Genomic DNA, 253,642 nt, shown 5'->3' on the forward strand with positions numbered 1-253,642 from the left:
GTTTACGCGGTTGAGTGCCTGTTTGACATGTTACAAAAATAAAGAGCGCGAGCCAAAGATGTCACAAGTTATTTGGGGTTCGAATTGAACGGGGCCGCAGTGAGAGGAGGGTGTGGGGGTGGCTATAAGCAATGATATGGAATCTGAAACCTGTTGAAAGTGAAAAGAAACAAAAAAAGAAATCTCTATATAATTACAGTCAGTGAACTCCCATTTTAAATTCTATCTGTTCCTTGAACTTTTACTCCAGCAAACAAATGACTAAAGTTGAACAAAAGCCAAGTCAATGTCAGTCTCAGTCTCAGTCGTAGTCGGCCTCAGTCTCAGCCTCAGTCTCTGCTATCCCCACCTACAGTTTCCCACAGGCTTCCCCCCTGTGGACCAATTTAAGGTCGATGTTGTTGATGCTTAGCCGCTTCATTTTGCTTGGTTTTTCGTTTTTGGTTTTTTTTTTATTTTTTATTTTTTTCTTATATTTTTAAGTTCCATGTTTCCATTGGACAGGACCAACATCAAAAGGCAAACTAATTGAATATGTCTTTTTCCCTCTCGCTCTCTCTCTCTTTCACTCTCTATCATTCTTTGATCCGGAAATGAGACATAGAAAAAAATGAGTAGGAAGTTAATCATATGATTAAATCTTAGCCAATCAATGGAATTTCTCAATTTTTGTTATTTGCCCATATAAGTAGACTATATTTATTTTTAGAATTTTTTGTTAGCTGGAAAAAAAATTAAAAACAAAAAAAAAAAAACAAACAGTTTAATTGCCTGGAAATGAGAATGAAAAAAAAATAATAAACTTAAAAGAACCTAACAACTTTTTTTTTTGTTGTAAGTAATTTTTGTGTTAATTCCCCATATATCAATTGGATGTCTAGACTAATCTCACCCTAAGTGTAACACTTGGCAAATGTAATTAAAGTAAGATACACAAATACACACACAGAGAGAAAGAACAGAAAACAGAGGAAAACGCAACTAAGCTTAAGGCCATCTCTGGCTAAAATGTTCTAACAATTATTAGCTGCTGCTTAAAATATAAAATTCCGTTCAGTTTTAATACTCCCTCTCTCTCTCTCTTTCTCTCTCTGACTCACTCTCACTCGCAGTGTCAGGTAAACAAAAGGTAATTAACAGCTGGGCAATTAATGTAACTGGGTGGCAAGGTAAATGAAATTCACATTTAAACACAACTTAAACTAAGAGAACCCAAAGCAAGTGTACAACTTTGTCTAAGTCCCATAAACTAAGTAAATACAAATGAACTTTGACAGCACTAAATAAGTGCAGCTGGCAAAGTGAATATAAATGTATATCTACATATATGTATATACATAGATAACCCTTATAGCATTAGATTTATATACATACATACATATGTATGTACATAAATATATTGTCAAAGCACCAGCAACAAGAAAAACGCATTTAAAATGCTTGTTCCACCAGCAGGGTCATATAAATAGGTAGTACATTCGTGCTACCCAGTCTCCTCATCGAGAAAGCGACAAAAAAAATATGACTTTCATTCATATAATTTGTGGGTGCTTGTTGCAACAGTGAGCTTTGCCTAAATGAGATAGACACAAACACCGGCTATCTATGTATATATACATATGTATATACTTTAGTGATTAACGCTTTAGACTCATTTTTCTAGGTAGCTTAGGTTGGCACTAAGCCACTTGTTCCCCTGACACTGGTCAGCGAGAACAAGTTGTTTCCAAAGATAAATGGTTATCGATTTGTCTCGATGCCCATTGTTGAACAAGGCTTTAAGTTAATATTGAAGTATTACGGCAAGGATCAGAAGCCAATAGCAAATATATCAACATTAATGTCTTGAGTGAGTCGTGTTTGATTTTCTGGAGGAACAACAGAACAAAATTAATATACTTTTCCTTGTATAACATGACCCTATAATTTTAATACAAAAAAGGTTTCTAAATAAAAGGAAATATTTGTTAACACATTATGAATGAATTCGACTTGAAACAAAATCTACAATTCGATTCTCATTAAATATTTACATAATGTAGTTAACAAATTCCTTTTATAGTTGACAAATTGGTTAAAAGTAATTTGTGTGGAATCCTCTTAAGGTGTGTGATGCAACTTTGGTTTTGCAACTAATTAAAACCTTTGGAAATAAGTTAATAATGATGTAGGGTTAAGCAACTCTGTCACAAGTTATTACTGTGGGCACATCCTTTATTCTCATTTTGTAGCTTAGTTCCGGAGATGTAACGTTTTCCAGACATTGCGACCTTTAAAACGCATGTAAAATTACCGTAACACATTTTCTATGTGTTTGTAAATGGAAAGGTAAGAGTTGTCCTTGTCGTTGTCGTTGTCGTTGTCGCAATCCTTTGCTTTTGACTTTGCTTTTTTGCGCTTTACCAAGGATAATTAAGGTTCCTTTAAGACGACAACGACAACGACGACATGGTTAGAAGAAGGAGGCATATATATATGTGTGTATATACATACATATATAAATTGTAACTAGTGAATGGATGGGAATGTTGGCGAGTCAACTGCTTTCAAAGACCTTTTGCTCATTGTTTGTTTCTTTATTCGTGTAATTTCCTGGTTGGGGCGAGGCAGCTGTAATAATACCAAAAGAACACCCATTTAAGTGGCCACCTTATGCGACTTTAGGCAAGAAAAAAAAAAACAAAAAAGGTGTTGACGTAAGACCCCGTCACAAAAGATAGGCAAGAAAATGCCATGCCATGCCAGCAAGTGGAAAATTTTTGGTGAAAAATTCAAGTTTATTATTATTTTGATATAAACTTTACATAAAATTGCTATTAATCGGCAAAACACCCTACAAAGACACACACACACACAGAGAAACACAAATGTAAATAAATGAACCAAATAGGCAAACCTCTCATAAAGATGCTAAAAAAAAAATAAAAATTAAATAAACAAATTCATTGATAATTTCTTTCATATAGACTCAATAAATTGCTCAATTGCCAAACAAATAATAACAAGATAGAGAAAATTATATAAAAATTTTGTTGAATTAAAAATAATGATTTCGTTTTATTTATTATGTATTTTAGATTTAAATATTGTATGCTTAGCAAAATAAACAATAAATCAGTTTGATTTAAAATGCAAACACAAATTACTGTAAACTAATAACTTTCATTAAACGCATTTGTATTCAAATTGAAGAGAAATTAGAGAACAATTAACATTCAATTTATACACTATCAAACTTATAAGGTTGAACTATGTATATATGCCAGTTATGTATATTCCAACATTCTTTCTTATTTATTTTCAAAACACATTAATTTAGTTCCCATATTCGTTTAAATATGAAAAATATCTTTCATTACACACGACTTCCTTTTCGCCAAGATCAAGTGGCGGTAAAGCTTATTTTTTAAACCATATCTACATTTTATATATTAAGAGGACTGGGTTTTTAACTCTCTTGGCTTACCTCTAAATTCCTTAAGTTCATCAATAATTGAGTGGATAAAAATGCCTTAAGAAAAAACAAACAACGGGCAACTGGAAAAAAAACGTTAAAAAAAAAAACGAGAATTTCGTTTTGTTTTGTTTTTTATTTTTTGCTTGCACTGCAAAATCTTTTTTAATTAAACACTTTTCCGGCGTTGTGCATAGATAGAGAATGTTTGAAATGTATTGGTTATGGATGGGTTTTAGTTTTCTCGAATATATTCTTGTTGGTAGTTTTTTGTTGGTTCTTTTCGGATCGCGAGCAACCGTACATTGAAAGCGCACAGAGGCAACTAACTGATGTTCCGCAGGTCTATGAAAAAAAGCTGAACGCAAAAAAAAATAATGTTTTTGCTTTCGGTTGTTGCGGCGTCTATTGATTCCATACACAAACAGGCGGGCAGGCGTGCGCGTACACACACATACACAGACTACCACATGCATATGAGAGTAAGAGATAGAGAGGCAAAGGCACTGAGAGCTTCAGATTCCGAGCTCCAGTTCGCCAATTTACCCCTCGCACAGATACTTTATCTTTAACGCTTGCAAAGAACACGCATACGTCATGTTGTACGACGTTGGTTATTTTTTTTTTTTTTCGCGAACTAAGAAGAAGTAACATTTTTGCAGGTGCAGCACACAAAAATGTACGTAAACGTAAATATTCTTAATCAATTTCTCGTAATAAAAACCAATAAAATCACACCACAATGTGATTCTAACAACAGCAGCAACAACAACAACAAAACAAATCGTTCAAATTGACTAAGGGAGAAGTTGAAAGAAGGTAAAGACGAATGGTGATGGTGGTGGTGAAGTAACAGCAAGGGGGACAAGGGGGCGGTGTTAATGGCAATGCCAATGTTTAAGGGGTACGAGGGGTGGAGTCTGGGCGTGTCTGCTGCCACCCACCCACATAGCTAGATTTTTCGTATATTCGGTTTTATGAACTTGTGATAAGTGAAATTTTGTTGGCATTATTGTTGTTGCTGTTGTTGTCTGTTTATTTTATCCATTTGTACGATAAAATATTTATCACTTCCAAAATAATGTTTCGCTTTTGTTCTTCTATCACTAATTGTATTAGGACTTGGTAATTTTATTTAAGAAACAATTAGAATTCGATTAGTGTCGGTAGTTGGATAGTAAATGCCATAAAATGATTCGAAAATTTTTTCTTTCTCAATTTTTAAAAACTTTTCCAATTGATTTAGACGTAGAAACAATTTGGGGTAAAAATATTTGCCGATTGAAATGTTTGTTTTATGCTCTAAGTAAACTGTTAGAAAGTTCATTTCGAATAATTTAAAATCTATAAAGATTTAAAAGGAATTTATGCTAAATATATAAACTAACTAAGTTGTTTAAACTAAATTTTAAAAAATTATGTATTTATTTTGAAAATTATGAATTGATCTATGATTAAATTCAATGCTAGATTTTGGCTAGTATTTTACGAAATAATTTTGTTAACTTTTTTTCTAGTGTATTTTGAATCTCACAGCTAGTTGAATTGTCTGCCTGGTTGTCTAGTCAATCGCCAATCAAGTTTCCACCAATTGCGGCCAGTTCATCATTACGTATTTCATTAATAGAATGCTTCAACAATTGATTACAATGCAGCAGCAGCCCAAATTGAGTTGTTAAATGTTTACACAAACGAAACGAATAAATAAATGAAGGCAGCAGCAGCAACAACAACAACAACAACAACAAAAAGAAAAAGAATACCATAAGGGGATGGGCAAAAGGCGGAAAAACAAAAACAAACAAAATATCAAATAATAATAATAAAGTAGTAGATGGGGGTCTGTCAATTAGTTTTCTCGCACTTTTTCCTCCATCTCTCCCCTCTCCCTCTCTCTCTCTCTCTCTCACTTTATCTTACTCTCTCCCTTTCTGTGCTTTGGCTCAACTCTCGATTGAGTTTCAATAATATCAGCGGCGCCTTCAATCAATTAACATTAATATACATACAACTTGAAGATTACACAAATGATGAAAGTTCTTACTAGTATATATAGATAAATATCAACAGATATATATATTTAGATATATACTTCCATACTTAACTGAACTTTGAAATGATGATGGGCTTCTGTGGCGGCATCAGGGCGACTATTAACATTCGATTGTAAATTGAATTAAATACCAACTAATTAAAACTAAATTCGTGCTATCAGCCCGGACGACTATCTAAAACAGAATAAATAAATCAAAAGAAAAGAAAAAGAAGTACAATTTATATTTTCTGGCTGTATTTTATTGACTTTTGTCTGGCAAAATGAAAACTGGTATACCAAAGAACTGACGCGAGGGTCGTAGTAGAAGTAGCCAAATGAAATGATATTTTTGCTCTTTTAATACTCTAACCACCAAAAAAAAAAAGAGGTATATTCGTACATCCAAGCAATATGTGCAAATATTCTTGACTAGCATAAAGAACTAACCCTGTTTGCGTGGGGTTTCAATTAAATATAACAATCAAAAACTTAACGTTTCGTCATAAATGAAAACAAAATGAGAAGAAACCGCAAAAATTGTATTTACATTTTAACTAGCTAAACTAAAAGAAAAGCAAATTACCAGCAAAAGCAGCTCTAAAGATGTGAATTAATGGAGCAAGTCAGCCCCCCAATGTATGCAATATGCAAATAAAGAATTTCCTTTTTAAGCCTACAAAGAACTTTGGAAACATTTTGTAACTGAAAATTGGTGTTCATTGCGATTTTCTAAGAATATGCCAAGAAAATTAAGCAGTTTCCGAAAAAAAACATATTTCTCGATACTTTAAGGGCCAAATGTCTTTTATTTAATTGACGCCATTGGTCATTAAGAGTATTCCAGTTTCTGAGCCTGCCAAATGACTCTCTCATTGTCGACTTCTCTCCTTGTCGCTGACGCTCTTTTTGTTAATTGTCTAAATTAATTCAATTCGCGAAAAACGACAAAACATAGATATATGTATATACAATGTATGTAGATATAAATGTGTATATGTATACAAATAATTTCGCCATATTTGCAAAAAAATACATGCAAGATGAAATTTAATCTTTATATAGAAAACTGGCTGATAAATATTAATTAATTTACCTGTCATCTTGGCTAAATGTTTGAAATTGAGATTGGGGAAATCTCACTTGTTTGGATTATTTATTGATATCCAGACTGATGCGTCTATTCATCCACCACATTGCCACATTCCCATCTCTTTGGCTGGGCTTTGCACAATTTTTTTATAAATCTCTTTTTTTTTTTTTTTTGCACATTTTGTGCATATAATTAAATGCATTTATGCATAAATTTCGCTTCGTTTCCCGCACAAATGTTAACAAGCAATTTGTTTTGATTTATATCTCTTCACACCCTAGTACACCGTACACCGTACACTGTACACCTACATACACCCCCTCCTCTTTCGTTAACTGTCTCTGCTCAATCCCTGTTGGATTCAATCATAAATTACTTTACTCTTGATATAATAATGCTGCACGTGCTGGAACTTTATCTGTCATTAAATATCGATCGATTTACTCCTCAACTGAACGAACTTTCATTTGTGTTTTTTTTTTTTTGCACTGTTGTATTTCATTTTTTTGTTGTCTGTTGATTTTGTTTGCTGCTGTTAATACTTAGTTACTTAATTGGTTAATCAAAAATGTTTTGCCTTCTTTCGTCGGTTCCTCTCGGTTGTGTTTCTTTTTTTTCAGTATCCATGTCAGGTTTTATTTGTGTTGCTTTTGTTAGTGGTCTTTGCACCCAAAAAAAAAGAGAAAAAAACGGAATAAAATCTAAAGCACGTGGCTCTTTATATAGGTGATAATTGGGTAAGCATGCCATATAATATACTACCTATAGAATATATGAATAGCTTCAGAGAAAAAGAGACGAAAAGCAAAAACAAAAAAAAGGGGAGTATTCATTTGCCAAAAACAAAAGCCAATTGAAAGCGAGAGTTTGGCTCCTCTTCATCTTGAATTCGTAATGCATTTTATAGAATGATGAAACTTGCCCTTTTACATTTTGCCCCATTTTTCTTTCGCATTGCAGATGCCATTTATTTTCCTGATAACAAAAAGATATTCCCCCCATAGACGTAGTAGGTTAATGATGGGATGATTCTCAAATGGCTTTACATATTGGGAAACAAAAGCTTTGATTTTAAATTGTAAATTAATGGAGCGAAAGATTTTAAATAAATCTTTTCTATATGGGATTTATTTTTCCAATAAGTATAGACTTTAAGTAAAAGACATTAGACATTAAAATAATCAAGAGAGGAAAAAAAAGTGTCATTTCATTTTATAATGGACTGTCATATTATTAGACGCACAATTTTCTGATATTTATGATAAGGTTTGATGTTGTTGGCGGCCGGGCCCCTACCTAGATAAGCACCTGACTACGTTTATGCTTTTGCACCTTCAACTTGCCACTCATCCAAGAATAAGAAAGAAAGAGGTGATAAATGAATTTAGCTGCCACTGACAAGTGTCTGGTGGTGTGGACCCTCGTTTCCCCGCTGTCAATCCTTCAAATGTCAAAATGCAGAAAATATTTTGTGTAATTTTCCAGTTTAAATTGAAATATGATTTCGGTCGTTTTTTGGGCTAATTTGTTCATCTTCCTCTTTGAGTTTTACCGGAAAATCTCAACCAAAATGTGGTTCAAAAGGCAGAGCATAAGTTTGCCATAATTTTCTTTCTGAATTTTTCGTCCAAAACAAACCAAGAGCAATATGAAAAGTAAACGCAATAGCAACAGCTGCAGTAAATTATGAAGTGCCATGAAAAGTTTCCTTTTGGCCAAGTTACCACTGTTGCCGTTGTCGTTCTCGTGTCGTCGTCGTCGTCTGTGAACCTCTTAAAAACAGTTGTGGAAGCTGTGCAGATAAGTATGTGATAAGTTGGCACTCCAAAAGTTTGCCTGTGGCCCCACCCACATCCCTTTCGCCCCAACTCCCTTTTTGAAACACAACCATGCAGTCGCATTTCATTTTTCTTTTCTTGTCTTTTGGTTAAATTTACAAAATTTGTACAAATTTTTGTTTTTTTTTTGTTTGTTTCTTGTACTTTTTCTGTCAACAAGTTGCTACCGAATGAATGAGTGAGAGTGTTGTAAGAAAATTTGACCCATTTGGGTTGATTTTATTTGCACAAGTTTTGTATTTTATTTCACTCACTTGACACCAAGAATGTGAGAAGGCTAAAAAGTGTCGGAATGTTGTCTTCGACATGTGAGAAATGTGCACGTGCAAAAGGACTTTATTAAGGAGTCATATTGTAAATGATTTTCTTGAAAAATTGTCATATGTACACAGCACCGAAGGTTCTAGAAATTTAATCACATGTGTATTTAGGTTTAAAAGGATATTAAATGTTTCATAATTTCGTTTCTGCTACATAATTTGTATTAGCTGAAGAATTATTTGCTGTATATATATAGATCACGCTCTTATATCTTAAAAAAGAATGTCATTACCCGATATTTTTGTTTTCTTTGTCTCAGCTCCCCTGTCTCCCTTTTCCTTTCTCTTTCCGCTTTTGTTTTGTTCTCTTTCCTTCCCTTCTTTGGCTCTGCCTTTGCCTTTGCTTATATTTATGGTCGTGTCGTGTAAATATTTGTTTCAAGTAAACTTGCCGCGATATATATATATATATTTATGTATGTGTATCCATTTCTATATATATATATGTATATATGCATTTCATTTGGCATTGTTGTTGTCGTTGCTGGTGGTTCTGGTGGTGCTGTTGGTGGTATTGTTGGTATTGTTGGTGTTGGATTCGTTAATTAAAACATTGTTAACATTAGATTTCAACGCGTGACCGGCATATAAGCCGATCGGCAAATAAATAATTCCATTTCCCCTTTTTTTGCTTGCTATTTTTTCTGCCTTTTGTTCTCTCTCTCTCTCTCGCTCTCCCTTTCTCTTTTATTGGTTTATTTATTGTAGTTGCAATGTTTTAATTATTTCTATTTGCCTTGAATATGGAGCAGAGACTCGCGCGTACGCATTGCGCCAAGCATTTTTTTTTTTGTTTTATACTCTCAATTCAGCAATTTTTTAATGACCTCCCAACACACATAAATACATAAATAGATATATATGTATACATATACATATCTCAACATTCATTAAACGAATTTGCTTTATGCTTTTTGTATCTTCATTGAAAGGAAACAGCACGGGAAAAAAATGAACGAACACAAGAAGAGATACAAATGAATGAACATTTTAGATATGAGTAAAAACAAAACAACAAACGAATAAAAAATCAACAGTGGAAATTTTTTTTTTCATTTTTTTTTTTTTGTGGGTTTAATTGTTGTCATATGTATTGTATTAAAAATTGTTTTTTAATTTGCATTCTTTTTTCTTTTGGTTTCTTATGGCATAACAAACCGAAATTGATTGTATTTTAAAGATGTGGAAATTTTTTGCTGTTGAAGGAAGTAAAAGAATTAAATTTCTTTTGTGTGTATTTATTTTCTTTAAATTGAATGTGTGTAAAAATTTGATTGATCTTTTTTGTTATTTCAATTGGCACGCGTTTGGGCCAAAAAGGAAAATTGTGGAATTTACTCTGGAGGATGCTGCTGCAGGTGCAGGTGGGCCATAATATGTATATGTATGTATGTATACAGGTACTTTTCCAGCAATAAATCTTGGCCAATTAATTTGCTTTCATCTTCAGTAACAGAGGGTGTCGATGGGGTCTTTACTCCAGTGGATGGATAATTCCGATAACCAAAAACATTGAGCTTAAATCCACATGTTAAATATATCTAGGCTAGCTAAATTTTTTTTGATTTAGTGTCACATTTTACATATGGAACTCATTGTGTTACCTTTATGGACCTTTAGCAGTTTACCAAATTATTGGTAATAGAATCTATTTGCTTTTGTCTGTTGTACTTAAAATAATAGTAGTTCATTAATTAGAAACAAAGAGACTGGGTACATTTACATATGTTTATAAATGTGGCTAAAATTGGCTAATTTCACCGAACTGCTTAAATCGATAAAAATAACATACGGTTAGATTCTCATAACAATTATAATATGCAAAACGTGTGTGGTGTGGGTATGTGCCTTATGTGTGTGTCATCCTTGATTTTTGCACCCAAGTCAGAATAACAGCTCCTTCATTATTGATGTAAATGAGAGAAAATTTGTGGACTTTCCCAAGTTTTACGGCGTAGAAAACTAATAATAAATGAGCACGTTGAACGTTGTGTGAAATGTTCAACTGACTCTGCCCAAGAGGGCAGTAGAAAAAGTTCTTACCTTTGATCTTAACGATGAATAAAAACTGTTATTTAGCCTCTGTAAAAGTCGTGGAGCGTAACCCCTTAATTTGTATAAAGCCCATCTCTCTTCTTGATGGTTTTTGTAAACTGCCTTCAGGTCTATTTGAATTTCATATATAAATTCGCGTATCTTAGGCTACATTTTTCTTTTAATACCAAAAATTTTCATAGACTCAAAACTGAAAAGATTTTTCAGCCACATCCCATTGATCAATTAATCAATTTTTAAGCTTAAGTAAGCATTATCCAACTGAAGTTAGAAAACAGCTCTCGCTGACAATTACCCTTACTTATAACTTATAACTACTACGACATATGTCTAAAGTTTAAACAATGAGTGGTTTCGTTCACATAGAATTTTATATATTTTTCTCGATTTTTGTAAACTTAAAGTAAACAACATTTTCAATTTATTTGGTAGTATTCCTAGTGGCAAATCAATTTAACTTGACAGATAAATGCACCCGCAGTTTATACAACTTAACCGAGAATAGAAAAGAAAATAAAATTGTTTGAAAGCAAGAAAACAAAAAAAAAAACGATTACAGAAAAAAAAACAACAAAATAAGGAAAAGCCAACAAGCAACAAACAAAAGATAACAAAAAACGCTTCAACGCTTTTACGAGCCATATATGCTTATACTATACTATATTGTTGAAGTGGCTAAAAGAGGGGGAGATATTGTTGTTGGTGTTGTTATTGTGGTTCTACTGCTGATGAGGGATGGAGGTGCATGTTTCAGGCAAAACCTGCTGGGCCAGAGAAGAGCCACGGGGAGAGAAAATGATGAAAACATAAACATGAGTTGGCTTAAAAGGTCCCTCAAAAGTATGACAAGAGAAGACATTTTGCATGTACTATCATCTCTGTGTTGGTGAGTGTGTTCGTATGTGTGTGTGTGTGTGTGTGTGTGTGTGTATTTGTGTTAGTGTCTGTTGTGGTTTATGTATGAGGATTTTGCGGGTTGCGATGTGGATGATGGATGCAGTTAAACTTCAAAATTGCAGTTCTGTGTCTTTTTTTTTTTTGGCCAAAATGTTGGGAAAAGGGTAAAGGCAAAAGAAAAATGCGTAGAGTGCTTAAAGTTTGTCTCGATGTAATAAATTGCATAAGAGCCCATATCTGGATAAGTTTAACGGGCTGAGTTGACTTTTGTGTTGCTGCTGTTTGCTGTTGTTGTTGCTGCTGTTGTTGTTGTTGTTGTTGCTGTTGCGTGACGATGCGTAACATTTGTTCAAGTTCTTTTAGCCATAAGTTGGTCGTACTAAGCCTGCAATAAACGAGAAACAAAGACAACAGAAACGAGAGAGAGACAGAGAGAGAGAGAGAGAGAGAGAATGATGGTTAGATATATTCGGCTTATATTAATTTGTGGCATACTTTACGGCGGCTGGCTGGCAAACTTTTTTGTTTTTCATTGTTACTGCTGTTGGCTGCTGCGTGTGATGAATGTGAGTATTTATATGTATATGTATGTATGTGTGTGTCACAGCAATTTACAACAAATTACTAAATTATATTGTCTGAGAATTTATATGACCCCTTAAATATTATGACAGACAATTTCCCCCGTTTTAAAAAGCAACTTAAATTTAAATTAGTAGCAGTTAGTTTAGCTTTCAATTTTATTAGTGATTAAGCATTATGCATATATACAAAGCACATCACATTATACACATTAACGAAAAAAAAAAAAATAATAATAGATATACATATATGTACATATATACGTATAAAAAGAACCAACAAATAGCAATAACACCTAATTGGAAAGTTGTTTCACACAATTTTCAAAAAAGAGTATCATTAAAATGTGTTTTAATGAATTTTCGGTTTTTTTTCTAATATCATCAACATGAATCAACAGACCATGGAAGAGAATATTTTGAAGGTTTCTTTAGCAATATGATGAAGTCGGAACTGAGATTTCATTCACTTACTTCACTTGGCATAAGATTAAACAAAATAGATATTAATTAGGTAAATCAAGAATTTTCATATATGAAACTCGAATTTTAAAAGATTTCAATCACTATTATATAGAATTCACTTTGGTATCACACATTTCACTCAAAAAAAAAAATAAAAAAACATCATACCTAATAAGAAATATTACCTGTAACACTAATAAAAATTTTGAAAAAACTTAATTCACACGCACTTTGTTTTCAAGTTAGTTAACAACTTCATTTTCACTAAAAATTTGTGGTAAATTTTTTGGATATTCAGCTAGAATAGAAGAATATTTAAAGCTGTTAGTAAAGCTTCAAAAATATGAATAGATTCTACTTTTTTTTGTGAAATTTTGTGAAACAACTTTACCCAATACTTAATCATAGCCACGTCGATATCCACCATTATATCCTGATGACGAAGATGATGATGAACCATATCCATTATAATAAGAATCACGATCCCTGGCTGCCGATGATGATGGCAACCCAAAACGATCGGTATTCTCATAATAACCATAACCGCGATTACGTTGACCCGCATAATTGGGTTGCCAATAACCAGAATATTGTCTCAAACCGCCATTACCTCCATAGCCTCCGTATCCGCCATAGCCTCCAATGCCTCCATAAGCACCTTGAGTACCCAAAATATTTGTCGAGGGATAATAGCTGCCCGAGCTGGGATAATAATTGCCCGAATTGCCTGGATAGTAGCTCCCCGTATTGCTGCCATAATAGCCACTATTGCTGCCATAGTAAGCACTGCCTGTGCCAGGAAAGTAGCCAGAGTTGGGATAGTAACCACTATTTCCAGGGTAATAACCAGTCGTGGGACGATAGTTGTAACCATAATTGGGATAGCCTGAACCTGTGCCAAATAGATTCAAAACTGCAAAACGAGAAGCCACCCAAGTAAAGTTTTGTAAATGTTTGGTGTAAAGTTTATCCATAAGTCTTACATTTGGCTGAAGTTTCTGCCGTGGCTAAGTCACTCGAGGCCGACTTTTGATCCTGACCATTTGATCCTATTGAAGCACTCCAAGTACCACAAATGCCCAACTATCAGATGATGGAAGTTTGATTTTGACGAATGCCCATTGCACTTTTTTGCATATTTACACTTACCAATAACAAAACTAACTTAAGATACATGATATTTTTTTGTTTTACTTTAAGCCAAGACAACTGCTTGATCCGACTGTTGTATGTTAAATAATTCTGTTTCCCACACATCAGGCCAATTTATATTTTTCATTTTACGGCTGAGTTGTTGCGAGACACAACGCTTCGCAGCAGCAAAGACAACGCGAAACAAACAAACCGAAACAAAAATTACAAACTAAACAAAGACAACAAAAACGAAAAAAAAAATAAACTCTATCTTTCCACCTCGCACTTGTCGCGCTTATTTAGAAGCTGCATTACTCATACGCCACCGACACACAGCCACCCGCAAAGCTGCCCGCCAACCACCACCACCACCATCACCACCACCACCTTTAAACGTAGCTCAAAACTTAAGATCAGGGTTGGCAAACCAAGCCCAAAATGTGGGGATTCACCTCGAGAACAAATTCTTACATTCAAGTGCAAACTTTTTTGGAGTCTATGGGTAAAACAAAAGAAAACTGGTATGCAAATGATAGAGTGCTGAACAATTTTTCGCCCCTTTCATACATACAAAACAAAATTATTATTTCAAGAGAGAAAAAAAGAAAATTCCAAGAAAATTTAAACTTTTACGACTGCCAAAGACAGTTTTATTTGCTCTCAATTTGCTTTAGCTTCAATCTGTTCAATGGAATTGAATGAAGTTTTCAATTAAAATTTTGTTAAATAAAATTTTATGAAAATGCCAAACTAAATATTCGATTTAAAATGTGTACTTACTTTGGTTGAATTCACCTTAACCCCTTATGCATTTAATAAAAAGCTTGCCGCCTTTGATAAACTTTATCTTTAGTGAATATTTCATTAAAATAATGTACAAATTGCCAACAAAATATGGTTAAGAACTTTCGACCACGCTTTGCTCCATGTTGGAAATGCTTTATTTTGCTCATCATTTAATGGGGATTAGTTTTTACTTTGAAATTTAAGATTTTAATATAAATTTTCTGTGAATAAGGCATTAAGCAAATTTTTAGTTGGCCTAGTTGGTGGTAATATATGTAAGTAAAGTTAAAGTAAAAGCTCACCATGGAATTAAAGTTAGTTGACCTTAATTATTACACAAATCAACCAGTGCTTTACTTTGGGCAATCTTTAAGGAAAACGTAAAATTTTTAATGTCTCAACGGAGAGTAAATAATTCTTAATCCTTAAGCAAATCTTTAAATCAACATACAATATATTGACCTTGTGCCAGAAAAGTAAATCTTTATCGTAACTTATAAGTTAGCTACTCATATATATGTACTTGCATCCCTGGTGGATATGTTTTCAATTTATTTGTCTAACTTCTAACAATGTTTAACCTTAAATCAAATAGCTCTTTAGACCTTTTCTTGGCAAGCGATTATGTGATTATTATTTATTATTATTATTTGCGCAAGGCAGGTGACAAAATAAATGCCTCATTTTAGCCAGTGCGTTCGTTGGGTGTTTTTTTTTTTTCGCCCCTTTTGTTGCTCTTTTTTTGAAGTTTGGTTAATTTTAGTGTTGAGAACTTTAACAAATACAAATAAACCAACCGCAAATAAGAGTCAACCAATCGCTTTGCTACGTGTAATCATTTTTTTTTTGTATTTTTCATCTTCTGTTTGGCCAAGTTCACAGATCGGCGACAATGTTGTTGTTGCCACTTTTAAGTTGGCCGATCCATATTTTATGGGCGTAAGAAAACGTAAAAATACTACAAAATTGTTGATTTAGTATATCTTTAATTCCAATTATCCGACACGCTCGCACATACACACACACACACACACCAACACACTTATACATATATACGGAAAGAGAGACAAACATAGCGAAACTTTTAGGCAAATATTTGCCGGCAGCTCGGGGTCTCCGTGTATCTTTTTCTCTTTGCCGGCTTAACGTTTTCTTGTTTATACGGCCCGGCCTATGGGCCATATGCCACTACCACAAAAACCCAGTTACAGCTACAGTTCGGGCCATTGTCGTCTTAGCCAGTTTTCTGTTGATTTTAGACTTATATAACACACCAGCAACACACAACATCGAGACAAAGACAGAGAGAGAGAGATAGAGATAGAAAGAGAAAGATAAATGGAGAGACAGAAAGAGACAGTCAGCTAGAGAAATGTAAAGCAACAACTTTTTGTTTTAATTGACGCCCTTGAGCCAAAGCGTTGAAATTTTTTCATTCATAAAACTTAAAAATGTGTGACTCTCGTTCTCTTTCTCACAAACACGCGCGCACACACTCACACACACACACACATACACTCTCTTTTGACGTAGATATGTATGTCTGCCTGCAAATGACAACTGCTAAGGGATATATATTCCATAAGGTGGGCCACGGGTAGGTAAGGCAGATTACACAAATGTAGTTTAATTTCATTTTCTTTGCATTCTAATTATACCCGAAATATAAGTAGCTTAGCCAGACATAAACCAAATTTAAAACCAACACATACAAATCTTTCTTAATAGGAAATGTATTGCATTAGTTCTTAATCTACTTAAGTGATTTATCAACCACAAAGTACCTAAATATTTCTAAATATATTTAGGAAAAAATCAAAGAGAGTAGATAAGCCTAATGGAAAATATGAAGACCAATTTAATAAATATAAGGAAAAGCGCTCTGAAATTTAAATAGATACAAATATGCATTTCAATTATAAACCATTTTTTTAAATATTTAATATTTTACTCTCTATTCTTTTCAAACAGAATTAAATACTTCTTGAAACATGTTCTTTTTTGGTTTGAATTCATTATTTATTATTTGTCCTTACTTGAACAATATTCAAATTGCATGACTATATTTCCGGGGGTATGAATTTCATACTATGAAATACCTTGCAGCATGCGGACAGGAAAATCCAGTCCACCTCTTCAGGCGCCTATCCTATAGATTTATATCCAGTTGATCCAATCTCTCATAGTGTCTTTCAGCAAATCTTTTGAAGACTTTAGAATATAAAAATATTTTTTTCATAATGTTAGTTTATAGATTTTATCAAATATAATATTCAAATCAAATTAAATCTAAGAATCATTTTAAGAAATCGATGACATGTTAATCCATTTATAATCATATTCTATATTATGGACACATTTTAATTTTATTTTATTATATTTCTATACTCTATACAGAAATAAATTAAATAAATAATTTAAAAACTGGTTGGTAAAGTTATTAACTACTTTTGCTATCAAACGTCTGAACGCTCTTATGATATCAATAAAAGAATGAAAACAAAATATGAATCATAAAAATAAACTAATTTTCTTAAACTTTTTAAAAAACTAAATATATGCTCCTAATATCAGAGATTAGAACCAGAAAGTTGTCGCAAATTAACAACTAAACTACCACTAATTGAAGGTACTACAATATTTATAAACAATTAACACACATGGAAAGCTGCCAAAGAGAAATAGGAAAATAAACCTAAGAAGTAGGGGGGGAGGGTGAGAAATTCAAAATATTTTGACTATTGAACATCTTTCATTTCGCATTTCTAATATCACTTATGCAGATGTCCATGAATGACGCACATGTCAAATAGTTTGAATATCATTTCAACCACCTGTGGCCAATGAGCTTATTTTTTTCGCACTTAGACCATAAATATGAAAAAGAGTCAACGCGTCTCGTCTTGTCATTTGAAATGTGTGAAAACTATTAGGTTAGCCATTGTGTAAGTCTCAAAAAATTGTATGACATGCGGGCATTACACCTTCTTTTGTTGTACTATTTGTCTCTTTGTTGTTTTCTTATTGTTTCCTATTTTTTGTATCGTAAAGTCAATAGTAAAAGAAAAGAAAACTGGGTTATCTATAGCTAAGGCTGATTTGAGGGAGCTCTGCAAATTCAAGGTGAAACTAGGTAAAAGTAACTTCAAGTTGAAACTTGTTGAAAATTTCACACAAAAATCAAGAGGAATTCAACATAAACAATAACGTAAAACGAATTCCGTTAACAGCAACAGGGCGAAAAACAAAAAACACAAATTAAACAACAACAGTTTTCACTTTCGCTCGTCCAGCTCCTCCTTTTCCGATCGATTTTCTTTGTTGGTGCTGCCGTTGCCGCTGCTATGCGAAAAACTCGTTAAAAGGTCTTTTGTATATAAAAGCGAGTCCACCCCGGAGTCCCAACCAAGCAGTAAAAAAAAAAGAAACAAGTAACAGCAACCTCGAACTCCAATCTCCGTCATACTCATAGCTCTCTCTCTCTCACACACTCTCTGCTCTCACTCTTTCTCTCCCTCTCTCCTAACGTATCTAGTTTAGTGGGGTTCAAGAGCTTTTGGGGTAATTTCATGCATAACGAATCGCAAATCATTATTAACATAATTTTTGGTTAAATTTTTCGTATATAAAGATTTAATTTCCAAATTGGGTTCTTAGCCTTAGTCTTAGCCTTGGCCATATCATCATCATGTAATATGAAACTTCCGTCTTCAAATTTACTTTGGGTTAGAAGGCACAAAAAAAATGTAAAATAAAAGCATTGTCTACTTTTGGGCAGTGTGTTGAAATTACACAAAGTTACCGGACCGTGCAACAAAAAGACAAACAATACATCATCAGATTTCTAAACCGAAACGAATTTCATTCTACAGTGGGCAACCGTTAAACAATTTAAAAATTGTTTATTTCATTTCAACTTTTCATAGAGAGGAATTCCCTTGGAATGTGTTTATTCGTCTTTTAAGACGAAGGGCATAAACTTATCATGTTAATTTATTTTGCCACTGCTCAGCGAATTAAATATAACCAATTATATAATCTCTGCAGGGTATTATTCAAATTCGATTTTTTCAAGTTCAATTAATCTTCAATTCAATCATTTAGCAGGTTTTGATTTCCTCAGATTACCATCTGTCACCTGTTCAACCCGAAGAAAAAAATGAAAATTGGGCAACTATTCAGATAAACTTCTTTAATAAGGAACTCCATCTACCGTCTGAAAGGTGTCCTTAATGAATGTCTTTTGTTTACACTTTTCCCCCCCACAATGTGTTTCGTGCATGTGAATTCGCTTCTGTAATTATTAAAAATTCATTGGGTTTTTTTTTTTCTTACATTTTATTTTATTTCAATATAATTTCATTTCATTTCATTTTCTTGACATATGTATAACAATTCATTTAGACCGTCTCAATTATGCATTAGAGTAAGACATTAAATAAACTATGAACTAAAATTTTTATATAAAAAAAAGAAAAAAATTAAAAAAGTAGCCAAAAAAATAAAAAGCAAAATAAAGGAAAAAAAATGCATAATAAACAACATGTCACAAAACTTAAAAAATTTTCTCATTTTCACAAACAAAATACAAAACAAAAAAAAAAACGAAATAAGAAAAAAAAAACAAAAAGGCGAGACAGAAATCTAGGAGTGCATTGCAATTATTTTTTCTACCCTTTTTTAGTTTTTACAAAAATTTGATGGGCTAAAAAAAATGTTTTATCGTTTATCGAACACATAAAAATCGTACTCCCTCTAGGAGAGGAGCAGCGCGTTTTCTTTTCTCGTTTTCTTCTTACAATTAGCTCTCTAGATTGACTGGAAAACACTTCTGCAGTTAGTTGTGGGATTGGATTGTGGGGATCAGGATGTATGCGGGATCTGGGATCTGGGAATTGGAAAAGAAAACGTCGTTCCGTCGCTTGGTCGCATTTTTTGTCTAGTTCGTTGTTGTTTCGCTTTTGATTTTGTCATCAGTTGGCGCCGCCGCCGCTGCTTTGGGTGCAAATATTGCTGGAATTTCTTCGGAAGGTGCTGCCACAATGGGATCGCTTGGGGCCTCAGCCTTCACTTCAACTGGTGTTGAGGCGGCTGCTTCAGGTTCCGCAGACTTGGGCACTTCTGGGACAGCTGGTGCTGCCACTGCTGCAGGTGCCTCAGCTTTCACTTCGACCGGGGTCGAGGCGGCTACTTCAGGCTCCGTAGACTTGGACACTTCTGGGACTGCTGCTGCTGCTGGTGCCTCAGCTTTCACTTCGACTGGGGTCGAGGCGGCGGCTTCTACGGCTTCAGCAGCTGCTACCTTTATATCGCCGGACTCGCTTGTCTCACGTTTCTTGTGCAATCGTTGGGGCAGATTCTGGGTACAAGAGCATGGACACATGCATTGATCTTTGGGTGCGCCACCAGTGAAAACGGAATGCAAGCTGAAGGCATTTGGTATCGACGACGGTTGTACGCCCAATGGGAAGGGATCTACATTTTGATACTTTTCGTTCGAATAGATTGAATTTTCTTCACAATTGGCATAATATTCCTGTGGCAATATGACAACCGGCATAAAGGCAATAACCGCACCCTTTGGTATCTTATCGGGCGGATAGAAGGCTGGCTGACCAGGAGCTTGTGGTATAACGGGCAATTGTGTTAGTGACATGGCGTTCATTATGCTGCCAAAGTTGGCAAATTGATTTCCATTGAAGCCGGTGAATTGTTTATTAAAATCAACCGAGGCTGGATTTGGATTGATTTGATTGGTATTAGGATAGATGCTAGAGGTGCTAGTGGAAGAGTGGTAGGAGGTGCTGGTGGAGGATTTCGATGAGTGCTGCTGCTTATCGGCATTACAAACACAGGCATCTTGTCGGCTAAGAGTGGGAGGATTAGATGGTGTATAGGGACGTGGTGTTACTTTTGGTTCATTATAAATTGGATTTGGGGTAGGTCGTGAGGTCACCGTAACGGGTATTTTTGGAATAGATGGAACCTGTGGTGTATGATACTGTATGATACTTGGTGTAACGTTCGTTTTCTCAAATGGTCGTGGAGTGGATGGCTGATAATACGAGGTCGAGGTTTCATAGTGTGGCTGTACAGTAACTGGCGGTAAGTATGGTCTACTTGGTACGACTGGGGGGGTCTTATTTATATTAATATTACCCGTTGTTTTAATTGGTGTTGTAATGCTTTTAACTGGCTTATCCTTCTCAATAATGATAGCCGGGACCTTTGGCTGTTCATAGTATGTGGTAAACGGTTTTTGAGTTGTTGTTGATATCGGTTTTGGACGAACAGGTTCAGGTACATGGACAGGAACGGGAACAGGAGTTGGAGCGGGAGCGGGTAGTTTGGGAAGAGAGGTGGAAGTTTTTACATAGGTTAGTACTGGTTTTGGTGTGGTTGGAATTGGTGTGGGTGTAGGTGTTTTAACAATTGGCGGCTGCTTAATAACATAATCATTATGGTGTTCGTAATTTGGTTTGTACACTGTCTTCGAGGGTGGCTCGAAACCAATGACTTGGGACTGAGATGGTGGTGGTCTTGGGATTTTACCAGGTTGATCCGGTGGCAAATAGCCAGGGGTCTCCTTGTCCGAATGTCTGGGATCATTTGGTGGTGGTGGCTTGTATGGTGGAGATGGTCCTGGTGGTCCTGGACGAGTTGGTCCTACCGAAACGAAAACGGAAATATTTCCCAAAAGTTCAATTAGTAATCTATTACTGAATTCATTGTAGCTAAGACTCTTACCGGGTGGTCCTGGATAGGTTGGTCCTAAGCACGGGCAAAGAGGAGAGAAAGAAAAAAAAAGTAATGGAATTAGAAAAGTTTTTAGTGCTATTTAAAAGAGAGTCTATTACCTGGAGGTCCTGGTGGGCCGGGACGAGTTGGTCCTGTTTTTTTGTATGAGTTAAAGATTGGTATTTTAAGTTAAACAAATATTTCAATCGAGAGGTGTAAAGAAGAGAAAGGGCAATAACGAGAGAGAAGAAAGAAGAGCTATACCTGGTGGTCCTGGAGGGCCTGGGCGAGTTGGTCCTATAATGAAAGAATATTAAAAAAGTATGAGCTTTTAAAATCCAATAAAAATTAATGCTATTTCTTACCGGGTGGTCCTGGTGGTCCGTATGGGCCTGGCTTAGTTGGTCCCTGAGGTCCCGGTGGGCCGGGTGGGCCGAAAGGTCCCTTTGGTCCTGGCTTAGTTGGGCCTAGTGGTCCGGGTGGTCCAGGTGGTCCCGGTGGTCCGGGAGGTCCTGGCGGGCCATTGGGTCCCTTTGGTCCACCTGGGCCGCCAGGTCCTTTCGGGCCTCCTGGGCCGCCTGGTCCAACACCGCCGCCATCACCTTTACCGCCGTTGCCGCCGAAACCGCCTTCCGGTCCTACAATATGAACGTATGGTGGTGCCGGTGGTCCTGTGGGTCCTTCAACGTGCACATATTTGCCCGAATCATCATGATAATATTTGCCATCGTTAATACCTGACAAATTTTTGAACCCATTAGCTTGTTTTTGTTCTAAACCTTTAAACTCGATTAAGTCACTTACCTTTATAACGCCCATCGTCACCACTATATTTACCGCTTCCTAAATTGATTGAGAGAATATATGGTAATGAAGTAAAATATACGATTAGCAATAAAGTCACAGAGCAAATAACATTATTCATTCAATTTCAAAGTCTACAGACAAAACTCTACTAAGGACTAACTATATAATACTAAAACTGTAGGGGTGGGACTACAACTACAATACGAATACATACAGATTAAGGATTACAGACTACATAAATAGCATATTGTATATTGTATGTTTGGATATATACGATATACATATACATATATACATATATATATAGAAGGGGGATTTTTTGCTAGTCATAATAATCAAAAGTACCAACACCAAATCATAACAACAAAGCAGACAAAAAAAGAATTCAATGGATAGATACGATTAGTAGATCAAACAAAATGGAACAATTAGTAGTTACATCAATATATTTATATATATACATATATCCAATGACCGAACCCAAATCATTTGAATCAAAAAACATCTTCAAACGATTAAGACTAAAGTCATGGGATATACATAAATTTAAATGTTTGAATATAATATGTATATATAAAAAAGAAAACAAAATCCCTTAACCGTTGATTAGTAATCAATTTGCTCAAGCATATAAACCATATGTGGGCGTGGCAATGTGCAGTGTCAATATTGTACAATAGATGATAGAGACATATGTGTATGTGTATATATGTATGTGTGTGTGTGTGTGTGTATGGGTGTGGGTGGGTGTTGGTGTGGGTGTGGGTGTGTTGATGTGTTTTGGTACATATTTGTCTGGGTTTTTTTTTTTTTTTTTTTGGGTGCAAGCATGAGTGATTTTTGTTTTATTTGTTTTTTGTAACATTAAATGTGCAAATTTGAATAAACAAAAATTGTATAAAAAAAAATTTTGTAATAGGGAAAAAGGGTGGCAAGAAAAAAAAAAAGGATACCCTAACATATATAAGTCCCTAACTTGTGTGTGTGCCTAAGAGGAGGAAAATTTGTTTTGTGGTTGCAAAAGGATAAAAAATTTAATATGTGCGCATTTTGTTTTGTTTTTTGTTTTAGCTGAAAATAGAACAAAACTTGCTTAGAGTATAAATTAAAATTATCATAATAAAAATATGTAAGAGAGAGAGAGAGAGAGAGAAATAGAGAGCGAGAGTGAGACATATCTTAGACAACTAAAAACAAAAACTAGAAAAAAAAAAACAACAAAAAAAATATCCATGAAAATACAGAAATTTGAATATTGAAACACAAAAAGTTTCTCTCAAATTTTTGCATTTTTCTCATGGTGCGGAAAAATTTAAAAAGAGAGGAACAAAAAGGAAAAACAAAAAGAATTGATCAATATTTTGAGAGTTTTGTGTGTGGTCTAACCTGGTACGTAGACAATGGCCCCAGGAAAACCGGTATCTGTCTGTGTGTAGGTCTCTGTGTAGGTTCCCTCATTGCCAGGACGATAGGGTCCGGCGCCATTACCATTGCCATTGGCATTACCCTGACCCTTGCCATTGGCATCACCCAGGCCATGGTAATGACCCGCCCCACTACCGGTGCGATCGCCATCCCTATATACCGGTTTTCCTGGGCCTCCTCCTCCCGCGCCGTTTGGTCCTAATGGTCCTGGTGGTCCGGGCGGTCCAGGTGGTCCATTAGGGCCAAATCCGCCGGGTCCGCCATTTGGACCGAAACCGCCATTGCCTCCATTGCCGCCTTTACCGCCGCCATCGCCATTTCCTCCATTGCCGCCATTGGGGCCGACAACATGTTTATACGGATTATTATCCGGATGGTAACGCCCATCACCTAAAAACACACACGCGCACGCACAAACAAACACACACACACACACACACAGACACAGACATAGAAGAATTGAGTAGAGGTCGCTTGACATTGCTGGATCATTGTTTCATTATTTCTCACTGTTATCGCCCGGCAACAAAGCATTGACCGACTGGAATGATGGTGCCTGAACTCCCGGTGATCCCTCATACGTGTGTCCAGCACCTGTATTAAAGAGACCAGTACCACTGCCAGCACCGCCGATGCCGCCAGTGTTTGGCCCACGAATGGGTAAACTCTTCTCGGCGGAACCCTTGATGGCGGGTATATTCAAAGAGAATGCTGGTATCGCATCTTTGCCATCATCTTTGTTCTTGTACTAGAAATATGCATAGACAAGTGTCATGTGGCTAGCCGTTCATTTCTGTTCGTTTCTGTTACATTGCTTACATCATCTCCAATGAAATATGGGACACCGTGTTGGGCTCCATTGGCGAATTTGCCACAACCTATGGGGAAATAGAGCTCATGCCATTGCAATAGAATGCCAGCTGGCGAGGGACCGCCATCAGTCTCGTTATACAAATGCGGGGGGAAGGTCTCCACTGGTTTCTCTGGCTCCACGGTCCGATAGCCATGAGCATCGGCCACATAATGTGTGGCGCGTAACAAGTGATAGGGATCGATGAGGCCATAACAGCCATAGGTGACACCATCAGGACCGCGAGTCTCATGATGGAAATTGCCGGTCTTACCGACATCATAACCATATCGGTATGCATCTTACGGTGAAAGGGTTGTTGTTGTTGACGATGTTGTTGTTGTTGTTGTTCGGAGGTGTGTGTGTGTGTGGTTGATTGTTTAGGGTTTTTTTTTTTGGTTTTGGGTTGTTTTGTTGGGTGGTTTTTTTTTTTGGTTTTGAAAAAAGTAATGTTTAGATTTGTTTGCTTCTTGTTTTTAGAGTTTTGTTTTGGTGGGTGGGAAGGTTTGGTGGGTTTTTTGTTTTTTTTGTGTTCGTGTGTGTGTGTGTTTGTGTAAAAGGACCTAAAATATGTTAGGTGTGGTGGTGTTTTGTTTTTGGGGGGAAGGGGGAAGGATAAAAAATACTTGACTTTGGACTGTTCTCTGCTTCTGCTTGAACTAACCTCAAAACTAATATTCAAACTGAACTTGGCTGAAAACTGAAAACTGAAAACTGAAACTTATTGGAATATATATAATATATATTGTATGAAATTTGAACGATATAGAAAATGTTGGTGGTGTTGGTGTAGTTGTTGTTGTTGTTGTTTTGGGTTTTATTGTTGTTGGGGGTTTTTTTTTTTTTGGTTTGGTTTTGAATTGTTGTTTGTTTTGAAATTTTTGGGAGGTAGGTGGATGAGTATGCAAAGCTTTTTTTCAGTTTTTTTTTTTTGATTCTTAATTTTCGGTTTTTTGGTTTTTTTTTTTGCTTTATGTATAACAAATTTAAATACATAAAACTATTGAGAAAATAGATATATATATATATGATAAAGATAGAGCATAGATTGTGTGTGAGAAAGAGATAGAGAGAGAGAGATAGATAGATTGATAGAGCATATTTACAGTATTTTTTGTTTGTTTGGTTTTTTTTTGTTTTGGATTTTTTTTTTTTGGTTTGGTTTTAATGGGGTTTTTGGAAAAACGATTTTCTACGATTTCTACTGGTGAGTTTTAGTGTTAAAGCTGCTACAGAAAAAAAAACAAGGACTAGAAAAAAGTGTCATGAATAGAAGGGGCGGGGTTGTTGGTTGGTTGGTTGTTGCAGTAAGAGGGGGTGGGGTGGGGAACAGGGCGGGGATAAATAATACTTATAAACTACTTCTACAATAAAATAAAATATGTAAACAATACAAATTTTTTTTAAACAAATACAAACAAAACTAACTAACTAAATGATTACGATGATATGAAACACAAAAAGAGTAAATAAATTACGCAAAAAAATACAACAAATTTTTAACAAAATTCTACTAGTTGGTTTTATGGGAGAGGAAGTTGTTGTTGTTGTTTTCTTTTTTTTTTTTTTTTTGGATTCTTTCGAATTGTAGTTTTTGTGATATGTGAATTTTGGATGTATTGTATTTATATATATAAATTTTGTTATAAGTATATATTTTTTGATTTGTTTTGTACTTACTTGTGTCAAAGTTAGAGGAATAATATTGCTGATTCGTTGTCTTTTGATCATTGATATCAAGAATAAGACGACGATTCTCTGCATCAAATTTGGCAGAGTAAACGCATTGCATTAAAATGCAAGCGACGGCCTAAAAGGTGAAACAGAAAAGAAAAAGAGAGAAACAAAAATTTAAGTACCAAAATGATTGATGATCTTGTGTAAGCAAAAACTAACAAAACATTTGTCGACAGTTTTGTCACGCCCCCGCACACACACACTCACACACACACCACGCACTCCATACACTCACACATGGTTTATGGTTAACTAGCTAAGAGAAGTTGGCTGTCTATGTTACGAGGTGTCTATTAATGGACGGAAATTCCCCCCCATAACAAAAAATTGTAAAATAGCTTACTAAAGATTTTCAATCAAAAATCTTCAATGAAAAACTAACGAAAAGTAAAATATAATTTCCATTTTATTACAGAAAAGCTGACCAACTCTTACCACAAGTATGTAAGTTTGAAAAATTTTCTTTATGCCTCAACTAAAGTAAGAAACTAAAAGCTTAAATATATTACGTCATCTAGAATTATCAGCTTAAGTCAATTTTTAGTTATGGTTGGTTCACTTGAAACGATATTTCTTACTCTTAACTAACTAAAAGTAGTTTCTGTTCAGTTCGTTCAATTCATTTGCATATATGTCTAAATATGCCAAAAAAAGATGAGTCAAAAAGACGACTGACTACAAATAAGCAAAGGTTTTTTTTTTTTTTGCACTCATTTAGTTAGCTATCTAGATCCGGTTCGATACGTTTGGTTAAGCAAAATGTCAAAGGCATTAACATATATATATATACAATATGTATGTCTGTGTGTGTGTGTGTGTGTGTGTGTGTATAAGCAAATTCTTTTCGTCAAAAAAAGAAAAAAAAAATAATAACCAAATGATGACAGAAGTTTTTTTTTTCTTCTTTTTTTTTTAAGAAACTGGATTGAAGTTGCACCTTTTATGCTAATTTGTTAGATGTAAATTAAAAAACCAAAAAGTTGAAAAAGAGAAAAAACTAGTTACTAATAGCTAAAAACTTCTTTATGACAGTTATGAGCAATTAGCTTAGATCTTGCAATGAGAGAATTATTGATTGGCCAATCGAATAGAATCTTAACTCTTAAATAACTGGGCCAGTAATTGTCTGACAAATCAGCATGGGCATTATGATCGTTTTAAACAAAATAATATACAACAACCAACAAAAAAAACCACAAAATTTACATAAATTTGTTGTTGCTGTTGTGTATAGACACACAAGGTCTGTTGACTTCCTTATTGGAAACAAGTTACGAACAAATAAATCAGTTAAATTCACATCCTAATAAGTAGAATCTAAATTTATAATTTAATCCAAAAATAAGAATTCCTCTCCATCTCTTACTAACTTATTTTTCTGTTTTAAACTTTTAACCTTCATGCTATGTTAAATATATAGCACGAGAACACAACAAGAATTTTGGAAAACAGAAATAGAAAAACACATGATGAGAAAACTACAAAATATATATTAACTGCTTATATTTTGAGTCGTTATTGATGGTTCAGTATATTGGGCGTATATTTATTATCTTGTGTGCGGGTGTCTTTGGGTTAAGGTGAAGTGAAAAAGATAAATTTGTTACTTTTTACACAAAACAAAATAATGATAATATTAAAAAATATATATAGTATACATTTTTTTTTTTTGAAATGCCAGACAATAGCCTTTAATTTGGTAGCTCCCACAAACCGAAAAAAAGAAGAAAAAAAATATGCGAATGACAGGTTTTGTTTTTCGTTAAGGTCAATAATTTTTATTACTCTTCTTCTCTATCCACAAATTTATTGCTTATCAATATGAGAAAATGACACTTTATGTTTAACATTTTCTCTTCCTCTTTGGCTACCATTTCAACCAAATGATGAGAAATCTCATTAATGCAAATTGATTTAATGACCAAGACAATATGTATACACATATGTATCTGTATATATATCTTTTGATTGGCATAACTCAAGTTGAAATTATTGCAAAATTCCAAGGTATTGCTCCAAAATCTTCACTAAATAATCAATAAAACAATACATAATAAGATCTAATTTTTCTTTATACTTTTTTCATATGTGTGTGTGTGTTGGTTTTTTTTTTGTGTTTTATTATTGATTGGCCACTGTTGGAGGTCACTGGCATTATAACAGTTATTGGTTTTCAAGCAAAAGTTTTCAAATTTTTTTGTATTTTGCCATGGGAATGTGTCAGTTGGGCTACGCATAAGGTGGAAGTTTTTCTGTTGTCTTTGTCGATTAGAGACAAGTTTCATGGGAGAAAAGTTTCAGTTGACAAAAGGGGAAAAGTAACATAGAAAAATTGATTGATTGCCAACGCCGCCGCAACTAGTAAAAGAAGTTCGGGTCAGGAGATTGAGTGTGATTAGAAAGGTTAAACAACACTTGGGACCAGGCTCAAATCAAGTAATCTATCATAGTTTAGTCTTTTTTTTTAGTCATTTCTTTATTGAGCATAGTTTGGTTAGCCAATTAACTTTTTGTAGGTCAAGCAACTATGTTCTTAATGAGTTTTATGTTGAAATTAAAACGGAAAATCTTCTTTATAAGCAACAATACAATTTGGAAACTCATTGGTGTTTCCATGATAAAGCAACTATTCAGAAGTTTCTACAAAATGTAGTTGTTTAAAGTGTATTTCGTTTGATAGATTGAATGCAATTTATAAGGTATGTCTTCTAGAGTTTATTGTTCAAAAATCATTTCAAACTCATTTTTCAAATTGGCATTAACAAAAAGTTAAATAGGTGAGGTCTAGATGAAGTAAAAATCATTCCAGCATATACATTTGATTCATTTATTATAATATAATTAGTAATTGCGATCACAGCTTGAGACTGACTGAGTGAGTAAGTGATTGGATAGATGGATGGATGGACGCGCCCCGATTTTAAGTTTACTATACGTAACATAAATATATATATATGTATTTGTATATGTATATAGTATATATTTATTGCTCAATCAAAATCAATCGACATGTGGGCCATGAGCTAAACAATGTCGACCGTTGGTGTTGTTGGCTGCATTCAACTTTAAGCCAAGCTTTTGGCATGGAGATGATGCCTCAAGATGCGTGCAACAGGCAGGCAACACACATACACACAGACTGAGAGACAGACTGGCCGACTGGCGTAGAGACAGACACAGTAAATCATTGAAGTCAAGTCAAGTCTAGTGACCCAAAATGCCAATGCCCATAACATACCACGACAGAACCATACTCCACCCGACTCCACTCCACCCCACTTTAACACTCCATCTGAGGCATTCATGTACAATAGAGCCATGAATCTTTTTTGCATAGTTTTTGCATAAAACTAAGAAAACTAAGAGTGACAGCAACAACTACTACAGACTACTACTACGACAACACCGCCAACAATTTCAATTCAAAAAAGAATGATATACAGAGGCAACTACTGCAGATTAATCGACTTATTCGCACGCATAGGCAACTTTGTTGTTTTACATGGCACATGAACATCATTTCCATCATCATCATCGTCATTGTCATAATGCTGATGATGATCATCTTCTCCAGTCAGTATCCAAACCATGCCCGTTATGGATTTTCGTTAAAAACTGGTTTCTGATTGCTTTTGCCCTTTGGCGTCAACGACGAAATTTTTATGTTGGCTCTTTTAATTTTTTTTTTCCTTCTCTCTTATTTTCTTGTCTCTTCTTACATTTCAAGGTCATGTATAAAAAAATATCTATATTTAACTTAATATATATATTTATATAGAAAAATATGCAACTTGCTTTCTGTGTTTGACCTTAATCGATGACACAAGATTCCTCCCCAAAAAAAAAAAAACAAAAAACACACAAACTGCAGTTGCAGACGATGGTGAAATTATACGTAGCGGAAGGGGTGCAACGGGGGAGTCAACGGGGGAGTCAACGGGGGCTGGGGGGTGCGAGAGGTTCAAAATGTTCGTCTTAATTTATACAAATGTATATAAATATCAAATAACTGTATAAATCGTTCAAACATTTTTAATGAGGCGCACAGGCGCAACCACCTCGAAACCAAGTCTAAGTAGTCTGTACCAGGCCCGAAAGTTACTTATTTTATTTCTAGAACAAGTATTACCAGATCTGTTCAGATCATCATCCAGACTTGGTGTGTGTTTTTTTTTTTTTTTTGTTAATTAACTTGCAAAACATTCTTGCTAATGAGTTCATCGCATAGGCTAAAGCTCAAAATTTGGCACTCAGATACAAATACAAAATGCAGAATGTATCTGTATCTAATTAAACTCAAAATCTCAAACTGTCATCGAACTTTCGTGACTTCAGTTTAGAGTATCTTATTTATTAGATCATTTCAATCAATTTCAAATGACATCACTTTGCAGACAACAAAACTTTTACTTTCTTTCCGTTTGAACATTTGGCATTTCATGCAAAACGTTTTTTCCCCCTCCCCAATACCCATCCCCATTTAGTGTTGTTTTTTTTTTTTTTGTGTATCATTTTACGTTTTGTCGGTTGCGGTTTCGGTTTTTGGTTTCTGCAGCTGTTCTTCAACAAATCGCACAAACTTCATTTGCATTTCTAGATTTGCCATTATAGATAAACGAGCAACAACAATGTATAATAGATATTCGTTTCGATATCTTTTTGGAAGCGCATTTAAAGGCATAAAGCAAATTAAGATGAGGCAAAGAAGACAGGCCAATTCATTTGGTAGTCAGACCAACAAAAAAAATAACAACAACAACAAAAATGTATTTATATAATAATAGAAAAGTGAAAATGATGAAATTTAATATATTTTATTTATCTGGCCTAAACTTTCTTATAGAAAGACAGGTGTTTAAATTTTGTAAAGAAAGACTTGTGAATCATTTGGTGAATGTTACTCACGGCAAAGGCAAAGAAGTCCTTTTCGTACTTCAGATAAAGTCAGTCCCCACTCAATTTCATTTACCAAAACCAAACTTTTCTTAACTTTAATCAACCGCATTTAAGTGATGTGATTTATGATCATGTGATTCATGTAAAGTATTCCAAGGAATTTCAATTATTTTACAAAAACTCTTGCATCATGCATGGGGAATTTGCTTTGCAATTTGCTTTTGATTGGCTTAGAATTTGAAAGTCTCATATAAAAGGGAATGATGTGTAGTTATAGCCTAATTGAGTGCCGCTCTAGGGCAAATGTAAACTATTTGTTATGCCAAACAGTTCTTGACTATCTCGATTTGCTGTTTTTTTTTTTTTTTTTATGATTCACTCTCGGAGATAATGCCAGAATTTATAATCCAAAGCAAACATGAAACTGCATTATCAAAGCGCAAAAACTCTTTAAAATTCCACAGAGGAAATGGACATGAAACAACGAACTCTGTCCGAAAAATAAAATAATTCTAGGCCAAAAGAGATGCCACAGGCTATGGCAATGCGATGCGGTGCCATGCCGCCAAGCCAAGCCAAGCCAAGTGCCTGCCAGGCATAAAATTTGACATTTTTTTGCTGTCTCTTGTCTGGAGCTGCTGCTGCTGCTGCTACTTCTGCGGCTTCTGCTTGTTGTACGTGTCTGTTGAGAGGCTTAGGCATGAAGAACATACAGACAGGCAGACAGAGGCAGACAAGCAGACAGATAGACAAGAGGCAAACCCGACAGGCAGAATGAACAGAAGGCGTTTGTAGATAAATTCATGATAAATTCTAAACCAAAACGCTTCAGCTAAATAAGAGAATGAGAAGCCCAAAAAAAGGGTCAGAGAACTGAAAAAGGCACGTGCAACGGAGATGAAACTATGTACAAATGAGCCACCGACCAACATTCTGACAGGTGACAAAAGACATAAAATAACCACAAAGAGCAAAGGCAACGCCGCACACAAATGAAATTTTGTTTATACGATTTGTCTAGCAGGCAACACCCAAGACGCAGATGATATCAAATCTCATTATGACACCTATTCTCGTGTTTTTTTTCTTTTTTTTTGGTATTGTGTTCACTTTTGGTTTTTATATTGTTGCCTTGCGTCTTTCATGGCTTGCTGCTGGAAAGTCCAAGAATAATTTATTAAAGTCACAAGTGCAAGAAAAAAAAAAAACAAAAATTAGCAGCTTTTGTTGCAAAAAAATTAGCACTAAATTTTATATGAAGCAAAAATTAATACGTTCAGTCAAATGCAACGAAATATTTTATACCCTAACAGCAGGAATTCAATGCTTTAATTATTTCATTGAATATGATAAAAACTAAATGTGATGAGACAAATGCCAAAAGCCTCACAAGATCAAGTGTAAAGGAAGTGCAATGTCCTTGACGAGAGACAACAAAGAGAAGAATAATCTGAAACCGGATCTAGTTAATACCCTTTACAATAAAATTTGCATTTAAACAGTTAAATTTGTATTTTTTTTTTTTTTTTGTTTTTTGTCAATTCGCATTTTTCTGCATTGACTCATTTATGATTATAGACAAAAACAAATTACGTATTATTATCATTGAATCGAAATAACACAGAAAAAAATCAAATACAAAAAGTCCCCCTCAGGTGCCTCTTCGATATTGGCCGAAGGCAAATAATATAAGCAAAGAGAGAGGGAGATAGATAGAGAGAGAGAGAGAGAGAGTAAGAGAGCAACTGACCGGCTCAATGTGTTTCTCCTACTTTAGCCAATTTCTGTTTATCTTTCTATTAACTTGGGTACTTAGTTGCATTTTGCATAGTATCACAATTCAAAATTGCAAACTGAAAACCATAAAATAGTTTTTTATATTTTGTTATTTTTAAATTTTTTTAATCATTTAGCAGTTGCTGTGTATACCTAACCCCTAAATTTTGAACTACCTAACCACCTGCTTCACCTCAATCTATCATCGTCATACTTATAGTCATATATAAATTTTTTCGTTGTATTTTTTACTTTTTTTTTTTTGTCTAACCTAGACGCATATTTTGTTTGATTTATTTGCATTTCTTATTTACCATCATCAGGTTCAAGTTGGTTGGTATTAGCTAAGCGCTAAGTGTTAATAAGTTTAGGCCAAAATGCTCGCTTTTGGCCATGATTTGATAAGTAATGAATGAGCGAGAGAGAGAGAGAGAGAGCGAGAACAAACAAAAAGAAATACCCCTTTAAATATTCAAATTATTCAGAAATTACCAAATACTGTTTATTTTTTGGTTTTGCAAACTAATTTAAAAAATGAAATTTTCAACTTTGTGGCCACATTTACTTAAGAATTTCAAAAGATTTTCAGTCCTTAAAATGAAAAGGAAAAAGGAAAAGGTAATGCAACCGATTTATATTATGTTTATGGTACGATGTGTCGTTTATTATTTGGATCCGTTACGATTAGGTCATGAATTTTGAATTTTATTTCGGTTTATCCGTGTTCATTTAGTTGTATTAATTTATATTGATTACGATTTCGGTTTTAAGTTACGATTACGAGTTTAGGCGATTAACTTTCGGATTGCATTCCCTTTTGAAAAACAAAATATATGACAATTATTTTGAAAATCTTTTCAAATATTTGAAGTAAATATGCTTAATACGAAGACCAAGAGAAGTTATTGTTTGCCCTTTCTTTAGGGATTTCAGTTTGTTGGGGCTCTCCCAAACATATTTTCAAAAATCATGGAAATTATATATGTTTTTAGCTATATAGTAACCAATTTAAGTTTTCGACCTTTGTTTGATTCTCTTGTTAGCTTATATGTTCTAGATATCTGCTTAGATTTCTAATAGTCCTTGGCGATCAGATGCCAGATTGTATCCCCTTGATTTGTCTATATTGTTTATTTAAAGGATATAAATGTTATATATAATATAATTCACTCACCATGCATAAAGCTGCACGCGCCATTTTTTGCGGTTTTTTTAAAGATTTGAATTTGACACAAGAAACGCCAGTAAATATTATGTTGAATTTTCAGCTATAAATCTAATTGTGTTGAAAATTTTTTTCGTATTGATTTCCAATCATGAAATAAAATTAAAAAAAGAAATAAAATTGAATAAGGATCGCAAAAATAATTGAGTTGTGTGTGTGTGTGTTTTTTTTATGTAGATGTTTCCGTTTATCTTATTTGCACAAAGCACCGAAAAGAAAAATAAAAATAAAAATTCGTATTGTTTTTTTGAATTGTCCTGGCAAATTATAATTTGATTTTGCAGTTGAGTTCTTTTTTGGTTATATTTGTTTACGATTTTTATTGGATGTCGTATATAAGTTTTTTTCTGTTATTACATCAATTTATTTTAGTTATATATTGTTTTTTAAAATTTTGAAACACTTTGAGTTGAAGAGAGTTGAAGAGCTTAAAAACTAGAGCTCATACCGTTGAGACCGATGTGGACGAACTGAAGATGAACGCGGTTGCGTCTTGGCCATATAAACAAGGCAAACAAAAAATAAAAAACGACAAAAAAAAAATCAAAAATTCAAACTGAATTTCAAGACGAGCTCGAGATCTACTCACAATGCGTATGAGTGTGTGTCAGTGAGTGTACGGGCGAGTATGTGAATATGAATGTGAGTGTTTTTTTCTTCTTTTCGTTGTGAGTGTATGTGAGTGAAACGAGTTTGTCAGTTAGTTTTTTGTTTTTTGCGTTAATTTATTTGGCCAAGAGTAAAAAAAAAAAAAAAAAAACACCGAGAAATACAAAATATTGTTGAGCCGAGCAGCTAATACAGAAACGTTACTTTTGGGCTATCGAGTCGTATACTTGATGTATTTGCTGCTCTCTTTACGGTTCTCTCTTTCGCTCTCGCTCTCTGTCTCGCTTCTAGGATGTTTGCGTGTCCAAAGAATTTAACTTCACTTTTTCAAGTTCTTTGAGTTCATTAATATTTAGGAATTGATTTTATTCATTTTATTTTTTTTGTTTGAAAGAACTTTTTGTTGTTGTTGTTCTTCTTCTTTTTTTGTCTTTAATTGAAAATTCGAGTTTTTCGTGTTTAAAAACTTCTGATCTATTAGCAATAAGATAGCAACAAAACAACTAACCAATTGCTGTTGTTGTAGATAGTTTGAATATTAAATTTTTTTCGTTGCTTTATTGATTTAATTAAAGCTTATATAATAGCTAAACTCTTCGATTTCCGTATACCAAGTTTTTCTGATAATTAAAAAACCATTTTTTTGAATTTTTGTATTCTGTTTTTTTTTTTTTTTGTATTTTTCTTAAGTTTTATTTTGTGTTTTATCCATTTGTTTATCAATAGATCACTTTAATTGTATTTTCTTTTTATGTTCATGATTTCATTAGGTAGCAGATGCCTTCGATCCGCCACCTCCAATCTCCTCTGACATCATGGAATCCAAGTTTAGCTTCCGTTTGATGATCCGCAGCGATCCGTTACGATCCGATCTGATTCAATCCGCTTAAAGAATGTTGCTCAGATTAATCTTCTAGTTATTTAATTTTGTTGTTAATTTTTTTTTTTTTTTTGAAATGTTGCTGACATTTAGTTTCAACTTATTTAGTTGCAAAAAGGAAACATTTAGTTAATTATACATATATGTATGTATATTTTTAAGCTTCCATTTGTGGAGTCTGCTCTTGAAAATGGCAATTGACACAGAAAGCTAAAATCAGAAAAACAGGATGAAATCTTTAATGACAACAACGCCTTAAGTCAAGGCAAGGTATCATCGACCCTGAAAATTTTTGAAAATAAAATCATTGTTTAGCACACAGCTGGAACAATAACACCAACAACAACGGCAACAACAACAACAACAACAGCAAATCATCTCATCATGGGCTTTGACTTGGAATTAAACTTAGTATACAGCCAGAGGCAAAAAAGTCATGTTAAGCAGCATTAAACAACAACATTTTAAAGGCCCTAAAAATGCTTTTATTGTAGAGGATCAGATCTAAGATGGAATTCTCTTATTCCTAATTAACTTTGATTAATTCCACCAACATCAACAACATTTTGTTTCCCGAATTTACGATCGATCTTAAAAGGGTTTTAACCATTTGGAATTTTAGGCTTACCTTCAATTCTTACAACAACAAAAAAAAAAACAAGTATTTGTGCTTTTCTTTATCAATGCCTTTGCTTATTTGGATTTGCTACTCCGGCACACGTCGTTTGTAGATCCTTTAAAAGGGATTGATGGCCAAAAATAAACCATAGAATTTGCCTTCATATCGTGAAGTTCTTTCTCTTACATTTAACTAAAAAGCTTAAATCTTACAATAATTTAAGTTCTTAAAATACTCCTAATTGCTATCGTATCGAGATATGACCTTTTGAAAGCACTTAGATATTGAAAAATTTGATAGAACCCTGTATTAAGAAAATAATTCAAATAACTTTAACTTTGCAAATCTATAATTCTTCCAATTTGCCACGAAAAATTCATATTTTGATCTTCTTATTGGAAAGTAATCTTTGAAGTTTCATTATCATATTAAAAACTAAAACTTGACCACTTTTTTGAAAAATTTTTGATCAAAATAATACATTCTTTTTTCAAAAATTGGGTCGTAAATCATTTTTTGCATTACGAAGTTTTTCATAGTTTTTCATTTGGACCCTAACCCATCCTCGGTGTGTAGTCCCTACAGTTATTATAGTCAAGCAATATTAATATTAAGGAAAACACTATCGACAACCATTTTATAAATGTTTTTTAATAAGGAAAATGTGGCTATTTAATGCCTTCTCATCGCAACTTGTTCCCTTGTAATAAAGGGCCTTTAGTTTTTGGGATATAAAAATGTTTTATGAGATGTCTTTAAATAGGAAATAATAAAGTTTTGAAAACATTGATTAGAACTTTTGTTGGAATAAGGAAAAATTGATTCAGTTGTTATCCAAAAAGAAGGAAGTGACTAAATGAGGAAAATCCCTTTCGCTGGGAGTAACTTCCGCTTTTCCCCTCCTCACCTTTCTGGTAGTGAAAAGAACTCCTTCTTATGCTTTCGCCACATAATTATATTGTCATTGAATGTTATTTCAATCATTTTGACCTAATGTTTTTTTTTGTCGTTTTTTATATAGAGATATGCAGGTATTTATGTAGATTTTAATTTACTTATATGCTAGTAATCCCATTCTGCTTCTGTTTCAAAAATTGTTTGGCAATCTTTGTGATAATTTTTCTGTTTTTTTTTTCTTTCTTTCTGAATGTTTCTGTTGGTTTTTCTGTGTTTTTGTTTTATCAAGCTCTCAAGCTGTGCGAAACTGAAACAAAATATTAAATGCATTTTTATGATCTTTGATTTCGTTGTGTGTGTTTTTTGTTGTTTTCTTCTTCTTCTGTTGTTGGTATTTCGCTTGTGTTCATATGTAAATGCAGTTTCATTGAGCTGAAAATTATGAAACATAATTTTGGATTTAATGTCAGTGTTTTGGAGTTAAAAAAGGGTTTAAATAAATTATAAATAAATTGAACAAATTTTCATTGGTTGTGGTTTTTTTTTCTCATCTGAAAAGATTTTATTTTAATTTTTTTTTTTGCAACAACAGAGCTTTTTTTTGGTTTTTAGCCCACGCTTGACCTTTGCAGAGAACAAAAACCCAACGAAAAAACAAAACCTGTTAAATATATTTTTGATAATCGTATTCAAAAGAGAAACGGCAAACTATTAAAGATACATTTTTAATAAGTTAGCCAAAACTTAAAGAAAGAAGAAGCAGATGAAGATATAAGAATCGTAAGCGCCAAATTTAGAAAGCCTACAAAAAAAAAAAAAACAAAAAAAAACCAAACCTACAAAAAAAAAAAAAAATATCAAATGTCAATGGCTGAAATTGAAATTGATATTGAAACTGAAATTAAATGTGAAACTGAGAGCTTTAGCATGACTCAAATTGATGATTTGTCAAAATAAAAAATGGTTTAAACATTTAACAATTTCAATTTGTACTAAATGTGAGTCATGATTTTTATATATATACATAAGTATATTGCGACCCGTCCCCATTTTCGTTGTCCTTGAACCTGACAAAGAAATCTCAAGAACTTCGCATAAAGTTGAAAACAAATTGAAAGTGCAAGCAAAATTCACCTTGAGACTAAAAGTGAGAGCTTAAGAATTGTGTGACCAGTGCAGGATTAACCATATAGCAGGATTAGGGCGCCTCGATAGCGAAAAACGGGTTCAATGCTCAAACCAAAATATAGTTCAATTAACAAACATTTTATTTGACAATTGTTAAAAACTCTTCACTTTGCGTATCTGTAATTAAGCTAAATGTTTAAAATGTTCGATTTTGAAAAGTGATATCTTATTTTAATGGTTTAAATTCAATTTGGAGTTGAAATGTAAAAATCACGTTAGTTTTTTAAGCAAGGACAAAAATTACGAAAAACATCAAAATATTCGAATATACCTTAATTTCATACGGCTCTATTTTAGACAATCTGTTAATTTGTTTTTATATTAGGTTTTGAAATTGCTACAGGCCCCGTGGCGCTGGTTTAATCCGGCACTGGACACAGTCAGGAATGTCTTAAAAGAAAACCCTCGCAAAAATATTTCAAATGTCAAACGACTGAAAATGAAATTGAATGTAAAACCGAAAGAGATTTCATTTTGTAGAATGACTCAAATTGATGATGATTTGTCAAGATTTTGTTATTTGGTCATCATGCGATATAAATTTCGACTAAATGTGAGTCATTTTTCGTGCATGCTGTTTAAAGTCCCTTGATCCCTGGGTCGTCATTGCATGCGTGTTGCATGTTACATTCCCAATGACCTTGATGCTGCCAGCTGCTTCCAACTGCTGCTGCTGCTGCTGCTGCTGTTGCGGCAGCTTCGTCTTTCTTCCTTATTCTGTCGTTGCATCGATGCTTATGTAACCGCATAAAGTTGAATGACTTTTTTTTTTATGTGCCTTTTTGACTTGCCAAAGCCCTTGAGAGTAGCGTAAAGTTAAAGCCAGAGGAAGTTCGGTCGGTCGTTCGGTCGTTGGGTTGGCCATTCGTTCGCTCTCTGACAATCTCAGACTGCGTGTAAAAAAATAAATCATGGCTAAAGTCTCCAGAAACAAAAAAAAAAAAAAAAAAAACTCATGCCTGAAATTCTGTAGGTCTTCCCCTTGTAGCTTCTTCCCTTTTTTTTCTCCTTGTGTGCCTGTGTCCCTGTCTCTCTGTCTCTGTGTGTCATGTGTGGGGCATTTCCGGGCGTGTCTTTTTAATTTTCATATACATAGTATGGTTATTTTTTTTGTTGGTTGATTGCAAGTTTTTTGATTAAAAATCTCATCGCATGTAATCCTTTAATGTCAAAATAAAAAGCGGAACCTACATACATGTTGAAAGGAGCAGCAGCAGTTTGTCATGCAGAAAATGTGAAGGGCAAATTGGGTTTTATCAAAAAATTGGATGTGAAATGGTCCACAGAGGGTCACCCCTGCACTTTCTCATTGTAAGAAGGAAGAGGACCAAAACAAATTTCTTTACAAGTTCCAATTTACATAATTCAAGAAATAAAAACATATATTAACCGTCATCTATAAAGGAGTGGATTAAGATCGATTATAAGAATGGTTAAGATTGCAACTATCAGGCATTCTTGACAAATTTCAAACACTTTGGTTTTAATATTCTCTATTTCTACCTAAAGAGAATCTAACAGGGTAATCTTGAAGTCTGTTCTCTCATGAATTGTTCAACAAAGTTCTTTCGGTTGATAGATGAAGTTTTAACAAGGTTTGGACCTACTTCAACACAACATTTCTATGCAATGGTCATTTTGAGGGGAAAAAGCACGAAAATATAATTACAATTATTTACAAGTTTGGGTTACACCCGTTCTTGGGAATTTGGACTGTGATGAAACCAACTAGTAGTTTACTAGCTGATGTGTTTTCTCATCAGAAGATGAGATAAAGTTATAATTCTATCTAAATTGAAACGACAGTAGTTCCACTTTATGTGCCAACTTCTTCTTGATGTTCTTTTGAATTGCGGGTATAGTATAGATGAGAGATGGAGTGATGTAACTTTTGGTCGAATTCTTTAACATTAAAAATGCATTAGTCATATTCACAGTAAAATTGGTATGAAATTAAAAGCAAAGCACTAAGCCTATCGACAAAAAAAAAAAAAAAACAAAATAAATAAAAATGCGTGAGAATTTCCGATGAAAAATTGCCTGGAGGCCAATTAAATGTGATATAATGCCATGACAAATGGCAACAATGACAACTAACTATGATAAAGTAAGAACCAAACTTGTATAACCAACATCTACTTAGTAGTAGTCGTAGTAGTTAAGAAGGAATGAAACAAGCATATCTTATCAATGATATCAGATGAAGATGAAAAGAAGAACTTGTTTCTTTAACGAAAAAACCAACACACTCACACACACACACACACACCGATAGAATAGAAAACAAGCCAAACAAATAATTTGCATATGAATTTTATTGCTTTAAACAGATGTTGGATAATACATATGTAGAGGAAATATTTATATATACATACATATATAAACAATATTTCTGTATAGAGGAGGAGGCTAACTGCAAGGCTGACTGACTCAAATGACTAACTAACAAAATTGCCAACAAATTTTCATCAACTTGTTGCAATCAATCAATAAATTTGTTAAAATCCCAAAAAAAAAAAAAAAATACAAATGTTTTTGCAACTGTTTCTTAAATACATATAGTCATACCATTTATATATACCATGTATAGTGTTTTGACAACAAAATTTTCTAGAGGCCAAAAGTTACTTATTCATAGCCAAAAATAAACCCAAAAAAAAAAAAAAAAGTTATATTAAACTTCCGTCTAAGATGGGTCAAGATTTGTCTTTTGATACCCTCTAGACATGGGGCAAAGAAAAGGAGTTTGTTCAACTCGCTAATATCTAGAATAGTTCATTGATTAGGCTCTTACTCTTATCTTCCAAGGGTGTTTCCGGTCTGTTGTAATTTTCAACTAGTTTTAACATCAAAGATGCAGTGGCTTTAGCAAGGAGGAGTCTAAGAATAGAACTTGGTGGTTTCTTCCATCTCTTTATAATTATTTACAGAAGTATTAACAAGCCCAAAATAAAATGTTTTAATACTTTTCTGATCAACATCAGCAAAAGAGGTAAATGTTATCCCATGTTTAGGTAGTTAATGTGGGTAATTAACACGAGGTATTTAATCGATCGATGTCTTTTCTTAATTTATTGTCGTAGTGAACTTTTATGTCTCTAGTTTTTAAGATGCCAGCCAAATATTGAGACTATGTTAAATATTTATACGGGAGGGGGAGACAAAAATAAATTTAAGGTCAGATTTATTTGATTTATGAACTAAATTGAGCACACAACCAACTAAAATGAAACGTAACTTAAGCAAGATAAATGTATGACAAATATTTTCGTAAATTGTAATAAGCTGATATTTGATTTAAAATTGACTATCAACGAGTTAAATGAAAGAAATTTATATAGAAGTATCAAGTTAAATTTAATTTAAGCACTTGAGTAAAATATTTATTTTATTTATTTTAATTAGATATATTGAAACTGGTTTAAATACAATAGAAAAATGTGATATTTCACCAACATTTTTCAAGCACTTGATCATGCAAGCTAGAATTTGTTTAAATATCAGATCGGGAATCGAAAAAACATTTCAGAGGTGATTCATTGTTTATATAGGGTATCCGTAGCAGGTGATAACTTTTAAAATTTCTATATTAAGAGTTAAACTTAAAATCGTCAATAGAAAAAGTTTATTCACACTTTCGTTATAAACAATTTGAAAGTGAAAGTAATTGCTCAGAAGATTAATGTCAAACTGAACAAAAAAAACTTATTGGAATATGCAAAGTGTCTGATAGATTAAGTATATGAAACTTTAGAGGAATGTATAAAGCGGCGGATTTAGATTTGGTTGATTTATCTCGGAATCGAAAGCGAAAGAATGAACCAGAATCGAAAACAGGCCTAAATGTTAATATTATGCTAGATTTTCAATCATTCTAAAAAGGAAACAAATTTCCTTTCATTCTCTGGGTTAATCAATTATTTAAATAAAAAAAAGTTGTTAATTCTTTCCAATTCAATGGGAACCGAATAAGACCTTGGACTTTACATTTCAAACAAAATTGATCAAATATTCTTTGAGAGACTTTTCAAAAAAAACGAACAGTTCTCCAACTCCAAATTGCCTTTCAAATTTCAAACATTTGTTGATTTGATTTATATAGAAATCTAATTTCGCATTAGTTTATTTATATTACGGTACAGGAAATACGTTTAAAAAAGAAAAAAAAAACAAAATTTTGGAATTTGATAAACTGAAATAAAAACTAAAGCCCCAAATAAAACCAGTGGCATTGAGCAGGCAACGCACATACACACACAGACAGACACACACACACACACATCATAAATAAACTAAATGCTAAAACTTAAAACTAAAAGCTGAACGAAAAGCCGATGACCAAAAATTAAATAACATTTAGCGCTCACCAGATTCGTGGGCTAAAAGATTGTGATAAATTTGCTCAGCTCAGGTGTCAGTTTAGATTTTTGCTGATTTTATTTCTTATTTGTTTGTCTCGTTGTTGTTTGAAGAGAGGGTGGAGATGGCGGGGGGGGGATGGTTTTGAAAACAAAATTTGCATGGAAATAATTCAATTAGGCATACTCAACGAGGCATTAGCAAACAAAGCTCAATTAAAAATTGGATCGTAAAATGAAACAACCCCACTCCAAATACCAAATGGATGGGAACTTCTTTCTAGCTAACTTAACAACTGAACTTTTGAAAACCCAAAACCGCGAACCAAACCAAACCAATTTGATTTGAATTTTTTTCCTTTTTTTTTAGAAGAAGAATAAGAAAACAGCAACTAGTTAAGTAGCCTGTTTTATTATAGACGCATAAATTGGAATATTTGAAAATGGCATGAAAAAAAAAAAATGTTTGAATTTGAATTTAAAATTCAATTTCAATCAAATTATTGGGAATAAAATGTAGCAAAAACGAGATATGAAGTGTTAATGGCACTTTTCTCCTTTAAACAACTGGATCAACTTGTTTTATACCAAATGTCTCTCCTAGACTAAAAGTGTTATAAAATTTATTTACAAAAAAAAAAAAATATAGAAGAAAAGAACAACAATATTGTCAAATTTCTTATCTCAAATATAAATCGATGAATCTAAGGCCTTTACTCACAAACTATTTTTATGCTCAACCCAAAGGCAGAAAGCATGCCGAAAAGCCAAATACCGAAAACCAAAATCTTGTTCATCCAGCTTAACAACTTGGTGAACATTTGAATGATAATAATCTTCCATTTACTCTCCCTCCCTCCCCTCCCCTGTCACCACCAACTGATGTCTGTGTCCCCCCTAAAACTATTCTTTATGCTAGATTTTTTTTTTTTCGTTTTTTGGTAACAAAAAGTTAGTTATGGTTAAATTTGAAAGGTACAGGTTGCCTCTTGCCATAATAACTAAGAATTCGCCACGTTTTTTTGTCACCCTTCTCGTCCCCCCATCTAAATGGATTTTATTGATATTTTGAACTATTTTTGGTTTAGTTTTTGATGAAGTTCAAGGAACTTGTTGACGCACGAGATCGATTTTTAAGTGAGAACTTATGGGGCGGTGACATAATGGGGGGTCCGATTTCAAAAAGCATCTAAGTCGATTTTAATGGCAATTACTTAGGAATTTTAAATGAGTTTAGGTCAAGTTTTAAACACATTAAACTCAAACCGAGTTAGGTTAGGTCAGGTTCAATTAGATGATAAATATAGGTATATTTGATAATATAAAAAACTGGATTGCCGTTTATTTGGGGGTCATCAATTTTCAATAATTTTCAAGTCTTATTTTATGCCTACCTTAAAGAGACAAATTTAGAAACATTTCCCTAGTGTGTTCCTTGTAAAGTTATCATGAATCCTTTTTGCCCCCATATCAATTCGATTCTAAAAGGGAATAAAGATTTCAATTCACGGGACAAGCCTTTCAAAAATTATATGTATATTTTTAAGCATCATATCAATAGATAATTTGTCCATCTAATCAAAATCAACACATTCATCTTGTATTAAAACATACTTTGTTCACATGTGAAGTGTGTGCGGTTTTTTTCTATGCGATGGGTAATAAATTTTCATTTAACTTTTGATGATGCGAAACAAGAAATTTTTACTACTTTATAGCATGTGAAACAAGAAAGAGAAACAAAAACTTATTTTTACTACTTAGTTTAACATCCATTATATGTAGATCAAATTCTATTCAAATGCAAATAGGAAAGGTCATTAAAACCAGAAAGAAATATAATTAAATAGCAGAAGCTCTGGAAACATTTTGAAAAACCAAATGTTCTATTTGATTGATGCGGATTTGGTCATCAGGCACATGCCAAACATTAATGATTGAACAAACAAACAGAATCTGCATATACATATACATATACATTCTTACTGATCAAGGTCGTCTTGGAAACAACTGGAATCGTAAAAGGAACCCACAAGACTAATTAAATTGATTAGGAGGTCCCATTAAATTGCTATGAAAGTTGTTCTAAAAACTTGTCATGAAACCAAAAATATGCAATAAACCATACAAACATATACATGTATATATCCAATTTATATGTACACACACATATCATTTAATGAAGTGAAGACCTTCCCCCCATTTGGCTATAAGACATTAAATATTTATAAACGATTATAGATGAAAGTTTACTTTTGCTTTTGTGTGTCTATGGAAAATAAATAATCAATCTAATGGTCTCTACAGATATTGATATTTTTTTCCTTTTTTTTTGGTTTTGGTTTTTTCTTTTAGTTACTCTCGGTTTCAATTTAGCTTTGGGTCCATCTTGGACAAAACTTTTAATTTCAATGTGCGTTCGTTCATTCACTTTAGTTGAGGTTCTTTGCTTGATTAAACATCAATTTATGCAAAATGCTTGAATGCTTTGTGCTGCTGGTTAATCAGGAGCGTTTTTGGTGCTCTAAAGTCAAATATTTTATATATTCTATATCTATTGGCATTTATTGCAATAGCTCTGAATTATATAGCAGAAAATTATCTAATATTTAAGTTATTAGCTGATGGTTTATTTCAGTAAGCAAAGGCAGGTTATTAAAGTTTTAGGAAGTTCTCTTATGGGTAAACTTATTACCTTGTTAATTATTCGAAAATTGTAATAAGATATCCCTATTTCATTGGTAAAACTAGTTGGCAATTACTAACGAAAAATAAAAAAACACAGCTCATAGCTAGAAAGCTCTTTTTTGTTTTGCATATCTAAAAATGTGTTGGACTTTTAAAAAAACATCGCTTAAACATTTATCAAAAAGGTTTTATGGCAATTTGTAAGCTATTATTAACACTTTGTCTAAAAGATTTTGCCATAAAGTTTGTATAAAACTTTGTTAAAGACTTTATTTTACTGGTTGTCAAAGTTTGTTGAAATACTTTTAAAAAATAAAAGTAAGTTAAACCAGTTGTAAACGATTGTGTATAAGCAATAGGTTATCAAAGTTCTTGTAAAATAGTCTATTGTTTAAAAGGAGTTGATTAAAAAGTTCTTGAGGAGTAAAAAGCACTTGCAAGTCACATATGCACATGATAAAGAGATGATTATAATCCTAGAGCTTTTGCAAGCCTTTTGCCGCATTGACCGCATAAATCCAGCCCTGTTGCCTGTGATGGGTTTGGCTTCGGTTGGCAATTAATCTTTTGACTATGTGGCTAAAGCCTAAAGAACAGGTCCACTCCAATAGACTTTTGTTAATGAAGCGTCGTTGAGTTGTCTATCTTCTTTGGTCGTCTCTTATTTTTTTTTTTGTATTCAGGTTGGTTTTTGGTCAAGTTCTTGACTAGTTTATGCAAATGAAAACGAAATTTTTCTCTTTAAAAAAATACAAAAAAAATAAACTCGAAACAAATTAACTTTGAATTTATTCAACATTTTTTTGTGTTTGTGTATTTTATCTTAATTTATTTATATATTAATTTTTATTTATTTGTTTCTTTTTTCGCATATATAAATTAAATATAAAAGAAAAAAAAAAAAGGAAAAAAAACAACTAAACAACGAAATAAAAAAACCAAATAATAATAATCTTCCGTATTATTCAGTGAATTTATTTTTCACGAGCTTCACACACGCAACACACATTAAAAAATCATTTTAATTAGAGGATTTAGAATTTATTAATTTTTTTTTTGCATTTAATTTTTTCTTCTTGGTTAGTTAGTTTTTAGTTTTTGGCTGTCAAATTTTTTCATATTTTTGGATTTTTCTATATCTGACATTTTTGCCTAAATCGTTCCGTGTATGTGTGTGTGTGTGTGTGTGTGTGTGCGTGTCTGTGTGTGATAATAAGAGGATTTACGGATTTAATTCTAACGGCATTTGATGAACATCTGAAGGTCAGTTTGGTATTATGTCTATATATATATTAGATTGAATGTCGTAAATAATTTGCATTTAGCACATTTACAATACTCTTACAAAGTTGCAGTCTCTACACTTTGAACAAAAGTCTGCAATGCAACAATCGAACTTCTTCCCTCCCACCGCGTTCAAAGAATGAACTTGAACTTTTTGGAGATCCTTTAAGTGGGTTGGGTCTGCATAATAATAAGACAACAGAATACTGGATTTGGCAAGATAAAATAATTAAATATTCACTCAGAGTTTAGAGTATTGACGTCAGTCAAACTATTCCTGTTCTATGGTTCCCCAATTTTGATTTTCGCACATATTTGCAAGGGCGTAGAAAAATAGAAAAGTTGTATTTGACCGACACGACCGTCTCTCACTTCATCAAGGTTGACTCATTTAGGATTGATATTTCTTCTGAGCATCCGGTTCGCAATTTAGTTTTGACTTTTTTTTTTTTAGTTAGTTGTTGTTAATCTATTCATCAATCAATTGTCGTGGTGTTATTTTTCTCATTTTTCTTCATTTTTTGTTATTTGGTTTGTTTTTCGTTTTATTTTTATATATTTTTTTTCTCATCTTTCATCGCAAACTTTTCATCTTCATGGCCAAGACGGGTCACAGTTTTTGGCGTGGGTTGAAAATCTGTTGACTTGCTTTACTTTAAAGTCCGACGTGTTAAACTAATTATGCCTATATAAGCAAGTGGATTTTATTTTCATATGTATATATACATATATATTTCAATTTGGCGTCCATTAAAGACTTTTTGTTTTTAAGTGCTTGAAAGGAGGATTTTTGACAAATGAGATAATCGTGTGAAGGCGTCAAACGGTGAGAGAGATCCGCAGTGAAAGAAGTCAGCCAATTGACAAAACATATATGGTAATCATGATAAACAATTAGCCCGAAACTTTATACCCAAAAACAACTTTCAGGCTAACATTCATATATATGAAGTTATCTCATAATCAGTAAACTCTTACTTAACTAACTATGTATAAAGAAACGATTTTGAATTCCTTTCATTTCTGAGTTTTGCATTTTTTTAATGAAGAGATCTCAAAATTGGGTTATTGCTGAAGAATTTTTGAACTCTTTGGAGACGGCAACGACGCTGAGTATTTGCCCCTAGATATCCTTAAAAATTCCTTTGCCTTCAACAGATACATATCTAATAAAGAGTTTTAGAAGAAGCCACAAATTGAATGAAAAATTAATAAAATGAATTAAATGAAAAAATCTTTGAAAATTTCTAGTCTTTAATATTTACTTGAAAAATACTTATAACAAATTTTTATTAAAAATTTTGGGTTTTTGTCGTCCTATTTGAATATGAACATTTCAAGAGAGAGAGAAAAATATATATTTTAAGGATTTCTTCCTGTCCTCTTAAAATCTGAACTTGAAGAAAACAGTTTTATAAAATATCAAACCTTTACATTTCCCCCCTCTTGGTCCAATATAGAAACAACTTAGTTTCTTATGTTAGTTTTCCCAATATATTTCGTTGTTTTTATTTTGGATTTGAGATCTAAAGTCGACAAAAACAAAGGTTTGATACTTCATAAAACGATTTCTTCAACTTCAGATCTTAAATGTATAGGAAGAAATCATAAAAACTCCTTAAAATATATATTTTTCCAAGGGACACGCAACAGTCATTTTATGATTCATGTAAAACTTTCTTTTAGATGTTTTTCTGCGACAAATGTCTTTAAAATTTTTTATTGTGTAGGTTATTATATTTTTTTTTTTGGCATTATAATAAGTAAAGTTTGGGCTAATCTACCGTTTTTTTTTCAATTTGGAATTTAGCATATTTTATAATTATATGAAATTCTCGCATGTTTGAAAAACTAAATTTGAACTCGATTAGTCATTCAAAAAAAATGGAAAAAAGACATTTTTCTAACTTGAAATGAAAGACATGAATTTTTTAAATAACGAAAAAAAATTTAAATTAGAAATTCATGAAAATTAAGGTTTATTTTTCTTATTATTGGCATTTTTATCGTCTCGTTCAGAGAGATTACTTAATGATTAGCTTAATTTACATTTCAATTTAAAAGCATTTAAATGAGATAACACTTGCTTAAATAGGTTCAAGTTACAGATTCGTAAAGTTAAAAATTTTGAGAATTTTTAAAAATTTATTTTAGACACAGATCGAATATTTTTTAAGAGCTTACCAATAATCCTGCTATATAGATAATCCGGCAGTGGCTCTATGTAATCTGTATAAGCCTTTGTAAATGTCATGCTGACTGAGACTCTATATCCCATATGCATACTCCCTTCTGGCCTAAATGAATAAGCCATCGTCTCTCTGATTGGTAATTAATGGCATCTTTAAGATGACATTCTGATTTAATCAATTCAATGCGATGATTTCGAGTAGCTTTGCTTGATTTACACATGTCTCAACACCGATTGCCATAGGCAATTGTTATATCCCAGTTACAAAGAGTCAGCAGAGTCAGTCAGACAGTTTGTCAGATGATGCATATCATTAGCTATTGCTACAGATACAAAATATAATGCAATACAATACAAATACCTCAAGGGGAAGAGGGAGCGGGGCGAATGCATTCGCATTCACGTGCATTTAAATCCTATACACAGAGAAAGAGAGAGAGAGAGACGACGACTAGTTGGTGTGTTCCCCACCCTCTACCAAAAAAAAAAAAAAAAAAAAAAAATGACACGGTGGGAAAAATTGAATACACAAATGACTCGGAACCCATTGTTAGTCCATGGTTTTTACTTTACCTTGAACCTTTACAAAGCCCGCAGAGAGGCAAATAAATATGCAGGCGAATGCACTTTCCATTATCGTTTTAATACCCTTTAGATTGATAGCCATACAAATTAGGTTTATGAAAACTTACCATTCGGTTGCATTATTCGTATTACATATTTTGGTTTTGTTTGTATATAATAAAAAGGTTTTTTATTCAATTCTTTCGCTAAAAAAGTATGTCGTTTTGTTTTTTATTTTGTTTTGTACAAAAAAATATAGTTTTTTTTTTTGCTTTTTGTATATGATAATAAAAATTTTGAACATTTGGTTTTTTTTTAAAAGATTGGACGAACATTAATACAGTTGAAGTTAGAGAGAGGTTTACAAGTTGCTTAAACTATGGATCGGTTTCGTTTTTAAATATCTTCTTAACTAGGTCAACTACTCGAATTTAGTTGAAGTTTATGCAATCCAATATAAATATATATATATATATATAAATTGTATAAATGATATGGTATATTTATGTATGTGTGCTTGTATGTATGTATTTTGTTTTTTTTTTTTTAATATTTATATGCCACAGACAAAATCGAAAAACCAACAGAAATTTTGTTTTTTTTTTCTTCTTTAGCACTAAAAGGCACTATTAAACTATCTTTCTATATATTTATATTTTGTATAGTAGTTGTCACTAATTAAGGCACTTGAGTAAGAGTTTCGAAAATGCCTGCGTCATATTTAAAAATCGTCTCGTATCATCGTTTCTCTATATAGCATCAAAAAGTGTAGGTTAATTGAGCGCATAGTAAGTAATACATAATAAAAAGTACATATATGTAACAAAAAAAAAAAAAAAAGATATGGAAATATATTGAGATACACAGATATATGTATGTACATATATCTATGCTATGGGTAGTATGGGTATACAGTATAAATCATGATTCATTTGAGCGTTGAGTGTGTTAGATTTACTATTTTTTTGGGTTCTACCTAATCTTTATCTCTTGGAAACGTGTCTAATTATGCGAAAATTCAAAGGAATCAAATGGTTATACTCTTAAAAAAGACCACCATCATTTAATATCTCAACAGATTTCATCTATTGGTTGTGGACGGATCAGGATTTCTATTTACTTCAAAAGTCTCTGATTTGAAAAATAAGTTTCATGTCTATTTGTATATTTTTAAAAAGTCTTTTTTTTAGAAAGCACTGGAATAATCATAGTTTCGCGAAGGAAACTGATTATGTTTTTCTTTTGAAATGTTTATAGAAATGGGAACAGAAATTAGTTTGAAATTTATCATTTCAAAAACGAGTTCAAAGCAAACAGAAAGATTGTATACATGGTTTTTCGCGAGAGACACATTTCCAAAGAATGTTTTCTTATGAGATTCAAGCATCTATATGGGTTATCTGATTTTGTGGCAAATGCAGTCATTCATTTGTTGATGGATTTCCTGAATTATTGATGATTCATAAGTACCAAAAGCAATGTGCGAAAAAAAGTCTCTTCTGGTCGTACAAATGTGATGCATTTCAAGTGGAGTGGACGGGTTGGAAGGAGGTTTGTGTGTAAAGAGGGGGGACGGGGACTGTCAAATTGCATAAACATTTTCAACTAAATAAACGCAAAAAAAAAAAATACTACAAATACGAAAAAAATAACCTACTAGCTTTTAATTATAATGGTGAGAATTCTTCTTTGTAAAATTACTCGTGGGGACGGAATGTATCAATGTGTTGTTATATGTATTTTTGTGTGTGTTAGAGCTGGGAAGTAGCTGCAATGGGAAGAGAATTGAAGGTTACATTTGGTCCAATTAACAAAAATATCAACAACTCACCCAAAAGAAAGAAAAAGGCAGGGATCAAAAAGTGAACCCAACCAAACTTAACCGCGAACCAATTCAAATCGCGTTTGAGACTCCTTGAATTGCAACCGTTTGCGCTGCTGGACATGTGCCTCGGTTAGGAAGAGGGTGGCAGCAACCAAAGTGAAAACTGTTCCCACACAGGCAAGAACAAATGACCAGCCGAACCAATTGTTGGCATGCTCTGGCATCCAACCGTTGCGATTGCCAAAACAGGCAAACACAATGACAGCAATGGCCGCACTGACACCAGCTCCAAGTAGAACGTAGCCCAACGATCGTATCAAAGTGATGAAATGCTTCTGATCTGGTCCAGCGCAGAGAAAGAAGACTAATACACCGATGGCACTCACCAGCATGCCGATGAAGGCCACCGTATAAAAGAATTGTGTGGCAATCATGAAGGCTGGCAGCAGGAAGCCACGAATCTCATCGTAGCCAGTGGTAAATGGGTCATAGACCCATCGACAACCCACAAAGAATCGCCGCAGGCTACCATCATTCACATCTTGCAGTGAACGGAAGCAGTGCACCCACAATCCCAGACGATCCAATTTAGCTCCAGTTATGCGATAATCACTTACCAGCCAACTGGGCGTTGCAAAGGCAATGGCAATGAAGGCAAATGCAAAGATGAAAACTCCCACGCCGCAGGTGCCAGCCAAGGTGCGACGTTTCATGTTTACTATATGGTGTGGGTGTGTGGGCGGTAGGTGCTCCTGGGAATCCTCGCGTGCAAAATGTGAAGATTTTTGCATCGGAGATTTGAATTGGTTGGTTGTTGAATATTTAGAAAATGAGCTGTTTGTGTTTGTGTTTGCTGCTGGCTTTGGGTGTGGGCCTCTGAGCTGCCTATCGATAACAACAGGGTTGCATTTGCTAACAGAGTTTTAACAGCGGCTTAACAGAGAGTAATAGAACAAATAAAACTAGAAATTCGAATTTAATTTAAAATCTGAGTAATTTAGCTTCAATTAGAAAATTTTCTAATAGTCCTCGAAAACCCTTCATTAATTCATTAAAAATTCAAGTTCTTATTGAAAAAAAAAAATTATTTCATTGAGCTTATGACAGTTAAAGTCTTTGTTAGGGGTGTACATGTTTGTATTGTTATAACTTATATCAATTTTTATTTTGAAATTTAGTTTAGTCTCGAAATATTGGAAAACACAAAATAAAACTGAAACGCAGAAATTTCAATTACAGGGGATCTCCTCAGCTCTTGTTGTAGTCTGTTTGTTTTTATTCACCCACCTCTCGTTTTAATGACTTTCACCCTTTTTGCCTGCCACACGTTTAAAATCGTTCATTTTGGTGGTCATAATGGGTGAACCGATAAAGCCAATATAGTCAATTTGTGTGACATCTCCGCCAGATTGATTATTCTTGACATAGATCTGAATATTTTGGACATTTTGGAATTTCACATAACGTAAATTAATGGGTTGGCCCTGGTCCAAGTCCTTTTGAGCCAAACTGCAGGAAAAATAAGAACAAAGAATTGAAATAAAATTAAAAATTCACAAAATTTGCAACTTACGTCAAATCCTGAACACTGCTCATGGATTCGGCCATATCGAAATCAATGGTACGCGGTTGATTAATAAACAATTTCACATCTTTAGGTCCCAATTGGACGGGTGCCTTGAATTTCAGAGAATGTATTTTAACCGCCTGATTGAATGTAATGGACATGATCAATTGCTCATCACAATCGGATTGCAAGTAACCACCGGCGGAAGCCAGTGCATGCTTTAGATTATGATCATCGGCCTCGTTAAGGCATTCGCATTCTTGCTTCGAGATGAAGGTGTTCAATTCCATCTGTAAAAGAAAGATGGAGAGAGTTAGAGGGAATTGCAGCATTGGGTTTAATTGTTCACCTACCAATCCTTGACCATAATCTTCGCCGGCTTCCTCACCACTGCTCGAACCGATGTGCTCCTGTATCTTTGCTTCCAGACTATTGACATCCGCTCCCTGAATTCTATCGATTTTGGTCTTATTTCTATAGAATATGAATGTTGGCATGGCCGAGACACCCTGCCCAGCTGCCGTATCCTGACATTTGTCGACATCCACCTTCAGGAATATGGCCCTGGGGTATTTAGTGGAGAACTGCTCAAACATGGGAGCAATTCTCTGGCAGGGACCGCACCAGGAGGCTGTAAAATCAACTACAACCAGTCGTACACCAGCCTGGGTGAGCTCCGCTTGGAAATGCGATTCGTCATTAATAACGCGTACAGCCATATTTGTAGATTTGTGGTTGTGTTAAACGTTTCTCTCCCTGTTTTGTAAACTTGAACTTGTAAATATGCGGATAGACCAAAAACAAAAAGATGACTGGCAACTACTTCGATAGGCACATGTCCGAAAGAAGTTATTACTTATCGATAATTTTCATGCGAAAGTCACAATCATTATCGAGGCATAAAAATGGTCACCCTATTCTAACCACAAGCGTAGACATATCGATATATAGCGCGTTTTTTACTTTCGATAAACCGATTTAGTGGGACCAAACTGATTTTGCGTCACCTCGTGGTTCCCACTTTTGCTCAGATCTTTCAGGTCGCCATATTAACACAAGGAGAAAAAATATTAAAAAAAAAAAGAAAAACTAACGACATTTGAAAAAAAATAATACAATGGCAGACGTGGAAAAAGAGCCCGAGAAGACCATAGCCGAGGATTTGGTGGTTACCAAATATAAATTGGCTGGCGAAATCGTAAATAGTAAGTACAAAAGAAAAAAAAAAAACGGCAACGGAAAAAAACGAAATATGAAGAAACGCAAGTGAAAGTGAAGCCAAAAACTAAGGGGGCCGCTACGTGGCTGCCGCGGTGAGGTGATATAAGCCACGCCGCCAAAGCGGCAACCAAACGAAAACTACAAAAACAATTCAAATAATTTGGAAGTTAAATTGATCTAGATATTTCTTCTCTTCTTTCTTTTTTATTTTTTGGTTGGTTATTTTTAAGAAATCCTCAAATCCCTGATTGACTTGTGTGTGGTGGATGCCTCAGTGCGAGACATTTGCTCCAAGGGTGACCAACTGCTAACGGAGGAAACCGGCAAAGTGAGTTTTGGCCATCAAATAATTAATATAATAGATATACAAGTCCAATGATTAAAAACCTACATATTTGAGGGTTACGTCTGGATTTACAGGTGTTTTGTTAGGTCCCTAGGGTCTAACAGGCGCACATGGTGCTTTAAACCACGTGCCACCATCCAGGCAGGCCCAAAGATCTACAGATTATGAGATCTGAGGACATTTTTTCCAAAGATTTTTATGCAAATTTAGAAATTAGATACTAATCAAGTAAAATGTTTCTTTTTAGGTTTACAAAAAGGAAAAGGACCTAAAGAAAGGCATTGCCTTTCCCACCTGCCTTTCGGTTAATAATTGTGTCTGCCATTTTTCCCCAGCCAAAAATGATACCGATTATTTACTAAAATCGGGTGATGTGGTGAAAATGTAAGCACATAAATATATATAAATATATATATATATATACCTATAACAAAATTTGCTTTTATAGCGATCTGGGCGCTCATATTGATGGTTTCATTGCTGTTGCCGCTCATACAATTGTTGTGGGTAAAAATGATAAGATCACCGGTCGTCAGGCTGATGTCATTTTGGCAGCCTATTGGGCTGTTCAAGCTGCACTGCGTCTGCTTAAATCGGGTGCCAATGTAAGTCCTGAAGATTATTTAGACTTTCTCTTGTATTGCCGGACTAACAACTGCCAAATAATTGTGTGGCCTATTTCCCACACAGTTATTGCTTCATGTCCGGCAAAGATCAAAGGACAATATCGTGAACTAAGCAAATTCAATTTAGAAATGTTTGGTCTTTATTATTGTCTACAGAAATATTTAACTAAAGATGCATTTACTTATGCCAATTACTTTACTAATTGTTATATTATTCTTCTTTAATTTATAGAACTATTCTATTACCGATGCCGTACAACAAATCAGCGAATCATACAAGTGCAAACCCATTGAAGGTATGCTTAGTCATGAGCTGAAACAATTCAAAATTGATGGTGAGAAGACAATCATACAGAATCCTAGCGAGGCGCAGCGTAAAGAGCATGAGAAATGCACATTTGAGACGCATGAAGTATATGCCATCGATGTTATCGTTAGCAGCGGCGAAGGAGTGGTTAGTATATACCCAAAACAGAACAAAAAAATGCCCATCCCCCATCCCATCCGGATGGATATTCTTTGTTCAATGATTAAGAACTTACGCGCTTGAGGTTGAAAAGCCAAATGAGTTAAAGATTTGAAAGATGCTTTCTCTCATGTAAGTCTTGATAAGATTTGGCCTAAACTCTGCGGCACATGAGTTGAGGTAACTAACATTTCGGCAACTCGGCTGGTCATTAGACCAAGGATCATGAGATTATGAGATCTGAGAACGTTTTTATAGTAATATTATTTATTATTTTTTGGATTTTTAAACATTTTCTAATGACAAATTGTTGTGTGTGTGTGTGTGTCTTTTGATAGGGTCGCGAAAAGGACACAAAGGTTTCGATATACAAAAAATCTGATGAGAACTATATGCTTAAATTGAAGGCATCTCGTGCTCTCCTGGCCGAGGTTAAAACAAAATATGGTAATATGCCTTTCAATATACGCAGTTTCGAGGAGGAGACCAAGGCACGCATGGGCGTTGTTGAATGCGTCTCCCACAAGATGATTGAACCCTTCCAAGTCCTGTACGAAAAGCCTTGTAAGTGTTTTAGTCTATAGTTTAGTTTAGTTTAGTTGAAATGGCGAAACTTAATTCCATAATTTGGTAGCACTTTTAAGTTTCCATTTATGGCCAGACATTTTGCTAGAATAAAACTTTAGTTTATGACGTCTTCAGCATTTGCCGAGAATTTGGCCTATGATCTGAACATGACATAAGCACATTTTTGTTAAAATTCAATTTAATCCTTTATTGTTTGAGATTTGAAATTAAATTAATAGAAATTTCTCTCTCTTTCTCTCTCTCTTTTCACATCTTTTTTATTTGTGTTTTTTAGCTGAGGTTGTTGCCCAATTTAAGCACACAGTTCTACTGATGCCCAATGGGGTGAATCTTGTAACCGGCATACCTTTCAATGTGGAAAATTACGTAAGTGAGCACAGCATTGCTCAGGAGGAGCTTAAGGAATTGGTCACGCAGCCACTGGGACCAGTAAAAGGTAAAGGCAAGGGTAAGAAGGGAGCCGCTGCAGCTGCAGCTGCTGCTGGAGCCACTGGAGCTGGAGCTACAAAAGTGGAATCGGCGCCGGCCGTTGAGACCAAGGCATAAATATCATATTTCTAGTTGGTCTAGAAATCTGATAATCTATCTGATCTGATCCCCTCCCCTTCCCTCCCTCTACACACACACACACACACCCCCAGACATGCTAAATAAACATTTTTTGTGAACAATTGCGCTGCCTACTGCTGCCGCCTTTCTAAAAATAGATTTTTACTATCGCGAAATCGCGTAGAGTAAATGATCCATCCAACAATAGAAGAAAAAAAGCAAATAAAATAACATTTCCTCAGACGCCCTATCATATTCTCTCTTCCCTCCACCCCCCCACATCCATCTAAGCAAAAAGGAAAAGAGAAATCAAATCTTTACTTCATTAATTGACAATATTTTTTGTTTGTATAATTCCATAATTGATATGGAATTTTATTTTTGGAAAAATTGAATAGAAGACAAAAAAAAGGTCCGGAAAAGTTCGTAAAATTATCCGTTTCTTTTTAATTTTTTTTCTATTTACTTTACCTAATTTAAGCGTTTGTCCATATTAAAAACATAAAAACAAAACAACAACAAAAATCGCAACGAGAAATGCCACAAAAAGAGCAAGAACTGTCGTCGAACTGTAAAATTTTTAACACTTAATCTTAAAATTACGCTGCGTAGTAGGTATTAAATAAAATTAACATTTTCTATAAAAAGAAACCTGAAATATCACTACTTCTTTTCTTTTTGTTGTTCTTTTCCTAACTTGATTAATTAAATGTTAACTGGGATCGACTCTAGTCGATCGTTTGGGGATGGGATCATTGTGTTGCCTTCTTTCTTCTTATCTTATCTGCGCAATTTCAACTTGAGTCATGGATTTTTATATATCATGCCAAGTTGAAATTGCATATGTACATATATCCTAATGTAATCTCCTTCGATTTTAATAGGACTCATCGATTATCGCAATGTGGCAATGTTTTCATACATATACATATGTATGCATATGCAATATACGCAATGTGGATATATGTGTTTTGCGTATCGGTAAGTGGTGTTTTTTTCTATATTATAACTAAGTATTTGAAATTTATAATGATATACAATCAAAAGCTCAGTTTGGCTTAAGTAGATTGCCGTCTCTGTCATTTTGGAATAACATGTTGACATTCGATTGATGATTTAGGTAATATTTCTCTGTAGAAGTCGATATGATGAAGAAATATTTAGTTCATTTTCGATTCCAAATTGTTGTCCATGTCGCTTGTTGTTATGAGATGAAAAACTATTCAAACGGCAAAGGATTTAAACAAAATGATTTGGGAATAAAATCAGGATTACAGATTGACTAATTTATTTGGAATCAAAAACGAGGAGAGCCCTGATTTACAGACATGTCCTTGGGGGGCTAGATAAAAAAACTGAAATATTTTCATCAAAACAAAATTTTCCTTTCGATTTTGAATGCTTCATTTTAATCGATTAACTAAATTTGCTGAGAGTTATCGACATTTATCTCAAACCATCCCGGAGCTCTTCAAAATAAGTTCAGAATTCTTTCTTGTTAAATTGCTTACATTAAGAAATTTGATTTGGTTGTCCTCAGAATAAGATAATGAAATACAAAATTATTTATAGATGGCTAAAAGTGGATTCAATCTTTGGGTTTACCTTATTCTGGTCCATTTTTCTGTTAAAAATTGTTATCAAAATTTAAATGGGTATATTAGAAGTTTGAAATAAAAATGCGTTGTATTGTTTTTAATTTGTTTTTTTTTCTCTCTTTTTAGTTCTTGTTTTCTTTCTGTTTTTTGTTGTTTTCCTTTTTTCTTTGTTTTCTTCTTTCTTTTTTTTTTTTGCATTTTAAATTAGTTTTGATGTTTACATTCACAATTATATAATTTTTGGAAATTTTTATGCAATATTTCTGTTTTCTTTTTTTTTTGTTTTCTTGTTTTATATTTTTTGTTATTTAATTTTACACAGTCTCATCTTTGAACTTCTTGTAATACGAAAAAGTAGCAAGAATAATAATATGTATAATTAATTTTGTTATCCTGAAGGTGTATGATGGGAGGGTGAGAGGGGGTGGTAGGGGGTAGGTGTAGGAGTTTGGTAGGAAAAGGTGCAGGATTTCATAATAAGCGTTGCTCCAATCAAAGGCCTAATATTGTATATGCCTCTCTCTCTCTCTCTCTCTCTCTGAGAACAACAATTGAATTTGAACAACAAACAAAAACAAAAGATAAATATAAAAAAAAATAAATTGGCATAAGGAAAAAAAAAATAGAAAATGTTGAATTTGTTTTTGTTTCTTTTCTTTTCTCTCTTTTAGCGATGCGCAGATGAGGACATTAACTTTTCTGATTTCTGTTCTGTTTTGATTATAATATGATCTCTATTTTTCTAGGATTTTGTGGTTTTCAATTTTTTAATAAATTTGCTTTAGTTTTGTTTCGTTTTGGATTTTGAAAACACATAAATTTTATATTATTTTCATTAGATTTTTGTTTTGGATTTCATTTTGTTTTTGTCTCTCCACAGCTTTGTTTTCTTGGTTTTCTAGTGTTCAACATGCGCATCCATTGGAGCCGAGGCCGAAACATTATTTGATTTCTCCGGTGAATCCAAATAGATTTTTAGGGCTCGTTCCCGACGCTGGGAATAGCGTGTTGTTGAAATGCAACCCAAGCGATCCAGACGTGCCTTCTCCTTGGCGCTCATTTGCCTGCGTTCCTCTAATGTCAATTCACGCGCGGCTATGCTTTTATCTCTGTGAAAATTCCAATTGTTAGACTCTTCTAATTCCTTCACATCGTCCCCCATATATCCTCTTTCTTGAATTCTTTTTCTTACTTGTACAAATACATATTGCCAGTCTGACTGTTATTCAGCGGATATGTGTCCAGAGTTCCGGGTACTGAGAACCAACTGCTTGACTCATTAATGCTGACAGCCGATATGTTTGTGCAGGGAAAATTGCTGTTCACCTGCCCCAAAAGAGATAAACAATGAATGAGATATATATAGTTTCGAATAAAAAGTTTCAACACTTACCTTCATATAACTTAGTTTATCTATGGTGATATCGCAAATCTGTGATAAAGAGCGTCTGATTTCACTATCCTCTACAAAGGGGAATCAAAAAATTATGAATTAGCTACGGATTTGTGAATCCTATGTTATAAGGTTTTCTGTATTATAAGGTTTCTTTTTAGCTTATATCTATCTATACTTACTCTCCAAGGTGACTTCCTGAAATTTGCCAAATTCCATTTTCTGTGGATACCATTGCCTTACGAAAATGGTTAAAGCATCCTCGCTTGGCTGCGTTACGATTCCCTCTTCGCACTCTTGGATAATGAACTGTAAAATTGAGATGAATTAGGATTTCATTTTTATCAAGAGGGTTTCCCCTTCCTTACCTCAGTTGAGGTGGTCGATCTCATGTCACAGTAAAGCGTCTCATCGTTGCTCATAATTTTGATTAAACTCCTGCCGCCCTTTAGCCAGATCCGACAATTCTCCACAGTCAGACTGGAGTATTTGCTATCGATGCGTTGCAATTTGGCTACTAGTTCTTGTTTGGCCTGCTCCACTGTGGTATTGGTATTATAGACCCATTCACAGACGCATGGCAGACGCGCCGTCTCGTTATCCAAATCGCAGAGACGGAGAAAATGTATTTTGGCCTTGTACTCATCGGGCTGAAGGGTTTTACCCAACTCAACGGTCAGGGTTTCACCCTCATTGAGACTGATTAACAAGTTATTCTGATTATTTGGGATGTTGTTCTCGTTCTTGCGCTGCAGCTTGAAATAGGCATTCGGCACCCTAATCAGCTGCTCAATATGCCGCTTAAAGGCACCCATACGCATCTGGGTGCCTACCAGGAGTTTGTATGCGCAGGTGGGTTTCCTTAGATTGGCCTCATCATCCGAGAGGTGGCCCGAACTGGCTGAACTCGTGGTGCCGGCCACAATGTCCACGCAATCGATTTTACTGGCATGGAAAAAGTGATTGGTGACTCCAGCGCCAGAACCATTGCTCGAGTCCATGGCATCGGCGGCTGAGTAGCTGCCATTGCCATTGCAATAGGCATGAACACGCATCATGGCATCATGGGAGGCGGCCTCATCCTCGGGACTGGACAATTGAGGTGAGTGACTGGTGGAGCTAACTTGACTATCGCCGCCGCCGCGATGTTGCAGGGACTCTGTCTCAACGAGAGTGCGATCACCATCGCTTAGGCTGCTATCCTCTGAATTGGATTCATGTCCAGGCGGTACCGACAAAGGATCCAATAGATCACCTTTATAGCGACGCCAATCACAGTCATTGCTCGGCAACATCTCGCCCACAGCAGAGCCATTCATGAGGGCAGCATCTACCACATCGCCGCCATTTAAAGGCTAAAAGGAGAGGGGAAAAATAGATCAATTAATCAGCCACAATCATTGAAATCGATGCTCTCACCTCCGTCGCCGTCGTCGTCGTCGGCGTTGTGGTTGCTGCTACTAGTGCTGCCACCTCCTTACTGGGCACTCCCAACATTTCCAAACTGGCTGCATCAGTGTTAGGCACATTCAAGTAGAAGTAGGTAATATTTTTAAATTGCGTGTTGGCCAAATTCTGTAATTGCAATTGAGCTTCGGGCGTCGGTTGGGGATCATAGGCGACAAAGGCTTTGCGGAAGGAACCCCTCACGGTGGCCAATAGGAATTGATCCTCATCCTTGATGTGTAACCGAGTGGCAATCGAGTGGCGTAGGACATCGCTAGATTCCCGCGCTGCTGAATAAACCAGGAAGGGACCGTCCATCGACATGGTCGATAGTTCTACCTTATAAACATACCATGTAGAACCATCAGGTTCGTAGACTTCAAACTGCTGATCCTCCAGACGGTATTCCAATAGGAAGTCCAAACTGAAATTCTGTGAAGCCCTCAGTTCGGTCAGCGATGGATCCGTACAGCTCTCCAGTGACTGAATAATCGTATCCATTGAGGAATTATAGGCCACCAAACGACATTGACTGAGCGGTGCGAATTGTTCAACGTTTAACATCTCATAGGCGGTCGATAGGACAGAGTTAATATCAAAACTACTAGACACATAGACACGAGTCACTTTTAGTTTCTTCAACGATGGATTATAGAAATAAACGCGGGGCTTATACAGATCGGGCAGGGCCAGATCTGTGACAGTAACATGTCGACCCAAACGCGTGACACGCGTCTCCTCCTCGGCATGAAGTTTCGGCAGCAAAGATTTAATATGCTCCGGAAAATCTAAACTCTTAACGACACGTTCATTTCGCTTGTCATCCACCTGACGATACATCAGCATATAGGCATTTGTCGATGAGGTATATGCGCTGGAATAATAACTGCCATTGGGACCACCAAACGAACGTTGTATATCCTCTTGCGTGATCTGTGGGGGAAAATGTTGAGGGAAATTATAACCGAATTGGGTGGGAGGTGGGAGGTGGGAGGTGGGAGGAGGTGTGAGGTGGGCCACTTACAGGCGATACATTTTGATCATTGAAACAGAACCATTCTTGATTATCAAAATCCTTGATATAGGCATAATAATGACCACCCGAGGCACTGCCCGAATGTATCATTATGGCGAATAGTTCATACATATATGGGCCGGCATCTTGTTTGGTACTTTTGCTAGTGCTGCTGCTCATATCGATGCCCTCGTCCTCGTCATTTAGATCGTTCTCATGCTGACTGGAACTGGCAGTGGTCACCACGCCGCTACTCAGATTATCCTCCTCCATGGCTGAGCCACTGTCCGCTGTACTGCAATCGTCCAAATTGTGACCATTCATTTGATACTGTTCACCACCACCATTCGAGTTCCGATTGATGAACGTATTCAAATTAAGTGTTTGCGGAAAGGTTACTCTGCAAAGGATATAATAAGAAGAGTTTGTTGGTATCCACCATCTGGATTATATCTATTTATGCTCACCTATCGTTCAGTTTGATGCGATGCATGGTCTGATAATCGAAATCGAAACGCTTCAGATGCAGTGTCAATATATAGGGAAATGATTTGAAATGCAATCCTTTGTGGGCATCGCATTTCTTTTTGCATTTCTCGCACAGATATTGATTATTACCGTCCAGAGTCTCTGGCCGAACAAAGGCACGCAATGCCTCCTCAATGCTGCCATAGGCAGAGCTGCTCCCAAATGGGCGCACTGGCAATGGTATGTCCAGGAAGGTATCCTCGCGCGTCTTCTCTGTGTTGCATTCCAGACACTTGACATAATCGTTCATTTTGCCTTCATACAATGTCGATATTAGATTCGCCTGTTTGGTATTCTTGAACTTATGCTCCAAGGCATCGAACATGACGCGACATAGCTCTTGGATATCGTGCTGTTGCCACGCCTCGGTTGAATCCCAACCAAAACTGCGTGTCAGATCCGTTGTCTCCACCGATGATTTGTGTGATGTCTGGAGATTTAGGAATAGTTTCTGCAATTGGTATGGGATATTCTTGGCCTCGTTGTCATTATCAAATTCCCATCGATATAAGGCATTACGGAATTCGGGCGTCATAAAGAGAGCCTGGAGTAGACTGTTTAGATAGCATGTCATGGCCTGATTGATGAGACCGACATAACCACGACTACTGGGACGGGATGAAGATGATGCACCACCACTTGCTCCTGCTGCTGGTGCTGCTGATGACGATGATGTGCCTGTGGCTGTTCCTGTAGTTGATGTTCCCGATGCACCGCCCTCCCGCTCTGTCGTCGCCGAGGCCACAAAATCAGCGGCTGTTGTGTTAATCTTCTGCCATGAGGGTAAATCATCGCCACCATATTTACGACGATAGAAATTCGATAGATCCGACTCTTGTCCATCTTCTGTGCCAATGCCATCGAGGCCCACATCTTTGGATGAGACCATTTGATCGCCATTGGCTCCGCGATTCTCCAACGAATTGTTGGCGTCACCGCCAAAGACAAATGGATCTCTTATTAGAGTTGTGGGACTGGCCGAGGCGCCCAAGGCCAAATCATCGTCCGACAATTGTTCCGCATCTGAGACGGGACTTATGTTGAATAGCTCGGATGGGGCATGATCGTCAATGGGTGAGATCAGGATACGATTCTGAGGCTGCGGCAATTGATCGGATATCTCAGCTTTGGTTAACTCGTCAATGGACATATTGTTGTCATAGCAGGAAGTCGCCGTCGTCGTGGTCGATGTCGACGTTGAGGTTGACGTCGTGATCTTCGTTGTCCCATTCTCGATAATTGTGGTGGCTGCTGCCACAACAGCTGCAGCTCTTACCGCCTCCACCTCGTTGTTGTCGTCGTTTTTGTCGTCGTCGCCGTCCACCACAACCACGACCTCTTCCTCTTGAATCGTTGACTTGGTTTTACTGGGACTGCCCGTTGTTTGGGCCGCTTTGCTGGAAGATGATTTTTTCTTCGTTGTTGTTGTCGATTTCTCACCCGTTGTTGTTGCTGTTACACGTTTCTTTTTGATAGTCTCCCCAGTGACTGAGGACTTCTTTTTATTTGGTGATATCGTCGGTGTTGTCTCCCCTAAGATATCTATCGTTTCCGTTGCTGCTTCCGACGTAGTAGTCGTTGCTGTTGTTGTTGTAGTTGTTGTGATGATCTCCTTTTTCTCCTTTTTGGTGTCTGATTTTTCCTTCTTAATTGGAGAGGACGTTGTTGATGATGTTTCCGTTGACTTTTCCTTTTTCGTTGGTGATCCCGTTGTGGTATCCCTCTTTATGGGCGATGTTGATTTTGTCGTCGTTTTCTCTTTGCTATGCAGACTAACCAATCCCTGGGCCTTCTTTAGGGGTAACTCAAAACGTTTCGTCACATTACCATCCCAACTGCCTGAGGGTAAGAGAACCAAACTATTTTTCAGCTGATGCTCAAATCCTGCTACCTCATACATCAATTGTGATTCCAAGTTATTCAGATGCACCTGGAAAGATGACAGAAAAAGGCAAAACAATTACCACACTGAAGGAGAAATAAGCAAACGCAACTATTGGCATGGACTCCTAAACAATGATATCAACTCCAAGGACCCTGGCATTTCATCCTTCACTCACCAAATCTTTGTTATCGTGCGGCTGGAGGATTAACTCAAATTTCCCATACGGAAATTGTGTGCCAATCAAATTAATGACATGCTGTACGGTATAATGTGAACGTAAGACCACATTGATCTTCTTTTGCTGTGACCCGGGTGTCTGATCATATACCGACACGGTGCATTCTGGGGCACTTGTCTTGCTCTTGACGTTGTTGTTATCCGTTGTCGTTGCTGTTGTTGTTGTTGTTGTGTCTGTCATGACGGCGCCGTCTTATGGTCACGTGGATCGTCTCTACCTTGTCCCCGTCTTCGTCGTAGTCCTTGGTGTCTTGCGATAACCAAAATCAATCAACCAACTCAAAAATCAAAGAAAGAAAAAAAACCTAAGCCAGGCGAAAAGTACGAGAGCGTCGTCCTTCTGCAAATGAAATTAAAGAAATTGGAGACCAAAATGTTGTATATTAATAAAAAATCGATACATAAAAATTTTGAAGGGGTTTTTTTTTTAAATAAAATATATACGAAAGAAAAAGAAAAAAAATTTTAAATAATAATGAAAGAAAAGAAAGATGAAGGAACTAAAAAAAAAATTTTTAAGAAACGAAATAAATATATTTATGTAGATTGTATATAGAAATCTGTTTATATACAAATATACAATACAAAAGTTGAGCAAAATATGTCAAGATATTAAGTCTCTCTGACGTTTTCATACTAGTCATGCCCAGCTGACGATGATGATGATGCGGATGATGTGGATAATGTGCGCCCGAAAAATAAGGAAATACGAAAATCGTTGCCTAGAAAAGCACGGCGTAATGAACGTTCCCCCGGTACATGCGTCTGAAGCAGTTGTTGTAGATACATATACATACACAGACATACATACATATATTGAAATATGTTCCTCTTGTTTTCTCGACCTCAATCGAAAATAAACCCCAAATCTGCTGCTCTGCCTGCAATAGCGTTTTCTTCTACTACTAGTAACCCCTTCATTCATTCGCCTCCCTTGCGTCCCTTTCTGGCCATTCCTTCTTAGAGTTCTCGTAGCGATTTTCGCGCCTTATTTGTGTACGCTTTCGCCTGCCACGATATATTGGCAAATATATGACTAACGTTGGATGGAATTTTATAAACACAACAACCAACCAAACAGCCAGAGAAATGAACACGCCTGTCTGCCTCTGTTCTTTCTGGCCGTCCAGAATTTTCTTATATGTCGACACATTTTCGCCTATTTTCCTTTTCGTTTTTCGTGGGCCGACCGACCAACCTCCCGCGCGCGTCATAATTGCTGCATAAATTTTGTGTTTTTGGGTAATACAAAATGTCATTTGCAAGTTAAATGAATTCTTTGTTGGTCATCATATGTGGGTGAGATGTATGGTGGGTGGCAAAAGATAAGGGGGCGGGGCAGATGGTGATGATATTGCAGCAACGGAAGTTGTAAAATACATATTTTTGTTCTGTCGCAAATTATGCCAAATGATTGTCCTCCCCCCGTTCAAACTTGATTGGTTGGGTGGATGAAGAGTGGGTTGGTCTATTTATCTTCACTTCAGTCTATAAAATGATTCACTCAAATGAATTTCAAATATTCACAAGTTGAGAATTGATAACAAATAATTTCTGCATACATTAAACTCAGAAATTTCTTATAATGTATAATGAAGAGGACTTTTAGCACTCTTAATATAAAAATGACTGCTCCATACTATATTGAGTATGAACTATATATATCGATATAATTCTAAAAGAATCAAAAGTTCTCTAGGTGAAAAAAGTACAAACAAAAATCATTTCTAAATGTCTTTCTACAGTTTTTGATTAGTAACATGTTATAAATTAATTATATTATAAGAGTCGAAGAATATTTTAGATTATTTATCTTAAAAATCCGAAATAAAATGCAGTAAACTGAAGGCTCTTAAGAAATAGAATTTGAATGACATGAAACGCCAAATACGTCACGCAATTTTCGTCACAAATATGCTATGTATCAGATCTATGAACATATACATACATATATGCATATATTTATATCTCTAATTGTTGAATATATACATATGTACATACTTGAAATATATCTCGTTTTGAAATGTCTCTCTCAAATTCAAATTGATTTGCCGAGTCTTTAAATTAAATGTCTTTGGCAATTAGCACTAGTGCGAATGCATTTTTCCAACTCATTGGTAAATATAAATAAACCACAGTCAAAAATAATCCTAAGAGAAGCAAAGATCGAGATCGAGATCGAGATGATGATGATGATGATGCACGCAAATTGTAAATTTGTTCGGTTTGCTTTTTTGCTGTTGCAATTTCAAACACATGTTGGATGCTGCTCCAACAAACAGTCAGACGACGACAACGATATAAAACGATATGTATAAATATATATATCTATATATATTAGGAGTGTGTGTGTGTGTATAAGTAAATGCTAATATACGCAAAGCCAGAGCCAGAGAAATGAAATCAAAATAAAAAATTGTGAAGCTAAAAATAAAAACAACGTTGACGGGGCGACATATCGAAGAAAACGGAAAGGAATGAGAGAAATGAAGAAAAAAAAAAAAAGTACAAATATTTAAATCAGGGGTATATATCTTAGCAGTGTGTGGATATATATCTATCTGCGCCTATTTGTATATGTGAAGGTTTTTCAGAGATCAACCGCCGCATCAATTGCATAGATCTAAGGCCTAACCATAGGCCTATCAATCAGAGTGAGTGACTGAGGGAGCGAGACAGAGAGAGAGGGAGAGGGTTAGGATCAAAATATTTACATAGACCACGACGGAGACGTATGGAGACGGAGACAGAAACACAGTGTATCTATGTGCGATCTCTTTCGGGTGTGTTAAGTGTGTGTTTTATTTCGCTTCTATACTATTTTTGTGTGCTATTTTTGAAACTATTTTTTGGGTACTTTTGTGTGTGTGAAATCTTTTTAAAATCTTTTGACCACAAGTCAAACAGGGAGAAGGAGAGGAAGAGAAATATACTAAATATTTCGCATGTGTCTAACATAGAACGGATCTAACCGGAAATACTGCACATGTATAAACAATATTTCAACTTCACTTCACTTTCGGTATGTTTAGTTTTTTGTTGTTGATTTTCTGGATGATCTTGTTAAATAGTTTTGCATTTATTTTCGGCCTGTGGGTGAGTGTGGTGGGTGGAGGGGGGCTTTACCGTCGTCGTCGTCGTCTTGTTCTTCCACAATTATTCTTCTGAGCGAATCCGAGAACTCAAAAACCGCCGTCAACGCACGACATCGTTCACGCGTGTACTGGTTGTACGGGATTCCCGATGCCTTTGGATGCTCGTCGAAAATCCGAGAATATACTATGAGCATTGGCGCCGCCAACAACAACGACGACGACGACGGCGACGACCGACACGATGTTCAATCGGTGGCCGCCGGTGGTCCCAACAATACGGATAAATGGACGATCTTAGCCGATCAACACGAGTGCTGTACGGGCCAAGTGGGCATTAGAATTAGATGAACATTTTTCACTTACAACGAAATTGGTTGTAATGATGACAAGAAATATGGATAAAACTGTCAAATAAGAGGAAAATATCAAAAACTAAGTTATGAGCATCAAAAAAAACAAGAATCATGAGAAATTCAAGGAGTTGGGGGGACAGAGTTTAATAGTATAAAAAGTAAACAAAGACTCCTAATGATGTGTTTATTCCTTTCAAAATCTATTTAACCTACATAAAACAAATATCTTTTATACACAAATTAGAACGCACACATATACAGGTGAATATATATGTATGTATGCATGTATGTAGATGATACGGTGGTTCATGCATTAGTCAGTTAACCAATTACAATCTATTCAAATTGATAAGAATAATTATCGCAAAATTGTTTCAATGGCTTGGCAGTGAAAGAGACAGAGTGAGAGTGAGAGAAAGAGAGAGAGCGAGAGAGATTGTGTGTGTTAGTTAGTAAGAACGGCTACGTGAGAGTGAGAGAGTAGGTCAATTTGGAAACTGCAATGTCCGATCGGATGGATTTACTCGATTACTCAATGGGATTATATAGTAGATATATGGGATGGAATGGGTTGGATGCAGCAGTTGGCGCAGCAGCGAATGACTTCGCAGCGAAAGTGCTATTAATGTATATTTATTCTATATGCCGATGAGATTGTGATGCCGCCCTGCGTGCTCCTCTACCTTAGTGGCCTCAGTTTTCTCTCCATCTCTCTAGCTAGTTCGTTCTCCCTCTTTTAGACGCGCGCGCTCTTTCTCTCTTCTTTCTCTATTGCAATCGTTGTATCTGCAAGAATGAATGAGACTATTTTTATTACAGTACAAAAACAAAAAAAAAAAGTGAAGAAAAAGAACAGCTAATATGTATCTATGTATGTATGTACATACATACATGAACATATATTTGAATGCTGCAAGCCGGCGATGCCAACGACAACGTCGAAGCCAACGCCGGCGTCAGCTTCCAAAAAGTTGTTTAAATATTTTGTTGTTCTCTTCTTTCTTTCTTTACATTTTTTTTTTTTTTTTTGGTTTACTTTTCTTTTGGGGTTTGCGCAACCAATTTGCTGGCCACCTATTACATGGTGGGAGGGGTCGGTGAGGTCCTCTCACAGTAAGGAAGGGGATCGGTCAAGGTTTTTTTTTTTTTTGTTGGTTGGTTGTGATACGTGACATGCAAAAATTTCTCCAATTTAAATCGTATTCAGGCGTCCTTCGAGACTTGCCATATGTCAATAAAATCAAAACTTGCAGCAAATCGGGGTAAATCTATATCTATATACATATATGTGCTATGTATTTGTGTGTGTGTTATATCTTCTAATTTCGATGGGTCGTTCCTTTGCCTCCTTCGCACTAACTACTCCACAACACTCACCTCCTCACCACTCTCTTTCACTCACTCCCTCTTCTTTCTACCTCTTTCTTTCTCTGGAACACTGCAAAATATGAAGAAAATCTGTCTCGCCTTTGCCACAAAAACAAATATAAAAGATTTGTTTCTTTCGGGTTTAATTCTCGTCTTGCTTTGTATGCGGCAAGCAATGCTTCTTACCGCTTTAGTTGCCTTCCACTTCAAATTAACTTATTTAGCTTAGGTTTGACACGATTGGACATTTTCTACAACATGTCCAAAACGGAAAACAACAAAAACAAACCACAGAATTATTTGGTACACGTAGATAAGCAGCAATTTACGCGGCGAAATGTAAATGTAAAGAAGTCGTTACATAGCTATCGATAAAATGTAGATAACTAAAATTGACAGTGGCCAATAAATTTGATAAGAAAAAACAAATGTATCCTGTTCCGTTTGGAACAAATAGTAACAAATAGTAAATCATATATGTATTATTATACAATACGACTGTTAAAATAAATATCGATATCGAACATGAATTTATCGATAAGTAACTAAAAAGGATTTTTAAAATGCTTTTTCTTGTTTATAAACAAAATTTTAAAATATTTATTCCTAAACAAATGACAAAGCCGTAACTTTAATAGCGAATTTCACTATGAATTCCCTCGCAATGTAAAGTTATTCACTATTGATTGCCATTCAAAAACACGCGCTTAATTTTGAGTGACTATCGTTTCCAGATGCATCCCTGCGCATCTGGAACGTTCAAGAACATTCGACGAGCAGACGCACCCGAAACTATAAAAGAGGCGAGCGCTGGGAATTTCGCTTCAATATCAAACAACAAAACATACCGAGAACAAGGTGGGCGTGTGAAAACACAATTTTCTCGTCAGAGAGTGAAATAAAGTGTCAAACAACACAACTGTATTAAATTCTAAAGTGAAATCAAACAATACAAATATATAATCAAATAAAGACAAACCGAAAATAATAAGCAACACAATTTCGGCTGAACTTGGTGGAGAACTCAACTAAATTTTGAAAATCAGTTAAGGTAAGTTGACAAAAATCAAATACAAGAGACACAAATTCCCAATACTTGAGCTGAAATTAGCATTGACTTAAGGCTTCTGATACGTGGGCAGGGTTTAAAAGAAAGAAGTTCAATTCTTCTTGGCAATGTGGGATTAAAATGAAATAAGCCACAAGACGAGACAAAATACAACAAAAACACAAAAAATCGAACTGTACAACGTCATCATTGCACAACTCGAATTTTCTTCTAGCACATTCCATTGAGCAAAAAAAAAATACAACAACAACGAGTATGGCCAGCCAGTGATGACAGGAAAAATTGCTAGAAAAAGCCAAAACTTGCCGATAAGAAGGGAGAAACATATGTATTTTTATTTTAATAGACAATAAAAACAAAATAGTAAATAATAGAATTCAAATACGAAGCAAGCAGGAAACGTCTGGTCTTTACAGCTGATGTTTATTATTAGAATAGTAGGCAAGTTGTCGTCTGTTAATTTCAGCTTGAACTTTTGGACTTTTGTCAGCACTGGCAGCTACAGCTGCTCAAAAAAAAAACAATCAAACTAACATTTCGTTTTCCTATTTTAAAATTTAGTTTATTACAACAAGAAAAATGGGCAAAGACTTCTACAAGATTCTGGGCATTGATAAGAAGGCCACCGACGATGAGATCAAGAAAGCCTATCGCAAACTGGCTCTTAAATATCATCCCGATAAGAACAAGTCGCCACAAGCGGAGGAACGATTCAAGGAGATTGCCGAAGCTTATGAAGTGCTGTCAGATAAGAAGAAGCGCGACATATTCGACCAACATGGTGAAGCTGGACTAAATGGCGGTGGTCCAACAGGACCAGATGGGGCCGGACCGACCGGTAGCTATAGTTATCAGTTCCACGGCGATCCGCGAGCCACATTCGCACAGTTCTTTGGCTCAGCAGATCCATTCGGTGTGTTCTTTGGCGGCGGCGATAGTATGTTTGGCGGACCCGGTCAAAGTCAGAGTCAAGGACAGGAACAAATGTTTATGAACTATGGAGCCGATGATATGTTTGGCGGTGGAGGATTCGCCTGTAATCCAATGGCTCAAGCATTCCGTTCACAATCGTTCAACGCTCAGGCACCCACACGGAAACGTCAGCAGCAGGATCCACCAATTGAACACAATCTCTATGTGAGTCTAGAAGAAGTGGACAAAGGATGTACCAAGAAGATGAAAATATCCCGCATGTCGATGTCAACCGGACAAGCGCGCAAGGAGGAGAAGGTACTTAGCATTACAGTGAAACCAGGCTGGAAGGCGGGAACCAAAATCACTTTCCCCCGCGAAGGTGACCAAGCTCCACAAAAGACCCCGGCTGATATCATATTCATCATACGTGATAAGCCACACACTCAGTTCAAACGGGAGGGCAGCGATTTGCGTTACACTGCCCAAGTGAGCCTCAAGCAGGCTCTATGCGGAACTCCGCTGACCATTCCTACACTGCAGGGCGATAGCATTGCCGTCAACACACAAGGAGAGATCATCAAACCCACCACCACGAAACGCATCAGTGGGCGTGGATTGCCCTTCCCGAAGGAGCCATCACGACGTGGCGATTTGATTGTGGCCTTTGATATCAAATTTCCCGATTCGCTACCTGCGAATCTGAGATATCAGTTGTCCGAACTGTTGCCAAATTAATGTATGGTAGCTAAATCGTATCCACTAACTACACTAATTCTTTTTTTTTTTGTATTATTAACTCTTAAGTAAGGCCCAAGAAGTTTCGCCAAATCGAATTCGGCGAATATGGAATATGTGATATATATGCATACATACATTTATATAGAACCTCTACTATTTTGACTAGAAACATTTACTCCGACACATATTCCAAATTCGAATCGATTCGATCTGGCGGAAGATGTAGATGCCTAAAATAATAATTAAAACCTATTCTAGTTTCGTATATATTAAAGGTACATAGTACGTTTTAGTACCAAAAATTATTTATGTTTAAATAATAAAAGATGGAAGAACATAGAATTTAAAAATCAAAATTAGTCTACTTTGTTGTCTTTGTTTTTAAGAGCTATTTGAATTTCCCGCGCTAAAGCGGTTTACTCCAATTAGAGGTGGCGAGACTTTGACGATGACAGATAGATTATCGATAGTTTTCAGAAAAAATACCAAATGTATCGATAAACACAGTAGTGCAATCGACCGTTCTCCCATCTCTAGTGTGTAAAGGGTAAACTTTTTAACATGAAAAATTATGGCGCCTCTGTGATTTTTTCTTTTGACTTGCATATCGTGTGGTGGGTGTTATAAATAATATAAAGTTATTAACAATTGTGTCAAGCCATCATATGTGATTCTTTGATTGTGCGAAAACTTTCAATAATGAAGTTATTAGCGAAAAACAAAATGTCGGACATGGCGCCGGCGCAGCCTCTTGGACGAAAAGCAAAGATACTTTACTTTCTCGACGATCTTAAAGAATATTAACGATTATGATTTAATAAAAGTGAAGTGGATCAAATAAACTTCATCTGTAGTTCCGTTCCAAATTGTTTAAGTTAAGTGCAATGACAAATTGTCCTTTTGTAACGTGTACACATATTGTACACAAGTTACCGTTAATCCGTTTGGCGCTATTAACGTTCCCAGAGCGAATAGATACAAAGACTCAAATACAAGGTAAGAAAACACGTGTTCATGGTTTTTTTTTTTAAATTTCACATTTTATTTGGGTTTTATTTGTTGGTTTCACTTCAAAAAGAATTTGTTGTAATTTTTAATTTTTCACACACTTTTTTTTTATTTTTTCTCTATCATTAAATTTGGTTGTTGTTGCTGTTTCGTGTTAAATTTGCTTGCATTTTGCGTTGTTTTTTTTTTGTATAATTTTTTTTTTTGTTTCTTTTACTGTTTTTTGCATATTTTGTTTGTTGTTTCAAAAATGTTTAACATACATTGCAAATTTTCTTGTTTTTTGTTCTTATGTGTTGTTGTTGCTGCAGCTGCTAATTTTTTGTTTTGTTTTTATCATTTATTATGATTTTCATGTGTATGTGTGTGTGTTATATGTGTGAGTGTTTTCGTTTGTTTATTTGTTTATAATAAAAATGGAATTTGTTTAATGTTTTTATTTTGTTTTTTTTTGTTTTTGTTTCGTTTTAGTTTATTATTATTAACTAGAATTGTTTGCTATTGTTGTTGTTGTTGTTGTTGTTTTTTATTTTAAGGTTTTGTTCCTTATTTAATAAGTATAAGTTTTTTCCTTCTTTTCATTGTTATGCTTCAAAAAAAAAAATTAGAAAAAACATTTTGTTAAAATATATTATGATCCGAGTTTAACTAACAATTCGAATTAATTGAATTGATTTAAGAACTCAATCAGTGTACCAAAGACAGCAATACGACTCAAAAGCGAGTAGACGAGAGAGAGATAGAGAGAGAGATACGGCTGCAGTAGACAGAGAGAGAGAGAGAGAGAGCGAGAGCGAGAGCGAGCGAGTGGTTGAACATTTGACTTTTTACCAAAATGTTTTTCTTTCTCTCTCCCTCTCTCTCTCTCTATCCTGTTCTCTGTTGACACTATTTGCAATGCCTTGTGACGACACACGGTTCCTATAGCACTCCCTCCTTTCACCTTTTTCTCTCCTCTCCTGCTACTTTCTGTCTCTTTGGTCTTTGTACCATGGAACTGGAACTCAATAACAATTTGTTTAAAAAAAGGAGAAATAAATTTCTTCTTTTTTTCGTTTCTTGTTGTTGTTGTTGTAAACTTAAACATCATTTTGTTTAAACATTAGACTATGTTTGTATAATAAAAAAAATTCATTTCCTTTTTGTTTTTTGGTTTTGTTTTTTTGTTTTTTTTTTTTTTTGGTTTTCTTTTGCTTTTGTTTTAAAAATAGTTAAATTTGCGTATAAAAAAAAGTTTTCACGCTATGAGTTTTTTTCTTTTATATTTTTAATAATTTAACTATTTCGATTTAATTTTTGTTTATTTTTTTGGTTTTTTTTATAACTTATACAAAAAATTATGTTAAAATGTCGCATTTTCTTTTCTTCTTTTTTTTTTTTGGTTTTTTCTTGATGTTTATTAGTTATCGTTTTTTTTTTCTTTTGCTTGGTTTTGTTGTTGTTGTTTTCTTTTGCTATTCTCATTTTCATTGTGGGGTTTTGGGGGGGAAGGGGGAATATTTTCTTCCTTTTTTTTCTTTTGCTTTTTTGACTAAACGTTTTTTCTTTCTTTTGTGTGTTTTTTTTTGCTGCCATTTTAGAAACCTAAAAATCTTTCATTCTGATTTTGTTCGCCTGTGTTGTGTGTGTGTGTTTTGGGTGTTTTTTTTTTAATTTTTTTTTTTTTTTTTATTTTGATTATGTTTCGATTTGTTTTGTGAGAGTTACACTGGAAAAAATTTGGTTTTCAGCAATTGGTTTTTTTTTATTATTTTTTTAGGTTTGAAGTGTTTAGTTTTTGTCTTCCTTTTTATGTTGTTAATAGTTCCTGAATTGAAATTTTATCATCCCAACAGCTGCTTTCACAACCAATTTGTATTATTATTTTTGAGTAGCAAACAAAAAACAATGCTAAATGTGGGGGTGGTTGGGGGGTGGACACTGAGCCTTGCCTCAGGGGGGGCAGGGAGCAGGAAGTAGTACCTTGAGGTCCTTGAGTTATTTGTGATGCCTTCTACATATGTCTGTGTTGTAAGAGATTTTGTAATCCTCCTCCTCCTGTAATCCTGCTCGAAGGCGAAAAGCCTTCGAGTAGGTATGAAATCCTTTAGATATCAAATATTAGATTTAGTTTTCCCTTCAGGTAGCAATCCCTTTTAAGCTTCATCACTTTGCAATTGGATCAGGTTTAAGGTTTTCGTCCTTAGTCTGTTAAGTCTCTGGGGAAAGGATTTTGGAGGAGGCTTTGCTATAACTTCTTCACCGATCTTAAGTACCCCCCCATTAGTTACTCAACTACATTTACGATAGGGGTGTTTCTGGGTGTGTGTGTGTGTGAGTTGGAGGAAAGTGAATTTTTTTCTAAATGTTTGTTTTCTTTTCATTCCATCGTCTCGTTTTGTGTTTTGTTTCAAAGTGAAAAGTTGCCTTAATTATTATTGTTAATTCTGCTAGAAGGTTTTTCATTTTGTTGTTGTTTGTTGTGTGTGTGTGTGTGTTTTTTGTTTTAATGCTTTCTCATATATTTTCTGTATAGTTTATAATTTATTTAAATTTTGGATTTATCTTTTTTTGTTTTGTTTTTGAATGCTGCATTTAACGTTTATTTCTTTTTTGTTTTTCTTTCTTTTGTTAAGTGTATTGAATTGCTTTTTTTTGTTTTTGTTTTTTAGTTTTACCATTTAACATTTTGACTAAATTTTTGCTATTGGTTTTATTTTTAATTTGTATTATTATATTTTGGTTTTTTTGCCTTTTTTTTTAATTATTTGTTTTGAAATTGTTTTTCTCAGTGTGTGTGTGTGTGTGTATGTTTGTGTGTATGTGCCTACAAACTAAACAAGTGTGTGTGTGTATGTGTGTCTTAAACTACTAAGATTTTTACGCGCTTTTTTTGCTACGTTTTTCTTTACTTTTGTTTTTTTGTTTGAATTTTTTTTTTTTTTTGCTTTTTCCTCATCGTCTTTTTGCTTCATTTACTTTCCCTCATTTTCTTTTGTTCTTGTATATTTTGTTTTGTTTTTTTTTTGTTCTTTATCTCTAAACCTAAATTCAAAAAAAATTCATTTTCCGTTTTATGCAATTGTTCATTTGTTTTTCTTTTTTCTTTGTATTTTTATTTTTTGTTTTAATCGAAATTTACTTTCAAGTCTTTTTGCAGCGACAAATGCAATTGTTGAATTTGTTCTCCGTTTCCCTTTTCTCTTAATATTTTCTTTTTTCATTGTTTAATATAAATCAAAGTCTTCTCATTACTCAAAAGAAAACAGTTTTTAGTTTTTAAACATTTTTTCGTTTTCGATGTGATTTATTTTTCTTTTTTTTTTTTCATTTTATACTTAGTTCTTCATTAACAAATTCTGTGTTTGTTTTTTTTTTTTTTTGGGGTAATTTGTTGAGGTGTTACGAAGGTAAGGGGGAGGGTGGGGGCGAAACCAAGCAAATTGATTTTATCTTATCCTTTTTCAGTTTGTTTGAGTTGGCCTACACTTGATTTAGATTTTTGACAACACAAAAAAAGAAGAATTTTCGTTTCTCAAAATTTGCATTTTGCATTTTCGCATTCTCAATTGAATTTTTTGCGTTTGTTTTTGAGGGGTGACTTTTCTTTTGTTTGTTTTCTTTTTTTTTATATTTTTATTCACGTTTCTCATTGTTTGCATATTTCTATTTTTAGTTTAGTTTAGTTTTTGTTTTCGTCTTGTTTGCGGCTTGTTGACTGTGGATCTGTGCCTAAATTTATCATGTCTCGTGGTTTCCACACCGGGGACCCTACAATTAAAAATGAAGAAGAATAAAGTATAAAGCATAAGAGAATACGAAATACGAACAAACAGATACAAGATAATGGATAATGGAAAGATGATTGCAATTGGAAACCATATAGAGCAAGAAACCATATGTATATATTTGTATGAAGAAGATCAGATCAGATGTAATTATGCTAATGAACATAAACCTAAAACACACCCACACCCTGTATATGCAATTTGTATGTATGTAGATGCATGTACAGGGTGTTTTTTTGTTTGGTTTTCGGGCATTTTTGTTTATAATTTTAATAACTAATATGTGTGTATTGTATTATATAGGAAATCTCTAACAATCTCTAGGTGTCGCCACGGTGCAACTAAAGATAATAAAGGATAGATTATGAGCTCACAAGAAAGAGAGAGAGAGAGAGAGAGAGTGAAGAAGGATTCGAACGACATTTCGCACATGGCAAATGGTAGAACATTTGTTTTCAGTGTAATTATCTTTTTAATTTTAAAATTAGCTATCCGTTAGTTGTAGTTTTTGTTGTTTTGGCCAATTTCAATGTTAAGAAAAAAAACATGCAAGGAATTTTCTCAATAAGGTAAATCAAATTTTCAGTGTCTACTTTTAGGCGGAATGTATCTCTATCTCCTTCTGTAGTATTTCTTTGCAATTTATAGTAGGAGTAGATTGCAGTTATGGTTAGAGGTTAGGGGGTCGGGGTCCAGGGGGGGCAGGGAGGTTGGATTAAGTAGAAGGTTTTTGGCATAAAAAAGATTCGGATTTGGTTTTGGTTTTTTTTTTTTTTTTTTTTTGTTGGATAAAATGTTGACATCGCTTGATTAATTGGGCTGATTTGATATTTTTTTACAAGATTTTTTTTTTTGTCAGTTATTTTTGCTTTATAAACTATTTTTCGAAAAATTTGTTCCAAATGTTTTTTTGTTTTTTTTTTTTTAGATCAGTTTTGCATTTTATGCCAACATTTTGTGTTCGATTTGATAGACAGAAAACCCAAAATATAAAAAAAAGGAGTAGAAAAAAGAAGTTGAAACGGAAAACGGGCAAAAAGAAAAGCGAGAAGAAAAGAATAATTAATATTTGTTATTGTTGTTGTTGGAATTTCCTTACAGAACACTCAGTGGAAAAATGATAGAAAAAAAATCATTGTGCACTTTGTTTGTTGTTGTTTTTTTTTTTCTTCTTTGAATGAGGAAAAGAAATATTGAATGAAATATTTTTGATTGCTTTTAGAGTAGATTTTTTTTTTGTGATTGTTTTTTAGGGGGACGGTGAGGTTCCAGGTGTGTGTGTGTGTGCGTGTGTGTATAACCATAAGACATATATAAATATATATTTTTGTATAACAGATATTTATCTTGTTTTTTTATCAATTCATTTGTTTCAAAAAATCTCACACACAAATTTCTTACTTTTTTTTGTTCTTCTATTTGTATTGTGTTGTTTTTTTTTATTTTATTTTTTATTTTTTGTTGTGGTTTGACCTACTTGATCTTGGAAAATGCAAAACGGATTTAAAGTTTATTGGTTTTTGTTTTTTTATTTTATTTTACTTTGTCTTTTTCTTTTTTGGATTGTTTCTCTTATTTTTTTATCAAAAAACTTAATCAAGCGATGCCAACTGTTGAAAATTAATAATTAATAATTAATTTATATTAACTACATAATACATATACATAGAATTAATGATATATCTATATATATGTAGAAGAAGAATCAAAATTAGAACCATTTTTTACTCAATAATAACCATTTCAGACTTGTTTTTCTGCGATTTGTCGATTTGTTCAATATTAAACACGAATTCAACTAATCAAGTGAAGAAATCGGAGTTAGTTTTCTGTTTAAAAATTGCATCTTCATAAGAGAAATTTTCCCACTTGATAGTTGGAAACGTTTTTGAAAAGTCTTGATCGAGTTTTCCCCCCTCAAGAGTGCAGAAAGAAGGAGTCGAAAATGGGTTAAGTGAGAAGTAGCGGATCAGGAGGGCAGGATAAAGTGATTCGAATTCGGTGCAAAAATTGTATAATTCTAATTTTGTAAAGTGCAGGGTATCCCATGACAAGCCAAAGCATCAACCCATCCAAGTTAATATTCAAAAAACGGATTCAATTGAATTAGTTTCTATATTCTAAGTAATTTCTTTCCCTACTTGATCTATCTAATATCTAATCAAACTAAATTTGGTTTAATTCAATAAAAACTATCTACATTAGAAACAAATCGATTGATGCAAAATCTTTTCTGAAAAATGGTTGAATAGTTTGAGAAATATTTCATCTCAATGTTGGCTAAATGTTTTTTGAAATTGTTTCCAAAGCAAGCAAACAACTTTCTACTTCCATGAACGAAAGGAGAAAACTATAAATCGGGCTTCAAAAAATGTTCAAGAAATAAAGAAGAAATCGGTTGGAAAGTTCAAAGTCTGAAAGGCTAGCTATTGCATTGCTAGGCAATATTGTTTAGCGGTTCTAATTTTCTTTCGAAATCATATGAATCATTATCATTTCTCATCTATACATATACATATATATGTATGTATATGTAATTGTCTCGCTTTACACATTTCAAAACCAATTTGATTGCATTATTTTAAATTATCTTTCAAATTTTTCCCAAAAAAAAAAAAAAAAATGATAAGTATATCACGCATTTCTTTTTTGTTTAATACTCTTGTTTTAAACTTATTTACGGGCTAAAAAAATTCAATTGAATTCAATTTAAATACATATATATATATAGATATATATATATATACATATATACATATATATTATTTAACTTACCTTGCTAAAAACAAAAACAAACTATATAACTAATTGCATAGATTTAACTAGGTTTACATTATTTTGTGTGGGCGGGTCTAACGAGGGTAGCGGGTTAGAGGAAAGAGAGGGAGCAAGGCGGGGAAGGCAGGTTAAAAAAAAAACAAGGCCAGGCCAAAATGGGAGTACGATTTCTTCGTCTCTTTTGTTCTCTTCTTTGCTTTTCCGTTTTTTTCAGTTTCTTTTGTGTATTTTTGTCTCTCTGTCCATTTGTCGCTTTTTCGGTCATTTCGTTTGATATTCGTTATTAGTTTTATATATTTTAATTTATTTATTTTTGATTATTTTAGAAGTGTTTTTTGTTGTTGCTGAAATTGATTTGGTTTCGTTTTGGTTTTTGATTTATCGATTTTTGATTTTTGATTTTGTTGCTGTTTCAAAGCCCAGTGTAAACTGTAAATTGTTTTTGTTCTTATGTAGTTGTTTTGTATTTATTTATCAAGCTTAAAATTTAAATACCTTTCGACTATTTTATGTTTGGTTTTTTTTTGATTATTTATATAGTTATTTTCCTTCAGTTACATTTAACAACCTGAAATTTGATTTTTTGATGTTTTTAGTTGAGTTTTTGTTGCGGCGTACACAAACAAAAAACCGAAAAGAAGGAACAAAACTTTAACTTTCCCTTTCCCATTTTGGTATTTCAACCTTTCCTTTTAGATTTTTAGATACTTTTTAGATTTGTTTATATCCTTGCACCACACTCCCCCATACGGAACAATCAGTGAAAATTGAAGGTTTTTATTATTTTGTAGATCGAACTACTCTATATGATATGTACGATCCAGTTAGAAATCATTTTTAATACAATGAATTATTTTGTGAAATTTTTATGAAGACTTTAAATGATTTTAAAATATATATATACATATATATAAAGCCGTGTTCCGATTCAATCAGGGAGAGAGAGAGAGAGAGAGAGAGGAGCGCGGTCATTTTATGACACGTTACCCTAATTTTATTTTTTTTATTATTTCGTTTTCTATATAAGTAGTGCAAGGGATATATATTTACTACGGCATGGCCGATGTCAAGTCCGAGACTTTTCGATTTTCGATTTGAAGATTATCTATAGCCATATATAGTATGTAGAGTTTTTGGTATATATGCAAATGTGTGTATGTATGTGTGTCTGTGTATATTTGTATGTATGAGTTTGTATATATACTATATAATATTTATACATATATATACGATTAATACTGAACATTGAGGTACGACTTACGATTATCATTTCCATCATCAAAAAATGTTTTTTTTTTGTTATTTTTTTTTTCTTTGCTTCTTTTTTTCTACTACAAATGAAAAACCTTAAAAAAGAATGAAATATCAAAAAAGAATGAATCCAAAAAACAATTATTTGTCACAACATTTTTCTCGTTTAGCGTTTTGCTTTTTGGTTTTTTTCTTGTTTGTTTTTTGTTTTTTTTTTTTTTGGTATAATTTATTAGTTATACAAAAAAAATTTGCTTTGCTAACTATTTTGTTTGTTGCTGTTGTTAAATATTTGTTTTTTTTTTTTTTTGTTTGATGTAAATACTTTCAAATACTTTCTGATTTGGTTTAGGTATATATAATGTTAACCCTATAGAATTGTTTGTTTGTTTGTTTGTCCAACCCGCATTTTGATTTTCATATTTGATTCTCAATTCAAGAACTTTTGTCTTTAAATTAATAAAAGAGTTCTTAAGTTTGTTTTTTTCCCCATTTTCATTTGCAATAATTTTCAAATTCTCCTTTGCCATTTTCGTTTTCTATTTTATTTACCCTTTATCTCATGTTTTTGTTTTGATTTGAGTTTCTTTTTTATCTTTTAGTTTACTTCTTTTTTATTTATTAATTAATTTATTTGTAGTATGTGCGAGTATGAATTTCAATTTTAGTTTTTAGTTTTGAGCCTTTTTTTTTGTTGCTTTTGTTGTTAGTTTTAGCTTTTAGTTTAGTGAATTTCTCTTGCTGAGCGGCTTTTTCTATGTGTGTGTATGTGCAATGCGGCGTATGCGTAATGTGTTACATATATTCGGACAACTTAAAGGAATCTCCCATAGTTAGTGAAAGATTCAAAGATGAAACGATATATACATGTAAATGTATATAGAAAGAGAGAGAGAGAGAGAGTGGAGGGAGGGGGGCTAAGAGTTAGTGTCCAAGGAAGCGCATGGAAATGCTTTCAAGTTTCCTAATTATTGACTGACTATCTCTTGAATGATTTATGTATTTTTTTTTTATTCATTATTCGTCGCATTTGTTTATTTATTATTCGTACTATTTTTCTATTCAATCCCTTGTGTTTTGTTTAATATTGAAAAAAAGTTATCCGTTTTTTTTTTTTTTGGTTTTTCTTTACGTATATTCTGATCTGAGTTGATTTTTGGTTTTATAAGTTTTTGAGGCATTTTGGGTTTTATTTATTTATTTTTATTTTTAATTTTTTTTGGTTGTAATACGAAAATTCCTTTGGTATACTCTTATTAAGGCCCAAATTTCACGATTTTATTTGAATTTAAACGCTTGGCCAATAGGTTTCTATAATGTCTTTAGTTTTCAAAAACTTTTGTGTGTAAACATTTGTCAAAGTTGCACAAATTCAGTTTTAAATTAATTATAAACTTAACAGTGAATAGAAGAAGAAAAACCGATTGAACCGATATGTACCTATTATTAAGTTAAATTGAAATATTTATTGACTAATCATTTTTATTCAGTTCGAAAGAATACATCTTTGAAAATTTTACACACAAAGTTTCATTATTTTTTTCTTTATTTATGGGGAACACGATGAGTTTTTTTTTTTTTCTTTTTATAGCGCCTGCTCCCATCTTTAGTTTGGTTTTTGTTATTTGTTTTTTTTTTTTTAATATTTCTAGTTTTGATTTGTGTCATTTTAGTAAATTTGTCTAATTTGTTATTGAATTTTATTATTGGTTTATAATTCATTTGTTTTTATTTTGTTTAGTTTCAATTTATTATATAAATTGTTCCTATATAGAGAATGTTAGTTCAGGATTCGGTGTGTTCGGGCGATCGATTATTTTTAGAGTTTTGGAAGTTGTGTGTTATCGTTATCGTTATCTTTGGTTTCATTATGTGAGTGAGGGGGATGTAAGGTCCCTCCTCAAATTGTAGTCTCAAATATGATTTTTAGTTCTTCGCAAAAAATTCAAGTGCCTGAAGTGTGTATGGTTGGAGGCGGGGAGGAGGAGGAATGTTTTTGAATGTTTTTTGTGGGAAAACCATTTTCCTCCCAGCCTTTTTGCATTCCATTTCGGGCACTTTTATTATTAAAATCCCTGTTTTTGTCTCTCTTTTTTGGTTTTTATTTTCATTTGCTTATCGGTTTATCTTTCTATTTCTTTCCTTGTGGAAATCTTTGGAAAGATCTTTGATCGTTATGCCGTTTAGACATGTATTTCAAAATAGTCATGACAGTCCACACAACCACCGGAATCGCCGCCACCACCACCACTACCTCCTCCTCCTGCGACACTGCCTCCCATCTCTGGGACAAATCCTATGCCACCACTAGCCGTTGGTTGGGCACTAACCACCACACCGCCAACTCCTCCCATGGTCATGCCCATGTTTCTTGGTGTCTTCTTCCGCGTGCGACTTTGCCGCACGCGGGACTTATGCTAGGAGGGTCTCTTCTGATAGAGACAATCAATGCATGTGGTATACTCGGGAGCCGAGGAGCTCAACTGGCTGATGGACTGATCGTGCGTGCAACCCATTGGCGGCGGTCCTCCCATATAGCCGCCTCCTGACATATCTGGCATATAGGTGACATACTGCTGAGCATGTGGAGGAGGTGGCGGAAGTTGCCGCAACGGCATGGGATGATCGTAAATGGGTTGCGAGAAGGTATTCTCCGCCGATTGTGAACGCAATGGACCCGAGCTATAGACCACATAGTTACGTTCCGGCGATAAATTGCCATAGCCAGCATATCCGCTACCTCTCATGCCATACGAACTGTTTGTCAACGAACTATCTCTGGAGGTGGAACGTTCCAGTGACTTACTGAGACGACTACGTCCACCTCCGCCGCCGCCGCCGCCGTATTTGCCCGTGGTTACATAATGATCACTACATGTCTGATTATCATAGACTGGATAATATTGATATGTCTCTTGCTGCTGCTGCTGCTGATGACGAGACGACGATTTGGTTGATCCTGTATCAAAGCTGCCGTGGGCAGACATGCTACGTTTACGCCCTGGCACATCCAAATGATCGGAACTATCGAAACTACTCATGGGTGAGTGACGCAGACAAGAGGAAGTATTGCCGCTGGCTCGGTCCGGCGACAAATGATCTAGACTACTACGTGGAGAGAGGTGACGGGGAGACAGCGAAGTTGTTGCTGCTCCTGATGCTTCGCAGACATGAGAGGGTCCACCCTTCTTTAAACAACTCCGATCAGGACTCTTTGATTTCGAGGGACTGGACACATGGGGCTTCAATATGCCACCCGTTGGCTGTGCCGTGGAATGTTTTAGGATACCTCCACCACCTTCGGACGACCGTCGTGGACTGGGTGTACGACGACCCTGGGAATTGTCGCGACTCCGCTTGCCACTGCCCTGTTCACTGAGACTGGAGCGTGGGGATTTTATTTTAATTATGCGTACGGGTGAGCTACCCTGCGACTTGGAACGATCTGGTGAAATGTAAATACTTTGACGTTTCGAACCCTTCGAGGCGGTGTTGCTGCTGGTGGTGGTGGTGGTGCCTTTTTGGCCTGCGCCTGATCCACGATCTGGTGACTTGGTTTTAAATATCTTGTCGACCTTCTTGTCAATAACCACAATGTGAGAGGCCAGCGAGGAGATATTGTGGCTGCTGCCACCTTCTTCTTCTGTTTCGTCTTCGGAACGCTCCGAAGGGCCTGTTGTGGCCGTGCTATCCGATTCGGTTGTGGGACGCGATGAATGCGGCGACTCAATGTCTACAACGACTGTCTGTTGATTGCTCGTCGTCGTGTTCTCTACTACTGTCTGTGGTTCGGGCGATAGACTTGAATCATTTTGCTGCTGATCGCCGTTCTCTTCCTCGGTTAAATCTTGCGGCTCGAAAGCCTTCTCCCTGAGACTAGCCATATAGGCCACAATATTGCAAGTGCCATCCGCTAGATTCTCCTGTTCGAGCAATTCGCTCATGAATCGAGCTGATGACTCGGCATCGGTTTGTATATGGTCACGGTCTTGGTCACGGTCTTGGTCACGGTTACGGTCACGGTCTCGGTCACGGTCACGTCGTTGTTTGGCCTGACCCCCACCTGAATGTTGGTGGACTACTGCAACCTGTTGGGACGAGGCCAAACGCTCGGATTCACTTTCAAAGATTTCGATTACTTCGATCTCTTGTTTGGGCGATTGACGCGGCGATTGCCTTGGCGATTGACGTGGTGATAGATGATGATATTGGTGTTGGGAATTCTGAATCTGTTGTAATTGTTGTTGTTGTTGGGATTGAGGGGAATGAGAATCATTGGCAGCAAATAGGCTACCACTACTACCTAAACTTAAATTAAATGAGGCCGCCACTTGTTGGGCATGAACCTCCGATTCCGATTCGAGTTCCGTTTCATCATCTGGCGATGATATCGATGATGATGGCTTACCTAGGTCCTTCATTAAAACCGGCTGGTAACTGGCCGGCGGATGTGATGATTGTATGAGACGAGCCTGACTGCCAGTGCTGCCCACCGAAAGGGTTGAAGTGGTGCTACAAAAAGACAATACAAGGGCAAGCGTCTAAGTTTTTTTGGCGGGGAATCGGCATACAAAGGAGGCACCCACAAAACTACGGATTACTTACCTCAATGTCAGGTGATTGGGTGTACGACCCAGTGTGGCCTTGGGCCTGATTGTGCCCTGCTGTGAGTCTTCTTCACCCTCGGATTTGGTTCCGGGATCAATACGCTCAATATCGCTGCTATGATGATGCAAATGTGGTTGTCTGATGGGTGGTGGTGGTGGCTCTCGCGGATGTGGATGGGGATGTGTTTGAGGTGCCTGTTGCTGTTGTTGTTGCTGCTGCTGTTGTTGCTGCTGCTGTTGTTGGGGATCTATGGAAGAGTAAGTGATTTCTTTATGCACGAAATGATTGATATGGAATGAATGTGTGTGAGTGTGTGTGAGAGAGAGAGGGTCACTTGATTAGATTGCTTTTTACTAATAATAAATGGGATAGCCTATTCTAAAAACCCATCGAGATAGTTGTTGGTGTTGTTGTCGTTGTTGCAGTCTTACCTGTGACATCGCCCACCGTCTTGCTGCGACCACGGAAACCACCGGGCTGCAACTGTTGGCCATGTTGGGCCGTTGCATAGTGCACTACTCCACCGCCGCTGCCGCCAACTGCAGTTGGAGGTAGATCATCGCCCTCCTGACTGCCCGATAGATTATCATAGTCAATATTACCAGCCGAATGTCGCTGAGAACCGGATTTCTTCTTGGGTTTACCCAAAGTATGCGAACCATGCACAATGGTAATCTACATCAAAAGTGTAAAAGAAAATTAATTTTCTACCTTTTATGTTCCAGATCTTTTGGATGGCACGTCCTACCTGTTGTTTGGGTCTCTCCAAGGTTTGCGAATTACCAGCATATCCACCGTGCATCATGCCGCCGCCACCGCCGCCCTGTGAGGACATACCCGATACGGAGCCAGAGCTACCACCAAAATTCTTCATGGGAATTGACATGTTCCTCACACTCTCACGTATTATCTGACGTATGGTCTTGAGGAAAGCATTACGGAAATCGGCGGTGCTATTCGACAGCACATAGACCTTCTCCGAGCGACGTTGCAGTTGGGACCGCAAGTGTATCAATTCCCACAAGAAGTGCGAATCCATATCCTTGGCCGAACTGGCTCGCACTTGGACCTCAGTTACTGGAATCAGGACTTGATATCGTATAATTTCCACTTCGTTCGTTGCATTTTTGCTTGAGACGCCCTGCAAAGTGCACACAGGCAGGAAAATTAGTTGTTATTGCCATACAACATGGTAGGGTTAAATAATATTTACCATCAGTTTCTTCTTTTGACGCAAACGCTCTTTGCAGAGAAAGACCACAGCTGATTTGAAGACAAAGCACATGGCATGTAGCTCTAGACCTTTCTTGATTTTACCCAAGAAATCGGAGATGTTTAACCATTCGACTCCGCCATAGTAGAGCAGATCACCTGAAACGAAATCAGAACACACAACAAAACGCTTTATAAAAATGTCAAATATTTGGATTAAGAATGAACGCTTTAAACGTTGTCTCGAGAATCGCGACGGGGTTGGAGGTTTGTAGTTTTTAAATTGTACGTTTTGAGTCACTCATTTTAAACATACATAAATAACTAAATTCTCTTTGTCCTCTACACAGTTGATACTCCTTGAAAACGCGAATCGATTGAGACAAGTCTGGCCCGGATCTTGCAAATGACTCGTGAGTTATGATAGTTTTCTAAAGGATATTGCAGGACATGGTAATGCCGACCGACGCGATCGAGTTATAAGCACTTTTCTGGATTTTGGTCTTCTAATTTTTGACAAGTCCCAAATTGAACCAAGGAACGGGCGACTACGACTATGCAAATGTCCTTTGCAACCTTCATAGTCCTTGACGATTGGAATTTTATGACACCATTTTCGACTTAAGCCTTCAAAGGACTCGCGAGAGTGCAATTTGCAATTTTACTTATAACAAAACAGTCCTTTTAGCTGAGCTTTCCGAAGGACATTTCAGGACCTGAGTATGTCAATCGATGCGCATTATGAAGAGGCTCAATTAACCCAAAGAACGCTCAAATTGGCTTTAAGATAATCGAGTTATGAACATATTTATATTTTTCAGACTTGCAATTTTTTCAAAGTCCCAAATTGAACCAAGTGGCCAAAGAACTGGGCAAAAACTATAAAATCCTTGATATCTCAGCTCTCTGCAGGACTATCGAGATGTCCTTTGAACCAACAATGATCCTTGATAATTGGAATTTTTTGACACTACATCCGATCTGATCCTTCAAAGGACTCTCGAGATATTTGCCATTTTTCCTTAAACAAAAAAGTCCTTGTATCTTAGTTTCCCAAAGGACATTCGAGGATCTGGTAATGTCAGCCGAAGCGGGTTATCAAGGACTACAATCTGTCAAAAGGAAATCCTGATTGTCCTTGAAATGACCGAGTTATAAGGACATTTATGTTTTTTCCGAATTTTTTTGCCATTTTTCTGACGCCCCCTTATAAAAATGGAGCAATATTTTTGGAAGCGTTTTGAAAATCCTTGAATGCAGTTCAATAGTCCTGATCGTCAAGGACGAGAAAAGGTATGTCCTGACGAAATCGGTCAATGTCCTGCAGAGATATGAGCTCGAGAAAATTATCCTTATTTCGTTTTATAGCTCTAAAATCCACAAATCCTGCCGCAGGACGAAAGGACATGGTTTACTAGGATGTCCTTGATGATCTTCACAGATTGGCATCAAAAAAAGTTGGGGTCATCTAGGAATGCAGTTTACTAAATTTATCGAAAAGGACATTATTCTCCGCTTTGGTAAGGACATTCCAGGATCTGGTGACCTCCATCGATGCGGATAAAAAAGGAGTTTCATCTGGCCAAAGGACATTCCGATTATCCTTAAAATAGCCGAGTTATAAGCAGTTTTCTGTTTTTTAGACTTGTAATTTTTAGCTTAAGAGAAAAGTTTATATTGCATACTTTGAGGGTTAATTATACGAATTTTTTAAAAAAGCGTTGCATACTTATTGGGTGTAAACGGATTTTCTGTTTTTTCAAATTTCGTTGCATACTTTTAGGCGTTTGAGCGTGTGGGCTAGAAAAATTAAATTCTATTGCATACTTCGGGGCGTTTGAGCGTGTGTGGTAAAATATAATTTCTATTGCATACTTTAAGGCGTTTGAGCTTGTGCCGGACCACACAAGGCGAAACGCCTAAATGTATGCAACACAAATTTATTTTTCCACCCCACACGCTCAAACGCCTAAAAGTATGCAACACAAATTTTACGAGGATCTTAAATAAGCCCAAACGCCTCAAAGTATGCAACGAAATTTTAAAAACAGAAAATCTTTTTACACCCAATAAGTATGCAACGCTTTTTTTTAGATTCGTATTATTTACTCTCAAAGTATGCAATATAAACTTTTCTCTTAAGCTAAAAATTACAAGTCTAAAAAACAGAAAACTGCTTATAACTCTGCTATTTTAAGGATAATCGGAATGTCCTTTGGCTTGACGGAAGTTCTCGTCCTTGCTGATCGATCGATATCACTTGGTTGTGGAATGCCTTGGTAACCACAACTTTTTTTGATGCCAACCAATAGAAATCGTCATGGACATCGTAGAAAATATGCAACAAGGACACGTTTTAGGACAGGACATCGTTTTTCGGATCCTCCAGGATCAAAACTTTCAATCTGAAGTTCAGGACTTTAAATACGCTTCCAAAAATATTGCTTACACTAACTTTAGACCTTGGTAATTTACCGAATTAGAATTATGATATTTTTGGAACTACACATAATTTAAAATAAAGAATACGGATTCAAGGACTGTCAGCTCGAAAAGTTAACTATAAATAAATGTTCTACATGTTTGAATATCAAATGATGTGGATAAAAATACTAAACGAAATGATTTTTGGAATATTGACTGAATATTTGCTGCGATCTTTCAGAAATAGAACCGCATTCAAGGATATTTCGCTTTTACAGTAAGTACAGTTAGAGTTACAGTTTTAAAGGTTTTTTTCAGAGATACTCAATAAAACTTGGAATGAATTGAAATTCTAAGTGTAAAGGTTGCTGATGCACCAAATGGGTGCATGGTTAAATGGGTTAAATCTTGTTATTACATACCTGGACTCAAATCGATTGGCTGCTTGCATGACTTTTGATGTTGCCTAAAGAGATGATCAAATATGGCGCCATATTCCTCATGAATGCGTTGCATTTCATTGATATGCTCAGCCACCTTTTCCATGCCCTTGAGGGCCTCTGCAGGAGAAGAGAAAGTGATGTAATAAGCAAAGCATAATGAAGCAAACTAGCATTATGTATAGCCATTCCTACTTACCACATAGATGGACATGCTCGTCGGCTCGAGTATCGGTTAAATTGCGCATTTGTTGCAATAGCAAAGGATATTTAAGGATACGCTGTATAGGCTTGATCAGATAAGATTCCAGTGTGCTGCTATGCTGTTGCTTAGGATTGCGTGCGGCCAAGAATTCCTGCAGAGCATGATTGCCTTCATCTAAAATAGGAACAGGAGAAGGAGCGTGAGTAAGTATAGAGTGGCATGGTGTGGTGTGGCAGGGAGGTTTTGGGGGAAATGCAATTGCAAATTGAGACATTTGGCAAATGATTCGATTGCAAAATGGTTGAAATGTTCCCACTACTACTAACGTTTCCGTTGCCTTATCGCCTTTTTTGGTGTAATTAATTGGAACGAGTCGACGATTCAGGCGAAAGGAGCAACAAGGATATGCAGTTACAACAAGCAAAATGTCATTAACTTGTACTTATTGTCAGTTGACGATGCTTTTGATAAAGGCACACAGTCAAAGCCTGTCTAGAGCAGCAGAACAGTATAGGACAGGACAGGACACGACAGGAGTAGCATCAGGAGTACAAGGATTTGCATCTAATGGCCCTGCCTTCGTTAATCGCCCCTTTCCTCTCCTCTCACTGTGACTTTAGCACTCCTTTCCCTCTCCTACAGCCCCCATCCCAATTTTGCCAACGTAACGAAGGCACTTAAGTGCACTTCTTTGCTATAATTAATTATCCTTTTCAACTTTGTTTTTTCTTTCATTCTAAATTTTTTTTTTTTTTATTCGCTCTCTCTGCATAAAATTTCATGAGCAACAGCCAAGCGCAGACCTTGTCAAGAGGAAGACGTGACGCGTCCCACCTTACCCAACTAACTTTCGCATCCTTCCTTCTAACCATTTCCCTTTCCCACCGCTCTCTGATTCGTCTGAGCTGGTTGCTGTTGTCGTGGCAACCTTAGCTTTAGCTCATTGATTGCAAATATGTTGCATACAACTTTAGCTCTACCTCAACGCTTCTCATGCATATCAATCAAAAGTTGCCAACAAATTTTAACCCTTGATAAGCACGTGGCCCATGGGCGGCGCATTAAATGGGGGGCGGAGTGCCCGGGCAGATGTTAGATAATTTCCCATTTAATGAGTGATTATTTTCAAAAATTACTCACAAAATGAATCACTACTTGGCCGGCCCTAAGAATAAATTACATATCATCAACATCATCATCATCGCACTGCACACACTGATTAGTTCAAGTTTATGTTATGTAAACGGATATGATACTTGACCCTACACTACACTTTACGACTTTCTAGTTACGCCCATGACTCTTGCGTTTTGTTGTAACCATAAGAGCAGTTTCATTTCGTTGCTTCGTTTGCCTCCTTCTGCTCATTCTCCTTCTTCGTTTTGCCAGTTTCATCCTTGCGTTTTCTGTTTTCTCTTCGTCGTTCAACTTGTTTGTTCAAGTGTTTTTCCAGCTTAGAGAGCTAAGTCTAATTTAATTATGACATGTTGTCGCTTTGGGTATAACACACACACCCACACACACATCTCCTTCCCCTTTCTGCACCAATGTTTGCATGGCTTTTTGTACGCCTATTCCCCATACCCACTCCCACTCCCAACGAAACATCGTCACCATTTTTGCCATTTCGTGTCATAATTCTACAAGTTTAATTAACAAAAGATACTTGACAGCCATGAAAATATTCTGTATCCCCCCCCTTCCTTCTTTTTGCTCTCTATTTGGCTCGATTTTGTGTGGCTTGTAATTATTCATTTAAATTGCAAATCATTTGAAAGTTTTGCACACAAAACTCACAATTGAAGCGCATAGTTTGACAATTGTGTATGCGTGTGAGGAATGTGTGTATATGTGCGTGTGTGTGTCCGTGTGTGTGTGTATGGGGGTGTGTGCATGTGTGTAGGGAGAGCGATGAAAGGTTAGGGTTCGCTCTTGTTTGACTTTTACAAGTTTCTTCAACTTTAACTCAAATAGACTTTGACGCTTGACGCTGATTGCAATAGTTGGCACTACACACACCCACACACACACACACACCCACACACACACGCACACGCACGAATACACATCTACATAAAAATCGCTATATATGTATGTGTATATTTATACAACATTCCTACAAAGTTTTCAATACTTATTCTGCTTTTGTTCAGAAATCGGCACGTTGAATATATTGCTTACTGAATCGGAACAATTCGTTGGTTTATATAAATGCACTTAATTTAATAAAAAAAAAAAAAAAAAATCCGACCTTGACTTTGTATATACGTAACAATTTTTTAAATAAATTGTTGTTGGTATGCTCTAATTAAGTTAATTTTTAACCCATTTTTCTCATCATCAGAATCAGAAATTTTTGCGAAAATTGATTAAATTTTAGTTTTCGAGATTTTAATGCAAATAAAAAGAAAACCGATCTATGATTTTCAAAGTCGCTCAAAAAAATTGACAAAATTGCCGATTTGCACAGTTATTTGACAGTTTTTGAGACATTTTCAAGCTTATCTTTTGATTTGATTGATGTGATTCTACCTATTTTCCTCAGACTATACTTTTGACAATTTCTAACCGATTTCAATAAGTAATAAATTAATAAAATTGCAATTAAGCATACTTTAAAACGGCAACAAAAACTTGTAAATGTAGAAAAAATGATTTTTAACTCGATTTTTGACACAAATTTGAAGTATTTTTTATAAAATTTTAGTTTTCGAGATTTCAATGCAAGCTAAAAGATTACTTTTCAATAACAAAATTCATGATTGATTACAGGCTTACGAAGTTGTGACATTTTTATTTCAAAGAACCTCAGAGTAAATCAAAAACTGGCAAAGACAAATTATCATTAAATTTACTGCTCTAGGATACTTCTTAAGGATTTAATTTTAAGGGTATTCGCTTTGTTAGCATTACGTTTGAGATACTTACTTGGATGTAGAACCTTTTGAGCCTTGCTGTGACTGGCACAAAACGAGGAATACAATTTAAAATGGTTGACATAGTAAAGGAATGCTGAACCAATGGCAAAGAGGACATTCTGTTAAAAATAATTGCGAAAGAGAAATTGTTATATGTAAATCTAGATATATCTATAATCGAAGATTAATCAATTTGTTGCATTGCATGACAAACAAAATACATACTCTGAATTGTCCGCAATGTTCGAATTTATTAAATTCCGGTTCAAGTTCCAATGCCTCTTCCAAATTTTGTAAGAATTGCCTCTGGAATGTGACAATCTCATGGATATTGCCGAACAGGGCATTTATCTCGGCATTTGATAGGAATGTTTCGCGTTTCATCGGCTCCAGATAATGCTCCAGCAGATTGTTCAAATGCTAAGTGACACGCACACACAAAGGACGAAACGGACGCAGACAGAGAGATAGGAAGAGAGGGAGAGCGTTAGAGGGAGAGAAAAAAGAAAGATTCAATAAATTAAGAAAGAAATATATAAAGAGAGTACAGAGCGCGGGGGGTACATGAAAAAACACAGAAAAAAAATGCATAAATTAAATTAAAAAATCAGCGAACACAAGTCCCACTAGGCAAATATTTTTTTCTTTTCAGTTCTCTGTTTTTTTTTTTTTTCTTATTTGGTTTTTTAGTTTGCAACTGAAACAAACTGGCGCGGGGACCAGAACCAGAACCAGGACCAGTACCAGTACCAGTAGCAGTTTTAGGACATGGACGTGGACGCAAATGCGGACAAGAACGAAGACGAGGGCACAGGCACAGGCACAGGCACGGACGCGAATGCGAATGCGAACGCAGTTGGAGGAAAGAACTGTAGCATAGCCACAGGCTTGAGCTTTCATTTGGAACAATACTTCCGGGCGTGGCAACTGAGCTTGGCGTATGGCGAGGAGGTAACCCAATGTGAAGGCGGGCCGGCGGACGGGCCGAGATACGGGTAGCCGGGTGGCGGAGATAAGACCCAGACACAGACACAGCCATAGCCATAGCCATAGCCACAGCCACCAAGCTTTACATAATTTCTAAATTATAATAATTATTTGTATGCTTCCTTCTTCTGCCCAGTACCAGAATGTATATAAATATATACCTACATACATACATACATATATATGTATATATAAAAGAAGAAGAAGAAAAAAACTTGCCTAGAAAGTTAACTTAAAGCTTGTGGGCTGACAGTTAAAGGCTTAAAATTTGCATTTATAATTGGAATATTTTTGGATTCCATGTTTTGAGCGCCGTTTGGTTTCTCTGGTTGGCTGGTCGGTTGGTGGCTCATTTCGTTTTCTTCGTCGTCGTTGTCGATTCTAGTTTTTTACTTACCTTTACGTAAGTCCTTTCCGTATCCACTAGCTCCATAACGACTTTCCTTAATTTCTCGGCATCGGTCAATTGGCGTGATGGTGTCAAGGCTGTTGTTGATACTGATGAGGTTATAGAACCTGTGGGGCTCGATTTCCGTGTTTCCTGAGGTGAACGACAAAATCCGGTAACCTTAACAGGTTCAGAGAGATGAGGTTTGTTTGTTGTTGTTGTTGTTGTTGTTTGTGATGGGTATTGTGGTTATTGTTGTGTTTGTTTATGTGTGTTTGTTTTTTTGTTTGTTCGTTGTTGTTGTTATGAAAAGGATCGTAGTGAAACAAGAGAACCAAAACACAGAGATAAAAACAAAGAAGAGGACAAAGAATACGTGTAGAATTAACAAAAAATGAATTTAGCCATGAACAACAGAGATAGGTGTGACCATAGGAAGATTATTCAAAACGATCCAGGTTTTCAAGTCTTTAGCCATTGGGTTTCAAATCGTAGTCCAGTCTTCTCTACTCTCTTTCCACCTCTATCTCTCATAGATCTACCTACCCACCTCTATCATAGATAGATCTACAACTTCAGATTGTTGACCAAGAAATATTTAGGTTTTTTTTTTTATGGAATGCTTTAGTAAGTTACATATAGTTAATTTTAGCTTTTAGGCCCAAGACTAAATCGATTTGAATCCCTTTTGACCTATTCTTTAACTTGAAATGCCATTTTGAACAACCCTAATAGACAGTGATAGTTATAGTAAAGGACAGGGACAGGGATTGCGTGGGAATGGGGAATGGGGAACAGGGGAATGGCGAGTGTTGGGGAGACAGAGAGGGACTGACTGGCTAGCTGAGTGAGTGACGAGGGGTTTGCTAAGGGTTTCAGTATTGAGCTTGAGGTTGGGTGACTGAATGCTTAGTGGTGGTGGTGGTGGTAGAGGGAGGAGTGAAGGGAAGTCATGGTTCGTAAATTTGTGTGAGCTTTGAACTCGCGGCCACTTTAAGCAGTGAAGAGGAGGCGCTGTGGTTTCTAAATGACTGTCACGTCCTTGTCGTAAGTCCAAGTTTCCTTCGCACCACCCCTCCCCTCATTCTGTATTCCTAACCCTTACTCTCTCTTTCTCTCGATGTGTACATATCTCTCTCGCTCTTGTTCACTCTGTTTTGGTCTGCGGTTACAAGCACATTTGGCACTGACAGTTGACGCTTGATGGTTGACATACTAGAAGTGTGTATACACCTAAACCTAACAACACCCATATACCCCTTCCCCTACCCTTACCTCTACCTCTACCTCTGCCTCTGCCTCTACCTCTACCCCTACCTCAATCTCATCTTGCTCTCTCTCTCCCTACCTTTAGCCCTCCCGGAGCTCCTCCCAAGGCATTTGCATATTCATGTAGAGGTGAACTAAAATCTTCCTTGATATTTGTTTAGCTCTTTCACCCCTCTTGCCTCATTCCACTTACTTCTTTCTCCGAAAAAAAAAATGAACGAAAGAAAAGAAAAGTGTTAAATGGAGCTTTTGCCTGATAAATTGACTGAGACCGAAACCCAAAGGGGCAACAACAACAGCAACACAAAATATTGAATGAATTTGCATTGTAAATGCCTAAACAAACATTTCTCTCTCTCTCTCTCTCTCTCCATCTCCATGTTCATCTCCGACTCTAAACTCATTCTTCCTTTTCTATCTCTTCGACTTCGTCTCCGTCTCGTTCTCGTTCTGTATGTTTTGTGTTGTGCAATTTGCAAAAAAGGTCAAAAAGAGCTTCAATAAACCCCCGAAAATGTTAACAGACTTGAGGCACTAAATTCAGACACCCGTGTACAGACAAACATAATTTCTATGCCATGAAATGGCTAAGGAAGGTCGCGCTTACTTCTTAAGAATATTTTCACAATTAGTTTTACATGGTATGAAATGTCTAAACCTTTTTTTCCGAGTTTCAAAAAAACTTTTGTTTTTCTTTTTATGAATTAGTGCCAAGATGTCTGGTCTAGGTGAGCTCAATTCGGACAGCGGAATAAGACGGAGAGCGAGAGAGAGTGAGAGCGAGAGAGAGAGAGAGAGAGAGAGAGAGAGGGAGGGAGGCAGAACTTTATATAACTAGAATAAGAGGCAAACGCCTTGAGCAAACAACAAAAAAACGATTGTATTAATAGTTAATCATAATCGAAGGATTATATATCACATGGCTTCAGGAATGGGGTAAGGGTTATGCTTCTCTCTTTTTCAAATGGTTGGGCAATCAATCAATCAGGCCAGTTTGTGCCCTCAAGTGCCTCTATCTGGGATATCAATTTCTGATTTGTCACGCTATCATCTCTAGCTTCATCATCATCACCATCAACATCATTGCATAGCATTGAGAAAAAACAGAACAGAACTAAGAGCGAACAAAAAACAAGAAAGAAACGAATCGTTTACGGTATTCCCAGTTGTTTCTATTGTTTGTTACGCTTTTGTATTTATTGTTGCTGTTGTTGCCGTTGCAGTTGTCGCCTGGCATTCATTTTGTGGGTAGAAGAGACATTTCACTTTTATGCAGTTGCACTTTGTAGGTATTATTACAGCTCTATATCTATCTCTTTTACTCTCTTACTATCTCTTACAAGCTCTCCTCTCTATCGCTCTCTCTCTCTCTCTCCCTTTCTCTATCTCTGTCTTTTGTTGGCAGCTTGTTCTTGTCTACATTTTTTAACTGTTTTATTGTTCTGCTGCCGCTGCTGCTATGTGACGTTGACTGCGCTGCTGCTTGATTTGCATAAGCGGCGACGCCGAAGCTGAACCAGAAACCGAAAAAAAAAAACCAAGAGATTAAGAAGGGTTAAGGCAGAAGGAGGGAAAGACACCGAATGAGATGCAGGTGAGGCCAGCTGCTGCTGCTGCTGCTGCAGCTGCAGCTGCTGAGTGCCATAGCACACAATGTTGCCCCAAAGATGAAAAATTTGAAAATGTCTTGAATTTGCTTTTGGTTTTGCTGCTGCTGCTGCTGCTGTTTCTGTGCGAAATGTCAACTTGAATTAAAAGGATTCTTATATAACGCCCTGTGAACCTCATCCTTTTCTCACTCTCTGTATATCTGGTGGGGGACGGGGGGGCGTTCCGTCTTGGTCGTCTGTCTTGTCTGGCTGTTTGCTGGCTGGTTTGTCCATCTGTCCATCAGTCTGGTTTCTCTGTCTCTCCAGGCCTCAGTGTGTTTGTGTGTCACACAGTGTTCAAGTATCATTAAATGAAGTGGGTTTCTGCCAGTTTCGAGCACACACTTGGGGGAAAGGAAAGCATATCCAGAGAGAAACAACAAAGTGCATTCTGTGGCATCTTTGCCTACGCTTTTTCTTTTTCTTCTTCTAATACTACAACTACCCATACATATGTACATACATACACACACATTCATATGTATATATGTATGTATGTGTACAGAGTCATACACTTGCAGAAACGAAAATTGCTGAATGCCATTTCAAATTTGCACTTCCGTTTTGCCTGTTGCAAACTATTTATCGTTTAATGGAATTCTCTTGTTATCCCATATCCAAGGGAACTCTATCTTTGCTTACGATTCCTAAGTGACCCCAATAAGTAGGCAATAGTTTGGTAAAATTTAATGCTTAATCTAGTCCCAATAAGTAGGCAATAGAAATTCCTGGAAATCCTCTGCGAAACTATTTTATTTTGAATAATAGGCAATAATTTGATTTTAGTTGACAACCTGCCCTCATAAGTAGGCAATATAAATGTTTAAAACTCTCATTTAAAAAGGATTTCATTGTTGGAAGTAAATTAATTAAACAATTACATTTTAGATCCTGTTCTATTTGCCATTTGTAGCAACTTTTCTGCAAGTGTATGCATGTACTTATGTATGGGTTAGTCAGTCAGTCAGTCTGAGCCATATCCTTGATATTTTTATGCCACAAACATTTCTATTTCTTCTTCTGTGTGACATTTTATTGTTTGTTGGCTGCTGCCAGGCGGCATATGCCCAATAGGCCAAATTTGACTCTGACATCTTGAGCAACTAAACTAAGATGCTCTCGAAGGAATGGTATGCAAGAGCGAATAATGCAAGATGGTGGCAAGGGGTGGGGGAGGCGCTGATGCAGCGGGTCGTAGCTGTAGTAGCAAGTGGGTAGATGGATGGATGGATGGATGGATGGATGGGTGGATGGCGGTGGGGTAAGGGAGAAACGGAAGGGGAGGTTAGCCTGGTAAGAAATTTCAATTTGTGCTTTTTTCAATCACAAGTGCACATTGGGGACTAGCAGGAAGTCCGCTTTTAGCCATGTTTGTGGCTCTCATTTTAATAGTTTCCGGTTTCCGCTTTTTGCAGTTCAAAACTTGTTGGAGGGAGATGCCGTGTAGGGAAAGAAGAAGGGGCTAAGAATAACGTCTAAGGGTTGAGAGTGGACATTAGGGAGTGGGGTTGGTGGCGTCGTCTAGTGTTTTTGTTTATGTATACACACATACATATATACATATATATTTTTATACAAATACATATATATGTATATATACTTATGCATATTAGTCTCTCTATTAGTTTCAACTACTTACTTGTTCGGCCGTTTTGAGTAAATTTTCAATTTCAAAGCTGCTCGTGCGACTGGTAGGCTTAGCCACGCCCAATCCACCAGGTCCGACACCAGGAACGCCTCCAGCGCCAACGACAGCCAATTGTGCTGCCATTTGTGGATCGACAAAGGAGGGGGCCGGAGAGCTTTCCGCCTCGGGTGAATACAAATCCTTGCCAGTGCCATCTGGACAAAATGAACCCAGATGGATAAAAAGAGATAGAGAGATGGGAAAAGAGAAATGAAATGAGTTGTAGTAGAAACAAAAGATAACAAATTTATTATTATTATTATTACTATTTTTTATGGCATTCTGTTCGTGTCTCTCTGCCAACACACACACACACACACACACTCAGACCCACACTCTCATAATTAGTTAGTTAGTTTGCTAGAGTTGCAGTTTAAAGTTCGATTACAGCCTCTCCTTGTTCTTTTTTACCCCCTTTGTTGGAACTCTGTATCGTTTTTGTTTGTTCTTCATTTTAAATTCCATGTTCGAAAACAGGAATTTTAATACTTTACTCGCTATAAAAATAAACGCAATAACAAAAAGAACAGCCGCCGCCATTCCCGTTCCCGTTGCCGCTGCTGCTGCCGCCACAGCCAGAGGCCACAACAGCAACAAACTGTAATGATTATTGCTGCACACACACACACACACACACACACACACAACAGAACAAACAGGGCAAGAAAGATGGGAGAGTGGGCGACAGGGATAGAGGGGCTTTTCTTTTTACCAACAAGAAATTTATGGGTCATATATGAGGGCGGCTTCAACATACGCAACTAACGAGGGTCGTTTATTTAATACTCAATTTTTTAACGAACAGCAAAAAAAAACAAAACCAAACCAAAACAAGTTACGATGAAATTTATGTATATAGTCTACCAAAAGTTGATCACTTCATTGAAAGACATTCTACAGATGTATACTACAGATGTATATTATAGGTGCACATATTTATTATATGTTCATCTTTATATCTGTCAAAAGATGCCTGTAAAATGAATAGCTTTTACCATGAAACATTGTGGCAAACTGTGTGCAGAAGCAAGAAGGAGAAAGGCAACTATCAGGCAGATGTATAATTATTTTTTCTCAAGAACCTTGACTCTTCTTCTATAGATCTCTCTTGCTATAAACATTAAGAGATTAATTCTTTTGCATATGTATGTATATATGAAAATAGACTATTTTTGCTTTGGCTTCTCTTTGTTTAGTTTATTTTCAAATTAAGTACTTTCGTCTCTATTAAAGTTTCTTATGCTTGGTCAAATCTTTTTCTCTCTATTTTTCATATTTTTTGTTTTTCTTGAAAAGTTTTCGTTAAAACATATTTGTTATTTGTTGTGTGTATGGGTGTGTGTGTGTGCGTTGTTTCATCTCAACTATCTAAAAATCAAAAAACTTTTCACCCACAAAAATAACATCTTCACTTGAAACTTGTTTCAAATTATCTTAGTTTTTGCCTAAAGTAAAACAAACTTTGTCCCTCCCTTCACATCACATCACCGCCAATGACTTGCCCCGCGACCCAGCCCTTTCTCCATCCCTTGCTATGCAGGACGTTATAAAATGAAAATGTTCGTACAAGAAGTTATGACCTCTACGTTTTGGTTTTGATATCCGATATATTCATTTGAAAACTACACAAGTTACTTGTGTTCACCATTTAAAACAAGATGCCTCCGCTCTCTCCCCCTCCCTCTATCTCTATCTCTCTCTCCAGCGCCCCGCCATTACTGCAGCCCACTTTCGAAAACACCTCGAAACACTTGCAAGCTCTCAGTTAGCACCTCTCCTTTCCATTCACCCTCATAAACTAGCCCTCGAGTCTTACTTTATTTAAAGCCACTAAAAACTGTTTCTCTGGGTGCCAAGAACTAGAGTGTGAGAGGAAGAGAGAGAGAGAGATGGGGGGAACTACAAACTTTATTTGCCATCGACAAATTTTTGCAGCTTGGCACGTCCTAACGTCCTACTATAAGTTATTAGCCCTGGCAGTTGTCTAAGGACTCACTCCATCCCCTTCTTTTTCTCCCAAACTTCTTCTTTTACGAAAAGGGAAAAGGAGAATAAAAACCTAGAGAGACCGCAAGACTGTGAAATTTATAAGGCGGCAATTTCAATATCTTCACATGTGTCTGGGCTTTTCTTCCTCTCTATGTGTGTGTGCGTGTCTTTGGTGTGAAATTTTAAGGCGAAAATGTTCATAAAATTTGGTTGTACGCAATTTGCATGCAAGTAACGAAGACACACCAACAAGGACATGACTTTTAAACGTTTCCTGGGCGGTAAAAAAAAAAAAAAACCAACAAAAAACTAACCAACTATAAAAAATGTTCAAAATATATGGATGTGCCTTCAATACGAGGGTCGTTCATTAAATAGCCAAAAAAGAAAGACCAAAAGGACACAAAATTGCTTAAGAGAATGTCAGTTTATGTGAAATAACAAACGACAACTATTCATTAAGATATCATCTGTATAGGGAATAATGTAACAGAAGGTAGCAACTTTGTATGTTTCAAAAATAAAAGGGACAGAGAGAGAGAAAGAGCGACAGAGATAAAGGGCAACAGCTGTTACTAGGACACTTCAGTGACTTGTGGCAAAGAAAACCAACATGTTTATCTGCAATTGAACATATTCCATATTAAATTTAAGCAAAGTCTCAAATAACTGACAGCTTCTAAGGTGCAAGAACTTTGATTATCATTAGCCAAGTCCTATCCAATTTCACAGCCCGGAGGTGGAATCAATCTGACTGCCATCTTTGCAATCTATGTACATAAAGCACTTCAATTACGAATTTGACTTTGTGGCAAACTGTCAGCTTAAGTTGTGCAAGTGAAAATCATTCAAAATAGTTCAATCTGGTATCCGACTTTATTCTTTAAACTGTTTGGGAAAGAATAAATCACTTCGACTAGGTTATCAGTTGTTGAATTCAAACCGTTAATCCTTATGATTTTCAAGAAGATTTCGTTTGTGTTACTGGTAAAAAAAAACGACAATCTCTTGTTTCAAATGCTGGTCGATTGTTTGCAAGAGTTTTCAAGTCTTCAACATTTGTATTTGTTTTTTTATTCTCAGTTTTTCTTATCATATTCTTGAAGTATTCTCATTTAACAGATTGTGTTCGTCTTCTTTTGCATGTAATAAGCCATTAGTGGTCTATTATAAAGTTTTAACCCATCCTTTACAATGATTATTTTACTTTTACCCAGCCGTTCTCTGCTTTTCACTTCTCACTTGTTCTCTTTTGCTTTTTCTCTCTGTGTGTGTGTGTGCGTTTGATTGCCAAAGTAAAATGTAATCCACTTGTGAGCTACATATAGTATATGCTCCTTTACCTCCAATCCCCTTTCCCCACTCTGTCCCTAACTTCATATCGCCACCCACCCACTATCCCCCTCTCATCAGGCAAACCAAAATCTCAATGGCAGCAACAGCAGCAACAAAAAAAAAGGCTTTTTGTTTTTTGTGTGCGGAGCAGCAACAGCAGCAGCAGATGCCGCCATGAAGCAAAGAGACTAAATGGGCATGGCGAGTTGGGGCGGGGTGCTCCTAGTGTGTGTGTGTGTGTGTGAGCCAAAAAGGGAATAAATATTAATACGCACAGAGCGAGAAAGAGAGAAAGAAACAGTGCTAGAGAGGGATAGAGCGATTGAGTGAGTGAGTCGTTTAATTTCTGTTACATTTTTTATATGTTGCCACAAATTTTTGTTGTATGGTTTCCTTTTTTGTTGTTGTTTCTTTCTTGTTTTATTTTAGTTGCAGTTGCCTTTTAATTGTTTGCAACAGCGAAAAAAGTTTCATTTTGTGTATAACACATGTTGTTGTTGTTGTTGTTGCTGCTGCTGTTGCTGCTGTTGTTGGTTTTAATTGTTTTGTGTTTTTAGCCACTTCGGTTCTCTCTCTCTCTCTCTCTCTCTCTCTGTCTCTCTTGTTCTCTCTCTGTATGCCTCATGTGTGTGTGTGTGTGTGTGTGTGTGTGCAGTTTGTAATCCTGTAATTACGTAGTTCTACCTTACCCCCTCTTATACCCCCACCCAGGGATCCTTATATCCAGCAGCCCCTTGCCGTTCCTTAAACTATGCATTAAACAAGAAGCTGGCAACAACAAACAGTATATATATATATGTATATATAAATTACTTTAATGAACTTTCACGAAAAATTTCGCATGCGCAACCGGAAATGCGCTTTTTCGTTTCCGTTTCACACACACACACACACTCCCATACACAACAACCATGAAGGGTATACATATACACACATATATAGACCTGATGATGGTGGGTGGGAATGGGCCAATACCTCAATCTCCCCCACCCACACCTTGCCAACTATTTATTTCATCCAGGCTTGATGCCTAACCACCTGACCAGAGTCATGATTAGTATGCTTTTGTTGTTGCTCTTGCGGTTTTTAACGTTCAAAATGTTTGGACAACAATTTTTTTTTTCGCCTTTTTTTGTTTGTGAATTTTTTTTGGTTTTTTTAGTTGGAAATTTCGTAAAGGAATTTTATTTTTTTTTCGCTTATTTTTTGTTTAAATTTTTGTTCTACTTACTCCAACCAGGTGCCGGTACTATCAGGCCCGTTATCATCTCCTCACTCATCACCGGCGGATCTGTGGGTGGCGGTGGGCAAACCAAAGAATCAATCATATCATCTGTAACCCGCATTATGCCAACTAGATCTGGTGGCTCTGTACGAGAAGATCTGTAAAAAAAGAAGAAAAAATGGGATTAAAATATTGAATTTCGTTTCAATTTTTCTTTTGTCACCACCTGTGCATCGCCTGCCCTACCTACATAGCTGCCTCCTGTGCGAAAATAATCAAGGCTACAGGCCAGAGAGGCAGAGCCGACTTAAAGTCACCCCTTAATATAGTGGAAAGTGGAAGATCGACCTAGCAGATTTCAATCACCGACTCTTTCTAGTCACCAACAGAAATCTTTCCGTTCATGTAGTTGGGGCAACCTCTAACGACAATTGCTATTTAGATTAAGTATCGAAGGATTAGTTCTATATTAAATACACCTGCATCTGTGTCGCTTCATTTACTCTGATATTGAGAGTATAGGGTAATAAAAATGCATATAATTTGTATATAAAACTGGCAGCAGAAGGTGTACAAGAAGTCACCTTTTCGTAGGTGGGGCGATGACTCTCTTTCTCTCTGTGTGTGTGTGTGTTTGTAGGTGTAGCTGAAAGGCACCAGGGCAGTGAATTGGTGGCACAAAAGCTTTTTGAGTGAAGCTAATTAGGCTATCAAAATGCTAGTCGACACACGAAAGCATAGCAAAGGGCAGAGCAGTAGAAGGAGGAAGAGGAAGAGGAAGATGAGGAGGAAATGAAGCAGGACTAGGAAATGGCAAGGGGAATAGCAGCTTTGGCTGTTGGTCAGCGAAATGGAACAAGTGCCTCCATGCCAGTTTAGCTATAACATGTTTGACCTCTGCCCCCCTCCCCACCCAGTCGGTCTAATGTTTTGCAGCGACTTGAACTTTTGTAAATTTAAACAATTTTTAGTTTTTTTGTTTTCGGGTTTTGGTGTTTTCGGTTTTGGCAACTTCTTATCGGTTCACAAAAATTGGCAAAAAGCTTGTCGAATGTTGACATTTTTTCGCAAAAAAAAAAAAAAAAAAGCGCACACACACACAAAATAAAGAGAAACAGAGAAAGCAGGAGAAAGAGAGAGAGAGAGAACATGATGTGGTTTACCAAGCTCTCGTTGGGTCAGTTTTCAGGGTGTTGCCAAGGGGAGAGTCAAGGGTACTGAAGGGAAGGGGCTGAGATGGTTGTAAAGGGCCATTGCATGTGAAGAATTTTTAATTAACAACAACATCATCAAAAGTGGTTATGAAACTCTGTATTTTCTTTTTTTGGATTCTGAATTTTGTTGGCTTTTTGTTGGCTAGACAATTTAATAATGACAATCCTTGGGACTAGGATGGATGGATTAAAAAAAAAAAAAAACAGGGCAATTGAATTTCAGTTTTTCAACCGAAACTCAGATATTTTTGGTCATGAATTGTTTTCAGAGACAAAGGCTTATTAGGATGATCAGAAGAAGGAAAAAATCTCATAAATGTAAACACATCAAAGTTGCTGATATCAAATAACAACTCGAAAAAAACTTCATTAAGGCCAATCAATGTTGAAAAAGGAAAACAAAAGATTTTCTGCATTCTCTGTTTTTGTTGATTGATGCATTGGTTGCATTTGAATTGTGTGGACAGTCATCTGGTTGTAAGCCGAATGTCTATTGTTCAAAAAGGTTAAATTGTGGCCAAAACGTAAAACAGATTCTTTTTTTTTTCTTGCTGTCTCTCTTTCTCCGTCTATCTTGCTTTGTAAGCCTAAATGGCACGAGTGAGGTAGGGATAGAAAATTTATCACTATAGAAATAGAACAATGTATTGAAATGAACGTCTCACAAATATAGTTAGTTAATTAATTCTATATGTATGTGTGTCTCCAGTCTCTATGTGTGCGTGTCTGCAGTCTGTGTGTGTGTGTGTTTGTGTGTGTGTGTGTGTGTGTGTGAAGGTGGGAACAATAGAGCGGAACAATGACACGACAGGACAGGACAGTCCAGTCACCAGCTAGAAACCAGCTACAACCAGCTCGTGACTATGCTTGGAATGAATGGAATGCATTGTCTTGTCTATTCAAATGTCAATAGGGAGGGATATATACGTATGTATAGGTAGAATGGTTGGCTTGGCTTGAGTTGGGTTGGGCTTGGGTTGATTGTCAGCAGGATGGTGGTGCCAAGGGAGGTAAAATACATTGAGGCATGAAACAATTTCATATATGAACAATATATCCTATATCTGCAGTGTGTGTTTGTGTGTGTGTGTGTGTGTGTGTGTGTATAGATGTGAAGAAGACTTACCGCATCATCATGCTGAGCGATTGTTCTTCCTGTAGGACACTCTCCAAGTACATCATATCTAGATCGGATACAATTGCACCATTGATGACCATTATTTCGTCTCCTTTGATAATGCCTGAAAGTAGAGTAGAAGAAGAAGTGAAGTGAGTAAGAGAGTGAGAGAGAGAGAGAGAGAGAGAGAAAGATGTAAAGTTACTATATGCCAGGTGGAAAAACCAACCAAACAATGGCCAAGTAGCGCTTGGCATTGTGGTTGTGGTTGTGGTTGTTTTTACGGTTTGGGTTTGGCATATGGGTTTCAGTTTCGGGTGGTTTAAGTTGTACTCGGTGGTGCTAGTGGGTGGGGTTGGGGTTTTTGAAGGATTCAAACTGACATCTTTTATATGTAATACCAGAAACGATAAGCGTTTCATGTCTTTGCCTGATAAAAACAATAACAAGCTGTGCAGCAGACACACTGCCAACGAGACTGAGACTAAAAGCAGGAGTGGGAGTGCGAGTGGGAGTGGTGATGGCAGGTGGAAATGGTGATGGTGCATTGTTCATACGCCACGTAGTACGATGTACCGTACGCCGTTCGTTAAAATTTTCTCTCGCCTGCTTTTACCACATTTATTTTACCTGCTTCCTGTTGACGACATGCAACCAAGCAGCTTTTTGCTTATCATTGTTGTTGCAGCAAAGGTAAAAGAATATTTTCTTAGGAAAAACTTTTTCGATATACCTCTCTGGGTGTGCGTGTGTGTGTTAGTGCATGTGTGTGCGGTTGTTATCTGCATTTTATGTGAATTTCTTATGCTACACCTTTGGCATTTCCTTTTCTTTGCCGCTCTTCCTCTCTCTCTCTCCATCTCTTTTACTCTATGTCTCTCTCTCTGTGGTTCTCTTCCTTTTTTTTTCTCTTGCATTTGTTACAATTTAAACGGATTTTTACATCTTAATGCCACCTGACACATGCAATATATTTATTTTATGTCCTTGTCGTCGTTTCTCGTTTGCTTTATTCCTGCCTTTTTTGCATATCTGAAATTTAAAGACTTACTTTAAGTCTATTCCCTACTGTCGTCATCTCTCTAAATCTCTATTTTTCTCTATCTCTGTAACCGTCTATCTATTTATCTTTCTATCTATATGTATGTATATCTGTCTGTCTTTATCTCTATCTGTATCCTTTTCTTTGCCTCTCCCTCTCTCAATTAGCCTGTCCGCAACATTTCATTTGCATTTGAATATGCTTTCATTTCTGCGGTTTTTGGTTTTTGTCTCTTTATACATATATATTTATATATACGTATATATAAGCCGGAGGGTAAATAGGGTATATCAACAATCCTTAACAACAGCTAACCAATTGGTGACCAAAGTGTCCACAGTTATGGAGGCATAAATGAACCTCATGCTGAGTAAGGAGTGAGTGGAAATTTATTTTATCAACTTCTTACTTGTAGGGAGTAACTGAAAGTCGGCAATCTTTTCGCAAAATTTGGTTCCTTTTCTTTTTTTTTTTTTTGTCCTCTTGCTGCTGCAATTTACTTGTAAATGTTTTTTTTCTCGTCTGCTTGTTATTGTTGTTGTTGGTATTCAGGCATTTGTTTTGCGGTTAGAAACAGAGTGAGAATTGCCTTGGGTTGGGTCAAAGATGAGTGACTCTTGGTATGTCTTTTAGACATTAAATTCAATTGTTGTTGCCCATAGCTAAAAATACTTTTTGTAATTTATGCATACACACGCAGCAACTACAAGCAAACTGAATTAAATTGAACCAAGAACAAAATCACAGACAATGAAAGCAAAACACAAACACAGAGACACACAGAGAGAGAGAGAGAGAGAGAGTGGAAGCAAGAACGAACAAGAGGCGTATACTTGATATTATTCCCACACAATTGCCAACATCTGATTGAAACGTTTGTGTAATATATCGAATAGTGCATTTTTTTTCAAAAATAAGGTATTCATGTTTTCCATTTTTTATTGGCATTGGCATCTGCCTGATTGGCCGTACTGATCCGTCTTGTCCAAGTCGGTTAGCTGCTTACAAAAAAAAAGTTTGCAGCATGTGCAATTGACTGGCTACTAAGAAAAGAGGGGGAAGAAGTCGAAAGCACTTTGACTTTCAATTTACTAATTATTTTTGAGGTAAAAAAAAAATAGACACTCTAATGTAATTAAAGTGGTTTTTGCTAATTAGTTGATGCGAACTTTGTTGCGATTAAGCCTCTTACCCTGCAACGTTCAATGGAAATATTCAAAAACAAATTGAGCTAAATTGACTTTTGACCTCTTTCTCTATCCCTGGCTATTAGTTTCTTATTATTATCAATATTATAGTTATTGAGTGCACTTGAATGGGATTACTTATTGTAATCAGCTTAGTGTTTTTACAATTTCTGTTTACAAATTTCAAGGCTCAAAAGTTGCGAATTTTTTGGATCTCTTTCTCTGGTATTTTGTTCATTAGTTTGGTGGGAGGAAAATAGAAAAATATAAATATGAAAATCTTTGATCGAGTTTTTCTAGTTATTTAAAGTGCTTTCTTCAATCGTGTTGAAAGTCATTTACAAGTCTGTCGCATGTTTCTTTAGATTATGCAACTTTTTGCTGTAATGTTCTTCTTGTGGCAGTCTGACAATTGCGATTGCAATTGCAATTGCCGGAGTTCAGTTTGTTTTGCAGTAGTTTTTCGTTTCATCTCTCTCTCTCGAATTTCCAGGAAATTTCGTGCTTATTGTTTTATGGATTTTTGATTCGTTTTGACGCCTTGAAGGCAACGGCAACGGCAACGCCATGGCAAATGAGCGCCACTGTCAGCCAGTATGAGTAAGTAGTAGTGCCACTAGCACTCCTCGACGTGCTTAATGAGTTTTCTTTTTCTTGAGAGACGAAATTTTTGCTTACGGTTCATCACCATTTCTTTCTTTTCTTTTCGTTTGCTGGTGCAAAGTGCAGCTGGTATAGGTATAAGAAAATTGAGCTCCACCTGGAGGTCGGCTGGGTGGTGTTAAGAGGACAGGTGAGAGTTGGCGGTGCGGTGCGGTGCGGTGCGTGGCGGGGATATGCCATAATTTAAGTCGCTGTTCTAGTGGCATTTCGACTACATCCACTTGACTTCAGTTCGAAAGAAAAGGCGGGGTATGAGGCAATGGAAATGCAAATGCCAACTTAAGTTGATTTTAAGTGATGATGCCTTTAAGGCAAAAGATACCTGAGAAGCTTTCTCTCTCTCTCTCTTTCTCTGTGTCTTTAGCCATCTCTTTCGCACGCGCTCTCTCTCCCTCTTTCTCTCCCTTTCTGTCTATTAAGCTGACAGTTGACTTTTTTCTTTGCTTTCTTTCTTTCTTTCTTGTTGCATTCGAGAAGCTTTACTCCACTTGACTCACGACTCCTACACTCGACTCCAAAGAGCGAAAGGAGTTGAACTCAAGTTTTTCGTTCCTTTTTTTTTCTCTTTCTCTCTCTTTTTTTTCGTGTCTGACATAAAAGTGAAAAGCATTTAAATATAAAAGTGGAACCCATATACATAGTAGCTACTGCTACTAAAAGAAAACAGAAAAAAAGAGCAGGACAGCGGTTGAGTGAGAATAGACAGAGTGCAGAGATGCTCGGGAAAGACACTTAATAAAAATTGTTTGGGGCTCTACATTGGGTCATAATACATTAGTAATTTTCCTCATTTGATTTGAACACTTACCATTGTGCATGGCCACACTTTTGTCCTCGACACGGCTCACATAGCAGCATAGCTCATCCTGTCGCTCAGCGTTCTCGATCAGTTCCGCTTCCACGGAGAAGCCCCACATCTGCTCCAATGTGGTACGTTGCAATTCGACCTGATATAAGATTTTCATGCAGACTTCCACAAATTCATGATTATGTAGCTGTAAAAACAAGAAGCGAAAGAAGCAGAGAATGAGAGAGAGAGAGCCATAAAATTAGTGTAAAGTTTCAAATAAATTTCCGTTTAAGTATAAAAAGAAAACGAACGTAGGAATGGCAAACTTCTTGTTGTCGATAAATTTATTGAGCTGCCAGTTTTTCTTTGGTTTTTCTTTTTGGGTAAAACTTTCTTTTTTTTTCCGCCGCCCTCTCGTAGAGAGCTGTTGGCTGCTCGTGCACTTGGTGTGCACCTTTTGGCCATATTTACGGCTTGTTGTTGAGGTTGGCTTCAACTTGGCTTTTTGTTAAGCAAAACTTTTTGCCGTCCAACTTGGAAATGGAGTTTGGTCCATGGCGGGGATATGAAACTGACATGGGCAACGAAATGCATTCTTAGTTAAAGTAAGACTGTTAAAAACAGTTGCAATTGATTGGGCAAATTACGAGCCATAATTAAGGAGTTTTTCGTTTGAAACAAAAAAATGAGTCGAATTTTACAGTCTTTTTTGGCATTTTTTCGATGTGAATATGCAGCCACACTAATGTTTCTTTTCGAGCAAAGTTCTTAGAAATTTAAGTTGTTTAATTAAAGTACTCTTTCGAGCCTTACTAATCTACTTCTAACCTACTATTAGCTAATGCACTTTCGGCAATTTCTACTGGGTAGTTCCCAATTAGCTGCTGCTTTTGTACTTACATAGTTTTCAATTAGATCATTGCGATGCGGCACAAAGTAATTATGATCCTCCATGTCGCGTCGCTTCTTAACTCGCACAAAATGCTCCATGGGATTGAGCTGGCGACGGGCGCAGGCGCTGGCCAAGAATTCTTCGACAGACATGGCATCACGTAGATAAACTGTCGAGTAAGCATTGTCGGGCATTGCAACTTTGAAAGTTTTTTCCGGTTCGTCACGTGAATTCATCTGGAAAAAGGCAGAAAATTCGATTGGATAAACAGGATGAGCATGAGCAGACAGACTCAAACACACTCACACACACACGCATACAATGTCATTAAGCGAGTCAGTCACAGACAAGCAACATATACAGACACACACACTCACATACAGGAAGTGAAAATTGAAAAATAGCAAAAACACATTTCTACCGCTGCGCTTGGCCCGCAAAGTTGACGTCTACCCAACCAACGAACGAACGAACCAACGAACGAACCAACCAACCAACCAACCATCCAGCCAACCAACCAACAAGCGCTGCCTGGGCAAATGTAATGAAAAACGTCGCCAGCAGCAGCCGCGAGTTCTGACACAACCAGGATGAGAACCAACACCAGCATTACCCAGCAACGCCATCTACATCAGCAGGAGCAGGATCTGGCCTCATCTCTGAAGAAAACTCAGTTAAAAATGCTTAACAGTTTCGACAACGTCATCGTCAATCCTCATCTCCTACTTTTGTATGTTAACTAGGAGGAGGTTGCTCTAGCTCTAGCTCCAGCGCCCAGCTACTGTTGCTGCTGCTCCTGCTCCTGCTGATGCTCTATTCCTGGTAAACGAATCAGTCGCCCAGCTGCTGTTGCTGGAAATTGCATTTGTATTGGCAGCCATTGGCAATGCTTTTGCTTTTGGCTGACTAGCTTTGGCGCCATTCGCATCCTCCTCTTTACCCCTCCTTGCACTCACACACACACACACATGCTCTACGTGTTCTACGACAATTGAATTAGTTTAGCCAGCAGTTGCAGTTGGCAAAATGCTTTCGCTTTCCCTCCCATCTCATCCTTTTTCTCTATTGCACTCTATCAATCCAACCAACCATCCATCCATCTATCCATCCATCCATCTGTCTATCTATGTATTGCTCTTTCAAAGTTGCCCAAGGTTGGCAATGGCGTCGTGTCGTTTTATCTCATGGATACATGGAAATTCGTTGCACTCCATAGGACGTTTTGCATATCGCTTACAAGCTCATTATGCAAAAGGTTTAGTTCAAATGGATATCAATATATGAAAATATATACATATATACACAACATATTCCTTTCCTTTTTCACAACTTTATATTCATTGGCAAGAGCATGAGAGCACAGCTGATTTATAGCAATTTGAAAGGTGCAATAAAGAAAAGGTTAACTTTAAGCTATGAAAATTTGATATCTTCTCAAAAAAAAAAATGTTGATACGAATTTGCAGAACTTGTACATCAATATATGCATCGATTCTCTTAAGTAGGAAAATTATCCTATGAGTCTAGAGGCAGTTCCATTTCATTCTTTTCCTTCGGTTTCAAATCAATTGCAGTCGTTGCAACAATTTCGCACATATTTTCATGCTTGTCAATTGGTTGTTTTTCTTTTCTTTTCATTTTCTTCTTTCCTCGGTTCTTGTGTGTGGCGCCAAGATGGAAGGTAGGTGGGTGGGTGGGTAAGTAGGTTATGAAGGTGTTTGTTTAATGAACTTTTGCACACTTTCTTGCAAGTCATTTCGCATTTATTGAAGACCTCCTGGCGTGGTTAATTTAATTTTGAGTTTTAAGCCTGTTTTTCAGCTCAATTCAAGTCAATTAAACGAACTGCAGGCAGAAAGTAGATCCTGCTCCATGGCAGCAATTCTTTTTGCTTTTTTAAGCGAGAAGGCGTATCAGATGGATAATTGGCCAGGTTTACGCCCTGTGGCGACCAACTCGTCAACTTACCAAGTGATGCAAGTGACTGTCTGGTGTGAGTGTGTGTGTGTGTGTGTGTGTGTGTGTGTGTGTGTGTGTGTGTGTGTGTGTGTGTAGGTAATGAATGGAGGATACCTTTAATTTCATTTCATTTTCAATTGCCAGTTGGCAATTTCTGCTGCATTGCAGCTGACATGTTGGCAAATGAAAAGCCAAGCACCCAACACGCATTCAGACAGCGAGAGGTGAAAAGTGGAACGATGAAGAGAAAATGAAAATAGGGAGAGTGAGAGAAAGAGAGAGAGAGGAAAATATAAACCAAATCAAATGTACATTTTTCAAATTCATTGAATTTTCAGCGCATTTACAATGCACCATCATTGACTTTCTCTGCCTCTGTCTCTCTTTCTCGTTTATTTTAGTTAGCTCTATCTCTGTCTATCTACCATTTTACCTTATACACACATACATACATACATATGTACATGTTTGTATGCATTTATGTTATATCATTTCAGATTTTTTTTTTTGTTTTTTCACCCTTTTAAAACAGTAAAGGATCATATTAGCTTTTTGAAACAAAAGGTAAAGTACTTATTATCAATTAGTTTACAGTTTGCACATTCCTCTTCAGTAAGAGATATCAAGTGTTTCAAGTGAGGACGAGTTTTCTATTCAAATTCAGTGCAGGTCCATCTATATAGGACAACAATGTATAATTGTTCTAAATAAAACGTGATAAAGTTATGAATTTCTCTTACTTTTAAAATCATATCTCTGATATTGTAAACATATTAAGTTTTCTGGTTAAATACTTTGGAAAAGTGAGAGCATTGAAACTTTGGCATATCCGAGTTGGGATTGCTTCTTGTCTGTTTTTTTTTGCTTAAATTTTATCATTTTGTAAATATATTTTTTGGTTTGCAACTGATGTTGCTGCTGTTGCAGTTGCACTTGCAACGGCAACTGAAAAATCTGCAATGTTGGCAAATTTAATTGAAAATGGGAATGAAGTGAATTAGAGCTTCACAAGATTATTTTGTCAATAATAAAAACGAACAAAAAAAAACACACACACGCAAAAATTTAACGCAGAGGAGAGAAACATAAATTGAATTTATGAATTGAATTTCATCATGTAGTATGAAAAATTTCGACAAAAAATTGATTCCCGGCTAATTGGAAAGTTTATGAAATAAACTACACAAAAAAAGATAAAGAAGAAAAACAAAGACCGCATACAAGTTAATCAAACAGGACAGAAAACACCGAATAGATAAATTTCGAATCGTGCGACCTGATGATGATAAAGGCCATTAGAATATCTAAAGGGGCGCCAAGACCATTTGGACAAATATGCAAATATTTGGACAACACACACACACACACACACCAAGAGGAGAGAAGACAACAAAATAATACAAAAAAAAAATGCGAAAAGAAATATCTAAACAATTTTTTCTTTCAGTTTTTTTTTTCTTCTTTTCGTTGATGGCCATTAAATGTAAATTATAAAAATGCAAAAATAATAATGGTTAGGCCCATTAGCCATTGCGGCCAGGCTGGATTTTAGGTCGACTCTGGTTTGGTTTGTGTGTCTGGCGACATATTTTCTGGCCGCTCAATTTAGCTTTTAATGCCGTTTCCGCCAAGTTAAATAAAAATTCAATTACTCACACACACACACACATAAACACACAGACAAAGTGACATAAATGCGTCGAAAATTGAAATAATTTTATTATAAGGCATGTGCATGTAAAAAATTAATCGCATAGAAAACCGCCGCCATGCGAGTTAATTTCATTCCAATAATGATCAACAACACCTAAAATACATTTAACGGTAGCTACTAACTTTATCCCACACAGTCGACATCGCATACAGCAAATAGAAATAGTAATTTCCATGCATTGAGCATTTGAGCCACTTCACATTCTCGCAGTCCTCTTGAGACAACTTGAAAACATGCATTAATGGCGAGCCAAAAAGGACATCATTTGTTGCCAGTAAATTATGGGACAAAGCCCTGTGCCATTTCATATATTTTTTTTCTCTATATTTATGCTGAGAATTAATTCGGCGTATGCTTTTATAAATGTTTTAGACAAAAAGTTGTCATCTGATTTTAAAGGTTCAGTTGTCTGAAGTGGGGATAATTTATCATCTTGAACAACAGACATGAGATTAAAGTTTTGAATTTGAAGCTAATCTTAAGTTAGAGCTTTGAAAACATCACTAATTGGCATCACACTCAATGACAATCACACAGCAATTAGTTGACTTACCTGCATGGAGCGACGACTTGAGCCACTATTGGAACGCGATAGCATGGGTGGCCTACGTTTGGTTGCTCCGCGACCAGCCAATAGATTATTAAGCAGCGATGGCGATCTGGCACAGATGAAGGCATGGAATGAGGAGACCGTAAAGACGCCAAGTTTATTCAATGTATTCTTTGTCGGTCGCGACACATGTGTGAGTAGAGACTGCAAGAGAGAAAGGAAAAACATAAAAGATTAAGTAAGTAAAGATGGTATACCATTTGCCAGTTTTGTCCAGTTTTAGCTTAACTAATTCTCATCCGTCTTATCAGTGTGCCTGTGCGGATGAGATTATCCCTTTTTATCTTTGGGTGTATGTAAATAACCTCAGGCAGGCCATGAGTTACATGTTTATGTCTATAGATGATTTCCTTCCCTATTTACTTCTCTCCTCTTTTCCGCCTCTCATCTTTCTGGCTTTCTCCAGATGTTTGGTTGACTGAAGTTGTTTGAGTTTTGTGGGTTTATTAATAATAAATGACGTTGGCCTTTTTATGCCTTCCGTTTTTTTTTTGCTGTTTTCGTTTTGCTTTCAGTTGCATAAACTGAAATGCACATTCCACCCCACCCACACTTTGTCCCCGCCCCCCCCCCCCCCCTGAGTGCTGCCTCGCCCTATTTCTCTGTTGGCCAGTGCCACACACACACACTCACACACACACACACACAACCCTTTTTTTCCTAGTTTCTGTAAATCTTTTTAAATGCCAGGGCAAAGTTCGAGTTCGCAGTTCGAGTTCCGAGTTCAGAGCTCACTTTAAGCTCATTTAAGATGCTTAAAATTGTTTTATGGGGGATTAATTGTGCATGTTTGGGTTTTTGATTTTGTAAATGGCTTTGAGTTGAGAAGCAAGCAGGATAATAATAGAATTGTGGTATGGGAGCATCATTCTCCCACCCATGGATCGGTGCGGGCGTTGTTGATGATTTTGAATTGAATTTCACGCCATTGTTGTGTAGTTAGACATAATTATGTACTTAGACAGAGACAGAGCCATGGGTTAGAGTCAAGGTGGGCGGTAAGACAAGGGCGATAAGAAAACTTTACACTTTACCTCCTTACATGGCTGTAGAATTGATGTGGTAAGGTGAGATGGTGGAGTGGAGTGGAGTGGAGTGGGTGGATGTGGTTATTGTGATTTTGGCGCGGATTTGCTATTGAGGTGTGTGTTAATCTTCTCTCGAATGTTTTTCAAGTCTGTTTTTGATGTTTCACAAAATGTACGGGGATGCCATGAAAGAGGGGTGGCGATTATTGGTCCATAGGCCATGGATTTTAGAGGGAGCTTTTGTGACTGAGTGAAAGGCTTATGAAAGGTGTTGTCTGTTATGGCTCTTAATAAGATTGCATGAAATTGTGGTTACGATGAATACAAATCTCTCTTTTGTTTTAGTTTTACAGTTTTATCAATACACACACACGCATACACATACAAGGACTAAACACTTTTGATCTGAATTGAATTGCTTAAATTCTTGGCCCTAATTTCAATTATTTATTTAGTGGTAAATTTGCATATAATATAGATAAGTATGCCCAAGAATAAACTATATATTTAGTAAAGAGTCATTTGTTCAGATTTTGATGGCAGGGCGAGGCGACTCCCAGGAAGTAGGCAATATATGTACCTACATATAAGACAAATAACTTATTTAACCTTGAATTGTGGACTGACTACTCTGACTACTCTCTGGGTTCTGTAGTATCTGTGCACTTTACTCTAATCACAGCACTCTATCATTCCATTAAGTGTCTGCCACTAAATAAATTCCACAACGCCCACATGACACCACATTACAAACACCACCCAACTTTACTCTGCAGCCCCACCCACATTTCTATATGGGTGGGTGGGTGTGTGTGTGTGTGTTTGTAGGGGTTGTTGAACAAACAAATTACTTGCCATCAAACTGTAGCCATAACTCACCTTGGGATTGGGCAATTCGCCGCTTTGCAGCGATGCCATATAGCAACGCAATCGAAATTGCTCACAATGCAAACGCTCCAAATTCTCTTCCCATTGTAAAATCTGTGTTTGAATCTGATGCCGTGTCTCCTGATCGGTGACAACTGATTGCTGCAACTCGGCCATGTGCTTGAGTTTGTGATCCTGTAACGAGAGTAAAAAAGCAAAAAAAAAAACTAGAGTTAGACAAGATATATGAGAGAGAAATACACACGTACGTGAGGTTAGTAATGGAAATATGTTGGGATAGGGGGCGGATAGAAGGGAGAGCAAGCCAAGTATTTCTGTTGGGTTATGAAAGCATTTCGGTGTGGAGGCATCATTAGCATTTCATGGCACTGCAGTTGCCATTTGACGAAAATACATAAATCACGCGTCATATCCACACACACACGAGATACACACACACACACACACATGTACAATTCAAATATCTCTACCTCTCCCTGGTTTCGAGCGTCTGTTCCTGATACTGAAGTGCGTTTGGCAATGCACCAAAAACTCTTTCACTAGATGCATATACATGGCCCTGTTTTCATTACAAATAACGTTTGACTTCCGCCGCAACGTCGATCCCCTCCATCTCTTTCTCTATCTACACACTACCTAGCACTATGGTCTTTTAGATGGTGAGAGAAAGAGAGAAGAAGAGTTTCAGTCCAATCCTCAATCCCACTTTCACGTGCGTTTTATTCTATGCTTGCATAGATTTCATGGTGCACGTGATTGTTTCATTTTTGGTTGCTAGAATTTCCACCTCCAATTCTCCTTTTTCCCGCTCGTATGTCCCCGCATAGCCTGAGCTTTGCTATGGCTGCTTTTTGGCTGTCAGTAAGCTGACAATTATTTGCAGATGCAGTTCCACATTGCATTGCAGTAGGCAGCAGGTATGTATGTTGCCACCGCTTGCAGTTGCAGTTGTTGCACCAGGCACAACCTGAATAGGCACTTTCGATGTTCGACATTTTAATGAATGTGTACACATAAACATGGTGATGGCTCCTTCTCCTCCTCCTGCCTACTTCTCGCACATACTGGTTGGTAGGTTGGCAGGTTGGCTGGCTGCTATGTGGGTAGCTGGGCGGGTGTGTATGAGTATAAACGAGGGGCCAGTAGCACCAGTTGAAGCACGTGTACAGTCCATGGGATTACTGTATATTGTATGCTCACTACCTCAATGTGCTATTCCCCTTCCCATTTCACATCACCTCTCTCTCTGCAGTGCGTGTGTGTGTGCCATTTGTAATGTTTGTTTTACGTGAAATAAATTCATATTTTGTTTGCCACATTTTATTTACCAGATTTCATATACATGCACGTATTGTGTATGCGATTTATACCTGATAATACCAAAATCAATAAGAGGAAATGTAAATTCATATTTCACAGCAACTAAATATTCCATAAATTTCTGAATGAACTCCAAAGTTGGGTTGCATATTCGAATCACAAAATGAATCACAAAATGGAAGTGCAAGCTTAACAATTTCTTAAAAATTCAGATAAAAGAAAAATCATAGAGAGACTTAAGTAAAATGTTCTTAAATCCATTTTTACATATTGCATGTGCCCCCTGGTGATTAATTTCATGCTTATTAGATAACTAAAATTATAATCATTACATGCTTTTAAGCAAAGCTTGTTCAAAGAATGAATTTTCTCATCTGAAAGTAAAGTCAGTTTCACCTACTTTCACCGCCTCTTTGCATAATTGATGAAAGGGAGAGATCCGATTTGAAAACTCCTTACTGAATTGTTGCCTTTTGTTCTCTCTAACAAGCTCAATACTCCAAATCCTATTTGAAAGGACTGCACCACACACAAACACATAGACACACATACACACACACACACACACATATTCTTTCTCTTTCTTACACATGTTTGCTCTCTCCTTAGCCTATCATGGAGGAGGTAATTAATAAACCAAAGTCCCATTATGAGCTCAGCCTAGTTACGATGAGAGAGAAGACGGAAGGATGTGGTAGCATAGGAAGAGGTGCCCCGCCATCTCTTTTCTGGCCACTTGAGGAAAGCTGCTTAAATGACAAACAGCCAAACAAACACCCAAGCACATACACACACACACACACACACACAAAAGGGAGAGAGAGCGTAAAAGGGAAACAGGGAGCAAAGATAGATAGATGGAAAATGGGGAGAAAATTATTTACGACAGCAACAGTTTGGTGCTTGTTGGAAAATAATATGACCAAACATAAATAACTAAATAGTTGTTAGGGTTCTCAACTCTACTCCACTTCACTCCATTCTATAGTCTCTGTCCATGTCCTGTCCTGCCCTGTGTGTGTGCACTTCAAGGGTTAATGTAAATGTTAATGGCCATGTAATTGTCATGGAGCAATTGCAGTAAGTAAATCACGCTCAATAACCTGTTTTCACCATACATTCTATATCCCATTTACTATACAAATAAACACGATATGTGTTTTGTTTCTGTTTTTTTTTTTTTTTGTTGCTTTTATTTGGAGTGGAGTGGAAATGTCTTTGTGGCATGGCAGGCAAACATTTGACAGGCATTCACTGGCTACATCCACTGCTCTCTCTCTCTCTCTCTCTCGCTTCAGTTGAGCCTCTGTGGTTGGAGCTTGTTTTGACACATGTCACACGCTAAGTGACAGGACAGCTAGCTAGTGAGCTGCTGCTCCTCCTCCTGGTGGTAGTCGGGTTCTTCTTACACTCGCCATGACTCTCCCTGGCCTCTCGCCATCCGCAGTAAGTTGCTGCAAAGCCAACCATCTCAATTCCCACTTAAAGTGAATTTTATTATTGCTACGGGAGGAGCAGCCGCAGCCGGAGCGCCAGCACCAGGACCAGAACCAGGACCACGACTTGGGAGTAGCAGCAGCAGCAGCACTTCGCCTTGATGATGGGTTTTTGCGGTTTGCCTATTTAGTTGTCCTGTTGTGTCTAGTCCTGCCCCTGTTACTGCTACTGTTATTGCTCCTGCTACTCCTCATTGTGGTCATGTTTCTGTGTGTTGTCTGTCTGTATGTCTGTCTGTTGCGTTTTCATTAAGCGCCGCCACTCGTCGGCAAAAGGTTCCCCATGCGCACATTTTTCCCAAGAAAAAGCAAAGAGCAGGAGCAGGAGTAGAAACAGAAACGGGAGCCGTAGCGTTATATAGTTGTAGTAGGGGCAAAGGATGCCCCATTGCCATTGCGTTTGTCGTTTCCGCTTCCGCTTGGAGAGTTTGTGTAGAGTTCATGGCTCTTATACAATATTCGTTCGTTCATTCTATTTCGTATTTTTTTTGTTGTTATTATTGTTGTTGTTGTTGTTTTGCTATTGTTGTTGTTTTTCCCTCTGTGTTTTAGTTGTTGCTGTTGTGATATATGTGTTTACTCGGGAGTACAATTAAAAAACAAAACCAAATACATTTTGTCCATTGTTGTCATCGTTCCCAGCCATCGTCATCATCATCATCAACATTGTCATCATCATCGCCAACATCATCATAGTTGTTGGCGTTGTATTCGTCGTCGGTTTGGTCGCTTGACAAGCCAAAGATGCCGCAAATGGCAAAAAACCACAGCAACAGCAATGGCAACAGCAACAATCAGAATAATAATAATAACAATAACAATGAGAATGAGAATGACTGGGCATATGATGATACTAGTAGTAGTAGTAATAGTACAATACTTCTTTCATTATATGTATGTATGTATCGCCTTAGAAACGCAAAACCAAATTATGTTTGTGGTCTATCAATACCAACAATAACAACAACAAGTGCAAATTAATCAAAAATTCTGCTAACCAGAAGAAACAAAAATCTAAAATCATTTGAATGTTTGAGTTAATTTCATGTCAAACAATTCCTTTTAATTCGACATCTGCTTTTATTTAAGTCTTACGATTGTTGAAATTTCTATAAAAAGCATTTTTAGTTGTTTGCAAAGAACTTTTGAAAACTTCTGTTTTGGGATTGCAATCATTTGAAGACAACCAACGGAAATTTAGCTTCATTTCTGGTCTAATAATGTCTGTAATAATGGATGACCCAAATAGAAGCAACTGCTGGCCAGAAGAATGATGATATCTCATAAGTTTTTGGTCGTTTATGTTATCATCATTTTTTTAGAGAAGTCAAAATTAGTTAAACTTTACTTTACTGACAGAATGTCAATCATTTGCCACATAGATAGATCTTCAACAGGGAGATCAATTTCTTAGATTATTTCGCTTTAGTATGGCAATCGTATAAATAATGCTTTTCACATGCTGTGAGCAGTTCATTTTGCAATATTTCAGAAGTTTTATTGCCTCTGTTTGGTTTTTTTGTTGTTTTTTTTTTTGCATTTTTGTCGTTTTTGTTCTTTTTGTAACTTTTCGATAAATTAACACTCACAAGATATTTGAAATTTGCCTCAGACAAGCCCCCACAGCAATCGTAAACCACTTAAATGACTTTCTGACATGGCTTGTGCATTAAATTGGTCTGAATGCTGTTGCAACTGCTGCAGCTCCTCTGCTCCTCCATGGCCAGTTCAAAAAGTCAGAGAAAGATAAACAAGGCCTCGTCGACCCACAGTGTGTATAGGATATATACAAATATATGTACATACAGACATATGTATGTATGTATATGTGGATGTGTGACCACAGTAAAAATTGTCCACATTCATTTTGGGGTGCATAAATGCTGACCACAAAATGATGGCGCATTATATAACGTGTGAGCCAAGAGAGAGAGAGGCAAACGGCAGGGGATCTGGTTATATGAGTGAGGCCTAAAACCAAAACCCGTAAACTGTGGCCACACGGACACACACCGAATCCCAGAGAGACCAAAGGCAAACGAGTTGCTGTTGACAATTGAATTGAATTTGGCACGAAGCGACCCCAGCACCTCACCCACTCACTACCCGGACCCGTGGACCCCCCCCTATACCCACAGATCCAGCTGACCATCCTCTGTAACTCTCTCTATACCACTAGCCCCTCAATCCCAGTGTCTGGCAACAACAAGGCCTATGCCATAAAGCATATTTTGTGCCCACAGAAAACAAATCAAAAACCCCACAAAAAAAAAAAACTAAGCAGAGGTAGAGGAAAAGGAAGGAGGGCAAAGTGTTACCGGGTTTTTGGTCTCTGCCTCGGCCTTTCACCATATGCCAGGGCCATTTCCTGTGCAACTTGGAAACCAAAAACAAAAAACAAAAAACCAAAAAAAAAAACTGAAAAAGAACCAAAAACCAAAAGTTGCAAAAATATTCGCACGTTTGACCAAAAACAAAGCTTGACCAGAATCAGAGCCATAACCCAGAACTAGGACCACGAGGAGGTCAACTCACACATATGCATACTCGCACATACGCACATGCTCATGTGTGTGTGTGTGTGTGACTGTTAGGGAGACTCTTTTGCTCATATTTCTTGCCATAAATTTTGTTTTCGGGTTAAGGCGAATGGGCGTTTGGCCACACCCATGCCCAGACCAAGTAAAATTTTTTCTATTTTTTTCTTGTTCACCCACGACAAGTGAATTTTATGGTAATTATAAACTTTATGGTTTCATTAAACAAAGCAAAACAGAATAGAGAAAAAATTTATCAGAAAGTACTACATTTTAGGTGATTGGAAGCTACGACATTTAGATACCCTTTATTAGTTACATACATATGTATGCCTGATATTAGCGCTCAATATTTTACTTCTGTTCTATATGTTTTTTAGTCAGTTTTAACTACTCTGCTTTGTTTCTCTCCCTCTGTTTGTTTCAATCTATCTATCTGATTGACTGTCTATAGCTATATCTATCTATATTATATATGTTTGCTTTTACTGCCTATATCCCCAAAAAAAAAAACCATGATTACAGGATAAAAAAAAGTTGAAGGAAAGAGAAGTAAAAATTAATCAAACAAAAAAAAAATATTCACAAGAGTTTGGCTAACTGCAAAAAAACAAGAAAAAAAAAAAACTATAAGAAAGAAAAGATATATATACATAGATACGTACGTATATAAAAGTAGAAATATATATGGAAACTAAACTTTTCGATGCATGTGCTATGGGTCAGATGCAGAGGGGAAGAGGAGGATGATGATGGCTGGATGGGATGGCTCGTTGCTAGTGTTGTGAAGATGGACGGAACTAAGGCAGGAAGTTGGCTTCCATTGTTTCATCCCTGTAGGAGCTCTCGCTCTCACACTTGGTCTGTTTAAGTTAAAGTTTTTTGGATATCAACTCACTAATTAAGTTTAACTTAAAGTTAACTAAATATGCATTTCATTATATTGTGGGTTTTCGGCTTGGAGTTTGGTTTGCTAGCTGCTGATGCGGATGTTGCTGCGGCTGCTTGACGTGGTTTACTTATTTCTTCTCTCTCTCTCTCTCTCTCTATCTCTCTGGTTTCTCCCTACATTTTCTTTTTGTTTTCTCATGGAATTTCGTTACAGATACACACACACACACACACACACACACACACATATGTACCATATATTTTACCTCTGTGCAAATGTGTGCCCATAGAGTGAGAAAATGTATATGTGGCAGTAGGAACATAGCTGAGGTTGAATTTCAGGCTTAATTATTGTAAAATTAATTGTAAGTACGAGTATATCCTTGTACCACTTCGTATGGGGCCCCAGTTCGGTCCCCTGTACTGAAGTTGCTGCCTCTGCTAGTCTCGGTTTCGAGTTGCAAGCATTGTTATGTTGGGCCAGAGATACTGATGTTGATGATGCAGGTGAAACTAAAGCTTACAATATGAAAGGACAGTTAAAGCGTGATTAATTACCACACCACAGAACAGGTCATAGCGATTGGCAACAGTGATGCAAGCAAAAAGTTCAGTAGAGACTACAACACCAATAGGGAATTTGATCTAAAAGCATTTAGTGGACCATTATGTTGGCAACACGTATCAACATTACCTCAAAATAGTTCGCTTGGGCTAAGCACTTAAAAATAAACAAAAATATACTTCCCGAAAGTATGCAATGAAATGCAATAATCACTATTTATCAACTTTAAGGCCATATTTTCAAGTAAAATATGTGTTTATGGTGAGGCATCAATTACTACTGGGGTAGAGGATATCGAATTGAAGTGAAGCCTTTAGGCTGGTTGCAAATGGACAGCCTAATATATTGAGATTCATCATTGAACAAAATGTTATGTAGATGCAATTTCCATTAAATTGTTATAAACGTTTTGTGTCACTTTTATTGTTTTCTTGCTAAAACAATTAAAAACTTGTTTAAATTGCATTAAATAAGTTGACAAATGATGCATTCATTTAATTAGAGCAATTAATTCAAATCGATGGCAATCAAACAAACAAAAACAAAGAGCAAGAGAAGAATATGTGAACCGCAGCAAAAAAGTTTTTAAACCAAACAACGATTTAAACAACAAATAAAAACAACAACAACAAAAAACAAAAAAGTATAAAAATAAACATACATACATGATGTAGTTTATGTACGTATATATATATATATACATATATCCCCGTATACATAAATATAGAATGTGGAGTTGTTGGATAGAGATCTGGTTGATGAGAGGTTTAGAGGAGGTTGGGGGGACCAGATGGAGATGGAATGGAGCTGCTATTGAGCTGAAATGACAGCAGCCATTGCAAATTGAAAGCAGCAGGCAAGTGAGCCTTGTTTAGATGGAGGAGGCCGCTGCTGGAGCTGCCGCCATGGCAATTGCACACGAAGCAGGTGGAGAATAGATGGGCAATGGGGGATGGGTGATGGGTGAGGGCGGTGTGAGGTGGGTGCGGGTCGTAATTAGAGCGTAAAAACCAGAGCGTACGAAAAACCAAGCTACCTACCTACTACTATATATTTTTTTTACGGCTCGCCATTGTGTGTGAGTTGCTGTGAGTGTGTGTGTGTGTGTGAGAGTGCTTTATGCGAAAAGAAAAATAGATAGCAGCAAAAACTAGAAAGGCTAAAGCAAACGAAGCGAAGTGACGACGACCCCTTACCATCTACATACATCTACAACCTCTCTTAGCAGCAGCTCTCCCTTAGCCATCCATCCATCCATCCCCATTTTGCCACGCCCAGTGACACATATATGATTATTTCCGAAAGGTGACAGCTATAAAAAAGTGAAAGAAGCAGCAGCAGCAGCAGCAGCAGGCAAACAGCAGCTCATACAAAGTGGAAAGATAGAAAAAGGCAAAGACAAAACAACACTGTTGCTCTTTTCAGAAGACCCAAAGAAGAAACAAAAACACACACAAAGCAAGCAAAACGAAGGCGGAGAAATGTGGTGATGTCAGTGAAGGCAGCCAGCCAGTGGATGGATGCCTAGCCACGCCCCACACATGGTCATAAAACCGTAAAGCCGCGTGTTGACTATAAGGCGACACCTCCAAGCCCACAAAAGGAGAGATATATCAACTTTGGCATCAAACTTGGCGAAAATCAAACAGCAACAGGATAAACGAAACAAGGATAACAACACATTCTGATATGCACTATAAGAAAATAAAAAATGGAGTTTCGTTTCCATATTGTGTGATAATTGTAATAAATGGGCCAAATTCACTGCGTTTAATCAAATCAAATTGTCTTACTTTTAAGGTGTGATGTCTTAAAACAATTCGTGATAAAGTGCTCCTTTGAGTAGGCGACGCACTATTTGAGTTTCAAACTCTTTAAACAACTTTCAATATCAAGATGACTTTTGCCTCTTAGGGAACTGATGCTTCCCATAAATGCATTAGAGATTACTTTCGTTTTCGGATTTTGTATAAATACTTTTTCAATTCATTACAAACTTTATGATTCTATCATTGAATCTTTTTAATATGTCCAATATAAAGTTAAGTTGCAACTAAAGAAGTTCAAGTCTATGTCAAGTTGTTTCCATTCACTTTCTTAGCTTTGTGGCATAAACTCAAGCAATTGTGGGTAAACTAATTGAATGAATGGTTGCCCTTACTATGACATTTCACTTCTTTTTTTTCCCCCGCATTTTTCTAGCAAATTAATTACAAAAAAAAAAAAAAGAAAAGAAAAAGAAAAAACCTTGGGAAATGCATTTAAATTGTGGCCAGGCTGGGAAAGATGGACGAGTTGGGGTACTCCTTTAGCTCATTTAATTAATATTCATCTAACAAGTTTCTTTTACTATTATTTTTTGCTGCTGTCGTTGCTGTTGTTGTCGTTGTTGTTGTTGTTGCAAAGCACCCACTTATGGCAATCTCGGACTTCCGCTCAATGCAAAAGTAAAGTAAACAAGGAATGCAACAACAACAACGACAAAAAAGGAAGTTGCAAGAAAAAAAAATAATTTGAAAGAAAAGAAAAAACCAAAAAGGACACGAAGAAGAAAACACAGAGGCAGCAGCATTCAAGGAAGTAATTATGGTTTATCCAAAGGGACAGGAGCGAGAGTTGAAACTGGGAGATGCACAACTGTGGGCGGGGAGCAGATCAAACTTCAACTCTAGCAGCAAATGAGAAAAAACTAAATTACAAAAAAAAAAAAACAAAAAAAAAACAAATAAAAGAAGAAAACTTAGGCCAAGGGAGTAAGAGAGTGAAAGAACGACATGAATCAGGCCAACAGAAGTCCTTAGCCATGGCCAGAACAAACCGAGAGACAGACAGACATACAGACAACATAATTGTCTTTGGGAATGATATTCATGGAAGAGCCAAGAGCATTCAAAGTAGGAGTACGATTACTCGCGCAGGGGGCGCGGCAACTGAAAATGACATGATGGAAAATAAATAAACAAATAAAGTTTTGCTTTTTTTTTTTTTTTTTGTTTTCTTTTTGTTTGTATAATTTTTATATAGCTTTTTTTCTGTCTTCTGTTTTTGTATATTTGTGTGCTTCTTGCAACTGCAACCACTCAGCCTCAAGTTTATCCATGGCATTTATCGTGCGGCCTGGGAGCCAAGTGCAGTTTCTTGTTAGTTTCAGCTTCAGTTCAATTCTATTTGCTTGCCACCCTCAAAGCATCCCCATTACTCCCCCTCTACAACCCACTTTTAGCCAACCACGACTCCATTTCATTCTGTCACTCCATTCCTCTCTCTCTCTCTCTCTCTCTCTGGGTTTTTTTTTTCCTTTTTGCTAACTCTGAACTGCTGTTGGGTCGCGGCAATGTCTTCGCGTTTTGTTTTTGCAAAAGTTTTCTCTTCTTCCAATTTCTGTGCAAATAAATTGCAGTGGAACAAATTTTACGCCATCGCGAAATTGATGGGGAATTGATTTGAAAGCAAAAATACATAAATAGTTTGGGGCAACAAACAGAACAGAACAGAACAGAACGGAGCAGAACAATAAGAGAGCCCAAGGAAGGAAAGGAAAAGAAAAGAAAAGAAAAGGAACAAAACCAAAATCGACAACATTTTCTTGAGCAGAGCATAAATCTTTGGGGACCAAACTCAAGTCTGAGTGAGTGAAAGAAATTGGCTTGAAATGTGAAATACGAAATGCGATTGTTGTGTTCAGAGCAACTTAAGAACTTGACTTTGCTTTCCCCTAGTCAGGCTAAGGGAGACTCCCTCTCTCCTTCTGTATCACTATATCTTCTTGTGTCAGAAATAGTGCTCTATTATTATTATTATTATTATTCAGTTTATGAAATACCAGACAAAGCAGCAATTTCAATTACGAATATAAGGAAATTTCTTTTTACATATCAGAACCTAATGGGAAATATTCTATTCAACTGCTCAATCATATATTTTACTTTGAAATGTCATTTGCAAATGTTTCGCATTTTCTAATAAATCAATAAATAAATAATATTAGTATGTGTTTGGAAAATATCATTAGATTTACTTTAACAATTCATTCAAAGAGTTTTCCAAGTTGTAGAAGAAAATTTGTGTTTGTTGTTAATGGAAATTTGTAGTCAGTATAACGTTAGCCTTAGTGAAGTTTATAGTTTTTTAGATGTTCTAAGAAGCCAAATTTTCAAAAACAATCATACAATTTGCAGTGCTTTTAAGCATTTAGTATTTTGAGATTTAGAGATTACTTTGTTGAATAAACTTGCAGATATATGTGTATATATATATATAGGTGTGTATATATTTTATTTTTGCCCTTGTTGCTTAGTTTTTGGCTTTGGTTGGTGCAAATATACAAAGCTTGAAGTTGAAGTTAATTTCAACCACTTTCTGCTTGCCGTTGTGCACACACAATTCGTTTACATATCTTGGCCACTTGTTTCTTCATTTTACCACCAGGACCAACGACGACGACGACGACCAAAAATAGTCACTCTCTCAACACTCTTAAGCAAAGCAGGCAAGCAATTTTCTACTCCAGTAGAAACCACAAGCCAAGAAGAAGAACTCAACTGGCAATGCAAAGGACCTCAAAGTGCAAAGCCAACTAGAATTTTCACATTCGTATTACATCCTGGCAGGAAGCAGAAACACACACACATACGCACACGCACACGCACACGCACACGCACACGCACATTTGTAGGTACTTATAGTATACAAGTGTAGAAACATTTTCGTGGTGTACACTTTGACCACAACGAATGCTTTGGAAATTTTCAGATTTTAAAGGATGGTTTGGAAATTCTGTTTCACTTACCGATTCAATGGCCTTCTCCAAACGAAAGATCTCCTCCTGAAGTAGATGCAATGTGCCGGTTTTACCGCGATGACGTGCAAAGGCAGCAGCACAGGCGCTATGAATACTATTCACCCAATTCTCGAGCTCCACCTGCAGGCGAAAGAGAGTGAGGTAAATGTAGAAACATTGTAACAAATTGCAGACGTGGCTCCCCAAAGCCAAATGTCGAACTACTAGTCAGTCGCTCGTATTCATCGACATCGTCATCGTCATCGCCAACGCCATCGTCGACGTCGTTCTTAACGTTGTCGTCGTTGTTGGTATCAGTTATGCAAATTTAATGACAAATCACTGAGGTAGCCAGGGCGAGTTGGCAAGCTGACAACCTGGCATCGACTAAGGATGAAGGATGGAAGAGGAGGATGAGGAGGAAGAGGGGGAGGAAGCAGAGATGAGCAGATGAGGACGTATGCCTTTGAGACATGTAACAGTTTAGGCACAAGGACTTTGCAGCTGCTGTTCAAGGCAATCTGCCAGTTGGCAGCCTCAATGCTGCCTCCCCTCTGCCTCCTTCTCGCCTACCTTTTTGCCACTCCCAAACGCCAACTCAAACCAACCTCAATCACACTTTAAGCCTTACGCTTACGATTTGCATTTAAGCCTTTTGCGGTGCTATGTATATATGTATGATGTGTGTTTTTTGGTGTGTATGTGTGCGTGTCAAATGACACCTCGTCCTGTTCGTCGTCGTCGTCGTCGTCATCGTCATCGTCCTCGTCCATGTCCTCGTCATACATTTTGCAGTAAGGTCCGTTGTTGAAAGCCCGCGAGCGGTGAACTCAACACCAGCATCAAGCGCCAAGCGGCAAGCGCCAAGCGGCAAGCGCCAAGCACATACGTACATCGTATCCTTGTGCAAACAAATTTTGTGATGTCTTTTCTATGGAATCATCCAAGCCAAGTCCAAGCCTCGACTCACCAACCCAAGTCAAGCCAAGACAAGTCAGACCAGGCTAGGCCAGGCCAGGCCAGGCCAGGCGAAGGCCAAGCTTTTATAGTTTCCTCTTTTTCGTCTTATGCTTGAAGGACTTCCCTTCATCATCTCTTCATTACAATTGTCTGTGAGTGTGTGTGTGTGTGTGTTTGTAAGTGTTTGGGTTTGTATGAGTTTAGTCCTGGCCTCAAGGTAACAAACGTCACACACTATTCCCACCACCTATGAATATATCTTCTGCTCTTCTCTCTGTAGCCACAACCCCAAATCTTAGTCGTACTCACCTGACAGGGCGCCTGGAAGAGATAGGCATCACCAAATGCCGTACTCAGGCAAAAGATATAGTCACGCTTTGGATGCTCGGGTATGGGCTGCATAATTGCACCGTCCACAATAATTAAATGCTTCGGTGCTGCCTCCACACTTCGTCCCTCGCGGGAATCGCATGGATAGAAGAGCAATGTGGTGCCCTTTAGGCATACCCAATAGCCTTTCCAGCCTCGTTTGCGTGCCAGTTCGATTTGATGCTTTTTGCGTAGTAACCATTTCTTTACCGATAGAAAACTGCCATGGAAAAATGAGTGAAATCAGAAAAAAAGAGAAAAACGAAATGAAATAGAATATCATTAAGATGAAGATGAAACGAGTGTAACCAAATGGGAATACTCAGGTTTTTATCCTCAATTCTCTTATACTTATTTCTTTTTTTTTATGGAAATCTTTGATCTTAGAAAATAATCTACCACAAATTTCTGTCTCTCTATGGCAAAAGAAATTATCCGTTGAATGTCTGATCAACATTGCTTAAAGTTACTTCTATATCTACGAATAGCCTAAAGTTTAGTTGCATAAATTTATCTTTTTACTTAATCAAGACGCAACTTAATCAATGCGTTCTAACTCTTCCCTTTCTCTTTCACTCTACTCGCACATAATGTCATAATGATAATGCTGTTGGCCCACCTTAATCACTGTAAATGATATTCCTCTATGGTGTTTGCCAGTTATTTATGATGACTTGTTGGACGTGAGTGAAACTCAGCACGGACTTGCCTGCCTCAGGGGGATTTTGCTTTCGACCGAGCTCAATTATCTATCTTCCCATCAACCCACACAAACCCTACCCTACCCTATCCCTTTCCCTATCTGATACTACCACCACACCCCGCCCTTATGGCCATAACAACAAGCTGGCCAGATTACATCTTGGCAATAAATTTAAACCAACTCTGCTGCTGTTGGATAGCATGAAAGAAAGGGACCGTGTGGAGTGTGTACTTACCCAGCTTTACGTACAGCTCCAGTGCAATTGAAGGAGGATGCAGCTGTGCCAGTGGCCTTTGCTTTATATGGTGACGCCATGACACTTTCGCCATCATCTTCATCCGAAACGGCAGTTGTGAGGCTCATTCGATCATCGTCAGAAATCTACAAAAAATAAGAAGAAAGAAAGAAATCAATAAAAATTGAATGGTTGGATAGATGAATTGCTGGCTGGCTGGCTATGTCTAGATGGTGGAGGAAAGAAAATAATTGAAATAATTAAGTCATAATTAGCAGGCAGAAGCCATTTGAAACCAATAATGGTTGCTGGTGCCAGCCCTCTCTATCTCTCTCTTTTCCTCCCTGCCCTTCCTTTCTTTCTCTTTCTTGTTGTTTTTGTTGTTGTTGTCGTCCATGTTGTTCGGGATGTTGTTGTTGTTGTCACTGGCCGACAGCAACATTTGTTACGTATGTCGTCGATAAAGCAATTTGTCTTCTCTTCTTCTTATACTCTACTCGCCGTCGCCTGCATTTTTAGTTAAAGTTGCCAATGAGAACGAACGAAACGAATGGACGGCAGGGACAGTTAGACATACGGACGGACCGATAGACAAGCGGACTGAGACGCCTGGGTAGGAGTGGTGGGGGTGGTGGTGGCGATAGAGTAGAATGGACAACAATTGACAGACGAAGGAGACAGCTAAAAGGGAAAGGCAAACTGTTACTTGGCCATGTTATTTTATCAAGAAGCCGGCAACGTCCTGCTTCTCCTCCTGCTCATACTCCTGTCTCTGTCCTGTCCTGTCCTGTCTTGCCCAACCCTGCCATACTTCTCCTCTTCTATCCTGCTGCTGTCCTGCCTTGGCTGTTACTTCCTTCCTTTTGCCCTCACAATTTTTGCTTTTGAAACAGGAAAAGAGACAAGATTGGGTGGAGAAGAAGCAAAAGCAGCAGCAGCAGCAGGAAAAGCAATGAAGGAGGGTTACCCCACCACCCCACCCAATTGTGGGAGGTAGGAAGCAACTCGGGGGACTCCAGCCCCCATAGCTACGTGTCCCGCGTGGCAATAAAAATTGGTTTGCCCATTCATTCATTCATTTCATTCGTTTGGTTCGTTCCGTTCGTACGCCATTTTTATTTGAGTTCCCAAGGAAATCAATTTACAATGTGTTTATACGTTTCCATGTAACCTTCTCTTCCATCACCAATGCCCCCTGCTTCCTTGTCACCCACCCGCCCTTCTTGGCGCTCTCTGTCTCACTGTGCTCTTCTGTCCCTTGGTCCTATTCATTTTGGCAAATTTTCAAACATTTCTTGCTCATATGCAGGTTTTACAAGTTATTTATTTGCTCTTGGCCCCAACGGGTGGGCGGACATATCCTTCCCCTCCCATTTTATATCCCTATGCTGTTTCTCTTGCCCACTCAATTTCGCGACGTCTTTTTGCCAGTCGTTTGGGGTCGTTGTGTGTGTGTGTGTGTGTGTGTGTGTGTGTGTGTCGGTATGTGCGTCTGTGTGCTTAACCCACCAATCGACCAAGTTTAATCAAATTTTATATTAATCGAAGGCATGCAAATAACCCCAAGAAGGATGAAGCACAGCCTGAACTGTAGCATCTTTCCTCTCCTTGAAAAGCCAGGATCAAAGGCATTTTGCATCTTTCGCATTTCACATCTCTGTGGGTGTCACTTTAATATGGTTCGATTTTTGTTCTTCGATTCACTATATGTATATACATACATATCTATATATATATATACATAGATATTCTATATATGTACGTACATATACATATATTTCTTTTTTTCCAAGGAAATATTGAAAACTTCAAAAACACTCGGAGGAGCAACTTGCCTCCCTCATCCATTCTCGCTCTACACTCGTCTCTCACACTCTGTTGCTTTCCTGCTCTGACCAAATGAAATAGTTTCCGCTTGCTCAATGAAGTTTTCCATGAAATCATCAAGCCAAGCGGAAGCTGTCGAGCGGAACTGTTGAACTGTATGTTTCAGGCAGGATGGTGAAAATGTTTGAAATTGGTATAAGGTGACGAGTGTAGCGGCACAGAGGGAGACGGTGGCCAGTGAGAAACGAGGATGGAAATGGACGTTGGCGATGGCGATTGAAATGGGAATGAGTATTGAGGATTGGGTAGACAGAGAGAGAGAGAGAGAGAGAGAGAGAGAGGGAGGGAGAGTGGGAAGTGTTGCATTTGATTTAAACTCAAAAGTGACCCAGAAATGTTTTTTTTTTGGTTCGGACCAAAAGTGAACAAAATGAAGAAAAGATTTCCTCACAACCCTATCAAACAAGCAGGCAAAACAAAATTGATGAGAAAACCAAATTTAGTCTCTTTAAAGGAAAAAGTGAAATGGGAAAAGGAATGTGAAAATTAGTTGAAAATGGAGTAGCATAAATTGTGAGGAAATGAGTTGATTAATGGATTGAGTTAATTCGAATGAATGAATCCAGTTGGAAGCGATTGAGTTACTAACAGCAGATAACCATATATAATAAAACAACTATGAACAGATTTAATTGGGTATAAATAACTTGGCTATACATAAACAACGCTAAGGAAATGCAAAGAAAAGTTTCTTAAAAATCAACCATTTTTCCATAATCTTTTCCATCACCAACTAGTTATTAAATGTTTAACTATAGCCACTATATGAGTCAGTCAAGTTGTTTCTTTTTAATTTAAATTCAAATAAGGTAGCTATTTTTGTAAAAAAAAAATGCGATTCATACAATTTGTATTAAGTTAATTACACCTTGTCGATAATGATTTAGGTTGAAAGAAATTGTTGGGAAACTTAATGCATTAGTCAAATGTTTGTATAATAAATTTGAATTTTCATTTGAATAGGTAACTAAAAGTGGGCAGAAAGTGATGTGTAACCACTTAAGCGAATAAGTCATTCAAAAGGATTCACTCTTTGCATTTTGTACTTAAGCGTTGAGTCATTGTACCTTCTACCGAGACAGAGAATGGACTGGACCAGGCTAGCTGGATTTCAGATTTTAATACAATTAACTTGATTTCATTTTTTTCATTCTTTTCCCTAGACTCAGGTATGCCTTAAGACCCTTTTAAGGGGTAGCCGAACCATAGAATGGGATTTATGTACCTTTTTTTTTTTTTTTTGGACAACAGATTACTGTGAATTTAGAATGTGTTTTGAATGACACAAACAAACACACAAACACACACACAACAAACACAACACAATACACATCCCTATGGGGAGTCCGAAAAGCATATATATAAAGAGAGAGATTGGCTTGTGAGCAGTCGAGTCAGGATAGGAGAAAGGTTTGCCAAATGATTCATGAATTTTTAATTGTTGCCATCCAAGCAGATATATAGAGAGAGAGAGAGGGAGACCTAGAGAGGTGAATAGTCTGTAAAGTGCTTGTTGTTGTTGTTGTTGTTAGTGAATTTCATCAGGCTGACAATGAGATTCGAAATGTTAGTCCACTGCTCCAAACACACATGGAGTGAGGAGTGGGCTAGTGGGCGAAGAAAGGAAGGGAGAGTGCGGCACGCACGAATGCCTTCTCATCGTAAGCCTAAATGGGCAACCCAAAACACGCACACATAGAGCCCAAACAATCACACAAAAGATTAAATGCCTGCCAGAGAACTGCCTCCTCTCTTGTTGTTGGCTCTTCTCTCTAGCTTTAACCGTCCTGTTCTGTTCTGTTCTGTTCAGTTCTGTTCGTTGTCCCTGATTACTTTGGGGCCTAATATGCCATATCTCAGCATCAGTGCAAAATCAAAATTCAATTTACGCCCCAGACACACACACACACATATACACACATATGTATGTGCCTCCTACATCCTCCATTTCGCGCTACCAACAACCAAAACCAGGTGCTGACTGCGATTTCTAATCAAGAATTGATTGTGATCCCTCGATGCGGCTGTCGTTCACGTTTCATCCATATAATTATCAATGACTTTTGAATGTCAAATGTGAGTAAATGTCATTGGCACTGCCATTGGCACCCCATCTACAATATACACATCTCTCCATCCACATCTTAGATGAAGGGGAGCTACCAAGTAGGTGAACTGATGTGTAGGAGGTAGTCGTAGGGTGTGTGTCTGGCTGAAATCTTTTCATTTTTCTTCTGTTGCTGTCAAAAAAAAAAAAAAAAAAACACGAGCAAAAAAATTACAATATTCCTACATATGTTTGTAGATTGGATGAGGATTGGGGCTGGGGTTGCGATTGGGATTGGGTTTGAATGCTAGGCAGGCAGGCAGCCAGTCAGCCAGGCAGATGAGTAAGTAAACGACCTGTAACCTTGTCTGGCACGTGAGCCATTAAAAGAAGTTGAATTCAGGCCGTAGACAAAACGTTGATTAAATATTTCTAGGTTAACTTAATTGGGTATAAAAGCGAGGCAATGACAATGTAACAGAATGGGGAGTAGGAAGAGATCAATCAAAATTAACTAGGAAAATGTTTAGTCACTCAAACAATGTCAAAGTTAAAGGATGGTAAAATGTTGTTCCTCCACTTTTTTTTTTGCAGATACATACATATATCTAAAGTATGACAACTTTAATATAAAGACTATCGAGTCAAGATGAATTTTTAGGCTATTACAGTCGAGATATTATCAGACTTAATATGACCAGTTTATTGCGATAATTTTGTTTATCCTAACCATCTTTAGATTGACTTTAATTAACCCAAAGAGTTTGATTAGATAATTCGCATCATATTGTATCAAAATCTATGCTAACTGGATCATGATATAACAATTTTCACATACATGTATGTATAGTCAAGTATTTGGTAGCATTGTGGCGTAAAATTGACGAAAGAAGTCGTTCATTCAGACATGAGATTATCTTTGAAAGGTTAGTTTTTGTCTCATTAATCACTGAACTGGCAAATGCAATGGATTGGGAATTGGGAATGTGCGTTACATTTCTGAAGCGAAAAGAAATTGACACGGTTTCTTGTGTTTTTCTTTTATATGTTTTTTTTTTATTTTGCCACCCATTCCATCTATTTTTGTTCCCTTTTTTTTTTGCTTTTTGTATATCTCTTTTTGCGTCATGTACTTTGAACTTTTTGTTTTTTTTTTTTGCTCCTTTCTTTTTTTATTATGGCAGGAAATGAGTGAAAATTGTCTGACAACAGAGTGTCGTGTAAGTACTTACTTTACCTACTTTTCCTCTACTCACTTTGGCACTTGCCATCGTAGTCTCTCTTTCTATCTGTATCTCTGTGTGCGTCTCAGTGTCTGTGTCTGTCTGTGTGTGTGTGTGTGTCTGTCTTTAGGTCTATGTGTCTGGCCTGTCTTTTTGACTTAAGTGTATTGTCGCAACAAATTCATTTTGGTTGCCTAACAAAACGTTGATCAAAGCCAAAAACAGGAGGAGCCTTTTTCACGCTCGAACTGATGCTGCTGCTGCTGCTACTTTAGCTGAATGCTGCTACTTGCCACTGGCTGCTGCTTACTCCTTGCCATGGCCACAAAGAGGGCAATAAATTAAAGCATTAGCCGCCCCACCAAACGAAAAGCTCTTAATACACACACAAAGACAGACAGACGGCATACAGAGAGAGAGAAGAGATACTATGCCATAGATAAAGGCAAAAGGCGCAAGGGGCGTGGCATTTTCATTTACTACTTGTATTTAGTTTCTCTCTTCTCTTCTGTACTTTGTGTTTTTTTTTTTCTTTCTTTTTTTGGCTGTAATGAATAGCATTGATTGGTATTCGCATGAATCAAATGTTTTCAAAGTGATAAAGGCTATTTGTATTCTAGCTAAATCCCTGAAATAGAAATTCTATGCGAATCCGAGTGACTGAGTGGAGAAGGGATGGGTGAGGGAAAGGAAAGTACGGGTGCTACTTGAACGTAACTATGTAAAATACTAAACACATACTTCAATCAATGCAATGCGTAGTAACTAAAGTAAAGGAAGAAAAAGAAGAAAAAAAAACACCATACAACATGGTCAAGATTTCAGCTCACTGATTGGCATTCAAATGAGATTTTATTCAGAGCGAAAGAGATGAAGATAAAGGGCAAGAGAAAGGGGTGGACTGGGAGGTGGTAAGAGATATTCAAATGACTAAGCTTGAATGGCTGACTGAAGCTCGTTACGATAGCTGCATATTAATTAATAGTCTTGGATCAATGTTTATATGGGTAAAGATTTTGTCTTTAATTTGTGTCAATGTGTTTGTGTGTGTGTGTGTGTGTGTGTGAGTTTGAAGGGAATTGGTATTAAAACGATTAAGTTAGATACAGAGACCAGGGCAGGATTATGGCAACGTTTACATTGCAACAGACATACAATTAGACAGACAGACAGACAGACAGACAGACAGACATCCTGTTTGATGGACATGGCCATATCAATCCGGCTTGTCATGTTGATTAATGACATCCCCTTCCCTATTGCCATAAACACGACACACGATCTGCCCTTTAACACACATAAACACTTATTAAAGGCCAATAGCGTAAATAAAAGTGTGAGCTAAACATGTTTGAAAGCCATCGCCTTTAGGCGATGAGTAACGTTTTGTGCTTAAAGTAATGCTAGATTTCTCGAGATATCTTACGAAATTTGTTTCAATATTTTCTACTGTACCTTGCGAAGGAACATTTCGTTGCACTGCTTGGCCGTACTACGCCAATGTCGATGACGATAGCGTGAGTTACCCAGCTTGAGAGTGCCCTGTAGATCGGCTGCTTCCTCGACAATGCGACGAATGCATTGATAACGCAAACGATTGCAACGATGTATCGGCTGTAGGGCGACAACACCATGTTCCGGTTCCGATTCTGCACCCGAACGCACTTGATCCTCATCATCATCGACCCAGGCACTGAGGACACCCTCGACGAAATTGTACAACATTTGTATGTTGGCCTTCATCGGGGCCGAACCGGATGGTGGGGCATGGCTTTCCTCTTTAATCAATTTTCGATTCTGGCAAACCTCTCTAAGTAGGTTCTCACCAAAGTGCACGGTTTTATGACGACGTCGGCGGGAATTTAATGAGGCAGCTGAAGCTGATTTCATAAGTTTACCATTACCATTGGAATGATGGACGACATATGTGGGTAGAGGCGGCTGCTGTTGCTGCTGCTGCTGGACCAGAGCTGTATGTGGCTCTAACCAGGCTGTCGATGAGGCATTCGAGTCGCCTCTTTGTAAAGTATTTGGCTGTGAATTACTGCGATGATGATGCTGATGATGCAGTTGCTGTTGCTGTTGTTGTTGCTGCTGATGCTGTTGATGGTGACGCATCGGTGGCGGTGAGGGCAGCGGTTGCATTTCAATATCCAATGGCGCCGGCTCAATGTCATCTAAAGTCAGGGGGGGCTGAGCCAACTGAGTTCGAAGGCGATTAAAATCAGCGGCACAGCGTGGCAGTGAATTACATTTGGCGGCATTGAGACATTTACGATTCTGGCAAGCCAACAGCGGTGCACACGACCGACATTCATGGCAAATGACCAAACGGCGTCGTTCCGGAGGCGGAGCTGCTGATGATGATGCTGCTGCTGCTGCTGCTGCAGCAGCTATTACTGTTGCTTGGGGAGGCGGTGGCGGTGGCGTTGCTGTTGTTGAGGGCGTTGTTGGTGCTTCCGAAGAGCCAACTAAATGAGCAGGCACTGCATGCAGCTGGACTTGGGCCAATTGTTGATGCCGCTGCAAATTTACTGATGAAATGGACGAGGTTGTCGCCTGGCACTCTTGATACCTACAATGCGGATCCGTACATATGGGCATTAGTGGGCAAGATGGATCGGTGCAGGGTGTGGGCGATGGTGAACGAGGTGCTCTCTCAGCACTCGAGGATTTACGCTTGTGATGGCCACCGCGACGATCCATCGACATGTCTGAGACAGTGGCCGATCTTTGAGTTTGATGGCGCCGCGAACGTTCCCGCTTGGATGACACATGATCCTTCTTGGCCACATACTGATATCGTTCTTTATGCGGTTTCGCATAAAGCCTTTCGAGATTGGGTTGCATGGAGGGTTGAACGGTTTGCGAGGATACCCCAGTGCCTCCAGTGACCACTTCACTGGCAGAATGACGCAATTTGCGTTCCCTGGAACGAGGCACAGCATAACCGCTGGGCACATTAGTCGGCGGTAAAGGCTGCTTGCCCAACGATTGCAGTTTATTCAACGGATAGGCTATCCAATCGACTGTCTGCTGCAGGTGTTGTTGTTGCTGCTGCACTTCCTCCTCACCACTGTGGCCAAGGGAATGTCTTTTGCGATGATACGAGGAGATAATCTGTTGTTCTTCTTGCGAATTGGATCTAAATGCGTCTCCACCACCACCAGAGCTGCCATTACGACGATGATGCGAGCGCCTGGACGTTGATGACTTTTGTGCTTGGCCACTTATTTGCATTTTTGTTAACCATTCGACAATGTCGGTCTTCAGCAGAGAGAACTCACAGGGACCCGAACTTTGTCGTGATAATGGTTTCTTCAGCAGCTCAGATAAAGCCTTGGCATAAGCTGAGCTGGTGGCCTCTCGCTTTTGTTCTCTCTTCTTGGGCAAATGCTCAAGTAACCATTCGGGTAGCTCGTCCTTCATCACCGTTATCTCGCTGGGACCCGAAGAGGTGCGTGGAACAGGTGCTGCAGCATTACTTTGTAGCTTAAGCCATTCCATGGTCTCCTCTCTGACTTGTCCGCCCTCGGCTGATCTAGCCGAATGACGTTGTTGGGCCTTGCGATCGAACCATTCTAATTGTTCGGGTGCTTGACGCAAGGCGCTTTTTGGCACGGAGGCAACCTCTTCGGCACTTTTCTGCCGCCGTGGCGGCAATTGAGGGGCCCGCGGCTGTTGTTGTTGGTGCTGATGCTGCTGCTGTTTGCGGCGTATGCATCGCTGTTCCATGGTTTCTTCATCGCGGGCTCTCACCCGACGGGTGATTTCAAATATATCTCCGTTTATTTGATGATAGAATTTCTCGACCTCAACTCCGCGATCAAATTCCTCTTTGGCAGTGGGTGGTTGCTTCTCTGAGATCTTTTTCTTTTTTTCATCACTCTCATCGGAGGAGGCAGTGAGTAAGGCACCAGCACCACCGCCATCGACCACCCAGCTAATGGAACGCTCAGAGGTAACATTTTGCGAGGGTTGCGATGATGACGATAGTGCCGGTGGTGGAGGTGGAGGAAGTGGTGCTGGGGGTTTCTGATGGTGTTGCTGCTGCTGTTGTTGTTGTTGTTGTTGTTGTAGCAAACGATCGAGGGAACCATGATGGGTTTTAATGGTAGGTCCCAGAGGTCCTTCGCCCAGAGATTGAAGGCGACATTGGGCATTACATATGCAGACACCGCTGCCACGTTTTTTGCTACCAAAACGAAACAATTGACTGGCTAACTGTGAGACATTTTCACCGAGGCTAATACCCCCAGCGCCACTGCCCCCACCACTTCCTCCTCCTCCTGTAGAGCCATCCCTTCCCGAGGCCGTTGTTGCTGATGTCGTCAGTCGTCCTGGCTGGCAGACGGGCGTAATATCAACAATCACGCAACAGCAATGCAAGGAGAAGGTTTTTTTGGGATCACTGTCGCTGCCGGGACCTCCACTGCCAGCACTTGGAGCAACACTTCCGCCTCCGCCTCCTCCTCCGCTTCCTGGGGCACAAGAACCACCACCACCACCACCACCTCCGCCGCCGCCGCCCCCGCTAGCGTCTCCTCCTCCTCCGCCGCCTCCACTATGACTACCAGTGACTGCTGTACTGATGCTGCCTGATGCTGTCTCGTTGTTGTTGTTATTATTGTTGATATTGTTGTTGTTGGTGGTGGTGGTAGCGGTGGTGGTGGTGGTCGGGTTAGTTGGTGGTGGTACGCAAAGTTCGCGCTCGTTGCTAAGATGTTGGGCGGCCAGAATGAATTACTGGAACAGCGGCAGCAACTGGTTCTACTAATTACACCAAGGGGCGTTGTCTTTGCCTTTGTCTTTTCCTCTAAACTCCTCCAATGAACTGGTTCAAATTGCGGCTTCCTATAATTCTCGTCGTTTCTTTTTATTGCCATGCATTGGTTTTTTTTTTGTTTTGTTTTTTCGTTTCTCGTCGGTTTTGTATATTTAAATTATTTATGCACTTTTCGGTTGTGTTTAATATTCATTTGATTAATTAAACTAAAAGCTCATTTTGTATATTTTGTATTTAGTATTTGGTTTTGGTTTCGGTTTGCCGTGTTTGCCGTTTGTTTTTGGGCCTAGTCATTTATTATTTTGGCCAACATTCGCACACACTTGCACGGACATTCAGGCAGGCAGTCGGACGCACACACAGACACACGACGTCGATGACGACCACCATTTATCTATAATTAATTATTTTTTTTTTATACTTGTTGCGAGCGACAAAATGAATTTTCTTTCTCTTTCTCCCTGTGTACATGCATGCTTATGTATGTATGTGTTTGTGTGTGTATTTATTTGTATATATATTTTCTGACTGTATTCTCTCTCTTTAGTCGGTCGACGAGAGTGTTTTGGCTCTTTGAAATGTGCATCGCAAAAGCAAAAGCATTGAAGCAGAGCGGATTCAAACAGTTACATCAACCGAAGTCATATCAAAATTTAGCCATCTGTGAAAGCATTTTAATTAATTGAACTAATTCCAATCATAATTTCTATATTTTTTCTCAATTAGTGTCGAAATAGCAGCCATGAGGGTCAAAACGTTACGGGGTTATCCCAATTAATTTGATTGTATCCATTTTTGTAATCAGTTATAGTCGATTTTACTGGACTATATTTCATTCGTATAAACTGAAAGTTTTTGGTACTTAGTTGCCTATTTTTTGGGGCAGGACTGAACATTTTTATTATTAAGCATTGCATTTATGCCTTAAAATTATGTAAACCGAACCTAACCAGTTGACACAAGTTGTCTATGGCTTTTGCGTTGCCTACTTTTTCGGGCAAGAATAGCATTCTATCTGATGCAGCCAATTAGAGAGTCGGAAAAGTTGTTCAGAACAAAAGTGAGCAACTTCTTAAACACTTGAACTCTACTTAACTTAGAAACGGCTAGAGAAATGTCCAGGGTATTATCATTTCAAATGCTAAGAAAAAAAACTTTCCAACTAAAGTTTTCCACTTATGTAAGAAAAGAATTTCAAAGCTTATTTTCGACTAAATTGTGGTTTCATTTTTGTCTATAAAGTCTACAACAACTAAGAAATCTATTCTATTAAGATTAAACATTTAAATGTTTCTCTCTGTCTTTCACTTTAACCTGAGTTCACTCAACTCCTTGCCGCTGTCGACAATACAAAAAGTTAAAATGCCTCCAATGGCTTGAAAAATCTCTTCATATCAAGTCGGATTAAAATAAATAAAGGTTTCATTTCTGCTTCAGCTATATACATAACTTAAGGGGGAAAAAACTCTCGTTAACCAGGATTTGTTTAATTTGTTTAATTATGTTTGTGTGCGGCTTTGTTAAAATTATAAAAACTTTTAGGTAAAAAAAAAAAACAACATTGAACTAATTAAAGGATTTGTTTGTGTAAAAAAAGAGGAAAATAGCAAAAAATGACGAATAACCTTCAAATTCATTTCATTTTATTCTGCCTTTTTTGCCAGCCTTTTGTCTGAATATTAGAACAAGGACACACAGAACCCGAAATAAAAATAAAATATAAAGAACAAACACACACACACACACCATACACAGACAGCAACATCAACACCAACAAACATTTGTCTGGTTAGTAGGCTTTTCTTTGGTCTCTCTCTCTCTCTCTTTAAATTTTTCATATTTATTTTTAAAGTAAAGTTTTTCTTGCAACAAGAAGAAGAAAATCAAAAAGAATACAGAGAGAGAGAAAACTTTTCTGTTGCGACTTGTGCACAAATATTTTGTTTGTTATATTGCTAGCATAAATTTTGGCTATCTACACACACACTCACACTAAGCGTGTGTGAGCGAGAGAGACAGGGCGAGAGATGTAGATGTGCATATATTTATAAGAGCATACATAAATACTTTTTTTTTTGTCTTGTTGCTGGAGATCCTGGCAGCAAATGCATAAATTTCATGTCTTCTACTCGGTCATGTTTGTGTTTATGCAAAGCAGAAAAAGATGGCGAGGGCCGAGGAGGTGTGTGTGTGTGTGTATATGTATGCATGGGGCAAGCAGGCGAAGGTGGCGCTCAGGAGTGGAGGGTGAAGCTGAGTGCGAAAAAGTTTTTCTGCCTGCTGCCAAAAAGTTTGCTTGTTAAGTGAAAGGATTATATGATCCAGAGAAACTTCAAAAAAAATAAAATAAAATATATATATATAAAAAAAAAAAAAAATAGAAACGAGAGAAAAAAAAAAACAGAAAAAAGAAAATATAGTAAGGAAGGAAGGAAAATGGAAGTTTTCCTATTTTTATGTTATGCTTATGCCAACTTATTGTTGTTGTTGTTACTTCTCTATAGAAAATCCTGTACACAACTTTTCTGCCACAACTTTGAGTTGTGTGTTGATAGTTTTTATAGCCTACTTTTTGGCTTCAAGTGGGCGGTCGTGTGTGTGTGTGTGTGTGTGTGCGCGCGAGTGTATGTATGTATGGGAAAGAGGCAGAGCTGCGAATTAGTGTGTCTTAGGACAAGAACTTTCGGTTCTCTCCTCCACCTTTGCCCTCCAAACGAGAAACAGCAGCAGGCAGCAGCTTGTCCCGTTTAGATTAGAGTCGTCGATAAGTTAAAGTTTCCCACATACACACACACACACACACACACACACACACACACAAACGCACACACTAACGTACATTTTGGCCATGTGTGATTGAGATTGAGTGGGAGCAGAAAGAGAGAAGCTCAACTAGTTGGTTTGGTGGTAAAGGTTTTTCCCTCGAAGCATTTGTTTAGCGATTTTCGTTTGATTCGGCCAATAAAGTTAATTTCTATATAGAAAACTTTTGCCCACTCCATCCATCTTTTGTTCTACTGCCTTTCGTGTCCCTTTCTCTACCGCTATCTATCTATTTATCTCTACATCTCCCACTGCGTGTTTCATTAAATGACATTTTTATATTGTTTCGATTGTTTGCTGCGAAAAACTTTAGTAAATTGCAAAGCAACAGAAACAAAAAACAAAAAAAAAAAAACCAAAAAGAACAACAGGATAGAACTTAATGCTGTTGCCGCTTCTTATCTAAGGAGTTCTTTTCCTAGAGTTTCTTTTTTATTTTTCTCGGTGAAAGTTAAAGTGTTCTCCCCTTAGTCAAGTGAAATCTCCAGATAAGTAGGCAATGATTTGCGACTACAATTTTAGTCTCAAGTATATATACCTTAAGTAAATTGTCCCAAAGTCAAACTTAACTTGGATTTTCTGGTGTTTTTTCTCTTCTTCTTCTTCTTCTTCATTGCTCTCCTCTGCTCTGCTCTATTCTAGGCAAAACTTATCAAAAGCGGATGTAGTTTTTGTTAACAAAATTGTTTAGTTGTTTACACGTTTGAAAAATTGTGCATTGTTTTTTTTTTTGTAGCTTCAAGTTGAAAATTGTTTGCATAGTTTGTGGAGAAATCTATGGGAAAAAATGAACTTTAACTGAAAATTTGTTGGGTCAGTCATTTATATTGTATGTATATTCTTTCGGCCCATATAAGTATGCTACACTTTACAATTTAGAGAGGTGAAGTGAAAGAAACTTATATTTTTGTAAAGTGTTCAACTTGATGAACATTTCGATTTGATTTATTCTTCAACTCTCTTAAATATGAGAAATTCACAATTATTTAATTAACTTCATTAAAATTGCCAAATTGCTAAAAATTCGATTCGAGTCTAGGAAAATTGTGAAAATATACCAATGTAAATCATTTTATTATTAAGTTAACTGGAATAATCAAAATGTTTTTGTCCATTCACTATTGGTTATTGTAAAAGACTTTGAAAGAGATATCAGATTTCAATTATTTTATGGATGGAATGTAAAATAAATGCTTGGATTGAGGCTTTTATTGCATTTATGAAATTTTTGCTGCTTTTAATTAAGTTGGATAGCTTTGTTAAGTGTCTGGGTAGTGAAACAATTGCATATTATTCGTATACTAAAACCAATGTGGGGTAAAATTACTTTAATGCTCAACATTTCGGTGCCAAATTACAGGCAGCAAATGTGTAATTGGGTAACTTAATTGAACCAAAATTAAGCCATCATTAATGAGATCCTAATTTGAAAACTGAAAACATACGAAACAAACCAACGTCAACAAGACGGGGTGTAATCATGATGGATGGTTAGTTGGTTAGATGGACATATTGGAGATAGCAAATCGAAGGCAGAGTTTTGGATGACTGAATCAAATAATTAAAAAGACTATCAGCCACTAGAAACGTACACACATATTCGGAATAAGGGTGTGTGTGTGTGTGTGTGTATGTGCTATTACATACATTGCAAATTTGATCAAATGACATGCAAAATTATCAAATTTAGCAATACTTGGACATTTGCAGAGTACATTTTATCTATGTGTGTGTGGTTGTATGCCACTAATTTACCTTTATGAAATCAAATGTTGCATTAAAAAACTTATTTTGTCTGCCCTCACGGTCTCGTTGGCTCCCGCCCTTCCTGTCTCTCCCCCTCTCTCTTTCACTTTTAGTCTTTTGTTGAAGTTTTCTCTAATCAAAGTTTTATCTTGTATCTGCAGGATGAAATGTGGTTATAAACTAAATTTATAGTCATCATAATCTCATCTTTTATATCAAGTTTTATTCTAATGCCATGGCCCATAAAAGTAGGCAACAGTTTTTCAACTTTTAAACATTTTTAAAGCAAGGGAAACTTTTCGTTTTTATGGTTAATAAAAATGAAAAAGGTTGCAAAATCATCATCAACATCATCAGAAGCAGACGAAAGAAGATATGTTTGTAAAAATATGGTAAATTGGTTTATCTGGACTATATAAAAATACATCTCTCCCTTTTCGCTCGTTCTCTGTGTCTTTCTCTGTAAATGTTATTTTAACTGTCTGTTGTCTGTCTGTTTCTCTAATCAATTTATCAACTTTTTGGATTTTTGCTAGCACACACACAGACATACGTACATGGGCCACACACCCATAAATATAAATACGTTTAATGGTTGTAACAACGCACACACACACATACACAAACACACATATATATAGATAAATCTGGCACACCAAATATGTTTCGTTCGTGCTAGCTCGCTTGCTCTCAATTGCTCTCTCTCTCCCTCTCTCTGTTTCGATTGCAGGCTTGACGTTGATAATATCCTTGCACATATATGACGTTGCCAGTGCCACTAAGACTAAGGCCGAATTGCTGCTTATCCTTGCCTTAGTGCTTTCAATATGCCACTCGCTATGATTATTATGATTATTATTATCATTGTTGTTGCTTGTTGATATTTTATTGGCTTTAAACAAACAACAGAAATACCAGGCACAAAAACTCTTACACAGAGCGCCACACACAAGCACACACACACACACACACAGACACACATGCAAAAAAGAAAAAATGTGGCAGAAACTTTTGCTTTTCTTTTGCAACAACAACAACAACAACAACAATAATAAAAACAAAAACAATGTTCTTTCTTGGCATGAAGGCGAGGCACATCTTTTTGACTTTAGTTTAGGTTTAGGTTATGTTTTTCTTCATTTTTTTCCTTTCTTTTGCTTTCATTTTAGCGTTTTTTCTTTTGTTTTTGTTTCTAAATATGTGTGTTAAGTGCTTAGCCGCTGCTGCCAAATCCCCGCGCCCTGCTACACTTTTCTACCGCCAGTTCAGCCTATGACTGCTTGCTTCTTGCGTTTCGTGTTTTTTTTTTCTTTCTTCTTTTTTTTTTTTGTTGGCTTTGGCATTTTTCAACACTTATTTTGCGCGCGATTGAAATGTCATGTGGAATTTTTCTTCTACTGACATATATTTCGCTTCTTTTTGGGCGTTCTTCGATGTTTGTGTGTCTGTGTCTGCGTGTGTATATATATGTATCTCTGCTGTGTATTTGTATGTGTGTGTGTTTTGTAATTTGATTTCTTTTTTGCCGCTCGCTGCCCGCCTCTCATCTCATCATCATCTCATCGAGACTCCCGCAGCTTTAGCTCTCTAATAACACTTGGCCTTTTGCTGACGCACTTTTTCTTTTTCTCGTTTTTCTCGCTTTTTTGCCTCTTCTGTGCGCCTCTTGGCTTCCTTTTTGTATTTGCTATTTATTTATATTTCATTGTTTAACTTTCACCCATAATAATTTTGTTTATTTTATTTATTTTGTTTCGTTGAATGTTTGTTGGCAATACCAAAAAAAAAAAAAAAAAGAAAACCACAAAAAAAGAAGTATTATTTTCTATTTTGATCATCTCTTCGCACTTTGGTTTAGTTTTGGTTTTCGGTGTTGATACTACTTTTTTGCGGGGGGTTGTTGTATTTGTGTACTTGTTTTTTTTTTTTTTTGCTTTGCTTTTTTCAAAAAATTTTCTTCGTTTTCGTTTTGCTTTTATGGATTGAAGCTCGAGCTAGCGCACAGTTCGCAACGACGTTCCCGTTGTGACTGATTTTCACCACTCACAAGTTGGAGCCTGTAAGCATGCAACACCAAGCCAAGAACCAACCGAACGGGAAAGAGAGAGCCGATGAGGGACAGAGTGAGAGGGAGACGAAAGTTGGCTAGCATCTGTGTCTCTGTCTGTATATGTGTCTATGTGTGTGTGTTTGCGTGTTTGCGTGTGAGAGAAATTCCAGCAGTTGTTAAGTTGTTGTTAGCCTTGTGTGTGTGTGTGTGTGTGTGTACAGCAGCAGCAGCAGTAAACGAAAGCAGGTCGTTTTTTTAGACATCCTTTCGGGTGAGCTTCGCAACGCTTCGTGCAGCATCGGGTCGTATCGGCTATATACGCTGTGTCGGCTTTGCCTCTCGTAATTCCAGTTTAAAAATTGTTTATAACTGTTTCGTTTCACAGGAGGCTTCGCCTTTATTTACGTAATCAGCAAAATCAGCAAAAAGCTTTCATGTTCTCGTTGTTGTTCGCTCTCTTTTGTCCCTCTCCCTCTCTCTCGGTCTCTCTCTCTCTCTTTTGCCTTTGGCTTAGTCACATGAGTACAGCAGGAGGCGTTAAGGTGAAAAGCTTTCGGCTTTTGAAAAGCTTCTCTGTCATTTTGTACTCTTTGAAAACAAGTTAAGAGAAGAAAAGAGATGGAGATATAGTGTAAGAGAGAGAGAGCGAGCGACAACATTGACGACGTCATCAAAAACCAAAATGCAGTTATAATGCACCTCTGTCAGTTGCGGACCTGGGCGCGTTCTTTGCACGAGATGTCTGTGGGGTGCGTGGCATGGCTTGGCTTGGTGGGGCACACAGGGCACACCGAAGTTCAACCATATCTCGCACAAATCTCCAAGGTGTTTAGTCAACAACAATAACACTAACAACAACACTAACATTACATTATTGAGCTGTTGTTGTCGTCGTACTCGTCGCTGTCCCTGTTGTTTTTGTTGTTATTGTTGCCTGTAGCTAAAGTTATGTGCGGTAGGTCGGTCGCTGGTAAAATTAAATTTATTCATTGTTGTCTTTCGGTTAGTAGAAGCAACAACACCAACACCAACAACACCAACAACAACGACAACAACAACAACAACACCAACAGCATTAGCAGCAGCAGCAGCTGTCTCTGTGGCTCTTTTTGGCTCTGGGGCGTATTAAAGCTTTTACAAATCGTAAGCATAATTTATTTTGTTACAACTTTCGAAGGCTTCCAAGACGGCCGCCTGTTCCTTATGCTGCTGCTGCTCCTGCTGCTACTGCCTGAGACATTTTGCTTAGGCATTGTGGTCTTTGGGATTAGGTTTTCTGGTTGTTGGGTAGTAAGTAAGTAAGTACATATAATAGAATGAAGAATAGACTGAATAGGCAAAGTTTTTTTTTTCTTTGCCTTTCCTTTCCCTTCTGTTTTTTTTTTTTTTTTTTTTTTTTTTGGGATTAATTTGTAATAGCTTCGTTGTGGGGTGATGACATGGGGCATGAACTTTTATGCGGCTCTTACTCTCTATTCCTGCAAGTGATTGAAAGGCCAACCTCCCCGCATAGTAGGCCTCTACTCTGTAGCCTGTAGCCTGTTGGGGGTACGTACACGACATAAAACACAACAATTTTTGTATACAATTTGTAGGCTTTGTAACGCGACTAGGTCACACTTTCAATGGTCTGAGGTCTGAGGTCTGGGGTCTGGTCTGGTCTGGTAGGATTATCAAATTTTTACTCTAGCGAGTTAATAAAAATCTGTTTCTATGGCAGCTATTTAATGAACTTAAACGTTTTGTATAGACTGCAGCAAAACCATTCATAAACAGAGACCATATATGTACATTTATCTTTAATGAATTTTATATTTAGGGCTAACCAATGAAAGATACTTTGTTCGATTCATCAGATAAATGCAAACTAACAGACGACACGACCTAATCAATTTGGCCAACTTTTTGAATTACTATTCAGGAGACGTTTCTACGACAATGGCCAACGCAGTTGTAGAAACAAAAGAATAACAATTGTGCGGACACTATTTAGCAAAGTCTGAAAAGTTTTTAAGACTTTAAAAATTGAATAACACGAAAGACCGGCTATTAACGACGACAAACCGCTGAGTTCCAATGCGACTTTGAAGCACAAGTTTTAATATTGCTTCTGTTTACTTCCAAGATAGAAAGAAAGAAATGTAAAAACTTTGCAAAAACTATTAAGAAACTAAAGAGGTCTCTGAGGTAGTCACTTATCGGGCAGTATATAACAATTTTACTTTGACGACTTGTCATGAAATGGTGAAGAATTGTAAAGTCTGCTTGTTTTTAACGGTTGTAACCAAATTTTTAATTAGCAGATTGATAAGACGTTAAGTCGTTTGATTGCATTGCACTTTACTTTTTAATTGTTAGGATGAGTAATTAAGAACTATTTTCTTCCCAATGCATAAAGTAAATTTGAAATTATTACAATAAATAAATTTCAATTTCGTTCATGTTGAGTTGTTTAATTAATGTCTTATAAATTTCTATTCAATATTTACTTAAATTACATTTAATGCGTAAAGAAAATAAACTAACATTATTGCATGCGCAGAAAAGTAGGCTACAATTATTTGTCTAATGCCTTAATTCGACTCAATATTTTGATAATTTCTCACTTGTCTGTCTCTCTCTTTCTTTCTTTTTGTCTCTTACGCACACACACACACACACACACGCTCGCTACTTCTCAGTGTCTGTCTTTCTTTTATTTGTTGAAGCGCTCCAGACATCAAATCAAACATTCCACACAAATTATCTCATAAAGTCAACACCGTCAAAAATGTCTCACTTCACCCCTAGCCGTTGCTGCTTCGGCAACCTCCCCTTGTTACTCCCCCCCAAGGGCAATCACAGGCACCAAAAATGAAAAAAAAAAAAAAACAGAAAAGGAAAACAGAAAACGAAGCTTAAATCATGCTCTGAAATAAGTCACATGGCGCGCCACGCCCACGCACAGACACACACACACACACACACACATATAACAGACACACACGAACGAATCGTAAAATATAACGCATACGCAGCATTGGCCCATTTAACCCTCCTTGATGTTGTCGTTGCCGCCACCGTCGCCGCCGCCCCCTCAACGCATATATAAATATTATGCTTGCAATAAGAAAATGGCTTGAAAATATGTTAATAATGAGAGGAAAACGCAGAATATTCTCTCAGTACGTATATATATATAAATATATGGTATATCTAGGCTAGGCGATGCAGTAAACTATAAAATAAAAAAAATAAAACGAGGAAAAAGAAATACTATATAAATTCGTATACATATATATATATATATAAATATATATGTATGGAATAAAAAAAGAAAAAACTCAAGTCGGTCAAGGACACTGCAGAAACTGCGGCTGCCACCAAATTGCCTTTAAATATAATTATTTTTCCTTTTATGCGTTTCAGTGACAGGCAGCAGGCAGGCAAGCAGCAAAGACCGAAGGACCAAAAAGGATTCCTCAGGCCTAGTCTCTGTTAGAGACATTTAAATTTAGCCTACACACACACACACACACACAGATGGAAATATAGAGATAGCGGGAGCGGGAAAAGAAAGACGGTATGTAAAGTCACACACATACATATATATATAACGCATCCTTTTTTGTTCTCTCTCGCTCACTCTCTCTCATTACTCGACAAGGCAGATAAGACAAAAACTCAGTTTTATGACGTCAGTAAAGCATTTAAGGCTCCCCTATCCACTCCGCATTCCTCATCCCTCTACAGCATCCTACACACGCACGCACACAAAGAGAGGGAGCGAGCAGACGAGAGAGAGAGAGAGAAAGAGCAAGTAAGTGAGATAAGTTTCTCTTTGGTTATCCTCCGATTTGGCTTAGTTCTCTTCCTTTTTTGGTATGTCGCCTACATCGCCACCCCCCCTCATCATCCGCCCCCGGTTACAACTTTCACCTCACTTCGCTCCATCTATTACCATAAAATCAAATCACAACAATAACCATAACCATATAGCAAAGATTTAATAACTGTGATTGGAATTTGAAAAATGAATTTCAGACACAACCAAAAGAGACAGCGAGCGAGCAACAGAGAAAACGAAAGATGGAGACATAAGAGAAGAGTAGGGGACCTATATCTATATATATATATGTACATATGTATGTGTATATATGTATGTAGGTATTATGTTTAGGTGGGGAGAAATGTTTGTCTTTATTTCAGTTTATTTACGTGGGTTATTTAATGGATTTTTACTTGGAAAATTTTTTTTTTCCTTTTTGGTGGCATTGAATTTCCTGTATTTGTGAAAAGTTTTGCTTTCTCCATCTACCCCAACCACCCGAACCCACATTCCCACAGTTTTTCCTTACTTTTTTGGCGGATTTTTGTTTTTGGCAAATATTGAAAATGTAATTGAAACTCAGAGAGTTTTACGATTATTATTTCTTCTTTCTTGTTTTGTGGTTTATGTTTTGAAATAAAGTATCCCAAAAAAAAAAGAAATAAACAAAACAAAACAAATAGCATTATGGCGGGAAAATTGAGGGCAACAACAACAACCACAACAATATTATTTATTTCTATTTTCACCTTGAAATCATCTTGAAAAGCCATAACTTTGTGGCATCAAATATCAAAAAGATTTGAAATGGAATTCGGTCTCATCCAAAAAGCGATTTGATACCTCCGTTGTTAAGTAACTTTTATCAATAAATAGGAAAATCATTTCGAGATAGCCAGCATTATAATATTTATGAATTCATACTTGACAACACTGTTTAAAAGTAAGACCAAATTTTGCTTAAAAGTGTGACCAACAAAATTTGTATCGCAGAACTTAACAAACAGAAAAACTTGGTCCGGAAAACTTTATAGTCAGTTGTAGAGTTCAGTTGAGAATAGTTTTTAAAAGTTAAGTAACATAAGTCAGTTATCTTGATTGTGCCTAAACATTTCACCTAAAAATTGCCTAAGAAGTCTTTGAGTGAATAATCTGAAATCTGTTCCTCTAATAGTTATATCAGTCAGCTGTAATCCAGCGAATCTTTGGAGATGAAGATGTTGAGTGACGGGAGAGTGACAAGTACAATCGTTTTGTCTAAGGATCCATATTATATTGGCATGTGACGGAATGCCGATGATTGTCTGTGGGAATTGCTTTCAAATCTCAATCTCACTCTTTACATCATTGAGGCAAAAAAAAAAAAAATTGTAAGACTTATCTTAATAGATTTTAGATTGCTGCTTTAAGTACCTCTGTCTGCATAGAACATTTGCTATAATTTGCTATTTTTTATAATTTCCGGCTTGGAGATGGCCTATACTGGAGCTTAATTTCCGCTATCTTTTGTGTTGGTGTTGCAACATAAAATCTATCCACTTGCCACCCTCCTGACACCTCCTTCACCTCACACCAATCCCCTCCATCACTCCACACTCTCTATAATTATCAAACTCTGGTTATTGTTGTTGCCTCAATTCGATTTGGATGTCAAATCATTTTGTTTACTTGATGCGCGGCTACAATTTTTCGCCAGGAGGCCAAAAGAGATGGAGGCCGAGACGGAAGAGAAAATTAAGTAAGAAGCAAAGTAGAGAAGAGGACTAAGACAGCGAGAGAGTAAAAGAGAAAGCGGCAACGGCGGGGAGAGAGAGAGGTATGGGGGAGAGTACAGTTTCTAGGCCAAAGCTTTCTCTCTGTAACTGGGCAAAAAAAGCCGAAAGCGTATAAATGCCACCAGGCGGCAGGCGGCAGGCAGCAGGCAACATTCTCCTCCTACATGCAGCCTTTGACAGGCAACATTCGCTTGTCCATGTCCAGTTTTCGTTGTTGTTGTTGTTTGGAGGCAACAACACAAAGAAAAAAAAAGCTTTTTTTGGCGGTTGGCGGCATTAAGTATAGCCAACGCGCCAGAGAGACAAAGAGAGTGAGGCAAGAGCGAGAGCCAAAGTGTGGCCGGAGAGAGAGAGAGAGAGAGAGAGAGACAGAGTGTGAGAGAGTCAGACGAAGTGTTTTGAAATCCAATTACCAAGGCAAATTTAATTTGTTGCTTGCACTCGAGAAAAAGTTTCCCTTCTCTGAATCTGATAGGCTATGAAAATTGTTGTTTAGTCTCCGGCAATAAAGCCAGCTGGCCGAAGCACGACGCCAGGATGAGAGTGGTGGCGGTGATTTGAGCGGGTGCGGGCTTGAAGTGGGGGGGTCAGGTGTTCCCTGTATTTTTTATTTTTGTTATTTTTTCTGCTGTTTTTTGGTTGGGGTGAAGCGTAACGGTGGCTAGAGGTATCATCAAGTGGTCAGAGTGGCGGCGACCCCAAAGCAAAAAGTTTAATTTGAAAAAGGTTTTCTCTTTTTGTCTCTCTCTCTCTCTCTCTCTCTCTCACACACTTTCTCATTCTCTACATCTACATCTCTAACTGTCTCTATCTATCTTTCTCACTCCCTGTTGTTGTGTGGAAATGGTTTATTTTTATTAAAAAAAATTTTCATTTTTGTTTTCACGCCTTTAGGTGTTGAATTATGACTAAAGTTGTTAACAAATAAAATAAAAAATAATAAAACAACAAAAAAAAAAAAAACAAAGTGCTGAGTTGCGGTGAGAAATGTGTGGAGCCAGCTGCTGGTTACTTCGACTTGAAGGAATTTAGCAACTAAGAAACTTGTACACTTGATCACTTGAAATTATAAGAACTTGAAGATTTTTTATACCATACACCCATAGGGTGAAATGGTATATTAAAGTCGCCAAAATGTATGTAACAGGCAGAAGGACCCCACAAAGTATATATATTCTTGATCAGGATCAAAAACTGAGTCGATATAGCCATGTCCGTCTGTCCGTCCGTCCGTCCGTCCGTCCGTCCGTCCGTCCGTCCGTCCGTCCGTCCGTCCGTATGAACACCTAGATCTCGGAGACTATAAGAGCTAGAGCCACCAAATTTGGTATGCAGTCTCGTGTAGTATGTACGCTTATCGAGTTTGTTTCAAATTTTTGCCACGCCCCCTTCCGCCCCCAGAATTTACATAAAACTGTTTTTCTTAAAAAGTATGGCAGATAGAGACATCAAATTTGGGTTATATACTTGTTTAGTTAGCGCGCAGAAAATAATTGTTCCAACTTTTTGCCACGCCCCCTTCCGCCCCCGGAATTTACATAACTCTGATTTTCTTAAAAACTATGAAAGCTACCGACATTAAATTTGGTATGTAAGCTAGCTTAATAGACGCGCAGATATTGACTATTTAAAAATTTTGCCACGCCCATTTCCGCCCCCGAAAATTAAACAAAACTGATTTTCTCGAAAACTAACAAAGCTAAAGTCACCAAATTTAGTATGTATATTGGCTTAGTATGCGCGCAGAATACATATATTTTAATATGTTGCCACGCCCACTTCCGCCTCCATAATTTAGAAAAAACCGATTGGCTCTTGCAATTTTTTGACCATCGCGATCAAATTTGGCAGACTAATAAATCTTATCTATTTCTATCAAACTACCAAATTTGATTGAAATCGGACAAGAAACATACAAAATATAAGTATAAACGTATTTTGCTACGCGATCCATAAGGGCAGAATTGGTCGTTGGCTAGTGGCGGCGCTAGAGTGCTCGTGTGTTTGTAGAGCGAGATAGCACATGGTATGAGGCATGTTAAATCAATTTAATAGACATACATTTGGTTTTCGAAATTTTAAATATTTGTTTCACCTGGTGTATGGTATACCCAAGTCGGCGAGACGACTTACTTACTTCATTTTAATTTCCAATCATTGTCAAACTTTTTCTGTATAATTTGGCTGCTTTGGCTGAAAATTCTTCTTTTTTAGCTACAAATTTATATACCTTTCTTAAATTCGTTTCAATCTTTATGTTCAACTCTGTCTTTATCTTATTTACTTACTTTCGCCTACTTCTGATAACAGATTTAAATCCCTAATCATCTTTAAGTCAATCTTTAATCATCTATCCCATTTTAATGTTTAGCTTCATATCTATCGCATTTTAAACTAAACCTTGAGTTTTCAATATGAAGATAAGTCTTTAAATTTATTTTCAGTTAAATATTTATCTTCTTCAATTTATATTCATATATTATTTCCATCTTTTTATCTATCTAACTGATTTTTTTCAGTATTAATCTCTTTTTTTCATCTTTTGATCTAATTTCATGTGTCTAGCTTATCTTCTTAGCTATCTTCATCTTGTGACATCCATATGTCTACCTTTAATATATGCAATCCTATTCGTCTACATCGGTTTGTCTATAATTATTATTTATATCTAGCTTTATATTTGTGGCTATTTTTTCTTCATCTTTATCGTTATATTCTCATTATCATGATTTCCATCTACTTAATCGTCTATCTCATCCCCATGTTCATATCCATCTTCGTTTTCATTTTTGTGTTCACATTCTTATCCTTTCATATCTATAAATTCGTTCATATTGGCATTCACAGCAATCTAAATAGTGGGCCAACTGGCACTACAATTTAGTCTTCTTTGTGTGTGCGTGTGTGTGTGTGTGTTGTTGGCTTTTATTGTTGTCGATTATTGTTGAGAGTTTCGTATGCCCCACCACCAACACCAACATCATCAGCACCGCCGCCACCAATACCACACGACCATCACACCAGCGAGCCACGTTGAGCTGCGGCAATGGCGGCGGCATCAGCCATATTTGCTTTGCTATTTTGTGTGTTTGCTTCGTTTTTTCCTTCTTTTTTTTTGCTCTCTATTCTTCCTGCCCGCTTGCCTGCCTCTTTATCGCTTCTTTTTTTTTTTTTTTTTTTGCCATTTGTATTCAAGTATCGGTTACACTAGGAGAAATATATTGCAACTTTTTTGAAGTTTTGCCTTTTAATATTCAACATTAAGTCACTTGATTGTTGTGTCTTTTTGTGTGTGTGTGTGTAGAAAGTTTTTGCGGTGATTAAATTGATTCCCTTGAGCAACAAATTAAGCCTACTTGAACCTTTTGCCGATCCCCCCAGAGAGTGACCACTTGGATGGTTAGAAGAAACCTTTTTCCCGCCTTTCGCAGTGTATTTTGTATCGTTCGCCATGTATATCTATTGCCAGATGCTGCTGCTCCTGCTGCTGTTGCCATCTAATTGTTGGCAATGTGAAAACTGAGTAGTTTGTCTATAAAGCTAAAGCTAGCTACTGTCTATGTCTACGCTTCTGTCTGTGACTGTGTCTCTGTTCCCTCTGTCCGTGTGTGTGTATGTGTGTGTGTGTGTGTTTGTGTTACTGATGCTGTCTCTGCAGGCAAATAACAATTGCTCCACTGACAGCAGCCGCAACTCTGACCTCTCTGGCGCGTCGTGGAAACTTGGGACATGGGACTCCCCTTGGCGTTTTGACCAGCACGAAATGCCTCGTGCAACTTGAAACTTAACTGAGAACTGGACCCAAAACCGTTCACAGACAGACGGACTCGAGGCGGGACGGGGCGTGGCTGACTGGGCTGTACAATGGGCCATAATTTCAGAGAAAGAGATAGAAAATAAAAAAAAAAAAGGAAGAAAAAAAATAGAAAAGCAAACCCGAGACTGGCCGCTTAAGCACAATGCTCTACTAAATTACAGTTAATGTTTATTTCTTTGCCAGCGCAGGAGGTCAGAAGAGAGAAGCGTAGTGGAAAGATTGGTACGGGCGGGGTTCAATGGAATAGGGTAGCTTCAAGTGGAGTCACATCGGCTTCCCATTGCCTTGGCTTTGTTTACTTTTCTAATCTCTTTCTCCTTGTTGTGTCTGTCTCTCTCAAACTGGTTCTCTATTTCCCTCTCTCTCTCTGTCTCTCTCTCTCTCTTTGAGTCTGTCTGTCTGTTTGTTCTGGTTTTTTTTTTGTTGCCACTGCATTTTGATTGTATCTTTGACTGCTGCTGGATTTTAGTTTTAGCTCTTTTGTTTTATTTTGCTTCTTCCTTGAAATGCGGACAATGGTTTATTGAGTTATGGCTTGCATGCGGATATCCGCCTCTCCTATCCCTATCTTTATCTAACTTACTGACTCTCTTTCTGCCACTGCCCCTTACCGCTGTCTCAGTCTCTATCCACCATTCGCCATGCTCTATCTTCCTTTCTTTTGCTCTTTGTCTGACCGTTAAGGTGTCTCCTCGTTGCTTTTGGCTTATGCCAAACTAACTGACTATAAATTAGAAGCAACAAACAAGATTTTCCCGTGCGCTCATAAATTTCATTTCAGTTCAATATAGCCAATTCGAATTTTCCACTATATATACCCTTTCTTTCTTTCGAGCCTTGTCAGACATATCGAACAGAAAGTTTATGATTATTTTAATCTTTAGATAATTTAGATAAATAAATAAAGAAGTCTCTGTATGCCACTTAAAATATTTAAAAAGTCTTTAAAGACCCAGAAAAGAGTAATATCCAAACTGTAGCAAGGATATTTTATATTCGTTGCAGTTTTTATGTGGACGTTATTGTTACTGCAAAACTGTACTTACCCCTTGCGTCTAGTTTATTTCAGTTTAAAATTGAAAATGTTTTCATATCGAAACTTACCTGTAAAACGGACAGCATGAAAGAAAGAAAAACAGAGAAAAAGAAACATTTTTAGTTTAGTTTAGTTATTTGAATGTAATTTGAATATGTAAATATTGGTATTAATTTAAATATTTTATTAAACAAATGATGTGACATGATACGACATGATGCTCGCTTTCTCTACAAATTCGATGACAAACCGAAATTGAACAAAAATTGCAATCCCAACCAAAAGTTATGCAAATTTAATTATCATTGAACAAATCTCTAACTCTTTCGTCAGTTCTCGATGCTCTGACTATGAAATGCCCCAAAAAAGTAGGCAATGAAATTTACTGCAAAACATTACTCATACGTAGAGGGAAAATTTTGTGTTTGAAATTTGATTTAATGCATTTTAGATTTTTGGCAATTTGTTTTATTGCCAAATATATTTTGTCTGTCTTCTCTGTGACATTTAATATCAATAGGAATTAAGTAATAAACTAAAATCAAATTTAATAAGGGACTTAACTAGTTTTCCTAACAAAATGTACAAGTTTTACGATGTTGACCAAATCGTATGACCAAGTAATTGAGAAGCTTTAGTTACTTATCCAGATACGAGTTGGCAACAACCTTTCACTGACAGAAGCATCATTAATTTTCTATTCATTTTCTGTATTTTGCCTTCTATTTTCCTTTGCTTCGTTTGTATGGAGATTGTCGTTAAATAAAGGAAATTCTATCAGCCATTTTATTGACCGATTGTTTGCCAAGGCTACTTAACTAACAAATTTACTGAAATTAAATGGAATTATCAATCAGTTTAAAGTGCAATTGTTTGGCAGCAGTTTTATTTTGGCTTTTGATTCTTTTTGAAATTAATTTTTAGCCATTTCTTTTTTTTTTTGCCATCTGCCTTTTGGCTCATTAAGAAGTTTTTCATTCGTTCTCTTTTTTTCTTTTTTTTTTTGTGTGTCAGAAGGGGGGCATTTCTCAATTTCAAACAACTTAATTCACCAACTTAAGAGGCTAATCTTAATTGTGTCCAACCAAAGAACCCCAAAAGGAACAATCACAACACAATTGGCATTCAAGTTTTATGCCGCGCTTCATTCCTTTCCCACTCCCTCTCTAAGCCAATTTAGTTGATGACTTTTTTGACAGCATAAAACACCTCTGTAAAGCGAGACTCAGGCACGCACACACACATACAGCAGAGGAGGGGATGGGAAAAATGTGTAAAAATGTAGTTGTAACATTTAATTATATTCATATCTTTAGCTTACAAGTAATCCGAAAGAGACACCCACAGAGCAAGCGGGCGAGAGAGAGGGGAGGTGAATGGGAATAAAGAAGTGAGGTGGGAGAAACTGCAAACTGTGCGAAAAAGTGTGTACAACGGAGCGAAAATGCTGAACACATGCCAATTACCAGGGCCAACACACAAAAAATGTGCCGAGGTGCCAAAATGAGGCCTGAACAAGAAGCAGCACCAGCAGTAGCAGCGGGTACAAGAAGAAGAAGAATGAGATGAAGGTGGTAACAGCCATCCCCCCCAACCCAGCCCCCTTTACTCGCACTCGCACTCGAACTTCCACTTCCCACTCACATAGCGGCAGTTTTAAGGTCGCGAATACCAAACGACATTTTACATTTACATACAAATGTATAAAAAGGAGCAGCAACAGCAAGAAGAGGAGAGGGCAACGGGAAAATCCTTCATTTTTTTTTTTTTTTTTGCTTTTCTGTTGGGTGCGCTCATGTGAGTCCAGAGGCTGGTAAGTGTGGGGGTGCGAGGGGCAGAGGCATCCATTTCCCTTTTGCCGTTTTTGCTTCTACTTCTTCTTTTTTCCTTGGAACATTTTATTATTTTTTATGAGCCAAGGTATAATCTTTTGACAGAGGGAACAAGCAACGCCAACGAAACGAAACGACATCGTTTGCCATTTCTGTTTTTCCCTTTTTTTTTTTGTCCAACCCTCTCTTCCACCCATGTTTTTGCTTTCACATTTCCCCCCACATGTTTCTTTGCTTTTTCCTGGGATCTGGGAGGCTGGCCAGGCAGGAAGGAAGAAATCAAGCAACAGCAGCAGCCTCCAAGAAACAACCTCAGTAACTTGATTTTCACCTGTGAAAAATCTTGTGTGTGATATGCAAAAGAAAAAAAAAAAAAGGAGCAACAACAACTACAAGAGAAACGAACCAAGTGTACGAAATTGAGTGGTTACAATTGTTTGTCATTGATGTTGAAACATTTTATACCTTCTCTCTATATGATTTTCATCTCTGATTTTCCCCTGCACACACACTTTCTCTTTATTGTTTTCTCTTCGGATGTGAAGAGGTCTATTAAGGGGACTTTAAATTGTCAGAATAACGACCTTATAATCAAGATACCACACGAACTTTAACATCTGTCCAAAAGAATTGCAATTCTGTCTAGTTACGCCCAACTTAACGTCTGTCTATGTCTTCAGTTAGCATTTATTTTTAGTTGATCTATCTAGTTTACTGATTAAACCCTTACATTTGCCGGCTTCTGCTTGTCCTACGTTATCTAAGTGTCGTTACTTCTAACCGTTTTACACACACGCACACGATTCCTTCCTTTCCTTCTTTTCTTTTTTGGTTAAGTGCTCCCTGTCGTCGCTGTCGTTGTCGTTGTCGTCCTCATCGTCATCGTCGTCGTGCAATTGAAATGAGTTCTCTTGGTTTTCATTTCATTTTCGTTTCTTTGGTAAAGACTTTATTATATTTGTATAATTTGTAAAAGGTATGGCATTAAGGCAGAATTGACTTGGCAACTCCTCCATCTACCAACCAACCAGCCAGTCAACCAACCGACTCTGTCTTCAGTCTGCTCTTGAAGTGTTTAAGTTATTTTCCCTCGAAAGTTTTGTCGGCTGCCTGCTGCTGTTGCTGCTGCTTCGCTACTTCTCTACTTAAGCAGAAGTCTTGTGAGTAAGTGAAAAGTTGTGTAAGTATTTAAAAAGAAAAGCAACAAATCCCTTACAAGAGGCCTTGGAGTGGTTCCAGAACACCCAACCATCAACAAACTCAACAGCAACAACCAAATTGTTGGCCATCAATAAAAAAAAAAACTCCCAAATTTGTATCTCTAGAAAAAAAAAACCAACATTTTTCAACAATGTTAAATTAATTAGGAAATTTTTTGTATTCAAAAAGATTTAAAGTTTATGATTTTGCAAAGAATTGTTAGAATAATGTCCTAATTAAGAAAATTTACTGGCTCTCTGCTTAGTTTCAGTCATAAGAACGACCAACTAGTGCATTTCTTAAAGTGCATTTGAGTTAATAAAGCAAAATGAATTTTCATTAGCCTTAAAGTATCGGCTTATTGAAGGCTTTTAGTTTCGATAAAAGGCTTAAACAAAGGATTAAACAATGGAATGATTTTTGTAAATTTTCTTGAACATTTTTAACAACTTTTTAATCACTTGCAATTCGTAAAGGCAAATCAAGACACGTCTTCATGGATTCGTCCTGTGAGCTGCAGCCTCGCCCAAGTTAAATTTTATTTTATGAGTTTGAGGGCTACCTGAACTAAGCTCTCCATTAAAGTCTTAGAATTAGGTCGTTCGTTAGGTGAATCTTGTGTCCAGCTAATCAATTTAGTAGTTGGCTCTTTGAATTTCAGGGTGAATGCAGTTTCTCCTAACAATAATGCCAAAATGAAATGCAGCAGCAGTAGCCCTGACAGATTTGCAGTTAGTTAGCAGAGGGCAAGCGATGAAATGGAAAACTTTCCTTTCTCTCTGATGCTTATCTGCTGCAAATATAAACGAAAAACAACAACAGAAACAACACTGACATCGGACCATTATTGAGATATCGATGAACTTTTACAAACTTTCTTTTTTTTCATTTTCATTTTCGTGAATATTTTTTTTTCTTTTTTTCGTAGTAGTTTTTGTTCGTTCATTTCATTTGAAAATACCCTCTTTCATAGCCATGGCTTAAAATGCATTTGGCAATGCGCTTAGAATTCCATAAGCCTGCCGCAAGGGTCACTCCACACTCAGATATCCAATCACCTACTCATTCATGGACGCCACGGGGTCAAAAGAGATGAGAGAAGAGGGCCAAGAAAATGGTCAGAGGAAAAGAAGAATGAGAACTTTTCATCAGAGCCAAGTGATGACCGCAAAGAGTCTAACCTCGAATGGATCTGGGGTGTTACATACGAATGTCATTTTGGCCAAAAAAAAAAAAAAAAACTAATAAAAAAAGACTGAACTGAACTGAACTGACCGAAAAAGAATTATCGAAAAGTGAATCGAATGCTTTTGCTTCACTCCAACTCTTAGACTGAGATCCTTTCACATACATTGACAGCTTTAGAGTCAAGGCTTTTAGTATTTCATAATGCCCGAAAAAAAGTAGGATGAAAGAGTAGGAAAAAAAATATAAAACTGAAACTGAACCCAAAGTTGCAAGCCAGAAAATACGTGTAATTCAGACTCTCTCGCTCACTCTAGTTCAATTTTTTCTAGTTTTGGTCCGAAGAAAAACTGTTATTTTTGTGTCAAATACTTTTGGCCAACTGACCATGTCCAACTTTCGCTGACAGGGCACAAACCCACACTCTCCCTTGCACCCCTCCATTTGGCCACCCCTCTGTCATTCCCTCAAACCTTAATGCACTCGCTGCAAATTAATATTGCACTTTTTGCCACACGACCAGCCAGCCACCGCCGCATCTCGTTGCCACCATCAACGACCTGCCCCTTCCGCATGTTCTTTCCTTCTACATTTTCTCAGACAAGAAAACTTTTTGCTTGAGTAATACAAAAATTAGTTTCTTCACTTATTGAAATGTCACTGCAAAAAAAAAAGCGGGAGGGAGGGTGGACCATCGTGGGGCATAGGGGAAAGAAATGGAGGATAGGGCAGGGCAGGCCAAATTGTAATTTCCACGTCTGCTCAGCTCACGATTTTTCTCATTTTCTTTCTACGTTTTTCTTCTTGGTTTTTTTGTATTTCGCTGCTGCGTCAATTTGCTTGAAATGTTCAACGGTGCCAAATGATTTAGCATCCTCGAGGACAACAACAAAAAAAGAAGCAAAATGTAAGGATAAAAAAAAAAAAGGAATGGAAAAGTTTTTTAGCTTTTGTTTTCTTCGTACCTACTACCTGAGGGCAGCCTCAGCTGTTCTCTGAACATTTCCCATCAATTTGCTTTTAATGAAAGGTGCGAAAATGAAAATTAAACAAATTAAAAAAAAAAACCAAGACAAGAAGAATAAAACCAATGTCGTAGAAGACGACAACGCAACAGCCTGGAGATACTCTATTCAAGTCAGATGTTCAAAACTATTTTGGAAAAGAAAGCAAAAGTCCCATCCAACTATCCCTTTTTTAAAGCAACTTATAGCGACGATAATATTAATTTTTCTAGATATAAAGTACAGTTGGATTATTATTTTTATATCTTTATCTCTTTCTACATTTGACATTATTTTCCATTATTTATTTTTTGATTATTTCATTCTCTTAGACTAACAATTCAAAGATATTGACTAATTCTACCAAGATCTAGGAGATTATAGCAATATCAACGCCTTTTAGCCTTAAATTTTTTTGCATACTATGAACGAATCTTATAGATTCGACTTTTTTCTCTCTCTTTTATCGTACGCTCTGTGGTTATAGGGTATAAAGAGAAAAATAAAGGGTGGGGGTAGAACGCTCTCATCTCTGATAAGAACATAAAGCTAATGAGCACAACACTTCCAAGACCAAACAAGAAAATATCCAAAAAACAAAAAAAAAAAAAGGTCAACAAAGTGGCTTATGTCTTTACCAAACAAACTTCTTATCTAATTGGGTCCTTTGCTGTTTCGCGACGACATTCAACCACACACACACACGCACACCCCGCGAGTGGCATAAATTAATGTCCTTTTTGGTACATATTTTTTGTTGCCCATTTTAAATCGCCTTTTTTCGGTAATTAATCAATTTGATTGATCATTTTGAGGCGACAAACCTCTCTTGGGGTACGAGTACTGACTGCTACGTGAAAAATGACAAATAAAATGGAGTATTTGTTCTCCGCCGTTTTTGTTTTATTTTTTGTTTTTGTTGCTTTTCTGTTTGCATTCATTTTATTAACATTTTAAATAACTTTTAAATTATGCTAGCTCATTAAGCCAAATTATGAATTGTTCGAATCAATCGTGCTAAATGAAAGGCAAAGGCGTCAAAACGAAAACGATGCGCAAACCCTTTCAAAATTCAACAGACAAAAAACTTTTCCCTTCCATTTCATCGTTTTTTTTTTCGCTCTTTTTTTTCTCTTCTGTATGGTTGTCAAAAGTTTTTTTTTTTCTGTGGAATACTTAAGTAGATGTGACAGTTTAGTCAATATTACCAAGAAAAGTTATTGGTGAAAATTGAAAGGAGGGTAAAAAGACATAAAGAGAAAGGAACATGTCAAAACTTCATCTAACTGATTTCACTGACTTCACCAAAACGAAAAAATCCAAATGAGCAAAAAAAAAAAAAAAACTTGATCAAATTTTCAAATTATGCATGTACTCTTGGGGTTCTGAAGCCTTCAAAGTGGTTAGCCAAGGCTTCTCAGTTTATGTAATAGAAAATGTAATATGGTGTTCAGATCTCTCAAACCTAATATTGGCTACTTTGGCTTTGTTATAGTTTTGGCTGAAGTATTTAAGAAATATTCTTTGATACAAGTTTTAAATCATTTTTGTATGAAATATTTGCTATTCTTGCATATTAATTGGGTATTCTCATATTAGCAGTCCAACTTCTAACTACGCCGAATTGTATGCTATATTTATGCGAATCTAAAAAAAACAAATTGATATTTGGTCTAGAACAAAACTTCATTTTATGAAACTGGTCAGCGCGATTTGGAAATACCTTAAGAGAAACCTATCCTTTCTTCCATTTACTTTTAGTAGATAGCATTTTTTTTTTTTTTTACCAGATTTCAAAGAGGATATGAAGCCAGCCTTTAACATTTAACAACAAAGGAAAGAGTTGAATATCAAAATAATAAACTCAGAACTGGCTTTTCAAACCTTTTTTTTTACGAATTTATTCAAAATATGTTGTTTTCAGTATTATTATAAGAAAGTTCTTAGCAGAAACAACTTTTATTTGATCGCTCAACTCAGTCTCAATTAGAGCAACCCTTTGCATTTGAATCTAAGAAGTACATTTCTATATGTTTGTATAAGTCCAATCACAAAAGTCTTCACCCATTTTGACTTCTTTAGTGTTGATTGGCGGCAAGTTTGAACATTTTTTAGGTTAAGTGAAAAAGTTGTAACCAAAACCATAATTTTTTAATAAACCCATTCAAGATAAATATATAATTGAAGAAAAGCTTTACAAAAACAAACTAGAAGGGTACAAGAATTTACAATTAAAAGGTCAACTCACTTCATCAATTTTAACAAGAGAATGTCATTACATTGGCCAAAAGAAAAACGAGTGAGAGCAAGAAAATCCAGCAGAGGTGTGAGAGGAACAAAGTGAGAGAGAGAGAGAGCAAGAGAGAGAGACAAAGATTGAGAGCGAGAGAGAAGGGAGAAGAAGAGACTGAGTGGGCTTAACAGTAGCTCTTGCCACATCCTGTGGACAGCGTAAAGCTTTTAAGTCCAGCCTTCCCACAGATGCCAATGCTGTCGTCGCGGCAGAGGCCGCCATTTGTCGTGACATTCACTTAACAGTTTGAAAGCTTTATTTTACCGGGCAGCGTAAAAGCTTTCAACAGAGCCAGAGTCATGTTAAAATACGGTCGCCTGGTGGTCGACAGGCGATTTACATTATTTATAGAGGGGGCTAGCAGCAGGCAGGCAGGCAGGCAGGCAAACGGATGAAAGAGGAAAAAGAGCAGAGTACACTCGTTAGCTGAGTGTTTATTTAGTACAGTAAAGATTTACTATGGCAAACTGTTGGAGCATTAATACAATGGAAATGGATATAGCTAGGCACTGATAGAGAGAGAAAGAGAGAGAGAGTGGAAGTAAGAGAACACAGAGTTGTTGTACATAATGTGACTGGTAATTGTGTGATACTTTTGTCAATAAAAGCCATAGAAAAGACCGGCAAAAAAGTGGTCTACTACTACCGCACACACACACACTCACACACACACACGTAGCACGCATATACGGCTCTTAAGCTTATCAAAACACAACACACAGTGACATACAAGACCCATTCAAACACGTGCCCAAACAAGCACAAACACGCACATAACGTACAAATGTGTGGTGAGTACGTGAAATTGGGTACGCCGCGGATGCGGATGCGGGTGCGGTGCGGGTGCGGTGCGGGTGCGGTGCGGGTGGACGAACGGAACAAAAAAGAAAAACGTGATTCTAATCGCATTTATCCAACGACTTGGCACTTTGCTGTTGTTGTTGTTGTTATTGTTTTTGCTGGTGCCGAGGTTTTCTTTATTATTGTTATTCTGGACATTGGGATTTAGCCTAATTGAAATCGCCTTTTTCTACCATAGACAAGAAGGAGGATGAGCATGATGACGACGACGACGATGATGATGATGAGGATGACGATGACAAGAATAATGATGATGACAATAAGAGGAGTAGGCTTAATCGTAGCTTGACCCACTGTGATTTGTGCATTTGCTTACATTGCTTTTGGTCTTCTTTTTTTTCGCTTTTAGCCTGGTTACTTTATGGCTTACGATGTTATTTATTTATTTATTATTGTTGCTTATTGTCGTCGTAAAGTTAGTCTATATATATTGTTTTATTTTTGACTAGAACACGTTGGCGCTGCTGCTGCTTTTGGTAATAATCAAATTCATATATAAACAGTAATTTTTCACACACTTTCAAACACACACACATGCACACGTACGCACGCTAACATTGCATTGCATACTTTTCAGCGAGCGCGAAATAGACAAGAAGAGAGAGCGAGAGCTAACGCTCAGGCAGAGAAAGACAGACAGAGAGAGAGTTGGTAAGCGAGTAAGAGCAAGAGAGACAGCAAATTGCAGTTACTGCAGCTGCTGCTGTTTCTGTTTCTGGTCGTTGTTGGATATTCCTTTCTTCCTTGCCTTTCCTTTGCTTTCTCCGCTTTTTTTTCCTTCTTTTCTTTAAATAACACTAAAAAAAAGAAACTTTCGTTTATACACAATTTTCAGGGATTGTGAACTGATTTTGCAGGTTTCTTTTTTGTTGTTTAAGGCAAATATTTTGTGTGCGGATTTTCTTTTTGTTTTATAAACTTTTGTTTTCGATTGTTGTTCTATTTTTTGTTAGGTTTTTTGAATTATTTATTTATTTTTTATTAAACAACCGCACACACACACACACACACATGCGTAAATTTTTTAGTTGATTATGAAAAATTTTTGTAGCGCAACACTATAAGCAAAACAGCAGCAGCGCGCAATGACAGTCGGTCCCAACGTCAACAGCACCAGCAGCAGCAGCAGCAGAAACCGTCGTAGCAGCAGGAGCAGCGGCAGCAGCAGCAGCAGCAGCTAGAGGTACGAAGATAGAGAACCACCGAAGCTGTAAGCAATTGGAAAGCTTTACTCTGGAAGCTGCTGCGAAAGCTAACCCAAAGCTAAGCCCAAGCCCCCGACCGAGAAGAGCGTAAGCAAGAGCAAGAGAGTATGCAAGAGAGAGCGCATGCGCCGCTTAAGGCATGCTGGAAAAGGAGGTTATGGAGAGAGACAGAGACAGAGTGAGGATGGAGAAAGGATATTTTTGTCGAATTATGTGTCAGTGTAACAATGGAAGAGTAGACAATTGCAAGCAGCCAAATGATGTGTTACATCTCAAGCTTACAAAATGGCGCGGGTGGGGGTTCAGAAGGAAGAGACAGGGCAACACTTAAGAGCGAAACTGGGTAGCGCGTCTGCTTGGCTGGGAGTTTTTAGATGAAAGCGGAAGCCTAATTAGTGTCAAGGCGAACAATTTTTTGGGCTTTCAAATTGGCAAGTTGGCAATTAATTTTCATATACCGACACATGTGTGGGTGTGTGTGTGTGTGTGGGTTAAGCCACGCCCTCAAACTAAAGCCGGCTTTGGCATTATCTTTAGGGAGTTACAAATATACACGAAAATGTTGGCAACCGTCTCTTTGTATTGGTGTGTGTGTGTTAGTTTGTTTTTAATCAACGTAAACTGGGTCAGGCTTTCGTCGAGAGTTCTTTTGCTACAGCTAGTGGAGATGAGATGGTAGGCGACGATGGTAGATGATGATGTTGATGGCAAAGCTAGGGGTAGGGGGCAAAGAGGAAGGCCTAAAAATATCATTTATGCCAAATGCCGTAGTTGACTTTCCCTCCACTTTTTTTTTGTATTTCTTTTTGTTATATTCCTGCCTATATATACATATATATATATATGTTTAAGTACTATATAAAAAATATATATATTTTTGTATATATATATGTACGTATGAATGCTGTATGAGTGAATAACAGAGACTGTAACAGATGTGTATGGGAAGAGCCAACATTTGCTGTTAAGCTTTTGAACAAACGGGCGGGCACGTAGAGTTCTCTTCTAACTGGTTGACCCAGTTGCCAGTATGCCTCTATAAATAGCACAACATAGTGTTACAGAAGGGTAGGTCCAAAACCAAAAAAACAAAAAATGAAAGGAAAGAGTCTTTGCTTCTCTCCAATTCGGCAAAAAGGAATAGGAAATGGGGGTTGAGGATGCTGCCACTGCCGCTCCTGCTTCTGCTGCTGCTGCTGCTGCTTCTGGATGATGGATGCCGTTTGGACATTTTAATGGTGACATTTGCCCAAAAAAGAGAAATATGTCTTTGTTCAATATAAGCAAAATTGCAGTTAGCCAATATTGACAAATTGTTATATACATATTTATGATATGATTACTTTGTTGTTCTTAAATATTTAATAGTTTACTTTTCCCAGAGTCAATATGAAATATTTCATTTCGATGCTTTTCAATTTCTTTTATAGCCATTAAATTTAATGGATTTTAAATCAATAATAGAGATTAGGCAAGTTTGTTGAAAGATTTTTTAACGATTTTGTGATTTTTCTATATACATAGCTAAGTGTAGCTAATCAAATTATTTTATACTATTAATTCTGTGTAGTGTGCTTTTAGGCTTCTATGAAAAGAGGTAAAAATTTAAAATTATTATCCTGTAATCGTTGCATCTAGGATCTGCATTTATAATCCATTTTCAATATAGATGACATAGAGAATGTCGATCTATTATCAGCGATTTTATACATTTATTCACTTTCTTAATATTTTTGTATTCAGAGATTCAATTAGATGGTTTTCATTATGTCTGTGAAGGATTAGAATTTTTCATAAACGAATGCGAAGATGTTCTATGTGAATTTCAACTCAAGTAAAATAACTTTAAGTCTTATACGCAGACTTGTTCCTTTTTATGATCTTTGTTCTTTAGTAATAACATTTAACAATATTGTTATTTGCTGTTGCATTAGTTATGACTAAACTTCGAAATGTCTACGGTAAGTGGAGATACTAGAGGGCCATCTTCAACTAAAGTGATCTATAAATATTTAGGATCCTCTACTTATTAGTCTTTGCCTTGCTGACCTGAACGTATATGAAAACGGACAAAGTTCCTGACTTTTGTTCAATTTGATGACATTTGGAATGAAATTATATATAAATTAAGGGCATAAGCTTCCCACTTACCTCTGACGAAGTGAGATAACACATGCGCGAATCAGTGCTCTCAATGGAGGCCTGTTGTACAATTCCATAACGCGAATCACGATCACTTAAATACTCCGAACGCAAGCTATCCTGACGTATAAACTCAGCACTGCCAAAAGAGAAAAATGACATCAATTACAAACAATTATGTGGTATTGAAATTTCAATATTCGACATACCGTTGCTCTAGTGAATCAGCACGAGCACTCTTATAGCCCGAATCATTTAAACTGCTATCCTGACGCAACGAGGGCAACGAGTCCCAGGGAGAACGTTTGTGCCCAGAGCCAGGGACTTGTTGGGTCATCATGCCATGACCGGAACCAGAACCAATAGTAGAGCTACCCGAACGCCAACCATCCGAATGACGGAACCATTGAGCGCGAGCCGATTCCCCAATGCAAGAGGCGCAACGTGAATTCGAGAAACTGTAAGAAACAAGTCAAATTAATGCAAAATTTCAACAGATAAAGTATCAATGATATATCAAAATACCTAGCATTATGATCCGATAGATAACCACGATCTCTTTCACGTTCACGCTCACGTATCAATTCATTTCGATCACTGTAGTAGCCATCGCGATCACGATCGCGTTCCTTATCCCTAATTGTTGACAAGGGTCGATGTGGTGGCAAAGGTAAAGTTGATGATTTGGCATTGGCTAAAAAACAATCAATCAATTAATTAGTAAATTTCAAAATGTAGCCAATATGTAAAACTAATGGTAAGCCAAAGCTTATTAACTGATAGATAAAAATATACCAAAAACAAGATATACGATAAAAAACATTAAGATAGTTGCGTGCATTCATTTTTGAAATGGAACTACTTACGCCTACGTAGTGGATATGGGCTGCGCTGTGTTGATCCTGGTAGGCTTTCAGCGAATTCTGATGATATTTGTGGTTTAGTAGTAGTAGTAGTAGTAGTAGTAGTAGTTGTTGTTGTTGTTGTTGTTGTTGTTGTTGTAGTGGTGATATATGTCAGTGGTGGAGAGCATTTTGATTTTGTGATATATATTTTTTTTGATTTGTGGATTTTATGATTTTTAGCATAAATGTATATATATATATATATATAAATATTTGATTTGAAATTGTTTCTTGCGTTTTACATTAAAATTTTAATAGAAATGTTAATGCATATGATTCGTTTTTGCGAAAAAAAAAAACAATTAAGAAAATTTTGTATATAGGAAATAAATGATGGACGATTAAATAGGGTAAGCAGAATGTTTAAGCAGGACTTTAAGCTAAATAGAAGAAGGAGAAGCCTATTTGGAACCTCTAACAAACGGCATGACTTTTTTAAAAAATAAAACTATAATGCATAATATAAAATATTTAGAAAGTTGGGGAGAGATTTAAAAAGTAATTGATAAAAATAAAAATATAATAACAAATTGTGTCAGTCCTTTAACTTACCATGTAAATATCAAGAATCAAGTTTAAACTTTCTATAAGTTGAACTTTTAAGACTTTTAAGTCAAAATTGTGCCCAAGAAATGATACTAAATGTAGTCAACACACTAACTTAAAAATCCAAGGTTTTGAAATTTGATTCTCAAAGTCCATAAAATTGCTTTGAAGAGTTAAATTAATAAACTAATTTCACAATTTGCAAAAAAAAAACATTATATTTTGAAATATTCTGTGGTTCAAAATTAATCCTCGAAGCAAACTTTGTTTATGGGGAATTTGTTGAAAACAATGAATATTTTTTAACCCTATTGCATATTTCAGGGGGCATATTTCTCCTCCCTTTTTCGAGACAATAGTCAACTCAAAACGAAATTCAATTTGAATTGAATAAACGATATAAACGAATACTATAATTCCCTTTGCTCTCTCTATACGTTTTATTGTGATTTTTTTGCAGCTTAAAATCCTTTGAATTCTTTTGCTATCTCTCTTGGCACATACATTGCAAACTAAGCGCTCACACGCACACACACACACATACACACACACCTATTCTCAGGCTAGTGTGCTGTGTAATCAGATTATCACCCACTGAAATATCCACACGTTGTGTGAACAATTCGCTGACTTGATTAATTCCAACCGAAATTGACAAGTTGAAACAAAGCTAATTAAAAATTCGATTACGTGGACGAAAGAAAATGGAATTACAAAAAAAAACAGAAAAAAAACAAACGAAAATTAAACAGAAAACGTTCCGCTAGTGGGTGGTACAACAACAACTAGAACGAAATTTCTTTTTTGTTTTTATTTTGTTGCTCAGAGTGAGGGAAGGTTTATTACTTTCGAAAAAAGATGGGGAGGGGGGGGGGGGGGGGGAGGAGAAAAGTTTTCAAAAATCGCTAACGAAACCAAACCAAAAAAGCAGAAACCAAAAACCAAATTGACAAAACTCACCCAAATTCTCCATGCTCTGCGATAGAAGTGCCTCAAATGTATGCAAACTATAGGATTCGGCATCCATGCCCTTGGCCAGAGTGTTTCTAAGATGCATTTCATATTCGAGGAGCAGTCGGGATGTGGGACTTCCTGGTGTTGGTGTTACATTTGGTGCCTGCCCATGATGATGCTGATGGCGAGATCGGGGCTGTGGCTGCTGTTGTTGCTGTTGCTGCTGCTGCTGCTGCTGTTGTTGCTGTCCGGGACCAGATTGCTGTTGCCCTCCCCCATACGATTGATCCTGATCGGAATTACCATTGCTGGAGCTTGGTGTTGTGGCATAACATTGATTATCAAACATGACATTATCCGAGGGTGGTGAACCCTCAATGCAGCTACGCTCACGCTCCAACTCCAAGTAGAGATTGCGTGGCGGATAACCGCGACCAATTTCATGAGAAGATCTATACAATCAACAAGGAAGACAGACAGAAGAACATCAAAACAATCAAAATAAATAAAAGAATAAAGCAAATCGTTTTTGATTAGCCCACCTTGATCCAGAGAATCGCGACGACTGACTACTGGCACGACCCATTGTATTGTTATTCATGACGTGATGTCCACCGCCGACGCCGGCTACGCCCATGCCGCCCATCATGCCACCGCCAGCACCCATCATGCCACCACCATGTTGATGCATCATGTGCTGTGGCCCCAAAGTCTGGGCTGCATTCGCATTATAATAGTTGTAACGTCGTCGCCCCATCTCGGGTGAGGTAACCGGGCTCTCGGTGCTGGGCATCGGTTTTAACATGCGTTTCAATGTGCTAGTGTCGACATTCATGTCCTCGGTGCTCTTGGTTTTGCGGCGTGTATTATTGTTGATTACGTTGTGCTGGTGCATGTCGTGCGAGTGCGCATCGCGTGTCTAACCGGAGAGTACAAGAGAGCACAGAGACAGACAGACAGAACGAGAGAGAGAGAGAGAGGGAGAGAGAAAAAGTGGTATGAGCAAACAGACGCACACACACACAGAGAGAGAAAGAGTAATTAGTCTGTGTATGTTTGTGTGGGTGAGTTCCTTTACCCTCTGCAAATATTGTAGTTTCAATTAAATCAAGTTTACACATTTACTATACACTACACTATACTAACTATGTATATTTATCTATGTATGTAAGTATGTATAACTAACCATATCATCGCCAAAGTCCTTAGTGCGTGTGCCAGTTGATTTCGAGGAGGAGGATGTACAAGTGCCCACACTCTGATGCAAACCGCCACCAACTTGTGTGCCTTCGTTTTTCGATAGATCCATATCCATTTGACAAGTGCCTGGATCATCGCTGCCCACCTGTGATCCCACATGATTCTGTGAGCACATATCGGATCCACTGCCGACTCCAGTTACAATTACGCCAGGTGTATTTGTATTAACACCGGCATTTGAGACACCCATTGAACCATCCGGTCCCTGTCCTTTCATTTGGCGTTGCAAAGTATCTATAAAGTGCGTGTGCGAAAGAATTCAAAATTTCAATTTGTTACAAAGGTGATAATGTGTTACTGTGTCTGTGTGTATGTGTATGTATGTGTGTATGTGTCTGTGTGTGTGTCACTCACCACCGCCTTGACCTATTGGACCAACACCTGGGGCTACATTATCGTATAGCGAAGTGCTGCTGACGGCACTAACAACTTTTCCTTGTTGTTGGAGCTGCTGTTGTTGTTGTTGTTGCTGTTGCTGCTGTTGACCGCCGTCGACATCGGTGATTCTGTGAGAGCCGACATTACGCGGCAAAGTGGATGAACCTGCAATGAATATGATGGCGATGAGTTTGATGGGGGCGAGGCGCGAGGTGGACGTATTTTCTTTTTTTTCTTTCTTTCTTCTCATTCATTTTGTTGGATATTTATTTATTTTGGTTTTGGTTGTGGTTGGTTTTTGGAGGGGGGTTTTAGGGAGGGGTGTTTAACCTAATGTTGCTAAAGCTCTGTATTTGTTGCATTTGTAATATATATATATCTAAATATATTTTATTTTATTATTATTATTATGTTTTTTTTTGTTGAAGAGAAAAACTTAAAAATAATAACAAGACCAACGTAAAACGTAGGGAAGTAACCGAGTTTGGTATTTTTTTTTTTGGCATTTATTTGTGATTTATATATATGTGTTTTTGGGATATTTGTTTTTGTTCTCACCTCTAACACGTGGATCGGTTCTCAGGCGCGCATATTGCTCGGCGGACATGCAGGTGCACTGGGGCTCTTGGCGTACGCGCGACGGCGATGCCGGTGTACTTAGCGGCTTTCGTTTGGCCTTCACTTTGCCGCCGCCGCTTTTACCACCGCCGCCACCACCACCACCACCGGGTGGATCCAATTTCAGGGAATACGACGACGAGGCCTTTCGTGAAAATTTGAAAGAAGGCGACTGTAAAACGTCGCACTATCATTAGGTTAGTTGATTGGGATAACAAGGTACAAGGTGTGCGGTTCTCTCTTTCTATTCTCTCCTCTCTTTCTCTAATTCCTTTGTCTCCTGTCTCTCCTGCCTTTTGTTTCTCTTCTATACATACATACATACATACATATATATATATACGTCTATATATATATATATATTCAAATATATATATACATATCTATTATTTAGATTGCCCAATGCAAGGAGCCTAGGCGAAAATATTCAAGTACTTTTCTTTTGCCTTTGTGTAAGTTGTTTTTCTATTTTCTATTAAGGAGAATATATATATATATATATATATACACATACATATATATATAGAGTATATAGTGCAATTTGTGACAGAAGTGCGCTTTTAAAAGGAAGAAAGCCTTAGTTTTTTGGTTGTCTTTAAATTGGTTTTACAATAGTTTTATATAGAATAGGATAGTATGTAGTTTACGTATAGAGTTGGTTTTTTTTTTTGGGTATTTTTTTGTTTGTTTGTTTCTAAGAAGAATTTTACACTTATGCAATTATACAATACAACAAGTAGCTTCAGGATTTTGCCTTATATATACATACACACACATATAATAGGGAGAATATATAGCGAAAATAGGATATATGTATGTATATTTGCTTTTTGATAAGCTAGCGCTTTGCGCTAATCTATAGCTATATATATATATATATATATAGTTTTTAGGTAAAAGTAGCAGTAATAGGTTACTTTTTGATTCGTATCTGATTTGATTTCATTGCCTGTGTTTCGTTGAATTTGTTTCGAAACATTTAATCATTATTTATTGTAAGCCTTTGTGTGCGCTATGTTATTGTAGTTCTTGTATTTGTTCTTCTTCTTCTTGTTGTTGTTGTTATTCAGGGGTTTTAGAAACCTTTTTACAAGAATATTATTAAAATTCTCTGATAAAACTATTCAATATATATATATGTATGATTTTCGCTCATTCGTTTTCGTTTTGTTGTTGTTACTTGTTGATCTTTGTTTCTTGTTTTTTTCTTTTTTTTTTGAAAGTTCTCATCAAATTTTAAAAAAACCGCCCACTGGGTTAGGATTGGATTTTGGGATCTCTATATAGACATATGTATATAGTTTGCTTTTGGGATATTTTGGGGATAATTTCTAGGATTTTTAGGGCTCATCATCGTTGACGGTTTGTAGGGGATAGGTAACGGTATTGTAGTACAGGATACGTGCGATTGTTTTAAAGCGTTTGGCGTTTTTCTTTTGCATTTCATCATTATAAACATATATATATATATATATATATATACATACATATATATATATATTGGTAGGAAACATCCATCATATCAATCAATCAGTGAATCAATCAATTAATCAATATACAATTGAAAATTGCCATAAAAGAAATAAATTTTTTGGTTTGTTTTTTTTTTAGGTTTTTGTTTTCGATTTGTTTTGTTCATACAAAATGCAAAAGGAAATATAAAAAAGAGTTGTTTTTTTTTTTTTGTTTTTTTGTTATACATAGAAAAAGTAAGTTAAATAAAATAAGTTTTATTTTTTGTTAGGGTTAAAGGGGGACAGTTAGATTTCATTTAGTTTAGAAAGATAGAGATAAAGTCGTGTGTTATTTTGTTAAGTTTTTTGTGTGATTTTTTTTTTTAAATTTAATATTTTTTTTCAATTTTTTACAGTTTGAATTTTTTTTTGTTGTTTTGGATCAAATGAAATGCATTTTAAAAATGAAACATTATTATTATTAGTATTAATTATTTTTTTTTTTTTTTGTTTTTGAAACGAATTTTTGAATTTGTTGTCGTGTTTCGAGAATGATTTCGAAAAATGATTTAGAAGAGAGAAAAAGAAATGAAAGTATATATAATATAAATACATTTAACAAATTTTAGTGGGTTGTGTGCGGGTGTCTTTGTCTCTGTGTGTATGTGTGTGTGTGTGTCTGTGTTTCTCTGTGTATGTTTTGTGTGTATGTGTGTGTGTTTTGGTCCTAACTTTACATTGGAATGAAGTTTGTATTCTCTTTAAGTTAGATAGAGTTGTTCGATTCGAGATATATAGAGAGTCAGCGTAGGTGAGCGAGCGTGGGTCATAGGAGGAGAATTTGTAGGAGATTTTTAATATAGGTGAAGGCACACATATAGAGTGAAAGGAAATAGAAATAGACAACACTTAGAGACTCTGTTAGTGATAGAGAGGTGATCATGCCCATCGAAGGGATATACAGAGAGATAGAGAGATCTACACTAATAATAAGAATAATAATAATAATAATAACAATAACAATAATAATAAAAGATGATGAAATTTGTTGTTCTTTCACTTTTGATTCTGAAGTTGCCTCGGGTTTCTGCATTTCGTATTTTTTTTTGTTTTTTTCTCTCTTGTCGGGTGGAGGGGGAGGTTGGAGTGAGAACAACATTTATATATATTTATGGAATCAAAGTAAAATAAGAAACTTAGGTAATCTATATGTAGATAATGTACGTAATGCATGTATTTTAAATCGAAAAGAGAGGAAGACATGAAGCGATACTAACGTATTTTTTTACAATGTAAGATACCTGCAACAAAATGAGGCGCAAAAAGTAAGAAGAAAGAAAAACGAAAACGATTCATTAGACGGCTAGTCCAAGATAGTTTTTTTTGGTTTTTGGTTTTTGTTGTGGAGTTTTAATGTATTTTTCTTCTTGTTTTTTATAGTATTCTTGAGAAGAATGGCGAGTAGCGAGTAACGAGTAACGAGTGTTTTACTAAATGTAAGTTTTGTGTGTATGTTGTCTGTCTGTGGCAAGTAAACGAGACGATCGTGAACACAATGTTCAAATATCCAATTTCAATTTTGTCTAATAGGAATAAGTCTTCATTTAACTTTATTTAAGTATGTGTCTGCATTGGATTAAACTTTCTTAATCCATAATTAATATTAGACAAGTTGAAAGTTATGCTTGACGTAAGTCTTCAGAGGAGTCATAAGGAATTCAAGACTCTCTTTTAGAAAGTAATCCTATTTGTGAGGGAACCTCAAGAAGGAAAATTTGAATTTTTGATTTGAATTCAAATACTTAAAGATCGTTCATCGTGTGTTCTGAGTTTGTGTGTGTGTGTGTGTGTGTCTCAATGTGTAGATGTATTTGTATGTTGTTAAGTAACTACTTTTTTGAGAGAAAAAAGATAAAAATGATATAGGACTCTACACTACATAATACAAAATACTTAACTTTTGCCAGATTGATATATATATGTATATATATATATATAAACGAGAAAAACAAATGAGAAACCAATCGAAAACAAGACGACGAAAAACTAAGCCCAAAGTAAAAGTTTTTCAACAATTTTCGATCGTTTTTTTTTTCTTTCGTTTTGGAAACTAATTAGAAGGAATTGATATAAAATCTGGATATTTTCGAAAAAGTCGATATTAAAGGTATGTGGGTTGGTACATATCTGCGTGTGTGTGTGTGTGTTTGTGTAAGTGTGACTATGAATAGGAGTTACGACAATGATTAGATGAATGTCAGAGTTCAGCATAGTCATTATCATTATCATCATCATCATCATCGTCGTCGTCGTTTTTGTCATCATCTACATCTTCTTCTTGATTAATGTTTTTGTGGTGTGTTTTTGTATCATTGGAAGGGAAGGATTTTAACTAAGTGTAAATTGATAATTGCTTCTTCTTTTTTAGTTCTCGTTTGGTTTGTTTTTTCTTTTTGTTTTTGGTGAATGGGTGGTAACTGAGGTATTTAGGTATTAAGGTTATCGTTTTTTTTTTTTTCTTTTTGGTTTTTTTCGTAGCAAATTTGATTCTCATTTTTGGTTTTTGATTTGGGGTGAATTAGAATTTGTTTTTGCTTTTTTTTTTTGGAATTTCTTGGCTTTTAAAATTTTTAATTTTTTTTTTTTTGTTTTGTTGTGACTGGCCAAAAAAAAACAAATTGGAAAGAAACTGTAAGAGAATACTTACACAGCATTCGCGAAACTGTTTGGCATCAATAGGGGAAGTGAAATTTAAGCCCCAAGTATCATTTGTCATGGGATCCTTCCAATAGACAAAACATTCCGAGGCCTGACCAATGCGTGTGCCTATATGATAGTAGGATATCGACAATAAAAGATGGTAGAGAAGGAAAAGCGTCAGTGATTTAAATTGATTTGGATTTCTCATTGTAAGATCGTCGACACTCACCTGGTTGAACAAGTCTCACATCTAAGATCTTATCCACCTGACTATTATAGGCGGTGATGTGGAATATGCATTCGGGTGAATCTTGAATGCAGGTGATATTGACAGGAACCAAATCTTCAGATACTTGTTGCCATTTAACGGTGCCGGCTCCGCTAGCCGATACATGGAAGACCTCAGCCCACAACCTGAACGAACTTTGGTTCATTAATTTAAATTAAACAAGAAGATTGATTGATTGATTGTTGTTGTAGATTTGATTTGATTTGAATTGAATTGAATTGATTTTTTTTTTGTTTTTCAGTTGGATTTGATTTGATTTGTGATCCAATTTTTGTGCAAATTTTGTTGTAGTTGTTCATGTTGTTGTTGTTGGGGGAAGGTAGAGGAAAGTTGTTGTTATTGTTGATTGGTTGGTTTGTTGGTTGTTGTTGTTGTTATTGTTGATGTAGTAGTTAAAGTTGAAGGCGGTAGGCATATTTAGTTGTAGTTGTTGTTGTAGTTGTAGTTGGTTGTGTGGTTTTTATTATTATTATTTTGATTTGGATTTTGGTTACGAAAAGAAAAATCAGATAAAGAAGAACACAATTAGTTATCGAAAGTTAGCGAATTGAATTTTCAGTTATAGGCACAACACAAAAGAGTCAACTAAATTGGGATTTCTTATTTCCTCTTGTGCTCTAGGGCTGAGTGGGGTGGCTGGGTCGGGGTAGAGAGGGTTATAACACACACACACTTACCTCAATAGATGGCCATCACGACGTCTGGAACTCTGCCAAGGTGAATCCTCATAGCGATAGGCCTTGCGCATCAATGGGGCACAGGAGCAGCTCAATTTGTTACCCATGGCGCAATTGGCACAGCCTGCCGCAGATCCTACCAAACCAAAATTCAATTATAGATTGTGAGTAAGAGAGAGAGAGAGAGAGGAGAGAGGAGAGAGGACTACCCACCTTTACCAGAGGCACCCCGATGTCACCACATGCCGCTTACATCCGCCTGAGAGAGCGCCTGTCCGCGATTTAGCGACTGGGAGCGTTGATTATGCCGATGGCCGTGGTAGCGACTTCCACGCTGTAAAAATTTAAACAAATAAACCAAATAATGTATAAGAAAAACCATCAATAAAATGTTCAGACCTTTGGTTTTGTTCGCAAAACATTGAAGACTGTTTTTTTTTTAGCTCATTTTACAACTTTTAGGCCTATTTACTAAAATATATATTCTAATTAATACTTGAATGATTAAACCAATAAATACAACATTGAATCCATTTATAAAAAATGTATTGTTATACATATATCATATGAAGATATATTTTAGTTTTAAAGTAACTGTGTAAATTATTTGAGAATAATCATTTGGATATCATTTTAGCCATGTTAGTTCAATTGTTTCGATTTTGTCATAAATTTCGCTTCATATTTTTCTTAAATTATGCACAGTTTGTGTTTTGATCAACAATTTCATTTTAGGTTAAAAGAATTTCTCAACAGAATATCAACAACTATTGCTAATTTCGTTGGCAAATAAATTGCCTTGTCCTTAACTAGATATAAGCTAAGAAAAATTGCTATTGATTAGAAAATAATTGCATGAATAATAGTTTAGTAGGGTAGCCATTGAAAATAGTTTGTAAAATCTTAATTTCCTGTCTAAGTTTAACCGACTTTGATAAGATTAATCGTATAGCATACGATTGGAGCACTCAAAACGAACTTCGAACCAAGAATGGATCTACATTTTATTTAATTTTAAGGGGTGTATGATCTAAAAATGTAGATTTTGGCCTTAAAAAGTATATTATTTGGATTGTTTTAGAACCAAATAAAAGCTACGCATATAAAATATAAAAAAGGTGAACTATACATTTAAAGAGATTATCACTGTCACAGACACAAAAAGACAAAAGTTGAATTAAAACACATCCTAAGGCTGTGACTAATAGTATATGCACGAAAGTACTTTCATACTGAACCTTAAATTCAGTTTGGTGATCAATTTATTTCTAAAATAAAGGCCTCGTATTAACAATATTATTAAAGAAGTCTTAAGTTTGAAAGATTTTGAGATATCAATGAAATTTACTTTTTAGCTTGTTTTCTCTATCACTCATTGATCTATGAATTTTGATCATATACGCAAAAGAAAAATTCTCATATACAGATTATATATAGGTACACTTAAGCATAGATCAAATGTCTTTAATTGATAGATAAAAGTTGATATTTTTAAGTAATTAAATTTCCAAAACCTACTTTTGCTTTCGAAATTACAGTCAAAGAAATTGAAAAAGATGGATAAATATCAAATTGAAGGTTACGATAACTATTAAATTAAGTATTTGAGGCACGAAATAAATCGCGTTTAAGCAAGGTCTAGCCATTTGATGGAAATCAATAGACATTTCAGCAAGCAAAAGCCTTGGCATAACTTAATACCCGCATATTTTTTCATTTACATATTTTTTTTCTCTTCAATTTGTTTTCCAATTTTTTTGTTTCTTCTCTGTTATTTTGTGGCCACATTTTGAACTTGAATCCAAGCCATTAGGCAATAATAATAATTGTTGAAACAACCCACGCCACCAGCGCGCGAGATCGTAATAAAGATGCAAGAGGTGCGAACGGCAGGCCAAGCCAACCAAACGACCAAATGAAGCGAGTTCAAGCATCGGTGTTTCGGTCTGTCTGTGGCCAAAAGTGCAGGCAGGTATTACTTGCACCTCTTTTTTTTCTCACATTTGGGGGAGGGGAAACGAAATCTCGTGTAGGTGTCAACAACAGGAAAAACTCAACCTCAAATACAAAATCTTTAAAGTTTTATAGAGAATTCTCTTTGGTGCTTTTCACACACAAACTTTAGATGCAAAATTCATTGTCTCTTTCAATCGTTCTTTCTCTCTCTCTCTCTCTCTCTCTCTCTGTCTTTGGAGAGGAGGACGCACGCAGATTTTCCCCTAATTTGTTTGTTCGTCTATTATTTATATGAATTTAATTTTAAAACTTTTTATTTTTGTGTATAAAATCAGTTTTGACTCTGTCTAGACCATATGTTGGCCACATTTCCTGATATAAGTACATTTTTTTATCTATATATCATCTTATTCTATATCTATTTTTGTTTACAACATTTACCACAGAGACCGGCCCGTATGCTAAAGCGATGAGGGCGAACGAGGCAAAATAGAGAGGGGGGGGGTTCGCGAGAGCAAAAGCAAAGAGGTGAGAGAACGACACCTGTTTACCAATCGACAAAGGCGACGACGCGTTTTCTTTTGCCTTTTACCGGCTTTTCGTTAAAAGCAACAACAGAATGTTTATCGATCACCGGAAAATCTGGCAAAAAAAATCTAACAACAACAACAGAGGCAAAAAAATAACAACATTCCAAATGCACGTCTCGTCGGCAACTAACTGAAAAACCACTGTGAAAACTTAAAGCGCATTCAAACTCTCTGAGACAAATAGAGAGAGAGAGGGAGAGAGAAAAATTGGTATGTCTGTGTGTGTGTAGCGCCCACATCTAGCGATCTCCCATATCACTGTTTATATCTCACAATCTCAATGAGTCTGAGGCTAAAACAGATCATTAAGTGGACCAAGCAGCAGCGTCTGTTGTTGGCGTTTTTTTTTTTTGGTTTGTTGTTTTCTTTTTTATACCCCAACAGCACGTGTTGTTGTCAAAAATGTATTTTTAAAATCAATCAAACGGCACTAGGTCTCTCAATTTCAACAAACACCCATCCACCCACTGGGCGATCTCTTCTGGCTGGTTCTCTTCCTTCCTTTCTTCCCCCCTATTCTTAATCTCATCAGATTTCTATAAAAAAAAAAAGCACACACAAGGAACTTGGCGACATTAAAGTGATGACGTCTGGCCCAATTTTGAATACACCTCACAAATCACATAGATAGAGAGACAGAGAGTATATCCATTTTGAAGATACTTCTTTCATTCAAAGGCTAAAGAGCTATTTGCAATAAATTTTTGATCTGGTTGAACTGTTTAGATTAGCAAAGAATATCAAAGACGACTTTCTACGATGCTATAGAAATGACTCTGAACGTCCTTTATAGTTTCGTTGAATCAGGGGGAACAACCTTTAGCAAAAGGTAACAGAATTAAATTGCAACTAATCTGGAACGATGAATATATGATTTTTCTTATTTTAGCTACATATGCGAACCTTGGACAAACTGTTAACGATACTTTTCTTCTTTACTTTAATAGAAATAGGGAAATTCATTGTTCGTAAAAAATACTTTTCTTTTCTATTTTATTCTGTAAAGTTAAAGGAAAAGTCTAAATATAACAACAAAATCATATGATTGCTTGATTGAAATCGAATAAAAAACTAATTAACTTTTATTAAATAATTAACTTTTATCTTTAAATATAATTAAACAAATTTTAAAAAGAACTTTATTACTGATTCTCTGAGAATGAAAGTGAGAAAAAGGGTATGAAATGTTCGTCACTGTGTCAATTTGGTTTCCCTTGTTTCTGTTTTAACAAGTTGCTAGCCTCCCCTTTCTGGTGTTGTTTCTTCTTTCTTTTGGTTTTTGGTGATGAGCGACAAATTGATTTAAATGATCAAGTTGATGACATTATCGAATATACGTATTGACAGTTTTGCTTTAAAAAGGTAAACGAGACGAAAAATTTGTGAAATCAACTCAGCAAATTGGCAGCAGAATGAATGCATGAACACAATGACAGCAGTATAAAGGAATGCCTTTGATATGTCATTATGTCTAGATAAAATGGTAAATCTTAGCTGAATTAACGACAAACAAAAAAGTTCTCTCAACGGTCATCTAATAGATTCTTTTTATCTGTGAATTTCATTTCTCATTTTGAATGATCGCTGGAAAATCAAAGAGATCATGTAAGTTATTCTTTGCTACGTTAATCGAATTTAATCTAAAACATGTTTTTGAATATAAACAATCATATTTAGTAACCTGACTAGCATCCTGACTACACGTTGGTCAATCTATTTGTTCTTATCCTGCTATTTTCTGGGCCACTACAAAATGTCTCAATTGTACTTGAGTTCCTAGCAGGCAAATGAGAATAATTGGTAGTAAATCTACCCTTAATTTGGGGGGACCACAGGTTCAGTATTAAGCATGCAAACAAATGGACATGTGATGCTTGAACCACTCCCCTCCCTACCCCTAAACTCAGATGCCAGTTAAGTGAAGCCCTGTGGTTCAGTCAGCCACCCATTTGGGTAACCGGTAGAGTTTCAACCACTTAACATGTTGTTGCGTTAACCAACAGAATGCTAATGACCAAGATGGCTATGATATAGTGATGTTGGATGCACTCTACTTCAAAGTGCAACCAAGTTAACCCAAAATAATCAGAAAAGATTAAAGAGTTTGCATTAATTCTCTAAAGGAGCAATACAACGTTCAGTCATCGTTGACAGGACAAACTCAATAAGGCCAAAATCCTAATGCGAATATCTGCAGTAGACTATATACATGCATTAAAGTATTAAAAGAAAGCTAAAACTTAGTTTTACTATAAATAGAAATTGAAAACTTAGTTGAGTTTATACCAATAAAAAGTTAATAGAATTGACACCAAATAGATTCACCTAGTAAATAGAACTGCATTTCAAATAAAAAATATCTTTAGATTATTCTTTAGAAACCTAGAGTCAACACAAGAGTCCTTAATAACTTATAGCTGTAGGGCAAAGATTGAACTGAGATTTCGGCGAGTAGGAGATTGGAGGGAGGAGGATGTTTAGGTAAACTTATCGCTAGTCCTATACAGTTTAAATTAGATTTTGGAAAAGTAAAGGGGGTTGGGACATGGGGGATTGGAGTATAAATATTTCATCATCTATAGTTTTTTTGTTGGTTTTTTGTTTTTTTTTTTTCATACACACCTCCACATGACCCCAGCCATCGGCATTCATTTTGGCGGCTGCCTCTACACTTTCTTTGGCACCCATTTTGTTCTTTGTTTTATTAAATTTGATTGGTTATTCTTGATGGTCGTTGTTGTTTGTGAGTAGTTTATAATGTTCAGATTAGATTAAATAGCTGAGAAGAGAAACAGAGAGTGAGAGAGAGAGACAGATTGGTTGTTGTGCCTCCTTTATTGATGTTGTTGTTGCTTTCGCTGCTGTTGCTGTTGCCTTGATGATGTCTATTGATGATGATGATGATGTTGATGTTGATGGGGCAGCTGTCAGATGTTATTTATTTTGGGCCAAGCCAAGGAGCAAGAAGAGAGAATTTTTAAGTTTGCCTCTCCTTGTTCAATTTAATACATATATATGTACATATATATATGCAAGTATATTTATATATGTATATATATATATATATATATGTATATGACGCTTTCTCTTTCCCTCTCGTTGCTGTTCTCCCTCACACTCTCTCTCTTTCTCTCACTCTCCCGACTGGTGTCTCTGTGGATGCTGTGGCGTTGAAAGGGGACTTTCAATGCAACTTTCGTCAAGTTGAAAGCAGTTAAATAATAGAACAGAAACAGCAGAGAAGCGATATAGCGCCTCCTTTCAGTCAATGCATGGGAGAAATGCCCGAAAAAGTATGCTATACATTCTCTTTATAATCCTTGGGTAATCTTTCAATGGGTAATCTTTTGGTCCACCTCTTGGGAGGCTGGCTCGTTTTTATTTCAATTTTTCAACACTTCAACTTTAGATTAGTTGCAAATATTTTCATCACTTTTTCTTTGCTTTTGTGGCAAAAGGCGTTGCCACACTCTCACACACGCACACACAGACACACACACGCATACGCACTTTTTAATTTTGAATTGAAATTTCTTTAGCTTATTTTTTGTTGCACTTTGTTAACAGATATAACTGAAGCGTTGTATGGCGATATATTTTTGGAAGCCGATTTATTATTTTTCTGTATGATGATTACATTCGTGATGCTGGCGAAAAAAATTTTGAGGCGTGTTTTGCGTCCAAAATTTTTTTGTCCTTTCTTTCTGGTCTTTTAGACCACAGACGGGAATGGTTTTTGGTCTGCTATGCTTGCTTCTCGCTCTCTTGGCCAAAAAATACCTACAAAACTTGACGAAACCAAAAACGAAACGACGAAATGTTTTCACTTGACGAAACTGGTGAGCGAGAGAGAGACAGAGACAGGCACGCACAAGGGTCGGGTGGGAGGTAGGTAGGTAGGGGGAGACAGGGAGCCGACAGGAACACCGAGAGAGAGATAGAGAGAGAAAGCGAGCGAGTGAGAGATGGCTCTGAGGCTGTGGCAGAGGCAGAGGCAGAGTCAGCTGCGACGTTAGCTGCGGCAGAGAAGCTTTGAGATGAGCGTTGAATTACAGCGATAGCCGAAAATTCCTCTTCTTCTTCTTCTTCTTTGGCTGCTTACTCCTCCACCACCACCGCCACACACTTATTTCTTATTTCTTTCTCTTCTTATTCTGCCTCTTCTGCTGCTTCTTCTACTTAGTTGTTGTTGTTGTTCCGTACATATATATGTATATGTATATATCAGAATGCGTATGTATGTATATATTTTAATTTCGATTTCTTTCTGGCTTTATCCTTTATATTTCCTGTGAGTGTGTGTGTCCGTTGGTGTGTGTGCGTTAAGTTGGCAAGTTGCATAAAACACCACACCTTAATTTATTAAATTTATTTCAAAATTTATTTCAACTGCCATCCTTTTGCTCTTCTCCGCTTCAATCTCTCTCTTGATTTTCGTTTTAATCACACACACACTCACACACACATACGAAATATATCGCCTAGAAGTAGGCTAACATTTTATTCAAAATTTTTACTCTTTTTCCTTCTTTCTTTATGATGGGTTTCTTTTTTTGTTATTTTCTTAGCAGTAATTCGAAATTTTGCTCGTATTTTTTTTGGTTTTCGCGTTTTAGTCAAAGCGTTTCATTAATATTGTTAAAATTTTTTTTCTTTTAGGTTTTTTTTGTTGGCTCAAAATAAAAATTAAAACCCGTTAGACAACCGTTGACTTCGAATTTCGTTTTGACTTTGAGGCCAGCCAGCAGCAGCAGCGCAGCTAAGCAAAAAAGGAAGCGAGAGAGAGCGCGTGCGAGAGACGGAGGATGAGAGTAAGATAGACGAAGAGAAAGAGAGAGACAGAGAGCATGAATGTGGGATGCTGCCTGATGCTGCTGCGAAGCTTTGGCTGCTGCAACTGTTGGAATGTGTGCCATATTTTTTTTACCGTTTCTTTTTTCCCACTTATTTTGCTTGTTTTTTTTTTTTTTGTGGGGTGGCTTGGTGTTGTTTTTGTGGGTGTGCATGTGTGTGTGTGTGTGTGTGTGTGTTTCTACAAGCTTTTAATGTCTCCCCTATGTACGTGTAGAAATGCATGTGTGTGTCTCTGGGTGTGTGTGTGTGTGTGTGCGTTAATGTAATATTAATGTTATAATTTCTAAGCTCAACCCACTCAGGCCCTAACATGACAAGCCCCACCCCACTTATCATTCACACCCCTGCCCTCCCGCATCACATATACCAGTTAAAAAAGGACGTGACCAAGTTAGAGATCATAAATAATTTAAGCAAAAAGGGAACATTTTCTTGTTCTTCTTGTTTTTTGGTTTTCGTTTCGTTATTTTCTGTTTTTTTCTTCTTTTTTTTTGTCGGTTTTTTCATTTTGGCCACGTTGTGTGTTGTGTTAACCAAACACACAGAAAGTAAAGTAAAAGTGAAAAGCAACATCAAAATTAATAAGTAGAAAGGATGCTGTCGACGTCAACGCTGGCAGAGTGACAATGCCTAACAAAAACACACACACGCACACACACACACAGACAAAGTAACCAAAAAGGAGAAAGCAATCAAACGGCTGAGCGATACAGAGGGAGAGAAAGACACAGACATGAAGAGCAAAGGACCAAAAGCATCGAGAGAGCGTGTCGTCTTGCAGAGAGCACGGCGAGCGAGAGCCATTTGCGCCGGCGTCAAGTCAATATTAAACGAAACAATTTCGTCAAGTTGACAGTTCCAATAGAAATTCCTTTAGGATACAAATGCAGCATCTCATCAGCACCAGCATCTTCATTGGTAAGCATAAACAAAAAAAAAATAAATTAAAATACAAAATAATAATTTGAATGCATTGGCCATAAGCAAAATGTCCAAAAATGATCGTGTGTGGTGGGGAAGAGGGGTTGGAGGGCGGCTGTGATATATGTACATATATGTATACAGCTGATACAGATGATTGATGCAACTGTATTTCGCAGCTGTGGGGCGCTGCTGCATCCATGTCTCGGCTCGGCTTTTTGACTTCTTCTTTATCTGTGTGTTTTTTGTTTTTGGGGAGCGGCCCAAAACATCATTTGACGTCAGACTTTGGCTTTTTGCTGCCCACGCGCTCAGCATCAACAAGGCAAAGGCAAAGCCAGCTGCTGCTGTGTTTGCCACATATTACCGTTGTCACTCTGCCCATCCAGCTCTTTATCGTTAGCCAAAACTAACGGTTAAGTTCAAATGGAAACAAAAAAAAACACGTATTGTGCTGTTTTGGTCCTTTTTGCGATTTTCTTTATTTTTTTGTTTTTATGTTGCTCTTGTTTTTGTTTCTTTTTTTTTTTTTTTGTTGCGTAAGGTTTTTTAGGGCATTTAGAGGGTGTGGTTCAACTAACCGGATAGCGATCCAACAACAACAAAAGCAAAAATAAAATGCAAAGCCACCAAAAATAAAAACAAAAAAAGAAAACGCAAAAACAAGCAACCAAGTGTAATGCATGTGCCTCAGTGTCTTTGTTGGGTTTGTGTGGGATTGACACAGTTTTTTGCCTTTGAGACTCTGCGCCGATGCGCAAAAGCTTTTTCCTTGGCTTGCGCAAAACTTTTCGGTTTTTATGAATGAATACCAATTTCATGAACCACAACAGCAACAAGAATAACAACAACAACAACAATATAACGCACCAATAGCATTAACAATAATAACTAACTGTCATCCATCAACAACAAGAACAATAACAACATTATATTGCAAAAAGGTTTCGTATTGTTACTTGCCTTAAGCATGCGTTTTGTTTTCTGATCACAAACTTTGTTTGATTTTCTTTGTGCATTTTGTGCATTGAAATTAATCAAAAATTGAAAATTCACTTTCTAAACTTTCTGATAAGAATACCGCGCAAAACAAAGGAAAAAATGTACTAAAAAATGCCACAAACGGCGAGCTAGCTATCGCATATCGATAACATAAATAAGTGTTGGGAAATTTATGACTATCGATATACACTAAATACTAGATTTTAGTATTTTGGGAAATGAAAAATGACTATCGATAAGCTGGGTTGGCTATTGCTGAGCAAAAAAAAAAAATACTTTTACTGACATTAAAAGATATAAATAAGTTTATAAATTTAAATTATGCCTATAATTCTTATTCCGATACTACTTGAAATCGATATACGGTATATGTACCGATAATCAAACCGCAGTGTTTTTTTTTTGTATCAGCCAGCCTGGTCACACTAAAATGTTTGGCGTTTTTAATTTGTTTAGGAAACTTTTAAATAATAGCACCGCTAATAAATAACAATATGGAACTAATGGACAGTCTTCTGCTAAGCAGTTACCACAATGCCGATTTGGGACCAGAGGCTAAAGGTGCAACAACTACTCTCGCTTTTGGATTTTGCGGCTTTTACATTTAATTGTTAATTCACTTTTGAATTGTACTTGCAGAAAATAATTTGCTGAAAGCGGATGAAGAGTATCGCAATAATAGACTGGATCATTCAATTTACTATCAAGTTAGGGCACAATTCCATTCAACTGATTTGCGTTATCTCAGTGAACTGGAACAATTGGATCATTTTCGGCCAAACATCAAAGATTTATTGGCAAATGCCAGTGGAAAGGAGCAAAAGGATTATAAACGGTGAGGCAAACAATTTCATTTCACATGGAATGATACACTTTAACCACAATAACTAATTTTGTCAAGAACTTATTTCTTTTTGTGACAAGAAATTGCCTCTAGATCTAAGAAAATGGTAAATAATTAACTCAATGCAAACATGTTGTAGAAATAAATTCTTTCAGAATATATTGGTAAATCTTAAAGATGAGAAAAGAAGCCGCAATAAGAATAAGAAACGCTCTCTACCAACTGGCTCCATGACAAAATTCGACTTCCTAGAGGATATTAGACAACCCTCGGATGGCTGGGAACGCATCACAGACATCTGCCGGCAATTGCCCAATGAATGGTGTGTGATACAATTGACCAAGAGTTACAATCCATCAACCACATATTCACTCTACAATGAGATCGCCTCATCGAAGGGTTCCATCTATTTGGCCATGCTGCGACATTGCCGCTCACCTGAATTGGAACCCACCTGTTTGAAAGTCACCAATGAACGCCTGGTGGAAGTTTTCCAGGAATATAGCACACTGGTCGAACGATTTCGTCGTGTGGTCAATGTGGATCCCATTCTGGCCAAGAATAAGGAGACTAAACGAAAATACTGGGTGGATCTACATGAGTTTGGTAAAGTGCTTGAGGTGAGTAAGAGCTAACCTTTATTTGATTCTGTTCCCTTCTGACTGAGTTACTTATTATATTACAGAAATTAATCGCTGACTTGCGTGAGATAATCCTACCCTATGCCTTCCTCTTTCTGGGCAAACGATATCCAACCAAATCGGTAACCAAACTCAGTCAACAGATCTTTCGAGAAGTCGATGAATTCTGTGAGCAACATAAATGGAATCAACATCAACGCATAATACTATCGCAAGCCGCTTATCATGCCAATCATATCAAGAAAGCGGATATTGCAGTGTTATCTTGGAAATTGGCTTCGGATAATGAAGAGGCTATGCAACTGGTCGAAGACCTGCTAAACAAATGGTCCCAGAGTTGGGAAGAACTGAAAGAATTGACAAGCCATAAGCGATTCCCCACTATTCTCATAGTCGATGAACGTTTGGATCACTTCCATTGGGAGCAGTTGGCCACAACACAAGAATTTAGCCGGGTGAAATCTTTGCATTTGCTTTGGCGACTCTATCAATGGCATAAACCGAATATCCATCATGGTTACTATACTGTCAACATCCAAAGCGGAATATCTGTCATCAATCCCGATGGGGATTTGCCAAATTCTGGCCGCAGATTGCGTGGCTTCTTTGAGTATTGGCTGGGCCATTGGCGGAATATGTTTGAAACAGTTCCCACCGAAGATGTCATAGTCAAGGAAGTCTTCAAATCAAAATGCTTTGTGTAAGCCCTTCAACTCCTTCCAGCTCCTTCCTGCCTTAATCTTAATCATAATCCTTTTGCCCATTATAGTTACGCTGGTCATGGATCTGGGCTTCAATATATCAGCGGTCGAACCATTTGCCGTTGTCGCGTTGAGGGCATAGTTTTTCTTTTCGGCTGCGATTCTACAAAAATTTTGGGTACAGGCTTGCATAGTGCCCTGTATGGTAGCCACGATTATTATCACGGTGCCTTATGCCCCACCATAGTGGGCACTTTAATGCCAGCCTTGGATTCGAATATAGACAATATATCTTCTAGCATCTTAAGTAAATTTCTAGCTCCATCGCATAGAAAAGTGATGCCTTGGTCGGAAATTGATACCGTAACTTGGGTGAAAAAGGGTTTGGTGCAAGGTAAGTTTTGCTCAGGACATGACTTTTAACTGCACTTCTAATTTTCTTCTTCTTTTTCTGCAGCTCAAGATGAATCAAATCCACAATACTTGGATCAATATGCCGACTATCAAATGGGAAGCCTGCCAGCAATTATATCTCGTGTCCAGCAAGGTCTAATTGATCCAGTAATCTTTAATTGTTGCATTTATGTTTGTCGTGGTCTGCCGGCTTGGAATCTGTCTGTCCAGAAAATGCCTTTTTAGTGAATGAATTTAAAGAAAATAAATAAATAAAATATCTAAAAGAAACCTCGAATTGTAAGACTTTTCAGGGGATACATGTGTTTAGGTCCTTTATTCTCAATAACCCTTTATTTATGTATTATGTAAGTTTTCAACTCCAATTACAACTTATAGCCAGAAAGAGTTGAAATAGGACAAATACATAGTTGTATAAGAAGACAATACGAGTTTAAAGATTATTTGAAAATAATTAGAAAGGAAATTTATGATTTTAATAACCATTTTATACCTTAAAAACCTTATAACGAAACCGAATGAGAATACCAAGAGATCAAAAACAATTGTCTAAAAACATTTGCGTATCAAATTTAGTTCCAGTCGGAGAAACTTTTTACCATTTTCTATTCCCTGAAAAAGCTAACAAAGAGAAACAATTTGTGACTGTAGAAACTACTTTAAGAAAGGTTAAGCAGTGCAAGGTAATGCACTGCACTGCTTTATTTTGCCTCAATCTAAATCAACCGAAACTGCTTTCTGCTGCTTTAACTGATTGAGAATTACAAACTAAACCAATCGTTTTGGGGGTTTTTGGGGATACAAAAGTGCATTTAAATATTGTAAATAGTATTTAAAAAAAAAAAAAGAAAACACTGAGATTTTGAGAAAAGTAAAAAGTTGAAATATATGTATATTGAATCGTACATTTATATAGTAAAAGTCAACTAGTGCCGCATGTAGCTTACCTTCTTCTCTTCTTGTCTAGGAGTCTTTTGTTTTTAAGGAAGTTCTCTTTTCCTTCTTTTATTTTTTTGTTGAGATTTCGTTTTGTTTTTAGATTTTCTGTTTTTTTTTTTTTTTAAGTCTATATAGATTTAATTGTGGAAAAGTTTTGGAACTTGAACCGTTTTATTAAGTTAATTTTTACATTTGTTTTTTGTTTTTAGTTTGTTTAAGTTTGTTGAATTATTTAATAATATTATTGTATTTAATCATGCCACCTGTGCAAAAAAAAAAAAGAAGAACAATTAGCTGGAATGTAAGTGGGGGGTGGAGGTGGTGGTGGTGGTGGTGGGGGTGGGGGTGAGTAGGAATAAAGTAAAAAAGTGAAAGTGAAGGTGCAAGTAGAAGAGTACAGACAAGGAGAGACAGACATTTAGATTTTATATACATATATAACTATATATGGCAAAAAAGTGATTTGATTGGTTTCGATTGGGTTGGGTTTTTTCAACTGGACAAAACCAAACTGGGCTGGGCTGGGCTGGGCAGGACGGGTCTTGGGTTGGTCTTGGGCATTGGCTTTGGCTTTGGCTTTGGCACACCCATAAAGTTGGAGAAAGAGTTAAAACCTTTAGGTAGCAGCAACAGCAGCAGCAGCAGCAGCAGCTACTTGACCTACTAAAAAATCCTTTTGCTCTTCTGTCGCATTATGACACACATTCATTAATTAGGCCCAGGCTACTCTCTCGCTCTCTCTTTCTCTCTCTCTCTCTGTTTCTCATTCTTTCTCTCTTTCACTCTCAGCTCCTCCCTAAGCGACGACCTTCGGACCAGGCCCTAAAAATGATGCGTAACATCGCGTATATATGTATAAAGAGTCATGTGTGTGTGTGTGTGTGAACACGCCCTATGCCAAATTGTCTATATGGATAATCTATTTCCTACCTATTTATAAATAACAAAAAATATGGCTAGGGCAATGTGTCCTTCATGTTAATGTCTCAATGCCGTGCCCAGACCCTAAGCTTGTCCTCAAGTGTGTGTGTGTGTGTGTGTGTGTAAATCAAATTAGCAGCCAAATGAAAGGTGCATGCCACGCCCCCTTCATCATGACAACTTAAGACACAACAACATTGTAATATGACAGGAGGAAGCGACATGAACGTCAGGAGCGTTAAAAAAGAAAGAAAGGATATTACATAACAGGCTCAAGTAAGCTTTCTACCGCCCGCCCTCTCCAAACCCCCCCGTCCCCCACATCCTTCTCTCACTCGCACTCTCTCCCTCTCTCTCTCTTTTTCTTATTCTCTGTCAGGGGCGAAGCTTCCTGGGGCTATGTAAATTTTCCTTTTTGTGGGTTATATGCAAAAAAAAAAAGAAAAACAATAAGAAAAAATTTTGATGTGGAGGTCCTTTGCATTGTTGTTGTTGTTATTGTTGATGATGATGCTGCTTCGGCTGCTCCTGCTGCGGTCTGCATTCAAAATTGATAAATTGCAATTTCTGTTGCAACAACAACAACAATACAATTTTGGTTTTGTTTTTGTTTTCCATCGCAGTAGGAAAATGGTTTTCCATTATTCCTTTTCTTTTTTTGCTCACTTTAGAAACGCATTTTTCAAAAAATTAAAAAAAAAACAAACAAAATGAACAAAACAAATTGTTCTTGAAAAATATTGAAACACTTTGTTAACTTTTCTCTTTTTTTCCTTTCGTTTTTGTATAATTTTTAGTTTTTGCTTTGTTTGGTTTTTCTTTTCTTTTTTTTTGTTTTGTAAATTTTAAATAGATTTTCTATATTGTTGTTGGTTTTTGTTGTTAACTAATTTGTTTGCTATTTATTTAAAATTATTTGGTGTTATAATTAATTATTGTTATATTTTTTCTAGTTGATGTTTTTGTATTTATTTATTTTTGATTTTTTTTTTTATTGTATTATTATTCTTCACTCGCACAACAATTCTCTGGCAGAGATAAACTAAGACTGAGTCTGAGAGGACCTTAGCGTGCCTCCAAATGCATCCTTCAGCCAGCTTTGTCGAAGGACGCGCCATCAAATGTTGCAAAATCACAACAAAAACTGGGCGAAGAAGGCAAAAACAACACAAAACGCCCGCCCCCTCACCCGGCAAGCCTCCTCTCCTCCTCCTTCGCAGAAAAAAAGCGCAAAAAAGGGAAAAACCGCAACAAAAACAGCCAAAAGGGACAATATTCTCGCCCTCGCCCCAGCACGTTGAGAGAGAGCGAGAGAGAGAGAGAGATAGAGAGAGCGAGCAGTAGGAAGCAGAGTGAGAGAAGACGATGGGGAAAGTGTCCAGGAGAGAGTGAGAAAGAGAGAGCATGCGAGCAAGAAAAGTCTCAACTTTCACCTCTCGCGTATGCGTGTCCTCGCACAATCTTCTTCGTGTTGCTGCCTCTTCTTGTTTCACTTTCAACCAAAAAACCAAGCAGCAGCAGCAAGAGTAAGTGAGTGAGGGTGGTGGAGAGAGCGATAGAGAGAGAGAGCAGGAGAGGATGGAGTGGAGTGTGGTAAGTGCACCACCATGTGGTTACAATGATTCTGCGTTTTCATGGTGACCAACAAAAAGACACACACAGAGACACTGAAAAGCTTCATTTGTTGTTAGTCAGCCACGTGACACTGGCTAAAGGACATGCCAGAAAGAGAGCGTGCACTCCAGAAACAGAGAGAGAGAGAGAGAGAGAGAGAGCTTTCTTATCAAAACAGGCAATGTTTTGATTTTTGCCAGGCATTCTTCTTCCATCCTTCCTTCTTGCCCATCTTGCTGAAAGTCATCTGACAAAGCTTTTGTGTTCCTTTTGGATAGCTTTCGTGGCATTACGCTCATCTGGTAGGAATGTTGGCGAATTTCGCTACAGGAAGCAAAGGAAATTCCTTGAAGAAGTTATGTCAACCAAAAGAATGCACCTCGAGAACTGCCACAAAAATTGTTACAAACTGTACCAGCAAAATTTAAAAGCCAAAACGCAAAAGTTTTAAAAACCTCACCGAGATTTTGTTGAGAATGCCTTGAATGAAATTAATACCAAGTTTAAAGCAATAACTTAGATCATGTCACAACTAACGGCAACTCATTTTAATTAAAATAGATAAAGAGTTGAAACGATTGGAAATTTCGTAGCTACAATAAAAAAAACGCTTTGGGAATAAATAAATAAAATGTAGCCCCCTTAAGTATGCAATAATTTTGTTTTCAAGTGTTTCAAATGTTTTTAATGCCAAAATTTTGTTCATATAGACAACTTTTAAGTCACAGGACATTACATTTTTTTATTTTTAAAATTTCCACGACTAAAAGAAACTAAGGAATAGTTCGATATGCGGAAGTCAAACTACTCCAAATACGTTTTAGAAGCTGTGGCGCTTAAAGTGGACAAACTTTCCCTCCTTAAAGTATGCAATATGCACTTGAAAACTAGTTTAATTTAAGAATGTTAATAATTATAATAAATATCGCATCAAAATTCATGGCACAAGCTGTAACTTAGCTAGGTAAGTGGAATGTCTGAAATTCGACCCCCAAAAGTATGCAGAAATTCTGCTGTTTTTTTTTAATTATGAGACATTAAAAATTTGTGACTAAAAATGATTCTTATACGAACTAATTTCGTTTTCATATCAGAATTCAAGATCCGCCTTAATCCACAAGGCTTTTTTTTTGCTGTTGCACTGTGAAATTTCACAACAATTCATCGAAATGAGAGAACCTTTAGCAGCTGTTGGTCTGGCTGGCATTTGGCGCAGGCGCCTTGTAATTTTTAGATTCCTGATGCACCTAATGATGATGATGATGATGACGATGATGATGATGACGATGATGCATTTGAAGCTGAAAGTGAAAAATATATGTACATGATGCAATGCAATGCATTGAATGATTTTTCAGTAGAAGTTAAGCATTACATTACATGGCCTTTAGTTTATTTTCTTTTTCTTTTGCATTTTACATAAACAAAAAAAATAAAGAAGAATATACTTAGTAGATTTAACTAAAAATAAGTAAGCTTAGGTTTAAAATAAAGGACAAGAGCAGCATCGCTCAGTCCTCTCACTCGTTGACTATGCCTAATAACTATGCTAGTTTGACCTACTGCACTTAATGCTTAAATAAACTATATGTAAATGTATTTTTAATTGTAATTGTTGTACGTTCGATTTCTTTGATTTTTGTACGTTTTGCGGTGACAGAAAAAAAGGTAGAAAGTTTTGTTTCGCCATGAAGTTTTTAACTTCTTTTAGTCCATCTTTATCCTCATCCTCATCATCATCTTTATCTGCTTCGGAGCCGCTAAGAACCCGTTGATTTTGTTGGCGATGAGTTGGTCAAAGGTGATGATAATAATGATGACGCTTGCTTTTCGTCTTCTTCATCGACTTCTTGGGGGCTTTTACTGCCGAGTCGCTGTGAGGTTTGTGTCTAAAGTAACAAAAAAAAAAAATTCCACAAAATATTAAGCTTAGAAATTGCCTAGCTTTTAGTTAGTTTTCTTTTTTTTCTCTCTCTCCGTCTCTTTCTTTCGTTGTGAGGGTGAGAATTAAGGCTTAAGGGTTGGGGAAAAGCTCACCACATTGCGATGGGGGCAATCGGCATGTAAATGGTCTTCACTCCGGCAGCGATGGCAACGTTTCGGCTGTGGCCCCAAGCCACATTCCGAGGCAATATGATTGGCAAATTCACCGCAATTATAGCAACGCATCCGGCGAGTTCGTCGATTGCTACACAAGAAACCGGGGGGGAGGAAAAAAAAACAAATCAGGATGAAAATCTATGGAATCCAACGAGGAGTGGGGGTGGGAAACCTACATTCTTGGTCTGTAGGTGCTGCCATGGCAATCATCACCCTGTTTACCCGATACTCTGGTGGCCTCCAAACCTCTTGCTGTCCGCTGGCATTCGAATTCCACTTCCTCCTGCTCGCCCAATGAACGGAATCCCGACATTTGTATGACACTCTGTGGAATTTTTCACAATTCTTTGTATTACATCTTTGATTTTAACTTGATCAACCCACCTGATGGACAAAGACCTCCTGGCCGCCATCGTTGGGCGTTAGAAAGCCCCATCCTTTGGCCACATTAAACCATTTGCATTTACCCAAACGCACACAGCCGCATTCCGCTTCCTTTGAAATTGCTATATACCCGATAGAGAGACACAGAAATAGAGAGAGAGAGAGAGAGGCGGAAAAAGAGTTAAGAAACAACAACAAAAAATTCCATTTATATCCTGTATAATTCAAGTAACGCGGCAGCTGGGAAACAAACGAACATGTCCTTGTCCCATTTGCCTTAAGGCCACAAAGACCCAGGCCCAGGCCCAAGACCAAGACCAAGGTATCAAGACGCAACCAAAACAGGTTTCATATTGTTGTCTTTTCTATTGTATAGAAATCTATGGGCATTATCTAAAAAACATGCGTGAGTTCCATCTCATTCACGCAAACACAGAGAGAGTGAATGAGATAGCGATAGAGTGAGACACTGACATACAGATACGCAATTACTCGGAATGTTCAGGGCCGGTTTTAAACAACCAATAGGCCCAATTGGTTTATTTTATCACAAATTCTTAATAAGAATCCTTTCAATAAGATTTGCCATCTAGGATATCTTCTAACAGCACATCAATGTTCATTTCTTTACAATTTGTTCATGAAATTTTAAGTCAAAAAGTAGTTAGTTCTATGTATATCTAAGTATTTCAAAAACTAAGTCCCTAAGGCTTAGGAAATCTTCAAAACATTTTTAATATTTAGAGCGAATAGTTTGTTTAGACAGAAAAAGAGGAATTTAACGAGTTTATCCCACTTACATTCCCTTACGAAAGGTCCTGATTATATATAGGAAAACGACCTTTTCATATTATTTTTTCAAATTTCAAATTCCCAGAGAAAAGTGCTTCAATTTTACAAAATTTACAATATATTTATAATAAATAAATATAAATGTATAATATATTTTTTAAACTTGAATCACTTTTCTCTAAGAATTTTCCAGCTTGATGATTGAATTTCTCAAAACCCGCATTTATTTTAAAGGTTAAACCAAATGCCGTCCCTGTATGTATTATGACTGCTCTCTATACCCCCCCTTCCCACTGCCCCATCTCTTCCAATTCATTTCGAGTTCATTCATAAATTGTTCGAGTATGTTTTACAGTGTGTTCATGTGTCTTTGTGTGTGTGTGTGTGTGTAGATGTTTAGTGCGTTCCATTTTTGACTCTGCTTATCGTTTGAATGGAATGCATTTTCTTTTTTGGTCTTATCTAAATATTTCTTTATGTCTTGAGACAACTGCAGAGGGAAAAACTCTTGCGATAGAGAGAGAGAGGGAGAGACATAAATTTTCCTATTGTCAAGTATCTGTCAATGTCTTATAAGAACCAAAAAAGAAACAAACAAATCTATCAAAAATCATTGCACTTAAACCAAAAACCTACAAACTTGAATCTAGAGTTGAGGGAAGGTTTTTTCTACTTGACCAGAATCAGAGGGTTGATTGATCTGCGCTATAGCAAAAAAAAAAAAAACAAATACTCTGATTCGCCAATAAAAAACCAAAACAAAATGAATCAAAACAGAGACCCAAAAAAAAAAAACACACAAAAAAATACATAAATGTATGTCGAAAAAAAACACACACTCAAAAAACTGCGCAGTTTTTATATACCGATCGGCCGATGGGCCAATCAGTAAAGAGTTTGATAAGATTTTGTGTTTTTTAATAAAATACGAAACTAGTTTAAATGGGCTAATGTGAAACTGTGACTGTTCCATAATTGACAATTTGTTGCGCTTCAAATTTCCATATGTAACTCTTTCCTCCATTCTCCTCTACCTTGAGTTGATGTTGTTGTTGTTCCGTCACTGTTTTCCAATTGAAATGAGTTTTCCATTATTGTTTGTTGTTGTTGTTGCTTTCACTTTAACTGCATATTATTAGAATTTTTCTTCAATATATAGGATTGATCTATATATACATATATATATACACGCGAACGCACTCAAAAAGAAAAACACACACACAAATATTGTAAGAAATTTCCCGTGTTCGTTTTCAATAGAGAAATGATGAGAGCTCTAAAACTAAACTGAGCTGAGCCAAGTCAAGAAGGGGAAAAACACAACAACAAAAGCAAAAAAAAAACGTTGCCGCTGCGCACGACGCACTTCGTCACACTGAACTCCGCATTTGGTTTTCAACTATTTCTAGGAAGGCCCCGAAAATTTTTGTTGTTGTTTATGAGTATGCGTGTGTGTATGTGTGAGTGTGTGGAAAAACGAGGCAAATGTATCTGACAGATACTCCATTCCGATCATAGAAAATACAAAGAGAATACAAGCATTTGAGGTTAAGTAGAGAGAGAGAGAGGGAGTTTTTATCTATATATGTATCTCTGATTATAGTGTTAACTGTTATACACTGTCCTACATACTGTTATACACTCACACTCGCTAGTGGTGTATATAGGGGCTAGATTTCTTGCTGCTTTCTGATTGACTGACTCTGACTCTGATCCTGGCGATTCCAACCACCAAAATGTTGCCTTTGTGTGATTCTTTTTTTTTTCTGTTTTGCCACATCATAAAAAATGAACGTGGCACGAGTTGATTTCTCATTGGATGGCAGGCTTAAAAAAAAGAAAATGAACAACAAAAAATTGCATAAAAAACTGCAGCGCATTGGCCAAAAATCTTGCAACCGCCTCCCTCCCTCCTGCTGCAGTCTGCCGCTCTACCCTCTACCCTCTAACAAAAGGTCCCTGGGACAGGGGACGCGTGCCAAAAACCAACCCCCTCCCTCTACCCAGTGTGTGTGTGACCTCTTTGAGGGGTGGCATCGTGTTGTTGGGCTGCTGCAAGAACATTTTTCGCAACATTTTTGCCTTATGCATTTATGCAATTTATTATTATTATTACTATTATTGTGGCACACACACGCACACACACACGTATATGTATGTGTGTGCCACGTGCCTCCGGCATGGCAAATCTTCGTCGAATGGCCAATGTCTGCCTCTGCCCGGGGACATAAGGGCGGGAAAGTGTTCACGAGTTGAAACTAGGGCGGTTTACTTTTATTTTGGGTTTGCACAAAACTTGCATTACTTTTAATACATATATTAAATATATATGTATACAGTTGAATCCGGTTATAACGACTCCGCTTATAACGTCGGTCTGGTTATCGCGACTAAAGTTCGATGAGTGATTGGTTGTTCCCAATACAAACTTATATGAATGGGCCTCCGGTTAGTACGTCTTCCGGATATAACGACGAAAATCGTGGGTCCGTTGAGCGTCGTTATAACCGGATTCTACTGTGTAGAGACTTTTCTGATATTCTCTTAATCGATATTCTTAAATATGTAAGAAATGCATTCAATTCTGTCTCTTTCAACATTTTAGCAAAGAAACTTACTTAGAACTTGGCTAAAAAGCATTACTTTGGCCATTACTTTATCAAAAAAAAAAAACCAGCAAGTACAATTTTATTTAAAATTCAAGGTTAGAGACCATCAAAATGCCAGACTTATGTTCAATATTTTTCCTCATTAATCTTGCAAAGCCTCAAACATGATCATAGGTGGATCTAGCACGGTGAAATGGGAGAAATAAGCTCCTTTAAGTATGCAATAGGTTGGGAATGTTCAATATTCGCAAAAAGTTTACAACTTTTCGCACGCCTTTTAACACAAAAATTTATTTTAGATTTTATTTTTGATTTGCAAAATTTTCCAAAACTTCTTTATATGTGTGAAAAATTGAATTCTCGGTCGGCATATTATTATATTACTTTTGGTAGCAAATTTCCTCATCGTCCCCGCATAGATCCGCCTATAAACATGATAGTGTTTAAAACGATTTGGTTACGTTATGCTTTTTATATAGTCCTATAAGTTATATAAATTATTTGGGCGACATAATTGATTAATTTGAAATCTTTTCTTTACCTGCTCGAGGTGAATAAATATATATTATCAATCAATTGCCATTGTTGTCTGAAAACCTTTTCGTCGTAACGATTTTCCCCAAATTGTTTGATTGGTTATCATTAAAAACGTTCGAAAATCAACTTCTAATTGATTTTTTAAAAGTATTGTCTAATATTTTGTTATTTTTGACAAAGAGTTTGTCAATGAATTAGTTGAAGGGTCTAGAGTCTAGGCGAATAGATTGTCAAAGTTTAATAGTTTATCCAAAACTTTTAGAAACCCTGTCTCGAAGAGTAGAAAATCTAACCTGACTTTGCTATGAAATGTTTTCATTGAAATCAAGACAAATGTAGTGAAATATATTAGAATTGATATCTGCTTAAAACTATTAGAATTGATATCTGCATATCATTAATTAAAATTTGTGAATGGCCCTTTAACTTTGCGCAAAGTTCGATACAACTTTTAGGTTTTATTTTTAAATTATAAAAGCAGAAAGAATAAATTTTTACAAAATTTTTGTTGATACAGTCTCTTAAAATGATGTTCTATTTGGACTTATCTTTGTTGGATTAATAATTCAATAAACGGAAACAATTTTTAACCAAGTCGTAGCCAACTCGAGAAGTCTTAGACAGTGAAACGCCAACGAAAATAAAGTCAAATAAAATTTTCTTTTTTTAACAGAACATTTGAATTGTAATTTTATATGAACTTAATGGATTTTTCAATGATACAATGAAAGTTGTTATACTGTTACTTGTAGTAACAATCCTTAAGTAATTCTTTAATTATTCTCTAAAAAAAACGTTACCACAGCTCCCTGGGAAGTTCCTAAAGATGAACGTGTTTGAAATTCCTAAAGAAAATACCAACTAGATTTCAATAAAGTTTGAATTTTAAGCAGAATTAAGAGAAATTCTGTGGAGATGTGGGATTTAGCCCGAATTGTTAGCTACTGGTTAGCTATATACTAATATATTTCTATATCTTTCTTTGGGGAAATGTTTCTTTATTGCCATCTCTTTAATACGTTGTAAAATGTAGTCTTTAAACATAATTCAATTCGATGAGCTTTTATATGTCATTTTGGATAAAGTTTATAAATTAATTAACCCACATGGACGAAATGTTTTCCCCGAGCATATGGTTTCGCTTTTTATGCAGCACTGTGGATGAGATGAGAAGAGGTCAGTGAGGGTCAGTTTTGATTTTTATCCGCACCCAAAACACATCAACACAATAAATATATATACAAAAAAAAAAAAAGAAAATACACACACACACACAACAGAGATGGAAAAACTGCCGTTGCACTGGCCTGTAATCAATATTTTGCCGACAATAATAGACTCCTCTGGCCAAAGAGACCAGAAACAGGACACAAAGGCAGAAATCGAAAGTGCCCATTAGGGGATATATCGAAGCACTCAGAAGCGCGCATAATTGGAACAGGATTAACAAGGCGATGCAATTGCAATCGGGGCCTAGGCTCGTCGGGCCAGTTGTATTGTCCGGCATTTCCGGACATGCACAAAGCCGTCCAACACACAAAGGGCGCACACCCGTGGGCCCATGAAAATGCAACGACTGAAAATAATCCGCTTTAAATATGCACAGAGAATGAGGATTCTTCTGGGCGGGGGGGAAAACAATCTATGCAAAAATCGCAGAAAATATGAAAAGCCATTGCCGATGGCGAGGGTGATGACGATGCCGTTGACGATGGCCAGCCTAGCCTAGAGGGGGTTGATTGTTGTACATGTCCAAAATATCCATTTGACCCGATCGGCACCTCACCTCCTCGTGTGGCATGTGGCATGTGGCAATGAGAAGGCTCAGCGTTGCTGCCTTGGTCTGTATGCTTTGTCTGTGTAGAATGTGCCATAATCAGGATACATTTCTATACCCTGTAATCGATGAGTAAAATAGTGTATATACATGACCTTCTTGAGAAACTATGAAAATTAGAGGCAAGAAATTTCAAATTATTTGCCATTTTTCATGTTATTTTCATACAATCTCTTACTTATTTTGCTTACAGGGTATCAATAATGTCGTTCTATTTGTTTTTCCTACTCACAGGATTTTAATTATTCTCTCTTTGCTCTCACTTTGTCTCGATTTTATGCTACAATGCACACAATTTGCATGTTACAGCAACAACAACAGCAGCAGGAGGGGTGGGGGAGGGAAGGACCGAGACCTGATTATCGGGAAAACGAGAGGAGAAAAACAATAGGAGAAAAAAAAAGAAAAGGAAAAGTGTTCCACTTTTCCCAATTGATTGACATTTGATTGATGTTTCCATTTACAGGGCGACAGAGCAGAGAAGAGAGAACAGAACAGAAGAGAAGAGAAGAGAATGGGCGACACTTTTGAAGCATTCTTAATGAGAGTTAGGATTTTAATCGTACTCATGATGTCAAGTAAATAGTTAGTTAAACTTTGGATGGCATAACTTTGCAACTTCTTCAATTTCAACGGGTATTTTTTCGATTACTAAACACTAACACACATTTCTTTTCGAGTTTTATTAAAATTTTAAGTTATTTAATAATTTTGTAATCAAAATTTACTTTAAATGCATAATAATAAAGCTAACAAACTTTGATTTAAAAAAAAAAGAAAATAAAAAATGTAAAAAGATATTATATATTCATAATGTATGTATTGAAATTTCCAAGTTAAAAAAACCGATATTTCTGTTTTATAAAAAACGCGCACTTACCTTACCATTTTCAGTAAAAATTTGCTGTCTCTTTTATTTCTTATCAGTTTTCCGCTAGCATTTCACATGCATAAACAGAAACAAACAAAAAAACACAGCACAAAAAAAAAACAACAAAAAACCGCAACACTTGCTCTCAACCACACAAGCACACAGACACACAAAGTCACTGAAGAGTGGGCGGCCATCTTACTCTCACTCTCTCTCGTTGCTTTGCCTAAGACGTTGACTGCGGCAGAGGTCCAGGCAGCGCGCTGCAGCGTAGGCAAATTTTTCTTATTCTTTTCCGCTTTCTTTGAAGGAAAATACCAAAACGATTTAAGTGTAACTATAAACATTTTAAAGCTAATAAGTTTATGCAAAACTAAATATATTAATTACTTCTAAGGATTATTTAGGCATAAAAAAAACAAAAGCAAACTGCCAGTGAGAAACGATCACAGCGAGCGGTCAATGAAAACTGAAAGATAAAAAAAGAGACAGAGAGAGAGAGAGAGTGAACGGGAGTAAGGAATTGAAGCAGCAGAGCTTTGGAGAGAGAGAAAAATGAAGGAGATGAAGGAGCAAAGTAAAAGAATTACCGCAATTCATAATAAATTTTATATTAGTGATGGTAACAATGGAAATCAATTAAAAATTAAATGAAATGGAAAAATAAAACTTTAAGCTATGAAAGAAACTTTAATACTCCACAAAGGCAACCCAAAAGAATTCTTGTAACAAAATGTAAATTCCTTCAACAAAATATATGTTTGAGACACATTCCACATTCTCTGCCAATTGGAAAATTGTATGCACTCACTGGCCCCCCAAAAGTATGCAACAACTCTTGTAAGAAAATGCCAAGAAAAATATAATTTTCTCATTTCTTTTTTTTTTAGTATGAAATAATTTTGGTTTATTATTATTTATGCATTTTTCTTTTGTTTACTTTTTTTTTGTTTTCGTTTTCGTTAATAATGTTTTTTTTTTTTGTTTTTTGGGTTGTTGTTGTCGTTCTTGTATTTTATTATATATTTTGTTGGTTGTGTTTTGCTTTTTGTTGTTGTTTTAGAGATATTTAGAGATATTTTTGTCATATATCCTATAATTAATAGGAATTTAAGTTGCTTTTCAAAAAAATGTTTTTAATGCATATATAAATTTTGCATATAGAAAATGTATATATGTATATAATCGGATAGGTAATTGTATATATGTAAATGTGTGTGTGTATGTGTGTGTGTGTGTGTGAGGGATGTGATAGAAGGGAGGGCAAGGATAAGAGGCTGGTATTTGGGAAATTTGGGGCGGGGTCATGGCAGGGAGGCTTACTAGAAAAAATTAACACAGTTTTTCTTTCTTTTTTTTTTTGTTTTTTTTTTTTTGTTTGATGTTTCTTATCATTTTCATATTTTTTTTGTTAACAAAAACTATTTTAATTGCAATTTGTATCTTTGTATTCGTTTTTTTTGTTTTTTTTCTTTTTATATTCTGATTGCAAATGAAAATTCGCTGCGTTTTATATCTTTTGATGAAAACCAATTTTGTACATTTTTGTGTAAGTGTATGTGTGTGTGTGTGTGTGGTGTATATTTTGGTGTGGATGATTAGCAGAATGTGGATAAAACAATTTTCAATTGTATAACAAATAAAAAAAAAAATTGAAGATACTTTCTAAGATACTTGCAATAGAAGTTACACATACTTATATATGGAAATATATATATATATATATATATAAAGATATATATATATATATACATAAGGGGTTTACTATATAATTGATTTTGTTATTTTGTTTTTTTTTTTTTGTTCGACTTAAATCAGAGTCACTTATTATACTAAGAAGCAGTCCATTTATTCTCCATTTAAATTTACTTGTTGTTCGTTCAACTTGAATCCTGAAACAGATTTCAATTGTTCAATTTCTGTACAAAGTTGTTGGGCATGGTTGTTACTATATATATAAATGTATATATAGTATATATATACAGTGGTGGTCAGCGGGTTAGCCCCTTTTTTTTTGTTTGATTTTAAATTTAATTTTCTCGGCTCCTAAGAAAGTTAATGAAGAAATTTTTTCAGTAATTTGTTGGTTATTGTATTTAGATGATGACACGTAATTATTGTCATGCCAGCTTTCGGCGTTTTTTTTACAGGTGCGTTTGAAAAAAAATAGGCCCCCAAATGCTGGCCATTAGTTTAGCCCGGTCTTTCCAAAATCTTTAATATTATAGTTAGACATGTGTATTCTTTGAAGAAGTTGTAGATCTAGGTAATCTAAGATAAACTGCATACCAAAAATTTTCATTTTAGCCCCAGTATTTGTTTTGGGGCCCATCGAAATTTCGGCATTTTGTATGTAATTCTTGAGGTCTCTTGGTTTGACGCCGTTTTACGATACCAATTTAAACTAAAGTAATATTTTCTTATTCTAAGTATTAAACTGAATTGAATTTCCCGTCAAATGATACATGTTTCATAAAAATCCGACAAAAATTAGATTGATTTCATCGCCCATACTTTAAAAAATAACCAGGTAAAATAAATTAAAAAAATTTCCCATACATGCGTGCAAAGAAAGAGATGGAGGATGTGTGGGAAATTTTGCTTACCTAGTTTTTTTAAAGTATGGGCGATGAAATCAATCTAATTTTTGTCGGATTTTTATGAAACATGTATCATTTGACGGGAAATTCAATTCAGTTTAATACTTAGAATAAGAAAATATTACTTTAGTTTAAATTGGTATCGTAAAACGGCGTCAAACCAAGAGACCTCAAGAATTACATACAAAATGCCGAAATTTCGATGGGCCCCAAAACAAATACTGGGGCTAAAATGAAAATTTTTGGTATGCAGTTTATCTTAGATTACCTAGATCTACAACTTCTTCAAAGAATACACATGTCTAACTATAATATTAAAGATTTTGGAAAGACCGGGCTAAACTAATGGCCAGCATTTGGGGGCCTATTTTTTATCAAACGCACCTGTAAAAAAAACGCCGAAAGCTGGCATGACAATAATTACGTGCCATCATCTAAATACAATAACCAACAAATTACTGAAAAAATTTCTTCATTAACTTTCTTAGGAGCCGAGAAAATCAAATTTAAAATCAAACAAAAAAAAAGGGGCTAACCCGCTGACCACCACTGTATATAGTGTTAGGCTCACTAAGGTCTACAGATAAATGTATTTGTAAATATATATATATATAATATATGTATTTATATGTAGTCTATATATATATATATATGATTAAATTTTCTATATATATATATGTTACAAGGCAAAAACGGAAATCAAAGAATATAGAATTATAGCAAAATCAAAATTTTGAATCTGGAGTATGTGGTTTATATATATGTATATATAAATGTATGTATATGTCTGTATATATAGTAATTCATTCAGTCTCAGTCTCACAATTAGGAAAGTATTATATGTATGCTTATGTGTGTGTGTGTGTTTGTGTGTGTGTGCGTGGTATGTGTAGTATTCAGGGCTGCAATATCTCTGTTTGATCGGTCCAATTTTATTTCAAATTCTTAAATTTTGCCAAAGTCCTTTTTGTTATGCTCAAAATGAATTTTTCATTAATTATAACTTTAGAAAATTCATTCATAATTGTAGATTTGGAAACTGTTTGTATTTGCAGCTCTGCCTAAGTTAATATTTGTTTTTGTTGTTGTTGTTGTTGTCCAAAAGCAAAACCGAAAAGAAATGAAAAGAAATGCAGTTTTTTTTTTGTTTTTTTTTTGTTTTATAATTTTGATTATCTTCATTTTATATTTTCCTTGGATAGAGGCTTCTCATTCTTCTTCTTTTTTTTCATATTTTGTTTTTTTTTTTGCTTAAATATTTAAATCTTATAAACTAAAAACATCTGCGACTTTTTGTTGTTCTGCTGCTTAACTTTGCTTTTCGTATCAAATACAAAAAAAAAATATATATATATATATGTATATATTTATTTATATATATGTATATATAGTTTAGTTAATCTTATACATATATATATAAATACATATATATATATATACAAGCTTAGTCTTAGTCTCAATTATGCGGCCCCAAATCTCTCTTTCTCACTCGCTTCTCGCATAGCCTCTCTTTCGCCTTAAGCAAAAGAGAGGTTTATTTTTATATATATAACACAAAAAAAAAAAAAAGAGTTGTAAAAAAAAACTTATATACTACAAATTGGTGTTGTCTTACAGTGTTATTTCTTATCTAGACTTTTTTTTGTTTTCTTTTTTGTTTGCTTAGTTTCCATTTTCTTGATTTCAATTGATTTGCAGAGCGTAATTCAGACTGTTCTATATATATAGATATAATACTTATATAACTAGTCAGCCTCATTAATATTATAAGCTTAAAGTGGGTTTAGCTAAGTATATTTATATATGTATATATATATATCCTATATCTATGTATATATATTTAAAAAGATCAAAACTAAAAAATTGCGAAATTTGAGAGCGTTTTGGTAAAGTTTGGAATTGGTTAAGGAAAATTTTGGAAAAGTTTTGGAAAATATGTGGCTATACTTTAACCTATATACATACAATATAGTTGATTATTATCTTTTAATTTTAGATAAATATATATATAAATTTATATATATATATATGGGGTTATACTGTAAATATATATGTTTCAAAATACAAACGTATCTAGGTTTTTTATTATATATATATATATATATATATAATCTTGTTGTTGTTGTTTTTTTTTTTTTTTTTTTTTGGACAAATTGGAAACAGTCAAAAGCACCGATTTTCAGCTAAGTTTCATTATCTTTTCATTTTCGTTATAAACATAATTCCTACTTATAATATTTTATATATAATTAATGTTCTGTGTGTGTGTGTGTGATCTAATCAAAACTTTATATATATATATATATATATATATATATATATATTTATGCACATTGGTTAGTTATAGCTAGACAAAAAAAAGGACATACAAATATATATATATATATATATATAGATGTACATAATAAAGAAGTGAAATATATATATATACATATATATACTTCTATATAAAATACGTATCTTAGATCTGTTTTCTTATTTCTTGTTTATGATGCAATGTGATAATGATAATGGTTAATATATGATTTATGTATGTATGTATGTGTGTGTGTGTATTTATGAATTATTTTTCTTTTTTTCGTCTCTTTTACTTTATCTCTTTCTCAGTTTTTAACAAAATTCAAATAAGGCAACTTGAATCTAAATATATATAGGTATATATATATATATATTTATGGGTGTGTGTGTGTGTGTGTTTATGATACTTTCTATATGATCTATCTCTCTCTCCATCTCTCTCTCACTCTCGCTACCAACAAACAAAAGAATGATCAAACTGAATTACAAAATGAACGATAATAAAATAAAATAAAAAAAAAAACCAATTACTCATCGAAAGTAAATGCACAAATGTTTGTTTTTGTTTAAGTTTTTCTTTCTTTTGTTCAATTTACAATATTTCTTATAAAATTTCCATTTCCAATTTTCCAAATTCTTTTCATTTTCATATAAAAATACAAAAAAAAAATATAGTTATAAAAAAAGCACAGCTTGATCAAAAAAAAAAAAAAAATTATTGATTGATTAATGCCAATTTGGGTGAGATCTTCCTTATTTATTCTTCTTCTTCTTCTTCTTCGTGTGTCTCCTCATAGCGCAAAAATTTAACAAATTTCCAATGGTTCGTATGGGGAGTAGGAGGGTTTTTTGGGGGAGGGAGGGCTTCTGTTTTTGTTTTTTTTTTTTACTTAAGGGGGGAGGGGTTTTCTATATAACTTGAATATATACAATCTATATAATAATACCGTTATGTATGTATAATTGTGCCTTATGTGTTTTTTTTTTGTTTTTGTTTTTACTCATTTTCTTTTTTTTCTGGTTGTTTTTTTGTTGTTGTTAACTTAAATATTATATAAATTTTTGTTTTGTTTTCGGTTTTTATCTATATATGTATATATAATTCTTATTTCTTGAAATTTGTTGTTTGTTTTTCTTGTTTTTGTTTTGTTTTGTTTGTTTTCTTATTGCACTTGGTTTATCATATTCCATTTCTCCGATATTCTCTCTCCTTCGGCCTAAATAAAAAAAAAATAAAAACGACACAATCTCTACGTGCATTCAATGATCATGGGCTGATTGGAGGACTCGATGACCGACGGCCGACTCTCCTGGGCCTGAAGATGCGGCGGCGGCTGATTGTGCAGACTGTATGAAGATGCTGATTCCTGCAGCGATTTCAGTGACGTTTTCAGCGGCAAATGTTGCTGCTGCTGCTGCGATGCAGATGACGTTGTCTGTGCCTGTTGCTGCTGCTGCTGCTGGTGATGATGTTGCTGCTGCTGCTGTTGCTGCTGCTGATGTGCTGGATGATGCGAATGCGGATGCGGCGATAATGGAGGAAGAGCTGTGGTCAACAGCATGGGTGCCGCATGCTGTGGCATCATAAGATGCTGCGGCGATGGTGGTGGAAGCTGCTGTTGATGATGCTGTTGCTGCTGCTGTTGATGGTGTGCGCCCAAAGGTATAAGTCGGGGCGGGGAATGCCTTAGACTTGGATGGGTATGATGTCCCGGTTGTTGCATATGCTGCTGCAATTGCTCATACGTCTCGGGCTCGGGGAGATCTTTATCTGTAGAAGAATAGAGGAGAACAATTGTCAATTAAAGAAACGCTCAAAAAACTTCTTTCCCAACTTTCCACAAGTCTCTTAGAGAAAGAGAGTTGAGTTAAGGCTCATGGCTGTGTCACTCACCTAAACACTCTGATGTGGCTGCCGCTGCCATGGCCAATTCTTCTTCCAAATTATTTGGCTTACAGCTGGTGGTCTTCCAATGTGTTCTCAATCCCGATGCGCTTATGTATTTCTTATCGCATCCCTGGCACACATATGGCCGATCATTCGTATGCAATCTCTTGTGCAATTTCAAATGGACAAATTGCGTAAATTTCTGCGGACATAGATCGCAGGCATATGGCTTCTGGCCACTATGCAATCTCAGATGGGTTTTCAGATTCGAAGTGCTGGAGAAACGTTTCTTGCATATATCACACTGATGCGGCTTCTCGCCCGTGTGTACCAAATGATGTTTCTGCAGATGGGCCAATTGGGTGAAACTCTTTGTGCAGACATTGCACTTGAATGGTCGTTCACCGGAATGGGTGCGTAAATGGACCTTCAGATTGCTCAGTTGGCCAAAGGTTTTGCAGCAGACATTGCATTCGTAGTGCATTTTGCCATCCTTTTTCTTCAGGGGATACGGCAGGGAGCGATAGCCCCGGGAGGCCAATGAATTGGGACTGAGGGGACTGCCACTGCGTGGACATGAATTGCCATCGGGACTAAGACTGCTGGGCGGTGATATTCTCAATGGGGATAATCTCTGCAATGGTGTCAATGGCTGCATCAGTGGATGGTTAAGCATTTGTGAGCTACTCTGCAACAGATGAAGATTTGATGCTGAGCCGGCACCACTCGATGCATTCGATTGCCGATCAAATGGCGAATGCGAACTATGCGGAGGTGAATGGAAAGTTGAAGTGGCCGCCGATCCAGAGCCATAGTGCGGATAGGGTGGATAGCTGCCTGGTGAGCCGGCACTATGCAGATGACTCTCATCGACAACGCCGCGACCGGCCTCATTCAGATAGGCGGCATGTCGGGGCGAGTAGATCACATTGTGATGATGGTGATGATGATGATGCTGCAGATGATGCTGAGCTGGCGGCGGTGAGCACTCTCCCTTGATTAGAGTCGAACGGGTTAATGTCTCCTGGTCGTTGGTCAAGCATTCAGGATTTTGTCCCAAATTCGATGATGAGTCGGGACTAACAGCATTGCCATAACGCTGAGATTTCTTATAGCTATAGGCCATCTCGGTCGGTGATGTGGGCGGCGGTGTGGCGGCATTCGCTTGACGGGCAGCGGCCTCCAAACGATGTTGACTCGTCAGTATTGTCTCCAATATGCTCGACGATGGCTGACTGAATCGCAGGGCAGGCGTATCACTTTCATAATATGGTTTCGTTAGCGGCACTATGGTTCTCGATTGTTCCAACACAATGACCGTCGATGATGCCGGCTGCTGTTGGGTCAATTCACGCTCCTCTCCCAATGTCGAGGTGGCATGCATTCGCTCCTCGTCCTCATCGTCGTTAACCATATGCGGTGGCAGCTCATCCACCTCCTTGATGGGCTCTTGTTTCACACAGTTTAGGGTTTTGTTTTTGATTTCATATTTCAGAGGCATTTTCACTTTGAATTTACGATACTCGTTCTTGTCATTGGCATCCGTTTGATGTTTCTGCACTGGCGCCAATGCCAATGGCGGACTGGGACTCTTGACCACGGTTTGCGGTGATTTATTGCCATTCACGGATTTCTGTGCCTGAGCAATCACCGTCTCCTTGGGGGCAATGGCCTTCTTGGAGCAGTCTAGCACATAATTGTGTTCACTCTCACTATCGCTAGAGTCCTCTGGTGGGGTAAGGCCATCCTCGTGACACTCATTGCTGTGATAGCCCTCATCGGAGCGCACTGAACGCACGCTGCCATCTTGGGCCATCATGGCGGAGAGCGGCGAACGGGCAGCCTCTTCTTTGTCACTTGTATTCAAAGGCGAACGATCCTGGCCACCCATAATGACGGAAGCATGACGATGAATGTGAGGGTGAAGATTTGTCGTTGATGTGGTCGTGCTGACATGAGTGCAACAACCGGAGGCAGCTGTTGCCGCTACTTGGGATTGGCTTCCAGCTGATGCTGGTGCCGAAGGTGCTGGGGTGGCTGTTCCTGACGATGATGATGAGGCTGCTGCGGCCGCCACTGTTGCACTAGCTGGCAAATGGAGACCCATCACATAGGTTATATGACTCACAGCCACTTCGGCGGGTATCTCTGCTGGAGCTGCCATTGTGTAGTGTGCCTTCTTGCCGGCAGCTTCATCGTCCTCATCGACCATATCCATGCACTCTTCATCCTCTTCTCTATCAACTTCATCGCTTTCAACCTGTTTGCAGGCACCAAAGATGGTTCGCTCGGGATCAACGTCGTAGCCAAGACGAGAGGCGAAGTCCTTGCAATACCAAACCATTAGCTCCTCATTGGGCATTATATCGCGTGTGGTATAGAAATAGATATTCTCCATATGCTGACAGGCAACCAGATTCATTACCGATAAACTATAAGCAGATGCCACATAACGCATCCAATTTGATTGTGAACGATCCGAACCATCTAAATAATAATAGTCATCGTCCTTGAAGATCTATTTGTTAAAGAACACAGGAGAAAGAGAGATAGAAAAAGAGAAGAAAAATGCATAAAAATCATTGTAAAACAAATCAGAGATATATATATATATATATATGTAGATAGAGAGATAGAAGGAGTGGGAGAAGAGAACACAGAGATAAAGACAACATTGAACAAACTACTAAACGTTGATATGGTAGGGAAGGGGGTAAATGATGAATGAGAGAAAGAGATAGACAGTTTGACACAAAAGAGGAAAAGGAAGCAGTGCATTTTGTTAGTTGTTTAGATAGAGAGCGAGAGAAAGACAGACAGATAAAGAGATAGACAGAGAGAGAGAGAGAGAGACGACTATAGTTAAATGATGGTGAATTGTGGTGAGTTTCGTTAGCGCTTGGAGAGAGAGAGAGAGAGAGAGAGTAAAAAAAAAAGCATAAATCAATGGTGAATACAATTATGGTACCTTAATATTCCCGTAGGTTATGTGGCGTGTTCCCTGCACCTGATTTTTTATATCGATTTTTGATTTTGATTTGGTTCAAACAAATTTTGAATTGTTTTTTATTTTTGGTTGTTTTTTTTTTTTTTTGTAGTGTTTCGGGGTTTTGGGTTTGTATTTGTTTTTTTTTTTTGGTTTATGAAATTAAAAAATTAAGAGAAAAAACGATTTTGGTTAGTTTGCTGGATGATTAAAATTAAAAAACAAAGCATAATGCAAAAGAAAAAATATTTAAAAAATAAAAAAGAAATTCCAAAGGAAATGAACCCCTTAATTTAAGGTTAGGTTAGTTTTTTGTTTTCGGTCGTGGATAACTTACCCGCCAAAAATAGCGCGCCTTATTCTTATCATTTGGATAATTTGAGGTTGGAATGCCTTCGAATGGGCCAAAGCGTGTGCCGCGGGGTATAACGCCGCCGCTCCAAACTCCTTCAGTCTATCAAAGACAAGCAACAAAATGGGGAATAGAAATTATTGTAGGAATGACAACAAGACTTTAGGTAAGCAATAATTCAGTTTTAAGCTTATAATTCGCAACTTGTTCAAGCTAGATTCGTAAGTATCTTACCTTATCATTTGGCGTTGAGTAGACCATTGATGATTTAAGTGTTAAACTGCGGGGCAGAGTTTTATCTGCCCGATTTGGCAGACCACGTTCAGCCTGAACATCGGGTACCAGATAGACAGCCAATCTTTCGAAATCCTCCTCACGCATGCGCGTAACATCATAATCCTGTGTGCCATCTGGTGTTGGGCTACGACTGCGACTGCGTCCACGTCGTGACAATTTATGATGATGATGATGATGGTGATGATGCTGCTGCTGCTGTTGCTGCTGCTGTTGTTGTTGCTGCTGCTGTTGCTGATGATGATGCGGATGAGGAAGATGATGAGGATGATGATGCTGAGAGTTTGGAGAAGGAGGTGGATGTGTGGCTGGATGTGGATGCGCTGGCTGTTGAGGATTTGGATTCTGATGTGGCTGCTGTTGCTGCTGCTGTTGAGGATGTTGTAAATTGATAGCTGCAGGCTTCATATTGTGGCTCTGTGGCTGCTGCTGCTGCTGCTGATGATGATGTCCATGCATTTTCATTTGTATTAACAACTTTTGCTTGTTTGTTGTTGCTGTTTGATGTTGTTCTTGTGTGTTGCTGTTATTGTTGTTGTTTGGACTACAGCTAAATTGTTTCGTTTGAGTGGCTTCTTTATGCTACTTGTTACTAGTTAAATGTGTGGTTGTTGTTGTTCTGAAAATGCACAGAAAAAAAAAGGTAGAACATTAATAAAAGACAAAGTTTTTTGTTTTTGTTGTTGTAGTAGAAACTTTTCCCGCCTACATTAGAAAAATTCACTCTGAAAAGCTTACACTCAAAAATCTCTAAAGTAACGAGTAACGAGTGAATGACATTTCTTTCTATTTCCTCTCTCTCTCTCTCTTGTTCATCTTTCTCGCTCTCTAGTTATCGGCATGTCTTTGTATGAGGTTCAAGATTATGGCCTTAATGGAGGTTACACGTTCACGTTCAGGGGCAAAAGAAAATCATATGCATTCAAATGAATTAATATCCACCTCACCCTTTACAATCATTGCATTTCCCCCCACACACACAAAACAATCACTAAGCTAATATAAAGTCTTATTTGTTTAATATTATTATCTATTTTATTTTCATAGTTTTCCCCTTTTTTTTTTTTGTTCTCTTTTGCATTACACTCACTGGACATTGATTGGATTTTCCTTTATTTATTGGCTTGCTTAGTAGTTGCTTTTGTACTCTCGTTTTATTTTGCTTGCTTTTTTGCTTTTTTTTTGTTTTTTATTTCAATTAAATTTTGGTGTATTAAAATATATTTAGCTTCGTTTTTGTTTTTGTTGGTTGTTTAATTCTTTTTTTTTTTTTCATATATTATTTACTAATTTCCTGCTAATTGAGCTTAGTTGCGCTCTCACACTGAAATTTTTAATCATTTTGTGTGTGTGTGTGGTTTTTGTTGTTGTTTTATTGCTTTTGTTTTATTTTTTGCGTCTTCTTCTTCTGCTTCTTCTAGTTGTTGTTGTGCTGCTTTTTTTGATTTTTGGAAATTACGCATCACTTTCCGTTTCGTTTTTTCATAGTCGCCATCGTCGTCGTCGCACTGGTCGTGTTCCACAAATTACGCATACGCCATGTTGCTCTTGCTTTTGCTTTTTCAGCACATTTCCAACTAGCATCAGGCAAATGAAATTTTGGTTTTACATTGCATCTATGCAAATAATTTGCATTGTTTTTTTTTATATATTTTTAAATATATAAGTAACAAAAAATCCCCAAAAAAAAAAACAACAGAAAACAACAAATTATAAATTAAGTTTTTTGTTTTTTTGTTCTTTTTTTTTTTTTTTTAGTTCTTGGTTAGTTGAGATGCCGCCAACCGAGAGTTATTCCTACTACTGACCCATATAGAAAGCAAAGCGACCGGCATAGACCCCCATAAAGCTCATCAGCCCCAATACCGGCACACACACACACACACACACACTTAACAATTGCACTCACTCAAAAGTGCAACACACACACACAGAGAGAGAAAGAGAGACAGAGAGGAAGAAAGGAAGGGTAAGTTCTCACTCAAAGTTTTCGGAAAATCGCAACGAGAGGATTGCGTAGAAAAGCTTTCAACTTTGCTGCACTTTTCTATATGAGATATAGTTACCGGGTAGTTTTTAGTCCCTAACATGCAATAAATTCTAACTTTTCCAAGTCGTAGAAGTATTTTTTTTGTTTTTTTTTTTTTTTGCTAGCTGCGCAATCGTCAATTTATTGTGCAAGGCCACAAAAAGACCAACCACAAAATAACAATGAAATTAAAAGAATGCATAGAGTAAAACTTTTACACGCTTTTCTTTTTTTTTGTTTTGGAAACAGAAACAGGAGACACACGCCAGCAGGATGTGTCCTTAACTTAGGGAGCTTCTTTCTCTCTCTCTCTCTCTCTATGTGTGTGTGTGTGAAAAATGTGTTCAACAATGTGACAAAGTTTCCTAGTTAAGAACTTTCTAAAATGATTCAAAAGGGGAGTTTAGCTTAAAAAGATTCAAAAAATAATGAAGAGATTCTATGGAAAACTTATACATTTTATTTTTTTTCTATATAAATGAAAGACGATTCTAAAAGTAGAAATCATAAAAAATCTAAGAAAAATCCTTTAAAATATAGCAAATCAGAATATGTTTCAAATATTATATTTTGAGATCATATTAAATATGGAAATATTGAAAATTGTATATTTATATGTTTCTATAACTTTAAAAACTCAAAAAAATTGTTCAAGTTGATTGCATCATTGCCATTGAAACGAAGATCCCACATAAATCTCAGAGATAATAGTTATTATCAATATTATTTGATATCTTTAAACAAATAAAAGAAATCTTATCTAAAATTTTAAAACTTTTTGCTGCTCTTATTATCATTTGAATTATAAATAGATTTCTTATCTCTCAAGGTGAAATGCATTATGCAAAAAAAAACGAAAGGAAACAAGAAAAAAACTCACAAAAAAAATGGCTGCTAAAAAAATGTTTAAAGGGTTGAAATCACTTACCCTTTTATTTAATTTTTTGGTTTATTTATCTTGTTCGATTTTTTTTGTTCTTCGATGGAACTTCGTTTGTTTTTTTTTTTTTGTTTTTTGAACTAAACTAAATGAAAATCTGTGAACTACACGCACGTTGAATTCGAACTGTTGTGTGTATTGTATAGCATAAGTGAGAACTTTGCTGCCCAGAGGAGGCCCCCACACCCATGTGAGACCCAGAACGACGAAACAACACGGATGCCACACACACACACACACACACACGTGCATATACACACACACCCACAGAGATACTTGGTGTATGCAATTGCAAATTGCACTTTATTCTATTTTGATGAGTGCGGAAATGTGTGTGTACAAAAAAAAAAAAAAAAAAGCGAAAAACAGTCGTAATGAAATTTCATTTTAATTTTATTTTGAGAAAGTGTCTGGCGCCAATCCGAAAATTTCGATAAGTATTCGTTTCGACTTTCGTTTTTAGGGTCCGTCTTCTAGGAAGCAAAGTCTTTCACATCATTAGAACAGCAAAAAAAAAAACAGCAAAAAAAGAAAAAACTAAATAAATAAATAAAACAAAAACACGATAGCAAAGCTTTTAAAAATGAAAATAAATTAATGCAACAGCAAAAGCAGAAGCAACGGCAGCAGAAAAGTAAAAATCGTAAAGCTTCTTCTTTGCATTTCTAATCATCGCACAAATTGCATTTGAAGGACACACCTTATAGAGGAACGGCAGTGGCGGCGGGCAGCAAAGAAAATTAAAAATAAATAAAGTTAGCTAACTATTTAAATAGTCGAATTGAATTTCACCCTACAAACAAAATCAAAAGATGCAGGTGCAAACTCTGGAAAAGCCCGAAAAACTTTTCAAAAACATATTTTGTTTGAATTTCCAACTTTATGCCCAAGCCTAAAAAGTCTCCAAGGTTAAAACACTTGAAACAAAAGTCATATTTCAATTTAATCAACAATTTAACACTTAGGAATTCCTAATTTCCAATTCGAAACTCTACAACGAAGTCTACAAAGTCTCCAATGTTATAAAACTTGCCACAAAAGTCATATTTAAGCTTAACAAACTCTTTCGAAACGTTTTCGATCCTAAATACCATATGTTTAACTCTATACCAAAGTCTACAAAGTCTCCAAAATTAAAGAACTAGACACAAAAGTCAAATTTGAACTCAATTTACCCTCTCTAAAGTCTTCAAAACTGATTTAGATGGTTTAAAGTTAAATAACTTTGAATTTATAGCAAGTCCCCACTCCAAAATTTCATATGTAAGAAGTCTCCGAATTGCCTATTCATTAGTTTTACTCTATACTGTTGTCTAGACCAAACTACAATTCACAATCGATTTTCATAACCAGCTGTTAACAAAATCTGAATTTCACACCCATATCCATATAGCCCAAAGAACCTTGACTCTAAGTGTGGAGAACGTCTCCACAAAAGATTCGCCCAATGTAATGCAAGTAGACCTGAAAGAAAACAACTGTGTTTCATACTGGGTGAGGGTATCACAGAAACCGAAACAGCAATAACTAAACGGAAAAAAAAAAAACTATAAATTTGTCGCCGACAACGACGACTGAGTTTAACATTCAACTTGAACGCAGGCGAACCCAACCGGCGGCTGACGTCGTCGTCGTCGACGTTGTCGTCGTCGTTGTCGTCGTCGTCGTCGTGGTGGACGTTGTGAATGTCGTGAATGTGGACGTGGTCGTTTTTCGACGTTGTTACCGGCGACGAGTGCATTTGATAAGCTTTTTGCACATTGCGCATACGCCATGTGTGTGTGTCAGTTAAAATTGGTTGCTCTCGCTCGCTCGCTTAGTGTGTGTGTGTTAGTGTGTTTGTGTGTTGGTATTTGTGTGTGTGTGCTCATCATAATTTTGTTGTTATTGTAGAACTAAGCGCGAAACTTCCGCAATGAACGACGCTGCCCGCATCGATCTTTATCAAATTGCATTGCATTGCGCGAAACGAATGAAACCAAATGGCAATACATTTATGTAGTTTTGTTTTGTTTTCTGTGTGTTCAAGGACACTTTAGCCAATGGGAACTGTACTTAACCGCAGCCCATCATAAATGCATATACAACACTCTCGTCTCCTCTCTCTATCTATCTCTCTTTGACCCTCTAATTCTATCTAGGAAATCTAAGCGCGTATCTTTTAAGTAGTTTCAATGAATAAACAAAATTCTTTTTCGGTATTACGATGTATGTATAAGTGTAAGGTAAATATTTGTTAGTTCTATATGTATGTATGTAAGAGTGTATCTAGGTAAAGGGGAATATACTGTTAGTTTATTCTCCATAAACTTGTATATTTGGTTTTATAGTTAAGCTTTTTATTTTCCATTTACTAATCAGAAGGTCATGTATGTGAATATAACAACGAGGAATCGCCTAGCTAGGGTGCTATCAAAGACGGAAATATAGTTAGGGTGAATTCTATCGTTACTCGTCTGCTTAAGGTCGAGAACCAGGAACGAGGAACTCTTTAACACTAAATTCCCTGGAATGAGGAAATAATGATAACATTAAGTAAACTTCTACTGGAAAAACAGAAAAAAATTGACATAAAATTTGATGGATTATTTTCAAGTGACATGTACATATATTTCACTTTGACAAACATATAATTACACTTGAGAGCCATGATGATATATCATTTTATATGCATTTTTATATTAACTGCTGTTTAAATTACTTTTCAAAGTCTTCACTTTAGCATTTGTAGTAAATTTTTTCACTTGTTTCCCCCAAGTAATTTGTCTATACCTAATATATTAACTAATGAAAGAAATATCTATGAAAATATGAGGAAGAAAAAAAATAGCAATAAAGTAAAAGATTATTTTTTTGGACATAAAAAAAAACGTCAAGTATTAGCTATAATCAATAGACGTCTTCTTCTTGCTAAATCTCTAGAACAGAACAACAACAAAAAAAAAAGAAAACTATAAAAAGCGAAAATGAGACTTTGAAAATAAATTACACAGAGAGAAATACATGTGGTTTGTTTTTCGATTTCACTATATAAATTTGACATGCCTTGCCCTTATTATGACATAGTTGAATTTGAAACACTTTTTTTTTTTCAAGCTGCTAAAAAGGGAAATTATTTTAACGAAAATATTCCATTAAAATTTTTCACACTTGTGAATGTCGTTTTTTTTTTATGGCTTGTTGCTGTAACTTCTATTAACTAATAATAAGTTGGTAGATTTTAAAACTTCAGCAGAGAGGAAGGAGAGAGAGAGAGATGGGGGGTTTAAGTATTTAGGGGGTAATGAGTTAGTTGCTGGCTGGGGGGGGCTGTGACTGAGGTGTTGAGAAAGGTAGAACCCGGAAATATAAAGGCGAAAAAAAGCGCGCCAGAATAGCTCATAGCTCGTAAAACACACACACAGGCACACACACACAGATATATGTAAAAATTGCATTTAATTTTGTTGTGTGCATGCAAAATGAAACGAAAAACGAGTCAACCAAATGCAAACATTACATAGAACAAAAAGAGGGGCAGCAGCAGCAGCAGGAGGAAGGAATGGGGCTCTGTGTGGCAGTGGCAGCCGAAGCGGGAGGCAGCTGATAAAATAAAATTGCAAGCTCTCTGTGTACCTCTCGGTTGCCCCTTCACTGGGGCGTGGGGTGTGCGTGTGTATGTGTGTGTGTGTAATAATTTGTGTGAGCTTTTTTTTTTTTTTTTGTTATTTATTTTTGTAAAAGGGGAGGAGAAGCATCATCATCATCATCATAACCTTGAGTCACTAGTTGAGAATGTGCAAATGCGAATAGAATGCGAATAGAAATAAAATAACAACAACAACAACAAAACTGATGCACACACACACACACACACACAACTCGTCTTCTTGATTCTCATCCGCATTTTGCATGTGAAAGGGGAGCAGATTGAGTTTAGATTATCTAAGCTAATTGAAATTAATATCTCTATATCAAGGACAATTGTGCAAAAGTATCTGCGGAATGTATTTAGAAAAGTATCTAAGCTTACTTCCAGATACAATATCTAATATCTAATATCTTTTCACCCTTTATATTGTACTTCATTACTCCACAAAGTCATTGAAAAAAGTAGGTTAAAAAAACTATTTTCGGAATATATCTAAATTGGGTTAAGCAAGCAATAATAAATTTTTAGCAAATTGTTCAAATGTGCCAATATACATGCATACATACATATGTGTGTGTTTTGTATTTTTAGAAAGCAACTAAATTTGGAATGCATACAAAAAGTATCTTAAAGTAAATAAATTAGACTGATAAAATTGTTTGTATTTCAGTATCTCAGTTAGCTCGACTACTTATGAAAGTATCTTAAGAATCTAACTGAACAGAGTATGGAATTTCAAAGTTTAAGTATTTTGATCCTTTGCATATTTCCCATACATTTTCTCATATCCTTCGGCTACTCGTTGCTGCTGCACCCATTTCTCTTTCTCTTTCGCTGCTTAGGCCTCTTCCCTTTCAATCTCTCTCTCACTCTCTCTCTCTCTCTCTCTCTCTCCCTCTATCTCTTACCCTTCATATTTTGCGTTGCAAATTCGTTGCACTTTAACCTTGAAATTTTCCACTTTGGCGCATGAGCAAAAGATATCGAAACCGAGACAGACTCATACACAGAGAAAACGAGATGGCGAGACAGTGAGAGCGAGAGAGAAAGAGAGTGATGGAAAAGAGGGCTGGGGAGTTGGCCAGTTTTCCTTGCATTTTAATTAGTCAAAAAATTTCATTTCATTTTTAACACAAAATTCTCAATTGTATAATTTTACTTTTGCGTTGTTGTTTTTGTTTTTTTTTGTGTTTTTTTTTTTCATTGCTCGTTTTGTTTTTGTTAAAAGCGAAAGTCTACAAAGGCTTATTTGCAATTAAAATTTATATCTCCCAACGTTTGCTTACTAATGTGCATACAAAAAAAAATTCTCAAACGACATATATACTTTTAATATCTATACTATACAAATACTATATAAGTGTCATATATAGGTACAGCTTTATTTACTTTACTTAGTTTTTGCCCTTGAGTTTTTGAGTCTTTGCTTTTGACGTAGGTCAAATAATCATAAATTAAATGGGTTTTTTTTTGTTAGTTGCAATTTTCTTATCAATGCAATTGGCTTTAGTTTAGTTTTTGCCATTGCACTTTGCCGTGTTATCAGTGCTCAATTGTGTGTGTGTGTGTGTGTGTGTGTGTTTAATGCAGTTGTGTCTTATTGCGCAGTGAAAGTTTTCCGTTTGAGTTTTTTTTTGCTTGTTGTTAATTAAAAGTGTTTAGATTGTTTGATCGATTGATTTTTGTTCTTAGAAGTCAACAAATGAATAAGTTTATTCTAGGCAAAATAAAAAAATAATAATTATATATGTATGATTATGATTTTACTATTGATTTCAACTATAGCTAATCTATTTGTACATTTCCTATCATTAATTGCTGTTTGATTATTTTCAAACTCATATTGCTCAAACGTAAACTTTTTCAATGCATTTCGGCGTTTTGTACCAAAAGTATGCAATAGTATTTGAAGTATTTGAATAAATGAAAGGAAAATTCGATTTTTCTAGAAACTTGTATATACTTATATCCTATATATACATATATGTATATATAATATATGTATTTAAAACAAAAATAAGCCATAACTTTATCAATCACCAAAAATCACTTTCGAATTGGCATTTTAATATTTATAAGAATTTACTTCTAAGTTTTTTTAATTTAAGAAAATGTGAGATATTGTTTCAAAATCTAAATCCAACTATTTAACTATTCGGGACACAAAAGTATGCAATGAATTTCATTAAATAACGCATTCAAGTCTAAAGTTCACAGAATTCCGCATAATTTCATAATATTTTGCTGAAATTTCATTTAAAATAAGTTTGGAATTTCAAAATTAGGTAATTTTAAATTGTTTTGCCAATTTATTCGTTTTGTAATGCATTTAAAAACTCAAACAATTTGGTTAAACACTTGTTCAGAGTTGACTAGAAAATTGCATCATCATTTAGGCCCAACAGAAAGGGTTAATGAACTCAAAGGTCACAAACCAGACTCACACACACATAGAAGAAAGAGAGAGCGTGAAAGGGTGTAAACGAGACAGAGCTAGGAAGAACACGATGAGGCAATTCCCTAAATGCAAATCCAACTGCAGCTGATGACATCATTGGACTCCCAAGAAAATCAATAAAAACACAAAAAAAAACGAATTTCCACAAGAAATATCATAATGGGAGGAAATTCTCAAAAAAATAGAAATAGAAATTAGAGTGGAGAAACTAACCAAAATGTGCTTAGCCCCAGAAGCCGATTATAAGAACCAAAACCCGTGCCTTACCTTGACAACAACAGGGAAAACCACGACCTACGCCAAAGCTATAGAAAATGCGCATAAATTCGACAAAAGGAGTCAGAGCAGACAGACCATAAAAAACCAACAACAGCAACAGCAACAGCAATCAGCAGAAAGAGAAAGAATGAGAAAAAAAAAGTAAAAAGAACCCCCAGACATGATGGCGAAAAGGCGAATGAACCTTCTCGTACATAGGAGACGCCAGACGAGACGCCAGAAAAGTTTTTTGTTTTTTTTTTGTATTCTTTCGCTTGTTGTTGTTTTTTGTGTGTTTCACATTTGCCGTTATGTTGGGGCAGGGCCCCGACATCAACTTCAACTCGAGCTCGAAGTCGTCGATGTCGATGCTGCTCATTATCCTTTTCGCTTTTCATACATAAATCGCCGACTGGCGAAAAGCGTTCAATGAACTTTTCACTACGGTTCGTCGGCCTGTACGTACATTATACATGGGTATACACACCCAATACGGAAAGCGAAACATGAACAGGACAACGACAGCAGCAGGAGCAGCAGCGACTGCGACGTCACCAGCAGCAACAGCAGCAGCAGCAGCGAGCAGCAGTGGCAGTGACAGCGAGGCAGACATAACACTAGACGAAGGTCCTGAATGTAAACTTTGTTTTTGGGTTGGGTTCTTTTGGTCTTGACAGTGTGCAGCAGCAGCAGCAGCAGCAGCAAAACTCTCTGCCACTGAGGCCAAGGACCCAAGAACTGCAGTCATTGCGTTCTGGCATCGACTGGCGACTCTTCTGCGCCGTCGCCTAGCTGCGAAAAATTTCACTTTTAATTTTTGCCCAAAACCCGAAAAGCTTCTATCAAACGAACCGAATTCAAACCCAGGAGCAAGCGAGAGGAATATACTGTGTGTTGTGTCTGGGACAGGATTCTACGGCTACAACTACGTTACTGTCGTGCCATGAGGTTATTGAACTGCATCCATAAAAAAAACACACTCACACACACACACACACAAAAAAACACACATTCATACAGAGCCTTGGGCCTTAGAGCATTTCTAGCAAACGTTGCAAACTTTCACATGAAAATTTTATGCTATATAATATATATAGAATGTCTTATATATATATATATATATATAGGGAGAGAGATATATATCTACTCTATATGGCCATTTATTTACCTTATTGTTGTATTTGTTTGATTTTTTGCAGTCTTCTCATCTCGTCATTGTTCAAGTTTTCGATTTTAAACGCGATTTGAAAAATGAGATTATAGCAAAAATATCGCGAAAATATATACGATAAAAATACAAAGGTCTACGATCGTATGAACACATTTTTTCTTTTGACTTTCTTTTTGTTATTATTATATGATTAGAATCTTGATTTCTATATATATATATATATATATATATGTATATATATATATACTAAAATTATTACACTTAATCAATTGAACACATTTGTGGTATATCTTTTCATATATTTTTGCATTTTTCTTGCTGATATTTGCAATTTCTTTTTCTATTTTATTTTCATTTCTTTTTTTTTTTTTTTGTATTGGTAATTTTTAAATATTAATATTTAAATTTTTAATTTTTTTCATATTTTTTTTTTGTTATTGTTGTTGTTTAATATAAATTTATGTATATTGTTTGGGTCCACGTCGAGTAGACATGACCTGCCCAACGCGTTAACATCCCGAGTCAGGACTGAAGCGACCAGAACGAAGCCAACATCGATGGAAGCCAAGTTCGAGGCAAACGACAGCAGCGGCAACGTCGACTGCATTTTAGCCGAAGTGCAGACAGTAAACAGAAGGGGGAGGGGGGAATGGGGCGGGGTGGGGGAGAGGGGTAAGCAGCAGGCACTTGCACTTGGCATAACTGGCAAAAACAACAAGAACAATAAAACAAAAACAAAGAAGAACAAAAAAAGAAAAGCATCGTGCAACTGCCACAAGGGCGGCATTTGTCGGCTTCGGCTAAAAACATTCGTCGTTTCAGTTTGAAAACTTTGTTTGGGGGTTGCTTCTGCAGCAACAGCAACAGCAACAGCCACAACGTCAGCCTCAGTGGCAGCAACGCCGACAGCGGCGTCGTCGTTGACGTTGCGGCAGCTTTTGCGCAACCCGACATAGAGAAAGACAGTTATACGAGTCCTCGAAACAAAACAAGCGACAAGCCACATAGGATCATATAAGGACTATTGGGTAAGGTCCTTCTCTCTGTCTGTGTGTGTGTGTGTGTGTGGCACAACAAAGGCCACCATACAAATATTATTGCGTTAGGTCCTGTTGGCTGGTATGCTGGAATTGAAGGGTCTTTTGGGTAGCAATTTTTTTGTCAAGTGTTTTTTCGTTTGTTTGTGTTCTCTACCAAACTAATATATAGATAATAATTTACATCTAATCTTAAGTACTTGTATCTTTGTTTACCAACTATCAAGTGTTTTAGCAAAAAGATATGAACCCAAAAGGGCATTTAGTCATTTCTAAGTAAATTACGTAAGTTCTGGGTGATTACGTTTTAATGATGATGGGTTTTAGCACAAATCTTAAGTCCTAACTGATTCATTTGTTGTTTTTTGATAAGATAGATTTGCCAACTAAATAAATATTGTTAAATGTGGTTACATACAATATTAAAAAGTATTTATTTCTCTCAGTGCATTCTAAACTGCACCAAGAGGTCGCTCTCTCTCTCTCTCGACTCTCAGCAATTGCAACGCATGCTCCGTACGGTGGGGGAGTGGGGGTTGGGCATTCATGCACACACATCGTGTTGGCCAAATTGACAGTTGACAATGAACTAGAGCTGCCCTGTAAAATCATAAACCGGAAATACTTCAACCCATTATGCAAACACAACTGAAATGAACTTTACTTAAACCTCTCGAGAGAAAGACTTTTCTATGTACTCTTGGGAGGGTTTTTTTTTTTTTTTGCTTTTCTCGAGAACTTTGTGGGCAATTAATAAAATTTCAGGCACGTTTTGAATGTACAAAAAATGAAAAAACCGTAAATGTTGAAAGAAACAGGAAAAAACAAGCTAACAAATACCGTTAGCTTTTTACATAAAATTATATGAGAAACAATTTTGTCATAGTTGTAAATTACGTATGCCAGTAGCGTAAAAGCCGATAATTTGGGATTTACGACGACAACAACAACAACAAAAAGAACTATGCGACAAGTTGGGGCCAGGGCGTTGCCATTGTTTATACCCTGTACGCGCATTAAAATCAAGTGTCATGATATTGCCAAGAAATTTGAAAAAATGTTAAACAAGTTTCGCTGAAATAGTTTTTGGAGTAACTAAACATTTGTTAATTCCGTTAATCCATTCCATTTTTGCATAAATGAAAGGTGTATCTAACAAATAAACTTGTTCTAAACAAAAACTAGTCTTCAGTTTGATAGTTTGGTCAATTGGCAAAAAGATCTCGGTATTTGGCTTCAAATATTTTCATTTCTGTTGCATACATTTCAGCGTGCATTGTCGACCGGCCACAGGGTATGGGAGAAGTGTGTGGGCGGTATGATCGGAACGGAACGAAACGTAACGAAACGAACCCGCCGACCATCATCAATGTCACAGTCAATGCACAAAAGCCTGCCGACGACGTTGACGGCGCGTTGCTAGTGTCAAAATAACAATGCCAACAGCAGCAACAACAAGAGCAACAGCAACAACAACAATAGCAACAAGCACATAGAGAATTGACACAGACAGACAGACAGACAGACAGAAACGAACCTGTCGCTAGCAAAGTTCAATGCGACACGAAGCCAAAATCGTTACTTCGGGGGGGCGGCGCATGCGCTTGCTTAGTGGCTTCGTGTCTGTGCATGCGCTTGGCCTCTCTTGGTATCTCTCTCTCTTACCCGCTCTCTGTGTCTCTGCGTCTCTTTGTCTGTGTCTGTTTCGAGTGTGTCTCTGTGTGTGTGTGTGTGTGCGCGCGTATAACGCGCTTGAGTAGGTCGGTCATTGAACTGGCGAACTTGTTTTCTTTTCATCTGCTGCTGCTGCTGTTGCTGGCTCTTTGCTTGTTGCTGTTGTTGTTGCTGCTGCTGCTGCTACTGCCTGTTGTTGTTGTTGTCTTTGCATTTCATTCTTTTGCTTACTTTCTTCCTGGTTTTGTTTGAGCGCTCTCTCATTGAGCCACCTGTGCGTTGGCGTTGCTCTCTCTCCTTCCCTCTCTATCTCTCTTTCTCTTTCTTCATCTTTCTTGCTCACTCGCTCACACACTATTTCTCTTAAGCTGGGCTTTACTTTGTGTTTTCCTTTTTCTTTTTTTTTTTTTGGTTTTGGGGAGGCTGAAAGCAAAAGGCCCGGCCGCTTGGGCCCAGTCAATAACCCTTTCGGGGAGCCCAAGATGCAAGAAGAAGTAAGAGTGATTTGATTCCCTTTTCATGATGGAACCGAACAGAACTTGTTGTTGTTCTTGTTCTTGTTGTTGTCGGTTGTGTGGCAAGATCAAGAACCTCTTGGCATGCCATGTGGTTGGTTGGTGGTTTTTCTGTGAGTAGTTATTTTTTTTTACTTTTTATTTTTATTTTTTTTTTTTTGGTGTGAACAACCTTTTCACGGCATTCTGATTCTCTCTTTCAGCCTGTACCCAAGATAGATAGAAGCGAGCAACCTGCCCCAACCCCAAGTCCCCAAGGATGGTTACTAAATTGCACTACAAGCAAATGCTGCTATAGAAGTAGAAGACGAGGAAGAAGCAGTGAACTGGTTTCGCCATCATCATCTCTTCATCACCATCATCATCATTATGGTGAAGTAACTTCATCATTTGATTTGGTTGTTGGCCTTTTTCTTTATTTTGTTTTTTTTTTGTTTTGCGTCCAGGCACTCAAGCAAAAGATTCACTTTTTTCAGAGCTTCTTTTGCCCTCCTTGCTTTTGCTTTTGTCCTCCTCTGTCTAATTCTATGAAAAATGAAAAGAATCCCCACAGAAGTAGCAGCCACAATAATAACAACAACAACAAAAAGGAGAATATCAGCACCACCGCCCTGCATCGCCCTATATGGCACTATATAGAAGAAGAAGAGCATAGCACTTGCAGCCCTCTAACAAATATCAAGTTCGTTGCCTAAGTCTTTCGAGCGAATGAACTTTGATTCGACTGACTGCGTGTGTGTGTGTGTCGTGTGTGTGCGCGCGCTTTGTGTGAGTGCAATTTGAATTCGAATTTAGGTATAACAGGTGCATTTTTTATGACCTTGATATTGAAATTGAATTTGTTTCGTTCAACTGTTGTCGGCTGTGTTTTATACACAGATGTCTCACTTGATGACTTGTTTCGTTTTCAATTTCAATTTATAATTTATTTGTTTATCATAGCCACCACCACCACCTCTTTCTCCACCAAGGCATTGGCTCGTTTACTCATACACACACACCAACACACAGGCACATTCACTAGCTCGCTCGCGCGCCTGCCTGATCGTTCGCTCGATCGTTTGTTCGAGTCATTTAAAGTCAAAGTCAAGGTTTTTCTGCTTTACGTCGCCAATTATATTTTGCTTAACTTATATCTCTACCCTTCTCTCTCCCTCTTTCTCACTCTTACACTATCGCTTGCTCATCCCTCTCCCTCTTGCTCATTTTGTTTGTCCCCCTTTTTTTTTAATTGTTGTTGTGGTTGTTGTTGCTGTGTTTCGTATTTGTTTAAAATACAAAAACTGGTTTTTGTCTAATTATTGCTGTTGTTGTTGATTATTAAAATACAACAAAAAAAAAAACAAAAACAATTTTTATATATAATTTTTTTCTAATGAAATGCCTGTTCCCATCATCGTTGTCATCATCATCATCATCATCACGATCTTCATCATCATCATGATGATCTTCATCATCTCCGTTGTCTTGGTCATCGTCATACGCTCTTCTATTCATTCTTTCGCCTTTCTCGTTGGAAGCTTTTTAAGACATTTTTCTAGCCTGACAGTAATTAATCACCTTTTATATTATTCGTTTCGTCTTTTTTCTGTTTTTGTTCCTATCGCCTTTTTTTTTCTTTTTTTTGGTAAGTTAAGAAACAAGTTTATTATATAACCTTTTGCAAGTAATTTAGTATAAGAAAGTCTTTTTTTTTTGTTTTTGTTTTACATACATCCGAGGGAGGAGTGTGAGCAAGAGCAAGAGAGAAAGAGAGATGAACTGTGAGACATCATTTATTTATATTTATAATGAATAATGAACAATAAGTGTGAGAATCAGGAACCGCGTTGGAGAAAAAAAAAAAAAAAAAACAAATATCAATTAAGAATTCTAAAAATCATAATGGCCAGCAAATTGAGGAACTTCAGCTTATGATCTTATGTAATTTATTGGTTTTAACAATAGAATCAAGTAATTATAAAAAAGCTACTGAAATCCAATCAAACACAGATTTCAATAATAAACCACAAACAAATTTCATATATGAATACAGTGATGATGGAGCCAAAGAACTTCTTACATAAATGGCTTTAACAAAAGGGCCTTCATTGTTTGATTCATTTCCTGCATTTAATACGGCTTAGAGACTTGATTGTCTTTTACATTTATAATCAAATTCTTGCAAAATCATCGAAAAAAAAACCTTTTTAATTGATAGAAAACAATGAACGAGAAGTCCATTAAAAGGCAGAGTTAAAAAATTTTCATACTAAAAAATTTTTTGAATTGAATTTTGAAAAGTTTTAAAATTACATCAACATTTTACTTAAAATTGTGTCTTAATCTTTTCCCGCCTCTTTTAAACTTTAAACTAAATAGATAAATCTATAAATAATGTTCCTAAAAACTTTGGGAGACTTTTGACAGTTGTGTAACTAAGTGTTATTCTATAAAATTTAGAATAGTTCTTGAAATTTATAGAACATTTTATGAATTCACCGCCATTATTTGGGCAGTGAAAATTCGGGTAATTCCTGTGGCAACTTCTTGTAGCTTTTGCTTTCTTCAACTTTCTTTAGAAGACATTCCCGAAACTTCTGTTCGGGCGGTGTTCAACAAGTATTTTTAGGTAGGTCAAGCTAAAGCAAGAAATTTCTCGTCAATCTGCTTGACTTTACTTTCGAGATATACTTTTCGATTTAAAATATAATAATATAATATGAATTTAGGTTAAACTTTTAATCTTTAGTTACGATTTGATTGATTGTCAAATCTATCTCTAAAATTTCTTTAGAAAATATTTCTACTGTATTGGCTCTTGGCGCCAAATCATTTGAGGACTATTTTCATCGATGATCTTTAGATGTTTAGATCTTTTTAATGAATTTGCATTGTAACTAAATAATTGAGTGATAAAACAATTTAATAGCTATAATTCCAAATATTGCAAGTATATTTTAATGTACTTTTTGTTTTAAGCTCTCATCTTATATAAGAAGCTATCATTATTATCATTAAAGTTTCTACTGAAAGCTTCAATAAATCAAATGATACTTACCATTTTGATTGTTGTTGTTGTTGTTATTGTTGTTTAAATGCATATCCATATAACTGCCCTTTGGAGTAAGAGTTGTTGTTGTTGCTGCTGATGGTGGTGGTGTTGGTTTTGTTGTTGTTGTTTGCTAATTTTATATCCATTACGCAATACTCGTAAATCCCAACAAAAAAAAAATAACATTCAACGAATTTGTTTTGTTACACTTGAAAGTTGATATACATAACGTTTTTATGTATATATAAATATTTGAACTAAAAAAAAAATGCACTTTAAAATAACGAAACTTTTTTTTGTTTTCTTGCTGTCGTTGTTGTTGTTGCAAATTCTCTACTAATATGTATATACAATATTTGATTTTAAAAGGCAGTCTTATTTGATTTGTCACTTTTGTTGCACCTTTTTCAGCATTTGATTTTAGGTTTTGCTTGCGGTTTTTTATTTTTTTGTTTTGTTTCTTTTACGAATATATTTAATATTAAAATTTGTTGTTTATATGTTTGTTGTGTGTGCTGTGTGTTTGTTTGTTTGTTTCTTTTTTATTATTTTGTTGTTGTTGTTTTTGTTTTTTGGTATTCTCTGTCTTAGAAGTCGTCGTAACGCGTGCGTCTTAGCCGATCCATGACTCGATCGTTTTGTTGCTTACGGGAAACTGAAATAAAAACCTACGGATGAGTCCGCCGAGGCATTGCGACTTCAATGTCGATGTCGTTAGAGGCTTCTGAGTAGCAGCAGCAGCGGCAGAAGCAGCAGCGCAGTCGACTGCGAGCACCAGACAGATAGACTTTTCACATTACAAAAGCAGAGACCAGAGACAGTCTCTTACTCTGTGGACTCTTCTCAGCTCTCACACAGTCACACACAGTCACACACGCATGGAGGAGATAGAGAGAAAGAGCGTAGCTCAGGTGTCTTAGGTTCTTGATCGTTATTTGTATGTGTGAGAACTTTCATTCAAGGTGAGCGCGCAGGTATCTCACCCATGCTCTCTCTCCCGCACACACACACACACACACAGACTTACTCTCTTTGGCATTGGCATTGGCTTTACCACCAAAACCAACACTATCAAGGCTCATGGTTTGCTCTTTACCTTTGAGTTCTAAAATGCCTATATAGCCGACTGTTGCTGCTATCGCTGCTTGTGCCTGGCGCTGCCGCTGTCGCTGCCACTGCCACTGTCGCTGCCGCAAATTGAGCATGCGAGCGTAAAATTACAACATTTTTGTTGTAGTCTCTTCTAACAAGTTTAGAATCTTGGCAAGCCAAGCGCGACCAACCATTCAGCAAACCCACCAACAGCAACAGCAACAGCAACAACACCAACACTTGTTCTCAATTCTCTTAACCCGTTTATAGGCTCCTCTCGCACACACACACACACACACACACATTTACCTGGTTGCCTGCCTACAGGTGATCGTTCGCACTCTCTCTCCCACCTCTCTAGCGGTGTGTCTCCTTCTCGCTCTCTTTCTTTCTTCTCTCTCGCTCTCTGTGTTATAGACAGTTGCATGTAATTGTAATTGGTTCGTCATTTGATTTTTATGTCTCGTTCATGTGTGCTTTGTGTGTGTGTGAGTGTGTGTGTGTTTGCTCATTTTGTTTGTTGTTGGCATATTAAATTTCATGATGCTATAATTGCCGATTTGATTGTTAGCAGTTGCTTTGGCTCCTACGGTCAGCCGGTCTAGGGAATAGCCCACTACAAATCCACAAAGTGGGCAGTTAAGCAGTGACTCTTGGTCGATTTTAGGAGTGGAAGTGTCAGTGTTTGCGGTGACAGGGGGGGTGGAGGATGGCAGTTAGTAGTTTGGTCTAAAAATATAACCATTTTTAACCACAATCATAAAAATCTTTTATAAAAAATAATGTTTTTATATATACTCCTGATCAGTATCTATCTGCCTCTAAGCCAAAATTAATAATTGATTTTATATTTGCTTTTTGATTTTGAAGTTTTATAATATATTCTAATCATACCCTTTAGTTTTGCATATAATTCAAGCTCATCACTTTCATTGGTATGATGATCAGGCATTTTGGAGGAAAACATATTCTTGGACATCAAAATTTGACTTGTCTCATGGATAAAGTCTTGGTTTTAAGTGAGAATATTTCCCCCATTTCTTTCAAAGTTAAGATCTCTGCAGGGATATAAAGATTGAAGATGTCTATGGATTTTTACAAGGCATTTTTTAGAACTTTTACTAACAGACATCAAAATTTAGGATAAATATTGAATATTAAGTTTAAACTAATTTCCAATATCAAAACAAGGACTACTTATTATTATTACCCCAAATAATTACTTCTTTTAAATGCCAGAAGAAATCTGAAACATTTTTAACTTGAAACATTTTCAATTTCATTAAAGAACTGTGTTTAAAAATAAAAATAAAACCTTTCTTAGAACAGTTAAAAATTATAGAATATAGTATAAAATATTGCCATAGAGATTGCTCAATTCGGGGAAAAAAAAAACAAACTTGAAAGCCAATGACTTTGTAACGATCTGTTGTTAACACATTTGGATACCCAGTTAGAGGCCAATTACATTCTGTTGCCAACTCAAACGACTGGGGCGTTTCTATTACAACATTAATTTCGGTTTTCGGTTGTCGGTATTTGATTTTTATCACAAATTACTTGGCTAGATTTACATAAATTTTATTTCTAAGGGCTTTTAGAACAGAAATTTGTTAAACAATAATGGAAACAAAGCAAAATCATGATGGGTTCAATAGTGGAATAGGTAAATACAGACACATAGAGAAGAAAGAACAACAAAGAGCATTAGCTTAACGAAAACTAATTGCAAATGGGATTTACATAACTAAAATGTAATTAACATGAAGCTAGCTAGTAGGCTAGAGAAGAGATTGGATGGGGGCCTCACTTCAATCAATATTTTTAGCTTTTGGTATTAACCTTGAACTTTGAGCACCCAGCAACAAGAAGAAGAGATGGAGGAATGAGACAAAGAGACAATTGGGAAGAATTGGTGGCGGAGGAGGAGGATGGATTAAAACAGGCAAAAAGGCCCAACTGACTAGCTGACTGACAGACAGATAGATTCTGACAGCTGGACAGACGTATAGCGCGATAGGCAAAAAGTCATTAGGCATATTTGCTATCATGGTTCTATAAATAACAATTAAAGCATTAAAAGCCAGGCCAAGACAAAACTTTGGTTTCTTTTTTTCGGCTAGGCCTGATCATTAGAACCTTTTTTTTTTGTTCTTCTACTTCCAGCGGTCGGGTCAATAAATTCTTAAAAAATAAATCAATCTAGAGAGAAGAGAAGAATTATGTAGAATGAAAAGACAGACACGAGTCGGCAATGAGGCCTGATCATAATAATTTTCATATTATAAAGATAAATCATTATTATTTCTTTCTTGTTCGCTGATCGGCTCGATTTGGCCATTTTTTTGGTCGATTGGTCGATGATGAAATCTTTGAATCTGAAAGTTAAAGAAAACAAAATTCCTTTTTTCTTTTTGCTTCTTCTTCTTGTCTCTTTCCATTTCAAAAAATAAATATACAGATAAAAGTGACTAAGGAATTTGCATAAAACTATTGCGTCTTGACATTGACTAAAGTCAAGTTCGTTTTAGCCATAAATGAAAGTAACAAAAAATGAAATGTGAAAAAAAGAAGAGAAACAAACCGGAAGCAGCTATGCCAAAATTTATATACCCTGCAAATTTTGAAAACACATGAAGCAATCTAAACTATAAATTGTTATAGATTTAGTTTAAAACTAAATCAATTTGGGATTTTTCTTTTAGTCCAATCGATTTTAGGAATCCAAGACAAGGAATTGAAGGCTCTATAGATATTGCATTTTATTAACATATAATGATCTAACATCTAGGACGAACAAGGATTCATAAGATAGACCTAAATTAAAGTTTCTTCAATAATAATCTTCAATTAAAATTAGCGTAAAATTGTTTAGCAAATAGTTCTGGTAAAAGCATTTCAAATTTGATTTTCTAATCAATATAAAAGTTATACAATTATGGATCTCTTATGAGTTCTGTAGTTTATTTCTTGCTGATGAAAAGCAAACAAAACAAAAAGGAAAGTAACCAAAATATGCTTCCTTTCGTTAGGGTATGCCAAAAAGAAAAAAAGAAGGCGAAAAAATATTAAATAAATATGAATTTGTTGACCAAATGAGAGAGGCACAAAAAAAAACCAAATGCGTTTTAGGCCTAACCAAAAAAAATACATATATATAAAAAATACATTAAAAAAAAATGATTGTATATATGTGTGTGTGCGTGTGTGTGTGTTTTTTTTTTGGCTTTTGTGTTGTTGTATTATTTAACACCTCAGTCTATAATGTACGTAGAAACATGCGTAAAGCCGGTGCCCGGCATAGCTCGTTCGCTTGCTTGTTCTCACACACATTCACTCTCTCTCTCACACTCACGCACGCACGCACGCACGCACGCAAGCACGCACGCACTCACGCACACTCTCTCTCTGTGTGTTGGCCAACTCATCATCCAACAACAAGTTAAACATTTTGGTTATAGCCCGCTTTTTTTATGGCTCACACACAATCATTTCTTCTCTTCGTTTCTTTGCTTTTCCTTTACCTTTACTTTACATTTCATTTAGTTTTTTTTTTGTTTTTTTGGGAGTCAAGTTTTGTATTTTTTTTCTTTTAACTTGCGGGTTCTTTTTTTGGTAAGCAAGTTCAATGACTTCTTGGTAAGACAGAAAGACAAACACATGAAATTTTGGTATGTTTTTTTTTCGTTTTTGTTACTTTTCGTTTTTGGCTCTTCTTTTCGGTGGTTGTTGCTTGGATTCTTCTTCATTTTTTTTTTTTTTTGAGGTTTTGGATGTGTTCTTGTTGTTTTCGTTTTTATACGCATTTCGTTTTCATTGCTGGAGTTCATTGGCCAAGGTGTAGAAGAAGAAGCAAAAGAAGCAGAAGAAGCATTCACATCTCTTTCTCTCTCCCTATATATTTATATGTAGATATATGTATATATATATTCATATACATATTTCATTATTATTACATTAAACATTTTGAGGTGTTTTTTTTTCATCATTTTTTTTGGTTCTTTTGGTGGATGGAAACTTTCATGTTTGTTCTTTGCGCGGCAAGTTTGTTGCCTAAGTCTTTTGTTTTCGTTTCGGGCGGTTTGTGATTGATTACTTTGGATTAAGCCATAGGAATATATAGACATATATAAATATAACGTAAATTATTTTGCATGACACTCCACAAAATGAATTATGCGAAATATACACAAAATAGTTAATTTATTGTATAGCTATATATATATATATATATATGTTTGTATATATCGTCTGGTTCTTTGTGGCTTTTGTGACACGCAACAGGAATAATTGCCATATCCGATATAAGATTTGCATATAATTTTATTCTTTCTCTGTGTCTCTCTCTCTCGCACACATGTTTGCAATTAATTTTCTATAATTGTTGGCAATTATGTTTCTTGTTTTACGAATAATTGAGAGAGAAAATCCTCAAGGTTAAAGACATTTACCAGGAAACTGGTTGCCAAATCTCTATATATATATATAATAAAACAAATCAAATCTGCATAATAGACTTATAATAATAATGTCAAGGCTTTCTTTATTCAACGAAATAAATAAAACTCTGAGGTAATGTCTATCAATAACAAGAGAGACAGAGACAGAGGGAGATAGAGAGAAAGAGTCATTTGTTAGGTCATAAATGCTGTTGCATAAGTATCAATTTTTTTTTTCTTTTACGATACAAAATGATCAATTTCTAAACAAGAAATTAATAAACAAATTTAGTGTCAGTTAAATCAGTTAAGAAATGAATAAGGAAGTAAAAGATTCGATGCACACAACTTAACGACTTAATTTGTTTAAGCCAAAAAGCATTTTGTGTATTATTTTTCGAGAAATATTCATTTAGTCTCATATAAATCACAGTTTCGAGTTATTGGATCAATCAGTTAGACGCAGAATTTATTGTCGTTATGTCAATGTCATCCCGAACACGAAGATGATTTCTTTTCAACACAAGTTCAAAGTTTTTAAAGAATAAATATATTAGATTTATTGTGGTTCTTCAATCTTAATTATACTATTTCAAATATTCATAGAATTTTAATGGAATTAAGCGAGTTGCATATTTAGTTGACGATTTAAGTTTTATACATTCATTTTATTTCACCTATTGAAAATATGATTTAAAAATGTAGTTGGACTTAAGTTTAAAAGGAGATGCCACAATGATTTAATTCAACATCCACAAAAGTGTAAACTAGAATGTCTTTTGATTCTGTCTCTCTTTCTCTCTCTTTTTCTTTCTATTTGCTGCTGTCCGAATTGATTGAATTGTGAAGAGCTTTGATTTGGGCCAACAAAATTTGCTGGGGTAATTTATAGTTTAGATATCAACCGACATCATGTTAAAGGCCTTTCAATCAATAAGCCTCGAAACTCTTAAGGTCAGAAAATAGAAAGGACCAAAAGAAACCGCAAAGAATGAGCAAAAAACTTAACCTAAATTCAAGTTAAGAATCGGTTGTTTAGCTGTTTCTATTTCTGCTGCTGCTGTTGATGTTGGCTGCTGCTGTTGCATTTGTCCAAATCTGTCTGGGAAAATGTTTGTTTTGTGCATATAATGGTCACTCATCAAAGTTGTTGCTGCTGTTGCTGCCACTACCGCATAGATGCAGCCGCAGCCAGTGCCACTTGTTGCAACAACAACAACAACAACAACAACAATCTCTCAACTTCTATCTTTGCCATCAATTACTGAAGGAGTTGAAGTTTTGGCTTCTCCCAGTGGGTAAGTAGTGCAAAAAACACCAAATGATGATCATCATGATGATCAGCATGATGATGATGATGATGTGAATAGAACTGGGAATTGAAGTTGAAGTTGAAGCTGAAGTTTGCCCACGCCAAAATGAAAAAAAAAGAAGGTGTTAAATACACGAGCGTATTTTGCGGTAAAAGCTCTCACCGCACACACACACATACGGGAAGAATGGGGAAATGGGAGGAGGTTGTGGTGAGGTGAGGGGGCTAAAAAGAAAGACTTAGCTCAGCTTCTTTCTTTTGCTGTTGTTGTTGTTGCCGTTGCTGTTGCTGTTCTTGTGTTATCTATGTGCCAAACCTGATTTACTTCATGATTATGTTTGAAAAATTAGGTTAGGAGCAATGAACTTGGCGGTTATATTGTTTTTTTTTTTGCGCGCAGAAGCTGGAGAGACTGGAGACAAACAACAACAACCACAGAGAGAGAGAGAGAGAGAGACAGACAGATAGAGAGAGAGATGGAACGGACGGACACGTTGAGAAAGAGAATGTTTTGTTCTTATTGTTATTTGGCCTCTGTTTGTCTTACTAATAGACACCTGTACAGGTCAACTTCATACCGGGGGAAGACAAAACTCCCACTAATAAACGAAAATTTTCAAAGCTTCGATTCCCGATGAATGTCATGGAATTTTACCACACCCCGGCCAACCGTCCCCCTCCACCACCACCTCCACCAATACTTCCCACTCCCATTCTTCCCTTGTCGTCACTCTCTGTGTCGCTGTCTCTTCTGTCGCCCCCCGTCCCCCTCTTTGCAAGGCTTTGCAATGAAATGAAAAATGTGTGCTAAGCCAATGACCGACAGAAAAGCAACAACAACAACAGTCACACACACACACAGCGAACAACACTCGGTTAACTGTTAAACATGAATACATGTATTCGCAAAAGAAGTAAAAGAGTTTGCTGAACGAGGAGACAAGTGAGGCAGGCAGACAGGCAGACAGGCAGAAAGACAGACTTGGGTAAGTGCTTTGCCTCTCCGTGTCTTTCTTCTTTGCCTTTCTTCAAGTGTTTGTCAATCCGATCCGCCATTCAACCCACCAACCAGCCAACCAACCAACCAGCCAACCAACCAACCAACCAGCCAGCCAGTTAGCCTATGTCTCAGTTTGTTGTTCCGTTCTTTGGGAATTGTTATGATTACCCTACACACACCACACACACACACACACACACACACAAAGTAGTAGACACATTTCGCTTAAATGATCTACATTTTTGCTTTAACCGTAATTAAAACAATTCTAATGCAATGCCAGATTCTAACGGTTAAACTGCTACTTCACAGAATTGCAATGAAATGATGCAGGGTAAAAATATTCTCAAGTTACACAAAAAGTCAAACATTCATTTTAACTATCAAGTACTACAATAGAATCCTTTTTGTAACTTTTAGGTTGTAACTTTAAGGATCATTAAAAAGTTGCTAGTTTAAGGATAATAAATAAAATGATAGTTATCTCGAATTGATAACACATAAATCTCAAGTCCAGGCTCTTTTGTGAGCTCTGGGATGTCTTCCTTTCGCATCCCCACTGGTACATATAGATAGATAGACGGTTAGCCAGGAACGAGAAGTAAAGATAGTTAGTAAAATCACGCTGGATGAATAAATATATATTCAATGAAGTAAGTAAGTCGTCTCGCCGACTTGGGTATACCATACACCAGGTGAAACAAATATTTAAAATTTCGAAAACCAAATGTATGTCTACTAAATTGTTTTAACATGCCTCATACCATTTGCTATCTCGCTCACTCTACAAACACACAAGCACTCTAGCGCCGCCACTAGCCAACGGCCAATTCTGCCCTTATGGATCGCGTAGCAAAATACGTTCATACGTATATTTTGTGTGTTTCTAGTCCGATTTCAATCAAATTCGGTAGTTTGATAGAAATAGATAAGATTTACTAGTCTGCCAAATTTGATTACGATGGTCAAAAAATTGCAAGAGCCAATCGGTTTTTTCTAAATTATGGAGGCGGAAGTGGGCGTGGCAACATATTAAAATATATGTATTCTGCGCGCATACTAAGCCAATATACATACTAAATTTGGTGAGTTTAGCTTTGTTAGTTTTCGAGAAAATCAGTTCTGTTTAATTTTCGGGGGCGGAAATGGGTGTGGCAAAATTTTGAAATAGTCAATATCTGCGCGTCTATTAAGCTAACTTACATACCAAATTTAATGTCGGTAGCTTTCATAGTTTTTAAGAAAATCAGAGTTATGTAAATTTCGGGGGCGGAAGGGGGCGTGGCAAAAAGTTGGAACAATTATTTTCTGCGCGCTAACTAAACGAGTATATAAACCAAATTTGATGTTTCTATCTGCTATACTTTTTAAGAAAAACAGTTTTATGTAAATTCTGGGGGCGGAAGGGGGCGTGGCAAAAATTTGAAACAAACTCGATAAGCGTACATACTACACGAGACTGCATACCAAATTTGGTGGCTGTAGCTCTTATAGTCTCCGAGATCTAGGTGTTCATACGGACGGACGGACGGACGGACGGACGGACGGACGGACGGACGGACGGACGGACAGACGGACATGGCTAGATCGACTCAGTTTTTGATCCTGATCAAGAATATATATACTTTGTGGGGTCGGAGATGCTTCCTTCTGCCTGTTACATACATTTTGGCGACTTTAATATACCATTTCACCCTATGGGTGTATGGTATAAAAATTGACGGTAATGTATATAGATGGAGATTACCATGATATCATTATCATAACCTTCCCATATTACGCTTACACACTTATAAATATCCTCCATCCTTTAAAACCTTCGAATTATCTGCAAGCCTTGATTACATTAGTAACAATATCAAAAGCTTTAAAACTAGTAACTTTTCTAGGTAGACAAATAGTCTAGAATAGAAAATTGCACTGAAGTTACATAAAAACGTTATGACAGCCACAAAGAGAAAGGCTTAGATTCATTTATAAATTCATTTAATGTTGTTTTGCGTTTCATAAATTAATCGATTACAGAGCTTATATGGAAATTCTGATACAAACAGAAAGAAACTACATTAAAAAAGATATTTAGAAAACTTTTGAACATTTTTTTATACATAACGCTGTGTTTTTTTACATAAGATAAACTGTATAGGCAAAATTGTGAGGACATCCCTGAAGAGTTAACTCTAAACTCTTTTAATTTACGTATTGAAATTCATGAAAATTCTCTTTTTAATAAATTCTAGACTTAAGGCCGACATGCAACTATGTTCTATTAAGTTAAAAAAAAAACGTTTACAAACTAAATTAGCTCAACTTTTCAGTTAATATTTTCTTGTCCTTTAGTGGGAGTTATGCAAAATGCCTGAAATAAGCATAAAAAACCAGACGGCCGTATACCCTTTTTTGGTAACTCTTTCCTTACCTATAGCCAATGAAAGTCATCAAAGTGGCAAAATGTTTTATCTAAAAAGGCGAAAGAACGGCCTTCAATCTTAGCATAGGAAATAACGAAGATATTGATCAAAGACACTGTTTTCCACCGATCGGTCCTATGGGAGATATATGATATAGTTACTCGATCTTGATCAAATTTGGCACAGTCGTTTCTAGGTGTAATAAACTCACCAAATCACTGTGTGTGACTTTGCCGTTTGTATGGGAGCTATATGATATGCTGATCCGGACGGACGGACATGGCTATTTATAACTCGTCTCGTCGCCTTTTTGCAAGGGTATAACAAATTGCCCCACCACAACAAATCAAAATCTATCGCAATAGTTAAATTTATTTTCTTCTTCAAAAAAAGAATCTATTAACTCTTTTATACTTAATTTTACGGATTTAAATTCTTGGAAATTCTCTTTTTAATCACTACTATTTCTGGCATTTGAAATCTGTTGTTGTTGTTGTTCTTGTTGTCATTTGGCAATAATCGATTGAGAAGTGATTAAAAATAGACACAACCCACAATATGATTCATTATTATCTATGAAGACTTTAAAGATCTTTTCATTTTCAAGCAACTTCAACTTGTTCTCTGAAAAAAAATTGGCCGCTGGCATCAGCCAAAAAGCAAACAACATCAACAACAACAACAAAAACCAAAACTGTAAAATCGGCAAAGACAAAATATTTAGAAAAAAGCAAAAAACGAAAGAAAAATAAAGCAAACTGTAACAATGAACTCTTAAGCTGTTGTCGCTCTTGTTTTTTTAGTTGTGCCGCAGCAACTAATACTGATTGATGATCGATGCGAAATTGGATATAGGTAGAGATTGGCTGACTGGCTGGCTGAGTATGTGCCTATTTATCAACTGAAAGTATCTCTGATGCTTTTTTTTTTATGGAGTGACACTTTATGCCATTTCGTATATAATTAAGAACTAGAGACCGTTAGGTTAACACACACATTGAAGGCGAAGGATGGCATATCCTGCGGCTCCCACGACATGGATTTCACATAATAATTATATATACCGCGATCGAGCGGAGCGTTAACTGTAAAAAACGTAGATGAGAACAAAAGGATTCTTCTTTCAACCACCAAAAATAAAAAACGAACACAGAAGGATCTGTCTCACCCTCCACACACGCACACACACACACACACACACACTTTGAGCACCTGATGTCTGATATCAAAAGCCAGAACAGTTATAAATGCAACATGAGGTATGGAAGTGGAGGTGGAAATCTCTCTGAGGTTGCCCCTTCTACGCGATTCGAGTGAGTCGAGCGCATCTGTCGTAAAGAAAAGAAATAATAATAATAATGATAAAAAAAAAAAAGGAAAAGAAAGGAATGAAAAGGAAAATTTCCCAAACGGCGCGAAAATTCTCAATTTTTTATTCTTTATTTTTTTATGGCTGTTGGTTCGAAGGGTTTGTTTCCCTAATAATTATGTAATTTTAGATCATCTCATCATTCGTAACTGAAGAGGAAGTGTCATGGTGCCTTTCGATTGCCATTTGGATTCCCATCCGGAAATCACAGCCACAGAGCCACACAGTTCAATATGTTGGCCCAATGGAAAAGTGCATGAAATGAAAAGGATGTGTGACCTCTTTTCTAGCGGAACTAGTGACCTATTTCTTCTACAAAGTCTTCCTAGTAGTGAGATATTTATTTAAGCTATTATTTCCTTATGCTTACTGAAAAGACGGAAAAAAATTCCAAGTCTCGGAGTGTTTTTTTTTTTCGCTGTGTGTCTTCTTCTTGCCATTGTCCTTTGTTTAGATTTCATTTGATTTACAAGCCCAGCCAATTTCCATGTAAAACATTTGGTCAGCAAATTATGCAATTTTTCGTCTTGGCCTGCCTCATTCTCAACTCAACACTCAGGTCAGGTTTCTTGCCTCGACGACCCTGAGAGATGAGATCCTTCTTTTGTCTTTCATTTGTGTGTTTTTTTCTTGTTTTCTTCTTTTTTTGACACGCGCATTTTGCGGCATAAATAAGAGACATAAAAACGTTTCAAGGATGAGTCCTGAATTACCATCACCAATCACTTTCTCTGTTGTTTCGTGTCCATATCTTTGTCGTTTTTTTTCTTTTTTTGCTCGGTTTATTGTGGTCATAATATTTTTTTTTTTTCGTTTGGCACAACAATAAAAAGAAAAGGAAATTACTTAAACTCTCAGGTAAAAGGCAAAAGAGAGGCCAAAATTAGCTGACATCTTTATTTGATGTTACATCATCGAAAAACTACTCAATGGGCGTTTGACTTTGCACTCAGTTAGGTTTCTATGTTATTCTTTTAGTTTTTAAAACCAAGTTCCTCAGTAGAGGAAAGAATATTGAAATTGGATTAACATAGAATATGAATTCTATATATATGCCACATAAAAGATGTCTAGAGCTTTTCCTGAAACCAAATTAATGCATCACTTTGAGTAGACTTCATTAAATTAGTTTTAAATTCATTACAAACAGGCCTTTTTTTTGTTGCTAAATTTTTTCCAAAAGTAAAAAGGTTTTGTTTTTAAAAAATATGAGAAAAACTTTAACTTAAGCGACACATTGATTAAAAAACTGACTATCTAAAAGTGTATTAAACGAACAAATGTATTTGAAAACAAAAGCGATAGACAATATCAAGTTCGATTTTGAAAAAATTAATTTAGAATGGGACTGAAAAACTATTCATTTTCTAAAGAAATTGTTGTTGACTTTTTAAAACATAAAGAATGCATACAGAAATAGTTAAAAGTTAATTTAAATTAAATAGACCAAATTATATATATCTATAATATATACATTTAAAATAAATGAATGAGTGAACGAATGATAAGTTTCCATTAAGCCTCTATTAACTTTTCCATTTTTTTTGTTATTTAAGGAAACAAGAATACTTTTCCTAAAAAACGGCAAAAATGTGTTAAAAATTCATTCAAGATTCAAGGTCTATAATATCAAACTTGATATGTGTATCAAATTTTACGTGAATAGGAGTACAAATTCAAAAATTTCAATTTCTAATTGAAATAAATGGAAAACCAGTTAATCGATAAAATGATAAAATACTATAATAAACATATAAACTTTGTCAGGTAATTTTTTCTTCTATCAACTCCAAGACAAACTGACAATGAATTGAGGAGTTTAAGCTTCCACATTTTTTAAAATAATGTGTGGAATTCTTAAGAAACAACAAAAGGATTCACATTTAAAGTAAATCTACATATAAGACCTAACGGTGCTTTTTTTCGTTTTCTGTTTTTTGTTTTTTTGTTGAAACCTTTCCGTCATCCGTCAGCTGCTGTTGTCATAATTGATATAACCCTTCAGTCCTATGTACATTCTTCGACAACTATTCTATAACTCTCTGCTAGTCGGCCAACTGTTATCACATCTTGCCATATAAATGAACAGTTAGACGGCAGACTGTTGCTGCTGCTGCTGCTTTGCATTTACAGTTATGCAACATAAACGCCGCCAACACGACAATGCATCCTTTTCCCCATTTTGTTGCTGCTGCTGTTGCTGTTGTTGTATTATTATTTTGACATAATACCCAAGCAGAGGCTAAGACGTTGAAGCAGTGGTAAGCGAAACTCGTTTCCTGACTGAGGAAATTTAAATAATGAAAGAAAAGACAGCAGCAGCAGCAGCAGCAGCAGCAGCAGAGGCAGCAAGAAAAACCGCTATGACAGAGACTGCTAATAGTTGATGGCTCTGTTCCTTTCCATTTCTCAAAAAAAAAAAAGCAAAGTGGCAAGAAAACCGAGGGATGGGAGGAGAGAGACAGTGAGGTTCCGCCTCTGACGCCTACTACATACGTTGGATAGAAGAATCCTCGACACATGCTGCCACAACAACAGCAGAAACAACAACAACAATAGAACAATAAACCTGAGAAACAACCAAAGGGAAGGCGAGAGGAAAAGAGATAGAGAGATAGGGAATTAGAGACAAACAACAACAAATCGAACAATTTTTACCGTAATCCTTTCATTTTTGGTGATCCGCTTGAGAAGAACATTTTATTTTATTTTCATTCTACCGAAAATGAGATTGAAGAAGCCCGACGACGACAACAACAACGGCGACGGCGACTCCTGTGATTGAGCAAGGCAAAGGATTAGGGCATATGACGAATAAGTATCTCTACCTGCTCAAACGGGAATTGAAGAAGGATCACACAAGGATATGAGTTTTGGTTTATTTGAATATCACACGAAACGTCAGCGGCAGCGGCAGCAGCAATACAAGCAGGTAAAACCTTTCCTACAAGATCCTGTCAGGTGCCAACAGTGGCAACAGCAGGCAAGGGTTGCTTCAACAATTTCATTTCATTTCATTTCTTTTGCGTGTTTTTTTTCTCGTTCTTTCTCTTTTTTTCCCACTTTTTGATTGAGGTAACTATTAGGCGAAAAGTGGGAAAATTGATATTTTCATTTCCTTAAACAACAATTTCAAGTCCCTTTGGCATCTCTTTTGTATAGTCCCATATGTTCGCTCAAGGAAGACAGGAAATCAGCGGGTAGAAAGTGCTTAGCGATAGCAAAGTAGTAAGTAGTAGTAAAACATTAAGAAAGGAAATGAAAATTGTTTAATTAAAGCAAGGTCATGCTGCAGGGGTCATAAAGCCATAAAATTGCCCCTTTTGTCTCGGTGTTTTGTGTGCTGCTGTTGCTTTTGTTGTTGCTGCTGCTGCTGCTGCTGGTCAAAGGGTTTTCAAACGGGGTGTGGCAATTAGTTTCCCTTAGTTCTACGTATTCTTCTATTCCCTGTTATCCTATCTCATTTATATTTAAGGCAATTTTCTTTAGAAATGTTTCCCAAAAGTTTTTGCCATATACAAGAAAAGACAACGACGCGCCCACTGACTGAAAGAAGAAGTTTGTTGCTTAAGTCTTTCGATCGAGCAGAACATTTTTTCGAGAGAGCGCCCTGCCTGAGTTCATTGAACGCATGAAAATTGTATAAATGTAATGAAAACACAAACACAATTTTGACAACGAAACGAATCAAAGTTACCCATTAAGTAGATCAAAATGAACTAGTCGAAAAGATGCCCTTAAGCTTTAGTTACTTAAGGAAATAGTTAATAAATATCATCACGATTTCTACGAAATATAACACATGGATTTTTATATATAAAAAATATATTTTTTTCCACCATTGAGCATAGTTTCATGTTTGAATAACGTTTGCCTTCATTTAATACAAACAAGTTAGAAAATAAACTAAAATTGTGGCTATTCAAATATATTCTTTAGCTAGCTATAGATTATAGATAAGTTTTTCAGAGCTATAAATTAGATTATGGAATCTTTTTGCAGACTTCTCGTATAGCCGATGACATTGCCATGTTTATAATGTAAAATGAATGAACATTTATTTTCTTAGTTGATGGGGTCTTCTGCTTAGTTCAGGTCCATCATTCCCTCATTTCGAGGGTATACTTATATAGAGAACACTTACAATTTATGCCCAGTTGCCGGCACAAGAGCTTCAAGCTGCCGTTCAGTCAGTCAGTCAGTCAGCCAGCCCCACCGGGTCCCCTCTCAGCTGCCCTAACCCCAAACCCTCTGCACGCACTGCCCAAAAAATAAAAACGAAACAAAAAAAAAAAAAACCTGGCTATAAAAGTTTGTTGACCTTCTCCTCTGTATGAGTTTCGTTAGCCAGCAAGCAAAATGAAATGGAAAAGAGAACTCTCTCGGCTGCGGGCTCTTGACTTTAATTTTGTTTTTTTTTCGGGTTTGGGTTTTTGGTGGGGGGGGGGGGGGGGGGGGGGGGGATGGGGAATTTTTTGTTGCCGTTGTTGGTTAAAAAGTGAAGTGATTCACTTGCTTACATACAGTAGCCAGGCAATGGCTGGCAGCCGGATCGTTCAGAACTTCTACTTATTTTCGCATTTTCATTAAATTATGTCGAATGAGTTGGGTAAATAACAAAAATAACATTTTGAACAAAGGCAGCCCCCTTTGGAGATTTCCGTTTGAGGTTTTGCGTTCGTTTTGGGTTTTTGGGTAGGTGTGTCTGTCAATCTGTCAATCTGAGACTGTGAGATGGTAGCCAACAAATACGCAAATACAATCGCAGGGTGTTTATGACTGAGTGAGAGGATAGCTGCCGGTCTTTTGCTTTCTTTTGTGCGAAAAACAAAACAACAAGAAAACAACAACATCGTCTCATTATGACTTTGGCAATTTGGTCTAACCTTTTGGGTATAGAAAAGTCTTTAGGTTATGTATGTCTGCAAGGTTGATATTGATCGACAAAAACTTAAATTGTACTTAAGATTTTGTTGTCTAATCGATCACAAGGGTAGAGACAAATCAAATTCACCCCGGCAACACGAAATTGTATTGTATAAGCAACAGTTAATGACACATTAAGAAGGAAGAGTGAGAAATGACAACTTAACAAGTGGAAGTGGTATATAGAATTAATGATTGACTGCTTTGTTTAACATGACAACAACAACAACAAAAAACAGACTGGAAATTAAGGAATTAAGAGATTTTGATTCTTAACCAATCAGTTCTATATAAAAATGGAAAAAGAAACAACATTTAGAAACTATTTCTCATCAAAGCTAGTGATTACAAAGATTCTTAGGTTTAGAATTGATGTACTTGTAATTCCCAATTGGTTTAAGTGTTAGATAACTTGAAACGTTAGCAAAAGATAAAAAACAAAAAAGATTCGACTTATTTACAATATAGAACATACATATTAGGATAACTTAGTCTATATAATGAAATCTCTATTCTAAGTTATCTAATAAGTTTCCTTATTGATAAACAAAAAACGACAGCTAATAGTTTATAGTTAACAAAGTGTTTACAATTTAGTATACAGTAAATCAACTCATATCGGCCTAAAGCAATAAATTTTAAAAGAAATTTTGTTTTATGTATTTTGATTATTTCAAAACGTTTTGAGAGGAAGCTGAGAAACTACAACTAAAAACAAAACGTTTAACAAAATGTTTAACTAATCAAATGTGGCACAAGGCTGGCAAATTGTGCAGATTTTTGATGTGCATGTGTATGATAATTAATCAAAATTTTAAATTAAAAGCAATACATTTAATTTTATTGATTAAAGTTAGATGGGGGAGGCGGAAAAGGAGGAGAAGAAATCTATTCAATATCCTAATCGTTTTCAATTTTATCGTGTTTGTACGCTAATTTCTTATTAAAATTCATATCGTCAAACTTTTACAATAAACTTAATTTAATTGATTGAATTTATATTTATCAAGACAATAGGCAAAACTAAAAGTTGAGTTGTTAAAGGTGTGACAAAATGCAAAATGGAAACCATTTAAAACGATTTAGTCAATTTAAACCTGTTGCTTCACTTAATCTTAATCTCATTAAATGACAAAAGAAAATTCATTCACTTTAGTTCAGTGAATCTCACAGTCTTCTCACTCACTCACTCAGTCAGTCAGTCAGTCGATCGTTCGTTTAATCGATCAACCTACACAATATATGCTAATTGTTAGTGTGTGTGGATCAGATCGATTGAATGATTTATGATCGATGAAACTGATTTTTATATTTTTAAGTTAAAATTTGAAGTTTTGCCAATTTCTTAAAGTTAACACACGACAAAAATTTCCATAAATCTTAGTTTATGGCCTTTAAGATGTGTGTGTGTGCTAGCTAAATCTTCTTTTTAACAAACTAATTCTATATACACATATATTTCTATTTCTTTGACTTTTAATTCTCGTTGACTTCTTATGCTTTTTGTTGTTGTTGGTGTTGTTCGTACGCGTGTTAGTTACCAAAAATTTATGCACGAATTCTCACAATAGACCCCAAAGCTTGAGCTACGAGGAGAGTTCTTTGAACTTTTCTTTGGACGGTTGTGTTATGTCTTCATAGGTTCAAAAGCTAAAAGAAAACGAAATAACATCATCATGACATAAAGGCAAAAAACAAAAAAAAAACAAAAAACTACCAAAAAAAAAAACGAAACGATAAAACAAGTTAAAAGTCAAATATACGAACTGTATATACCCTATACATAGATATATATATATATAGAAATAAGTAAAATTAGAGGCAAGAAACCAACAAATCAACCACTTTCAAACCTTTTTCAAGTAATTGATCGATGAAAATAGTTTAAAAAGATTGTTAAACTTTGTAATTTGATTTAAAAACTTTTGAAATCTTTTAAATATTTTATTTGTGATTAATTTTAGTTTGCTTTGGCTTTAATTGAACTTGAACTAAGCAATAAAGATATAAATAAATTTACTAAAATCATTTAAAGATTACTTCTAATATAAAAAGAACAAGTGATTGTGTGTGTGTGTGTGTGTCTCATTTAGTTTAAGAATGCAATAAAATGCATATACCTTTTTGGTTAAGAGCAACAAAAAAAAAAAACATATACATATATATATAAAAGATACTAGACAAAAGTTCATTCGCCTCATGGGTAGACAAATTAGAAAAATTAATACGCCGCTGACTTTTCAAAAAAAAAAAAAAAAACGAAAAAGAAAAAAGACCCACACGATCTTTATATTTTGTTATTTATGTTGTTGCTGTTGTTTTTGTGTTTTATGTAAGCGCGATAGAAAGAGACGAGGCCAGAGAATGTAACAAAATGAACTTTTGGGTTTCTTTCCATTCTTTTGCTTGCCTTTTTGTTGTTGTTGTTGTTTCTTTCATTTTTGGGTAGTTCATTGACCAGCACAAACTAACATCTAACAATGTGAACTTTAACTTGAAACTGGGCAATTTTTTTTCTTCTTTTTTTTTTGCCTTTTTCTTGGCTTTTGTTAAATTGAAAAGATTCTAAGCAACAACAAAAATTACTCAACCATTCTCTCTCTCTTTATGGCAGCTATCTCTTTCTCGCCGTGTCTTGCCATGTTGGGTCTCTTCATTTACTGCCTCACTCGGTCATACTTTCAAATTGCCAACTGCCAACTGCACCAAACTGCAAAATGCAATTCTGTTGCAAAAAAAAAATGGAAAGAAAGAAGCAAGCAGAGAAAAAAGAAAGGCTTTCTTTCTTTCTTTGCCTGGCTGACAAAACTAAAAACTGGTTAACTGGTTGGTTAGCTGCTCGGTTAGTTGGTTGCTGGCTAGCTGGATGGCTGGCTGGCTGGCTGGCTGGCTGGCTGGCTTGGCCAACGGGAGAAAGAGATTCGTTTTGCAATGAAAGTATCCAGCTTACTCTCTGGGCCAGCTTCAGTCAGCCACCACCAACACTACCATCAGAAGAACCAGAAAGAAAGACAGTACGAAAGAATTCTTCTTAGATTTTTTTTCTTTCTTTCTTTCTTTCTGTCTTTTTTTTTTGCGGAAATGTTTCTCCACCTCACTCTATCTGGCTCTGCCTCTCTCTTTCTCTCTGCTTCTGTCTCTGTGTCTTTTTCTGCAGTTCAAGCCCGGCCATTGAACTTGGTTATGGGGATTGAACAAAGTGGAGTACAACAAGTAGAAATGAAAATAATTACAACAACAAAAAATCATCCCAAAAACAAAAGAAAAGAACTCACCTCACGTACAGCAGGTTCTTTGTTACAGATTTTGTTTAAATGATAAGAACTCAAATGAAATGAAATGAAATGCTGCTGCTACTTGATGAAGATGATCATCATCATCATCATCATCATACACAACAGGAAAGAAGAAAATTCCATAACAATTGCCACTGAGGGCGGACGAGCTTGGCCTTAGTACATGTTTGGGAGCTGCATATGATAATGGGAATCTTAAAGATATATGGTTTGAATGTAGGTCTACGCCTTGATTTTATGATAAGAACTTAGAAAAATACAAAAAATTAGCATTGCAACAAATGTTTCACATAGCGAATTAACCTAGATATATTCCTCCTAGTTAATGCTGATCCGCATAAAATTGCATGAATTTCACATCAAATTGTTGATAGGCGGATAAAAAAAAACAAACTTTTGGGTTTGTTTAAAGAGCAAATTCTCTATTACAGTAATTTGAGATTACTTTTGCTATTGAAAACACAAAGATTAAGAGGAACAGGATATTGTTTTTGTCAAAAAAAATTCTAAGCCATCTGATATGGTTAGCCATGAAAAATACAATATTCAAATTACTTCAGTAATCAATTTATCAATCAAAACTTTTAAGTGTTCATTTGGCAATGTATCAGGCAATTTATTAGACAATTTATTAAACTATTGTTCAATTTATCCTCCTATTTGTAAGTTTTAATGTATTCATTATGCAATTTAGTAAACAATGATTAGATCCTACTTACTGACAAATAGGAGGACAATTTCTTCTCCCTTTGGATTTTGAAAAACATTTGACAAATTTCTTAGAATAATTTGCTTCAAGATCATAAGAAATCTCATGCATCTAAATGTAAATGATAGTAAATCTTCAATATTGCTTAAAAATTGATGAAATAAAAGCCGATTCTTTAAAACTAGTCGTCAAATATATTATGGCCACTAAAATAGCCATTAACAAGTGACCATAGCATTAACAATTAAATTATATAGTACCTCAATCAGACTAATATTGATGATGGAAAGCTCCAGTTTATAGCTGAGAACTTGCAATCAGATGAGAATGCTTTATGGCCAAAAGTGATTGATTTTTGAAATGGAAGATACAGCAAGCACACACAAACACACACACACATACACACACAGAGAGAGAGAGAGAAAGAGGAATCTGCTTCTTATATTTTTGTCCTACAAACAACAAATGTCGTTGCTGACATGTAGAATCTTCTAATTTGTTTGTGCACTTAGTCAGTCGACCTACTTATTACTGGGGAAATACCTCTCTAGAATTTCCTAGAATTGTTTTTCATTTTGTTTTTTTAGCACGCTTACAACATAATGTTTATGCTTTCTGTGTGTGTGTGTGTGTGTGTGTGTGATTGTATTTTTTATATCACCTACATTTTGATGGTACGATCAAAACAAAACACTTGCCACAGGTCAATGATTCATGATTCAACAGCAACAGCAACGGCAACGGCAACAAAAACAGATTAAGAAGAAGTCATCTGAAATCATGGTCAAAATTTCCATAAACCTACCGAAATTCATTTAACACTTTCGCATTGGGATGAGTGTTTTGGGCTTATGTTGTGCAGTCGTCAATTTGTTTCTGTGTGTTTGTGTGTGTGTGTGTGTGTTAGCCTAATTATGAGACCAATTCCAATGAAAAGAAATTCTGGCCAGAAGAAGACACAAAATGAGTCAGTGGTCATTCTTTGGGGTTTTTTTCTTTTTTCATTTACGTTCTTTCTTTCTTTGTGAGTGTGTGTGTGTGTGTGTAGATGTGTTGTTTGTGTCGTTATCAACGCAACGAAACGAAGAGGCACAGAAGTCGTTGACTCGAAAAAGTGTTTACACGCCAAATTATTACAGATGAAATGTACGAAATCAACAACAACAACACAAATTTTGGGTAAACCAAAAGTTTAGCCCAAAAGAAGTCGACAGTAAGATGCCCTGCAAGATATTACCATAAGAAACTCGTAACAATTGATCAATTAGTCAATATTTTTTTATTCATTAAGTTTTTGTTTTGCTTCAACAATTTTCTAATATTTATCCTTAATTAAAGCGAACGGAATAGGCGTGTCACTTCTAGCTCATTGTTCAGACCTTTCAACTCAAAGTTATCGCACAATCTATAGAGTATATGAATAAAGCGAAGTTTTATCCGCGAGTTTGAAGTTGAAGTGGCAAATGGAGGAGTCGGATGAAGGTGAAGGTGGAGCAAGACGAAGCACCACCAGCAGCAGCAGCAACAGCAGCAGTAACAACGGCAAGAAGGTTCATTGACCGTTTTTGTAATGCAGAAGAAGAAAGAGAAGAACCTTTTGTTGTTGTTGTTGTTGTTGTGTTGTTTAGTTGTTGTGCGAATAAGAACGCGAAATAAAGCAAGGCGACGACGACGACGACGTCCAACGACCAACGACCGACGATGGCCAACAACTTTCACCAATTTGTTTTGCTTTCGCAGTTCTGAGTCGATGACGATGACAAACAATTGACAGGCCGCCGTTTTGCCATTTGGCTTTGCTTGTCAGTCATTCAGTCAGTCAGACAGTCAATGAGAGCTTAGAACAAACAGTTGCCCAATAGATAATTTGTTTAGCATTATTAAAACGAAAGAAACGAAACAAAAAATAAACGACAAGAAAACAAAAACAACAAAAAATTATAAATAAAAAAAAAAACTTTCCCATTAAAATCTAATAAATAAAAAAAAAACGACTTCAACTTCCGCTTAACAAAAAAATAGAAAAAAAAAAGAATTATTATATAGCACAAACAACAAACGGCAACAACAACAAGAACAACAACAACAACAACAACTACCTAAAGAGCTGAGAGCTTTGTCACGTTCTTGGCCAACTCTAATCAAATGTTCTTACAGAATGGCCAAGAAGCAGCCGCAGCAGCAGCAGCAGCAAAGCAGAGCCAACAGGCAGAGGCAGTCGCGTCGTCATGTAGCGGTTAGCTTACGGTACTTTTCGTTTTCATTGCACGTCAGCAGCAGCAGCCGCAACAGGCTGGCTGGCTGGCTGGCGGCAACACGAGAATGTTTAGCCTAGATTCAAGCGCAGGTTCGTTGAACTGAACTGACGAAGCTAAATGAAGACGACGATCGAGACGAAGACGAAGTCAGCCTATAACTTCGTCTTCTGCTGCTGCTGCTGCTGCTGCTGCTGCTTCTTCTTCTTCTTCAACATTACGTTCTTTCTCCAAGAGTTAAAGTTCTGGCAAGTTCGTTGTCTAAGTCTTTTGTTTTTTTTCTTTTTTTTCTTTTTCTGTTTTTTTTGTTTGTTCTTTGTTTTGG

General features: G+C 36.4%; 12 protein-coding genes and 2 long non-coding RNA genes across 33 annotated transcripts; 5 read left to right on the forward strand and 9 right to left on the reverse strand.

Moving 5' to 3' along the window:
• The first annotated feature begins 9,802 nt into the window (after nucleotides 1-9,802).
• LOC124460669 lies at nucleotides 9,803-10,405 on the forward strand. Its single transcript, XR_006954677.1, has 3 exons — nucleotides 9,803-9,967; nucleotides 10,058-10,125; nucleotides 10,188-10,405. It is a non-coding gene; the product is annotated as an uncharacterized LOC124460669 (long non-coding RNA).
• Nucleotides 10,406-11,385: 980 nt separating this feature from the next.
• Nucleotides 11,386-13,941, reverse strand: LOC6639351 (5'-3' exoribonuclease 2). Of its 3 annotated transcripts, none has more exons than XM_002061989.4 (4): nucleotides 13,885-13,936; nucleotides 13,719-13,818; nucleotides 13,346-13,648; nucleotides 11,386-12,074 (listed from the first exon to the last, which is right to left on the reverse strand). In XM_002061989.4, exons 1-4 carry the CDS (start codon nucleotides 13,909-13,911, stop codon nucleotides 12,049-12,051), a joined length of 456 nt encoding a protein of 151 aa, XP_002062025.2. In that variant the 5' UTR covers nucleotides 13,912-13,936; the 3' UTR covers nucleotides 11,386-12,048. The 3 variants fall into 3 exon arrangements, with proteins under 3 accessions (XP_002062025.2, XP_046867946.1, XP_023037403.1); XM_047011990.1 differs by lacking the exon at nucleotides 11,386-12,074 and adding an exon at nucleotides 12,907-13,033 and having other exon boundaries at nucleotides 13,127-13,648; nucleotides 13,885-13,941; XM_023181635.2 differs by lacking the exon at nucleotides 11,386-12,074 and having other exon boundaries at nucleotides 13,089-13,648; nucleotides 13,885-13,941.
• Nucleotides 13,942-19,291: 5,350 nt separating this feature from the next.
• LOC6639350 (nascent polypeptide-associated complex subunit alpha, muscle-specific form) lies at nucleotides 19,292-34,155 on the reverse strand. 2 transcript variants are annotated; one of them, XM_023181634.2, is made up of 11 exons: nucleotides 34,059-34,155; nucleotides 26,156-26,285; nucleotides 24,445-24,776; nucleotides 24,136-24,373; nucleotides 23,587-24,015; nucleotides 22,198-22,236; nucleotides 21,759-22,130; nucleotides 21,658-21,690; nucleotides 21,513-21,545; nucleotides 21,403-21,426; nucleotides 19,292-21,321 (listed from the first exon to the last, which is right to left on the reverse strand). In XM_023181634.2, the coding sequence occupies exons 1-11, from the start codon at nucleotides 34,080-34,082 to the stop codon at nucleotides 19,595-19,597; spliced, it is 3,381 nt and encodes a 1,126-aa protein (XP_023037402.1). In that variant the 5' UTR covers nucleotides 34,083-34,155; the 3' UTR covers nucleotides 19,292-19,594. The 2 variants fall into 2 exon arrangements, with proteins under 2 accessions (XP_023037402.1, XP_046867945.1); XM_047011989.1 differs by lacking the exons at nucleotides 23,587-24,015; nucleotides 24,136-24,373; nucleotides 24,445-24,776.
• Nucleotides 34,156-49,588: 15,433 nt separating this feature from the next.
• On the reverse strand, nucleotides 49,589-52,113 carry LOC6639349. The gene is made up of 2 exons (XM_002061987.4): nucleotides 51,219-52,113; nucleotides 49,589-51,155 (listed from the first exon to the last, which is right to left on the reverse strand). Exon 1 carries the CDS (start codon nucleotides 52,001-52,003, stop codon nucleotides 51,266-51,268), a length of 738 nt encoding a protein of 245 aa, XP_002062023.2. The 5' UTR covers nucleotides 52,004-52,113; the 3' UTR covers nucleotides 49,589-51,155; nucleotides 51,219-51,265.
• A 166-nt stretch (nucleotides 52,114-52,279) lies between these two features.
• Nucleotides 52,280-53,606, reverse strand: LOC6639348 (thioredoxin-like protein 1). The gene is made up of 3 exons (XM_002061986.4): nucleotides 53,133-53,606; nucleotides 52,786-53,069; nucleotides 52,280-52,721 (listed from the first exon to the last, which is right to left on the reverse strand). Exons 1-3 carry the CDS (start codon nucleotides 53,496-53,498, stop codon nucleotides 52,508-52,510), a joined length of 864 nt encoding a protein of 287 aa, XP_002062022.1. The 5' UTR covers nucleotides 53,499-53,606; the 3' UTR covers nucleotides 52,280-52,507.
• A 176-nt stretch (nucleotides 53,607-53,782) lies between these two features.
• Nucleotides 53,783-57,233, forward strand: LOC6638697 (proliferation-associated protein 2G4). The gene is made up of 7 exons (XM_002061985.4): nucleotides 53,783-53,984; nucleotides 54,231-54,328; nucleotides 54,594-54,730; nucleotides 54,795-54,951; nucleotides 55,205-55,426; nucleotides 55,777-56,002; nucleotides 56,301-57,233. The coding sequence occupies exons 1-7, from the start codon at nucleotides 53,897-53,899 to the stop codon at nucleotides 56,570-56,572; spliced, it is 1,200 nt and encodes a 399-aa protein (XP_002062021.1). The 5' UTR covers nucleotides 53,783-53,896; the 3' UTR covers nucleotides 56,573-57,233.
• A 1,677-nt stretch (nucleotides 57,234-58,910) lies between these two features.
• LOC6638696 (ubiquitin carboxyl-terminal hydrolase 47) lies at nucleotides 58,911-69,771 on the reverse strand. Of its 4 annotated transcripts, XM_023181584.2 has the most exons (10): nucleotides 69,680-69,769; nucleotides 64,616-65,017; nucleotides 62,495-64,485; nucleotides 62,037-62,427; nucleotides 60,986-61,945; nucleotides 59,935-60,921; nucleotides 59,749-59,875; nucleotides 59,567-59,637; nucleotides 59,366-59,499; nucleotides 58,911-59,282 (listed from the first exon to the last, which is right to left on the reverse strand). In XM_023181584.2, exons 2-10 carry the CDS (start codon nucleotides 64,856-64,858, stop codon nucleotides 59,072-59,074), a joined length of 5,115 nt encoding a protein of 1,704 aa, XP_023037352.1. In that variant the 5' UTR covers nucleotides 64,859-65,017; nucleotides 69,680-69,769; the 3' UTR covers nucleotides 58,911-59,071. The 4 variants fall into 4 exon arrangements, with proteins under 4 accessions (XP_023037352.1, XP_023037353.1, XP_023037355.1 ...); XM_023181585.2 differs by lacking the exons at nucleotides 58,911-59,282; nucleotides 59,366-59,499 and having other exon boundaries at nucleotides 59,619-59,686; nucleotides 69,680-69,770; XM_023181587.2 differs by lacking the exons at nucleotides 58,911-59,282; nucleotides 59,366-59,499; nucleotides 59,567-59,637; nucleotides 59,749-59,875; nucleotides 59,935-60,921 and having other exon boundaries at nucleotides 61,215-61,299; nucleotides 61,365-61,945; nucleotides 69,680-69,771.
• A 543-nt stretch (nucleotides 69,772-70,314) lies between these two features.
• LOC6638599 (dnaJ protein homolog 1) lies at nucleotides 70,315-72,571 on the forward strand. The gene is made up of 2 exons (XM_002061982.4): nucleotides 70,315-70,544; nucleotides 71,124-72,571. Exon 2 carries the CDS (start codon nucleotides 71,142-71,144, stop codon nucleotides 72,210-72,212), a length of 1,071 nt encoding a protein of 356 aa, XP_002062018.1. The 5' UTR covers nucleotides 70,315-70,544; nucleotides 71,124-71,141; the 3' UTR covers nucleotides 72,213-72,571.
• Nucleotides 72,572-76,849: 4,278 nt separating this feature from the next.
• On the reverse strand, nucleotides 76,850-178,923 carry LOC6639209. 12 transcript variants are annotated; one of them, XM_023181583.2, is made up of 34 exons: nucleotides 178,817-178,923; nucleotides 178,080-178,264; nucleotides 177,858-177,976; nucleotides 176,428-176,451; nucleotides 173,637-173,868; nucleotides 173,055-173,243; nucleotides 172,627-172,934; nucleotides 171,983-172,359; nucleotides 171,447-171,892; nucleotides 169,902-169,958; nucleotides 169,561-169,729; nucleotides 169,245-169,493; nucleotides 169,045-169,174; nucleotides 130,316-130,461; nucleotides 129,318-129,597; nucleotides 128,058-128,189; nucleotides 116,451-116,633; nucleotides 114,487-114,687; nucleotides 110,269-110,496; nucleotides 109,387-109,573; nucleotides 105,696-105,810; nucleotides 103,362-103,513; nucleotides 98,759-98,961; nucleotides 94,211-94,381; nucleotides 93,052-93,246; nucleotides 92,837-92,945; nucleotides 89,903-90,082; nucleotides 89,686-89,823; nucleotides 86,841-86,998; nucleotides 86,376-86,768; nucleotides 86,059-86,302; nucleotides 85,625-85,895; nucleotides 85,428-85,531; nucleotides 76,850-76,973 (listed from the first exon to the last, which is right to left on the reverse strand). In XM_023181583.2, the coding sequence occupies exons 1-34, from the start codon at nucleotides 178,921-178,923 to the stop codon at nucleotides 76,885-76,887; spliced, it is 6,471 nt and encodes a 2,156-aa protein (XP_023037351.1). In that variant the 3' UTR covers nucleotides 76,850-76,884. The 12 variants fall into 12 exon arrangements, with proteins under 12 accessions (XP_023037351.1, XP_023037346.1, XP_023037348.1 ...); XM_023181578.2 differs by having other exon boundaries at nucleotides 178,080-178,273; XM_023181580.2 differs by lacking the exons at nucleotides 169,902-169,958; nucleotides 176,428-176,451 and having other exon boundaries at nucleotides 94,211-94,354; nucleotides 178,080-178,273.
• LOC124460705 lies at nucleotides 86,995-89,405 on the forward strand. 2 transcript variants are annotated; one of them, XR_006954719.1, is made up of 3 exons: nucleotides 86,995-87,124; nucleotides 87,190-88,132; nucleotides 88,208-89,405. It is a non-coding gene; the product is annotated as an uncharacterized LOC124460705 (long non-coding RNA). The 2 variants fall into 2 exon arrangements; XR_006954720.1 differs by having other exon boundaries at nucleotides 86,995-87,106.
• A 128-nt stretch (nucleotides 178,924-179,051) lies between the features above and the next one.
• On the reverse strand, nucleotides 179,052-184,149 carry LOC26530252. The gene is made up of 2 exons (XM_015179207.3): nucleotides 183,985-184,149; nucleotides 179,052-179,150 (listed from the first exon to the last, which is right to left on the reverse strand). The coding sequence occupies exons 1-2, from the start codon at nucleotides 184,048-184,050 to the stop codon at nucleotides 179,052-179,054; spliced, it is 165 nt and encodes a 54-aa protein (XP_015034693.1). The 5' UTR covers nucleotides 184,051-184,149.
• Nucleotides 184,150-188,529: 4,380 nt separating this feature from the next.
• LOC6639208 (separin) lies at nucleotides 188,530-191,009 on the forward strand. The gene is made up of 6 exons (XM_023181588.2): nucleotides 188,530-188,700; nucleotides 188,779-188,974; nucleotides 189,123-189,603; nucleotides 189,669-190,324; nucleotides 190,394-190,719; nucleotides 190,783-191,009. The coding sequence occupies exons 1-6, from the start codon at nucleotides 188,634-188,636 to the stop codon at nucleotides 190,962-190,964; spliced, it is 1,908 nt and encodes a 635-aa protein (XP_023037356.1). The 5' UTR covers nucleotides 188,530-188,633; the 3' UTR covers nucleotides 190,965-191,009.
• Nucleotides 191,010-195,577: 4,568 nt separating this feature from the next.
• Nucleotides 195,578-198,877, reverse strand: LOC26529596 (protein lin-28 homolog). The gene is made up of 5 exons (XM_023180367.2): nucleotides 198,524-198,877; nucleotides 196,698-196,819; nucleotides 196,490-196,638; nucleotides 196,251-196,401; nucleotides 195,578-196,102 (listed from the first exon to the last, which is right to left on the reverse strand). The coding sequence occupies exons 1-5, from the start codon at nucleotides 198,579-198,581 to the stop codon at nucleotides 195,974-195,976; spliced, it is 609 nt and encodes a 202-aa protein (XP_023036135.1). The 5' UTR covers nucleotides 198,582-198,877; the 3' UTR covers nucleotides 195,578-195,973.
• A 10,481-nt stretch (nucleotides 198,878-209,358) lies between these two features.
• On the reverse strand, nucleotides 209,359-214,230 carry LOC6639207. 2 transcript variants are annotated; one of them, XM_023179426.2, is made up of 5 exons: nucleotides 213,702-214,230; nucleotides 213,453-213,569; nucleotides 213,098-213,136; nucleotides 210,136-212,647; nucleotides 209,359-210,012 (listed from the first exon to the last, which is right to left on the reverse strand). In XM_023179426.2, exons 1-5 carry the CDS (start codon nucleotides 214,224-214,226, stop codon nucleotides 209,492-209,494), a joined length of 3,714 nt encoding a protein of 1,237 aa, XP_023035194.2. In that variant the 5' UTR covers nucleotides 214,227-214,230; the 3' UTR covers nucleotides 209,359-209,491. The 2 variants fall into 2 exon arrangements, with proteins under 2 accessions (XP_023035194.2, XP_002062015.4); XM_002061979.4 differs by lacking the exon at nucleotides 213,098-213,136.
• Nucleotides 214,231-253,642: the final 39,412 nt, after the last annotated feature.

This window comes from Drosophila willistoni, assembly GCF_018902025.1.
Source record: "Drosophila willistoni isolate 14030-0811.24 chromosome XR unlocalized genomic scaffold, UCI_dwil_1.1 Seg144, whole genome shotgun sequence".
Classification (NCBI taxonomy): domain Eukaryota; kingdom Metazoa; phylum Arthropoda; class Insecta; order Diptera; family Drosophilidae; genus Drosophila; species Drosophila willistoni.

Coding starts and splice junctions, on each gene's coding strand:
- LOC6639209 (XM_023181573.2), bottom strand. CDS start 178,923: ATGGGTAACAAATTGAGCTGCTCCTGTGCCCCATTGATGCGCAAGGCC. Junction 177,977..178,079: donor TGTGAGACTTGTTCAACCAG/GTGAGTGTCGAC, acceptor ACTATCATATAG/GCACACGCATTGGTCAGGCC. Junction 114,688..116,450: donor GCGAATTGCCCAATCCCAAG/GTGAGTTATGGC, acceptor TCTCTCTTGCAG/TCTCTACTCACACATGTGTC.
- LOC6639208 (XM_023181588.2), top strand. CDS start 188,634: ATGGAACTAATGGACAGTCTTCTGCTAAGCAGTTACCACAATGCCGAT. Junction 189,604..189,668: donor AGTTTGGTAAAGTGCTTGAG/GTGAGTAAGAGC, acceptor ATTATATTACAG/AAATTAATCGCTGACTTGCG. Junction 190,720..190,782: donor GAAAAAGGGTTTGGTGCAAG/GTAAGTTTTGCT, acceptor CTTTTTCTGCAG/CTCAAGATGAATCAAATCCA.
- LOC6639348 (XM_002061986.4), bottom strand. CDS start 53,498: ATGGCTGTACGCGTTATTAATGACGAATCGCATTTCCAAGCGGAGCTC. Junction 53,070..53,132: donor AAGATTATGGTCAAGGATTG/GTAGGTGAACAA, acceptor TTTCTTTTACAG/ATGGAATTGAACACCTTCAT. Junction 52,722..52,785: donor AGCAGTGTTCAGGATTTGAC/GTAAGTTGCAAA, acceptor TTTTTCCTGCAG/TTTGGCTCAAAAGGACTTGG.
- LOC6639350 (XM_023181634.2), bottom strand. CDS start 34,082: ATGGCGCGTGCAGCTTTATGCATG. Junction 21,546..21,657: donor AGGCCCTCCAGGACCACCAG/GTATAGCTCTTC, acceptor ACAAAAAAACAG/GACCAACTCGTCCCGGCCCA. Junction 21,322..21,402: donor AACCTATCCAGGACCACCCG/GTAAGAGTCTTA, acceptor TCGTTTCGGTAG/GACCAACTCGTCCAGGACCA.
- LOC6638697 (XM_002061985.4), top strand. CDS start 53,897: ATGGCAGACGTGGAAAAAGAGCCCGAGAAGACCATAGCCGAGGATTTG. Junction 55,427..55,776: donor TTAGCAGCGGCGAAGGAGTG/GTTAGTATATAC, acceptor GTCTTTTGATAG/GGTCGCGAAAAGGACACAAA. Junction 56,003..56,300: donor AGTCCTGTACGAAAAGCCTT/GTAAGTGTTTTA, acceptor TGTGTTTTTTAG/CTGAGGTTGTTGCCCAATTT.
- LOC6639351 (XM_047011990.1), bottom strand. CDS start 13,911: ATGTATCTTAAGTTAGTTTTGTTATTG. Junction 13,819..13,884: donor TTAAGTTAGTTTTGTTATTG/GTAAGTGTAAAT, acceptor ATCATCTGATAG/TTGGGCATTTGTGGTACTTG. Junction 13,649..13,718: donor GGCAGAAACTTCAGCCAAAT/GTAAGACTTATG, acceptor CTCGTTTTGCAG/TTTTGAATCTATTTGGCACA.
- LOC6639207 (XM_023179426.2), bottom strand. CDS start 214,226: ATGAAAATGCATGGACATCATCATCAGCAGCAGCAGCAGCAGCCACAG. Junction 213,570..213,701: donor ACTCAACGCCAAATGATAAG/GTAAGATACTTA, acceptor TGTCTTTGATAG/ACTGAAGGAGTTTGGAGCGG. Junction 213,137..213,452: donor AGGCGCGCTATTTTTGGCGG/GTAAGTTATCCA, acceptor ATAAAAAATCAG/GTGCAGGGAACACGCCACAT.
- LOC6638599 (XM_002061982.4), top strand. CDS start 71,142: ATGGGCAAAGACTTCTACAAGATTCTGGGCATTGATAAGAAGGCCACC.
- LOC6638696 (XM_023181584.2), bottom strand. CDS start 64,858: ATGACAGACACAACAACAACAACAACAGCAACGACAACGGATAACAAC. Junction 62,428..62,494: donor CGCATCAAACTGAACGATAG/GTGAGCATAAAT, acceptor TATCCTTTGCAG/AGTAACCTTTCCGCAAACAC. Junction 59,876..59,934: donor GATCGACCACCTCAACTGAG/GTAAGGAAGGGG, acceptor TCAATTTTACAG/TTCATTATCCAAGAGTGCGA.
- LOC26530252 (XM_015179207.3), bottom strand. CDS start 184,050: ATGGGTGCCAAAGAAAGTGTAGAGGCAGCCGCCAAAATGAATGCCGAT. Junction 179,151..183,984: donor ATGGCTGGGGTCATGTGGAG/GTGTGTATGAAA, acceptor AAATTTTTACAG/CGTGGAAGTCGCTACCACGG.
- LOC6639349 (XM_002061987.4), bottom strand. CDS start 52,003: ATGCAAAAATCTTCACATTTTGCACGCGAGGATTCCCAGGAGCACCTA.
- LOC26529596 (XM_023180367.2), bottom strand. CDS start 198,581: ATGGAAAACTCATTTCAATTGGAAAACAGTGACGGAACAACAACAACA. Junction 196,820..198,523: donor AACAACAACATCAACTCAAG/GTAGAGGAGAAT, acceptor TCGGGTATATAG/CAATTTCAAAGGAAGCGGAA. Junction 196,639..196,697: donor AGGAGGTCTTTGTCCATCAG/GTGGGTTGATCA, acceptor AAAATTCCACAG/AGTGTCATACAAATGTCGGG.